The sequence below is a fragment of the Oreochromis niloticus genome, linkage group LG6 (assembly GCF_001858045.2).
Source record: "Oreochromis niloticus isolate F11D_XX linkage group LG6, O_niloticus_UMD_NMBU, whole genome shotgun sequence".
Classification (NCBI taxonomy): Eukaryota; Metazoa; Chordata; class Actinopteri; order Cichliformes; family Cichlidae; genus Oreochromis; species Oreochromis niloticus.
The window spans coordinates 1,888,058-2,176,415 of NC_031971.2; the positions used below are offsets into that span (position 1 = coordinate 1,888,058).

The following is a 288,358-nucleotide window of genomic DNA, read 5'->3' on the forward strand; positions in this document are numbered from 1 at the left end:
TCATAAATAAGACTCCAATAACACCAGAAAAAGTCGCCAGATTTGTCGCTAGTCGCTTTTCAGAAAAAAAGTCGCTAAGGGGGTCTGAAAACTCGCTAAATATAGCGACAAAGTCGCTAAGTTGGCAACACTGCACACACGGAGGTGCCACAGTGGAGCCGTGCACGTTCCTCATTGGTCTCCAAAAGCAAAAAAAAACAGGTGACGCAACACGGAAGTATCGGCGAGAGTCTTCGGGCTGTGTTGTGTTTACCGAGGCTGTGTGTGAAGGCTCTTGGAGAAACAACAACGCGACATGAATGTGTTTTTTTCCGGTGTCCTGCTTCTCCTGTGTGCACGCCACACCGACAGCTGGGATGACGGTGGGTTGGCGTTTAGTTTCCACTTCTTTCACGTTGCTCTTCATTTCCGGTTTTGTGCCAAAAAGTAATCGCCTGCCAAAAACTGATTTCCGGTATTTGCCAAAAACGGATTGTTCGTATTTAAACTGCTGTAAATAACTTTTTGGTCTATAATATGTGAAACATATGTCAAATGTATCCCTCGTGAATGATATCAAGTCGTCTTGAACCACAAACAACGTTCCTGTCACAAGGTAGAAGCCGCAATCAGTTTTTGGCCGTGACCATAGCTGGACTGGCCATCGGGAATATCGATGGTGATTTTTCGTTTTTATGGGCCGACGTTTTTTTTGTTTGTTTGGTTTTTTTTTGTAACGGTATAAACAATGAAAGGTGGTGGATTGGCCAATTGGTCATGATCGACTCTGGGCTGGACCAATTACAGCCGATGAGGTCGAACTTTAAAGTTTCGTATTTAGGGCCCTGTTTCAGAAAGCCGGTTTAGAAAACTCAGAGTTAAAAATGATACTCAGGCTTGAGTAACCCCTAACTGTCCAACTCGGAATATTCGGTTTCAGAAAGGCTGATAACAATTAGTTCAATCAACGCGGAGTTGCTTTAACCCCAAGTTAAGCACGCGCATAAAGCCCTGATTAGTGGAGCACAGATTAAGCGAGTCACCATGGAGACGGAGGGAAAGAAGGCGCGGCCAATGTATTTTACAGCGCTTGAGGCCGAAATTCTGATGGCAGCATATGCCGATAACATGCAAATTTTGCGGAAAAAAAGTAACACAGCCTCAGCTGCAAAAGAAAGGGAGCATGCATGGCAATACATAGCCGACAGAGTCAATGCGTGAGTGTTAATTTAAAAATTGATCTAGGGATTTCCACCCATTTAACACGTTATTTTATTATATTTCATTTTATTTTTTATTTTATACATTTTATTTTGTGATGTGATGTGAGCGCATGTGCAACCCAACAGGCCCCAAACGTTCCTGGCAGCAAGTAAAAATGAAATATCAAAAATGTAGAGGAAGAGGGTCCAGCCACTTCTCCAACAAACCTTTCCTCAGTAAGATGTTCAGCACTGATTTACAACCAACCTAAGTAGGCATGTACTATGAATGTCAATGCTATTTTCTGTGTTTCAATAGCTCCCTGTACAGCAGCTGTACAAGACCTGTTTGATCAAGAAAATAAAAAAATGCTTTTTGGAAATGGAACACTTCAAGCAGCAGAATGGAATGTGAGTGCCATCTATACAGCCAATCACGCCTGGGAACCCTGAAAATAAATGTAAAATCTAAGTAGTAGTTCAAGTATCACCACATCATGAATTAAGTTTTGTTCATCCTGATACCTGCAATTTTGTGGAATCCCTCTTTGATAAATCTTGTGGGTCTATGACCGGGGAACACCACAAACGAGTACAGGAGACGTTTCAGTGCAACTGTAACATTCCTGACTGCCCGACAGACGGTAGCCTTGGAAACGTGCTCAGCGTCACCAATATTATACAGAAAGCTCCCGTTTGCAAAAAAACGAAGTGCAATACAAATAATATGTACAGAACTGAGAGAATGTCCGCGATGTGTCACATGAGCAATATAAGGCCTGAGGATGTTATTCAAATAAATTATCGATTGTGCTGAAAAACGGTAACGTTCACACAGAAAATCATCAGGACATGATAAAATGTCCAAACGCGCTCTAATCACTCTCTCCCGGCGGAGAGCTCTGCGGAGAATTTGGGCTTCAACATCTACTGGCTCTTCAAGGAAGGGGCACCATGTCTGACACTTCCTACAGTCAGGTTTCCGACAAAGAGGCGGAGAAGTTCAGGGTTAGTTGAAGTAAACCTGCTAGGGGGCAGGTTAGCTTCACGGAGTGTGTCGTCATAGTAACTCACTCAGAATTAATCTAAACTCGCTTTGTGAAACCGAAAACCCAGAGTTTTCGTTAACTCAGGGTATACTTACTCAGAGTTTGCACTAAACCGGCTTTCTGAAACAGGGCCTAGGTGTAAAGGAACGCGATTTGTCCCGAACTTCAGAAAACAAAAACAAAAAACAAAAGACACAAAGCTGGAGTTATTCTGTGTCTTTACGCTGCATAGCTGCCTCTTCTTCTCTCACTCTCTCCCCCTCCATCTTCTGTTGCTACTTCAATCATGAAACTGATCAAAGATCAGCTGATCGGCTTTTCTCGTTTGTTTATCCCCCACTTTGCCCCAGAAAGACGAAACCAGAGGATGTCGCGCTAAACAACAGCAGCACGTTTAAGCTTGATAAGCTGTTGTTATAATTTATTTAATATTACTTTCTAGTATCAGCTGACGTTTGCTGGAGTCACAGCCGTAAAGGTGCTGGTCAACACACAGTCAGCACACAGTTTCCCTCTCACCAGATATCCAAACCGATATCTGGTGAGAGGGAAACATGAAGATGAAACCAGGAGATGTCCTTACTGAATCATCAGAGCTGAACAGGTGATGGAGAAACAGGTTTACCTTTTAGGTGACATGAATGAGTTGAAGGGAAGTTATGAACTGTTTCTGAGAGACAAATAACACCAGGGGCCTGTTCTTCGTACCTCGCTAAGTAAGTTAGCCGGATTTGAATGTTGACGATTTCGCGTGATCTTGGATCGTTCGGTTCTCCGAAGCTCATCTGGGACTTGCTGTCATAGCAACAGATCCGTAAGAGTAAACCTGCTCGGGAGCAGGTTTACTTTATGTAAACAGGATTAGATCGCGGCCTCTCAGGTATGTCCGCTGCAGTTATATGAAAGCAAGAGCGATATTTCGCCACTGTTTTACCATAAATAAATATTAGCAATGTAACTAAAGATAATGTATTTGATTCTTTTATTGATTTCATACAGATACATACAGGTCATTTCCGAAAAAAAGGGAAATGTACTATTAATCATTCTATTACATGTAGTAGATCATGTCAGATGTAATTCATATTTTAGAGTAGTAATAGTAAATTACTACGTGCAATCAAGATGAGAGACCACGGCTAAAAAAGCGAAGGTGGATTTGGGAAGTCTGTCGCAGCCATGTCCTGTCCGTTTGTACGCGAGCAAGGAAGGTGCAAGATTGATAAGGAGAGTTTACAGAATTTAGCGTATATTGCGGGATAGACGGGATCCTTTAGCTCAGCGCGACGGTGTGCTCATAGAGAGATATCGATTCTCCCGTCAGGGTATTATTTACTTTCTCTCTCTCTCTCTCTCTCTCTCTCTCTCTCTCTCTCTATATATATATATATATATATGTATATATATATATATATACACATATATATATATATATATACTTACTGTACTGTATATACTTACTCCCGACTTACTGTGCATGCTTCAGTCACCCCTTGCATGGGAACAGGTAAAAGTGATGGAGTGTTATGTCAAACTACACACAAAAAACCCCACAATGTCAATAAATGTCACAGTACAAAAAGGGGTGTGACGAGGGGGTGCAGGACCACCACCTGTCTTTATTTGCTCTGCCCTTTTCTTGGTTGCTGTTATAAACAAACAAACAGATTATTCCAGGGTCTCTTGTCATAGACTAAAAGCAATATAAGTGATACATATTACCATTCTGTGGAATATTCTTATATTTCACTTTTACTTTTTCCCATGTTCTAGTGGGTCCTGTTGTGGCTCTAATGTGAAAGAGGATATGATGTAATATAATATAATGTGGAATAAAATAATATCACATGATATAATGTAATATCATGGATCACTTACGAGTTTAATTTGTCAGCAACTTTCTGCCAGCCCTCTCTCCTTGCTTTTGCAGCCTTTGCAGTGTTCCCCTGCGTTTTAATTAAACTCTGAAACTCCTGATATCCCTCAATCAAGAGTTCTTGCTCTGCTGCCGTGAGATACTGCGCGCGCTCCTTCGACATCTTCGCCGACCAATCACAGGGTTGCCGATCAATGTTTCTACTATCGATGCGTAGCCCCTTTTAAGCCACCCAGTGATCTCAGATTACTTCATCCAGCTATACTAATCGTCAACAACAGGTGTGTTCGGAGAACCGGATTAGCGAGCTCAAAGTTAGCGCGATGATTTGATCTTGGATGTGTCATTTGATCTTGGATGTAGTAAGCGAGGTACGAAGAACAGGCCCCAGGATCCTTTTCTAGGTAGCTGACAGCTGGTAACTGTGCAGGGGCGGGTCTAGCAAAGTTTTGCCAGGGGGCCAGGTAGGGCAGTAGCAGGGAAAGGGGGGCACAAAGAAATACTTTTTTCTTATTCTCATTTAAAATATCGAGGTTTTAATAAATACAACCGAATCTTACATTCAAAGTGGTCATCTGATGTAAAATATATAAAAATTCATTATTGTATATAGTAAATATTAAGTCTAATATATGCCCTAATAAGCTATAGTACTTTTTCCTTTGGGAAGATGCCATGTGTGCAGTCTGCAATTCTGTTGCAGAAAGATGTTGAATCTGTTTAATTACTGTAGAAAAATAATTGGTTTCTGTGCATTTGTTTTACCCTGGCAATAAATTTAAGTCGATTACGTCAATAAGCATCATGAGGTGGGGGGTGGTTCCCTATTTTTTTGCTGGGAGTTGGAAACCCTGCTAGTTAGGTATATGTAATTATTGATTAGGTTGTTTGATATTTCCGGTAAGTACTGTTTAAAATAACAGAATAGGGAGGATGGTGTAGGTTTAAGTTTATTAGATTGATACATATATACCAACAAGACCGTGTACATCACTGTCACAACAGCAATTGTTTTCATTCAAAGGATTTATGGCTTTTCCTATAATACTTGGTGGGCCATTCTCTAGTCAAAATGCCCGGGCTGAGTTTTTGTCCCAGTCCTGGCCGTGACTTTTATATATCCTTTATTTATCCAGTTAAAAATATCTCGCTGACATTAAAAATGTCTTTTTAAAGAATAATCTGGCCAAGCGGACAGCAGAAATTGCAACAAATATAACAATAGTTCTGTAAACATATTTTAAGTGGACAAAAAGGATCAGATTGGTTATAATCTAGGTACAATACCAGGGCATTATAAAGATACTTGAAAAACAGGTAATTTTTAGATATTATTTATAACCCCTTGCTAAATAGACTTCGGTGAACAGGGTGTACAAACATATGTAAAAAATATTACACATAAAAACAGAGGGAAACATTAGAAATCAATTTTTGGCAGACAATCACTTTTTGGCACAACACCAGTTACCGAGATGCTGCCCTGTTTAGGAAATACACCACAAAGTAGTGACAAACACGCTGTGCATGGTCAGCAATCGTAGGTTATATGATGATTATGGGACCACATGATGTCATAAAGAAGAACGTACAGAATATGCCGGATGAATTCAGGACTAACGAGTCAAAGTTTGTTCCCGAAGAAGAGCTTTAGTGTGTGTAGAGCGACATGACTGTGATTTGTGTAATCCTAGTGTGGAAATCAGCCCTTTTCTCCTTTGTCGCCTACAGGCAGCGTACTGCTGCGGGACATCCAGGCACTGACTCTGTACAGGAACCGGTACACCACAGCCAGGCGCTCCAGCCCGATCCCTCAGCTCAAGTGTGTTGGAGGGTCAGCGGGCTGCCACGCCTTTGTCCCAGAGGTGGTTCAGTGTGTGAATAAAGGCTGGAATGGATTCGATGTGCAGGTGAGGGACCTGCTGGTGCTATGCGGTGTGAAATGAGCTCAGTAGGACTGATTCAGCTGCTTTATTTCAATTTTTGAAGAAATGACTCCTGTGTGTGCTGTCCATATTAAAATGTTCACCCCCTACAGTGGTAGGGCAACCTGAACTACAAGGACATTATTTCTACAGGCGACAATGGGGAGAGGTGGTTTGAGTCTTAAACTTTGTTGTTTCCATTTATATTTGGCACCACTGGCTGTAGGATGGCCTGCATGTTCAGTTTCAGTAATTTGTATGTGTTTGTTGCGCTCTAAAAGTAGCTATAAAACTTACATTTCGAATCGTTGGGAAAATCTCTAAAGACTATTCTTATTTAATTGTGTTTTATTTTTGGACACATTTCTAGTTAATTTTTGTAGTTCACTAGCTCCAGGAGGTCAGAGTTCAGACATGTGATGTCATCAGTAAGCGCAGAAAAAAGAAAAAAACTGTGTCTGAGACGTGAGAGCAATTTTTGCTGATGATATGCTATGCTGCCTGTAAACTCCAAACCTGAACTGAGGAGAATAAAGTTGCAAAAAGGAGAATGGAGTCATATCTCTCTGAGGGTGCAACATGTTGGTGGGCACATTCTGTCACATTCAGGTAGTTTAATCTTGTCAGCACAGCTGCTCATGAAAAAAACAAAATCTGACAAATTAAATTGGGACATTTTGTAATCTAAAATTTTGCACTTCAAAACTTGAGCAAGATTTGAGAAACTCATGTGGGGAATCTCAACCTTGACAGACATGGGACACCTGCAAAGTAGAAGACCTCACATTTTCCTTTTTTTTTGTCTCTATAAACTAAGTTAAAATGCAAGAATACCTAAGTGGTGACAGTGAAGTTTAAATGAGGAATTGTACCGTGTGTATGTGTAACCCTCAAACTTGTTATGCTTAAATACATTTTAGATTGATGGGGTGTCTGTTCTTCTGCTGTGTGTCACAGTGGGAGTGTAGGACTGACATGGACAACACATATCGATTTGGTCACATTGAGGTGAGCTGTGAGGGCTACAGCCACCCTGCTGATGCCTACATACTGAAAGGGTCTTGTGGGCTGGAGTACACACTGGAACTGACTGAAGAGGGCCAGAGGAGGGCTCACAGTAGCAGGGGTTCCCGTGGTGGGTTTAAAGGTAGGAGGATGAGTGATGGAGGTTTTCATTTATACACAAGGATTAGTTGTTTAAGAATGTTCTTTTGTCTGTCAGATCTCTGGGGATTTGCCTCCAGTTTCTTTAGTGGTTCATCAGAATACGGGCAGCAGCATGACCGTCAGAGCTCCTACCCTGCGGGCACTCAGGACTCAGGAGGCCTGCTGGTTGTTGCTGTGCTTCTGCTCTTAGCCTATGGCTTCCATAAACTGTTCCTAAGTGGGAACAACACTGGGGGGCAAGATGATGGACCAGCTACACATTCTGGACATAATTACCACGGCTCCATGGGTGGACCACCCCCACCAGGATTCAAACCAGACTACACAGGTAGCTGATGCAAAATTATGGTGTGCGGAGATTTAGTCTGTGTGGTCTGCACATTTGTCAAAGCAGCACATCCTTTTGGTAGAATGGACCCTTGTGGTCTGTATTATTTTACTCTTTACTGTACAACATAAAGGACCTTGAAGTGACTGCTGTTGTAATTTGGTGCTATAGAAATGAGATGTGTTATTTTATGTCATCTAGGCTGCATTGCATGAAAAAAAAAAAGTTTTGATCAGTTCTTTTTTTCTTCTCAGACTACCCTGGAGCCAACCCCAGTTATGGTTTCCACAGTGATTACACTCACAGACACCAGTACCCAGGAGGCCGGGCAGCTTCCGGCACAGGAGGGGGCTTCTGGACTGGAATGGGAACAGGCGGGGTGCTTGGATATCTTTTTGGTCGTCAGAGGTTAGTAGAGGGGTGGAAGGAGAGAGAATAATGGAAAACGGGGACTATGGAATTATATTTCACCTTCCTGTTTTCAGGATATTCATGCTGTGTTCCATCTTATGTATTCTGCAGAAGCCAGCCCTACAATTCTAACTACCCCACTCACACTAACAGACCTGCCAGAGAACCTCCCTCTTCCGGGACACGCGTTACTTCAGGTACCAAGACTGCATCTTATTAGAAGGAACACAGAAACAGTTTGCACGTTACCTACCTTTGTGATTCTTAAAGCCCTTTTCCATTAATAATTATCCGGGTCAGCTCAACACAGTTTGTCCAAGAAACCAATTTGTCCTATCTTTGTGATATAGTGTGGTATCCTATTCATCAGAACTTTTCTGTGGTCATACTCCGTAATGTTTCAGAGAAAGACGGATTTTTTTTTGGCCTCTGTACATTACCACAGTGGATTGTAAATTAAAAAAAAAAAGAAAAACATCAATTCATGATTGAAATGCAGGCTTTCCAGCTTTAATTGCAAGGGTTTTCCCAAGATTTGCATTACAGGCAGTTTTATAGACAGTCCAAATTAATGGAAGAATTGACGAGCGGGCAGGGGCAGGTAAATGGGCTGATTCTTTTATAGCGCTTTTCTACTCTCCCGGAGTACTCAAAGCGCTGTATACAACATGCCTCATTCACCCATTAACACCCACTCATACAAGCACTTCTGAACTCAAGTGCAACTAATAAACATTCACACTCCGATGAACGCATCGGAGGGCAATATCTTCCCCAAGGTTATTTGGCATGCAGACTGGGGGAGCCAAGAATCGAACCACCAACCTTCCAATCAGTAGCTGATCTGCTCTACCACCTGAGCCACAGCCACCCCAAGGGACCAGATGAGACCTGGTACCTTCTTATTTCATGACAAATGAAGCAGACATGACCATTCTGACATTGATTCAGAGCGTTGAATTTCTATTTTCAAAATTACTGGTCATGTAATTTTAATGCCATTTTAAATATGAGGCCCACAGGGATACTTGGGTAAGAAACTTGGGTAAGATGTGGCATAAAAATATTCTTAGTTGGTAGTAAGGAGCCCAAAGTGTGCCAAGAAAATATACCCCACGCCATTATACCACCACTGCCAGAAGCCTGAATGTAAGCAAGGGTGGATTTATGCTTTCATGTCAAATTCTGACCCTACCTTCTGAACGTTTCAGCAGAAATCAAGACGGAGTTTTTCCGGTCTTCGAGTGAGCTGTAGTGTAAGACTTAGAGTGGTCTTCTGCTGGTTTGAACTTCAGCCTGTGACTGTCTGATTAGATACCTTGTTTAATGAGCAGTTTGAACATGTGAACCTAATAAAGTGTCTGAGTGTGAATGCCAGTCTGAGGGAAGCTGATCAGAACAGGATATTAAATGGTTTTTAAAGCTGTGTCTCCATCCACGCGGTCACATTGGAAAGCACTGATTTACCTGCTTAGTTACATGAATTAATTTTTTTTTCTTGGTTTAAAAACTGAGCAGCACAAAAGAACCATTAGTGCAATTAATGTCATGCTTAGGTCAAGCTGTGCACCACAGCTGATGCTAGCTAGTTTGACAAATGGTGTTAGTCCAGCTGATACATTTTGCTGCATGACTGTGTGTATGAGCCATTAAGCTGCTGGTTTAGTTGCTCTTAAGTGAATGAACAAACACATCAGTTACATCCATACAAACAATCCCAAACAGCTTTATATTACGTGTTATAATGAGATAAGCATTAATATCTCCAGAGAAGCAGGATCATGATCTAATAAGATCACTGCACCCACAATAAAAGAACAATTCCTTCATTTTGTATGTTTTCAATGAGCATGCCAGTAAGTGTTTGGTGCAAATGGCTACAGCTGACTGACTGCTGTTTTTTTTTGGTTTTTAGGTTTTGGAGGAACCAAAAGAAGATAGAAGCCCCCCCCCAATTTGGACACATTTTCTGCAGTGGACAGAATATGACTAAGTGCATTGATCTGTTTGCTGCTCGCAGGCTGTAATCCTTTCTTCAAGCAGAGACGTCCAAACAGAACTTTACTGCTCGGTTATGTGTTTCTTGGAGAGCTTGCTGTGGTTCATTAGTTTCTGTCAGCGTGTGGTTTGGGTTTTAGTCTAAAAGTTTTACCGTCGAGCATAAGAAGCTGGCATTGCTTTATTAAAAGGATAATAATGTTTCATTGATAATTATTGGATTTGTTATTTTTTATTTTTTTTTTTGCAGGCAAGGTAAATATTTGAAGTCTTTAACTGCAACCTTCGGCTCAAATGTCTGTTACGGTGTTCCTCTGCTGATGCACCTTTTCATTTCCAATAAATGAAATATAAGAATTGACAAAATGGTTAATAAAATGGTGTGTACTGCTGCTCTCTGGCTTTGTGCACCAGCTAAGAAAAATCCTTAGTCTTTAGAAAATCCACCTTTCAATCATCTGTGCATACTCATCACTGGATGAGTTTGCACTACAGCACAAACTGATTTTAAATCCTCAGATTTCAGTAGGGCTGTGCGATATGACCAAAATCTCATATCCCGATATAAAACATTTCTTATCCTGATAACGATATATATCACAAAATAGTGTTTTTTCTGTAAATTCTGTGAATCTCAGGCAACTCGACTTGTTTTCAGCTTGGCCTCGTGGCATGACTGATGCATGAAACTGTATATTAAGTTGTAACGGCCGTCATTTTCTTTGTAACTATTTATTACATGGCATGTTGCAGGGAAAAACCTGGCGGCTCTTTTTTGCTTCTCATCCATAAACTCTCTCCATACTCTTTCACGTGATTCTTGCGTAGGTGGTGGAAGAGGTTTGTCGTGTTTGAGTCTGTGGTGGGGACCAGTTTACAGCATAATTTGCATAGTACAGTTTTCTGGTCCGTGTCAGACTTTTGCATAACCAAACCATGTCCATGCTACAGAGGTAGCCCCTCGTTAAGGAATAAGGTCCTCGATTGGTTTTGACTGGTCCTTCTGTTTGGAGCTGCCTGGTTCTGTCTCATCTTCACTGGCTATGCTGGTATTCTCTGTGCCTGCATCCACTTGGTGACTGTAAGCGCCATTTATTGTTACTTCATGTTTTTATTTGAGGTAATTTGTTTGATGCATATTCTGAAATTTGATGTTTGATAAGGAATTCCTTGTCATCCCCCCAGCCGCTGTTTGTGAGGCCCTGGTTGAGGCCTTTATAACAAAAACAAAACAGCTGTCAATATTTAAGAAATGTTTTCTGATCTCACTCAACATCACACACCAACAGAAGAAAACTGATTTCTACAATCCTCATTTTAATTGCATATTTAAAATATCAAAACAAAGTGTGCACACTTCTCATACCTACCCTCCGCTTTCCAGAATGTATGAGACGTACATGCACAGATGGGCCCACACTAAATACAAATAAATATAGTGCAGGACAGTGGTGTGCACCCTTGCGCCTGTACTATGTGGAAAAAAGGTTAAACATTGTCTTGTGATGGATCACTTTTATTCAGAGTAGTGAATAATTATTTCGACTCTTTACATAAGTTATAATCCTACAAAACAGCCTTACAATAATTTCATATGAAAATATATTAAAAGTAGCAAGTAAAGTAAAACACTCTTTAACATTATGTTGCTTTTCAATATATTATTCAATGATAAATGCTGATTGGCTAATGTACTTTAATGTTGGATATCACACACAGTACAGCCATATTAATATGACAGCGTGGGTCACAATGATGCAAACGAGCTCCAACATTTAATGTTACACTGATGCCCTGACACAACAAACAGTAGATGAAAAGCATCAGACACAATAAAGTCTGTAACAATTGTGTCAGCCTCTCACATATGTTCTCAGGCTGATCTGCTTTCTTGTAACATGTGAAGTAAAGATGGTTGCATTTAACAGACTTACATTTGTTTATATCAGCTAGCTACTGACGGGACTAAAACAAAAAATTAGACACTTTTGTTATGCCCCTGACTGCAACAATGAGTTTTATGTTAAGAAACTAAGGATATACTGTTTACTAAGGATATACTGTTTACTGTCTGTCTGTCTGTCTGTCTGTTCACTGTCTCTCTCTTTGGTAGTTGGTGGTTCATTACATTAAATATTAGGGGTGCAACGATGCACAAAATTCACGGTTCGGTTCGGTTCGATACTTTCATGTCATGGTTCGACATTTTTTTCGATACAAAAAAAATGTTCATGCCTTTTTAATTTGTCATTTATTAAAATTATAAAGATCAAGGGCGTAGATTTGGTTTTGGCATTGGTGGGGACGGATGATTCAACCACCGAACCCCGCCCTGTTTCTTTTTTTTCCTGTCTTTGCTTCTTGATAGAAAAAGTAGAAATATACTTGCCTACATATGCTATTCTACATGCTTTTAAACCATTTAAAATTACAATTCATAGTTTTATATGTCAATTATATAATGTTAAGTTACTATTAAACAAATGACTAAGTATTTTAGACTTTAGTTTACTTCAGCCATATTCCATATAAATCAGGTATCATACAAAAATAAAAATAGCTTCAAATACAGTCATGACAATAAAAGAATATGACTTTAAGGACTTAACAACATTACTTCAGTTATAGTGCACCAACATCTCTTATACATTAGCACTAAGTGAACACTGAATGACCTGGTGGTTTTTGTCCATAAAACTACTCATCTAAGATTACCACAAAGTAAAAGATCTCTCAGCAAAATTATGCAACATTTTAGGCACTATTGCCCCGATCAAATCAGTGAGCTGGGATTTTTTATTCTAAACATGAACTACTGTTACAGCAACAGACATGGACTACTGGTGCCCCACACAACAACTCAATGTCCACTATGTGAAGGAGCCAAACACATGCCTTCTCCTCTCGTTAACTGAGATGAACTGCTGGCATATTTGTTTTACATCTATACTGTCCAGTCTCTCCTGGTGGACATGGCAACACGTTGTTCATGGTTACATACAATTTTAGACTAATGTGGGCCAAAGTCTAAAACGATGTGCTGGGAGTTTGCTGTTCTCGTCGGCTCAGATATTTGAAGTTTACACAGCTACATTCTCGCCTGAAAATATGTTAAAAGTTTATTTTGCGACCCAGAAAGAGTAATAAGAGTAATACTAAAACTAAGAAGCTGCAGTAGTAGCAGCCATTGCTGGAAACTGGAATTGGCTGTGCCAATCTGGGATATGGTTTTTCAATTTTGTTGTCTGGGTGGAAAAACGGGAGAAATTCGGGAGAATCGTGGCTCCGGGAGACTTTCGGGAGGGGCACTGAAATTCGGGATTCTCCCGGAAAAATCGGAAGTGTTGGCAAGTATGGCGTAGCATTGCCTGTAACGTTATTATGACGGACACATTTTATGAGTGAACTTAACTTTAAGTGACTTACAGGTTTCTTTGAAAAATACTTTCTTATATCCAGGTTCTTCCTTTGTGCTTCCATCCTCCTCTCCTCCTTGCAGGTCCTCGCAGCGCAGGCTTGCCGCTGCTAAAACTAAACAGAGCTCCCTGAAAGGCACAGCCAATCACATTGGCCATATTTGTCACATGAGGTAGGACTCCAGTAGAGAACGTAATTTAACTCTTTCTGCACCGCTAGGCTAGGTGAATGAGACGTTGACAGATCGTTTTTTTCTCTCTATCGGGTTTGTTTTTCTTTACTTGAAGAGATCAAATTATTGGTGGGGACAATTCAATAATCGCTGGATATTGGTGGGGACATGTCCCTTCCGTCCATGCCAAATCTACGCCCTTGATAAATATATATTTTAACTCAAAAGTACAGTTTTTAAATTTAATGTTGCTGAAACAACAAAATAATAGCATAAAATAAATCTATCTGATCGAGAAATCACTCATCTTTGGAAAAGAGAGTTTATTACAGAGAAATGGCTCTTTCCAAAATAAAAGCTATACTATACGCTTCTTCTGGGGTATATTCTCAGCAGCATATTAAACATATCAGGTCCCCATAAGGAGAATCATGTGCTAACGGCTGTCTAAATGACTTGGGTAAAGTTTGTAGCATGCGTGCTTGTTGTTTTTGTCTGCTTCCACTTGTCTTTGCACTAGGATGATGTCAGCGTAAATGTGCAGTCATATTCGTTGTGTTCCCACTAGTGCTGTCAGCGTTAATCTCGTTAAAATGACTTTAACGCCGTTAACGAGTTACCGCGGATCGCCCCGTGCATGGGGCTGGACGGCGTCAACACGTTAACAAGCTAACTGCGCTAATGCACTAGTTCCCACCAATTGAGCATTGCGTGGCACATCCGACATACTGTTTTACTTTTGTCCATGACGCGCTTACCATCAGGGTCATGCTTCACATGAAAACCAAGATAATTCCAAAGGCCAGATCTGAATGAGGGTGGGGGAGGTTCAGTTTCGGGTAGCGTTGAGGCAGTTGCCATGTTGCAATGAGCTTAGCTTCTGTCTTGCTAGCTTGGGCTGCGCTCAGTGGATCTGCACTCGACAGTGCAGTCTAGGCAGAGTAGTCGAACGCAGATCCACTGAGTGCTCAACACAGACAACATCGTCAGAAGAAAAGTTGATAAAATAAATAAAAAATTCGATACATATGCATACCGAACCGAAAGCACTGTATCGAACGGTTCAATATCGATACGAGTATTGTTGCACCCCTATTAAATATATAACATTACATCTAACAGGTGCAGCTAGTCAAATAATGAAGAACCACTTGCTGCTTAAGAGATCATATGATTGATCGGGTTTTGCTGACAAAGTGCCTTTTTCTATTTTGTGATTTGGGGCTATATAAATACAACTGAATAGTAGGACCAGAGAGAGAAATACTTCTACATCACAGTACAGTCTTTTGCCCTCAGTATGTCCAAAAGATTCAAGTGTCAGAGGGCTTTAGATCTTATATTTGAAGAGAGTCGGAGATTCCCCCTGCACAACTGCTAACATAATATGGATCGCACCAGAGCCTACACAATTTGCAAGTCATGTTCAAGATATCAAGTCATCCTTTCTGCTGCCGATTCCTGACTTAAATAAGAAATTTACACTGGATCTTGAGGGAAGATTTATTTTAAGAGATTAATAGAAAGATGTGGACGTAATACATCTGAACGCCTGCTTTGGGGATCCTCATCCTTGTCTACATGTCAAGAGAGGAGTTGACTGAATGTCTGTAGGATTCTGTGACAGGGAGAGAAATTTCTAGAGCTGCAATGTCTCTAAAGAGATTTTGTTTATTCTCAAGGATCATTAGATTTGATGACTGGGAATCAAAACCCATTATAAGGCAGGGATAATCTGCACTGTGGGACAACTTCATGACACTAGGCCCAGTGTAAATGTGCACAAATGGTTTGGAGGCCCCTGACCCTTCAAGGCAGCATATGGCTGCATATAATCTTGCTGTATTTTAATGTATGGAACGGGTACATTTATACACGGAAGCCAGATGGAGGACCTGCTGAAAGAAACTAGGGGGACCGTTTTTCACATCATACAACCTGGGACAGTAGCTTCTCAAAACAAAGCTGACAATGGTTGGAACGCATATTAATGCTAATGAGGACATTTTCTCAATTCCAGTTAGCCCTGATGCTGTGCTGTAGTGATGTATTTGATAGTGTTTAAAGTGCACAGGATACAACACTTTATGAATGTGTGTGGTTGGGCTGATGCAGGTTGAGCAAGAATAGAAGTGCTCTGTCAGCTCCAGTCTATAGGGTACAAATCTCAGTGGGACCTAGTGCTTTTGTTCTTTAATGTGTGCTTTCCTCTTGTTTTGCCTAGATTTCTCCTGGTTGCTGCTCATTCTTGCTGTCTACTATTTATGTTTTATTCTGGCAAAGTTGCCGTGTAGCACCCAATTTCATGTACATACAATGCCAATAAAGGGCTATTCTATTCTATTAAGCAGCTGACATCAAAAGTCTGCTAAATTCAAAGAAGTGAATTTTTCTACTTCTTTTTCATTCAAAATAGCATCTCTGTGTCAGAGTAAAGCTGGTTTTATGGTCCTGCAAATTTGTCCAACTGCATACATTTTTCAGTTGGACAGAGCAGGAAGAGGGGTTTTCAGAAGCTCCTGGGCAGTCTCCAAGATCCTGGCTGTGCACAGCTGGAAGCAGATGATATAAGCAACTCCCAAAAAAGCTAACTGGTTGACAAGTGGGCAGGAATAGAGCAGGGATGGTGGGTTTAATCAGTAATAAGAGAACCATGTCTGTCACGGACCAACAACAACAACACTGGCAAGTAACAAGTAATAGTAATAAGTATGTAACACATACTTTATACACTGCCTCCATCTGACAACAGAGCTCAGATTCTAGTATAAACCAGTACTGGCCCTGTCATCACCTAAAAAAGAACAAAGATATCAAACAAGAGTCCCAAAGATAGCTCCAGCAACTTCAAGTGAACAACCCAAAGGTTTGACCCCTACACAAGGTATCCAGAGCTCTTGTAGTGTGGGGGACATTTTTTTCCCCAATCCACTTGTCCCTTTAAACGTCCTCTTTATCAAAATAAAGTTCTTGCAAATTATCAACTTTGTCTAGATCAGGGGTCGGCAACCCGCGGCTCTTTAGTCCTTATTTTGCGGCGCCGGGTGGTTTGGGAAAATAAATTAGAAGTATTTAGCTGAAGTGTATTTTATTTGTGTTTAGTTCTTTTTTTAACTTGTACTTCTAAATTGGAAGATTATTGTGATTTTGAAATATAAAAATAAAATTATATTCTATTATTTTTTTCATCGCTCAAAATAAGCGTCACACTCGCGGAAGCCGGTATACCCGCCGAAACGCGGTGCATTTATCGAGACTTTCAACTCCAGGTAGGCCAATTATGGATCTTCGGATCGACATTATGTCGGCAGCTGTTCTCCACCGTGAACTATGTTAAAAACAAATACCGCTCACGCCTCACAGATGACAGCTTACAGTCCTGCATGAAGATGAATGCCCCGATTTGCAGACGCTGTGCGCAAAAGTTCGGGACCATAAGTCTTATTGTAAACATATCACGGCAGACCCGACGATGTTTCCATGAACATGCTTTTCAGCATCTCTTTATTGACCACTTTTCACATACGGTTGCTGTACACATACAGCCGGCTGTAGCTTCGCAGCTCACAGCCCGACAACACAACAGCAGAGAGAGCACAGACTTTAAGGCGGCGAGGCGTGATTGCGGGTGCCGCTCAGGTGCGTCCGCCTCCCCTGCAGCGGCACTGCAGACCACGCACCGCCACACACATTAACGTGGTAAAATACATATTTAGGCAGAATTTTGCAAATATCTATTTTTCATCTTTTAGCAGCATAGTGCTTTTTTCCAATTATTTTTTAAAAGTCAGGTCAAGGCTCCAAAAGCCCAAAGGCGATATAAGGGTGGCGGCTGACAACAGTTTTTGTTTGCTACATGGATCATTTTAGTTCAGCTGGGTGTCTTTCCTTTTGTTATATTTCTTTAAGAGTTCAAAATGTGTTAATTGCATAAATAAAATGTAATTTTCTCCGTAGCACTTCATGGATTTCATAAGGAACACACCTTAGTTGCTCTGTGGATTCTTTTAAAAAGCAGTTAAAAACTTATCTGTTCAAACAAGCCTTTTGTTGATCTACGTATTTTATATTCTTTACACTATTTACATTTGATCTTTTACATTGTGTATAATGTCTATTGATTGTATTGTTTATTTTAATATTTGCGTACAGCGCTTTGTGACTGCCTGTCTGTGAAAAGCGCTTAATAAATAAACTTTACTTACTTACTTTAGTTGTTCACACAAAGCATAAAGGTAAAAAAAACAATATATACAGTGTTATCTTCATTTTAGATTTCAAAAAGTATTTGCGGCTCCCAGTGTTTTCTTTTGCGTGGAAACCGGGTCCAGTTGGCTCTTTGGGTGTTAAAGGTTGCAGACCCCTGGTCTAGATGTTTTCATCATGTCACACATGTTCATTTGACATGTACATTAGTTTGTCACCTGTTTCTGTAGGTTGGAATTGGTCGAGGAGCAGCTCACCTCACTCTCTCTCTTGTCATCATCATGTATTATAGTGCAGCGATGAGTCTTTAAGGACTGTGACCGAGTGAACAGTCTCTTGCACTGTGAACACCAGTATGGCTTCTCTCCAGTGTGAACACGTAAGTGGCGGTTGTAACTGTATGAGCTATTGAAACATTTCCCACACTGGTCACAGCTGAATGGCTGCTCTCCAGTGTGGATGCGGAGGTGGCGAATATAGTTGCTTAGACGACCAAAACTCTTTCCGCATTCTTTACAATTATAGGGTTTCTCTCCCGTATGAGTGTGAATATGTTGCTTGTATGTTTTTGAAATAGAGAAGCTTTTCTTGCATAATTCACACTGGAATGGTTTTTCTCCCGTATGTATGCGTAAATGTGATTTATAATTACCCAGCTGAGAAAAACTCCTGCCACACTGGTCACAGCAGTATGGTTTCTCACCTGTGTGGACACGCTGGTGTATCTTGTAACTACTTAAGTCACTGAAGCTCTTTTCACATTGGCCACACTCATATGGTTTCTCTCCGGTATGGTTCCGCAGATGAAGACTGAAATGGCCTGACTGAGTGAAACTTTTTCCACAAAAATCACACTGGTAAGGTTTCTCTCCACTGTGGCTCAGCTGGTGCCGCTTGTATGAGCTTAAAAAGCTAAAACTCTTGGGGCACTGGTCACAGCAGTATGGTTTTTCTTTAGTATGGACACGCATGTGTATTTTGTAAATACTTAAGTAACTGAAACTCTTTTCACACTGCTCACACTGATACGGTCCGGTGTGGTCGCGAAGGTGCTGTCTGTAGGAACTCTGGTCACTGAAATCTCTACCACACTTGTTGCAGCAGTATGAGGTTTCTTCAGGGTGAGTATACAGGTGTATCTTGTAAGCATTAAACTGGCTAAAACTGCTGCCACACTGTTCACAGTGGTATAGTTCCTCTGATGTGTGACTCAGTTCGTGTCTTCTTAGACTACAGATCCGACTGAAACATTTCCCACAGGTCAGACACTGGTGAGGTCTGCTTCTGTCTGGATCTGATGGTTTCAGCTAAGTGGGGAAAAAAAGACAAATTAAGGTCAGCTGAGAACTTGCTCAAATAGTCCCTGTATATCATGAAGTGTTAACATAAAAAGATGCACTGTTTTTCAGGTTTGTTAGATACAACCCAGATTGTAATTTTAGGGAATATTACACAGGTTTTTGTGCTTAAATACGCTGCTTATTCTGAAATACAGTATGAGATTTTCTATTGCACTGCTTAAGCAATTATCAAAATGGAGGAAACACAAAACCTCTGTTATTGACCTGTCCATTGTGCGTGCCACCTCTAACCCAAAGTGAGGTAGAACAGACCAGATGGGGATGAGGGGTAAGAGGGGAGAGCAAAAAGCCAGGACACAGTCAATCAATCCATACATACATCCACTTACAGAGAGAAATTAGCCACACCTCTGGCCAGTTTAGACTCACTAGTTAACCTAACTGCACTGTTAACCTGAATGTGAGAAGACCCTGAAGTACCCAGAGAGAACCTACATTGAGGAGCCCACAGCAATTATTAAGAGTTCATAAATAACAATTCTCAAATGTGTTTTAAGTTAACAGCATTTATAAATTACTTAACATTCTCTATTGTTTTATAAATGATTATTTCATCAGTAACTAAAAGCTTGGCCTGGAATCATGATGAGTACAACTAGGGCTGCAACTAAAGATTATTTTGAGGGTCGACAAATCTGCCAATTATTCTTTTGATTAGTCCATTAGTCAGCATTGTTTCAAAAATTAAATTAAATTTTTTGTCTATTCCCAGTTACTGCTGATGTACCCCAAGGTTCAGTCTAAAGCCCTCTTCTTTTTATAATATACAACCACCCTCTTTGTGCCATTTTCTATAAATTTTATCTTTACTTTCACTGTTTTGCTGATGACACCCAGTTATATTTCTCCTGCAGGCCTGATTCATCCCTCCCACCTTCTTCTCTTACAGAATGCTTATCCGAATTAAAATCCTGGTTCAGCTCTAATATTCTTAAGCTCAACAAGGATAAAACTGAAATCCTTCTTATCGGCAATAAATCCAACCTACTGAAGGCAAATCATTTCACACTCACTATTGATAACTCCACAGTTCTCCCATTAGAGCCTTGGCGTCATCCTAGATGTTGGGTCTGTCTAGCACAGGCCCACCGCTGGAACGAGACAATTTAACTACACCGCAAAAGCATTAAACACCAAGTAGGCAAAGTTCGGTGGGCTACTCATGCATGAGGGAAGCCTGCCCAGAGCCAAGTGTCGTTCCACCCACTTGACCTCCGTCAGACTCTCAGCCAGGTTCCCCATAGCACTCCTTTTATTGGGGTTACATGAATATGCATAGGTTCATTAACATATGACGTATACATACACACAAAGAGTACCTTGCCTGTGGTTTTGTAAGAGTGTGTGTGTGTGTGTGTGAGAGAGAGAGAATGTGAACCTGTGAAGACTCCCCAAAGCTGGTGCCAGGAGTCTAGCGGTCCATCTAAACAAAAGGCTCTTATACTTAACCAGATACAGAGTGGGTGTCCTCCCATACCATAAATCAGTAAGAGCAAGATATAACCTCTCTCCTGACCTTAAGTTGTGTGTGCATGCCAGAGCACTCTGGAATGCACACAAAGTTTGCAGACTATTAAGGATCAAACCTCTACCAATCTACAACTAATTATAAAACTCTAAGCATATATACGTAGATATTTCTAAGCATAAATGACAATCAACTATACAAAACCTAACACTAGACAGCTCACTATCCTACAAATCTCACATCAATCTATGCAACATTAACCGATTATGTCCTTCTCCTTCCACCCAGTCTGCGTCCATTCTTGTTCATAGTCTCGTTATTTCCCACACTGACCATTGTAATTCTCTCTTAACCCCCCAAAAATCCCTCCAAAAGCTTTAACTGGTTCAAAACTCCACTGCCCGCATTAATACCAGAACCCTCCTACCAGCACATCACCCCTATCCTTCAGGATCTGGCTCCTTGTGAAAGCTTCTTCTGCTCACCTTCAGGGCCCTTCATAACCTGCTCCTCCTTACCTTTCTGACCTGTTTAGCACTACCTCCTCTGCCAGCTCACTTTGAGCTTCTTCTTCTATCCAACCTGTTCACGTCTGCATATTCACTGTGAACTTATTGTTTATTTTATCTTGTTTGGGTTTTTTTTTTTTTTTTTTTTTTTAAATTGGTCTTCATTTTGTCATTGTTTTACTATGCGTTTTATTCTATAGTTAAGCGTCCTTGGGTGTCTTGAAGGGCACTTTTAAATAAAATGTATTATTACTATTATTATTACTGATCAAAAGGCGTTTCAGTGCATTATTGAACACCTACTGTAAAGTGTGCCCTGCACAGCAGATAAACATCCACCCATATTTGTCCTGCAGGATGTTTGCAGCCAGCACTACATTGGAGCCACTGTCACAGACACAATTTTGCTTGGTGGAATCTCAAACCTGTCCACGGTATGCTCAATCCAAGGAGCAATGTTTGGCCCAGTGTGTCATTCTTCAAGTTGCACGTTTATGAGGCAGAAGCTAATGTTATCACTTAGTGCTTGATTTAAGAGTATTTTATTCAACAGCACTTTTAAGCTTACAAAGAGCAGCTTCATACTTACCCTTGTAAAATAAGTTCTGGAAAGCTGTGTAAGCTGTAACCTGAATAGAATGTGTTGATCATCATTTTTTTAACTATGGATATTGGTCTTGTGTTGTTGACATGACAGAGAATCCTCTCTGTTAATACGTCAACCATTTGCTGGTTGCATGAGCCTGTCCTTCAGCACAAAAATCATCTAGACTCCCTTGCTTATTGCTATCAAAACAAACAATCAAAAACCCACAAAGTTGTTACTAATCTATGTACTAAATTAAGTGCCTTGAGGCAACTGTTGTTGGGATATAGTGCCATCTAAATAAAACGGAATTGAATTAGTTAACAAAAACTGATGTCAAATAATGCTAATGTTAATGCATAAAACAAACCAAAGAAAACAAACCCCACACACACACAAAAAAACCCCCGAAACAAGAACAACAACCACAACAAGAAAAAAGCAACTCCAGGTCACTGGTGTACTATCGCAGTTCACCCGTTAGCTAACATAACTGAACTGGTGTTCACTTGGCAAACAATGAGCTTGTTTCCAACATGTAAACTAAGATACATTAACAGGGTGTCAAACTGACGCTAAACTGGAACAAACTTAATTTTCTAAAACTCCAGAGTTGACATGACGGCTCCAGAGTTGCTTAATGCTCATGCACTGCAGACGCGCTACCATGGAAGGAACGCTCTGCTTTGCACAATTTGCATTCAACTTTGTTTTTTGTGAAATGCTCCCACACTATTGAAAGTCTCTTTGAAACACATGTACTTAGTATATGTGACGTGTCAACATTGAAAAATTATCATTGCAGTAAAACATCATCAGAATGGTTCTACAGACCCTGTACAATGTAATTAGTGTTTGCAATGCCGAGCAAAACTGTACAGCAGGGTTAGACAATCACCAGACATAATGAGTCACATACACGAGTCTGCACTATGTGATGCTAATATGATGCACATTCTTACTTTGTTGCCCATGTATCCTGAAACATGTTGATTTCTTTTTGAGCTCACCTCTTCTGAACAACTCATTTTCCCTGCTCACTGACAAAAGATGGCAACCTTTTCCTGCTTCTTCTCAGCTGTGCTGCATCTAAAAATCACACAAAGAAGATGATTCATCACTCAAACACAGACATATGACATGAAATTAAAATAGACATTTAATTCCACTATGCTGAACTTTTAAAAATGAAATGGCTCTAAAGCAATTCCCAACTTCCATTCCACACGATACTTATTTTCATCAACTAATTCCTTTATTAGTGGAGATGAGACACTGTTTAATCGAAGCCTTTTTTTCCATTTCAAAAATACTCAAACTTTTTAAAACTTTGATTCAAATTTGCTGAGGACACGCTTGAAATTAAATTGATGTTCGTCCGATGCAGGTATGATTAATGAGAGCAATGCCTGAAGCACAGAGCTGGCAGTCCACAGGCAGAAGGATGACAACACATATGTCTCTTCCACCCTGTTGTTTCGGCCAACAGGGACAGCTTTCTGTGAGTGGTGGGCAGAAGGGATGGGGGCTTGCTGTTCTTTTTAACACTGAACTGTGCACTGCTGGAATTTACCCAACAGTGGGGGTGGGGGGGGCTAGACAGGTTGTCAGTCTGTCATAGGACCAACACATAGAGACAGACAACCAGAGAGAACCCACGCAAACCCACGCACAGATACAAACAGACTCAAACTGATCCACAAGGCTGGTTATGCTGTAGTGATGGAGCTGAACAACTCTCCACCACAATAACTGTACACATTTAACACGTTTAAAATGCAAACTTAAAAACACAAACTTGCATTTCTTTCTTTCTTTTTTTTCCACAAAATATATACAAATGTTTCTATATGACCACTAAGGTAGTCTACCATTTCTATACTTTAATCTGATTGCAGCTGACACAGGCAAAGAGCTAAACAGAAGACTTTAGTTTACAGTTCTGACTCTAAATGATTCCAAATCTAAGTTAACCTCAGGCTGACTGATGTGATGTGATTAAAACCATGTAACAAACACATCAGTTTGGAACTATGTCATCCATCATACAAAAGTTTGAATGAAGACATATTTTCAAAAAAAATGTAAACAATTACCAGCTCTGAATCATTTGATTTGAATAAACTAATATTACTGATTGGTGGGAATGAGACTTAAAAAGAACACAAATTAAGACGCGATTCAAGTGAAAAACTTCTATACTGGGAAATACAAGAACGATCAGTCATCCAATCAGACATGGTGTGTTCCAGAAATGCTATATGGTAATGATAAATAATTACCCCCAAAAAACAGATTTTGCACATATCTCTATTTTTCCTTGTCAGTGCAGTCCCAGGCCTGCAGAGACGACCTGAGCTCACAGCGCTCGGAGCTCCGCGCAGAAGATCACTGTGCAGATCCCCTCTCTACTAGGAGTCAGTAATCGTCCAGATTTAGCCTAGCACACCGTTCATTCAGAGTACAACGCAGATCCTTTCAGGCCCTCATTTGCCTGCTAACGCTGCCACGCAAATGCCTCCATCTTTAACAGTGACATCAGCTTCTTCCTCTCTCCGTCCGTGGGAGCTGTGACGTATTAGAGCAGCGCTACTGCCCCCTTGTGGGGGCGCCTGGTTTTCAAAATTTAAAAAAGATTTGGAAAACCAGCTTTTTAATTTGAAATTCGAAAATGGTTTTTCAAATGAGGTTTGTTTTTTGTGAAATTCTTTTCCGATTTTAAGTATTTATTAATGGATTGACAAGTAATTTTAAAATATTGATTTAAAAATTTAAAACGTTTTTTTTAATTTTAAATTAAATTATTAAACAATAAATTACTTTAGTAATGTTTGAATAAATGAAATAATTAAAAAATGAATTTACAAATGCATATTTGATTGTACAATTAATTATTTAAGCACAGAATTTATTATTCCGATCCGTGTGGCTCTTGTAGTCCTACATACCTGCCATATTCTTAGGATTCAACTGTTTATAATACTTTTAACTTTGGATTTTGCTTAGTTGTAATCAAGAGATTTCAACGACTGTCTTGCTAGTATATCTACATCCTCATTTCTTTCCAGACCAACATGTGCTTGAACCCAAAGAAATCCAACATTTACGCCACCATTGCACAATCTTGACCCTTGTTCTCCTGCCCTTATTGCAGTCTGCAAGTTTCATTAGTGCTGATAAACTGTGAGATGCAATAACTATAGCTTTTTGAATATTTCTGCCCACTGCAAACCTAGCATTATGGCTTCCAGTTCTACTGTGTTTATTGATAAAATGTCTCATTTTAATAGTTACTCTAAGTTGAGGAATGAAGACCGCAGCACCAGTCTGTAAATATTAGGACTTCATCTGTATATTGTTTCTCCATGTAAATCTGTGCTATATACTGAACAAGTGTATGACTTGACTTTCCTTTATTGCCTTTTGAATGTATAATCGCTATATAAGTTGCTTTTACTGTGCTCATAGCACACTTCCATGAGCTTATCTCTTCTTCTTTGGAAGGACATTTCTCCCATTTCCACCTGCATGGCTGTTACTGGAGATTTAAATGCACCACTGCAAATTCTGAGGGCTTGTTCTGCATCCAGAAATTTTAGTCCCCTAGGTCCAACCTGTTAAACAACATAAGATACAAGCATCTGGTCATACAGCTGCAAAGACAATGGTTTAGGTTGTTTTGAGAAACATATTACTGAGCTCTTTGCCACTGAAAGTTTAACCATGATGAATGGTATGATGAAAACAGGCACTTGCTTTCTAAAAAATAAGTGAGTCTTTCACGGACCATCTTTTCCATAGTTTTACCTGACTGAGATGTTAATTGGTCTGTAATTTGTTGGGTCTGATAGATCTTTTCCGGGTTTTAAAATTGGAACAATTGCAGACTGTTTCCATGTAGATGAAATTATACCCATTTCCCAAACTGCTTTAAGTAATCTCAAAACAGCAACAACTCAGTCATTATCCATGTACTCCAACACAGTATAACATTTACTGTCTTTACCTGGAGAGGTTTGATGAACATTTGTTAATGCCTTCTTAATTCATACTAAACAGTAAGTCCAAACTGTCTCTGAATTCAGTTCTTTTTACATTTACCCTACATCTAAGATTCTTTGCCAGCGTCTCATTCCTGCACTGTTTAGGAATATTCAATTCAATTCAATTCAATTTTATTTATATAGCGCCAAATCACAACAAAAGTCGCCTCAAGGCGCTTTATATTGTACAGTAGATAGCACAATAATAAATACAGAGAAAAACCCAACAATCATATGACCCCCTATGAGCAAGCACTTTGGCGACAGTGGGAAGGAAAAACTCCCTTTTAACAGGAAGAAACCTCCGGCAGAACCAGGCTCAGGGAGGGGCGGCCATCTGCTGCGACCGGTTGGGGTGAAAGAAGGAAAACAGGATGAAAGACATGCTGTGGAAGAGAGACAGAGATTAATAACAGATATGATTCGATGCAGAGAGGTCTATTAGCACATAGTGAGTGAGAAAGGTGACTGGAAGGGAAAAACTCAATGCATCATGGGAATCCCCGGCAGCCTACGTCTATTGCAGCATAACTAAGGGAGGATTCAGGGTCACCTGGTCCAGCCCTAACTATATGCTTTAGCAAAAAGGAAAGTTTTAAGCCTAATCTTGAAAGTAGAGATAGTGTCTGTCTCCCGAATCCAAACTGGAAGTTGGTTCCACAGAAGAGGGGCCTGAAAACTGAACGCTCTGCCTCCCATTCTACTTTTAAATACTCTAGGAACAACAAGTAGGCCTGCAGTGCAAGAGCGAAGTGCTCTAATAGGGTGATATGGTACTACAAGGTCATTAAGATAAGATGGGGCCTGATTATTTAAGACCTTGTATGTGAGGAGCAGGATTTTGAATTCAATTCTGGATTTAACAGGAAGCCAATGAAGGGAAGCCAAAACAGGAGAAATATGCTCTCTCTTTCTAGTCCCTGTCAGTACTCTTGCTGCAGCATTTTGGATTAGCTGAAGGCTTTTCAGCGAGTTTTTAGGACATCCTGATAATAGTGAATTACAGTAGTCCAGCCTGGAAGTAATAAATGCATGAACTAGTTTTTCAGCATCACTCTGAGACAGGATATTTCTAATTTTAGAGATGTTGCGCAAATGGAAGAAAGCAGTCTTACATATTTGTTTAATATGTGCGTTGAAGGACATGTCCTGGTCAAAAATGACTCCAAGGTTTCTCACAGTGTTACTGGAGGCCAAGGTAATGCCATCCAGAGTAAGAATCTGCTTAGATACCATATATCTGGTTAATTGCCGGCACTATGAATCTTTACAAACGCTTGAACATTGAGCTCTGCCTTGTCTATATTATTAATCGCTCTTCTGTCCTCTGTCCCCACTGTTTGGTAGCCTGTTTGTCCTCCTCACCACACCCCAAATGTCCACTAACCATGTCTCTCTGCCTATACTATTACAATATTGCCTCCAATATGTATGCTTTGTAGACTTTTTAATTCTTCGCTTGTGCTCTTGTAGTGAATCAGTGCTTTTATGGAGTGGTAATTTTTCAGCTGTCTAAATGCTCTTTTTCTGTTCTTTACTGCTTGACTTATACTCCTCATGCCACCAAGGTACATTCTTTTTAACCTGCTCCCTACAACCCTTGAAATTGTCTCTTACGCAGTCCGCATGTGTCATGGAACGGACATATTGTTGTTGTTTAAGAAGTGTTACTACCACCTAGTGGTAACTAAGCAGAATGTCTCTTTTGTAGAGGAAGTGGTCTACAGGGAGTAGTGTGCTCTTTAGCTGCTGAAGTGACAGCATTTGTAATCTGATGGCAATCTCTGCAATCCTGGTGTTAAAGTCCACAATATCGGCTTCATCCGTAAGTTCCTATACATTTAATGTGTATTAGTAAGTTTGACACTGTTTTGAGTTAAATCTTATGGAGGCAGGTAGATGCATATATTTTTTAGCAGATGCTTCATCTGTGGTCGTGTATCCTTCATTAGAGCAATGTTATTCTCCCAATGTAATGGAACATGTCTTCATTGTGTATTTTGTATTCCTTTTCTTTGTACAGTTTTACAAAAAAGAGAGAGAGAGAATTTATTTTCATCATTAAATCCTGCCAAACACAACAAGCGGCCTGTTTCTTGGAGGATGAAGTGCTGGGAATAAAAGAATGTTAAGCTAGCTGTATAGCTGAAATTACGTTGCCTGCAACAAACTTTAGTGAGGACAGCATAGTAAAAGGATGACCACTCAACGTGGAAGTTAAGAAGAGTGAAGGATTGTTAGTCTGCATCACACTGCAATGGAGGCCACAAGCGCCTTAGCACAAGCTTTAAAAGAAGATAGAGCTGAAGGCTCACGAGATGAAGTTGAATCGGGGTCTATTTATTCACGCCACAGCTCAAAGAGGTCACGCTCTTCACGCTCATCAACAAGCTCCAGAGTAAGCTATGAAGCAGCCAGGGCGCGAGCCAAAGCAGAGGCGGAGAAAACCAGACTAGCATTCACGGAAAAGGAAGGCGAACTGAGAGTCGAAAGGGCCAGACTAGAAGCCAAGATAGATTATATTAATCTACAGAAAGAAGCTGAGGCTGCCCAAGCTGAAGCTGAGGTGTTGGAGGCAGCTGCAGGAGATGTGAATGAATCCAACAACAAAGAATTTGACTTTCTGCCTTTGCCAGATAGTGCATTGAAAAGGACTGATCACTATGTTACACAGCACACACAAGAACAATTCCCACAAGAACCCAAAGTAGAGAATGATTCGACTTTGCCGCCAACATCCACTCCATTTCCAAGCTACAATCAGAATGCACAGCCCCAGCTCATCGACAACGGAGCCAGCTTCCCTCAAAATAATGCTCAACCACTCCATATGAACTTTCCACAGCAAAAAGATGAGCACTTCCAGCACAGGGTACTGCCCGACAATCGACCACATCTAAACAACTCCCACAATAATGACTCATCTACAGATCTTGCCAAGTTCCTTGCTAAATCCCAGCTGGTTTCTTCAGGCCTAACAAAGTTTGATGACTTACCCGAACACTATGAAGCCTGGAGAGAAACGTTCATCAACACAATCGAAAGTCTGAGTCTATCAGCAAGTGAAGAAATGGATCTGCTTATCAAATGGCTGGGTAAAGAATCTGGTGAGCATGCAATCAGAATACGGTCTGTGAATATTAGACAGCCTAATGTGGGACTTAGAATGATCTGGGAAAGACTAAATAAAAAATATGGTGCTCCAGAGGTGATAGAACGAGCTCTTTTTTGTAAACTTGAGAGTTTTCCCAAGATCCACAACAGAGAGAGTCAAAAACTGCAAGAACTGGCTGATTTGCTTACTGAACTTGACGTTGCTAAACGAGAGGGTTACCTACCAGGTCTAGCCTATCTTGATACATCAAGAGGTGTGCAGCCAATTGTGGAAAAGCTCCCTTTATATCTCCAAGACAAGTGGCTGTCACACGGGTGCAAATACAAAAGAGATCATCATGTTGCCTTTCCTCCTTTCTCCTACTTCAAAGAATTCATCTGCAGAGAGGCTGAAGAGAGAAATGATCCCAGTTTTAACTATCCAGATCTTTTCACAAATTCTTACAGAAAAGAAAGGTCAAATCAAGTGAGACCTGTCTCCGTGCACAAGACAAACATATCTATGGCTTCAGAGCCCAAAATAGGAAATCCCGAGAAGCTATGCCCCATGCACCACAAGCCTCATTCTCTTCAGAAATGCAGAGGTTTTCGAAAACTGCTCTTGGAAGAGAGGAAAAGGTTCTTAAAAGAAAACAACATATGTTTTCGCTGCTGCGCCTCTACGACTCATCAAGCCAAATCTTGTGAGGCCACCGTAAAATGCGGGGAATGTGACAGCGATAAACACATTTCCGCTCTGCACCCTGGACCAGTTTCACGCTCAGATGCAGTTCCTACTTCCTCGACAGAGAATGGCGGGGAGAGGTCGGACACAGAGGCACAGAGTGTCACATCCAGATGTACCCAGGTATGTGGGGATGGGTTTCAAGGGAAATCCTGCTCAAAGATCTGTCTAGTGAATGTGTATCCAAATGGCCACCAAGAGCTATGGCAGAAGATGTATGTCATTTTAGATGACCAAAGTAATGTTTCACTGGCCAGATCTGAGTTTTTTGACATGTTTGGTCTCAAGGGAGCAACCATGCCATACACACTGAAAACCTGTGCAGGCATCATAGAAGCATCTGGGAGAAGAGCCCACAGTTTTATGATAGAATCGTTGGATGGGAAAGTTACCATGCCCTTGCCTGCACTTATAGAGTGTAATGATATCCCAAACAACAGGTCAGAGATACCCACACCCGAAGCTGCATGTCACCACCATCATCTTAAAAGAGTGGCAGATAAGATTCCACCGCTTGACCCAGATGCAGACATTCTTCTTCTATTGGGAAGAGACATTATCAGAGCGCATAAGGTTCGAGACCAGTATAATGGTCCACTAAACGCGCCATATGCACAACGCTTAGACCTCGGGTGGGTCATTGTTGGAGAGGTGTGCATAGGAGGTGCACACAACACGACTACAGTGAGTGTTATGAAAACCTGCATCCTGGAAAATGGCAGACCAAGTCACTTTGCCACGTGTGAGAATAAGATAAAGGTAAAAGAAAATCCTAATGGCAAAGATGAGAAAAAGAGAACCCCACCCAAGAGAGACATCCAAAATGCATCGACAGTGACTAATCTTGGAGAAACAGTCTTCAATGCCACAGAAAATGACAACCAGCTAGCACACTCCGTTGAGGATTCAGTCTTCCTACAGATCATGGAAGAGGAATTCTTCCAGGATAAGACAAAAAGCTGGGTTGCCCCTCTTCCTTTTCGGCACCCACGCAAATGTCTACCAAATAACAGATGTTACGCTCATCACCGTCTGATGTCACTGCGGAAGACTTTAGATAAGAAGCCTGAAATGAAAATGCATTTCACAGACTTCATGCAAAATATGTTAGACAAGGGACATGCTGAACTTGCACCACCACTCCAGGAGGGGGCAGAATGCTGGTATTTGCCCACGTTTGGTGTTTACCATCCCAAAAAACCAAACAAGATTCGAGTGGTATTTGATTCCAGTGCTCAGTATGATGGAATCTCGCTAAATGAGGTGCTGCTGTCTGGACCAGATCTTAACAACAGTCTCGTCGGTGTCCTCCTCAGATTCAGAAAAGAGCCCGTGGCCATAACTGCAGATATTCAGCAGATGTTTTACTGTTTCGCTGTTCGTGAGGACTGCAGGGATTTCCTTAGGTTCCTGTGGTACCAGGATAACGATCTGAGTAAGGATGTGGTGGATTATCGCATGCGTGTTCATGTTTTCGGAAACAGTCCATCACCTGCAGTGGCAATCTTTGGCCTGAGGAAAGCAGCAGAGCACCAAGAAGTTGAATATGGCAGTGATGCGAGGCACTTCGTAGAAAGAGACTTCTATGTAGATGACGGCCTCCGGTCTTTTGCTACAACAGCAGAGGCCATTGATGTTCTGCGTCGAACACAGCAGATGTTGGCAGCATCTAACATCACTCTGCACAAAATAGCTTCAAATCGAGCAGAAGTATTGAACGCATTTCCTGGAGATCAAAGAGCAGACAATGTAAAAGACCTTAACCTCTTTGTGGATGACTTACCAGTCCAACGCAGTCTTGGAGTCAGCTGGAACATAATGATGGACACTTTTGGATTCAATAGTCCTGAGAATCAAAAGCCATTTACACGCCGTGGTGTCCTGTCAACAGTAAACAGTCTGTTTGATCCTTTGGGGTTCATAGCTCCTGTTGCAGTGACAGGTAGACTGATTCTAAGAGAGCTAACAACCGAGAATGCAGACTGGGACGCTGAACTCCCTGAGGCTAAAAAAGAAAGTTGGAGAAGATGGAGTGAATCATTGTCAGCACTAAAAAACCTGGATGTTCCACGAGCATATGCCTCTTTCTCTGTTTCCAAAGCACAGCACGCCGAATTATTGATCTTCTGTGATGCCTCTGTCAAAGCAATATCTGCAGTTGCTTATCTTAAGACAACGAATGAACAAGGTCTCCAAGAGGTGGGCTTTGTATTCAGGAAATCCAAGCTCGCTCCCAACCCAGGCCTCACAATCCCAAGACTGGAATTGTGTGCTGCTGTCATGGCCGTTGAGATAGCCGATCTAGTAATGAGAGAGCTTGATCTAGATCTCAAGACAGTGAAATTCTACACTGACAGCAGAGTTGTATTGGGATACATACACAACGAGACTAGGAGGTTCTATGTGTATGTGAACAATAGAGTGCAGCGCATCCGGCAGTCAACACGACCTGAGCAGTGGAACTACATTCCTTCAGAACTAAATCCGGCTGATCATGGGTCACGTTCTGTTCCAGCCGCTGAGCTTGCCGACACAACGTGGCTAACAGGACCAGCATTTCTAATAAAACAACCAAAGGTAGCTGCCAGTGGCGATAATGGATCAACATTTGACCTTGTGAACCCAGATGCTGATGCTGAGGTACGTCCTGAGGTAACTTCGCTCGCCACACAAGTTAGTAGAGACAAGCTTGGCTCAAAACGCTTCCAGCGTTTTTCTAGCTGGACCACACTCAGTAAGACTGTGGCACATCTGTGTCATATTGCTCAGTGTTTCTCTCACTCCTCAAAGAATCAAAGGTGTGTAGGATGGCATATGTGCAAAAGTGGCCTGTCAGTCGTTGACATTGTCAGAGCAGAACAGATCATCATAAAATGTGTGCAAGAAGAAATGTATTCAGAAGAACTGAAGTGCATCAAAATGAAACATGACCTTCCGAAAACCAGCACGCTGTACAAACTTCGACCCATTCTCGACAGCGAAGGTATGTTAAGAATAGGTAGACGCATTGGCCGAGGACAACTTGAAACTGGTGAAGTCCATCCGCTAATAATACCAAGCCGCAGCCATGTAGCAAGCTTGCTTGTTTGTCATCATCATCAGGCTGTAAAGCACCAGGGCAGGCATTTCACTGAAGGTGCAATTCGCAACAGTGGTCTGTGGATTGTTGGAGGGAAACGTCTCATCAGCAGCATTATTCACAAGTGTGTTACATGCAGGAAACTAAGAGGAAGAACCGAGCAGCAACAAATGTCAGACCTACCCACAGAGCGCCTTCAGGCTGACCCTCCATTTTCCTACGTTGGCCTTGATGTTTTTGGACCATGGGAAGTGGTGACGCGCCGTACCAGAGGTGGTCAAGCTCAGGACAAAAGGTGGGCTGTCCTTTTCACATGTATGTCCACTCGAGCCATACATATTGAGGTTATTGAAACAATGACGTCCTCAAGCTTTATAAATGCGCTCCGAAGATTTTTCTCCATTAGGGGTCATGCCAAACAGCTTCGCTCGGACTGTGGGACCAATTTCACTGGAGCGTTCAAAGAGCTGAAGATGGATCCTGGCAATAAGAGCGTAGAGGATTACCTTCTTAAACAAAAATGCACTTGGGTTTTCAACCCACCTCACTCCTCTCATATGGGCGGCGCTTGGGAGCGCATGATTGGAGTGGCAAGACGGATTTTAGATTCTATGCTTCTTCAGGTTGGACATGTAAAGCTCACTCATGAGGTCTTAACCACTTTCATGGCTGAAGTGAGTGCCATTGTCAATGCAAGGCCGTTAATACCAGTTTCTACTGATCCTGAGGCGCCTTTCATTCTAACACCTTCCATATTGCTGACCCAGAAGGGTGGCGTTCCCTCTCCTACTGTAAGTGAGTTTTCAAAAGGGGATCTGCTCAAGAATCAGTGGAAAAGAGTTCAGGCCTTGGCAGATACCTTCTGGGCTAGGTGGCGCCGTGAATATTTGAGCACATTACAGAGTCGGCACAAATGGCAATCTCAGACACCTAATCTCAAAGAAGGAGATATTGTTTTGCTCAAGGACGATCAAACCAAGAGGAATCAGTGGCCTATGGGAATTGTTGTCAAGGTTGTTCCCAGCAGAGATGGACTTGTTAGGAAAGTTGAAGTTAAGGTGATACGGAACCAGACAGCGAAGGTCTTCTCTAGACCAGTTTCTCAAGTAATCTTGTTGTTTTCACCACAGGACAATGACTCATCAGCAAGCTAGGGGATTGAGACTGTGGCATAAAGTGGCATATCTTTAATATGCCAAGCGGGGAGTGTCATGGAACGGACATATTGTTGTTGTTTAAGAAGTGTTACTACCACCTAGTGGTAACTAAACAGAATGTCTCTTTTGTAGAGGAAGTGGTCTACAGGGAGTAGTGTGCTCTTTAGCTGCTGAAGTGACAGCATTTGTAATCTGATGGCAATCTCTGCAATCCTGGTGTTAAAGTCCACAATATCGGCTTCATCCGTAAGTTCCTATACATTTAATGTGTATTAGTAAGTTTGACACTGTTTTGAGTTAAATCTTATGGAGGCAGGTAGATGCATATATTTTTTAGCAGATGCTTCATCTGTGGTCGTGTATCCTTCATTAGAGCAATGTTATTCTCCCAATGTAATGGAACATGTCTTCATTGTGTATTTTGTATTCCTTTTCTTTGTACAGTTTTACAAAAAAGAGAGAGAGAGAATTTATTTTCATCATTAAATCCTGCCAAACACAACAAGCGGCCTGTTTCTTGGAGGATGAAGTGCTGGGAATAAAAGAATGTTAAGCTAGCTGTATAGCTGAAATTACGTTGCCTGCAACAAACTTTAGTGAGGACAGCATAGCATGATTACTGTCACCAGCTTTTTGTTAAAAACTTCTACATCACTTTATCCTCCCTAGGAAGTTCACACCTCATCTTACTTAATACTCGAAACTTTTCCCAGTTTACTCTACCAAAGTTCTATGTCTGTGTTCTTTGTTATACTCCTTGTTGAAATTCTATACCCAAATTAATCAAAATAGGATAACGATCACTACCCATAATGACATTACTGAGTACCTCCCATGTAGCAATACCTCCTACTTCTTGAGATGTCAAATCTATTGCGCTTTCAGTATGTCTTAGACTATTATATCAAGTACCTTTACCATTATTGATACATACTAGCCCTACCCTATCCATAAAATCCTACTAGTACTGGACTGACTAATCTGTACCTTATTCCAGTTTCCACAAATGTGACCACTCCTTCCCCTTTACCATCCTCACTATCATTCCTAATAACCGTATATCCATGTGTAAGTTCCACTTTTCCAAGGTTTTAACCATGTTTCCTGGATACATATTACATGTGATTTTTTTGTAACCTAGAAATAAAATGATTATAATGATTATAAAAACTACCCCATGACTTTGAGCTAGGATTCATAACACCTGTCATTTCTTCAACTCTCTCCTAATCCGGACCCATGATTCCCAGGTATTTGTCTGCAGCCTGCACAATTTGGGATTTGTTCAGTTTTCTTGTCTATTTGAGCTGTGCAGTTTATTACATCCACCACAAATAACACAAAATCCTTCTTGCTCATAACCAAAGCATCTTTCTTTATTTTGGTAGGTCCTTTACAAGAGGTTGCTTTCTGTTTCAGTTTCTCTGACTGAGAAATTCTCTTTACTGCTTCTACATGACATCTACAATCCCTACATCTAAGTTTTGTTTTGTTTTTGTTTTTCTGGACTTTGTGCATTGCCCCTTTTAATGCTAGCTAGCACTTCAAATAACTGACCCTGATTTGGATGGATGGATTGTTCTTCATCTTTTTGTAGCTCCCTTCAGGGGTTGCCACAGCACATTCCACATGTCTGCAACCAAAATGTAATATATGTATATAGCGCTGCAGAACTGTACCCCCCCTCACCCCCAGCATGTTTACACTGAGTAGGAGATGCTCTGTATCTCATTGTACAACTGTATAGTGACAATAAAGGCATTCTATTCTATTCTATTCTATTCTATTCTAAAAATAGTAATGAAATATTGATTTTTTTTTTCATTGCTGTTGTGCTTTTTTAATGAAAACTCTTCATGTTTTGCAAAAAAAGAAAAAAAAACTGTACGTAAATATCCCATGCAGCTGAAAACATTTTTTTTTGCAGGCCTGTGTTATCTGCCCCCATCTCACCCTCTCTCAGCATCCCCCACTGTGACACCAACCCTCTGCATGTCCTCTTTCACTACGTCTTTACCTCCTGCCTGGCAGCACTATCTTCATTATCCATTGTCTAATATATCCACTTTCACTCCTCTGCACAAGTCCAAACTGTCACAATCTTGCCTGTCAGACTTTGAGCTTTCTTGTGATGTACTCATTTTTAATCCTCTCCATTACAATGTGTTAGGAAGGCTCCCCATTTATATGAACACACCCCAGATAGCAAGACGACATTGAATCTATGTTGATTTTTCATCCGAACCGTCGTATATGGTCGGGGTTGAAATGCCAATGTTGTAACAACATTGAAATACTGTGGTAAACCGACGGTCTTACTATAGGGACGTTGTAACAATGTTGATTTACCGTTGTTTTTTTGTCATTGATATTTGATCTATTTGTAGTCGACCAGGTGACAACAACAACGTGGAGAAAACGTCTATTTATAGTTGATGATCATTCGGCTCCGGTCACCATCAAAAACCATCGATTTGTAGTTGAGCATTAAATTGCATTGCAACTGATCAGGTATAAAGTACCAGAGAAAGTAGATTTATTGTTCATTTGTTATCAGTGACTTGGTCTAGTTCACCAGCTTTAAAAAATCGTGTCTACCTGCAATTTATGTATAGTTGACCGGGAAATTAAAGCAGCGATCACTTGGACTATTCCGCAGCACCCCTCTCACATTGGTACATCCCCCCAACATTACAGGCTATTTAGAGCAGCACATTGTTTGGAGAAGTATTTCCCAACAAGTTCAGGAAGACACACTTTAAGAAAGAAGTCTTGTGCTTGCTTTAAACGTGGTTCCCAGAAATCCACATCAGGGAAGATGCGTATGACAGAAGGTCTCTCTGTGTCCACACAACGAGGTCACAGTGCAGTTTCATTCAGTCGTTGTGAGTGCAGTACCTGAAACACACAAAAACCACTTTTAATAAAAGGTCTGTAATGAACCAAGGCTAATATAGATGGTTTGGCTGTACGTGCAAATCAAAAACTGTAACAAGGAAGTTGTTTAGAAAGTTATCATGTTCAAACCGACTTACCTTTGTCTTAACGACAACGTACAGTTGTCGCAGCGTGGAGGCATAAAGATGGACAAATCTTGCACCCAGCCGTTCGTGAATTGGATGTGGGCCTCCAGGGATTTATAATTCTTAAACTGGTTTGCTGTGTATGCGCTGACTCCACAGACAAGGTATGCAAAGATCGGGATAGGACAAAGGCGGTAGGTCGTCTGGGTTTCCACTCCGCTTCCTTATTTCATACGGGTCCACATTACCGATGCACGCAATTTTTTGAAAGTACCGTCTCTTGGCGTCTGGGCGCAATCGGTCGCGATACAGCCCTTTGTCTCTGGAGTCAGTGCATACACAGCAAACCAGTTTAAGAATTATGCTTATTATTATTAATAAGAACCTTCAGACTCTGCAGCTGCATAATAAAAGCCTGTAAGATAAAATTAGTGCACATGACAGGTGTGTGATTCATCTGGAAGTTATGTGTGCATTAGTGTACAATGAGAGCAATTTAGTATGTTTTTAGAGGCCCATGAGCAGTGTTGGTGCCCAGTCTGGATTTGTTACATCCATTTCATATGCTGGTTTGCCTGCAATAATGCTAAATCATAAGCTACTCAGTCGACATGATGACATGACGTGGTTCTGCAGCATCACACATTAGCATGTTTTATCTCATTATCTATGACCTCAGCACATTGAAAATAACACTAAAAGCATTTTAATAGTGATATGAATTAATTTAGAACTCACCGGAAAGAAGATGCGGAGACCAAACCAACAAAAAGCTGGGGATTGCACAGAACTCGATCCGCTCGTCTCACCGCTGCAATGCAAGCCTGACGTCTTTGTTTAGTAATATCGGTACATGGGATCCCTCACGTTGCCTCCAGGTTGAAAAACGATGAAAAGAGAGCCCATTATCCAGCTTCTTGCCTTCACGATCGTGTGATCAAACGTTGCAACTGATAACACAACACGTACGAACCATAGCTGAAGCTGAATCCTGTGTCTAGCCTACTGTCATGGCGGAAAGGGGGCGTGGCCCACCTCCAGTGACGTCAACTCCAAAGCCCTATTCATTGTCTTCTACAGTAGAGCGGGACATTTGATTTACTCTCAGCGGAATTGACCGGAGAAGGCATCAGTTCATGCACTGCACTGGCCTGCACCACGATTAGTATAAGGTAAGAATGAATGATTTTTTTTCTACTCGTTATTTCCATGTTTGCATTTGAATAACAGTAAAAAACTCGTTAATGTTGTACATTAACAAGTTTTTTACTGTTATTTACGTTGCTCCCACAAAAAGTGGGACCCCGAAATTGTGTCTACTTCTTACAATCCGGCAACAAATAAATTGCACTGCGAACAAAGTATATCAACAAAGCTGCCCCAGGGCAGCTGTGGCTACAACTGTAGCTTGCCTCCACCAGTGTGTGAATGTGAGTGTGAATGGGTGGATGACTGGGTATGTAAAGCGCTTTGGGGTCCTTAGGCGGGGCTAGTAAAAGCGCTATACAAATACAGGCCATTAACCATTTACCAAAGAAAACATTTTCGTTTCATAATTTCTTCGTTATATTCCCTTACAAAGCTAGCTTTAACGCTTCGAGGTTTCCTTTGTTCTTGCCGTCGCCTCGGCGCTTGACCCAGTATATTAGACAGTACCTTTAATTACTATGCCATGCATAATCTCTGTAGTAAAATATTATGGTCAGCAGTGTCAAACACTGCACTGAGTCCACTGTCAGAGACAGCTAAGACAGCTGGGTCAAGTAATGACTTTTTAATTAATGGTTTGATTATTGCCAACCGTGATACTTAAGCCCATTAATAGAAATAATCATATTTAACATCAAAACATTAATACTAGGACTTCTTTGAGCAGTCTTGAACGAATGGGATCTTTTAGACACGTTTCTCCCAGGGCTCCAGTTCAACGACATCTATGTGTCTCTTACAGAGAATTGCTCAGCGGGATTTATAGTCCTACAAATGTGTCCATCTGTGTACACGTCTCAGTCAGAAAGAGGGGGCGAGGGGTTTTCACCCATGTGAGACATGCTCCCATGCAGTCCTCCACGATCCTGACTGCAGTACGCTGGAAGTAGATAACATAAGCAACTGCTGTACATAATGATACATCTGTGAGATGATTATGAATCGTTTTTTTCTCTAACTGTTAAATTTTATTTGTGGAGAAATTCATGAAATCATTACTAGTTATGGTTAAAGCAAGGGCGTAGATTTGGCATGGACGGAAGGGACATGTCCCCACCAATAATCTGATCTCTTCGAGTAAAGAAAAACAAACCCGATAGAAAGAGAAAAAAAAGATCTGTCAACGTCTCATTCACCTAGCTGTGCAGAAAGAGTTAAATTACGTTCTCTACTGGAGTCCTACCTCATGTGACAAATATGGCCAATGTGATTGGCTGTGCCTTTCAGGGAGCTCTGTTTAGTTTTAGCAGCGGCAAGCCTGCGCTGTGAGGACGTGAAAGGAGGAGAGGAGGATGGCAGCACAAAGGAAGAACGTGGATATAAGAAAGTATTTTTCAATGAAACCTGTAAGTCACTTAAAGTGAAGTTCACTCATAAAATGTGTCCGTCATAATAACGTTACAGGCTATGCTACGCCATACATGCCAACCCTTCCGATTTTTCCGTGAGAATCCCGAATTTCAGGAGGACCCGGCCCACTTAGATCGCGAAGGCAAGGTCCTCAGGTGGACACAACCTCTGAATTTGGACACCCCTGGCCTGTTTCTGGCCGGACAATAATAACAGTGACATTTAACTTATTTTATCCGATAAATAAACACTGTAAGATTCAAGTTTTTTTTGTATATATATGTATATGTATATGTATACCACTCCCCCCACCAACAGCCCTTTTGAATATCTCCCTAATTCTGAGGTCTCAATGTTGGCAAGTATGTGCTAGGCTTTGGCCCACATCAGTCTAAAATTGTATGTAACCATGAATAATGTGTTGCCATGTCCACCAGGAGAGACTGGACAGTATAGCTGTAAAACAAATATGCCAGCAGTTCATCTCAGTTAACGAGAGGAGAAGGCATGTGTTTGGCTCCTTCACATAGTGGACATTGAGTTGTTGTGTGGGGCACCAGTAGTCCATGTCTGTTGCTGTAACAGTAGTTCATGTTTAGAATAAAAAATCCCAGCTCACTGATTTGATCGGGGCAATAGTGCCTAAAATGTTGCATAATTTTGCTGAGAGATCTTTTACTTTGTGGTAATCTTAGATGAGTAGTTTTATGGACAAAAACCACCAGGTCATTCAGTGTTCACTTAGTGCTAATGTATAAGAGATGTTGGTGCACTATAACTGAAGTAATGTTGTTAAGTCCTTAAAGTCATATTCTTTTATTGTCATGACTGTATTTGAAGCTATTTTTATTTTTGTATGATACCTGATTTATATGGAATATGGCTGAAGTAAACTAAAGTCTAAAATACTTAGTCATTTGTTTAATAGTAACTTAACATTATATAATTCACATATAAAATTATGAATTGTGATTTTAAATGGTTTAAAAGCATGTAGAATAGCATATGTAGGCAAGTATATTTCTCCTTTTTTTTTATCAAGAAGCAAAGACAAAAAGGGAAAAAAAAGAAACAGGGCGGGGTTCGGTGGTTGAATCATCCGTCCCCACCAATGTCAAAACCAAATCTACGCCCTTGGGTTAAAGCGATACAGAACCCACACGCATGAGGATATAAAACTGTTAAAAGAATAATCTACTTCTCTGGGAGCAGAGTTTAAGTAGCTGCTCTATACTGTTTTGGCACATAGTATTGAAGTGAAGTAGAAGTAGTAGAAGAATTATATCCTTAGATTTAGTTACAGCACTTTCTGAAAGACATTTTTTATAATGAAATGTGTTCCCCACGACTGTGTAATCCATTAGTGTAAAGTTAAATGTTATTAAGAAATGATCACATAAATGAGGGTTTTCGGGGAACGCTATTTATGGCACCAATGATTCGACAGTAGAGAAAGATGGAGGAATAGTTTTCTGAATATTGTTTATCACAACTCTGTAACTTTAATCTCTGTTTTTACTAGGTTTTTTTAAAAAAATCAAAAGAATGTCACAAAATATCACATGTCTAGTTAGAAAAGCATATTTCAATGTTTGCATTCAGTTGCTGGGTATAGTTATGTGCTGCAGTTGTCTGCATTGCTTTTTGCCAACATTATGAGCAGTTCTTTATAATAATCATCAATAATTAAGGTAGTGTGAAAATGATGTAAGGTCTGTTTAAGGCTAGGCATAAACATGGGTATGATTATGGTAACAAACATTGGGATATTGGCATAAATAGCATTACTTCAAGCCTAGGTTTGGTTATAGCCTTTGCTCACCCATCAGTTTATCTCACCTTTCCAATTAGACAGCATTTTTGTTTAATTTTCACAGTCAAGTCATAATTTATATGGCTACAAAAGGCCCTTGTCATGAAAAGAGAGACAAAACTTCTTCAAGAAACTGCTATGTTAAGTGTGTCCTTAATGCCTTTGTCTGTTTTTATTATGACATTTCAAGGGCAAGCATGTTTAATATATACCGAAAATAGATAATGAAGACCTCAAGAACTCAATACATGTTTATATGAAATATAGGCAGTATACAAAACGGAAGGGACTATGTTGAACATAATTTACACTTCGAATGAAATTAGCCCAGGGCAATAATTTGTTCTGTTAAAAAGCAAATCACTTACATTTAATAGAAAATGAAGTTATACCAGAGGTAACATTAAGAGTGATCGTTTTTCACATTTCCATCAGTGAAGGATGCGATTTATTTTGCTGTTACTCGTTCATTTGACTGTAACACCATGAGAATATAATGAAAATTAACATGTGCCTAAGGTGAAAATGATACAAGTTCATAAGAAGAAATGGAAGCAGATGCCTTTATATCTTCAACAACCCTGTGTTTATCACAGTTTGGGCATTTTTCATATCGTATAAGACGATTTTAAGCTAACCAGCTAGCTTCTAACCAGCAGCACAAACATCAGCTCTCTTGTGAAAAAAATAGCATACCAGAGTTCTTAAAAGCATACACTATACATAACAAGAATCACAATAATACTGCAATTAATATCGCTAATAGTATTCTTATTAGTATTATTATTAAACACTAAAATGCAGCCAGTCACAAAGCTTCAGACTGAAAATTTCATCAAAGGAAAAACTTAAAGTAACATGCAAACTTTCTTCACTCCATCCTCCATGTCTTTGTTGACATCCTTTAGTGCAGTATATTTATTAAAACAAAAGTTTTTCTTCACAGTTTCTTTTTTTTTTTGTCCAGTTCACAGCAGTGAGAACTCCTACTGGCTCAGGTTTCAGTATCAGCAGCTGCCATTGACTGAGCATAAAGAACTCTGATTGGGTCTCAGTCTGTTTGGCACATCATCCAATTGACTTCAGAACTCTTATGAGAATACTATGCAGGTGCACGTGCAAATGTGGAAATATATGTCAATGTATAAGCAAGGTGTGTTTCTGTTTATGCTGCAGCTTTGATGTGCTGACCTAGAAAGAGGGCTGGGAACACTTCTCATATACTGTAAATATTTACAGGAACATATAATTAAAGGGAACAAATTTAGTCCACCTCAGTTTGTGAAAACAGTATCTTGGGGCATTAAATAAGAGCTTCCATCCACTCCTCTGTTTTCACAGAAAGTGATCGTTTATAATTTGGCACTGATATGAGTAACATTAGCCTATTCTGCTGCCAGCGGGTTGCACTTTATTGTGCCTTTCAACTTTTACTTATCAGCAAGTTCAGATGTTGAATATACAGTCATAGATGCCATGCAAAACCAAAATACCAAGAAATATCTGTGAAAAAAGAGTGGTTTCTACAACAATAGAAGACTAAAAGACTGGGTTTTTAACTGGTTTCAGTTCAGTTTTTTAAAAATTATTATATTACAAACAAAGCATACTGACATGAGTAGAGTGCTACCAATTAATTGGGATTCATGAAATAGCCCTACTGAATGTCTTATGTGTGTTTGTGTTTTTAGAGCTTATTAAGGAATTTTAAATATCTTCACTTTGTGGAAGTGCAACGAGAAATGATCAAAGTACCCCTTCAATGTCTTCATGACAAATGACTGCCAATAGTTGCCAAACAGCTACACAAGTTATGCGACTTATATGTGTATTTTTTAAATCCCTGTTAGTGTCCATATTCAGTAAGGATATCAGTATAATAAATAACTGTACGTACTTAAAGTTGCTATTTTCTGCAGATGTATTTATGGATAAAACCAATAATATTTAGATAAGCACTAAAACTAACCTGGGGCTGATGCTTCACAGAACTTTGCTCTAAAACTGAATCTGACCTGCAGTTTTTGATCGTTTTAATTCACCTTCACTTAGCTGATTTTAATTCAAGCCTATGTTTGTGTGTGTATGTGTGTTTTCCCTTTATTTGACCCAGTTCTGACTAACTCTATTTTGTGTATATAATAATGGTTAAATCTGGCTATGGCTAAATCTATGATCCTGTAGTTAACAGTACAGCATGAAAAATGAGGAATGTAAAAACTGCCAATGTGCTGTTTACACAAGACGTTAAAATATATTTAACTGATTCAACATGATTTATGATTTTATAAATACACTATGCCGATCATTACACATTTAGAGCTGTGTGTCACACAGTCAAACATAAACCACTGTTAAGCTATTGCCCAATGAACAAGAGGAAAATGTAAACATATTTACAGTAATACTGCAAAGACTATAAAATATTCATGTTACCAAGAATCTAATTAATTTTTTTTAAATGAATCAGAATGTAACGTGCATCTTTGCACCATTAAATATTTTGGGGGATTTAGTTTAATTATTTAACATATCTTGGAGTGGACAGCGTTTCATGAAAGACTAGTTTAAATGCATTTTAAGCATTAGTAATTGCTTCATTTTAATCTTAATACTGATGAGTGGCCAGTTTCAGCCAGGTATAATTCACTTTCTCAGATTGCATTTGTTGATGCTTTCAGTATCACACCCTGCTCAGGTACTTTTTAACCCATTTCAGCCCATCCCTGCATATAATTTGTATGTTTTTGTAGTGTTGTGTTGTAGAAGTGTTTACACTGTGTACCTGTGGTTGCTAGTCCATGCATCCCTTAATCTGGTAAAAGTTTCCATTCATTAGGGATTTTCAGGGAAAAATAAGGAGAAAAAATAGGAACAATAGCAATATCATTATCTGCTACCACAATTGCTAATATTTTATGGATGTGATATTTCATTCCACCAGTCTGCTTTTATAACTGCTGATCACATTCCTGATTAATATTGTTATTGCGTTAGCATCATTGTTTCTTGTTGTCTGTACAAGAGGGGGAAAAAATCCATTAAACAATGATGTGTATTTGATTAGAAAACTGTCCACTGTGCTTGATTGCTTTTCATGAATTTGTATATGAACAGCCATTCTTCTCACTGATGGTCAAGTGACTCTCTTCATTGATGGGCAGGTCTTTGCTGAAGCCTGACAGCCAAGTGGTGGGTAGACATCTGTCCAGTCTTTCTAGCTGTAAGGCACTGGCTTGGATGTAGTCAGGAGAGATCAGTCATGCTGAGACTCATGGGTAATCCAGGACGGAGGTAAGCCACTGGAACACGACCATTCTCGCTGGTCGATCCTGTGATAGACAGACGAGCTTTGGAGCGCATCGCATCCGTGAATTTCATCTGTATAAGAACAAAAACACATTAGCCACATTTTCATCAATGACATGTAACCTAAAGCTGCATAGACAGGTTTAGAATCACCAGTTAACCAGTGTACTGAGAGGAAGCCCATGCAACTCCATTCCACCACTGTACTTCCCAATACTGGTCCACTTGAAGCGTTTTTTGTTGCACTCACCAAAGTTTCCCACCTATGTGCCTAATTTCATTTTTCAATCCTATGTTCATAGGTAATACTGTACAGCTGCTAACATGCCCTTTTTTAAGAGAACATGCTTTCTCCTGGAAACCCTTTTAAGCCTCCTATATCGCTGTGGTGGACATCGGCGATCAAGGCTCCAATACTGGCTGATATGGCTGATTACGACAACCTTGTGAACAGCCTATTTCACTTTCTTATATAACAACTAGTGTTGGGGTAGCAGGGTGTGCAAGATTCCTATTGGCTGTACTGGCCTTAGAGTTGTGGCAGCCAGACTGTCTTTGAACCAGTGTCTTTGTCCTAGAGCCCCCCAAGGGGTCCAGACCTGGATGCAACAGATGTTTTTCCTTAACTGCTGAAGTTAAGGAAAGACTGTTAGACAACTGTGCATTCAGCTTGTTGCAGAAACAAGAAGGAGCTGGGCTTTGAAACAGCTGTTGGGCTAGATGTGGACAGAGCATAGATTGTATGGTAACGCCTTGCTTTTTGACTGTTTTATTGAAATTTTAGAATATCCCCTCATCGGCTTTTGTTTTTTCTTTTTTATGGTAATATTTAACCATTTTTATCACTCTTGGTCCTATTACTATTTCAGGTACAGAGGTACTTCCATTTTATACTTCTGTTTTTATTTGTGGGGACTATAACCAAAACCTTTTACTAAAGTTTCTTTGCCCCAGTGTCTGTCTTTGGGCTCCTATAGGCTCTTTCAAACCTAGGTGGCATTTTGAGCATAATCAGAATTCTGCTATTTAGCTTGAACAGATGAACACATATGAACAGATCTGTGTGTAAATAATGTGTCTGAATGTTTTTTACACACAAATCAGTGTACAAATTCAGAAGTTCTTCAGACCATGCAAGCGACCACGATAGCCTGGTTGTCTTTTAGAATTTAATCACAAGGCTGAAATGAATACTTCTCCGACGACTACTAATTATTATTATTGATTTCCAGCATTCTTTATCTCATCTATCTTCTCTTTCATTAACTTCTGACATTGCTGGATGTTGTCACCTACAATCTAATTTCTTGGCACTATCACAGAGTTACTGGAGACTCTGCTTTTTTTTCATTGCAGTTAGTTGTCATCTGTGGCTGGCAGATCACGTGCTCCTTGTCATCTTTTCTTTTTTCCCCTTGTAGTCTGTTTTGTGTCTTTTGTCAGTTTAATGCCTCAAAGTGCTTATATAAATACAGCAGAAAAGCATTACATGAGAACCAGTCCATTTACCCTTTACTTGAGGCTGAGTGTCTCAGGGGAAACAATATTCAGCAACCTGTTGTTTGAGCTGGAGCCTCACTTTTTGGTTTGTTTATTCATTTTTAAATGGTCATTACTCCTGTGGACACACTCTGAAAAGCAGCCTTTTTTTCTGGCTTGCTCCTTGGACCTCGAGCACTATTTTAAGTTTCTTTCTCTTCGTTTTTGCTTTAAACGGCTTCTTTCTTACATATTTACCACTCTCCCCACTTTTCCTCCAGGTAAACTTATTTCCTTGTATAGCAAAATAGGGGTGTGCTGTATGCAGACTGGAGACAGCAAGCGCAAGCCCACTGACTGCCAATATGAGTCTAACTTAGCCTGATGGTAACATAGATAGGAAAAAAATTGTCTGGTGATTTCTGCATAGTATTTTTTTGCTCGGGGTAAGAATGTTTCCAAGTACATAGTAGTATTTCATTGTTTGGAAATTGCCTATTTTGTTTCTGTCATGGACTCATGAATCTTTCTGTTGCATTAAGAAATGACCTAAGTTCAAGCTCTGTATTGTCTGGGTTTGAATTTTGTTTTTTTCTTGTGCATCTATGTTTGCTAATTCTAGTTCCAGATTTTCATTACATTAGCTCCCTTTCATGTCCAGTCCATTCCTAGTTTCATCTGTGTCTTGTCTTCAGCGTCTCCTGTTGTAGTCTGTCTGGTCTCTCTGTCTTATCTGATTAATACATTTTGCAGTGCTTTCCCTGTGTTATCCCTTCCTGTTCCCTCAGTCTTCTGTGTTTCATCCTTTTGTCACTTCAGTCACTGATTTACCCATGTTTGTTTATTCCCTCATGATTGTTTCCTCCCTCGCAGTATGTCTTTCCATTTTAGTTGAAGGTTTGATTTCCTTTGTTTTGTTTTCCTTTGATTTCCTAAGTAGAGAGTTGATTTATTTAGTTTAATAAACTCTCTACTTAGTTTACTCCTCATGTTTTTAAGTACTGCATTTGGGTCTTGAATGCTCCAGACCAGCTACCTTCTGCTTTAGGCGGTCACACTTTCTGATGATCATGTAATCAAGGAAATTTGATTAGCAGTACCTGGATGCCTTTAACAATTTTCTCATTTTCTATAAATATATTACAAATATAAAAAAATAAAATAAAATAAAAACCCAATTCTGAAAAAATTGGGATGCTATGCAAAATGTAAATAAAAACAGAATGCAGTGATTTACAAATCTTAAAGCCAAATTTTATTCATAATGCAACAAGAAAACATTTTAGATGTTTAAGCTAATCTTTAATTTAATGGCAGCAACACATCTCAGAGTTGGGTAGCTAACTTCAGCATATAAATATCTGGGAACTAAGGAGAACAGCTGATGGACTTTTGAGAGAAAAATAGTCTCATTCTTGTCTGATTGTAGGTGCTCAACAGTCCTGGGTTGTCTTTGTCATATTTTTTTCATTTATGACACACCAAATGCTTTGTATTGGTAAAAGCTTTGGACTGCAGCTAGGACAGTTCAGCACCTGGACTCTTCCTCTACAAAGCCATGGTGTTGTAGTAGATGCAATTCAATACTTTTCAATACTGATGGTACCTTTCCTTTCCAGATATGCAAGCTGCCAATTATATAACGACTAATGCAGCTCCATACCATCAGAGAGATTGGGCTTTTTTAAAGTGAGCCCTGATAAGAAGTCAGATGGTCCTGTGCCCCTTTAGTCTGGAGGATGCAAACTTTTGATTTTCAATTTTGATTATTTTGATTCATCTGACCAGAGAACAGTTTTCCACTTTGGCAGAGTTTAATTTAATTGAGCTTTCGTCCAGAGAAGATGGTAATATTTCTGGAATACATTCACATGTGGTCTCTTCTCTTCATGATAGAGCTTTAACCTGCATTCTTGCATGGCACTGTGAACTGTGTTCACTGATAGTGATTTTTGTAAATGCAGTGCTGCCTGACAGTCTGAAGATCATGATCATCCAATAGTGATTTCAGGTTCTTGTGCACAGAGGCTTCCCCAGATTCTCTGAAACTTTTAATGATATTTACTGTAAATAATGAGATATTTACACTGAGGAACATTATTCTGAAATTGTCACACAATTTGTAGTTTTATGATTTTGATTTGTATTTTTGCAAACTGATGAACCTCTGACATCTTTCTTTCTGAGAAACTCTGCCTCTCTAAGATACTATTTACACCCAATCCTGTGACCTTTTCATTAACGTAGGTAGCTGCAAAATGGTCCTCCTACTTTAAATACTTGATGTGTTTTCACTGACTGATTGAATAAAGTATGGGGTTTAATAATAACTGCATTCTCTTTTTATTTATATTTCATATAGTGTTCCAGCTTTTTTTGACACTGGGGTTGATAAATGCTGTATAACGCTCAATACTACAGCAATTGATTTAAGATTTTCAAAAGACTGCATGAAATGATATGAAACTTTTTGCTTTTCTTAAGATTATATATTGTATATAATGTATATAATTCCATTAATAAATTATATTAATGGATGGTGGCTGTAGGCCACTAATTAAAAATGCATGCCATGGAAGAGTGCCAAGGCTCAACATCCAGTTTTATATGTGATTTAAGCACTCTGTTATTTGTGTTCTTTTGCCAATAGCACCTTTTTTGTTTATTCTTAATCAAAAAGATAAATTAAAATATAGGTTTGATTAATATGTTAACAAAGAAATAGAGTCTGATTAGTGGAGATGTCTGTTCTAACATCTAGATTTTGTGTGTGTAGACATGATCCATCCATCTGTCTTTTATATACATGTCTGGGATTAAGATAAGAACTGTGTCACTATACTTTTGAACAAGAAAAATAATGTTAAATGTTGTAATTAATTATGCTCAATATTGATCAGAATACAATCAGTTAAATATAAATTTTTTTAAATTTAGCCAAAAGGATAGGAGTAAGGCAATATAATAATGACAGGCCTAGCTCAGGCTGAACTGAGAGGCTGGGTAGGTGAGGCCTTGAGAGACAAGAGGGTGTGTGCCACTCTGATCATTAAATGTCTGACTTTAAAAATACACAATTGAGGGGTGATGGTGTAGCTCAGTGCGTGAGCAGGACACTATACACCACATGGCTAGAGAGCAGTAGGCCTGGGTTTGAGTCTGACCCACAGCCCTTTGCTTCATGTGTTCCCTTTTTTCTCTCCCTGATTTCCTGTCTGTCTACAATGTCTCTATCCAATAAAGGCTAAAAGCCCCCCACCCAAACAATCTAAAAAATATATACAATTTGGTGAAAAAGAAAGTATTGAATACACAGTGATTGTGAGAGTTTTAAAGAGAAAAAGTATTTGGAATAAAAGTGATTATGCTAAATTGAATGTGCAAATGAAATCTAAACTGAATGAAACATGAACTGAAGCTGATTCATATTGGACTGAATGTTCAAATTTAACGCAATTTTCCATGTTAAATTAGAGAGATAGAGAGAGAGGACGAGAACTGACTGAAGATCAGTGGATCTCATGGAAACACACCTGATTGGTTAATTAGATAGCAGAGAGAGAGAGGTGGGGGGAACAGGACTTGACAAAGCATCTCACAGAGTGCCTGGAGGCGTTCTGTATCTCTTCCCTGCACCCTGTGAGATGAGCAGTTCAGAAGACTGAATCTCACAACTGAAATTCCAGCAGAGACGCTAACAGGGAGCAGACCACCACCCAAATTGTGGACTTGCAAATAGAGCAGGGCGATATGACCAAAAATATTTATCACGATATACATTTGAAAATTTACGATAACGATATAACTGACGATATAATTGACACTTGACAAAATACTTTACAACTCCACAACTTTATTAGTGCAAAAACCCCCATCAATGTATTTTCACTTAAACAAGCAGCTGTTTTTTATGTGCATTAAAGTTATACAAAAATGTAACAGTGCAAATTCCTTGCGGACAGTTTAACCAAAAGGCATTTCCAGTGGAAACTGGCCGACATATCCTCAGCATAACCATGTATAATATCCACAAAACTTAAAAAGAGGTTATACACACACAATACGGTAATATTATGTTGAAGCACAGTACGTATCACTCTGCGAGGCGCCTGCCTACGATAGCCGTAATGCTCCGACAATCCATCAAGCGGTGCGGCTTCGTAGCTTAGCAAAGTCGTACTAAAACATTTGACAGATTTTCGAGCCCCGTCTACCACATAAAATCGTTTCGAGGTCAGTAAACACAACCAGAATTCATACATAAGGCACATGGGATTATAAGGGACACTGTCGATTTTCAGGAAAATCAAAGGATTGATTTTAAGTGTGCCGTATTTTCCAAACAACACGGTAATAACGACGGCCCGCTAGCATGCTCTACCAAAAATAGTGCTTTGTTGTGTATCTGACGAACGAAAGCTAAACCAGTTCCACACCACTGAAGTTGCAGCATTTTTACAAACCAATTCTGGTTCATCCGTTTCATTTAACGATCCACTTTCGCTCTTCTCATTCTGCGTCGCCGCCATGTGTGTATGTAAACATAGGCACTGTGCATGCGCGTTTTACCCACATTCTATCGCGATATTTCATTTTCCTATCGTTGCCCAAAATTACACCGGTATTACCGTGAACGGTCTGATATAGCCCAGCCCTAATTGCAAATTGGACTTGGCTCTGTCTTTGCTTATCATTATCACTGCTGTGTTGGTGTTTTCAGTAAAATAGAACAAATTTTCAGATGTGCCCATCTCTCCCCTAACCTCTTTCCTCCCAAAGAGAAGAACGAAATCAGCATTAGCTCAGAGTAGGTTAATTAGAACGGATGTTAATTAGAACGGATGTGATTTGGTTAGCATTTTGTGACTGTTATCATTTAATTCTGCTTTTGCTTTGTTCCTTTTGCTTGCTTTAATAAAACTTCCTGCAATTAAAGTAAAAAAATGAAATTCACAATGAACCAAAAGATTTCTGATCATCAGAATCTCACTTAGCGTGCTCTGACTTTCTCCCCTTTTGAAAATGACTGAAGTGCACTGCACACACTCCTGGCTTTGCCTTGTTATTATTTTTCACTGAATCATGGATTCACCAGGATATTCCCGATTACAACGCATCTGTGGAAGGCTTCCACATTGTTCAGGCCAACAGGGACAACACTACATTAAGCATAAAGGGAGGGGGCTTGCTGTTCTTGTTAACAATCGGTGGTGTAACCCTGCTCACATAACAATCAAAGAACGGATTTGTTGTCTGGACATTGAACTGTGTGCTGTTGGACTAAGGCCGTATTATTTGCCCAGGGAATTTACCCATGTGATCGTGGTTTCTGTTTATGTTCCTACCTCTGCTGAGGACTTGCCGAGTTTGTAAGCTTCTGCACCGACTCCATTGCCCCAGCTAGACTGTCTATTGTTACCCAAACAACAAGCCCTGGTTGACTAATGACATCAAACCCTCCTAAATGAGAAGAAGAGGGCCTTCAGAGCAGGCAATACAGAGGAGGAGAGAATGGTTCGGGTGTTATTGAAGGGCAAGAGAGAACAGCATGCAGAACAGCATGAGGGAGGTGTGAAGTGGCATGACGACCATCACTGGATTCAATCCACCCAAAAAGAAAGGAGCTGGGCACAGTGAGGACACACTGTAGTAAATGCTCACCCCCCTACTGATTTACTCATAGTCACTTCACTCTCTCTCCACATAGCACCATAATCTCTTGTGAAAGGCCTGACACCCCTCCCCCACCTGTCACTTTCACTCATGACCAGGTTCAGAGACAATTAAGAAGGCTAAACTGGTCTGCTGGACCAGACAGGCCCCGTCCCCGTGTCACCCTCGCAGGTGATAAGCTGACAGGAATGGAGGTGGATGCTTCTATCGTGTCCTGGATTGTTGATTATTTGATTTGATATACCTTTATTAGTCCCACAAGGGGAAATTTCATGTTAAGGCTGCCGACCTATTGCACGCAATGGCGGCGCCATCTTACCCTCCAACCATACATACATTACACAAAAACATCACATGGGGAAGACAGGTCAGAGAGGTATAACAATGGAAAATGCACCACATGAGGAAAGATAAGGAGAAAAAAATAACCCCTCCCAGACTGAGCTCCAACAGGGAGATCAGTTTGAGAACAGAAAAAAAAACACCTCTGCACATAGCACATGAAAAAAACTCTTAATACACCAAAGAAACACATGACAAGCAACAGGGGTGGGTAAAGGGTGAGAGACAGCTGATGTAGACAGCACATCCGGGCCTGCAGCTTGTGCGCTGGTCTCCTTGATTACCTGACAGGAAGACCACAATATGTGGGTCTTCAACATTGTGTGTCTGACAAGTTGATCAGCAACATGGGGGCACCACAAGGGACCATCCTCTTTCCTGTTCACCCTCTACACCACGCACTTCAGCCACAGCACAGAGACCTGACATCATCAGAATTTTTCTGATGACACTGCAGTGGTTGGGATGCATCAGTGAGTACCGGGCTGTTGTTGACTTCTTTGTCATGTGGTGCGAGCAGAATCATCTGCAGCTCAATGTGACAAAGACCAAAGAATTGATTGTGGACTTTAGTAGGATCCGGAAACGTGTTCGCCCTGTTTCGATCCAGGGGGTTGGTGTAGATATTGCGGAGGACTATAAATACCTCGTAGTACACACTGATAATAAACTGAACTGGGTTAAAAACACTCCCCCCATCCTCGTAAGGAGGTGGGTCTGGTATTCTTGGCCATCAGCTCCTGATTCTGTTGTCTACAGCTAAGCATCTTCTGGTTTTTCATTTTAATTTTTAATTTACTGGGAGTCACTTTCTGACACAGGAATCCAGTGCTGCTGCTCCCCCAATGTCCTTCTCCATGCAGATATAATGACCTCACATGGTCTTATGCTGAACTGCCTCTATTCTTTCCTCTGTTTTTTCTTTTCCAAACACACAATCATCTCCCACATTTTTGAAGCTCGTGTGGGTCATCAATCTTGTCCCATAAGGAATTTCCACCTGTTGATCTGTAGATAACCTCTCATGTCTGCAGATATTTCAGGGACATTTCAGACCCACGCCTCACGTAATGGCTCACTATTGCTCTGGAGTCAGCATCTGATAAACCCCATTTCCTAGCCGGTGTCAGCCTTAATGTGGGTTTGGAGGATTTTGCTTTTTTCTCTAAAGGTTTCACCCTCATGGCTATAGGAGAAGGGGATGCTGATGAAGTGCTGGTGGAAACAGTTTTCCTATTGGCCAAAAACTAAAGTTTTGGCTAGGTATGGTGTTAAGAAAAGAACTGCAGAACAACACATGGTGATGGATTTCGTGAAAAAGATGGAAATAGCTGTGGTGAACATGTGCTGTGAACAGTGTTGCGTTACGTATTTAAAATACAAAATATGAGTAACTGTGTTCCGTTACGGTTACTATGCTGGCATTAGGCTGGCAGTTTCACCTCTTTTAATCTGTTGCCATCCATGCCTTCACAAGTTGATAAGATAAGATAAGATAAGATAAGATAACCTTTATTAGTCCCACACGTGGGAAATTTGTTTTGTCACAGCAGGAAGTGGACAGTGCAAAAGTTGTGAAGGAAAAATTAGAATAAGATAAGAATAAATAAATAAACGGCATCATCTGTAAGTAATATTGTTTGTTATCATTGAGACGACTTTGTACACAACAAAAGTTCCCATGACACTGAAAATTCTGACTTAAAGCACAGCATAGCTTGCTAACCCATTAATCGATGGCTTAATGGGGTGGGGCGATCGTGGCTCAAGAGTTGGCAGTTTGTCTTGTAATTGGAAGGTTGCCAGTTTGAGCCCCGGCTCGGACAGTCTCAGTCGTTGTGCCCTTGGGCAAGACACTTCACCTACCGCCTACTGGTGATGGCCAGAGGGGCTGATGGCACGATATGGCAGCCTCGCTTCTGTTAGTCTGCCCCAGGGCAGCTGTGGCTACAACTGTAGCTGCCTCCACCAGTGGGTGAATGAATAGTGGAATTGTAAAGCGCTTTGAGGGTCTCGAAAAGCGCTATATAAATGCAATCCGTTATTATTATTAATTTTGTTTTGTAGTAAACCTCTAAAGCCAAAAAACAACAACCAAAACAGCAGCAACCAAAAAACAACTGTTACCTAACAAAGTCTTTCTGGCAAACCCTGAAATCCATGAGCAATTGTGTTAACATTAGCAATGTAAATGTTTATAGTAAACAGACTCTGGGCTATCTCATATAGCAAAATGTTGTCTTAAACTGATACGACAGGCTAAATGGTAAAATTTTTAACACACTCAAGCCTGAATCTAAAATCTGGGGCAAAACGAAGGAAAAAACTGAGATAGACTTTTTTTTTTTTTATCCATGATGGATTCGCTCTTAAATTTAATTGCCAACCAAATCCCATGGCCATTCTAATGCTGATTCTGTCAGGTTTCTCTTTGTTAAAAGGGAATTTTTATTTCCCTTTGTTACCAAGGGCTTGCTCAAAAGAGAATTATTGGAATTTTCTCTCTTATACTCTTATAAGGGCTTGTAAACTCGCATCATCACAGGTTATCTATCGTTAAGGCAATTATAGGGTTGTTTCCAATTAGGTAATTAATAGAATAACTCATATTTTGTGTTATTACCAGTCTCAATTATTAGGGCCACCTAATAAAAACTGACATTAAGTCACATAGGAGTATTCTGTAAGTCAGTTAAAGAGGATGATTGGCTATTAAGACAAGAGTAGGAGAAAAGGATAACGAACAGACAAACATAAGAAAAAGTAAAAGGGCAAACATCGAACTGAGGGAGAAGGAAAAGGAGAGGGCAAGGACAGAAAGGAAAGAGGAGTGGAGTGGAGAAAAAATGGGAGCCAAAGAAGAGGAAGAGAGAAGGAAGAGGGATGAAGGAGGCAAAAGAGCTGTTGAAAAATAAGTAAACGAAGGAAAAGAGTACCACAGCCATACATAGTTTTGATCTTTTACTTTAAAGTTTAAAAAAATACTTCATTATTGTCTCAGTGTAAGTATTGTTTGTTAGGAAAAATTGCTGCATTCACATCATACTCTGAACACACACTGGCTCATATCACAATGCAATGCGAGACTCAATGGCAACTTTTGTATTTATGTTGTTCACAGTCAAAAACAGTTCATGTATGAACTATGACTGAATAATGCTTTATTAATTATAAAGTAAAATGTCACTTTTTAGTTTTTCATTTCAGAACAAGCATCTTTTTTTAAAATTTAAACAAAAAGTTTGCTCTATTGGTCACTGGCGGGTAAACTTTCTGTATATACAAATTCTTTTCATCATTCTTAAAAAAATAAATTACTACACTATAGAACTATCACAATATATATATATATATATATATATATATATATATATATATATATATATATATATATATATATATATGTGTGTGTGTATATATATATATATATATATATATATATATATATATTGTTTTGTAGAAAAATGAATACTATAATACTACTACTACTACTACTACTACTACTACTACTAATAATAATAATAATAATAATAATAATAATAAGTTTTAATGTATTCATTCAGTAAGTACCACCTCATTTAATTTACCATGTGTGTCTTACCACCACTAGAGCCATCATTTAGCCTAATGAATGACAATACTGCAACTATATTAAAAGTAGAAATGTATACTTATATCTGAAATGATGAAAAAATAAAATGGACAAACCAAGATCTGCACAAGTGTTTGTTAAACAAAACACTATGCATCTGGAAAATTTGCCTGCATATTTTCTGTGTTAGGTAGCATCTACAGTATGACACAAGGCACAAATTCAGACTGACAGATGTACAAAGATTTGCAGATGACTAGATCTGGGTGCAGAAATGTACACATGCAAATAGTTGTGCATTAACTATTTAATATCCTTACTACCAATGTTCCCTCTAATTTTTCATGTGTCTGAGCAAACACACAAACTCCCTGAGCGTCCCTTGGACCACTGTGAGCGACATCAGACGTGTGCACCGTGGTCACGCCAGCATCTAATCCATCCAAGTTACATGGTTTATTAAAATAATCAAATTACAGCATTTACATTTATGTTAGACCACTTTTAATTAACTGCTTTAGCCCACTTACAATGAAAATTTAAAAAAATCTTGTTCATGACCTGTGTAGTATGTTAACACTATTGGAAGTAAAAATAACTTGAACTCCAAGTTTGAAAACACAACTTTCTTTCTTTCTTCTTTTTTTTTCATAAAGCTCTGACTTGTATTATGAGTCTGTGGTCTGGGAGAGAGTCCTGTAACTCTGTCTGCCAAATACAGTATATAATGACCAATGTTGGGCAATTCATTATATAGTTACTTCTTCAAAAAAGTAACTCAGTTTGGCAAACAACAAAGTTTTTTGCAGCTTTTTTTTTTTTTTAATGCAGCCAAGGCGTTTTTAAATAAACATTTCAAACTATTTACAGAACAATCAGCTGTTCTGCATCAAATTTGATGCCACACAAATTATTTGTGCCACTCCAGACAATAATTTCTGTCCACTATGAGATAAAGGAGAACAACAGCCTGATACCTGCAGGCCTGACAACAGGAGATGTATCACTGCTGTAACACCTGTAACATTCAGCGGCCGCCTCATTGTTCTGACACACACAACAAAACTATTGACTACACTACACACTAACTACACACTAACTACACAAGATTTGCGCTAAACGTCTCAAATCTCTCACATCTCAGAACACCGCCGTCACTCCTAAAACTTCCTCCTGTTTCTTAACAACTAGATGCCACGTTGCCATATCATTTTTTGATTGGTCGACATGGTACTTTTTTCGACCAATAGGAAAGGGTGGGGTTTGGTTTTGTTTTTGCTCACAGGCTTTCGAGCGTTTTCCTTATAAAACGCCGTTTTTTTCTGTTTCTTCTCGCAGTAAATATAAACAACGATAGTATTCAGGAAGAAAACCAAACATTGCAGATATTTTTATCATAACTCTGGTTTTACGTGGCCTATCAACACAATTTAAAAACTGGTATAAAGTCCACACTTTTTCCGTCAATTGTTCCGTCTGTCCTGCTCACATCTCCAATGGTCGTACACGTTGTCATTAACGTGGCTTCACTCCACATCAGCCACGCCGCTTTGCTAGCTAAAACACCGGTGTCGGCACATAAGGACGCTGTCAGAGCCTGTCAACGACGTTGATTGGCTGCGTGTATATACGAATGTGAATCGCATCATTGGCTGGACTATGGGATAAGGTGGCATCGTTCTAATCCCATACGGGAGCAGCCAGTCACTCACTGACTAACACTGCAAAACAGAATTGTTAAAGTTTTAATTTTAATTTCAATTCAGGTTAGATTTTTTTTTGGTTTTTTTTGTGCGCAACGCAGATTTTCTGTGCACAGAGACTGTGCCAGCAGTGCGCAATTGCGCACGTGCGCAGCTTAGAGGGAACATTGCTTACTACATATTTACATTGTTAAATACACACAAAATGACTGCACTAGTTTAACTCCAACTCTTTGTTATGTTTGCCGCTGAGGTTGCTTTGCACCAGTTTGATATGAATACAGCTGTAAGTTCAATTTAAATGGATGTTTGAAAAGATGATTTAACACCAATTAGTTGAATGTCTATGACACAAACATTGTCTATGGCTGTGAGGTAAGGACACTTTTAGCCATCAATCATCACTCTCCTACCCGTGTTAGATCTTGACGCTCTCAATGCCGTAAACGTTGTAGCCTTCTTTATAGGTGGCGTAGTTTGGCTGGTGGCTGGGGGACAGCAGGTTGTAGTTGGGGGGATGTTGAGGAGAAGGCAGAGTGTGTGTGTAGTTTCCTGTGTGCTGGGGTGATGACAAGGTGTTGGCTGCCACCTTCATAACAAAAATAAAGTCATGGTTATTGCTGCAGTGATTTTTCTAAAAAAATACTATAACTGTTATTATTGTTAATTTAAGTTACAAAGTGACAATAGTAGTTTGAGCTATAAGACCAATAATATTTGAAAAAGCAAAATATGGCAGAAGTAAAAAGAAAGAAAATAGTCTCAGTGTCCATCCATGTAAAGAATGTGGTAAAATGTGGTAATTCCTTTTTTCATTGTAAAATTCTAAACCATGACAGCCATTTAGAAATGTCTCTATCTAACTGTATCCACAGTCAGGAATGGACTGGTCTGGTCTACTGGGTATGTTCCTGGTGGCCAGTGCACTTTTGGGCCGGTGTGTCAATTGAAGGGCCGCTGCGCACCAGCTGTACAACAGCTCATTCATTCATACAACTTTCATTACTGACACTTCATCATACCTTCGCTGTGCACGCACTTTGAAGAAGAGAGTTTAGTGTGGAAAAAGTATTGAAAAGGTGGAGCTGGAAAGCTAAGACAGAAATAGAAATAGAAACTAAAAGTAGATGGAGTAAAATGTGTCCAATTAACCAACACGTTAGCGGTCGGGCCTGCTGCTGCACCGTCAACAGCAGTGCCAGCAACAACTAGTAACAAGCCCTGGTTCACAGGAGGCTGCTGTTGGTAACACCAGCTGTGGAGAAAAGTAGGAGGAGGGACATCAGTCCCAACAACAAAGTGAGGAAGAGATGGAGTAAGGTGAAATTAACATAATTAGGAAAATGGAGATATTCAAGGATATAGGTAAAATGAATGGCTACTTTGACCATAAACCACTCCTAATAGCTAAAGTGTGGCTTTTAATTTTAACATGTTGCACTGAAGAGAGACTAAGATGTCCTAACAAAAGTACAACTGTACCAATAACAATTAATGTCTATAATCAACATAATATGTGTATGCATGACATTTATTTATTTTTGAGTGATCATGGTGAGCTGCCTGCCAGAGCGAATTTTATGTCACAGTCCAGTTCTGTCCATAGACCAAGGGCCAGAGTTACTAACCTTTGCACCAGCATTGGTGTAAAGTTAAAAGTAAGTATTTAAAGTAAAAAAAAAGTATTTACTAAGACAAAATTTTGTATAAGAAGTGGGACCTTAGATTTTTGTGACTTACCCTATTGCATATGCAACTGACTTACTAATCTTTTCAACATGCAAAGTACTGCTAATTGCGCCAATATTTAACACTGAAAAAAAGCATGTTATTTTATTATCTTATGGGACTTATGGGAAACTATTATCATTATTGCTTATAATATTTGTCTTTTGCTATAGCAGCAATTATTGCTGAGGTGTTGAGGAAGTGTCGCACATATTTAAGAGGTTGTGCAAGAAGAGTGAGACATATTAATGGTTGTCCACAACCACACAACTCAAATACTTTGGTTAATATTCATTTACATGTTTACATTTCTATCTCATCTTTTCGCATTAAGCTTATTTACAGTCACTGAAGCTATATAGCAAACTATTGGTTTAATTGATATGGTTAGTTTGTTTCAATACATGACAACAGTATGCCATAGTTCAAATGATGGTGCACATATCTGGTTTACATTGTTTGCCAGTATACTATGGGTCTATGTCAGTCACTTGTAATAATTAAGTTACAAGTTTTCTTGAGTTACCTGGCTGCTGTTAGTTTTTCTGTATTATATTTAGTTATTGTCCCTGTGGTTTTCCCCTCTGCTGTCTCTCATTTGGGCAGGTCAGTTTGTTGAGTTATGATGTTTAGTTAAGTATAATTTTTTTTTGAGCAGAATTCTGTTTAGTTGACCTCTTTAAAGGCTCACTTAGTTCTTAAAATAGCTTATTCTGTGACTGTATATTTTTGAAATGGGGCTATAATAAAACTCCTATTTTGAAGAATACACCTGTTCCTGTATGTTTTTGGCTGCCTGGTCTCTAATACTCCACTTGTGTCAGTTTATTAGGAATGCCAGACGGAGATGTGATTAAAAACGTATAGATTACCAAGCACAGGAACCCTGGAACCTCCAGTCTAAAGAAGTCATGCAATATGCTAATGGTAACAAAACTTCTTCCAGCTCTTCAGTTTTTGGCGTTGAGTTCATTTCAATGTACTGGAGCTTCTGTGGCAGGAATATTATTAGCTTTGTCCCTGGTGATGACATTACTAATGAAAAGAGTGTAGAGGCACAGTTCATTCCCCACTAGCGAGGATGCCCTTCAGCAAGTAAAACAGGAGTTTCACACTAACGAAATGCATGTATTGTTAATCCCTCCGTCTGAAACTAACCATGTGTTCCATAATAGGAAGTACACATTCTCAATTATTGTGCAAGTATTTTGCTAATTTATAAACATTATAATCAGCGTGATGTCCAGGGGTATATCCAGGGTCTGTTTATGATGCCTCAGTTTTCCAGAAGAGCAGACATTTTCAAAAACTGTAGGATGGAGAGTATGGAGAAGATTGGCTTTTAGGAGTATCTTTTTTATTTTCCAGTGATCAGGATTTCATTATGATGATCATCTTTACCCCTTAGACTCATGGATTATGACACAGGTTCAAAGCCTGACCACATCACCAGAGCAGCGCTAAAACCACAGCCACATCTGTACCCAAAATATGACTTAAACACCAAAGCAGTCCATCCAATCCTTCTCATCCATGATGAAGCTTAAACTCAGTGTTCCAGTTATATTTCCAAGTACGCCAAGTATTTTGCTAAACCAGATACTGCTGCAGTCATGCTTTTATTTCTGGGTCACAATACTTTTGCATTTCCTCACATGTCCTGTACACTTCCTGATATGAGCTGGAGTTGACTCACTAAGTTTGGTAAGCTCTCTTGTACTGCCGATGTCTGCTTTGTCAGGCTTTGAGTATTTCCAGGGCAATGTAAGTGGGGTGGGTGGGTTTGTTTATTTTAAATATTTACACCGTAGTTGTCGTGCATTCAGTAGACCTGGTAAAAAGTCACCTCTGCTGAAATGTGCACAGCAGTTGAAGTCTTCCCTATTCAAGTCTAAAGCCCAAGTTCAAGAGTCTCATTGTGTTTTTTTTTTTTTTTGTCCTGTCTCCCTCCCCTTATTCTCAACAAGTTTCAATTCAAGTCAGTACAGTTTTATTTATATAGCACCAAATCACAACAACAGTTGCCGCAAGGTACTTTATCTTCTAAGATAAAAAAAAATAATGCAAAGAAAACAGAGAAAATCCCTACAATTGTGTGTGGGAAGGAAAAACTCTAGATGGTTAGGATGGAAACGTCATACATTTGATACCTACAGCATACTGTAATCTCTGTAACAAAATACGGTCAACAGGATAAAAACATCGCACTGACTTCTAGCAGGACAAGCACATAGATTTATCCACTGTCAGAGCCCACAACATCATTTCATTAATGCTTTTGCTTTGATGTGATTAAAAACCTGAAACCTGACCTAAACCTTTTAAATAAACCACTGCTCTGCAAATCAGTTAGCTGTTTTACAACTACTCCTTCAAGAAATTTAGAGATAAAAAAAAAATTGGCGTATTGTTAGCTAAGACAGGTGGGTTAAAAGATGGCTTTGTAAGTAACAGTTTAACTACTGCCATCTTAAAAGCCTGTGGTATGTAGCGCATTAATAGAGTCAGACAGACTGTAATAAGACTGACGCATTAATTAATGGTAGGATTTCTTAGAGCTGTCTTGTAGAAATGGGGTCTAATAGACACTTTGATGGTTTGTATAAAGTACTTAAGTTAGAGAAAAGAATCTAAATGGATATCAGTAGTAGTGGAAGTGATAGTACATAATGTGTCTGTGAAGGTTCTCAGTCATCCAGGTCGTCGTAGTCTAAGGAGCTTGGAAAGAAAACCGTCTGGACTTTTTAAAGTTTCCTTGAATACGTTTCACCGCTCATCCGAGAAGCTTCTTCAGTTCTAAGCGCAATTGGTGGAGAGTTCCATTTCTGGTCGTCCCTAGTTGGTGTCGGATCTTCTTTTTTGTGCATCTTTGCTGACTTGATGAAAGCCCAATTAGGATTATAACATGTTTTAAGAGCCTGGGCCATTTGACCTCAGTAAATCTCATGATAAAGTGGGGCTAGGTTTCACAATGAGTTCACCCGAAACCTTGGCTGATTGTGACCTACACCCGTTTTCACAACTTGACTCTTGTGATTCGGTAGAGGATCAATAGGGGGTCCATGACCCTCTTGGGGACACTCCCATAGGGCTTAAATTCTGGGACTCTCTATCAATTTTTCTTTAGCCTGATAGCTCTTAGCACCTGTTATTGTGATCGTATTGTTCTGTGAGTCATGCTGTTTTTCAATCTTTAAAACCAATAAAAAGATTTGAAATTTGAAGACTTAAAAGACTCAGAACCATTTTTTTACTATTAATTCATTAATATTAAAATTCATTAATTTTTAGTATTAATTTAGTGTGAATTAGTATCAGATAGTAAAATCCACTGTCCGCTAAATATACTATAAATGTTATCACTTTCACAATTCATTAACCATAAGACCTTTTCTGTTTGTGGAGGATTACTCCATCATGTTTCACATCATGTTTTTAGTAAGATTCCTCACTAAACTTTATTTCTACATTGTTAATATATCGTTATATTATTATTTAAGAATCAAATTTAAATTCAGCTTGTACTTATGAAGATCATATACCTTCATTTTTTTGGCTTCTGCACGACTCTTGTAGCAAAACTCGACCAGTGCCACCATCATGGCTAATCCCAGACCTCCAACCAGGATGTAGAAGACTCCTGCTACATTACTAAGAGAGAGTGCGCTGGTCTTCTCCTAGTATGCACACACACACACACACACACACACACACACACACACACACACACACACACACACACACACACACAAGGAAGAAAATGATCAGAAACCCCAGAGGCATGCTCTTATATTAACTTTATTTACTGGCAAGGTCTACTCAGAAGTAGGCTAAAACTGAACCTAAATCAGTCAAGCTAAATATACTATAAATGACTTACATTAAAACTTTACATGTAGAATACCCTCCTCAACCTTAATCATTCTGTGTCTCTGCATATAAGAAATATTTCAAGTCTTTTTTGTTTTATTTTGAATAATTATGGCCTAAAGTTACTGAAAATCAAAAAGCCAGGATCTTAGATAATAAGTGATTATTGCAACCTTGGTGGGACTGTCAAAAAGGTCATCACGGGAACTGGGACAAGCTTCACAATACTAATGATAACAGAAATACATTTTATCTGTCACCCCCTCCTTTAATTTTTTTTACGTTACCATGATGGAGAGGTTTGCATGCCCAAGTGATCCTGGAAGCTATGTTTCTAGGGCCGCTTGGCACCTGGTAGGATCCTGGGTGAGAGGCTAGACTAAGAGCAATTCAGAACAGTCTTATGACCATTAAAAAACTAAGGGCCCAAGTTACCTTTCTTGAGACAGGATTACTGGAGCTCCACAGGGGAGCGAGGGCAAGAGCCTGACCGCAAAGAGCCTGCCATAGAGGTCTGGTAATGGCTGGTGTGTTGGGAAAGTAGAGGCCCTGATGTTCTGAAATTCAGATTTCAAATTTGGCTACAGGGACACGGAATCTGACCTCTTTAAAGGGGAAGGACCTTGAGCTTGTACATGAGGTTGAGTTGGGCTCACCTAATCACGTAGCTTGCACATCTTAGGTTCTAAAACCAGCTATATGTATTAAACACTTGGATGAAGAGAGGAGCTGACCCTGTAACTGTTTAGCATCTGGTAGTCAGTTGGATCAGGTAGCAGGGGAAGAAGCTGGACACATCAGTTGTGCAGTAAAATACGCTGAGTGAGCTGGCTGCGGCCCAGATCTGTGGCCCTGCAACCAGAGAGACCACAAGAGACCACAACCAATCTGTTCACTCTGTGTTCCTCAAGGCTCTTGCCGTTTTGGCCCTGTCTTGGTTGATATGCCTCTTTAACACTGTGAAGGTCTGGGGTGGTACCTCTGGATTGGCGAACTAGAGTGATGGTTCCTCTTTTTAAGAAAAGGGACTGGTGGTTGTGGTAAAACTTCAAGGGGTATCAACTTCTTAGCTTTCTGGTTGTGGAACATCAGAGCAGTTCTCCTGGAGCAGACATGGGAATTTGCCCAATTAACCAGAATACATGTGTGTGGTGTGGTCCATAGCTCAGCTGCAGGGAGGGGTGGTGCAGTGAGCTCAAGGGGCAGTGCCTGGGAGGTTGGTGGCACAGGTATGTGGTGTTTTAATTAATGAGCTCTCTCTTCCTGTGTGATTTTTAGTGAAGCCGGAGCAGAGAGTGGAGAGGTGTGTCAGAGTGCAGCTGAAAAGCTGCACCCATGGGTGCCGGGCCAGAATAACGACAAAGAAACTGTCAGTAGTGTGTGTCGCAGCAATGAAAAGGGAAAATAAACCCAGACAGTGTGTCCACTTTTGGTACATCTTCACAGTGGTGCTGAAAACCCTGTTGCCATGTCGGACCCGCAAGCCACCCCACTAGCGCAGCCACTGCATATTCTGGCATCTTGTATTGGCAATGAATGATTGGCAATAAACAATTCCGAGGTGGCGGCGCACCAGGAGCAACTGGCAACACTGCAGGAGCATGCGGATCGGCAGATGCAGGTCCTGGAGTGGATGGTCGGGGCTGCAGCATCATTGCCCCCGTCCACTGTTGGTATTGCTGCAAAGAGTTGGGGGAGGGAGATGACCCCCAGGTGTTCCTGGAGACCTTCAAGGCCACTTCAAAGGCGTGTCAGTGGCCTGCAGCAGAGTGGGCCCAGTGACTGCTGCCGTTGCTGTCGGGGGAGGCCCAGACGGCGGCCACCGGTGAACTGACCGGTGTCACGGAGCAGTTTTGAGGATGTCTGCCGGGCCCTGTTGGACAGATTGTGCCTCCCCCTGGAGGACCATCACCGGCGGTTCCAGGCCTGCCAGATGATGGAGGAGGAACAACCATTTGCCTGGGCCTGGAAGCTGCATGATGCGGCGGCGAGGTGGCTACAGCCCGGGCAGTCAGAGGGCCCACATGCTAGGGAAAGTGCAGGAGCAGTTCATGGAAAAGGGCTGTCTGCAGACACATCGCGGTGGGTGCATTGCTACCAGTCCGTGAGTGTGGAGGCGGTGGTCCCTTTTGCTGGCAGCCAGAGCGGAGGGGCCAGAGAGGGCAAGACAGCCACCAGGGACACAGGCTCCAGTGACAGCAGTGAGGCAATGGGTTCCGGCAACTGCTCCGGTGGAGTGTGCCCTACACCGCACCCCACTAACCCATTTCTCCCCGTGGAGGGCAGCACAAACACCGGGGCAGGAATGCTGGAAATGCGGGCGGCCGGAACACCTGAGGCAGTATTGCCTACTGATGGAGGTGGAGCAGATGTTCCGCGTTGCTGGCGCTCCGGCACCCTCCGTGGTCTGGGAGGGATGTACAGCATTCCGGTAAGGACTTAAGGGGGTATGTGCCATGCTTTGGTAGACACAGGCTGTACGCAGACCCTTGTGCACCAAACCCTGGTTCGTCCCGGGGCATTGCTGGAGCCGGCTGAAGCCGAGCAGACCTACCCGTGCTTCATATTGTTAAAAGATAGCTATATTGAGTGAGTCATGACAATCGCAGGGAGGAGACACACACTCAGTTGTTGGTACAGCAAAGCCGCCGGGAAATGATTTTCCAGGCAGCTCACTATAACCCTATGGTTATGGAGCAAATTATGACCCGATTTTATCGGACAGGCACCGCTGGTGCACATCCTGTTCGGAATGCCAACTCGTTAACCAGCCGGCCATACCAAAAGCGCTTTTGTGCCCCCTACCGTTACTGGAGGTCCTATTTGAACGTATTGGCATGGACCTCATCGGGCCATTTCACCGGAGTGCACGTGGCTATCACTTTGTATTAGTTCTAGTGCATTATGCAACGCCAGAAACATGCAGAAACAGTGCCAAAGAGTGTGGCACCTGTATTTTTCAGGTCATCTCCCGAGTCGGTATTCCGAAAGAAATACTGACTGACCAGAGCACGTGGTTCGTGTCTCGCACACTGAAGGAACTGTACAAATTATGGCTGAATAAGACTTTAAAGTCCATGATTCGGAAGTTCATACACGAGGATGAATGCAATTGGGATCACTGGTTAGACCCTCTGTTATTTGCAGTGCGGGAGGTGCCCCAGGCCACCATTGGATTTTCTCCCTTTCAACTACTGTTTGGCAGGAAGCTGCGTGGGGTGCTCAACCTAATTAATGAAAGCTGGGAGGAAGGTCCAGCAACGTCAGCAGCACCCGTATAACAGAGTGGCCAGGCAATTTTCACCAGGGAGACAAAGTGCTTGTATTACTCCCTTCTTCTAGCTCTAAACTACTCACCAAGTGGCAAGGGCCCTTCGTGGTCACACGGCGAATGGGGGACGTTGACTATGAGGTCTCGCGGTTAGACAGAGGAGGGGCCACACAGATTTATCACCTCAACCTCCTTAAAGCATGGAGAGAGACTGAAACCGCGTTTCTGGTGAGCCTGGTCAGGGAGAGAGATACGTTGGGGAAGTGCCAAATTCCACCATTCCCACCTTCCTCCATTGCAACGACCATCTCACACAAGCCCAGAGAGCTGATGTTGCGATATTGCAACAGCGCTTTGCAGACATGTTCTCCCCCCTGCCCGGCTATATGTCTCTCATCAAGAATTATTTTGAAACGCACCCTGGCATGACAATGCGTTCACGGCCCTACAGGCTTCCTGAACATAAAAGACAAATTGTTCAGAGGGAATTGGCTGAAATGCTAAAAATGGGAGTAATAGAAAAATCACACAGCACTTGGTCCGTAGTGAAGAAAGATGGGTCTATATGGGTCTGTGTCGACTATCGCAAGGTGAATAAAGTGTGACGCTTTGATCCTTATCCTATGCCCTGGGTCGATGAGCTCCCAGACCAGTTGGGCACAGCCGTTTTTTTCATGACACTGGATTTAACCCTTTAAACCCTAACCCGTCACCGGTGACGGTTAGCATTTTTAGCAAGGGTGGGCAACTCCAGGCCTCGAGGGCCGGTGTCCTGCAGGTTTTAGATATCACCCTGGGTCAACACACCTGAATCAAATGATTAGTTTATTACCAGGCCTCTGGAGAACTTCAAGACATGTTCAGCAGGTAATTTAGCCATTTAAATCAGCTGTGTTAGATCAAGGATACATCTAAAACCTGCAGGACACCGGCCCTTGAGGCCTGGAGTTGCCTACCCCTGGTTTAAAGGGTAAATTAGGTCAGGGTTTAAAGGGTTAACCAAAGGCTACTCGCAGATTCTCTTATCTGCAGAGTCCATGGAAAAAAATTAGCCTTCTCCACTCTGTATGGTTTTTACCAGTTCGGTACAATTCCGTTCGGCTTGTTCGGGGCCCCAATCACATGGACCGGGTGCTGCAGCTGCACGCTGCATATGTTGCTGCCTACCTGGATTATGTTATCATCTACAGTGACACCTGGGCTGAGCATGTGCAGCGGGTGGCAGTGGTCCTGGAGTCCCTGAGGCAGGCAGGGCTCACGGCCAACCCGAAGGAGTGTGCAGTTGGACAGAGGAAGGTACAGTATCTGGGGTACCATATGGGGGGCAGGCAGGTGCGTCCACAGGTGGAAAAAACAGCAGCTATTGCATCCTGCCTGTGTTGCGAGACAAAAAAAGACATGAGACGGTTCCTGGGGCTGGCAGGTTACTACCACCGGTTCGTGCCCGGGTTTGCGGACCTGACCAGCCTTTTGACTGATCTCACCCGAAAGGGTGCTCCAGATCTGGTCCAGTGGACAGGGCTGTGCTAGGCGTTTGTGCAGGTGAAAAAATATCTCTGTGGGGAGCCAGTGCTCCACACTCCTAGCTTTTCCGTCCTTTTTCTTCTGCATACTGATGCCTCAAACAGAGGGCTGGGGGCCGTTTTGTCCCAGCAGGTAAGGGGGGTCGACCGGCCCGTACCCTACATCAGGTGGAAGGAAAAGGAGTGCCAAATGGCTCCCTGGCCTCAGTTGGGCGGTGGAGGTGTGTGGTGGAGGTGTGGTCCATGGCTCAGGTGTGGTCCATGGCTCAGCTGCGGTCCATGGCTCAGCTGCAGTGGAGGGGTGGTGCAGTGAATTCAAGGGGCAGTGCCAGGGAGGTTTGTGGCACAGGTGTGTGTGGCGTTTTAGTTAATGAGCTCTCTTTTCCAGCTGGAAAGCTGCACACATGGGTGCTGAGCCAGAAAAATGACAAAGAAACTGTGTGTGTCACGGCAATAAAAAGGGAAAATAAACCTGAAGACTGTGTCCACTTGTGGTCCTTCTTCACAATGTGTTTTATGGACTTGAAAAGGCATTTGACAGCGTCCATCGGGGTGTACCTCCAAGTCTGATGTCATGATTTTCAGCTGGAAATAGATGGATTGCCCACTATGGGTTAGGAATGAGTTGGTGCTTCACGTGGAGGAGTTCAAGTATTTTATGTCTTGCAAGTGAGGGAAGGGTGGAGTAGGAGATTAACAAACTGGTAGAGCCTCAGTGACAGATCTTGGCGCTTTTGCTTAGATTGCAGCCCCATGACATGGATCCAGAAGAGGCACAGAAAATGAATGGAGGGATGGACAGAATTTCTATTACTTACTTTTACCTTGATGCCTATAAATTTTGTTTCAGAGATAGTTGCTTCCTCAATGGGCAGAAAAGGTCTGTTAATACACTTTTTGGTTAGCATTATACATATGAATATTGTTGAACTGTTGTTGTTCTTGACATTACCTAAAGTTGCAAGTAATCCATACTAACTATTGTGGAGTCTTACCGTGCATATTGAATGTGTGAAGAGACAGTGTGTTTGAAAACTGACCCACAGACATAAAACTAACCTTATTTGTGGAGTCCTTGAAGCCACATTCTCCTTTATCGTACCACCACTTGTTTTTCATCTTGTCTAGGGTCCCTTGCTCATTCAGTTTCAATACGGCAAGGTTTACTGGCACTCTTCAATGGGAATAACATAAATAACATCATTATCAATGTTATCTTATGTTATTAATGAGGCAGCAGTTCTCAAACTCTGGTCTAGCCACCAAGACAGGTCCCTCATCTGCTACTACCTATTCATCATTAAAACTTTCATTGCAGTATTTGAAAGATTACTTTCAATGTAAAGATCGTCTAATGGCTTTGTTTATTTTGTATGAGACATCTTTTAGCAAGTTCACTGTCTGTTGATTGTCAAATATTAAATACAAAAAAATATTTAGACATTACCATGAACAGGAAGTCTGTAAAGACTCTGTGGAATAATCTTGTTTAATTTGGCAAAGCTGCTTAAAGAAAATCTTGTGTTGTCAGGGCCTCTCTGCTTGGCCCTGGAGACAGAGAATGAGATGTGCTCAGCGAAAAGACTATCTGCTTTTTCAGTAGCAGTAGTCCTCCAGGGCAGAGCCATTGATAAATAGAGTTTGGGCAGTTGCACAAGCTCTTTATCGACAGCTCTTCTCCTGCACTGTTGCTACCATCTGGTGTGAGGTCACCTGACCCTGATCTGTAAGTCCTCATCTGCCTGCAAGTGTGCTCTGAACCTGACCTCAACCAAACAGGGGCAACATATCAGCAAAAGAAGCATTACAGACTACAATGCTACATGTTCTGGTTCTTAATATATCTGCTATATTAGTAGTAGTAGTAGTTCTGGCGTATTAGTTTTTCTTTGTTCTTCAATTTCTGTAGGGGGTTACAGCTAGCTACTAGCGTTTGATGTCACATGTGGCATTGTAACTCTGTTTCTTCTTCACACTTTTTACATTTAATAACCCAGTGTCACCTGTGTGTTTTGTGTGCTGTAGTGTATATGTGTGTGTGTGTGTATTAACCTTGCTCTCCCCTCCTCCGCTGCCGCATTCTCCCTTGTCATACCACCACTTGTTTTTCAGTTTGTCCAGCAGCCCCTGCTCGTTCAACTTTAACACCGCCAGGTTCACCGCATTTCTACATGAACACAGTGGCTGTTAGCAGTTCAACTCTTGTCAGTGTCTGTCCTCCTACTGATATGCATGTTAGTGGGATGTAAATAATAATAATTACTGTAAACACAATAGAGATAAAAGAAAATCTATTTTCTCATAACAGTTATCTTGAAGTAATATTTATATAATATCGTGTTTTGGTGGCTACACTTATGGAAATCAGAATGTTGTATGGTATGTCAAATTTATATTTGTCTTTATAAAACAGAGATACACAGAGATAGATTTTGGGTTCTCATACAGTTGTCAAAAGTTTACATTCATCATTGAGATGAATGCCATAGTAATTTGGGACTTTTATATATGTATACATCAAACTAAAACAAATACCTGAATCTCAAATATCTATAAAGATTACTTGAAAATATAACACTGAATGTGTGCAAGGTTATTTTGTTGGCTTCAATATATTTTTGTGTTGTGGGGCTTAAAATCCACTTAACTGCACTGTTAGGATTTAAAAGTATCAGTCTCTTGAGCCCCACTTTTGATACAAGTTGAGTGAGCAGGACTTTGTCTTCCTGCCAGGTCCTCTTAAATCACATCTATTGACTTCAGAGGGTTAAGATAGTGTTTGTATATTTCTGAATCCGCATGTAAACCTTTGACCATGTGGATTATAAAAAGTAAATGTAAACTTGTGCATCCAATTCTTGTTTTTTTTTAAGTAACTAAAGATGTATGCTGTACAAACATTCCACCCTGAAAAAAAAAACAGTTAAAAGAAATGATTTAAAGCCCAAAATTATCATGACATTTATGCACATGATGTCTGTATATAATATAACCACAACTGTAGCTGATACATGGGTGATAAATGTATATCACCCTTATTTATACCCATAATTATATATCTTTTCAATTGTTTGTATAAGAAAAACAGTGTCCAAAACATTAATCAGCTCATTGCTAAATGGTACTGGTTATTCTTTTTGCTCATTTTATAGAAATTGAGTTGTCCTCTGTAATTACTCTGTAATTAAAGTAAGTAGAGTGTCCCTGATATCTCCTATAGAATCAATAGACTGTCACTCAAACCTCCAGTGTAGAATTTAGCACTTTTAAAATTGCTTTTATTTCATAAACTGCTATCAAATCCTGCCCATTTATACAACTGCAATCATTCATCAAACTTTTTTGATTTCTATAGCTACACCTATGTAAAAACTGTGAATCTGAACATAACATTCACACTTGAAATAGCTTTCAGGGTGATTCTAGCAAATGGCAATGATTAGGTCATTTTTTCAATTTTTTGTAAAAGTTACAATAATGAAAAATAATTGCATATTTAAACTCAGAGTAGCTGGAACTCTGCATTAAGAAAAGTGAAAGTGAGAGGTTCTGTAATTTGGTAAGACATATGTCAAGGGCTAGGTTAATGCCTTTGCAGATTACCAATAATACTTTATGGGTATGATATGAAATATATTTAGATTTGTGAGCTGCTTAAATTCCAATTATAAATATCCATTTTAAACCAGCATAACTTTATTATAATAAACTAGTACCTACTCTATAATAATGTTCCACATAACCAGACTAGGAGTTGATTGCACACACGTTGTCAGTGTCATCTCATACTGATGCATGGTCTTGAGTCCCTTTTAATCATATTTGCATTTAATGGTAGAGCCATTGTTAAATATTTTCTACCAACTGGAACTGTACAGGCTCTCAATACAAAAACATTCCCCCCCCCTTTTTTTTTTAAATATAGATCTTGGATTACATTACCAGATCATTCAAGGCACTGGTTGCCACCAGCAGCACCTTTAATAAAGAGGGTACTGGTAGAAACTATGAAGCAACAGTCAAGGAGAGGAGGAAAGAATGTCTGAAGACAGCTGATAAAGTAGGAGTGTCATGATCCTGGGCCATGTTGGCCCAGCATTCTTGGTTCTCTTGTATTTTTGGTATGTTGTTCTGTATTTAGGCCATGGTTCCTGCCCTGTTACGTTGTTCCTTATGTGTTTCCCCCCCCCACTTTTCACGTGGCCGGCCCCCGGAACAGCCGAGCTGAACTTTTGTGTGGTCGCCTCCCGGGTCGACCTTCTGTTCCTTCTGGACATTGCTTCCCTGCTCTGAACTGTTCTTGTGTATTTGTGACCTCAGTTTTTGGTGTCGTGCTCCTTGAATTTCGTTTGGTTTCGGTCCCGCCGTCCTGGTCCCCCGCCTCCCGCCCTGGGTGGGTTGTTTTCTGTTTTTCTGGTGTTTTTCTGGTGTTTTGGGGAATTAGCCCTTGAGGGGGGGGGTGATGTCATGATCCTGGGCCATGTTGGCCCAGCATTCTTGGTTCTCTTGTATTTTTGGTATGTTGTTCTGTATTTAGGCCATGGTTCCTGCCCTGTTACGTTGTTCCTTATGTGTTTTCCCCCTTGTGACTCTTACCCCCTGTGTGCCCCTCTGTGTATCTGTGAGCCCTCATCTCTCCTTGTGTTTTATTCCATGTTTTCCCCAGCCCATTATGTCTGTGCTCTCCCTGTGCTCTCTCTCCTCCTGTCTGAACCTCTGTACTTCCTGTTTTACTTTGACAGTCTCCCGTCAGTGTTGCGTTTACTCCTGCCTTGTCTTGTTATGATTATCAGTGTCACCTGTGTTCCTCGTGTGCTCCCACTTCCCTCGTTAACCCTCTGTGTATTTAGGTCTGCGTCTCCCTCAGTTCTGTGTCGCGTTGTCCCTCATGACTGTGTGCCCCTCCGTGTGTTTCCTCGTAAGTCAGTTACCTTAGTACTTCCCAGTTTAGTTTCATGTTATTTTGTATCGCTATTATCTTTTGTCAGCAATAAAGCTGTATTTTGAGTTCAGTCCTGTTTTCCCGTGAGTTTGCGTTTGGGTCCTCATCCTGCCTACACACAGCCTAACCATGACAGAAGAACGCGACCAGTAATGGACCCAGCAAACTCCCTACGGAATCGGCAGCGTACAGACTCCGCCTTCCCTAACGAGAGGAGAAGGCAGGAGGCTCGGCATGCCCGGGAGCGCGAGTCTGCCTTTTATGGGACTCGATTGGCTCTAGGTGGGCCGCGCAGCCTCCAAACTGCAAACGCTACTGCCTTTTCCCCATCTCGTCCCCCGGTGATAAGAGTCGGAGGATTCAGCCTATCGCCTGCCACAACTCCTCCGGCCTTCTCAACTTCCGGTTCACCTCCCCAATCGCCGCCCACGTCCCGTGCAAAGAAGAAGGTTACTCGGCGGCCGAAGAGAGATTTCGTGCCTCCAACAAGCAGCCTATCTCCGCTACAGTCCTTTGCGCTCTTCCTGGGACTTCCACGCTCGGAGCTGCACAAGCTCCCTGTCTCTTCGACGCAGCTCGGCCCGTCATCGGCTCAGTCAGCCGACGTCTCAGAGGTGCCTGCGTCTACAGCCCCGGGATCTCTCGGCACAGTTCCCAGGAAAAAACGACGCTCACGCCGTCGCCACCCTAAAGTTACTGAGCAAACTCCGGTGGTGAGTGAATCTGACTGTTCCTTCCATGCCACTTCCGAGTCGGACCGACTCGGACAATATTCTATTCCTGAGCCCGCAGTTTTCCATGTCTGTAACTCAGAGAGGAATAGTAAGTTTGTAAATGACTGTGTTTCCAAGCTTCATAATGTGTCTAAGTCCACCTCTGCACCTATTAAGCATGAGACTGAGTTCATTGTCCCCCTAGAGACTGCTGTTCAGGCTGAATTAAATAATTCTGACACTATAGATTCTGTGCGTGTCATCCCAGAGGCCGTTAATTCAGTGTCTGGTAAATCTGGGTCAGTTAATCCAGAGCCTGCATTACCTACCCTCACGCCCATGTTTGAGAATGACTGTTTTTCCTTTGCTCCTCCCAGGTCAGCAGTAATTAACACACAGACTGATAATCTCGCCTTAGATAATCAAACGACTATTTTTGAGTTGCATACCTGTGAACTACATATTAAAACAAACAGTCCTGAGGGTCCTCTTCCTGCTGAAACCGGAAGGGACCCCCTGGAAAATGAACTGTGTGTCTTCCAACCTTCAAAGGCTGCGCTTTCTGTTCTTCAGGTTGCTTTTGACCCTCTGACACATTTAGATTTTCCTGCCTTGTCTGTTAGCTCTGAAACTGTTTCTCCAGGGATAAACAATGTTGCTCCCCTCGAGTTAACAATGGCTGATGCGAAGTCTGGCAACTCAGGTTTTGAAAACGCTAAGACTGTGCATTCAATCACTGTTGTTAAGTTTAAGGGAAACAAGTTCCCATCTGTCATGAGTAAACTGCTAGGGGAGCTCAGACTGAGTAGCCCAGAGTTAGCTTCGCACCCAGTAACTTCAGACACTACCTGTGTTAACGCCCCTACTCCTGAACCTGCTGAGTATGAGACTGTGGATGGTGTTCCTTCACTCCTGGACTATGCTGCTCACCAACCAGCGTATTTAGAAACAGTCTATGAGAATGCTTCTATTTCTGTAACCGCACCTTCTGAGCCAAGAATTACAGACTCTAGGTTTGTTAAGCCCGGATCCTTCTGTACAATGACTGTTTTAAAGACTGCTGCTTCTAACATGGACAGCTTAAGAACAGCTGAGTTGCTAAAACCGGCCTGCCATAGGTCTCTGTTTGCTGAAACTGTGTTTGGCTCCACGAACTTGGTTTTCCCAATGCCTGTTACGGCTCCTGGGCTCAGCTCTCCAACTCCGGTTCCTGTACCCAGGGCAGCGTGGGCCCAGCTTCCCCTTGCACCCATATCAGTTCCTCGGGTGAGGGTGGCTGAGGTCCAGCTGGTCCCTGCTTCTGTCTCCAGCCTGGTAGAGGCTCCATTCATCCCGGCACCCGTACCTGCTCCTCGGGTGGGGTTGATGGACACCCAGCCGTTGCCTGCACCTGTTCCGGCTCCCCGGGTGAGGTCAGCTGTGACCCTGCCGACTCCTGCACCCGTCTCAGTTCCTTGGGTGGGAGCAGCAGAGGTCCAGCTAGCTCCTGCACCTACGCCGGCTCCCAGGGTTAAGGCTGCAAGAGCCCAGTTCGTCCCTGCACCCGTATCTGTTCCTCGGGTGGGGATGGCTGGTGTTCGGCCAGGCCCTGCACCCGTTCCTGTTCCCCAGAGGAGAGCAGCCAAGAGTCAGACACCTGCTCAGTCACCAGTTCAACTACCTGCTGATCCACCGACGTTACAGCCATTGTCACAACCACCACTACAACTTGCACTTTTGTCCATAGCGCAGTCATTAGCTCAGTTATTAGCACAGTTTCCTGTTTTGTCACCTGCTCAGTCATCCGCTCTGTTACCACCTCAGTTTCTCGCACCATTGCCTGTTCAGTTATCAGCTCAGTCATTATCCGCTCTGTCATTAACTCTGTCACCAGCTCAGTTAGTAGCTCTGCAACCCGTTCAGTTACTGCCATCCTCTGCTAGAAGCTCTTGTGAGCCCACTCAGCCAGCTGAGGACTGCGTGGTGCTGACACATCTTGGACAGACTGTTTGCCCCGCACAGCCCCAGCCGTTGCATCCCAAGCCGACTGTGTGCCCTGTGCAGCTACAGTTAGCGTCCACTGAGCCAGAGGTCTCCGCACCTGCTGGCTCTGCATCTCTTCTCGCTGGCGGTTCAGGAGAACCGCTCCAGCCATCCCTGGTCTCCGCTGGGGGTTCAAGAGAACCCCTCCAGCCGCTCCTCGTCTCCGCTGGGGGTTCAGGAGAACCCCTCCAGCCGCTCCTCGTCTCCGCTGGCAGCTCTGGTCAGCCCGGCCAGCCGCTCCTCGTCTCCGCTGGGGGTTCAGGAGAACCTCTCCAGCCGGTCCTCGTCTCCACTGGAGGGTCCAATTCACCGTCGCCTGGTCCAGCCTCTGCTTCAGCTTCACCCTCGCCTGGTCCTGTGCCCACCAAGCCTCGACCAGTACGCCCGACGCTTGAGAGCCGCCGCCGTCTTCCACGCGGCCGGCCTCCGGACCCGCTCTGCCGCCGCCTTCCACGCGGCCGGCCTCCGGACCCGCTCTGCCGCCGCCGCCACTTTTCACGTGGCCGGCCCCCGGAACAGCCGAGCTGAACTTTTGTGCGGTCGCCTCCCGGGTCGACCTTCTGTTCCTTCTGGACATTGCTTCCCTGCTCTGAACTGTTCTTGTGTATTTGTGACCTCAGTTTTTGGTGTCGTGCTCCTTGAATTTCGTTTGGTTTCGGTCCCGCCGTCCTGGTCCCCCGCCTCCCGCCCTGGGTGGGTTGTTTTCTGTTTTTCTGGTGTTTTTCTGGTGTTTTGGGGAATTAGCCCTTGAGGGGGGGGTGATGTCATGATCCTGGGCCATGTTGGCCCAGCATTCTTGGTTCTCTTGTATTTTTGGTATGTTGTTCTGTATTTAGGCCATGGTTCCTGCCCTGTTACGTTGTTCCTTATGTGTTTCCCCCCCTGTGACTCTTACCCCCTGTGTGCCCCTCTGTGTATCTGTGAGCCCTCATCTCTCCTTGTGTTTTATTCCATGTTTTCCCCAGACCATTATGTCTGTGCTCTCCCCGTGCTCTCTCTCCTCCTGTCTGAACCTCTGTACTTCCTGTTTTACTTTGACAGTCTCCCGTCAGTGTTGCGTTTACTCCTGCCTTGTCTTGTTATGATTATCAGTGTCACCTGTGTTCCTCGTGTGCTCCCACTTCCCTCGTTAACCCTCTGTGTATTTAGGTCTGCGTCTCCCTCAGTTCTGTGTTGCGTTGTCCCTCATGACTGTGTGCCCCTCCGTGTGTTTCCTCGTAAGTCAGTTACCTTAGTACTTCCCAGTTTAGTTTCATGTTATTTTGTATCGCTATTATCTTTTGTCAGCAATAAAGCTGTATTTTGAGTTCAGTCCTGTTTTCCCGTGAGTTTGCGTTTGGGTCCTCATCCATTTGTGCAAGTGATGAGGCAGAAGAGGAATAAAGCCAAGAGCATAAGCAGCTATAGCTAAGAGGAAGAAAAGGTCATCTGGTAAATCTGGTAATTCCGAGGTAGGTTGTTTGCACCCTGGCATTTCCAGTCAGCATATCAAAACGTCCTTTGGCAAGATACTGAACCAGTAAACACTAATTAAAATATATCTCAAATAATCAATTAACCTGACAGGTCTAATATAAAGAATATCACTTGATCCATAATTTATCTTTTGTACTAATGGAAGTGACAGCGTCATTGGACAAGGTGTTACTGATTTAGAACTTGAGCTACGATCCTATTGCATGTTACAGAAAAACCACCTTAAGGGAAAATACTTTGAGAATAGTTTTTAAGGGAAAAACAAGTTATTTTGCACAGTCTCACACACCCCAGCAGACCTGGGGAGGGAACTTAAAGGAGAATGCCTGGTGGCCGTGGCAACCCGAAGAGATAACATGGGCGTGTTCTCTTGTGTGCTTGCCATCTGCAGTAGGCATCAAAGGGGTCAGGTGCAGCTCGTGTCAGGCGGCAGTCAGGGACTGAGGCAACAGGGAGGTCCCATCTGAGCTGTGCTCAATGACAGTTCAGAGTGCAAAGAAGTCTTGGAGTCATATCATATAAGGATTAACGTAAATGTTTTGTTTTGTTTTTTTAACATTTTTTAAATATTTTGTTTGTTATATGATGTAAAATGTTATTTAGAGCCAGGCCTGGGCTCATTTCAGTTTAGATTTGATCAGTTGTAGACACCTAATAATATAATCACTTATTTGTCAGTATTGCCATTCATATATTTTAAGTTTGATGCTTTGTGTAACTTCATTTTGTTTCTGAACAGAGCCCTACAGTGACTTACCATTGGTAATCTCTAATGGTGACAAAAGTGAAAGAAAATCTGTATGCCCAAATCAGTCCTTGTCTATGGATACATGGGACTTAATACTCAAGTTAGTTAACTCCACGTCCCTATGTGCCCGCCACTGTCTTTTACAATTTAAGGTTGTGCATAGGTTCCATCTCTCCAAAGTCAAACTATCCCGTATGTATCCGAACGTTGACCCCACTTGTGATAAGTGTGGGAGTGCGGAGGCTTCCCTTATTCATATGTTCTGGACGTGCCCTAGCCTCGAAGGATTCTGGAGAGATATATTTCAAACCTTATCCCTAATTATTGGACACCATATGGATCCTGATCCATTAGTTGCGCTTTTTGGCACCACTGGAGAGGCTGATGCACGGTTGACCTCGTCACAGCGTTGCATGCTCTCCTTCGCCTCCCTTGTAGCTAGACGTGCAATCCTACTAAGATGGAGGGGTGCCCCTTTGCCCACCCAGGCTCAATGGCTGAGGGACCTTATGTGCTATCTGAGCCTTGAAAAGATCCGGTATGCGATTAGTAACAACAGCGATAAGTTTTACAAGGTGTGGGGGCAATTCCTGAAATACTTTTCCAGCCTCCAGGTTACGAACCCGACTTACAGCATTACTCAGTAAATCCTCCCCCCTTCTTCTTCTTTTTATTTATTTACTTATTTATTTATTTATTGTTAGTCATTTGTGTGTTTATCTTATTTTGTTTTTGTTGTATCTGCGATGTTGTTTTTGTTTGTTTGTTTCTTTTTTCTTGCTTTGTTTGTTTGGTTTTTTTCCTACCTGGCCTGAGGGATAGGGGTTCTAAGTGGTGTGGGTAGGGGATAAACTGATGGAAGCAATTATAAGACATGTGAGTGTGTCATTAATCTGTATTCTAATATTTCAGTTCAAACAGTCACTGTGAAACTTGCTTGTTTGGTGTTTGACAATTCTGCGTGTATTTGCTTTTCTTTGTTGCTTCAACTCAATAAAAATATCTTTGAGAAAAAAAAAAAAATCTGTATGCCCATGCCTGGAGCAGAGACCATGCAATACAGCAAGTAATTCAGTATGTAGCTCAAATCAAGGCTTTTTCATAGAACTGTGGAAATGAAATGTGTGTCTCTGGTTCTACCATGATGTATACAGTGACAACAGTCATCCAATAAAGCTGTAAAGCTCCATTAAGCAAAGTTTAGCATTCATTAAAAAAAAAAAGAAATGTATTGATCCTAACACTCAACACCAAACTCAAAACCTTATAAAGATCTCTAAATTCATTGTTTTGACTTACAAGTCCAGCATGTTAAATCCTAGTCCTTAGCAACTAGCAACTGTTGGCTAATACTCAAGTCCTCTTTCCTTACATATAGTTACATAAATGTTTTTTAAGGTCCATATCCTCATTGGGATTTCTTTGTTCCAATTAGCCATGATCTAAACAAACAATAGCGGTGAAATTTTCCTTCAGTCTGCTAAGTATAGAAATACTTAGCAGAGGTGGTAAACGCACAGACATTCTGTACTTAAGTAGAAGTGCGGATACGAGTGTTAAAAATGACTGCAGTAAAAGATGAAATACTCAGTTCAATTCAATTATATTTATACAGCACCAAATCACAATAACAGTCACCTCAAGGCGCTTTATATTGTAAAAATAATATATACAGAGGAAAAACCCAACAGTCATATGACCCCCTATGTGGAAGCACTTTGGCGACAGTGGGAAGGAAAAACTCCCTTTTAACAGGAAGAAACCTCCGAAAGAACCAGGCTTAGGGAGGGGCGGGGCCATCTGCTGCGACCGGTTGTGGTGAGAGAAGGAAGACAGGATAGAAGACATGCTGTGGAAGAGATGCAGAGATCAATAACAAGTATGATTCAATGCAGAGGTCTAATAATACTCACTGAGATAGAAAAGAAACTCAGTGCATCATGGAAATCCCCCAGCAGCCTACAACTATTGGAGCATAATATTTATATTCTTAAGCAAATAGGAAAGTTTTAAGTCTAATCCTAAAAGTAGAGATAGCGTCTTTTTCCCAAATCCAAACTGGAAGCTGGTTCCACAGAAGAGGGGCCTGAAAACTGAAGGCTCTGCCTCCCATTCTACTTTTAAATACTCGAGGAACAACAAGTAAGACTGCAGTGTGAGAGTGAAGTGCTATAATGGGGTGATATGGTACTACAAGGTCATTAAGATAAGATGGGGCCTGATTATTACAGACCTTGTATGTGAGGAGCAGGATTTTGAATTCAATTCTGGAACTAATGAGAAACCTATGGTTATTCTATTTTACGCAGTCAGTGATGAATAATAAGATGTTGTTATAAAGCAACAAACTATTTCTCCAGGCTAAATGATGATCTTCTAAATTTGTGACACACCATTTCCTCTCCAGCTTACGAGTTATCTGCTTTAGGCTAAGTGTTTGATAAATATACCACGGAGTCAAATACTTCTGATTTGAGGCTCTATTTTTCACAGGAGCTACAGTATCCAGAGTCGTACGTAGTGAGGAGGCAAAATTATTAACAAGATAATCGACCTCTGTTGGGGTAGCGTTCAGATAGCTGCTCTGCTCTGTGTTGGTACAGGGCATTGAAGATGCTAACAGTGGGTAGATTATATTCTTAAACTTAGTTACAGCGCTTTCACAAAGACATCTACTGTGATAAAGTTTTCTCTCCACTGCTGTGTAATCAATTATTGTAAATGTAAATGTTATCAGGAAATGATCAGACGAGAGGGTTTTCAGGAAATACTGTTAAATGTTGTCAAAGGAGTTTGCAAAGAAAAGCGTCTGGACTTCTTTAAGTTGCTTGAAGACGTTTCACCTCTCATCCGAGAAGCTTCTTCAGTTCTAAGGTCAAATGGCCGAGAGTCCCAGATTTAAACCCAGTGGGAGTATCCCCCCAATGAGGGACAAAGGACCCCCTGGTGATCCTCTAATCACATGCGCCAAGGTGTGAAAGCGGGTGTGGGACCTAATCAGCCAGGGTTTCGGGTGAGCCCATTGTGAAACCTGGCCCCACCTTGTCATGTGAATTCCTGAGGTCAGATGGCCCAGGATGTGAGTGGGCGTTAAGGCGTCTGGGGAGGGAACTCAAAACTGGATTATAGATGGCAGACAGTTGGTGTCGTAAACCACCGCCTCTGTTGGTTTACTGTTGTTGTCACATTTGTTGACAATGTTCAGTTTCTATGCCATATGTTAAAACAAGATCTAGATTAAGAGTGGGTTTAAAAAAAAATCTCCATCACTGTCTCAAGTTCTCTTTCTATTTTCTTTCTGTGAAATACAGTGGATGGACCTTTAGCTACTAACACAGTGTGCTGCAAACTGCACTCACAGCAACAGTTTGTGTGTTTCCTGATGTCTGTTAAGCTGATAGAAATATAGCATTTAAAAAAAGTAATCCCTTTATGCTTGCTCCTTTTCTGTACTGCCCATATTAACACTTGACTATGGCACACGGTTTTATCTCTTTCACATCTTTTTATGTGATATCCCCTGGTGATTAATACATGAAGAGGATTGTGTTGCATGTGTTTGCTATTTAGACTCAAGTCGGTTTGATGTTTGATGGCCTACAGTGACGTGCAATAATAATTTCTATTAAATGTGTTTAACAAAAAGTAATGAGCCTGCTTTGAACATGTAAGGCGTAGAAAGTAAAGTGCAGATAATTAAAAATTCTACGTATGTACAGTAACAAAGTATTTGCACTTCAGTAATTCCCACCCACGTTATATAGTCCTTTCCTACATAATTTGAGCACTCAAAGGGCTTTCTAACTACAAGCTTCATTCACCTATTCACACACACAGTAATATAAGTACTTTTTGAACCTAACATTTATGCACTTACATTCCGATAGATGCATTGTAAGCAACTCACAGTGGTTCAGAATGTTGCCCAAGGATACTTTAACATGCAGGCTGGAGGAGTCGGGGAAAGAAACCACCAACTTTCCAATTAGTAGACGAGGGATTATGAAAGAGTCCGTTTGTGGAGCATGTGGCCAAAACAGACAAATGTGCTGGCAGGAAAGTGACATATAAACTGTCATGGCGTGACTGGGAGGAACAGCCAAGCCAACACATTGATCTGAACCTGAGTGGTGTTCTCTCACAAAACTTCTAGGTTCACAGGTTGTTCATAATGAACATTATGACCGAATAAAACCATGTTTGTAATAAGAGTTGGAACCAGGATACCATCAGTTGCAAGTGATTGATTGATTTTGCAATTGTATCATTCGACCTGCTGTCATATCTTGGACATTTGGGTGAAAAGATTCATTCACCTGGTGGTGAATGGAACAGGTGGGAGGGGAGGATGCCAGACAGGACTGGTGTATCCACATATAAAGTGAGGGTGTGCTGGGAACCTCACTCTGATCTCCCCAGTGCAGGAGACCTTCAATTTCTGGAGAAACTGAGTCTGAATGGACCCTGTTGTGCATCTCCATTGCTGAGGTAACTATGGGGCTGTGGCCACCAGGTAGCCAAAAGGGAGCCAACAGGCTGAAGGAGTCTCCTGAGCTTGGCTAGCTTGTCGGATGCTGTAGACAGGTACTAAGCAGAGCCCAGCTCTTGGAGTAGTTGAAGCTGAAGCATATTGTATTATTGTAGGGTCTACCTTACAATATAAAGCGCCTCAATGTGACTGTTGTTTCTGATGTTAAATTAGCTGGTATCTGATGATAAAGTTCTGCTGATCTGAACTGAGAACCTAGTTAGGCAGTTCAATGAATAGGATCTCTGTGACCTGACCAACAAACCTTTTGTACAGAAGGATAGTTGAAGTCATAAAGATAGTTTAAAAAAAACTCTTTGTGTTTCGCTTGGTGCAGGTTCTGCAGTAATGTGGATAAAGGTCTCTCTTCTTTTTTAGTGGATCTCAGCACAAATACAGCTGTTAATTTAGCAGTCAATTTGCATCCCTACCCTCACAAGACCATGAGCTCTGGATAGTAATCAGAAAAATGAGACTGTGGATGTGAACAGAGGAAATGAGCTTCCTCCAGAGGGTGTCTGGGGTCTCCCTTTGGATGAGCATGAGGAGCTCAGTAATCAAGGAGGGCCTTAGAGTAGTCGTTCTACTCCTCAACACTGAAAGAAAGCTGAGGTGAGCTTGGCAACTGACTAGACTGCCTACTGTGTGCCTCATAGTTAAGGTGTTTACTGTGCAGCTAACTGGGAGGAAGCCTAAGGGTATTTTTATGCTTGCTGTGTGTTTTATGGGTGTCATGTGACAATTTTCAAATCACAACCTGAGTCAATCTTTTTGGCGCATCAGTCAGTCGTGCACTTCTTGACTTTTCTAACTTGACGCGTTGCACCACAGCCGCCAGAGCTGGATTGAAGTGTACGATTGCTTAGGAGAATACTGCAGTGGCTTCTTGTGCTTTAACAGGGTATAAATGGCTACATCTGTGTGATGACGGCACAGCAGTGAGCGAAGTGACCAATGGGAAGGGTATATTGGCAGCTTCAGCATAGATTGAGGACAAACTAAAAAAAACTGTGTCTCAGCAGGACTGGGAACACCACAATGTTCCCCCAGAAGAGTTAAAGGAAGTGACTTGGACTGGGAAAGAGAGGTCTGGACTCAGGCAACCGGCAGAAAATGGACAAATGAAGAACAAACCATAATATTAATAATAATATAGCAAGAAGAGCTTAAACACATGTTAAAGGTTGAAAGCAACACAGGTGCTGCAGCCAAATCACTGAATGAAGGCTTACAGAAAATCAATAAAGCCTCTTACTACTTGTGCACTGTGTCACAATTCTTTGGAAATGAGGTTTTATTTGTCTTCAGTTTAGTTATGTTTATTGTATAAATCTGGTTTCTTTTGTTTTCACTAGTATTCTGTTCCTCTTGTGTTCTAGCTATATTCCCTGTTATTACTGTTTATTTATTTCCTCAGTGCTCCCCTGCATTTTTAGTGTTATTTTGGTAGTCATTTGTCTCCTGTGTTTTGTATTTAGTTTTACATCCACTTACTTGTTAGTCTCACCTGTTTTGCTGTGTTCCTTAGTTGTGTTTCATTGCCCTCAGTTTACAAACACTTGTTTGGTAGATTTAAAAAAGTAATTTTATAGAAGACAATTTTTCATAATGTCGTGGTGGAACAAGAATATCTTATAATTATATCCCACCAAGACATCTTTCATACAGAAAACAGAGTCTGGGGATCGGCTTACATGACTCAGAAACAAATACATTTAGGTTTCAAACTGTAATTTGCTGCTTTTGTATCATTTTCAAATAAAGTTAGTGTTTTAAATGGTTTTGTAGCTCCCTGTATTGTTTTTACTTACATTTCACATAGTTAACTTTTTTTCTTTGTGGAAATGAGGCAGTGGATTAAAAGGCCATTGGGTGTCATATGAGTACGAGGCCAACAATGCTGTAACAGCCTAGAAACTGGAAAGACAGTTTTGATAAGGACCCTCGTTACCCTCGGTGCATATATTAGATGTGTCCCAAAACGTAGGCCGCATCCTTCGGAGAACCCGGCCTTCGCGGTCTACGTGGGCCGGGTCCTTCAAAGACTGAGAAGGCCGGAAGTGCGAGGCTGTGAAATGGGACAGTCTAGCCTTCAGATTTGCGTCACCGCTGTCTCGGTGGAGTTTAATAAACTCAGCCATCTGCTCCTTCCTATTTAAAATATAACAGGACACTGGCGTAAATTCTCCACCGTCTCACACTTCTGTTTAATCATTTTTCTGTTTGACATTTATCCAGCTGTGTGAAAATCGCGGAGGAACGCACCCGATGGATTAATAAAGTTTTATTTAATCTAATCTAATCTAATAACTTTAATCACAGCCAAACTGATTTATCCGGGACAAATAAAACACCAAAAAAAGCCAAACAATTACATTTTTAAGTTATCCGAATGACTTATATATCATGTTTAACCTGAGTAGCGAAAGACAGCGGGGGTCTGAAAACGATGAAGCCGGGAGTCCGCTACTCTCACCGGCTTGAGTGACCTTGAAACCCCCGGCTAGCTATCGAGCGGGTGGGTAACAGACGTCTCCGAAAACGTCGGAGCACTTTTGCAAATATGCGATGTCTTGATAAACCAAGCAGATATTTGAAGTTTACACGGCTACTTTCTCGCCTGAAAATATGTTAAAAGTTTATTTTGTGACCCAGAAAGACTAATAAGAGTAATATTAAAACTTAGTTGCGGCCCCCATTGTTGGAAACTGGAATTGGCTGGGCCGCGCTATGAATTCTGGGATATGGTGGGCCACAGAGGACACACCCGACCCATCCTTCAAATTCGGGGAAATGAAGGACGCATTTGTTGGCCGCATTTGAAGGAGTCGACGAATTGGGACAGCCTTCATCGCCTGGCTGTGACGTAATTGGCCTTCAAATGCGGCCTCCGAAGGATGCAGCCTACGTTTTGGGACACAGCTAAAGTGTGTGTTTTCCTCTGTTTGTTGTTGGTTCGTCTGCTTCTCTCCCTCTGTGTTTCCAGGTTCCAGGTTTTGAGTTCCACTTTGAGGTTTAATGTAGTGTTTTGTGTTTAGATTTCCCAGTTTAGGTTTTGTTAGTTCCCTTTCTGCCTTTTGTTTGTAATTTGTTGTGCAGCCCTTAATAAAGACTCCCTTTTTATTAATATCATCACTCTGTCTCCATGGTCCGCACTTGGGTCCACTTTCTCTCCACTCCACGCCATCTGCCTTCGCAGACATGACAATTTCATGTCAATACCCCTAATTTAGAATCCCCTATTAATCCAGCACTACATATCTTTGGGCTGGCTGCTAAGTTTACTGTGTAGGCCAGGGGTCAGCAACCTTTAACATCCAAAGAGCCACTTGGACCCGGTTTCCACGCAAAAGAAAACACTGGGAGCCGCAAATACTTTTTGACATCTAAAATGAAGATAACACTGTATATATTGTTTTTGTTACCTTTATGCCTTTATGAAATCCATGAAATGCTACAGTGAAAATTACATTTTATTTATGTAATTAACACATTTTGAACTCTTAAAGAAATATAACAAAAAGGAAAAACACTCAGTTGAAGGTCTCTTAAATGAATTTAAAAGCTGAACTTAAATGATCCATGTAGCAAAGAAAAACTGTTGTGAGCTGCCACCCTTATATCGCCTTTGGGCTTTTGGAACGTAGCGGAGCCTTGACCTGAATTTTAAAAAATAATTGGAAAAAAATCACTATGCTACACAAAAAAATGAAAAATAAATATTTGCAAAATTCTGCATAAATATTTATTTTACCTGGTTAATGTGTGTGGTGGGGCGTGGTCTGCAGTAGTGATGCGCGAATCATGAACGAATCGTTCAATACTCGAGAATCACTTTACTGACTCATGAATGAATCATGATTCACAAGCCCAACTGACTCACTGACTCATCCCTGTTGCTGTTAGCAGCAACATATCTAGCTTATAATTAAAATTGTGGAGAAAAACACAACATCCAGTATCTTAACAAAAACATTTGAACTGGAAGAAAAAACCCTGAGTAGAAGCTCACATCAAGACAATAGCTCCTCGGTTCACAGTAGCATCGCTCTGCTAACATGCTAACAGCACATTTGAGCTACTCACCCCCTCCTTTCCTGTGCTGAATCGTAGGTAAGCAAATCACTCAGGACTCGCTCACCCCCTCCCTCCTGTGCTGAATCGTAAGCGAATCACTCAGGACTCGCTCACCCCCTCCCTCCTGTGCTGAATCGTAAGCGTAAGCGAATCACTCACTCACTCACTCACCCCCTCCCTCCTGTGCTGAATCATAGAGCGAACGAATCACTCACTCACTCACTCACCCCCTCCCTCCTGGCTCACAGCTTCTTCTTGGTTGGCAACGATTGTTAAGGCGCATTACCGCCCCCTGGCTCACAGCTCAGTGGACATTTAGATGAGAAAATATATATTTGACACATTTAAGGAAAATACTAATAAAATAAAAATAAACAAAATAAATGTTCCGTTTAGAAATTGTTTTGCTCTTTTTTGCTCTATAAAATAGTTTTCTTTTAGAATCACTCATCTTAGCAGTAGGATATACATGAAAAGAGAAAAGAAATTAAGTTTGAGTGAAAATGTACATTTTTTGCACTCTCTGGTCAACTGACTCAGTGAATCAAATGACTCAAAAAACCCGATTCACTTTGGTGAGTGACTCATTAAAACTCGATTCAGTAAAAAGAATCAAATTTACCATCACTAGTCTGCAGTGCCGCTGCATGGGAGTCGGACTCACCTGAGCGGCATCCGCTGTGCTCTCTATGTTGTTGTGTTGTTGGGCTGTGAGCTGAAAAGCTACAGCCGGCTGTATGCGTACAGCAACCGTGTGTGAAAAGTGGTCAATAAAGAGATGCCGAAAAGCATGTTCATGGAAACATCGTCGGGTCTGCCGTGGTATGTTTACAATGGGACTTCTGCTCCTGAACCTCTGCGCACAGCATCTGCAAATTGGGGCTGTACAAAGTCACTTTCATCTTTATGCAGGACTGTAAGCTGTCATCTGTGAGGCGTGAGCGGTGTTTGTTTTTAACATAGTTCACAGTGGAGAATAGCTGCTGACATAATGTGGACCCAAAGATCCATAATTGGCCTATCTGGGGTTGAAAGTCTCAATAAATGCACAGCGTTTCGGCGGGTATACCGGCTTCCGCGAGTGTGATGCTTATTTTGAGCGACGAAAAATAATAAAATATAATTTTATTTTTATATTTCAATATCACAATAATCTTCCAATTTAGAACTACAAGTTAAAAAAGAACTAAACACAAATAAAATACACTTCAGCTAAATACTTCTAATTTATTTTCCCAAACCACCCGGACCCGCAGTATAAGGACAAAAGAGCCGCATGTGGCTCCGGAGCCACAGGTTGCCGACCCCTGGTGTAGGCTTTTCTTTGATTTATTTTTTATTTTATTAACTTTTGTGCCTGGAGAAGCTTAAGCTTAAGCTTAATGTCTAGCTGTATAGCTATCCATCACTGGGTTGTCTTCAAACACTTCTGGTAATGCACCGTCCCTGTATAGGCTAATGCATTGGCTGCCCAGTAAATACAGGGAGTGTAGAATTATTAGGCAAATGAGTATTTTGTCCACATCATCCTCTTCATGCATGTTGTCTTACTCCAAGCTGTATAGGCTCGAAAGCCTACTACCAATTAAGCATATTAGGTGATGTGCATCTCTGTAATGAGAAGGGGTGTGGTCTAATGACATCAACACCCTATATCAGGTGTGCATAATTATTAGGCAACTTCCTTTCCTTTGGCAAAATGGGTCAAAAGAAGGACTTGACAGGCTCAGAAAAGTCAAAAATAGTGAGATATCTTGCAGAGGGATGCAGCAGTCTTAAAATTGCAAAGCTTCTGAAGCGTGATCATCAAACAATCAAGCGTTTCATTCAAAATAGTCAACAGGGTCGCAAGAAGCGTGTGGAAAAACCAAGGCGCAAAATAACTGCCCATGAACTGAGAAAAGTCAAGCGTGCAGCTGCCAAGATGCCACTTGCCACCAGTTTGGCCATATTTCAGAGCTGCAACATCACTGGAGTGCCCAAAAGCACAAGGTGTGCAATACTCAGAGACATGGCCAAGGTAAGAAAGGCTGAAATCAGAGACATGGCCAAGGTAAGAAAGGCTGAAAGACGACCACCACTGAACAAGACACACAAGCTGAAACGTCAAGACTGGGCCAAGAAATATCTCAAGACTGATTTTTCTAAGGTTTTATGGACTGATGAAATGAGAGTGAGTCTTGATGGGCCAGATGGATGGGCCCGTGGCTGGATTGGTAAAGGGCAGAGAGCTCCAGTCCCACTCAGACGCCAGCAAGGTGGAGGTGGAGTACTGGTTTGGGCTGGTATCATCAAAGATGAGCTTGTGGGGCCTTTTCGGGTTGAGGATGGAGTCAAACTCAACTCCCAGTCCTACTGCCAGTTTCTGGAAGACACCTTCTTCAAGCAGTGGTACAGGAAGAAGTCTGCATCCTTCAAGAAAAACATGATTTTCATGCAGGACAATGCTCCATCACACGCGTCCAAGTACTCCACAGCGTGGCTGGCAAGAAAGGGTATAAAAGAAGAAAAACTAATGACGTGGCCTCCTTGTTCACCTGATCTGAACCCCATTGAGAACCTGTGGTCCATCATCAAATGTGAGATTTACAAGGAGGGAAAACAGTACACCTCTCTGAACAGTGTCTGGGAGGCTGTGGTTGCTGCTGCACGCAATGTTGATGGTGAACAGATCAAAACACTGACAGAATCCATGGATGGCAGGCTTTTGAGTGTCCTTGCAAAGAAAGGTGGCTATATTGGTCGCTGATTTGTTTTTGTTTTGTTTTTGAATGTCAGAAATGTATATTTGTGAATGTGGAGATGTTATATTGGTTTCACTGGTAAAAATAAATAATTGAAATGGGTATATATTTGTTTTTTGTTAAGTTGCCTAATAATTATGCACAGTAATAGTCACCTGCACACACAGATATCCCCCTAAAATAGCTAAAACTAAAAACAAACTAAAAACTACTTCCAAAAACATTCAGCTTTGATATTAATGAGTTTTTTGGGTTCATTGAGAACATGGTTGTTGTTCAATAATAAAATTATTCCTCAAAAATACAACTTGCCTAATAATTCTGCACTCCCTGTAGAGTTGGGGCACTGGTAGTGCCAGTCCTCCCTTTATATATTTTCCTTCATTAGAAGAACTTCATTATATTATTAATGAACATATCCATAAATGTATCTCAAATAAGTTGAGGTCCCATCACAATGGTCTGCTACATCTCAAATGAAACTCAAAGCACAGGAATGAATTGTGATTTGGGGTTTTGTCATTTAATTATTATTTCGGCTTTGTGATTTTTTTTTATTTTTTCTAGTTTCTGTTAATAGTTTGTTTCCCTGTGCCTGTGAGGTTTTCTGTTGTTGTGTATTCTTGCCTCCCTTTGCAACTGGCCTTATGGCATTTAGTCTCCTGAGAACAGAGAGAAAGAAAAGCAATTTTCAGTTTAACTTTTTTTGTGATGGTTAAAAGAGGCCACCCACACACATGAAATATCATTGGAAGGGCGAGGATGTCCTCATCAGGACTAACTAGTGTTGCTCAAATAAATCAAAAGATGAAGCCCCAAAACAAATGTCCATTACAGCAGACATAAATGACTTTTTAATTAACATAAATGTTAATTAAAAAGTCTGTGTTACACAATTTACTGTAAACTGCATTAAATCTAATGCGTAAAAAAAATAATTTCATATGCCTGTTGTGGCTTTGATAGCTGCTGCTAGAAGAGATTATTTTCAGGAGGAGTTATCGGAATGAGTGCATAATCGGGACTTTGTGTGGATATTGTTATTGCAGTGCCAAATCTTTGCTTTTCTATTTAAGCACACAAAACACTTGAGCTCTTTGTCCCTTGAGAGACATAAGGCATTGACAAACTGTCTTCATCCCTATCCCTGGGGTATGTGTTGGGGCTTTTCCCACGTCAGATCCACTACAGTTCAATGCCATGTTGTTTTGGGTCAACCTAGATTTAGTTTTCCAGTTGGTTTCAATCTTAGAGTGGTCTTTGGTGAGTATACCACTAAAGCTAGAGTATATTGTGTTCATTATGAGTATAATTCTTGGTGTTTCATAATTGATTAATGGAGCTTCAACAGCTAATTTAACAAATTCATAATAATTCCACCAGTTTTAAAAACATTTAGCAAAACGAAGTCAACTTTCAGAGCTGACTGAAACAGCAACACAAAGGAGCAGAAGAAAGAGGTAAGTCAGGGCAGATAAAACTATACAGCCATCTGCAGTGTGTTGTACAGACACGGAAACTAAAAGAAACTCACAAGCATGCCACTGAGCACATGCAAACATAAAACTCCTGCACACAAAACTTCACAAACTCCCTCTCTTCAATGCACTGCTTGTAGCAGAGAATTATCTGTTCTCTCAAGTTTCTCAAGTTAACAATTTATTTCAACCCCGCATTCTTACAACCGTTAACACACACTATGACACTTTATTGCAATGGACTGTCCATTATACTTTACAGCATTGCTAAGCCACTTAATACCATCTGATTTTTTTTAACTACATTTATTAAACGGTTCTGTTCTGATTTTGCTTTGTTGATTCTGAAGTGTAAATATTTTTTTGTCATATATATGACACAAATATTGTTGAGCTGTATACCATTCTACTTATTTAAGCTATTTCTTATATAGCTGTTGTGTTTAACTTGTTTTTTTTAACTACTAAAACAAAAGTTTCACAGATCTGGGATAAACAAAGTATTTTTTATTTTTTATTTTGGATTCTCATCTTAACGTCTGGGTCATTGTTAGTATTAGTGATAAAAGGATTAAAAATGTGGTGCAGTTAAAAAAGGAAATGGACCTAATGGAAAAACCCTGAAAACTGTGGTGAACTGTAGTGAGTTGATCTGAGTAGGTACTAATGGAAAAGAGGCGATTAGATACTGGTTTGCAGTTCTTATACAAGGGCCACTAAGTTGATCATAGAGGCCTATCCAAAGTGCTGAATGTTGTTTATTTATTCAATAAATAGATAAATGGAATAATTTAAGAATTTACATTTGTTGTATTTGCTGTAGCAATTCTTTTTAAAAAGGCTATTAATCTGCATGTGTAAACATGGATGTCAATTCTTGCACATTATCATGATGTAAAAGAAAAGTATAAAACTACTACTAGTTTCACATACTAAAAAAATAAGATAGAGATAACTCTGAGGGATTGTAGGGGGAAGCTAATTTATGTATAACTGTCCATATGTAATTTAAACATTTTATGGTGACATATAGTGCCCTCCCTCCTCCCAACAGACAGACAGACACACACACACACACACACACACACACACACACACACACACACACACACACACACACACACACGTGTGTACGTACTCAGACAGATGCAAACACACACATGCAAATTCCAACTTCCAACTTCAAATGGAATGCAGCATTATGTTATAAACTTTGCAAAAACCCCTTGATCCAGGCCTTAAAGAGCCAAATTATCAATGGAGAAAAGCCTCAGCCATACAAAATAAGTAATACTTAAAAAAAAAAACAGAATATGAAGATACTTTAATTTGACATGCACAGGTTTGTTTAGAATGTTTTACACTATAATTGTCATCAGATTTATTTCAGAGATAAAAGGAGCCTAACTGTACGGGTTCTTTAAGACCTGGAACCAAATTCAAACACCCTATCCCCCATTTGTCATGGAAACCACCACTAGCCATTGGTCAGAGGTGGTAACCATAGTAATAAATACAAACCACTGAGATGGTGTCATCAGGGTAGGTGGATTATTATAACAACGAGTTAACTGCCGTGTCCCATTCATCACACTCGCATACTGCGACACCCAGCTGGCTGTAAGCCTTGGGATGAATCTATCTGTCCGTATTGAGTTATGTGTATAGGCACAGGAACAGCTTGAACACTGGCTAATTACCACCTGATAACAAGTAGTTTGTCAGCCAGGGTTATTACTGTGACTTCAAGGTACTGAGTTTAGGAAAAATCTGGATCTCTTTAAAGCTCAAGGTAGTGTAGCATGATTTGCTCTTTCATCTACATATACAGAGAGAAGAACCGTGGGAATTAGGAGAGGGATGGTATGCTAGGCAGCAGGTTAGTAGTGTGAATGGTACATGGCAGTGCAGGTTGGCCAGCATTGTTATACTGATCCACCCACCTTAATGGGGATCCTTTTGGTGTGGCGATGCCATAGCCTTTTGAGTCCAGGTTTCCCCCAACTTTCATTGTGTCACAGGGTTTCCTCTGCTCGATGTACTCATTCATGGTGGACTCCAGCAGGTAAGCGTACTTTCCCTTGGATTTCCTGACACGCTGGACACCTTCTGATGTTTTCTTGACAAAAACTGAAGGTTCTGCATTTTTCATGTACTGCCACATCTTGTCAAACAAGGCGATTTTGGAACGCTAAAAAAGAGAAACAGACACAGATAATATACAATAACTTAATTTTCACAACTTTAGATAACCTGTAATGTACTTAAAAAAGGAGTTTACCTGCAGCACTTTTGAAAGTAAAGAGAGTACGACTGTAACCTGAATGAGTTGATGCATCATCTCACAAGACAATATTCTAAAACTAGCTCCCATAATGCTTCACTGGGCAATGTTGTTAAACCTTTAAATTGTAAAACTGTTAAAACTTATAATACTGTAGGTTCCTGAAAATAATTTCTTTTTACTATTTCATACACACAAGTGATGGAGGAAGGCACAGAGTACATACATACTGGTTGGTATGTATGTATTGGTACTGGTTCTTATATCGCTTTTCTACACTCAATGAACACCACCACACAACTTGCCTCATTCACCCATTCACACAAGCACCAATGCTTTTTCTATGCTTATTCTATTTAAGTGCTTTCTATCTAACATTTACACATTCATATTCCGATGGATGCATTGGAGAACAACTTGGGGTTATTTGGCATGCAGCAGATGATGGTTGGAGCAGACCACCAACCTTCCAATTAGTGGGTGACCTGCTCTACCACCTGAGCTATGGTTCCATACAACATAGATATATATATTCATAGACAGATCGCTGCAGAGGATGGATAGGACAGTGGGGAGAATGGTTGACTGGTAACCATCAGGTCTCCCCTATTTAAGCATCATGCCAGGACTCAGCAGCAGCAGCAGGTGGTGGTGGATTTTATGGAAAATTGGTGTACTTTAAGAAGAGGGAGGACACAGAGATAGGTATAAAGGTGGAGAAAGGTGCTCACAAGATAGAAAAGATAGAGGTGCAAGGTGGTGTTCATGCAGCTGGAAATCGAGCTGAAAACAATGTGCAGAATGTTACAGAGAGGAGGGCAGATTGAGGACAGTTTGTGAGCCAATAAGTGCAGAGGATTAGCAAGGAGGAAGTGAGGATATGGAGTTACGGAGATGTCTTGGAGAGAATGAAGTGGAATTTTTAATCCTAATTTTTTTTAACACAATCCTGTAGAGTGAGAGAATGTGCAATAGAGCAATGTAGAATAAGTGTGCTGGTAGCAAGTTTTAAGTACAAGAATAATGTGTAGAGCTGTAGTAACTACAGAGATAAACCCATACCACTGTGTGTTAAGATGGCAGCATGTATGGATGTGCACAGAGCTCCCTACTACTGTGCACCTTTTTTGTGTTTTTATACCTTTTCATTGCATCTTCCTGCAATACCAGATCACTTTCAGTCGTCAGGAACTAATAGACATCAGCCTCAGGCTTGAAACGGACTTGACTTCGGATTGGACCGACAGTATCCTACCTGAGATTGCGAGACCCCTCCGTGGGTTTTGTAGCAGACGGCACAGGGAGAGGAAAAGGAGGAGCAACAGTCAGAGATCTACTACAACCACTTTGTTCATGAGTGTTGTCTACTGATTCTACAGATTCAGTAGAACTTGCTGGTGCTCAGAAAATAGTCTGAAACTGAAAGTCCTTAAAACAAGAACTCATAATAGACTTCGGGAGGCACAGACAGGTCCACTCCCCTCTCATTATAAATGGAGAACAGGTGGAATCTGTCTCCACCTTCAGGTTTCTGGGAACCCACATCTCTTCTGATCTGACCTGGACCTACAAAACAAATGCCCTGTTTAAGAAGGTCCAGCAGTACCTGCACTTCCTTCATGTCCTGAGGAAGAATAACATGGGCCAGAAGCTGCTGCTGGACTTCTACCACTCCTCAGTGGAGAGCGTGCGCTTCTGTTGCCTGGGTCTTTGGTACACAAGAGCCACTACTGACAACAGGAAGGCGACAAAGAGGGTAATTAATACCGCTCAAGTTGGCTGACCTCTGCCACCCCTTAGAGGCCATTGCCAGCTCACAGGTGATCCCTTGCACCCCGCCCACCACCTGTCTGACCCGCTCCCGGCACCTCAGGCATTTTTCATTTTCCGCCCCATTAAGTTTTGTCCCTATGATGTTTTTCTGGTGGAGCTGAAGAAAACCTTCACTCACCTAGTTTCTGAGGGCAGCGCCGTGAAACGTTTATTGAACTTCCAGCAGGGAAACAGAGGTATTGCTGAGTTTGTCATCGAGTTTTGCACTGTGGCCACTGAGACAGGCTGGCGTGCGTATGCATTGCAGGGCGTGTTTTTGCAAACGTTCAACGACAAAATGAAGGATCAGCTCACCTCCCGCAACGAGCCTCCCTCATTTGAGGAGTTAGTGTCACTAGCCTTGCGTATCTATAGTCGGTTAAAGGAAAGGGAAGCCGAGAAAGGCATCCAGAGTTGGCGACCCTTGGTCAGGGTTCCTCGTCCTCTAGCATCTTTCGCACCTCCACCGTTAGAACCACCCTGCGGTCCCCTGTTCCCGTTACCAAAGCAGCCTGCTGAGCCCATGCAAATTGGGGCGATCCAGGCTTATTCGGAGGAGAGAGAGAGGTGTTTTCGTGCACGGGAGTGCTTGTACTGTGGTCGGCCAGTGCATTTCATTGCTGCTTGAAATTCGGGGGTACTGGTGGGCATTTCAGGTGGAGCTAAACCCCATGTCCTCCTCCCTGTGAGGCTCAACTACCTTCAGACCTCCAAGCATTCGTGGACTCTGGTTGTGAGCAAATTTTAATTGACATAGATCTAGCCCGACAGCTGTGTTTTCCTTGGTGCCTCTCAAGCCTCCCATTCTGGCGCTGTCACTTGGTGTTCGCTTGCTTTGTGGTAGAGTATCTGTTCTGACTATTGTCAAATTTGTACATGTTTTGTTTGGTTAGTGCACTGGCCCTTTAAGAGAAAGGCATGGTCTGTGTGCGGACAGGAGAAGTGTAAAAGACTCAGACAATCGACTGATTAATGTGATCTATGCTGTGAAAGGCTGATAAAAAGGCATTCCCTGTGAGTATGCATTATTGCTTGGCACTTTATGTTGATTAATAGCAGTTACTTAGATGCTGTATTACGTGTGCTAATTTATGGTTGTAGACAGTTGTTTGGTGTTAGCATTAGCACTTGGTCACGTAGCTCCTCAAGTAATTATTTTAATTTGACACTCATATTCACTGTATTTGTTGTTACAATTTCACACCTGCCATATAAAGCAAAGTCTAAACTCACTCTGGCGTCAGTGACTTTTGTGTGGAGGTGTTTAACTCCTGGATAGTAGAAAGTGGTTCTACGAGGCCAGTACAGTGAAAAGGGACACACTACAACAACGATGAAGACTGCATTGTTATACGCTGTATCCAGACCAGCACGACAGACGCAGTGACACCAAGTCAGCATAAATGCACATTCAACCAGCTTAAAGATGGAGAAAGAAGGATATGAAGTAAGATCCATAACGTCAAAGAAATCTAGCCACTCTTCCACTGCAAGCGTAATGTTAGCCGCCGCTACTGCCCGTGCTAAAGCTGAAGCTGCCCAAAAAAGAGCTGAGTTTGCAAAGAAGGAAGTTGAATTTAAAATAGAAAGAGCCAAATTAGATGCAAAGCTTGATGTTCTAGCAAAAGAAAGTGAAGCTGAGGCCGCAGCCGCTGAAGCAGCTGTCTTGGAGTCTGCTGTTGCAAATTTTGACATGAGTCATGAGCACCTGAGCTTACCAAAGGAGACACAGAGTTCTCATGAGCGAACTACAGACTATGTCAATATGCATCAGGCATGCAGTGATTCAGTCAAATCAAAGGACGTCAAAATTGAAAAAGGCGAGTATGCAAATCGACCTAAGCCACCGGACATGTCACCGGATGAACTGCCCTCAGCACCAAAGGACTATGGCTCCCTCAGACCCCCTGATCAAAGACATTACTCACCTGAAAGGCAAGGACAACAGTTACACTCTGTTAACTATCAGCAGCACCTCAGCCATGTCTCACCAGGGTTTACACTGCCCTCTGCTGGACGTTTTCAGTACTACCCTCCAGATCCAAATTCCTCTAGGGACTCTAATGAGCTTGCCAAATATTTAATGAGAGGTCAGTTGTTAACCTCTGAACTCACCAAATTTGATGACAAGCCGGAGAACTATCTATCTTGGAAGTCATCTTTCATCAATGCCATTGACACTCTAGAGCTTAGGGCGTCTGAACAAATCGACCTCCTTGTGAAATCACTTGGCCCAGAATCTACCAAGCATGCACATCGCATTAAAGCTGTAAACATAACAAACCCAGCTGTGGCATTAGAGCTAATCTGGGAGAGGCTAGAAGAAATCTATGGGTCGCCAGAAGCCATTGAAAGTGCTCTTTTCACCAAACTTGATCAATTTCCTAAAATAGGGCCCAGAGACAATCAAAAACTAAGAGAGCTGAGTGATCTGTTGTAGGAAATAAATGCAGCAAAACAAGAAGGGTACTTGCATGGACTCTCCTATCTCGATACAGCGCGAGGTGTCACTCCCATTGTGGATAAGCTGCCGTATGGGATACAAGACAAGTGGATGATGGAAGGCTCACACTACAAGCAGCGGCACAAGGTGACCTTCCCTCCATTCACGTTCTTCTTACAGTTCATACAGACACAAGCAAAGGCACGCAACGATCCAAGCTTCAATCTGCTGTCAACCTGCAACTCTGGAGTTAAAAGGGACAAGCTTGGAGATGGTTACAGCAACAACCGTAGGTCAGTTTCAGTGCATAAAACCATATCTGAGGAAGGACCGGACAAATGTTGTCCTGTGCACAACAAACCTCACGCCTTACAACAGTGCAGAAGTTTCAGAGAAAAGCCAATTCAGGAACGAAAGGCAATATTAAAGCAACACAACATCTGTTTCAAGTGCTGCGCTTCTAACAAACATGTAGCTCGCGACTGTCAAGCAGAAATCAAATGCTCTGAATGTAACAGTGATAAGCACCCAACAGCTCTGCATTCAGATGTTCTTCGCTTTCCCAAAGCTCTTCAGCCCCCAGCAAGTCACGGCGGGGAGAAACAAGAACTACAAGAGACTGCAGTTGTTTCAAGTTGCACTGAGGTATGTGGGGAAGGATTTTCTGGGAAATCTTGCTCAAAAATATGCCTGGTTAACGTTTATCCTGCCAACGATCCTAGTAAACGCCAGAGAATGTATGTCATGCTAGATGACCAGAGTAACGTTTCACTAGCACGCTCTGAGTTTTTTGACATGTTCGAGGTTAATGGTAAGACAGAGCCATACACCCTCCAGACATGCAGTGGCATAGGTCTCACTTCTGGCAGAAGAGCCTCTGGGTATATGATAGAGGCAATCGATAGCTCCCTCGCTATTCAGCTGCCCATGTTAATCGAGTGCAACATGATTCCCAACAAAAGAGAGGAAATTCCCACTCCCTCCGCGGCTTACGCACACAGTCACCTCAAAGGCATAGCACACAAAATACCACCCTTGGACAGTGGTGCAGACATTTTGCTGTTGCTTGGAAGAGACATTTTGAGAGTTCATAAAGTGCGCAGTCAGATCAATGGTCCGCACAATGCACCATACGCACAGAGACTGGACTTAGGCTGGGTGATAATAGGAGATGTGTGCTTAGGCAATACTCATAAGCCTTCCCAAGTCTCTACTTTTAAGACTCACGTTCTATCGGATGGAAGACCAACTCATTTTTCCCCGTGCAAAAGCCACTTTACTGTCAAGCCAGACACCAGTCTCTTAAATCGACACTTAGTACTTGGTGGTTCAAACATAAAGGACGGAACACAAAACAGAACTATAGGAAACAATGTTTTCTGCCAGACCAAGGATGACAATAAGCTTGCACCCTCCATGGAAGATCTGCAGTTCCTGAATATCATGGACAATGAGTGTTTCCAGGATGAGTCACAAAGCTGGGTGGCTCCATTGCCGTTCCGCCAGCCCAGAGCATTGCTGCCTAACAATCGCCGCTACGGACTCAGTCGCCTCAAGTCACTTGAACGAACTCTAGACAAAAACCCAGAAATGAAAGCTCACCTGATAGACTTTATGCAGAAAATGTTGGACAATGGGCACGCGGAGCTTGCACCCCCATTACAAGGGAACAAAGAGTGTTGGTACCTGCCCTATTTCGGAGTGTACCATCCTCAAAAGCCGTCACAAATCCGAGTGGTATTTGACTCCAGCGCGCAGTTTGAAGGTATGTCGCTCAACACAGTGCTGTTATCAGGACCCAATCTGAACAACAGTCTATTAGGCGTGCTAGTGAGATTCAGGAAATATCCAGTTGCAGTAACCGCAGATATCCAGCAGATGTTCTATTGCTTCCTGGTGCGCGAGGACTGCAGAGATGTACTGAGGTTTGTCTGGCACAAAGACAATGATCCACAGAAAGAGCTCGCGGATTACAGGATGTGCGTGCATGTATTTGGAAACAGCCCCTCGCCTGCTGTAGCCACATATGGTTTGAGGAGGGCTGCGCAAAAGGGAGAAGCCAAATACGGGTCAGATGTTCGCCATTTCATTGAGCGTGATTTTTATGTTGATGATGCTTTAAAGTCTGTTCCCACCGAACATGATGCTATCGACCTCCTGAAATGGACACAAGACATGCTAGCAGACTCAAACCTTCGCCTCTTAAAAATAGCATCAAATAAGGTTGAAGTGATGGACGCATTCTCACCTCAAGACCGAGCCAAGGATCTCCAAAATCTGGACCTGTTCAAGGATGAACTCCCAGATCAGCGCAGTCTTGGAGTAAAGTGGAATATAATGGAGGACTATTTCACTTTTCACATTCCTCACGCTGAAAAGCCATACACACGAAGAGGAGTCCTTTCAACTGTGAACAGTGTGTTTGACCGGCTCGGGTTTTGGCCCCAGTCACCGTTCGAGGACGTCTGCTTCTAAGAGAGTTGTCGCTACAGACAACAGAGTGGGACTCACCTCTCCCAGAGGATTTGAAAGGCAGATGGATAGAATGGCAACAGTCCCTCCAATGCCTCAGCAAAGTCAATGTTCCACGCACTTACACTAAAATGTCACTGTCACAGGCTAAATGTGTAGAACTTTGTGTCTTTTCAGATGCGTCCATGAAGGCAATATGTGCAGTTTCATACCTCAAGGTCACCACTGGGGATGGCAAGACAGAGGTTGGGTTTGCCCTAGGTAAGGCACGACTCGCTCCACAGCCAGAACTCACTGTACCTAGGCTCGAACTCTGCGCCGCAGTAATGGCGGTTGAAATGGCAGAGGTCATATGTGAAGAGATTGATCACCCTATAGACAAAACTAGTTTCTATACAGACAGCAAGGTGGTTCTTGGTTATATTCATAACCAATCCAGACGTTTTTATGTCTATGTAAACAATCATGTGTGTCGTATTAGAGAGTCAACTACTCCAGAGCAATGGCATTTCGTTACGACCGACCAGAATCCTGCTGACCACGGCTCACGATCAGTTCCAGCTGCTGAGTTAGAACACACGACATGGTTCACAGGTCCAGCGTTTCTCCAGTGCCCTTCATACATCCATCTAGAGCAGACTGATTACAAATTGCTGGACCCAGACAACGACGCAGAGGTATGCCCAGAGGTAAAGACGCTTTGCACTAACATAACAAAGGAAGTTTTGGGCTCAGGACGTTGGGAGCGTTTCTCCACATGGTGCTCACTTCGGAAAACCATGTCAAACTTGATTCACATCGCACAATGCTTTTCACAATCAAACGTTGAGCCAAACTGTAAAGGATGGCACATTTGTAAAACGGCCATCACCCCAGAACTGTTAGATCAAGCAGAGACAATGATCATTAAAAATGTGCAGTTCGAAACATATGCAGACGAGATAAAGCGGATCTCTGAAAAACAGAACCTCCCTAAAAACAGCCCACTGGTAAAACTAAACCCTGTGATTGGAAGTGACAATCTGCTGAGAATTGGTGGTCGCATTAATCGTGCGGGGCTGGGAGTAAAAGACACCAACCCTGTAATCTTGCCAGGCAGTCACTACATCACTACCCTCCTTGTGCGCCACCACCATGAGAAAGTAAGCCATCAAGGCAGGCATTTTACAGAGGGCGCTGTCCGAGAAAGTGGCTTGTGGATTGTAGGAGGGAAAGGATGCATTAGCAGAGTCATAAGTAAATGTGTGACATGCAAGAAGCTGAGAGGGAAGTTTGAGGAGCAATTAATGAGTGATTTGCCTGTAGATCGCCTCCAAGTTGAGCCCCCCTTTTCTTACGTGGGCATGGACATGTTTGGCCCATGGGAAGTAACTACAAGGCGAACAAGAGGGGGACAAGCAAACAGAAAGCAGTGGGCAATATTATTCACGTGCCTGTGTACAAGGGCTGTCCACATTGAAGTAGTGGAGGAGATGAGCTCTTCAAGTTTCATTAACGCACTGAGGCGTTTCTTTGCCCTCCGAGGACCCGCAAAACAACTGCGCTCGGACTGCGGCACTAATTTCATTGGTGCTCACAAAGAGATGGCCACAAATGCACCAGAGAAAGACAAAGTGCAACACTTTCTGCAGGACCAGAAGTGTTCCTGGGTTTTCAATCCTCCCCATTCTTCCCACATGGGGGGAGTATGGGAACGGATGATTGGTTTAGCACGGCGAATACTTGATAACATGCTGCTGCAAACTGGTCATGTTCAACTCACTCATGAGATTTTGACCACATTTCTTGCAGAAGTCACAGCTATATTAAATGCACGACCGTTGTTGCCAGTATCATCAGACCCAGAACATCCTCACATTCTCTCACCGGCGATGCTGCTGACACAAAAGACTGGAGTTGTACCCACCATCTGTGATGATGTAGGACCCAAAGAAATGCTCAGAAGCCATTGGAAGCGGGTTCAGTCCCTTGCAGACACTTTCTGGAGCAGATGGCGCAAGGAGTATCTGCACAGCCTCCAAATTCGTCAAAAGTGGCACCACAAGAACATTGACATTAAACAGGGAGATGTCGTTCTCCTCAAGGACAAACAAACAAGAAGAAATGAGTGGCCAATGGGCGTAATAGTAAAGACAGTTGCGAGTGAAGATGGAATCATCAGAAAGGCCGAAGTTAGAGTTGCTTCCAAGGGAAATGTTAAGACTTATTATAGACCCATTTCTGAAATGGTTTTTCTGTTATCTAGTGATGTTTAGATATCTGCTGTGGTATCCCTAAGATACCAGGCGGGGAGTGTTCTGACTATTGTCAAATTTGTACATGTTTTGTTTGGTTAGTGCACTGGCCCTTTAAGAGAAAGGCATGGTGTGTGTGCGGACAGGGGAAGTGTAAAAGACTCAGACAATCGACTTATTAATGTGATCTATGCTGTGAAAGGCTGATAAAAAGGCATTCCCTGTGAGTATGCATTATTGTTTGGCACTTTATGTTGATTAATAGCAGTTACTTAGATGCTGTATTACGTGTGCTAATTTATGGTTGTAGACAGTTGTTTGGTGTTAGCATTAGCACTTGGTCACGCAGCTCCTCAAGTAATTATTTTAATTTGACACTCATATTCACTGTATTTGTTGTTACAGATTCACACCTTCCATATAAAGCAAAGTCTAAACCCACTCTGGCATCAGTGACTTTTGTGTGGAGGTGTTTAACTCCTGGATAGTAGAAAGTGGTTCTACGAGGCCAGTACAGTATCACTTCCTGTTCCTGCTCAAACACAGTGGTGTTTCTGAGTAGCTTTTCTGCTTAGCAATTTAATTTAAATCTTTTGATACATCCCTTTTTCATAGTATAATCTTAACGTGCTTCATCTGAATCACCCTTTCTGTGTACTCACTACCTAATTTATAGCCAAAGTATTCACTCACTGTCTCTTTACTGTTTCGCTAGCTTAGCTTAGCTCGTAGCCGACTCGTTAGCACCATGGCTACTTCACCTGTCCCTCCTGCACTTTCCTGCTCATTGTGTCAGATGTTTAGTTACTCCTCGGCCTCCTTTAGCAGTAATGATACCTGTAACAAATGTAGCATATTTGCAGCTCTGGAGGCCAGGATTACTGAATTGGAGACTCGGCTTCGCACCCTTCATTCACCCATAGCTAGCCAGGCCCCTGTAGCTGGTGCAGCCGAAGATAGCATAGGCCCCACTAGCTGTTCCCCGGCAGACCCCAAGCAGCTGGGGAAAGAGGGCGGCTGGGTGACGGTGAAGAGGAAGCATAGTCCTAAACAGAAGCCCCAGGTACACCACCAACCTGTTCATGTGTCTAACCGTTTTTCCCCACTCGGCGACACACCCGCCGGGGGTCAAACTCTGGTAATTGGTGATTCTGTTCTCAGACATGTGAAGCTAGAGACACCGGCAACCATAGTCAATTGTCTTCCAGGGGCCAGAGCAGGCGACATTGAAGGAAATTTAAAACTGCTGGCTAAGGGTAAACGTAAATACAGTAAGATCATAATTCACGTCGGCAGTAATGACACCCGATTACGCCAATCGGAGGTCACTAAAATCAATATTGAATCGGTGTGTAACTTTGCCAAAACAATGTCGGACTCTAGTTTTCTCTGGTCCCCTCCCCAATCAGACCAGGAGTGACATGTTTAGCCGCATGTTCTCCTTAAATTGCTGGCTGTCTGAGTGGTGTCCCAGAAACGATGTGGGCTTCATAGATAATTGGCAAACCTTCTGGAGGAAACCTGGTCTTGTTAGGAGAGACGGCATCCATCCCACTTTGGATGGAGCAGCTCTCATTTCTAGAAATATGGACAAATTTATTAAACCCCCCAAAATATGACTATCCAGAGTTGGGACCAGGAAGCAGAGTTGCAGTCTTACACGCCTCTCTGCAGCTTCTCTCCTCCTGCTACCCCCCCCAAAAACCCATCTCCATTGAGACTGTGTCAGCTCCCAAACAGACAAAAAACAAACTAAAAACCAGCAATAAACAACTTAAACATAAAAAATCACAAAGAAAGAACGATACAGTATCCACATCTGAACCAAAGAGTAAAACAGTGAAATGTGGATTAATAAATATTAGGTCTCTCTCCTCCAAGTCTCTGTTAGTACATGACTTAATAATTGATCAACAAATCGATTTACTCTGCCTTACAGAAACCTGGTTGCAGCAGGATGAGTATGTTAGTTTAAATGAATCAACACCCCCGAGTCATTCTAACTACCAGAAATCTCGAAGCACAGGCCGAGGGGGCGGTGTGGCAGCAATTTTTCACATCAGTCTATTAATTAACGAAAGACCAAGACAGACTTTTAATTCATTTGAAAGCCTGATGTTTAGCCTCGTCCACCCCAGCTGTAAAACTCAGAAACCAGTTTTACTTGTTATTATCTATCGTCCACCTGGGCCTTACACAGAGTTTCTCTCTGATTTCTCAGACTTTTTATCTGATTTAGTGCTCAGCTCAGATAAAATAATTATTGTGGGTGATTTTAACATCCATGTAGATGCTAAAAATGGCAGCATCAACATGGCATTTAATCTGTTATTAGACTCAATTGGCTTCTCTCAAAATGTAAAAGAACCCACCCACCACTTTAATCACACTCTAGATCTTGTTTTAACATATGGCATAGAAACTGAACATTTAACAGTGTTTCCTGAAAACCCTCTGCTGTCTGATCATTTCCTGATAACATTTACATTTACAATAATTGATTACACAGCAGTGGAGAGTAGACTTTATCAAAGTAGATGTCTTTCTGAAAGTGCTGTAACTAAGTTTAAGAATATAATCCACCCACTGTTATCATCTTCAATGCCCTGTACCAACATAGAGCAGAGCAGCTATCTGAACGCTACTCGAACAGAGGTCGATTATCTTGTTAATAATTTTACCTCCTCACTACGTACGACTCTGGATACTGTAGCTCCTGTGAAAACTAAGGCCTCAAATCCGAAGTACCTGACTCCGTGGTATAATTCTCAAACACGTTGCTGCTTTATAAGAAAGCCCTCCACAAAGCCAGAACATCTTACTATTCGTCACTGATTGAAGAAAATAAGAACAACCCCAGGTTTCTCTTCAGCACTGTAGCCAGGCTGACAAAAAGTCAGAGCACTGTTGAGCCAACAATCCCTTTAACGTTAACTAGTAATGACTTCATGAACTTCTTCACAAATAAAATTTTTATCATTAGAGAAAAAATTACCAATAATCATCCCACAGATGTAATATTATCTACAGCTACTTTTAGTACTATCGATGTTAAGTTAGACTCTTTTTCTCCAATTGATCTTTCTGAGTTAACTTCAATAATTACTTCCTCCAAACCATCAACGTGTCTTTTAGACCCCATTCCTACAAAACTGCAAAAAGAAGTCCTGCCATTAATTAATTCTTCGATCTTAAATATGATCAACCTATCTCTAATAATCGGCTATGTACCACAGGCCTTCAAGGTGGCTGTAGTTAAGCCTTTACTTAAAAAGCATCTCTAGACCCAGCTGTCTTAGCTAATTATAGGCCAATCTCCAACCTTCCTTTCATATCAAAAATCCTTGAAAGAGTAGTTGTCAAACAGCTAACAGATCATCTGCAGAGGAATGGCTTATTTGAAGCGTTTCAGTCAGGTTTCAGAGCTCATCACAGCACAGAAACAGCTTTAGTGAAGGTTACAAATGATCTTCTTATGGCCTCTGACAGTGGACTCATCTCTGTGCTTGTCCTGCTAGACCTCAGTGCTGCGTTCGATACTGTTGACCATAATATCCTATTAGAGCGATTAGAACATGCTGTAGGTATTACAGGTACTGCACTGCAGTGGTTTGTATCATATCTATCTAATAGACTCCAATTTGTTCAAGTAAATGGAGAGTCCTCTTCACACACTAAGGTCAATTATGGTGTTCCACAGGGTTCAGTGCTAGGACCAATTCTATTTACATTATACATGCTTCCCTTAGGCAGCATCATTAGAAGACATAGCATAAATTTTCACTGCTATGCAGATGACACGCAGCTCTATCTATCCATGAAGCCAGGTATCACAGACCAATTAGTTAAACTGCAGGAATGTCTTAAAGACATAAAGACCTGGATGGCCGCTAACTTTCTGCTTCTTAATTCAGATAAAACTGAGGTTATTGTACTCGGCCCTGAAAATCTTAGAAATATGGTATCCAAGCAGATTCTTACTCTGGATGGCATTACCTTGGCCTCCAGTAATGCTGTGAGGAACCTTGGAGTCATTTTTGACCAGGACATGTCCTTCAATGCACATATTAAACAAATATGTAAGACTGCTTTCTTCCATTTGCGCAACATCTCTAAAATTAGAAATATCCTGTCTCAGAGTGATGCTGAAAAACTAGTTCATACATTTATTACTTCCAGGCTGGACTACTGTAATTCATTATTATCAGGATGTCCTAAAAACTCGCTGAAAAGCCTTCAGCTGATCCAAAATGCTTCATCAAGGGTACTGACAGGGACTAGAAAGAGAGAGCATATTTCTCCTGTTTTGGCTTCCCTTCATTGGCTTCCTGTTAAATCCAGAATTGAATTCAAAATCCTGCTCCTCACATACAAGGTCTTAAATAATCAGGCCCCATCTTATCTTAATGACCTTGTAGTACCATATCACCCTATTAGAGCACTTCGCTCTCACACTGCAGGCCTACTTGTTGTTCCTAGAGTATTTAAAAGTAGAATGGGAGGCAGAGCCTACTCAGGCCCCTCTTCTGTGGAACCAGCTTCCAGTTTGGATTCGGGAGACAGACACTATCTCTACTTTCAAGATTAGGCTTAAAACTTTCCTTTTTGCTAAAGCATATAGTTAGGGCTGGACCAGGTGACCCTGAATCCTCCCTTAGTTATGCTGCAATAGACGTAGGTTGCCGGGGATTCCCATGATGCATTGAGTTTTTCCTTTCCAGTCACCTTTCTCACTCACTATGGCTACGTTCACACTGCAGGTCTTAATGCTCAATTCCGATTTTTTGATCAAATCCGATTTTTTTGTCTGCGTGTTCACACTACAAATAAAATGCGACAGCAAACGCGCTCTAGTGTGAACGCTCAAAGCGGCCCGCATGCGCAAAAAAAGACTTCACACACCACGCGCTCTGTTTAGACCCAGAGCAAACAGTATTGTTTGACAGATGGCCGTTAATATAAAGACTTCGGACTTTACGTTTCCCAATTTTTGCTTTAAGTTATTTTGTTATTTACATAATAATGTAAATAACCTAATAATTATCCTTATTGATGTTTTAGAGGCACGGTGCTTCAAAGGATAGTTGCAGATTTCTGTCAGAATCTGCAGATTATACAGTACAAATAAAATGATCACATTTCTCCAACGTTGTGTTCCCAACAGTTTCACTGACAAATACACCGGATGGCCAGGAAGCGTTCGCGATGTCTTCTCGGGCGCTTCTCCGGCGCTGATAATTGGCTTCTGTCTTGTGTCGGTGACGTAAACATGACCGTTCAAACAGCAGTCGCTTTCTAAAACATCGGATATGTATCGGATTCAGTACCACATACGAAAGTGACCCAGATCGGATTTGAAAATATCGGATTTGCGCCGTTCACACTGTCATAGCATGATCGGATATGGGTCGCATAGGGTCAAAAAAATCGGATTTGATGCGCTTTTGCCTGCAGTGTGAACGTAGCCTATGTGTTAATAGACCTCTCTGCATCGAATCATATCTGTTATTAATCTCTGTCTCTCTTCCACAGCATGTCTTTCATCCTGTTTTCCTTCTCTCACCCCAACCGGTCGCAGCAGATGGCCCCGCCCCTCCCTGAGCCTGGTTCTGCCGGAGGTTTCTTCCTGTTAAAAGGGAGTTTTTCCTTCCCACTGTCGCCAAAGTGCTTGCTCATAGGGGGTCATACGATTGTTGGGTTTTTCTCTGTATTTATTATTGTGCTATCTACTGTGCAATATAAAGCGTCTTGAGGTGACTTTTGTTGTGATTTGGCGCTGTATAAATAAAATTGAACTGAATTGAACTGAACTGGTCTCCACTGTCAATAACAAGGTTTTGCCTATATCACTCACAAAACTGAACCGCTAATCATATCCAGCAACCATTGGGAAACAATAACTCTCTTCATGTTTCTGTCTTGATGCATTCTCAATCATCCAGGTAAGTGAATCTCCAAAGGTTGATTCTGTTATCAGCATTTGGAGACCTCTTCATGTTTCCATCCCCAGACAGCTCACTTATCCTTGTTTTTCCCTGGCTGAAAAAGCACAAATCGCACCTGGACTGGACTGCTGGCAAATACTTAACTGGAGTTTAACGTGTCACTCTCTCTGTTTGCACTCAGCTCTACTCTCAGTTTCCAGCTCCTCTGAGATGCTGTACACAACCGTCTTAGGTCTCTCTCTGGTCCCGGAGGAGTACCATGACCTCAGAATTGTCTTCAGTAAGGAAAAGGCTCTTTCTCTGCCACCACATCATCCCTATGATTATGCTATTAACCACCTCCCTGGTTCCGGTCTCCCCTCCAGTCCGCTGTACAATCTTTCTCGGCCAGAGAGGGAGGCAGTGGAGGAATACATTAAGGAATCACTAGCGGATGGCATAAACCAACCCTCGACTTCCCCGGTATTCCAAGCCCTCGTCAATGATGTACTAAATTTTTTTTTTCAATCAGTTTGTGTTTGTTTAGCTAGATGACATTCCTTTTTTCTCAAAGTCTCTAGCTCAGCATAAGGTCCATGTGCACGGTGTCCTCCAATGGCTTTGAGAAAATCGCTTATACGTCAAAGCACAGAAGTGTGAATTTCATGCCTCCACAGTCTCTTTCCTCGGTTTTGTTATTTAATGGGGGCAGGTGAAGACGGACCTAGCCAAGATTCGGACAGTCGCTGAGTGGTCAGTTCTGGAAAGGTGGAAACAATTACAACATTTTCTAGTATTCGCTAATTTCTACTGGCGCTTCAGGGACTACAGTAAGGTAGCCGCTCCTCTCAAAAACAGAAGAATTGTTCCTCAACAAGTTACTTTCTACTTTCTGTCTAGGCTGGTGGGGATTCCCATGATGCACTGAGTTTTTCTTCTTCACTCACTATGTGTATGCAAATGAGTTGATAATTGTGCTTCCCAAAACATAATTTGGCACCTCTTTTCCCCCATTGCTGTCCCTCATCCAAAATCTTAAAAAAGGGGCAGATTGACTAGAAATTTATACAAAATAAAATCCAGAGAGTTAAGTTGAGCTCAAGGGTATGAAGGGCTAGCAGAGCCAAAACAAATTAATTAAATATGCCATTAAATAATTAATTAAATGTTTCATTCAGTAATTAAAATTGGAATCTCCATACAAGGGAAAACTTTTCATCTAAGGATTACCATTTGAAACAATAAATTTCATAAACATTCTAGGTGGATGGAAGCGCTGAAGCAGGCTCTTCTTATTGTCCAGCTGAAACTAAAAGTCCTTACCCTGAAAAACTCCTTGGTGGATCCAGAGTCCAGTGTTCCATATGCTATCTCCGTCTGCTTAGCCAGGTCTTCAGCACTCTCAATGGGAGACACCATCCTCTCCACCGTGAGGAAGGCAGCCAGGTTAGCAGTGTATGATGAGATAATGATCAGAGTGAAAAACCACCACACCCCACCAACTATACGTCCTGAAAGAGACCTGCCCACATAAACACATGAATCGAATTAAGCTGTTCTAGGATTCATGACAAATTCATTCAATTACAATACATGTTGAGGCATTTGTTGTTATTATTTGACACATTGTAGATTCTTACTGAAGGCATCAAAACTGTAAATGAACTCATATGTATTATGTAGTAAACAAAAAAGTGTGAAATAACTCAAAACATGTTTCATACTTAAGCTTCTTCGTAACAGCCTTTGCTTCGATTTGCTTTGCACACTGTTGGCATTCTCTTGATGAATTTCATGAGGTCGTCACTTGAAATGGTTTTCCAAGCGTCTTGAAAGAGTTCCCAGAGATGCTGAGCACTTGTTGGCCTGTTTGCCTTCACTCTGGGGTCCATTCCATCCCAAACCATCTCCTTTGGGTTTTAGGTCAGGTCTCCTTCTTGGTTTTAAAAGTTCTAAAAGTAATGATGGACTAATATTTCTCTTAGCTGTCATTTCTACTTAGCTGATTGGTTCTTGCCATAATATAAATTTGAACAGCTGTCAAATAGGGCTGTCAGCTGTGTAATAACCTGATCTCTGCTCAACACAACTGATGGTCCCAACCCCATTAAGAGAAATTCCACAAATGAACCCTGACAGGCACACCTGTGAAGGGAAACCATTTCAGGTGACTACATCATGAAGCTCATTGAGAGAAGGCCAAGGGTTTGCAGTCCTGGCTCCCCCTTGCCGTAGCATTTATGTTGTACCTCGTCAATCTCTAGCTGTGAGAGCAGCCCCTTCTTTCGAATGTTGGAACACTGAGCTACTAGTTGTTTCGCCGTCATTGTGGATGTTGGGTAACAAAGCATCCATAGGTCCCTCATCCTATTCATGTAACCCCTTCCCCAAGGGTTACTTGCATAGTAGCATTCCAACAATGGCCTATTTTCATCTCTTGCTCACCGATGCCTTCTTGTTCCAGTAGCCCACTGGATATATACAGTTATATATATATACAGATAATTAGGCTCACCCCACTTTGCAGTTATTAATTTGTAAAAAATGTTTGGAATCATGTATGATTTTCGTTCCACTTCTCACGTGTACACCACTTTGTATTGGTCTTTCACGTGGAATTCCAGTAAAATTGATTCATGTTTGTGGCAGTAATGTGACAAAATGTGGAAAAGTTTAAGGGGGCCGAATACTTTTGCAAGCCACTGTATATATATATATGAACTATATAAATATAGAGAACTGTATAAGATCAACAGGACCCTAAGAGCCTTCATCAGGAACTGGGGATGTGGCGTACAACACTAGAGGCCAATCCCAAGCCCATAGCACAAGTCACCATCAAGTGCAGGATCTACCAAGGAGATGCTCTGTCCCCACTGCTGTTCTGCATAGGCCTGAATCCCCTCAGTGAGATCATTAACAAGACTTGCTATGGATACCGACTCCGGAATGGAACAGTTGTCAGCCACCTCCTGTACATGGATGACATCAAGCTGTATGCCAAGAGTGAACGAGACATCAATTCACTGATCCACACCACCAGGATATATAGCAATGATATCGGAATGTCATTTGGACTGGAGAAGTGTAGTCGGATGATAACAAAGAGAGGGAAGGTAGTCAGAACTGAGGGGATCGAACTACCAGAAGGCAGCACTGCAGACATAGAGCACAGTTACAAGTACCTGGGCATCCCACAGGCAAATGGGAATCATGAAGAGGTCGGTAGAAAAGCTGCAACCACCAAGTACCTGCAGAGGGTCAGGCAAGTCCTGAGGAGTCAGCTGAATGGTAAGAACAAGATCCGGGCTATCAACACCTACGCCCTGCCCATGATCAGGTACCTGGCTGGGATAATAAGCTGGCCAAAGGAGGAGATCGAAGCCACTGACATCAAGACAAGGAAGCTCCTGACCATGCATGGAGGGTTTCATCCCAAGTCCAGCACCCTGAGGCTGTACGCTAAGCGGAAGGAAGGAGGCTGGGACTGGTGAGTGTCAGCACCACAGTCCAGGATGAAACAACGAACATCCACGAATACATCACGAAGATGGCCCCAACTGACAGCGTGCTCAGTGAATACCTCAGGCAGCAGAAATCCAAGAAAGAGGACGAAGGCGAGGAACCATCATGGAAGGACAGGCCCCTGCAGGGTATGTACCACCGGCAGATAGCGGAGGTGGCTGATATCCAGAAATCCTACCAGTGGCTTGACAAAGCTGGACTGAAAGACAGCACAGAGGCACTAATCATGGCAGCACAGGAACAAGCTCTGAGCACAAGGTCCATAGAGGCTGGGGTCTATCACACCAGCCAAGACCCCAGGTGCAGGCTGTGTAAAAATGCCCCTGAGACAACCCAGCACATAACAGCAGGGTGCAAGATGCTATCAGGTAAGGCATACATGGAACGCCATAACCAAGTGGCCGGCATAGTATACAGAAACATCTGTGCCGAATATAACCTGGAAGTCCTGAGGTCAAAATGGGAGACGCCCCCAAGGGTGGTGGAGAATGACCGAACTAAGATCCTGTGGGACTTCCAGATACAGACGGACAAAATGTTGGTGGCTAACCAACCGGACATAGTGGTGGTAGACAAACAGAAGAAGACGGCCGTAGTGATCGATGTAGCGGTTCCGAATGACAGCAATATCAGAAAGAAGGAACACGAGACGGTCTAGAAATACCAAGGGCTCAGAGAAGAGCTCGAGAAAATGTGGAGGGTGAAGGTAACAGTGGTCCCAGTGGTAATCGGAGCACTAGGTGCGGTGACTCCCAAGCTACGCGAGTGGCTACAGCAGATCCTAGGAACAACATCAGAGATCTCTGTCCAGAAGAGCGCAGTCCTAGGAACAGCTAAGATACTGCGCAGGACCCTCAAGCTCCCAGGCCTCTGGTAGAGGACCCGAGCTTGAAGGATTGACCGCCCGTAGGGGGGAGTGGGGATTTTTTTTTTTTTTTATGGTGTTTCTGCAATTTTGTTTAGGTAATTTCAAGAAGTCATTGTGGATAAAGAAAATATTTTCAGCTGGCAGGCTACAGTAACTTGCCCAACACAGCTAGCTACAGGGTCAATGCTACAGTGGCAACAGCCTCACAGTTTAACAATGACCACATACATCTCTTCATGGCCATAGTTAACATTACTAACATGATGCTATAACAAGTCAATGTAAAAATATTAGGGTGGAAGTAGAACAGAACAATTTTAGCATGAACAGAGTTTCTAATGCACGTTTATCTCATCTCATTGAGTCTATGATAAGAACTGAGGGTGTTTTACAGCCCTTAATTAGTATTATTATTCAGTTCCTGATTAACAAGGCAGTGAATGTGTATTGATATATTAATTACAACATCAGGAACTATTACTGTATATGACTATGACATGTCAAGGGCCTACCAACCTTGGTGAGATGTCACAACCCTGTCGCATGAAAGCACCCAAAGAAAACCAAAGAGAATTAAATATCCCAAACTCATTGGTGGATTCAGTGGTTAATGGCAAGGCTCCATCTTCTGGCTCCTCAAGCGTCCATTCATAAGGGCTGAACCTGGATACCTACAGCAGCAAAGCATTAGAATGTCAAGAGAAATACACAAATTACACAGATTGTTATAACATGGTTTTCTAAAAGACATTTCAGTTTTTTCTACTGTTTCAAAAAGCCCAGCCAGAAAGTAGGTGGCTAGGCTGTGAAGAGGGGCTTCTGTCTAACTATACTGCCATAAAAAGACACAATTGCTCTTTAAGAAATGGCACATTTTTAACTAAACTGCTCCTCTGCAGTGTACCTCCTTGTTGTTGAATCAGATTACATGTAATCAATTGATCATAAATATAAAATCTTGCTGAATCGAAACAGAATAAAAAAAATGTATGCATGTAACTAGAAACACAGTGTCTGGGTTTAGGCATTTGAATATTAGAATTATGAAGTACCTTAATCCATTCTGAAGGAACACAGTGGAAGAGCATATTACTATATAAAAGTAACTATGGAAACCAAAGCAGCCTAGTATGTCTTAGTATCTATTATCTTGGTATGTTAAATATGTTTTGATCCCTTTAAAGTCTCATTTTTAGCCAGTTATTGGTCTTGAAGAATACTGTAGTTTTCTATTAAATTTACCCAAAAGTTGAGGTAATGAAGGTTGAACTTCAAACTTCAACTAGACTTTTTGAGACATGATACATAATAGTCTCAATAAGTCTCAGTAGGTATTGTGTCACTTATTTCAAACATAGTATTTATGCCTTCTTTTAACATAGCCATATTAGGCACTGATACTTATGAAAACAGGATAGCACCTGAGAGGGTTTCAACAAAACATGCATAATATATAATAGCAGGCTTACTTACCAGAAAGAGAACAACACTAACTCCTATGTAGGCAAAGACAATGCACATCCAGATTTCATAGGCCAGCGGGTCCAGAAAGGAGAAAACACCTGGTTTGGATTTTTGTGGCTTTTTAATCATGATGGAGATTCCCAAAGACATGAAGGGTTTGGAGAAATCTATCACCTCTTCACGGACAAGAGTGATTGTCAGGGGAGCAATAGCTATATCTGCTTTCTGTTGGAAAATAGAGACACAGTGACAGTGACAATGTGATTGCTTCATGGACTTGAAGAGCTGCTGCTACTACAGCGCTTTGGCAGTCGTGGTGATCACATAAGTGATTCTAGCCTACAAGCCACATTTAACTATATGATCATATAGTGTTTTATTCTACACACTGTAAGGACTTTCACCTAACTTTACATCCATATCTCTGGACTGCAGGATGAAGTACCTGGAGAATACTGGAACATGCACAAAAAGGACATATACAGTGGCTTGCAAAAGTATTCGGCCCCCTTGAACTTTTCCACATTTTGTCACATTACAGCCACAAACATGAATCAATTTTATTGGAATTCCACGTGAAAGACCAATACAAAGTGGTGTACACGTGAGAAGTGGAACGAAAATCATACATGATTCCAAACATTTTTTACAAATAAATAACTGCAAAGTGGGGTGTGCGTAATTATTCAGCCCCCTGAGTCAATACTTTGTAGAACCACCTTTTGCTGCGATTACAGCTGCCAGTCTTTTAGGGTATGTGTCTACCAGCTTTGCACATCTACAGACTGAAATCCTTGCCCATTCTTCTTTGCAAAACAGCTCCAGCTCAGTCAGATTAGATGGACAGCGTTTGTGAACAGCAGTTTTCAGATCTTGCCACAGATTCTCGATTGGATTTAGATCTGGACTTTGACTGGGCCATTCTAACACATGGATATGTTTTGTTTTAAACCGTTCCATTGTTGCCCTGGCTTTATGTTTAGGGTCGTTGTCCTGCTGGAAGGTGAACCTCCGCCCCAGTCTCAAGTCTTTTGCAGACTCCAAGAGGTTTTCTTCCAAGATTGCCCTGTATTTGGCTCCATCCATCTTCCCATCAACTCTGACCAGCTTCCCTGTCCCTGCTGAAGAGAAGCACCCCCAGAGCATGATGCTGCCACCACCATATTTGACAGTGGGGATGGTGTGTTCAGAGTGATGTGCAGTGTTAGTTTTCCGCCACACATAGCGTTTTGCATTTTGGCCAAAAAGTTCCATTTTGGTCTCATCTGACCAGAGCACCTTCTTCCACATGTTTGCTGTGTCCCCAACATGGCTTGTGGCAAACTGCAAACGGGACTTCTTATGGTTTTCTGTTAACAATGGCTTTCTTCTTGCCACTCTTCCATAAAGGGCAACTTTGTGCAGTGCACGACTAATAGTTGTCCTATGGACAGATTCCCCCACCTGAGCTGTAGATCTCTGCAGCTCGTCCAGAGTCACCATGGGCCTCTTGGCTGCATTTCTGATCAGCGCTCTCCTTGTTCGGCCTGTGAGTTTAGGTGGACGGCCTTGTCTTGGTAGGTTTACAGTTGTGCCATACTCCTTCCATTTCTGAATGATGGCTTGAACAGTGCTCTGTGGGATGTTCAAGGCTTGGGAAATCTTTTTGTAGCCTAAGCCTGCTTTAAAATTCTCAATAACTTTATCCCTGACCTGTCTGGTGTGTTCTTTGGACTTCATGGTGTTGTTGCTCCCAATATTCTCTTAGACAACCTCTGAGGCCGTCACAGGGCAGTTGTGGAGCTGTTTTGCAAAGAAGAATGGGCAAGAATTTCAGTCTCTAGATGTGCAAAGCTGGTAGAGACATACCCTAAAAGACTGGCAGCTGGAATTGCAGCAAAAGGTGGTTCTACAAAGTATTGACTCAGGGGGCTGAATAATTACGCACACCCCACTTTGCAGTTATTTATTTGTAAAAAATGTTTGGAATCATGTATGATTTTCGTTCCACTTCTCACGTGTACACCACTTTGTATTGGTCTTTCACCTGGAATTCCAATAAAATTGATTCATGTTTGTGGCTGTAATGTGACAAAATGTGGAAACGTTCAAGGCGGCCGAATACTTTTGCAAGCCACTGTATTTTGGTATATAACGAGTACAAACCGAGTTCGAAAAGTGTTGTGACATTGTGGAAAAAAAATACAGTCAAAAGAAAATGAAAAAAAAAAAAATCTGGTAAGAAAGCTGACAAATTTCAACACCCATATTTTACCTGATAGTACCATATCACCCCAATAGAGTACTTCACTCATGTGGTTCCTAGGCTATGTAAAAGTGGAATGGGAAGCAGAGCCTTCAGCTTTCAGGCCCCTCTTACGTGGAGCCATCTCTCAGTTTGGATTTAGGAGAGAGGCACTCCTTCTACCTTTTAAATTAGGCTTAGAACTTTCCTTTTTGATAAAGCATATAGTTAAGTGACCCTAAGTCCTTCCTTAGTTATGCTGCAATAGGTGTAGGCTGCTGGGGGATTCCGATGATGCACTGAATGTTTCTTCTTCACTCACTATGTGTTTATACACCACTAGTTGTTAGTTATTTTCATCTCTGGCTCTCTTGCACAGCATGTTTGTTCTGTGTTCCTCCCCTCACACCCAACTGGTGTCACGCCTCCCTGAGCCTGGTTCTACTGCAGGTTTCTTCCTGTTAACTACACAATCTACAATCATCTTCTTTGTTTTTGTTGTGTTTACAATCAGTCCTTGCTTGTTAAAGTCACTGAAAGTGTCAGCAAGATTCCCATATTCTCCTTCTTGTCCATTCCTTATACATGCCACATTACTTGTGTCATCAGAATACTTTGAATATGGAAGAAGAACATATCATTTTAAGTTTGCCGCATATTCATGTTTTTGTTGTGAATATAATTTTATATTTTATTTTGCACATTTTTTTTTAGATGTTTTGGGTTGTATGCCTTCTGCCGTGGTCAGGTCTCTTGTTAAATAGATTGTGTTTTCATTGGCACTTCCTGGTAAACTAAAGGTGTGGTAGGGTTTGGTGTGCGCACTGCAGAGGAGGGGTGGTGCAGTGGGTACAGGGGGCAGTGCCAGGAAGGCTGGCAGGGCAGCTGTGACCAATCTGGTGGTCATATTTTATTTGGTCAGTGGGGAGTTGGGAGTGGGGTTGAAAAGCCTCCCTCCACTGTTCTCACAAATTAAAACTGTCATGTGCTGGCAAAACTGTCTGTCGGTCTGGGTTCTTGTTACAAAAGAACAAAACTATAAATCTGGGAGATGAAGCTGGAATCCACCCCATCCTCTCCCTTTCATCTCTAAAATGGGGTATTGGATGGTATTAAATGATATTTTTTATGGTTATTTGAGGCTCATCCAAGAATCTCATATAATGGATTTGTAGAAAAATACGTTGTAACTCACTAAATTATTAAAGTTTTTACACAGTGTTAGAGAAACCCCAACAATCAGCTAATCTTATATGAGGAAATGTTCTGAACTTGTGCTACATAAAGCTTAATTTTAGTCTGCCACTTTTGTCTGCCACTGCCTCGTCTAACTTAAATGATTACAGTGTTTGGTCAGTTACTTAGATATTTAATGAATGTTATTAATTACTATTAATACTGATTTCAATCTAATTAAAAGTAAAGAAAATTTCAAGTTTAGAGCGTCATTCACACTGCAGGACGTGCAGGTAAAACCACCATGAAGAAATATGCAGCTGCAGTTGGTTGATGTCTACAAATTTCCAGGCATTTGGTTAAATGTGCTAGTGCAATTCTCAGAGAAAGATTCAGCAGAGTTAAAATCTAGTACTTAAGACATGGAATAGAAATTGTTAAGTAATATTTATAAACTTTGCTTTAAACGTGGTTTTCTCTCACACACCATTTTTGTTTTGCACTACCACCAATATTTAATTTGTCTCATGCTCAAGTTAAATAAAATATGCTGTTGTTTACTGTCCCTGTGTAAAGTCTTACCCCATATACCAGCTCTCCAACCATACCATTCCAGATTTTGGTTTCAGCATCTCTTGCTCCATATTTGCCATCTCCCACAATCCTTAGCTGGTAGCGTATCCCACAGTGCTTTGCAATCTCCGCAGCCAGGTCGACACAGTAACCTTGCATCAGTAAAAACAGCCAAACAACAAAGTCGCTTATATGAGATAAAGAGACACAAGAGTAGAGTGTAATTGAATATTACATATATTAATATCAAATTTACTCTAAATTAACAGCACCTTATGTGTCTTGAAAAAGTTTTAAAAGTTAGGAAAAACATATGCTGTTGTGGTATCATAGAGCTATCTTCATGGCACATACTTCAAACAACATAAATTATTTTCATTAATAGTTTATCTCGTCCAGATCAAGTAGAGGAATGAATAATGAAAAGTTTTAAATGAAGTGAAATGAAAAGTTTGCCACTCACATGGTGCTACTTTAAATGTTGGCAGTAGCATTTGTGTGTAATCTATAAACTCCTTTATTTTACGTCTTAATGCATGCTCCATCATCCAGGCAAGGAAATCCAAAAAAGGTTAATTTTGTTCATCTGCACGTAGCGTTGTCAGTTGGATAAATGCTTCATCACTCATCCAAGTGACACTTTCTCCCACTGAAAACACTACGTCCACATGGACAGAATCAGTCTTTTGGGATTCTGTACTGAATGTCCAGTTTCAGTCGGTCTCAATATAGGATACTGATATGAAGATTTTGGTCTAAAGTTTTTGGTTCAAATAACAAATAAAACGTTTTACTGTGCTGTAAATAACTTTTCAAAAACCTTTTATGAGTATCATATAACTAAGACATATAGCACCTGATGTAATGTACCTTCATAACGGTCATTGTCTTGAAACAGTTCAGCATTCTTCTTTAGCATCACATATGGTGCTTCCTATATACACAAACACATTGAAATGTTAACAGTACAACACATTTGAGTATGAATGTGTGTGAGTATAGATAGAAAGCACTTAAAAGCATAAAAAAGGTGCTTGTGTAAATCGGTGAATGAGCACTTTGAGTGCTCAGAGTAGTATCTTGCCCAAGGATATTTGGCATGCAGCAGCCAGGAATCAAACCAACAACCTTCCAATTAGTAGATGAGAAGAAGACTAAATAATACAGAATATTGAACTAAAATACAAGATTATTAAAAATGCTAACTAGAATCCCCTAAACATCCCCAAAACTCAAAACCCTGGATCCAAACCCAGAAACTATGACATTCTTTGTAACACAGTGGACCATCTCTTAAAGTAGATCTCACTTGGTTGCTGTCCAATTAACAGTTCTAAGCGTTCTAGATTACTCAGAGACAGCCCGTATGCATCCACACCAGATCTTGATGCTGTGCAAAAAATGTACAGACCAATATCAAAGTAACCTTTTACAGCAAAACTCTTAGAGAATATTGTCTTCAGCTTCTTGAAAACAATATCCTTGAAAAAATTCAGTCAGCATCACAATACTGTGACTGTGTCTATTAGGTTACAAATTACATCTTTAAAACTGCTAATATGGTGAATGTTCTATTCTTGCACTACTTCACCTAAGTGCAGCATTTGATACAACAGGACATCAAATTCTGATAGAGAGGCTGCAGCACTGGGACTATATCTTGGACAACTTTGCGGTGGTATAGACAAACTAAGTTTTTTGTTTCCATTGGTGACCACAGGTCTCTGTAGTCTGGACTGAACTGTGGAGTCCCCCAGGGGACCTATCCTACCATTTGTGTACCATTTGGTCACATTATACAGAGATACAACATTTCGTTCAACTGTATTGAGAATACTGAGATCCCTCAGCTCAGCTCCAACCAGAAATGAAGTAAAAGCCATAAAATCCAGCCTTTTGTGAGTGTAATGTAGCACAGAGGGACAGAGTTTTATGAATGCGCTTTTAATGGGCAGTTATTCTTGCTGCAATCAAATCAGAAACCTGATCAAAACAAAATCAAGAATTAACAAGCTGAATAATTTAATTTAAGCTGAATAAGGATATAATCATTACAATGAAATAATTCTAATGTTTAAACCTTTCAACCCAAGTTTGAAAGGTTTAAACATTAGAATTCTTTTTCTGTGCAGATGTGACCTTGAGCTCTGTATGTGTGAGCGCAATTGTCTGGGTGTGAGGAAAGTAGAGCAGGCAGAAAGACAGAGAAATAGAAAGGTTTTTGATTTTATTATGCACGAACAACCAGAAAAGGTAATTTTAAATGTAGTGTCACTGATAAATACTAAAGCTCAGATCTTAACAGGTGTTAAAAAGAGACAAGAAAACAAGTCCAACTGGCTGAGATGTTGGTTTTGCCCTTGCCAAATTGCTTAATAAAGTTTACTTTCTGCAATTAAAGTAAATTTTGTAGACATTCCCTTTTATGGATTCTTTTTAAATGTAAAGGTAAACCTTGGGTATAAGTATTAACATCCACTTTTGTGAGGTTCTTAAAGATTATTCTACCCTTTAAAAATTAAGCTATCCCTGGGGCCTATTTTTCACGCCACTAAATCCTAGCAAATTCCCAAGTGCCATAGATCATTAGGGGGGAGTTACCATTAATGAATGTGGCCGTTGATGGTACCTTACTCGGGTTGCTAATTGTAAATGCTAACAATGCATCATCTAGCAGGCTGTGGAGTAGTGACAGCTGGGTGAATTCCCCACAACCAGCTTAAATCCGTTTCTATTAACCTACTTTGGTAATACTCCTGGGATCAGAGACTCAGACTCTTTGAACAGAGAGCCAGTCCAGACTTCTGTATAGGAGCAACTTGTAAAATCCACTGATGCAAGTGACCTTTGCAACCTTACAAAACAACAAAAACAACAGATATTAAAAAAAAAAAATCGTGCCAAATTCCTGAAATTAAACTCAGATAAAGCAGAAATTCGCATTACTGGTTCAGAGATGCTGCATCCAGGTAACATTCTTCTCAAGGTCTTTTATCCATACATGTCAAATCACCCATCAGAAACCGGGGGGTGATCTTTCATTCTAATCTCATCTTTGAGAAACACATAAGAAATGTTACCCAGGCTTGCTAATATATCCCAAGGATCCATTCAATGCTGAGTTTTAGTGGCAATCACACTATTATAACACAATAACACAATTTAATTTCCTTTCGTTTAGATTATTGTAAAGGTCTTCTAATGAGTATCCATCAAAAAATATTTAATTTTCAGCAGAATGTACAAAAATGCTGCACTAAAGAACCAAGAAAGACTAAAAAAATTAAACTAGTTTTAATGGTTTTGCACTGGCTGCTCGTTACTTTTAGAATTAATTTTAAGATTTTTTCTACATGGCCTGCTCCTGTACCAACTACTGCGCAGCCTGAGGTCCGCAGGTGGAACCCTGTTGTTTCAAACATGTAAAAAAGAAAAACTTAAAAACATCAAGACATCTCTATGTCTACACAATGTTCATGCTCGAAAAAGAGTAGGATGAAGTTTACTCTTTTTCTGTTCCTACCCTCTTAAATGTATAGGTCAATATATCTATACTTATGTAAGATTTAGCTCCATTATTTTTATTGTGGTATAGCACTTTTCTACTCTCCCAGAGCACTCAGAGGGCTTTATACAACATGTCTCATTCAGCCATTCACACCCATTGATGCAAGCACTTTTTTTGCTTTTTATCTAACACTCACACATACTCATACTTTCAGGGTTAGTATTTTGCCCCCATGATATCGAGCATGCAGGCTGAAGCAACCTGGGATCAAACTACCAACCTTCTGATTAGTAGAGGACCTGGTTTTTTTTACTTCCTGAGCTACAGTAACTCTGCTTTGCATTACTTCTAGCGATGAGACAATATGTTTATGGATACAATTTATTGTCTCTCTTTTTTTCAAAATACAAAAAAATGGATCAGCTAGCATCTGGCAAGCCTTTGACAATCCATCTAAGGTTGGAGGTAGGGTTTGTTTCATCCATATAATTTTTAATTTCTTGAGACATTGAGACTCTTAACCTGAAGCTGTAGGCCAGGGATGCTAACATAAGGTCAGGCAGCCAGAATCAGCCCAGCAAAGACTACAATTCAGACCATGCAATGGACATACATTTTGGACTTTGACCTGTATTTTCACAGGTTTTGCAGCTTTTCTTACTAATAAAGAGGTAAAGCTGTGAGTTTGAAAAAGAAGACAACAACCATGGCCATCGACAACACACAAAATTAATTACCAATATAATTCAATCCACTTATCCTTATCAGGGTCTCGGGGGGCTGGAGCCTATCCTAGCAGTCCTAAGGTGAGTGCTGGACTGGTCGTTTGTTTATCACAGGGCTATCACAAAGAGACAGACAACCATTCACACTCACAATCACACCTATGGGCGAATTTACAATCATCAATAAACCTAACCCCGATAACTACATGTCTTAAGACTGTGGGAGAAGGCTGGTTTACCCAGAGAAAACCCACACAAACATGGGGAGAACACTGGTTAGCACTATTGCCTCACAGCACAAAGATCCTGAGTTCGACTCCACCACCTGGCTGGGGCCTTCATGCGAGGAGTTTGCATGTTCTCCCTGTGTGGACGGCCTGGTAATTGACCCTGTAAGACCCAACCCATCAAAAAAAAGCCAGAAAATTCTGATTTTTGGGGACTGAGATGTTTATTAACCCTTATAACAAAATTCCCTCTTTTTTTTTTTTTTTTTGCTATAACATGTTGTGTATGATATATTTTTATTATATATCTATTATATATTTTTTTGTACCACATTTGATACATTGGGCATTTTTGGCAACTTTTTATTGTAATTTCACATATTTACTTATTACAACTTAAGGTTAGTCGGTCAGAGAGCTTTCTTTCATTTATTCCAGCAGTTTTTCTTTATAAAGTAAAAAAAACTGGGACATACTGTTAAAATTAGGGAAATACAGTTAAAAGTCCAAAAATGTATTCCCTTCTCCACAATTTATTCCCTCCTTCTTTGTCTTATATTACGATATATCAGAGATTAATTGTGTAGTTATACTTGTTTACATTGACAGAAATTGGAATTTTGCTGGTCTGACCCACATAAGATCAAAGTCAGCTTTAAGTGTGAATGAGTCAGACCTCCTTTTGCCCTCAGGTCTGCTGGGGCCGTGTGAGTATATCCATATAGAAGCTGCACTAGCTACAGTCAGATGCACATGTGCCCTCAAAGTGGATTTTAAGCAACCCCAGACAGACAACCTCTTTAAAATTTCATGCTTTCACATTTTTGATCATTTTTACCTAAACTACTGCACTATTATAGAATAGAAGACAGAAATTTTTTTACATTGACTGACATGGTCAATTGTAACTCGATTCATGATTTACCAATATCGTTGTAACGATGACAGTCTTATTTTCCATTCCCATTGTGTCATTTGGGTAAAGGTCTGACTTTGTCAGAACCATCTTATCCACCTCATTCCAATACCCAATCTGTGAACAGACACAAATAAGGTTATGCAAATATCTTGCACAGACAAGCTAGAAAATGTATTCTAATGATATATATTATGGCAACATGATTTTTTTAGTTACCTTAACAGGTCCATTGTTCTTAAGCTCCATGATTGTCACCGAATAGTTGATCCTTTTTCCGTACTGGTCAAACTGTATATTCCCTGTTAAACCATCTACATGCACCTAAATACAAATTGTTTGAATTATTATTTGCACAGCTTAAGAATATAATTCAGTCTATTAAATTACAAAAACTAAAATGAAAATAGACACTTTCTGGATCTCATGGACACCCCGACTTGATGGCTATAGTAGGATAAGTTAACAAAGGGCAACCCTACTTTTGGTCATCTCCACTGGTACCTTCACCACACACTACTTCCACTCAAACAAATGACTGATTGTGTTGCTAGAACAATTTTCAAATTATTATATTTTCAATTATAATTTCAAACATTGAATTTTAATAGCTTTTGACAAGTAACCAAATAAAAGACAGCAAGATTTTTCAACGAAATCTCTGATCTAAACTCTTACACCTAGCTTTTATGATTTCTTCTTTGTGCATTCATACTAAGGACATTCAAATCATTTTTACCTGTTTGAGGGCACGCTCAATTTCCACCCCCTGTGCCCAGGGCACTGCTGGATTAGCTAGACAGTCCCCACTGTTGCCACGACGACTTATATCTATTCTTTGCTTGTGCAGGAATCGGAATGCCTCAGTCATCACATGGACTGCATCATAGGTGAGGGCTGAAGTATACTGAAGGACAAAAATAATGGCAAAAAATGTCTTGATGCATGCTCAATCATCCAGGTCAGTAAATCTCCAAAAGTTGATTCTGTTCATCTGGATGTAGCGTTTTCAGTGGGGGAAACGTTTTGTCACTCATCCAAGTGACTTCTTCAGTCTCAGCTGACTGCAGGTTTCCCTAATCTTATAAACAGGACATTTGCATAATGACTGAAACCAGCCCACTGAAGGAACAAGGGGCTTGGAGGTCAGTTCCTTAATCATAATTATGGAAATTCTCATGACCATTGATCAACAACTACTGATCAAGGCCCACTGATTAAAGCCCACTGATCAATGGCCATGGCTCTAATTTAATCCCATACAGACCCCATGATAGGTTTCATCCCTTGTCATGATACAGACTACACATGGCATGAACTAATCAGCCTCCAAGCTGACATTTTTTATGTTAAATGTGGTGCAGTTTTTTATTTGCCAACTAAAAAGAAGGCAAAGCTCTCAAACCCATTGATCATTTTCATATATGTCTCAGTCTAGTCTGAAATCTTCTAGAATTCCCTAGAAATGCTACAGGTGTGACTTTTAATTTTAATGCACACCTAACTCATGTAAAACTCACTTTGATGAACTCAAGCTGCATGTATTATACATGTGTATGTATTATACTAAGCATTACTTGATATTAGAATACATTTTTGCTGGCCTGATTCTTAGACCATCTCCCGGTAATCTTAATCCACTTCTTATACCATATGACTTTTGCTGAAATAACTAAAACTCAACTAAATTAAACAAAAAAAATTATTGTTGGATGTCCAAATCTTACTCTGATCCTTGTATCAGCTCCAGGATACTCTTTTTCTTCCAAAGCCTCCCATCGCTGATCAAACTTTGCCACCACAGGATCATCAAAATCTACAATCTGAAAGCCAGACACATTTGCACCTCCATACTGGATTTTAGAGAGGTCACCATCCACAAAACCCTAGAACAAGATCAACAAAATATACAATTATTGAAATTTATGAAAAGTTTATTTAACAGTAATATGCAAACACTATTTTCTTCTCTGCTAAGATCTCATGGAGCCTTGATCATGCAGGCAAACGATTTGCCTCCAGCAACTCACGAGCTATTTTTCAGAGATTTATTTAGAGCAGGGGTGTCAAACATAAGGCCAGAATCGGCAACATCTAAAGATACTGTTGAATGACACTGAGAATAGTCACAAAAGCAATCTAGTCAGCATGCCAATAGAGAAACGAGTTATGGAATGAGTTATGCCTAGCAACTACTCAGCAACTACTGCTCTATTATATAAATTGCAGTAGTGCAAGCAAAAGGTAGTCTTCTCACAGCATGTCTGAATGTGACTGCCTGCTTTAGGATCCCAGTTAATCAGTGTAAACCTGTTATTAGATCCTTGTTTACTGAGGTTTTGTAAACCTCAGTAATTGTTAAACAGTCATACATAAGTATATTTGGTCAGCCTCATTTAAAGACTGGAAAATGACTCACCAAGTTTGCTATTATATAGTGATATCCTTTCACGTGCCTGCCTATAGTGATCACCTGATGAATAAGAGGAAGAGGTTATGTCAGCAATAAACAACATTTTTAAATGGTTAACAGGTTAATTATCCTAACCCAGAAAGAAGAAAGAAACACCAGATGCTTCAATTTACTGGAAAAAATCATAATTTTGGGAGATACATGGAATGTACTTTTATTTATATAGCACTTTTCTACTCTTACTAACCAGTCATAGAACATCACATTTTTCCTGTGCTTTCAAGGAGCACTTTATCGTATTACCTCAAAGCACTTCATCTTTCTCACATTCATGATTAATTCAGAATCACTAAGTAACCTAACATGCATGCCTTTGGGACTGTAATAGGAAATCAGAGTACCTGGAGGAAATCTATATAGGCACAGGAAAAACATGCAAACTCCATAGTAGGGTTGTCACAGTGTTAGAATTTCATGCTCCATACAGATACCTAATACCTAAGACATTAGGAAAATATAAAAGATAACATCAATAACAACAGGGTCATTCCATCTATGCGACTATCTCCAATTTGTCTAAAAATGTTATGGTACAAATTTTGAACAGGATTAAAATCCTTCATACATCAAAATTCCCTCTAGCCCCTGCAGGCAGTCCATCCTTCATCCTGGGATCTGCTGGAGCCACTCACCTAGCTTGGAAGTCACTACATCTAGTGCCCCGATTACCACTGGGACTACTGTTACCGTCACCCTCCACATCTTGTCAAGCTCTTCTCTGAGCCCTTGGTACTTCTTCATCTTTGTGTGTTCCTTTTTCCCGATGTTGCTGTCATTCGGCATCGCTACATCTATCACTACGGCCATCTTCTCCTGCTTGTCTACCACTACTATGTCCGGTTGATAGTAACCACCATTTATTCTGTCTGTATCTGGAAGTCCCACTCGATCTTAGCTCGGTCATTTTCCACCACCCTAGGGGGCATCTCCCATTTTGACCTCGGGACATCGACGAACAAGTCAACACGGTGACATCATACATCTCCTTCTGTGTTGACAACATTATCCCCTCAAAAACAGTCTCCATCTACCCCAACAACAAACCCTGGATCACCAAGAAGCTCAAGCTTTGGGGTGGCTGTAGCTCAGGTGGCAGGGCAGGTCCACCTCTAACCAGAAAGTCAGTGGTTCGATCCCAGGCTGCTCTAGTTTGCATGCCAAATATCCTTGGGCAAGATACTAACCCCATGTTGCTCTCCGATGCATCCATCGGAGTGTGAATGTGTATGAATGTTAGATAGAGCACTTAAGAGCTTAGAAGAAGTGCTTGTGTGAATGGGTGTGATTGGGTGAATGAATTAGTTTTATAAAGCGCTTTGAGTGCTCAGACAGAGTAGAAAAGCACTATATAAGAACCAGTCCATTTACCATTTACCAAGGAAATCCTTAATAAAAAAAAAAAAGGATTTTCTTTACCGGCTCTGCACTGGACAAAAAGGAGGTCAACAGGGAGGTCAAGAGGGCCATAAAAACTGCTAAACTTGAGTATAAAAACACAGTTGAAAAAAATTTAACCACAGGGGACCTCCGCTCAGCCTGGCAGGGCCTCAAAACCATGGCCTCTGTGAATACTGTGGTCACCACCCCCAGGACCATCCAGGTGGAGGGCAGCAACCCCTCCTCCCTCCCTGATGACCTCAACACTTTCTACACCAGGTTTGAGATGGACAATATCACCCAGCTTGAGAAATCCAGATCCTCACTCAAACCTGGCAGCTCTGCACTCACCTTCAGGACTGACGACATGGTGAGAGCCCTCAGGAGGACGAGGGAGAGGAGCTCACCCGGCCCTGACAACATCAGCAGTCGAGTTCTGAGGCACTGTGCAGGGCAACTAGGAAGTGTGTTCCGGACTATTTCAACACTCAATTGACAGTCACACCGTCCCCCAGCTGTGGAAACACCCCACAGTCATCCCCATCGCCAAAAGAAACAAGCCAAAGTCTCTGAATGATCTTTGTCCTGTGGCCCTCACCTCCCTGGTGATGAAGGCCATGGAGAAGATCATAAAACAGCACATTGTAAGAGCAACTGACCCCCTGATGGACCCACTCCAGTTTGCTTACCGTGCACGTAGAGGTGTTGATGATGTAAAAATTGTCATCTTGGACTACATCCACAAACATCAGGAACTCCCTGACTCCTCTGCCAGACTTCTGTTTGCTGATTTCGCATCAGCGTTCAACATTCTGCAGCCTCATATCCTGGCCACTAAACTTTCCTCCCGATTTCAAGTGGATTATCAGCTAACCCTGTGGATATTGGACTTTTTGACCAACAGAACTCAGAAAGTTCGGGTCAACAACTCTCTTTTCGGTCTCCGTTCCACCTCCAGTGGCTCCCCCCAGGGCTGTGTGCTCTCCCCCCTGCTGTTCATCCTCTACACCGATGACCGCAGATCCACACAGCCCAACTGTCACCTGGTGAAATATGCTGACGACACATTTCTCCTGTCACTGCTGTCAGGCCCCTCACAACACCACAGGCCCACTCTGCAGGAGTTTGTAGTGGTGTGACAGCTCCAAACTTGAATTGAACGTGAGCAAAACCAAAGAGATGACCTTCTCCAGTAGGCAGAGGGATCTGGCTGCTTCAGTCACCACCACCATACATGGGAAGCCAGTGGAGGTAGTTGAGGAGTACAAATACCTTGGAACCATCTTTGACAACCTCCTGAAATTCTCTGCCAACACTGAGGAGATTCTCAGGAGGTGCCACCAACGGCTATACCTCCTTAGGAAACTCAACTCCTTTGGAGTCAGCACACTCATCATGATGACTTTTTACTATGCCTTCCTGGAAAACATCATCACCTTCTCCATTACCTGCTGGTTCCACTACCTCAGCCTTCAGAACAGGAAGAGACTGCAGCACACTGTATCAGTGTGCTCTAAAATCATTGGCCTGCCTGTCAGAACTCTGGGACAGGTTTTCAGCCAACAGGCTCTTAGACAGGCAGCCAAAATCATCAATGACCCCTCTCACATTCTTCACCCCGCATTTCAATGGCTCCCCTCTGCTGCATTTCCTGCAGGACTGAGAGGAGGAGAGCCACCTTTGTCCCCAAAGCCACCCTGCTTTTTAACTCCAGCCGATAAGACAATTTCCCATACCCATAAACATAAACTACACTCTTTTTATACTGAGGACCTTGGAAAGAAAAGCGTCTGGACTTCTTTAAGTTGCTTGAAGACGTTTCACCTCTCATCCGAGAAGCTTCTTCAGTTCTAAGGGTCAAATGGTGGAGAGTCCCAGATTTAAACCCAGTGGGAGTTCCCCCCAAAGAGGGACCAAGGACCCCCTGATGATCCTCTACCTAATCACATGAGCCAAGGTGTGAAAACGGGTGTGGGTCACAATCAGCCAGGGTTTCGGGTGAGCTCATTGTGAAACCTTGCCCCACCCTATCATGTGATTTCCTGAGGTCAGATGGCCCAGGATGTGAGTGGGCGTTAAGGTGTCTGGGAAGGGATCTCAAAACTGGATTATAGATGGCAGACAGTTGGTGTCGTAAACCACCGCCTCTGTTCAAAGATGGTCGCTCACAGTGGACATAAATGGCTTCTTTTTATACTGCTGACCCCTCTATGGAACGCCAGGACTGCCATAATGAATTAATTAAATACACCATTAAATAATTAATTAAATGTCGCAATAATCAATTAAAATCGGAAATAATTAATTACATAAATATTTACGACACATGTAATTAATTAATTATTGACACATTTAATTAATTATTGACACATTTAGTTAATTAATTTTTTTTTCACATTTTAATTAATTATTGCCACATTTAAATAATTATTTAATGGTGTATTTAATTAATTCATTTTGGCACAGTTGACTCCTTCAGGTCTCACCATGAAATAATTTTATCTGTCAACCTCACCCATCAAACCCAGGGGGCAGGGTTAACGCTGATCGAGTCAAAACCATTGCTTTGGCCTGGTGGCCATTGTTTTTAGCACACAACAACTGGCATGTGGAAACTAACAGAACTGAACTTTGGAAAAACCCTGTTTGTGTGTCACCACATACCGTTTTAATATTTTTTTAGCCAAGAATGTAGTGGTTTAATCTCCTTTTTTTTTTCTTTTTCTGGCAGGTAGCTCCATGCCCTCCTGGGTTTTAAATGCACCTTAGAACACACATACATCAACACTACATATGAGCGGGTGGAGGGAGGTTTGGAGTCTTCCTACACCCCCGTTCTCTGCGGCCTGCTGGAGAGGGGGGGCTAGGAGGAAGAGTTGGCCGTCCGACTGGGGTCTGGAATGTGGGGCCTCCCTGCTGCTGCGGAGTCGGGGCGGTCTGCTTCTCCCCACCGCAGGGAAAAGGGTAACACCACCTGGGTCTGGGCGCAGTTTCCCCCTCCAGGGGCAAGGGTACCTAGACCCGGGGCTTAGAGTACGCTTGGGGAGTGTGATTGTGTGTACAGTGTCTCTCTATGTCTGTCTCCACGTTGGGTGAGTGTTGAGAGCATGAGGGTGGGAATAGATGTTTGTATCTGTGTGTGCCTGTTTGTCTGTGTCTATATGTCAGGTTGGGTATCAGACGCCACCTCTCTGGGGACATCTCAGGCCCTCCAAGGTTTGGAGGCCCATCTCCCCCACCACTTCCCCTGCCGGTGGCAGACGCCCTCAGACATCGGTGCGTTGGTGGTTCTTTGTGTCCGGGGTGGGCGCCCAGGTACCCACCGGCTCACTCCTTGGCGGCTGCTTATCGGGGCATGGAGCCTGGGGCTCGCTCGGGCCACTTCGGGGATGGGGTGCCCTCGGCCTCTCGGCCCGGGGCTCGGTCACTCGGGCACAGCTGGCTGCTGGCGGAGCTCATGGGCACGTCACTGCAACCCCCCTGGCTTCTGCTCCGCGGCTGCTGAGTGACCCCTCATCTGGGACTCTCCTCAGCTCTTTCTGGGACAGTGGCGCGGCTGCCCTCTGTTGGTCTTCCTTGGTCTCTTGTGTTCTGGGGGCCTCTGGATGTCTGGAGCCTGGATCTCCTCCATACCTGCTTCATGCCCTGGAGGACGGGGCAGTGGCCCCCCACACCCTCTAGCAGATCATTACATGAAGGAACCTTTTAAAAACAAGCGCGTTCATGCTCACAGGGTGATCACACACACAAACTACACCCTTTTGAGCTCCTACCTCAAAGCACACTGTGCGCTGTCGATCTCACGTGCTGCACCATAATGTTTAATATTTAGTATTTACTGTCATATTCCCATATATCATTGTGATCTTGTTTATTACTCTTGTCTTCTTCTGCTTGCTTTCTTTTTTCTTTCTCAACAGGTGATCCAGGTGATCGATATGTATTTTTTTTTTTTGTCTGCTTATTCTGTTGGTTTTTGTTTTTTGCCCTTTTTCCCCGTCCCTCTTCTCAGGTTTTTTTTTTTTTTCTTTCCCTCTTTCTTTAAAAAAAAAAAAAAAAAAAAAAAGTGGTTTAATCTTCATATGTCTGGTCGGTTTGTCAAGATAGAGCCTCTTTGCAAAAGTGCTTCGATGATTTCGGAGATGTCTGCCCAGCCCAGTCTCACGGCAAAGCGTGGGATAGACCCGCTCGCCTCGCAAGCAATCGAGCTGTTATTACCACCGACAAAGCGCAGGCCCCGGTACACAGCTGTAATAACCCCCGCTGACCCTGACTTCTTTTACTGAGGTTATAATTATCGGGTTTTTATTTCCTGATGTTCTTATGTGTCCTACGTGTTTCAGTCGCCAATTCTGAATTATAACTAACATTAAAAACATGTTTAAGGAGGAGAGAGAGCAAATAAATCCGATTAACAGCTGATCTTTGGGTTTTTGTTCAGTAATCAGCGTGACCTGCGTATAAACGCATAAAAGAGATAACGTTGGTGTTTCCGTCATGTAGTAACTGCTGGCTTTAACTGTACAAAGGTTGTTCGACACTATGAAACACATACAGACTTCATGATGTTCGGCTAATATTTTTATTGTGAATATTAATCATGAGGGTAAACGGCCCTGTACACCACGGAGCGAGGTCAGCATCTCCACGATATCTTCAGCTCTCTGAGTTAATCCAGTTTCCCAGCTGACTAATCTAACGGTCATCTACGAATATGTCACGGGTCACATCAATATGATTTTACAGAAAATCATCCTTATTACTGCCAACTATTCCAGAGACATGGAAATCTACAGCATAAAGAACAAAAAATATAGCAGTCTAACGCAACACTGTAACAGAGATGAACCGTCAGTTTGTCGCAGATCAAAGTGGAATGAAAGTGATTGGTTGAACAGGTGTTCATGATCTGTGTTTTCTGCATTTTCATCAGCGTAACAGACTCAGCAGCAGACTAGAATAACAGTTATACATTTAATAAATCACCAAATTAATACACGCAAGAAACGATCAAACCTGTTCCGACAATTTGAGTTTGTATTCCCTCAGCTGCAGACTCGCTGCTGTTTAAATGTTTGAGAGGAAGATTAGATATAAAGCAAACGTCAAACACAGACTCGGTCTGCGTTCACATTTGATATGAGGCCAGGACGGATAATGGCTGTGTCCTGTTTTAAGATCATATATGTAAAATTGTTGTCTGACCTCCGTCGATCCAGCCGCTCAGAATCCGTGGTTACCATGGTTACTGCATAAGCAGCTGTAATGTAAACAGCTGGCACAGCGGAAACCTACCGGCGACATGAGTGTTTATGTTTTTCATTGCAAAAGAACTGTTTGAATGGTTAACTGAAGTTAACTTGGATAAATTATAGTTAAGGAGTATCACAGATAACGCCCACGTGAGCTGTGTGACTGTACACCACTACACTGAGATAAGTAGGCTATTACTGAAATACACGTGCTATATCATAAACTATGATATAAATAGGGGGGTCCTATTAACATGTTTAGTTTTAAAAGACACCTTCCTGCCTTTAGTCTCATTCATGAGCAGTATTAGTTTTCTTCTAACATCCAGAAGTCTGCATGATGTGTTTCATAGTTTGTAACAAGCCTTTGACAGTTAAACATAACATGACCGAAAAAGCAAAAAAAAAAAAAAGAAAAAGCAAAAAAAATCACACTAATTATATTGTGGCGAGCTCAGACACGGAGGAGACAGAGGTTTCTTGGGAGCACCAGTTTATTTCTCTCTGCCGAGAACACTGCCGCCACCTCCCTCCTCAGCGCGGCAACAACAACAACACAAAAAATGGCACTCTCTCACTCTCTCACACACAGCCGCAGAGAGAGCGTCACCTGTAACCATGGCAACAGAACACAACTGTCAGAACAAAACCCCGAACAGCCCTGGCCGGCTACATAGCCCCCACCTAAGGGGTCAGTCGTCCCCAACAACCCCATTGCCCAACACAAAGTCCTGCAAATGTCCATGTGTCTTCCTTCGGCGTGCAGGCTGATCTCGACCAGCAGGGGAAGAGTCACTTGGATGAGAACCTGGGGTGCCACCAGCATCCCCTGCCCCAGTGGCTGCTGGAGCGGGCGGGCGGTACGGTGAGAGCCTGTCCTGGTGCAACACCGCCACGCGCCCTGGGCCCGGCATGCGGATCCGGTACACCACTTCTGTTAGCCGCCCCACGACTTCCGCCGGCCCTTGCCAGTGACCGCACAGCCTGGGGGACACCCCTCTCTTGCGAACCGGGCAGCACACCCAAACCTTGTCGCCAGGCACGAAAGCTCCCCCTCGGCACCTGGTGTCGCAGGCTCTTTTCTGTCATACTACGGCGCTGACCTGGGCCTGGTGGGTGTATTCACGAACCACTCGCGGCCGCTCCCTCAGCCTCCTGGAGCAGTCCCCGGCCACCGACACGCGCCGGTTCCTTGCCTCGGGGACGGGGAAAGGCCCTAGGACGTCTCCTCCCACTCTCTCCATCGGGGCCCCCACCCGATGCCGCTGTACGGGGGCAGTGGAGCGTTGAGTGGGGCCCTTCCATGCCGTACAGGTGTCACAGCAGTGCAGATGAAGTTCCACATCCCGTCGACAACCAGGCCAGTAGAACTGTCCCCTGAGACAGTGGAGAGTTTTAGCATTTCCATGGTGGCTGGCCCCCACCGAGCCGTGGACAAGCTCGAGCACCTGCGACCGCAGCGACCGAGGCACCAACAACTGCAGGAGATCCTTGCCCTGTCCGAGGGCCGCCATCTCCGGTACAGGAGGCCGCCATGGGTCTCCAGATTGTTGTACTGGGAGTAGTAGGCCTTCACTTCGGGCCCCTGTCCTGACACCCCTGTCCAGCCTGGGCGTCGTGCTACCTCCAGCCAGGCCCCCACCTGAACCAACGTCGCATCAGCCTCCTGCTCCTGCTTCAGCTGCTGCATGGTCAACGAGAGCCATCCCCCTCCGCCGGCTGTGACCCGAGCAGTAGCCACGCCCTGTGCCTCCTGGGCCCGCTCTCCCTGCAGTTTCGAGAGGGGCAGCTGGCGTGGGTGCAGACAGATGGGTTGAGCAGAGCCGGTGTCGATGGTGTGCTGAACCAGCCGGATCTGCCTGCAGTCTCTGGTTCCCTGCTTTTGACCGCACTGGAGGGCCAGAGTCTCTGTACCAAGAGTGATAGCCAGCTTCGCGGTGTCAACGCAGGCCCCCCAGCGGGTCAGCAGATCAAGGCCGATGATGCACTGATCTTGGATGTCAGCAAGCCAGAAGTCGTGCACCAGCTCCAAATCCTTCACTCGGATCCGCAACGGTTTCTGCCACGCATGTCAGTTCTCTCCCCCGTCACTGTCATCAGCTGGGTGTCGGTGGGCGACCAACCCATCACAAGCGGCCCGGATGTTCCAGGAAACACACCAGGTCGTATTAGGGAAATGGTGGACCCCGTGTCCACCAGGGCCTGGCAGGGCTGGTCCTCAACACAGCAGCTCAGGTAGAGTCCCTTGAGGTGCCCGACTAGGCCCGCCACCGTGCATCGTTCTTGGAGGGGGGCAGGAAGCTGGAGCGGTGGTCCCCTCGCTGTACCGCTCCCCCTCTCATCCCCCTGAGGCCACATAGTTCTGGCCTTTGGGGCGGGCGCCAGGCAATCGCGTGCCACGTGGCCAGGCTCATCGCACCGGTAGCAGCGGTTGGTCGGTCGACGGGGACACCTCCAGGGCACCAAGGGCTGTGGCTGGCATATCCCCGCGACCTCCCCCTCACTGTCGCAATCTGCGGCTCTGATTTGAGGGTAGTTTGGGGGGTGCAACTGCTGGTCAGGTCGCGATGTGAGCACAAGCTCGGCCCTTTCAGTCTCAAGGAGCGCCTCACGGAGAGTCTGAGGCATGGCCAGGCGGACGTGTTGGCGTAGTTGCTCTGGGAAAAGTCCTCGCAGGAAAGCATGCAGGCTAAGCTCCTCACGGGCTACTGCTGGGAACTCTGGGAAGCCACGACGAGCATACAACAACACATCCGCTGCAAAGGTGCCCAGGCTCTCCCCCGGCCTACGGCTCCGGTTGGTCAGCTGCTCCCTGCTCTGATCAGTGGAGTGCCGCTGCCCAAATCGCCTCTCGAGTGCTATGGTGAGGGCCTGGAGCTCATGCTGCTCTGACGGGGCTAGGTCAAGGAGTACCTGCAGTGCATCTCCTTCCAATGCTAGTGCTAGGTGTGTGGCAGCCTCTTCGTCGCTCCAGCCATTATGCCTCGCGGCTAGCCGTACTTGTGAGAGGTAGGGCTCTAGCGAGGTTAGCCCGTTGTATTTCGGTACCTTAGCTGGCGTTGCAGGCATCACTGCTCACTGTCGGGGGCCCGGCGTGTCGGTCGACAGAGGCAGCCCATGAAGCACTGTCCCAGCGTCGGTCGCGACGGGCCGCTGCCGCGGTGCGCTCGCGCCGTCAGGACCCGTCGGGGGACTTACATGGCCGCTCGCTTGCTCTCTCTTCAATCGCCCACTTCCCAAGCAGCGAATGCTCTCCTCGACGGCTTTTTCCAGCCTCTGAGTGTCTCTCTCCATTCCGGCGAGGGTGAGCTATCCCACTTCTGACACCAATGTGGCGAGCTCAGACACGGAGGAGACAGAGGTTTCTTGGGAGCACCCGTTTATTTTTCTCTGCCGAGAACACTGCCACTACCTCCCTCCTCAGCGCGGCAACAACAACAAAAAAAAAATGGCGCTCTCTCACCCGGAAACACACAGCCGCAGAGAGAGCGTCACCTGTAACCATGGCAACAGAACACAACTGTCAGAACAAAACCCCGAACAGCCCTGGCCCGCTACAATATGTTAACCTCATTTATTTTTAGTTAAGTAAACTCTAAAAATTCTAACAGACAGCTGGTGCTTAGAATACAGTTGAATAACTTTTAAAAAACAGATGATGTAATATTTCTGTACAGGTTGCAGTCTTCATGATGAACACGCTGTTGCAAACTCTGCTCCTCTCGGTGGAAATGCGCCTTCTCTTTCCTCTTTGTATAAAAACATTTTAAAAGTCAGTTTAATCTCAAAATTCACTGTTAAATCCAAAACACACCAGATAAAGAAAAGCGAATGGTTCAGTCTAACACATGTGCCAGTGAACCATTAAACTTCAGTAAAACTATGCAGTTATGAAACGTAACTTTAACCTCAAACCGATTTGCTCAGTTGTAAATAAAACAGCGAAGTAAACGTGACCCGACAGACAGAACCTGAGTGAATTAAGTCCAGTGTTTAACCACTGAGAGCTAAAACTCAGGTGAGGTTTCAAAGCTGTGTGCCGGTGATTGGACATCAGCCGCTGATAAAGCTGGTTCGCCTATAAAATGCTCTGTAGGGAAACAAGCTCCAGCAGCTCTGCGCTCGGGAAAAAAAACTATATTTACTTATCTTGTGTAGAAAAATGCGCCGACATCGCGTTATATTGAGCACCGGCTGCCCAGTTAAACTGTGACTATCACCAGGTAACGTGGGCGTGTTTCTTGAATTAGCAGCAGGTGTTAAACAGCTGACAGATGAGGAGGAGGATGCATGCAGGTAAACTGAGGACCTGTTGAGCTGATCGCTGGTGTCGTGAGAAAAATGTCAGCTCGTTCTCTATGTTACAGAAGCACAGAGACACAAGACCAGGCGGAAAGAGACGATCGTTCGGTGAAAATGAGAATCTGCGAATGCAACATGTGGACACGGAGAGTGGAATATGTAAACAAACCGGTTAAAAACTAACAAACAAACTAAAAAAAAAACAGTTAAGCTGGAACACCGGGGCTGTGAGCTCGGTACACAAAGTCAGCTGACTGTTAGCATAGCTAGTGACATCTCTGAAAACATCTGAGCACTTTTGCAAACATGTTCTCTATGTTGACAACCTGACTAGACATGTGAAGATTACGCCACTACATTCTAAAACACTGTTAAAAGTGTAGTTGGTGACAGAAAAACGGGGTATTTTAAAACCACCACCATTGCTGCCTGTGATTTAGAATTCATTCTGGGATACCTGGCTGCCCCAAGTCCACACAAGCAATCGATTATCGACCTGTCTTGACTTACTTTGCATGGCAACCAATCAAATGTTAGAGAAGCTGCATGGGCAGCGTTAACCGCGCCCACTCTGTTTGATTGGTGAGGCTGACAGATAAAATTATTTCAAGGAGAGAGATGAAGGGGACAAAAGTGCCAAAATGAATTAAATAAATAAATCATTAAATAATTAATTAAAACTGTCAATAATTATTTAAATGTGTTATTAATTAATTAAATATGTCAATAATTAATTAATTACATGTGTCGTACATTTTTATGTAATTAATTATTTCCGATTTTAATTAATTATTGACACATTTAATTAATTATTTAATGGTGTATTTAATTAATTCATTATGGCAGTCCTGGCGTTCCATAGCTGACACTTTACTCACTTACAGTTATTTATTCACCTTTCAGTCACTTTAATTTCAAAACAAAATTTGTTTATATACTGTATATTCTGTGTATAAATTATCTCACTCTTATTGCGTGTTTATGCCCTGTCCTTATCTTCAACATCATGCTTCTCTGTTGTATGTTAATTGCCCCTTGGGGATAAATAAAGTCTTTCTGATTCTGAATCTGATTCTGATCCAGGCCATACTCGGTGCCGAGTATGTATACTACGCAGGCCACTTGGTTATGGCGTTCCATGTATGCCGTGCCTGCTAGCATCTTGCACCCTGCTGTTATGTGCCGGATTGTCTCAGGGGCATCTTTACACAGCCTGCACCTGGGGTCTTGCCTGATGTAGTAGATCCCAGCCTCTATGGATCGTGTGCTCAGAGCTTGTTCCTGTGCTGCCATGATTCCTACCTCTGTGCTGTCTTTCAGTCCAGCTTTGTCCAGCCAGAGGTAGGATTTCTGGATATCAGCCTCTTCTTCTATCTGCCAGTGGTACATACTGTGCAAGGGCATATGTTTCCATGATGAATTCTCCTCTTCCTCTTTCTTGGGTTTCTGCTGCCTGAGGTATTCACTGAACACGCGGTCGGTTGGGGACATCTTCGTGATGTATTGGTGGATGTTTGTTGTCTCATCCTGGACTGTGATATTGACACTCACCAGTCCTCGGCCTCCTTTCTTCCATTTCCCATACAGCCTCAGGGTGCTGGACTTGGGGTGAAGCCCCTTCATGCATGGTTAGGAGCTTCCTAGTCATCATGTCAGTGGCTTTGATGAGGGTACCTGATCACGGGCAGGGTGTAGGTGTTGATAGCATGGATCTTGGACTTACTGTTCAGCTGACTCCTCAGGACTTGCCTGGCCCCTTCATTGATTCCCATTTGCCTGTGGGATCCCGAGGTACTTGTAGCTGTCCTCAATGTCTGCAATGTTGCCTTCTGGTAGTTCAATCCCCTCGGTTCTGACTACGTTCCCTCTCTTTGTTACCATCTGACTACACTTCTCCAGTCCGAATGACATTCCGATATCATTGCTATATATCCTGGTGGTGTGGATCAGTGAATCGACGTCTCGTTCACTCTTGGCATACAACTTCATGTCATCCATGTACAGGAGGTGGCTGACAACTGTTCCATTCGATAGTCGGTATCCGTAGCAAGTCTTGTTAATGATCTCACCTAGGGGATTTAGGCCTATGCAGAACAGCAGTGGGGACAGAGCATCTCCTTGGTAGACCCCGCACTTGATGGTAACTTGTGCTATTGGCTTGAAGTTGGCCTCTAGTGTTGTACACCTAAGTTACTGATGAGGGCTCTTAGGATGTTGTTGATCTTGTACAGTTCTAGGCGTTCGAGGATCCAGGTGTGAGATATCGAGTCATAGGCCTTCTTGCAATCAATCCAGGCAGTGCAGAGGTTGGTCAGTCTGGCCTTGCATTCTTGGGTGACTGTTCTGTCTGCCAGTAGCTGATATTTTGCACCTCTGGTATTCTTGTCAATTCCTTTCTGTGCCCCACTCATGTATTGAGCCCATGCATGTTCATCTTACCCGCCATGATGCCCGACACGAGCTTGCATGTGGCAGGTTATTGGCCGGTAGTTGGATGGGACTGGTCACTTTTGGGGGTCCCTGGGGATAGGACTGTCTGGCCTTCAGTTAACCATTCTGGATGTCTCTCATCAATTAGCAGCTGGTTCATTTGTACTGCCAGACGTTCATGGAGTGCAGTCAGCTTCTTCAGCCAGTAGGCCTGCTGTCCAACTCTTCATACTGGAGACCCTTTCTTGGATATCTGTCACTGTGACAGTTACTGGACTTTGTTCAGAGAGGTTGTTGTGGTCTGCTCTTAGATCCACTAGCCACTGAGCATTGCCGTTTTGGGTTGCATCCATCTCTCATATGCTTTTCCAGTATTGCTCCATCTCCAGCCTTAAAGATTGTTCCCCTGCCACTGACAGTACACCTTGGATGGTTCAGTGGAGAACAGCTGGTTTATTCTCCTGCCTTCTATGTCTGCTATACTTCTTGATGCAGCTGGCTAAGGCTGTGAGTCTTTGCTTGGAAGTTTCCAAGGCCTCAGTAATGGAAAGCTTACTGTATTTCTTAGCCACCTTCCTTTGTTGCACCTTCCTGCAGCTCTGGCAGTTGGCTACTCTCCCTCCATGCTACCTTTAGTTTGGCCTCTACTCTCCTTCTCCATAGAGGCTACTGCTCCTTATCGTTCTTCAACTTTTAGCCAAGCATCTCACTGATCACTGCTGCCATAGTGTAGAGCAGCTGGTTAGTCTCGGTAATGGTTGCAGTAGGTATCGTCTGTAGTGCTGCATTAACATCATCTAGTCGATCTTCTGAGGGTACTTCATGTAATCTTGGTAACTGGCTACAGAGGATCCAGGTTTCAAGCTTTGCCAAGATCCTATCACTCAGATCAGTTCCTCTCGCACTCAATGATCCTTCTTCCATCGCACTTGGGGCTTGGTACCCAGTCACGAGTAGGGGTGATGATACCTCCCCCATGACCTGTCACCCTGGCTCCTCCTTGCAGTAGCATTTGTGTTGTACCTCGTCAATCTCTAGCCGTGAGAGCATTTCCTTCTTCCGAATGTTGGAACACTGAGCTATTAGTTATTTCACTGTCAGTACAGATGCTGTATATCCATCCACTCCTGTTTCATCTTCATCACCCTCTTAGCAACAGATTTTTCTCTTTCTGACCAGACTGTACTCCCAGTATTTCACAGGCTTGCTTAAATGTTGTTCAGAACCTTTAAGTGTGCTTCAACATGTTTTTATCTTCAGCAATTAATACTTGAACAAGAGCGTGCATACAGGCCATGGTGGTTGAGTGCACTACTTTTTGTTTTCTTTTAAACAACTGTAACTGCTGATTTCAAGTCTTTCTGTAGCTCTCCTCAACAACTGCTTCTTGGCTCTTAGACAACTCTCCAAAAGTGGTCACTGGGACCTTTAGTTGTTTAGAAATTTTTCTGTAAGTAATGCCATTAGGTGGGGATTTCAGCTGATGTCATGATTTTCTATCTGTGTCATTTCTTATTATTACACATAATTTATGGACATCTATGATTTGATTTCTTTGCATGTATGGATTAGAGTGTTACAGACAAAGTTAAAAAAAAAAAGTATTATAATGAGCTAGCACCATAAAGCTTTTCAGACAGGGTTATAATTTTAGGAAACAACACGGTCTAAGGAACCTAGACCATCATATTTTTGCTCCAGCCAATCAAACCAAGCTGAGAAAAAAAATCCAACTATTTCCTAGATTACCATCATTACAGCGTAAGTTAACACTAATAATTATGTAGCAGCCAGCTGCATGTGAACAGTGAAAGGTCTGCACGATATCATTTTGCTAACCATGTAGAAAAGACAAATCCTGGATACTAAGTACACATCATTTCGCCATTTGTTCGCCATCTGATGATGGAAACAGGCCAAAAGTACTTACCGAAGAGGAAATTAACTCTGCCAGAATAGAATTTGAACGATTTCAAAACAAGTATAGTTCGTTCATTTAATTGTTATTTAAGAAAATTAAAATGACACAGACACAATCATGACTAGTTCTTGTCTGGTCTGGTATCACACCCAAAAACCATCCAGGATAACCACGATACTGTTGGTTTTTTACTGAACAAAAAAAGTCTCCAATAGTATGTTTTGCATAGTTTCATGACTTATTTTACACAGACAAACACACATAGAAATATTATCAGTTGACCCTGAGTCGGTTGGATGAGAGACATTCACTGTTTTTTAAGGAATGACCCAGTAATGAATGGATCTGTAGAAGCAGCTTAATTTTTGATGGAGAGAAAATATTGCTCATACTGGTAGTAGCAGTAACAAGATAAAAATCAACCTGCTCCATGATGTCTTTCACTTTATCTTGTTCACAGTCCAGTATGATGCGCCGTTCCTTACGGATCTCCAGGTCCTTAAAACAAAAAAAACAAAAGACAACAAGCATGCAACATTATTACACAGTCTTTAAAGATTTGTGTGCTCACAGTACAAGATCAAATTGTATCTTCCTGAGGTGCAGTGCTGCCACATACTGCTTGACACCATAGGGTAGACAAAGATATTTATTATAACTAGCTACAAAATCCTGAAAACTAAAATCGAATTAAGCTTATTTTAGAGTATTTAAAACAAGCATATGTAAAAACAATAGATAACATCAAAGAAAAAAAATATACTCTACAATGCTGAGTACACTGTACAGCTGACAAAGCCCTTTGTCTTTCCCAAGACATCACAGACCAAGTATTGGTCAGGACCCATAGGCACTAGCTACTGTGTCAGTATGTGGTGGGAGTGGGAATGTGCTAGGCTAACTTTAGAATAAGTGCACAAAAGCATGTTTTTGTTTTGGGAGTTTTTATGTTCTGTCAATCAGTGATTAGAATTATTATCTGAAAGGCAAAGAAAAATGCCCAATAGATTTGTTTTCCCAAGTAGACCATTGCTGTACTGGTCCACTTAATTGTCATATTTTATTATTAGTAGTAGTATTAGTATTATTAATAATAATGATTTTTATTGTTACTTTTTATTTTATTTTTTCAGCATGAGTTACAGTGGTCCCTCGCTTTTGCGACCTCGCTGTTTTTTTTGTGCAATTTTGCATGCTTTTGTTTTGTTTTGTGTGTTTGTTTGTTTTTACAGCACATTGTGTTCTGCATCCTGATAGGCTGTAGACCACTGTCAATCAATCGCGTGCTGTGTTTCCTGTACAGTACAGAATGCGTTCACCTTGTCATATTTACCTAAATCTTCGATCACTACCAGTGTGACTCTGAAGTGCTGTACTGTATGTTTGTAAGTTTTCTCCCCAACAAACACAACAATGTCGACGAAACATTTTGCACCGTCAAAGATACCTGCAGGTGTATTTGGTTTCATTCTATAATACTGGACTTATTTTTCTACGAAGGCTTGAACTTTGAGAGTGTTTAAACAAGAGAGAAAAGCGTCAAATTGTTCATGCCTATCTGAGAAAAGTGTATAAAGTGTGTAGTGAGGGGTTTTACAGCCTTAAAACATCTATAATAACTGTAAAAAATAAAGTTGGCTACTTCGCGGATTTCACCTACCGCGGGTTGTTTTTAGAAAGTAACTCCCACTATAAACAAGGGAACACTGTATTACAATCAGAATGGACAGCACCAGGGGACAGGAAAGAGAAAGAAAGAGAGGTTGGGAAAAGAGTTAAATGAAGGAGAGGGGAAGAAAAATAGTGGAAAAGAGGGATAGCGAGAGAAAAGACACTGAATATCTGCTTGATCATCTGCTGAGAGAAAAAAAAACAACCAAAAAGAAAACAACACAGTAGGGAAACCACAGGTAAGGCCATCACAGCTGTCTTAGGGTGAGAGGCAGGGCACAGCCTGGACAGGTCACCAGTCTGTCGCAGGGCTAACACACAGAGACAGACAACCATTCACACTCACATTAACTCCCCTTTGGGCAATTTAGAGTTTCCAATCAACCTGTCCCCACTAATTGCATGTCTTTGGACTGTGGGAGGAAGCCGGAGTACCTGGAGAGAACCCACGGAGACATGGGGAGAACATTCCACACAGAAAAACCCTGGCCTAATGGTGGAATTGAACTCAGGACCTTCTTGCTGTGAGGCAACAGTGCTGTTTGGCTTCTCTGAGTGTTTAATCCATTTTAAATTCTGTTACCTTCTGATAACCGACTTTCATGTTTTTCCTGAACTCCTAGATTCTGTTACCTTTCCTTCGTGGAATTCCTTTTGGACTGCTTCCGCTAGTATTTATTGTACACAATAATTTTTTCTGAAAAAAATCGTCATTCCAGAAGAGGGTTGTATGTGATGAATGGAGGGTCCTTCACCAAGGGGAAGAGGTGGCTGTAGCTCAGAAGGAAGCCCAGGCCATCTACTAATAAGAAGGTTGGTGTTTTGATCCCTGGCTGCTCCAGTCTGCGTGCCAAATATCCTTGGGTGACATACTAACTACAAGTTGCTTTCTGATGCATTCATCGGCGTGTGAATGTTAGTAAGCACTTGCGTAGAAAACCATAGGAAATAAAATGCTCAGATGCTCAGCACTACATGAGGACATTTTGCTTTTTAGATATTGATCAAATGTTTTCATAAAGCTGGATTAATGTGACCATTTTTTTAATGTCAAATAGTTGGACTGAGTACTGGTGAGAAAAAGACGTGTTTTGTAAAAATACATGTTTGAGAATTGTGAACATGGTTCAAATAAAATAACTGAAAACACCATATGGAGTTATTTCAACATTTATCCACTGAACTGTAAACAAAAAATAAAAAGACTAAATTCTTGGAACAATTCCCCAAATCATTTGAAGAGAGAAAAGAAAGGAAAGAGAAGCATGTTTGTTTTCATCTAACCAAAATAACTTAAATATTTTGGACTGTGTCATTTGCTAAATTACTATGACATAGTCAGGATTTTCACATCAGACCAACTGCAGTGCATGTACTTGCCAAAGAAGAAATAAGATAACAGAAGAAACTGTTGAAAATGCTGGTTAGCAGCCTAAACTGATGAAAAAGCTGTTATGACCAAAATTTAAAATTTGTGTCTAGAATTTGATTTTCTCCATCTCTCTCTTGCATTCCAATATAAGTGTAGAATACCAGTACCTGAAACAGGGACCGGTAGGCTTCATCCTTTCTCTCATCTTTCAGGTTTCCTACATTTATTGCAGTGACGACCCATTTTTTCTCTGCTGCAGTGTCCAGTATTACCTGAAGAGTCGAAAGACCTACACACACAGAGTCTCTTTATTAATAATTAATAATTCATTAACTTATACATTTGTAGAACAAATCTATATCTCATTCTTTTCTATGCATATGATGCATATTTCTCTATCTTGCTGTGCTTTCTATGACTGTAGCAAGTTTCTGCATTTGATTAACATTTTCTATATTTACAATTATTTCAGTATCTTATCCCCAAAATTAAGCACCAGCAATATTTATGAGATAAATGGTGGAAATTTCCTTACCTCGATCACTGTCATACAGATAGGCAAACTTTTCCCATTTGTAGTACTCCACTAATGAAACTAGTGGCCCCTTGATGTCCGGCCTCATTTGGAGAACAAACTGATTCATTCCTTCTGCTGGGAAAGAAGGTGTAATGAAGGAGACATGAAGTGTCTCACAAAAGGATGTGATGGTGTTGACCGATTTCTTGTCATAGAAGCCAAAAATGGCATAGACACCCCGAGAGAACTGGGAACAAACTGGGAAAGAGAGAAGAAGAGAAAGATTGTAAAAATTAAACAGTGAGTTCACAGGACCTGAGAAGAATATTTTAGACTCATTAAGTGTCCCTATGCCTTCATCCTAAATAAACACTAAACACTTATATTTAATCACATTGAAGAACAGTTTTTTAAATCAGGGCACATTAATAAGCACAGTCGTTACAATAGGAGTGGAAATTCTCTGGCTCACAATAACAAGTAAAATAAAAAAAATTCTAAAACAAAGCAACACAAAAATTAAAATAAAGAAGTGCTTCTGTCCAATTAAAAGCTTGAGGGCTTTAGATCTGATATGATATAGACAGTGCTAAGTTTCTATACGCTGCATAAAACAGTATAAGAGGCTAGGTATAATGAGCTATAACCAATTACACTTAAGAGAAGAAAATTAAAATTCCAGTTCCAATCATCTGTTGAGAAAAAATGTCTGGATTTTGTGTCAGTGTACATGATCGAGCTGTGTGGCTGCAGGAAGATGGAAAGGTAAGAAATGCATCATCATTATACATTAATCTGAACGAGAGAATTGTTATTAAGTATCCCATTGTGCAAAGTAATGTCGGAGTGGTGTCTTTCATAAATCATTTTCCAAATTTGGTCCACTGAAGGGGTTGTTTTATAACACCAGGCAACATCTTTTTTTCAAACTCTGCTAAACGTATATTGTTGTCAGGGGTACGGCCACTGTGCACGGGCTATTTATAGTCCAAGTGTGGTTGTTGTGGATGTCTTTTCAAAGTCAAACTTTGACTCATTTTAGAGATTGTTTTTATAAACCAGCAGAAAAACCACAAACCTCTCGTACTTTCCATCGCAACTTCTCCCAGCTTCTCTCAACTTTAAAAATTAACTATATATAATGCAAATACACTTTGCTTCACAAATTTAAACGAGCAAAGGGAATTTCAATTTTTTTCGTTTTTAATATTCCTACAGATTTTAATAAATGACATTTTTAACCTTGTTACAAACAAATAAGTTGATAAACTAAAATAAATAAACCAGTTAAAGAAAAACAGAAAAATGCAAAATAACAAAACAATTACCCATGTGTAGTGAAGAAATCAATAGGCTAACACATAATAAATCATGTTTGTTTATACATAATCCATATTCATTTGTATCATGTTGACAAAAACAATGTTAATATTTGTAAATTAAAAAAAATTACATTTATTAATCATTTAAATTTCCTGCAACTGTCATAGACGTCAACATGATGTCCAAAAATATTACCCAATCCAAAGTTCAAATGTTGATCAACATAATATCATCCAAGTTGGGTCATGTTTAGGTGTCCAAATTGTGAAACTTGTTTGGACGTCATATAGATATCCAGAATTGGTCATGGACTGAGGGACCCAATATAGAGATGGTCTCCGTCTGACGTCCAATGTTTAGTGGGTGGGATGTTATAATTGTTAAACACAGAATTATAATTTACATGTGATTTTTCAGATCACAATTAATTGTTTAATACTGATCAAAATATAATCAGGTATAGGTTTAACCAATATAAACTCTATATTATATATACCTTTTGTCCTGTCTTCCTCCCATCTCTTTCTGAAAATGCTGAAAATAAGTTTAAGAATATAATTCCTCCAATCAGTGCATGTGCAGCTACAGCTACTTTACCTTAGCTAGTTATAGGTCAATCTCCAACTTCCCTTTATTTAAAAAAATTCTGAAAGAGTAGTTGTAAAACAACTAACTGATCATCTGCAGAGGAATGATTTATTTCATCGTCTTTCCAAGATGGCGGTGTGGACAAACGCAGCGGCTGCTCTCTGTCCCGACAGAACACTGTTCCCATCTTTGTTATGCTCTTTTCTTGTTTTTCACAAAAACGCTCATACAGTTGTGAGCTCCTGCTAAAAATCAAGAAAAGCAAATCTGAAAACCTTTCAGACATGGAAGAGCTATGAATTACACTGAGGAACTGCGGACTGCTTTGGAGGCATCTACCATCAGCAACCCCTGCTACTAGATCTCGCCCACAGTGGAAACGTCTCAGGTGGTGTGGGAGGAAACAGAAGAGGGGTAGGCTAGCAGCTAATCCACATAAACCCGCTATACCCACCATAGTACTGTCCAACGTGCGCTCCCTGGACAACAAGTTGGATCGTGTACGCTTACTTCGATCCAAAAGTCAGTGAGGGAGTGTTATGTCTCTGCCTTTGTGGAAGCTTGGCTTAACAATCCCATTCCCAACAGCAGCATTCAACTTGACCGGCTAACATGCTTTTCATTTTCAATTCAATTCAATTTTATTTATACAGCGCCAAATCACAACAACAGTCAAGGGGCTTTATATTTTAAGGCAGACCCTACAATAATACATTCAGAGAAAAAAACCCAACAATCATACGACCCCCTATGAGCAAGCACTTTGGCGACAGTGGGAAGGAAAAACTCCCTTTTAACAGGAAGAAACCTCCGGCAGAACCAGGCTCAGGGAGGGGCGGCCATCTGCTGCGACCGGTTGGGGTGAAAGAAGGAAAACAGGATGAAAGACATGCTGTGGAAGAGAGACAGAGATTAATAACAGATATGATTCGATGCAGAGAGGTCTATTAACACATAGTGAGTGAGAAAGGTGACTGGAAGGGAAAAACTCAATGCATCATGGGAATCCCTGGCAGCCTACGTCTATTGCAGCATAACTAAGGGAGGATTCAGGGTCACCTGGTCCAGCCCTAACTATATGCTTTAGCAAAAAGGAAAGTTTTAAGCCTAATCTTGAAAGTAGAGATAGTGTCTGTCTCCCGAATCCAAACTGGAAGCTGGTTCCACAGAAGAGGGGCCTGAAAACTGAAGGCTCTGCCTCCCATTCTACTTTTAAATACTCTAGGAACAACAAGTAGGCCTGCAGTGCAAGAGCGAAGTGCTCTAATAGGGTGATATGGTACTACAAGGTCATTAAGATAAGATGGGGCCTGATTATTTAAGACCTTGTATGTGAGGAGCAGGATTTTGAATTCAATTCTGGATTTAACAGGAAGCCAATGAAGGGAAGCCAAAACAGGAGAAATATGCTCTCTCTTTCTAGTCCCTTTCAGTACCCTTGCTGCAGCATTTTGGATCAGCTGAAGGCTTTTGAGCAAGTTTTTAGGACATCCTGATAATAAAGAATTACAGTAGTCCAGCCTGGAAGTAATAAATGCATGAACTAGTTTTTCAGCATCACTCTGATACAGGATATTTCTAATTTTAGAGATGTTGCGCAAATGGAAGAAAGCAGTCTTACATATTTGTTTAATATGTGCATTGAAGGACGTCCTGGTCAAAAATGACTCGAAGGTTCCTCACAGCATTACTGGAGGCCAAGGTAATGCCATCCAGAGTAAGAATCTGCTTAGATACCATATTTCTAAGATTTTCAGGGCCGAGTACAATAACCTCAGTTTTATCTGAATTAAGAAGCAGAAAGTTAGCGGCCATCCAGGTCTTTATGTCTTTAAGACATTCCTGCAGTTTAACTAATTGGTCTGTGATACCTGGCTTCATGGATAGATAGAGCTGCGTGTCATCTGCATAGCATTGAAAATCTATGCTATGTCTTCTAATGATGCTGCCTAACGGAAGCATGTATAATGTAAATAGAATTGGTCCTAGCACTGAACCCTGTGGAACACCATAATTGACCTTAGTGTGTGAAGAGGACTCTCCATTTACTTGAACAAATTGGAGTCTATTAGATAGATATGATACAAACCACTGCAGTGCAGTACCTGTAATACCTACAGCATGTTCTAATCGCTCTAATAGGATATTATGGTCAACAGTATCGAACGCAGCACTGAGGTCTAGCAGGACAAGCACAGAGATGAGTCCACTGTCAGAGGCCATAAGAAGATCATTTGTAACCTTCACTAAAGCTGTTTCTGTGCTGTGCTGAGCTCTGAAACCTGACTGAAACTCTTCAAATAAGCCATTCCTCTGCAGATGATCTGTTAGCTGTTTGAAAACTACTCTTTCAAGGATGTTTGATATGAAAGGAAGGTTGGAGATTGGCCTATAATTAGCTAAGACAGCTGGGTCTAGAGATGGCTTTTTAAGTAAAGGTTTAACTACAGCAACCTTGAAGGCCTGTGGTACATAGCCGATTATTAGAGATAGGTTCATCATATTTAAGATTGAAGAATTAAGTAATGGCAGGACTTCTTTGAGCAGTTTTGTAGGAATGGGGTCTAAAAGACACGTTGATGGTTTGGAGGAATTAATTATTGAAGTTAACTCAGAAAGATCAATTGGAGAAAAAGAGTCTAATTGAATATCAATGGTACTAAAAGTAGCTGTAGATAATATTACATCTGTGGGATGATTATTGGTAATTTTTTCTCTAATGATAAAAATTTTATTTGTGAAGAAGTTCATGAAGTCATTACTAGTTAACGTTAAAGGGATTGTTGGCTCAGTAGAGCTCTGACTTTTTGTCAGCCTGGCTACAGTGCTGAAGAGAAACCTGGGGTTGTTCTTATTTTCTTCAATCAGTGACGAATAGTAAGATGTTCTGGCTTTGCGGAGGGCTTTCTTATAAAGCAGCAAATTATTTCTCCAGGCTAAATGATGATCTTCTAAATTTGTGACACGCCATTTCCTCTCCAGCTTACGAGTTATCTGCTTTAGGCTACGTGTTTGAGAATTATACCACGGAGTCAGGTACTTCTGATTTGAGACCTTAGTTTTCACAGGAGCTACAGTATCCAGAGTCGTACGTAGAGAGGAGGTAAAATTATTAACAAGATAATCAACCTCTGTTGGAGTAGCGTTCAGATAGCTGCTCTGCTCTATGTTGGTACAGGGCATTGAAGATGATAACAGTGGGTGGATTACATTCTTAAACTTAGTTACAGCACTTTCAGAAAGACATCTACTTTGATAAAGTCTACTCTCCACTGCTGTGTAATCAATTATTGTAAATGTAAATGTTATCAGGAAATGATCAGACAGCAGAGGGTTTTCAGGAAACACTGTTAAATGTTCAGTTTCTATGCCATATGTTAAAACAAGATCTAGAGTGTGATTAAAGTGGTAGGTGGGTTCTTTTACATTTTGAGAGAAGCCAATTGAGTCTAATAACAGATTAAATGCGATGTTGAGGCTGTCATTTTTAGCATCTACATGGATGTTAAAATCACCCACAATAATTATTTTATCTGAGCTGAGCACTAAATCAGATAAAAAGTCTGAGAAATCAGAGAGAAACTCTGTGTAAGGCCCAGGTGGACGATAGATGATAACAAGTAAGACTGGTTTCTGAGTTTTACAGCTGGGGTGGACGAGGCTAAGCATCAGGCTTTCAAATGAATTAAAAGTCTGTCTTGGTCTTTCGTTAATTAATAGACTGGTGTGAAAAATTGCTGCCACACCGCCCCCTCGGCCTGTGCTTCGAGATTTCTGGTAGTTAGAATGACTCGGGGGTGTTGATTCATTTAAACTAACATACTCATCCTGCTGCAACCAGGTTTCTGTAAGGCAGAGTAAATCGATTTGTTGATCAATTATTAAGTCATGTACTAACAGAGACTTGGAGGAGAGAGACCTAATATTTAATAATCCACATTTCACTGTTTTACTCTTTGGTTCAGATGTGGATACTGTATTGTTCTTTCTTTGTGATTTTTTATGTTTAAGTTGTTTATTGCTGGTTTTTGGTTTGTTTTTTGTCTTTTTGGGAGCTGACACAGTCTCAATGGAGATGGGTTTTTGGGGGGGTAGCAGGAGGAGCGAAGCTGCAGAGAGGCGTGTAAGACTGCAACTCTGCTTCCTGGTCCCAACTCTGGATAGTCATATTTTGGGGGGTTTAATAAATTGGTCCATATTTCTAGAAATGAGAGCTGCTCCATCCAAAGTGGGATGGATGCTGTCTCTCCTAACAAGACCAGGTTTCCTCCAGAAGGTTTGCCAATTATCTATGAAGCCCACATCGTTTCTGGGACACCACTCAGACAGCCAGCAATTTAAGGAGAACATGCGGCTAAACATGTCACTCCTGGTCAGATTGGGGAGGGGACCAGAGAAAACTACAGAGTCCGACATTGTTTTGGCAAAGTTACACACCGATTCAATATTGATTTTAGTGACCTCCGATTGGCGTAACCGGGTGTCATTACTGCCGACGTGAATTATGATCTTACTGTATTTACGTTTACCCTTAGCCAGCATTTTTAAATTTCCTTCAATGTCGCCTGCTCTGGCCCCTGGAAGACAATTGACTATGGTTGCCGGTGTCTCTAGCTTCACATGTCTGAGAACAGAATCACCAATTACCAGAGTTTGACCCCCGGCGGGTGTGTCGCCGAGTGGGGAAAAACGGTTAGACACATGAACATGGTGGTGTACACATGGTGGTGTACCTGGGGCTTCTGTTTAGGACTATGCTTCCTCCTCACCGTCACCCACCCGCCCTCTTTCCCCAGCTGCTTGGGGTCTGCCGGGGAACAGCTAGCGGCGCCTGCGCTATCTTCAGCTGCACCAGCTACAGGGGCCTGGCTAGCTACGGGTGAATGAAGGGTGCGAAGCCGAGTCTCTTCTTCTTCTTCTTCTTCTTCCTAGCGGTTTATATCCCGCGACGCAGGGTCCGCTATCTTGCATGCCTTCCTCCACTTCTTCCTATCAAGGGCGTGTCAACCACGCTGTGTTGACACGGAGTCTGGCATCTGGTAGGGTTTCGCAGTCTGAGGTGACAAGGGACTCGAGGTACTTGAATTGGGCAACTTTTGTCAGCGGCTCGCCGTCAATAGTGATGGCACTGTTGGTCTGGGGGCCACATTCAAGGTACTCAGTCTTCTTGATGTTCAGGCGCATGCCGTTTTTGGAGAGCCAGTCTTTCCATGCTTGTGTTTGGGTCTGCAGGGCTAGGCAGTTTTCTGTTTCTGATAGGCACACATCATCTGCATACAGGAGGCTCCATGGATGTGGTGATTGCAGATCAGCCGTCGCGGAGTCCATACAGAGAGTGAACAGCAGGGGCGAGAGGGCCGAGCCCTGGCGGGCGCCAACGGTAATCGGGAAGGCTGGTGATGTTCCCGCTGAACATCGGACCTCGCTTGTGACATTACGGTAGAGCAGCTGAGTCCATTTCACATAAGCTTCCGGGGCACCGTGAGTTCGTAATGATCGCCAAATAAGCTTGTGGGGGACCCTGTCGAATGCCTTTTCCAGATCCAGGAAGACCATGTGCACCGTCTTGTTCTTTTCCCGGTGCTTTTCCATCAGCAAACGGGCCGCGTGTATGGCATCGATAGTTCCACAGCCCTTAACAAAGCCGCATTGATTCGGGGTGATTGTGACCAGTTGACGGATCCGATTTTCCAGGACACGTTCGAAGATCTTCATTGCATGGCAGAGTAGACGAATTGGTCGATAGTTGGTGCACTCTGTGACGTCTCCCTTGCCTTTCCAGATGGGCACTGTGATGCTCGATGTCCAAGCTTGGGGGGCTTTGTCTTCGACCGTGATATGGTTGAAGAGTGCCGCAAGGTATGTTGTACCGCGGTCGCCCATCATCTTCCAGATTTCAGCTGGGATGTCGTCTGGTCCTGTGGCTTTTCCGTTTTTCATTTTCTTCAACGTGTTTTGGACTTCGGCAGTGGTGATTGGTGTGACAGGCCCTGCGACTGGGTCCGCGGGCGGGATAGGTGGATGTGTAAATTCTTCTTTGCTGATTCCAGCGAAATAATCTGACCAGCGCTGAAGGATGTCTCAGGGGTCTCGCAGAACCTGCCCGTCGGCTCCCTTGATTTGGACAACATGGTTCGTATCAAAGTCCTGCTTCGTGCAGTGGCGGGCTTTGGCAAGTCGGTAGATGTTATTGGCCCCCTCTGGGGTTTGAAGCTGGTCATAAAGATCTTGGTAGTGTCGTCTTTTCGCGAAGGCCATTGCCCTCTTTGCTGCCGATTTCAGCGAGCGGTATCGGGTGAGATCTTCATGCGCTCGCGATCGCCACCAAGTCTTATAGGCCAGCTTCTTTGCTTTTATTGCTTTTTGTACCTCCTCATTCCACCACCAGACCTGTTTCTCAATGTATTTTCTGCCTGGTTTTGTTGAACCAACAGTGTCCTCCGCAATGTTGTGAATGCGCTCCGCCGCTTCTGTCCACATCTTCTCAGCAGGTTTGGTCAGTGTTTAGTGCAAGTGAGAGGAGCATAGTTGTCAGTTTCTCCTTGTGCTCCTTCGCCTTCCACCATTTGAATCGTTTTGGTCCTGTCCGGCATCTGGGCAGCTTTGGCTTGACAATCTTCGTATCCATGACGAGTAGACGGTGCTGGGGGGCCACGGATTCATATGGAATTACTTTGGTGTCCGTGACCTGTTTGAGGTCTCGTCGCCGAACCATCCAATAGTCGATCTGAGTTGCATGTCCACCGCTGGTATAGGTGGCTAGGTGCGATGGCCGCTTCTTAAAGAATGTGTTGGTAACAGCCAGATTGTGTGCCGCCGCAAAATCGAGGATACGTATTCCATCGTCGTTCCTCACGCTGAGGCCTTGTCCCCCTTGTGCGAAGCCGAGTCTCCAATTCAGTAATCCTGGCCTCCAGAGCTGCAGATATGCTACATTTGTTACAGGTATCATTATTGCTAAAGGAGGCCGAGGAGTAACTAAACATCTGACACAATGAGCAGGAAAGTGCAGGAGGGACAGGTGAAGTAGCCATGGTGCTAACGAGTCGGCTACGAGCTAAGCTAAGCTAGCGAAACAGTAAAGAGACAGTGAGTGAATACTTTGGCTATAAATTAGGTAGTGAGTACACAGAAAGGGTGATTCAGATGAAGCACGTTAAGATTATACTATGAAAAAGGGATGTATCAAAAGATTTAAATTAAATTGCTAAGCAGAAAAGCTACTCAGAAACACCACTGTGTTTGAGCAGGAACAGGAAGTGATACTCTACCACAAAGCGAGCGAACACCAAGTGACAGCGCCACCAAGAGCATGACACCATGAAATACACATGGCCGCAATTGAATTGAATTGCCTCTGATCACAAAACTGTTTTGCTAATTCCAGCATACAAGCCACTGGTCAAAGTCACCAAACCAGTTTATAAGCAGGTACGTATGTGGCCTCAGAGGCAATGGAAGACTGTTTTTCCACCACAGACTGGGAGGTCTTTAAACAGGCCGCCACACATGACAACACCACAGACCTGCAGGAATATACAGGAACTGTCATTTCCTATATCTCAGAGTGCAGAGACTAGGACTATCACTATCCAGGCCAATCAGAAACCATGCCTCACAGGTGAGGTCTACAGGCTTCTGAGGGAGAGAAATGCAGTCTTCAGAGTTGGGGATGAGGTGAGCCTAAGAACAGCAAGGGCAAACCTGTCACCTGGCACCAGAGAAGCGAAAAGGCAATACTCCAGAAGGATTTTGCAAAGCTGGACGAGCAGTGAGGGACTGTGCTGCAGAACTCACAGATGTCTTCACAGACATCTTTAATACATCACTGAGCCAGGCTGTCGTTCCCACATGCCTCAAAGCCTCCACCATCATTCCTGTACCAAAGAAGTCTCCTCTCTCCTGCTTTAAGAATTACCATCTGGTCGCACTCACCCTCAAGTGCTTTGAACAGTTAGTCATGCATCCATTTAAAACATCTCTTCCCCCCAACCTGGATCCATTTCAGTTCACATACTGGTCAAACTGCTTGACCGATGATGCAATCTCAACTGCCCATTACTCAGCCCTCACACATCTGGACACTAGAGACTCATACGTCAGAATGCTGCTCATAGACTTCAGTTCAGCATTCTAAACGATCATTCCCCAGCAACTCATTCACAAACTGGATCTGCTGGGGATCAGCACCTTGCTGTGTAACTGGCTGCTGGATTTCCTGACAGGAAGACAGTAGACAGTATGGTCAGCTGCAACACCTCCAACACAAGAACACTGAATACAGGGGCTCCCCAATGATGTGTGTTGAGCCTCCTTCTCTTCAGTCTGCTGACCCACGACAGCACACCATCACACAGCTCCAGCGTCTTCATCAAATTTGCAGATGACACAACTGTGGTAGGTCACATCAGCAACAACGATGAGACCTACTACAGGAGTGAAGTTAACCATCTGGCTGAGTGACAATATGCCCTGAATGTGGAGAAGACTAAGGAGATCATCACACCCTGCACACCCCACTAACCATCAATGGTGCTGCTGTGGAGAGGGTAAGCAGCACCAAGTTCCTGGGTGTGCACATCTCAGAAGATCTCTCTTGGTCAAAAAACACAGCATCACTGGTCAGTAAAGTCCAACAGCGACTCTACGTCCTCCACAAACTGAGGAGAGCAAGAGCTGCATCACTGTGTGGTATGGCTCCTGCACTGCAAAGTTACAACGAGTAGTGAGAGCAGCGGAGAGGATCGTGGGCACTTCTCTTCTCTCCCTCCAGGACATCTACTGCACCCGCCTCACCTGAAAGCCCTCTGCATTAGGTGACTCCACTCATTCATCCAACAGCTTCTTCAGTTTGCTGCCATCGTAAAAGAGACTGAAGAGCCTCTGGGGCAGAACCAGCAGACTGAGAGACAGCTTCGTCCATCAGGCTGTCAGCATGCTGAATTCACTCCTTGCTCTGTCCCTCGCAACTCTCACACACATGAACTCCAGACCTGCATTCACCTCTTCCCTCTGAACCCCCCATCCCCCAGACCTCCACCAATGCCTTTTCACTGACTGCCCCACCCCCACTTGCACATGAACTCTTGCCCATAAGCACTCTGATTGTGTTGGACACTGTTGTTTATGTAACATTGTATTGTGTTGTACATAAGACTTTTATTTTATTTTATCAGGACACGTCACAGTACAGAAACAGCTTTAGTGAAGAATACAAATGATCTTCTTATGGCCTCTGACAGTGGACTCTAGACCTCAGTGCAGTGTTTGATAATGTTTTCTTACAATCTTTAGAGAATGTTGTAGGTATTAGAGGTACTGCACTGCAATGGTTTAAATGAAATCTATCGAATACACTTCAATTTGCTCATGTAAATGAAGAGTTAATTATGGAGTTCCACAGGGTTCCATGCTAGGACCAATTGTGTTTACACAATGCGTTTCCATTTGGCAGAATCATTAGAAGGCATAGAAAACATTTTCACTGCCTTGCAGAGGACACAATTTTTTCTATCCATAAAACCAGATAACACACACCAATAAGTTAAACTACAGGAATGAGTAGATAGGCTATTGTACTTGGCCCTTAAAAGGGGGCCAAGTATAATGGTATCTGAACAGATGCTTACTTTGGATAACATTACCTTGGCCCATTGTAACAATGTAAGGGAATCATGGACATGTCCTTCAATGTCCATATTAACAAATATGTAGCACTGCTTTGTCCCATTTGCACAATATCTCTAAAATTCAAAACATCCTGTAAGAGTGCTGAAAAACCAGTTCATACATTTATTATTCCTAGGTTGGACTACTCTAATTCATTATTATCAGGATGTCCTACAAACCCCCTTAAAACCCTTCAGTTAATCCAAAATGCTGCAGCAAGAGTACTGACAGGGACTAGAAAGACAGAGCATATTTTCCCAATACTGCCTTCACTTCAGTGTCTATCTGTTAAATCCAGAATCAAATGTAAAATCATTCCTCTCACATGGAAGGTCTTGAATAATCAGGCCCTATCCTATCTTATAGACCTTACTGTACCGTATCACTCCAATAGAGCACTTTGCTCTCAGACTGTGGGCATACTGTGGTTCCTAGGATATTTAAAAGTAGAACGGGAGGCAGAGCCTTCAGCTTCCATGAGATTTCTTCCTGTTAAAAAGGGGTTTTTGCTTCCCAGTGTCACCATAGCTGTTGTTCATAGTCAGTCATCTGATTGTTGGGGTTTTCTCTGTTTTCTCTGTATTGTTTCTCTGTTGTGATTTAGTGCTATATAAATAAAACTGAATTGAAGGGTTTAGGGTTAGGATGAACAGCTGCAGCACACTGCACAATTATTGCTACATATTGCCATTACCAGCACCAATAATTATTGCAAGCAATAAAAGAATGAATACTAAAAACTAGCCAAAATTCTAATTATATTCTTCATAACACAAATACGTTTTGACCTGTCAAAATTACATTTAGGATATGTTTGTAGTTTTTATTCTAGACTTTTAAATAATGACCCAATAAAAAGAACTCTTTTTTTTTTTTTGTTAAAAAATGAAGAGATCAATACTTACAGCAGTTAGTAACAGCAAAGCTGTTGGCCACCTCCAGGTTATCTATGTGTGGAGTTAGTCTGAAATCTGCCATCCCAAACTGAACCATGCCAACTCGGAATGCACTGTACTCCTGATCTGCACCCCTGGGAAATAAACCACCTGAGACAAACAGAGACAGAGAAGGTCGTGATCATAAAGAAAAACAAAACTAAGTGGAGAAACAGGTTTTCTAGCTACAAAAATGTTGAGATAGTGACATTTTTACCACTTTCTGTCTTAAAAAAACCAACAAAGAAATTGCAATCCTTCATTAACAATTGCTAAAATGTTTGTTTTAGTTTCGTCAAAATGTTTTTATAATGTGATATGGGATCTCAGCAGTTTTTTATTTGTTTTATATTAGTTCAAATGTTATGCATTTCTCTCCTAAACTTCATACCTACCTGACACCTCCTCATCACCTTTCTTCCATTTACCTACATGTCCACTGAAGTCTGCTCCAATCACCAGTCTTTTCCACATGGGGACACTTTCTACCACTTCAGCCAGCTTGTCTCTTGTCTGACAACCTGTGTGTTAAGCCAGGCCCTGGCCAATCCCATATGGAAATCTTATTATTTATCAGCATGTTTGATTTGGTAAACATTTTACATTGGGAACCCTTCCTGACTCAGAACTCCCCGGTTGTCTGGTTTTAGGAACAGCAATAGAAATACTAATCAGTAATTCTGAACTAGAGTCTGCCTGAGACAGAGATATCTATCTCAGGCAGACATTTTCTTTCTAAAAGACTCATATGTCCAAAACATCGGTACATTCACCTCTCCACAGTTCACTCACATTTGTCCTGTTACAACTCAAAACAAAGACGCACAGTGTTGTTAATTAAACATAAACATTACCATTAGTAAGACTGTAACAGATGTGGAAGGTAGATTTATAACACATAGCTCTCTGTGGTATTTCACCTTTAGCAACGGTTTACCTTGCCTTCTTTGGTAACATTACTTTCAGCACAAACTCACATGTCTGACATTGTTTTTTTCATTTCCACATACTGTATTACCACAACTGGTCTAAAAGCACACAAAAAACAACATCAGAGTGGGGAAAATGTGATTTTTTTACTATGATGTCTCTAACAGATCATTTTTATAACTTGAAATGCAAATATAAATCGGAAATTTCAGAAATGCTCTGAGGGCCTCTGGATGTCTGGAGCCTGGATCTCCTCCATACCTGCTTCATGCCCTGGAGGACGGGGCTGTGGCCCCCCACACCCTCTAGCAGATCATTACATGAAGGAACCTTTTAAATACAAGCGCGCTCATGCTCACGGGTGTACACACGGGTGCTCACACACACAAACTACACCCTTTTTGGCTCCTACGTCAAAGCACACTGTGCGATGTCGATCCTACGTGCTGCACAATAATATTTAACATTTAGTATTTACTGTTATATTCACATAGATCATCGCAATGATGTTGTTTATTATACTGCTCTCTTTTTTTTGCTTGTTTTCTCTTTTTTCTTTCTCAACAGGTGATCCAGGTGATTGATATATGTATTTTTTGTCTGTTTGTCAAGTCTGTCCCGTGTTTAGCAAGTGAAAATAAAATAAAATAAACAATAAAAGCAAAGCAAAGGTGAATCAAATAGACCATTACGGCAAGGCTGGGATGGTCCATTTGGTAAAGTAAATCTGTTGGGCATCTTTCTTTGCCTTTAGACAATAATTCTGATGGCAAAAGAACCAAATGGGACAGGCAGAAAAAAATTTTTTTTCAGAAATGTCTGCACAGATGATGAAAGATACAGCCAATGGATGAGCTGGGATGCATCATTAGTGATGTATCCTGGGTTCATTAGGATCTTGGATCTTAAAACATCATACACCCTCACCCAGGTGACCCAGCCGAGGTTGATCATGCCCTAGCTTGCGTCCCAGCAGCATTTGGCCATGGATCATCCCTCTCAATCCACAAGCACCTAGAAGCTTAGCAGTGTGTAGGCTCTGTGGAGAGACTGGCCAGTGACCCCTCTGCAGCCTACTTCCACAGGACATGCTCGCTAACCCTGTCTCCAACACGCTTCCAGAAGAGCCTGGCATTTGGCCAGCTTCCTTCCAAGTGCCTCCTCTATGCAGTCTCCAAGGAGCCATCAATTCTATCAGAGCTATCTGTCTTGAGGCCTCTGACATTATCACAATATCTGGGCACAAAGATGTTTCTGCAATGTGTGCTGGAAACTTGAGTTGCTTCCTGAGATCCACCATTAGCTGCTGGATAGTAGGCCTGTAGAAGCTTTAGGTTGTTGCTTACTTGCTGTTATCACCGAGGAGATGCTCTCACCAGCTACCGTCAGCAGCTGGTCATGGTGCCAGCAGAGGTTTGAAGGACTCAGTAAGATATCACATACAGCTTGGATGAGGAACTTTTATCACTACTTCTTAGCCGGTAGACTGCTGTTTTTCAAATTGGATCAAATCAAGCTCAGTAGACAACCCATGGTTGGACCTAGAACAAGCATTCTGCAGAAAATTAAAAATCTCTGATTTGCCTTTTATTAGCTCTAGAGTTAAGAATCATAACTGCCTTAAAAGTCTTTGCATAAACACTTCTCTGACATCCTGGTGGGAATTTCTAAAAATAACAAAGTCTTCCTTTACCTCATGTAAACTGACACCCATTTGGAACAATCCAAATGGGTGTCCAGAATTCAAGAGAAAACTTATTTTCATTCAAATAACTTTTATCAAATTATGGAATCAGCAACAGTTAATTTCTTGAATATCAGCAAGTCCATCATATAGAAAACAGCCATCAGCTGTACTTAGAAATACATACATGGGCAAGAGCATTTCTAAATCTTTTTATCCCTAAATTGTTATCAAAAATGTTATTGTTAAAAACTGATGACCCAATTTTACTTCCAGCTGAAAAATGAGAGTGAGATCTCTCCATTAAGGGTACCTGGACACAAATATGCTTAAATACCATCAAAATGTTGCAAGTCCCAACTTACAACTTACACAAACCTCTGCACAGAACACACTCCACATGTTTCAAGTGGGCATTATACACTCAAACATATCACCCACTGCACAGGCAATCCTGGAGCCAGGAACCTTATGCATACACATAAACATACACACACACACGCACACACACACAAATACAACACAAGACGGTTGATTTGTTTTTCTCTTCTAGGTGCCGTTTGTGATTGTTTTCTTGTATGTTTTTTTCTTAAACTTGCAGCTTTTGGCGATTTATTGCTTCTCTGTTCTCTTTATCCTTTTATATATTTTCTGCCCTTTTCTCTCTCTCTCCTACCTTTCAGCTTTGACACCGTTATGTTACACATGTACTTTAATATCAGAAATAATGTTCATAGAAATTAATAAATTACCATTTAAAAGAAACACATGAACAAGAGTAGCCAAGAGAGAATTTATAGAGCTCATCTTGGAAAAGCAAATGTGTTTGCCACCTAACTGCATTTAGATCATAATTCTGATTGCAAAAGCTGCCAGACAAGAAAGGCTAGAACATTTTTTAAAACTTAAGACATAACTGACTTCATCTAAGAAAAAACACACATAAACTAGCCTACTGGACACAAGAAAGGGGGATATGTCAGTGTTGGTGGTGATTAGCTCTATGGCCATCTACTGTCTGTATGGAGTTTGGATGTCTGTGCGTGTTCTCTGTGGGTACTCAGCTGTCGTCCCACAGTCCCCACTCAGCAGGATTATTTTAATAGGTGATTCTAAATTGGTGCAAATGTGACAGTAAATGTAGGGCTGGATATTCACAAATCTGGAAATACATACTGTATATATAATTAACAGTTATCCATACCTCATTTATTTCATGATTTTATTTCATTATATACCCATGGCACAGTGGTTAGCACTGTTACCTTACAGCAAGAAGGTTCAGATTTCATCTCCACTATGTGGCCGGGGCCTTTCTATGTGGAGTCATGTTTTCCCCGTGTTTGTGTGGGTTCTGTCTGGGTACACTGGCTTCCTCCCACAGTCCAAAGACATGCAGTTAGAGGGGTTAGGTAAACTGGTGATTCTAAATTGCCCATAGGTGTGAATGAGAGTGTGAATTTTTGTCTGTATCTATGTGTTAGGTCTGCAACAGACTGGCAACCTGTCCAGAGTGTACCCCACCTCTCGCCCTATGGTAGCTGGGATAGGCTTCAGCCCTCATAAGGATAAGCAGAAGAGAATGAATGGATGGATCTGCACTCTGCACATATAAATATAAATATGCTTTATTTTCTGAGTCATTTTGCTATTGTCTGTTTGTCTATTCTGTTAAGCACATAAGCTAAATTCCTTGTATGTGTACACATATCTGATATTCTACACTATAATCTACAAATTGTATAGAATATACTATATTTCTGAAATATTATGTTTTAAATTATGGCTCCACAGTGTAATTGTTTACACATTTGCCTACAAAGTGAACAATCCCCTGTTATATCCCGGTAGGTGACAAATCCCTCGGGTTGCATCAACACAGGCATCTGGCATAAAAATCTGCCAAATCAAACATACAGAGGTTCCTGCAGTGGTGATCCTGTGGGAATAAGGGAGCATCTGAAAGTAGCTTTATACAAATATTTCCACTATACCACTTTGTGTAGTTTGTCTACTAGAACCATTGTCTCTGGCATCAAGTCATGCATTCCAGAACTTCAGGTGAAATGGAAATGTTTTTACATGCTGTCATACCTCAATTATTGTCCAGAATGCTGCTTCAAGGATTTGCACAGAGTCCTCTATAAGGTAATGTGTGATGTCTTTACACAGGCTGGTCATAAAGTAGGATTGGTAAATGCACTGTTCTTGTATAGTGCTTTTCTACTGTACTTGAGTACTCAACGCGCTTTATACAACATGATTCATTCACACATTCATACAGTCACTTTTTCCTGTGCCTAAGTTCTTTCTATGTAGTATCCACACACATTCCCACTCTCATGAAAACATCAGAGAGCATCTTGGGGTTCAGTTTGCAGGTGGTACCTCTGGTCACATTACAGAAAATAAAGAGACTGCTTTTGAGGTTGTAGCTTCCCACCTGTGGAAGATGCTTCAATTGGTCTTAAGCTGTGCTGTTTTAATGTTATAAATAGATACATTTTTAAAACATTTTCTGATTCACTGTCTGTGATTTGCTTAAAAATGTTTATCTTTTGGTTCAAAGTTTGAACATATATAATGATGAGTGCTTTTAGCTTCATATATCATATGGCACATTGAAATCTGAGGCCATTATTGAATATACCTCAGAAATTAAGATCTATAATTTGGAAGAAATACATTAAAATAACTGAGGTTTGGCTAGTTAGAATATTTTAAAAATCCAGGGAAGGTAATAAGGTAATAACCTGAAATTCTTAAATATGACAATTAAGAAAATTATATTTTCATTCAACTTTTATGCGAAGCATTTATTCAGACGGTTATCATACCCTTACCTCTGGCAGCCATGGCATTGTGGTTAGAGCTGCATTAAGGGGTTAGGTGTTAAGATTAGGTGTTTAGGGTTAGTGTCTTGTTAGCATCAGACTACCAATTCTATCATGTGGACACAGCAGCTGGGTCTTGCAAGACTAGCTGTTATTCTAGGGGCCATGTTATTCATTGCTAAGTATATAAATTACTTGCTTGATGTTAAATAAGGAAATGGACTTCATGCCTATGAATAAACACAATTTAGTCTGGGAAGCACCAGCACAGTTTGGTAGATCTTTAAGTGTGTTTTACTTCTTCTTCCTTCCCCTTTAAATTAGTAATTAATTTTTTTTAAATTATTCTTGATATTTCATGTGTTTTCATCATAGCACATGAAATATAAATCCTTTGAAGTATACATATATAATATATGCTTCTCTGTTAGGTTAGAATATATAATAATTAAAGCTCCCATCCCTTAATCAGCCCAAAGATACTTCTCTTCTGCCTGATTGCATTCACAGACCCATATCAGCAGTAGCATCTGGAGACTTTGTGGAACTGCCTTGATGTGGCAGATAAGCTGCCCATTATAGATAGGTCAGCAAACCCTCTGCTTAAGAAATGTATAATTTTGTCTTATTTGTTTTTCACAATTGATTTTTTTTTCTATTTAAGAGCCCCTTGCAGGTTTAGAGTTCATATCTTTGAAAGCATTTATACTTTGAAATGCTGGACTGATTCGTCATATAGTAAAATGGTATAACTTTGGAAAAAATGCCTTTCATTGCCTCTATATAGTCTTTAAGTGTCTTTAAGTGCCAATCTTAATCCTATAATTTACTGCCCTCTGGTGGCCACAGTTAGTTGTTGTCTTTGGGAGCTGGACTGCTGGACTACCAGCAATGGAAATGGTGAGCTAACACGTTTAACATATTGATAGATCCTAAGTGTTTTGCCATTTTTAAGTAGTGTGTCTCAAAAAGTAGGTTATTTGGCAAAATCTTTTTCTGTAATTTAATTACAAAAGGTAAACTGGTCCCTGGTGCCACCCCACACCCCTCTCTAGACACGCTCCTGCTACAGCTGTCACATTGTTAATGTCATGTCACTCCTAAATCAGACATCATCAGGGGCTGAGGACAAAAAGAACTGCAGTGATACTTAGTGATCCAAAGTCCTCTTTAGGGTGGAATAGAGTGATACAAGAATGAGCCTTTAACCCGAAGGCTCACATTTGCAAAACTAATATTGTAAACTGCCAGAAACCTAAAAATTACAGAGATATTTTTCTAATGTTTGCATATTTTTCAGAAATATTTAAGAAACATTTTCAATAACATTTTCAATACCCTCATAGTGCAATTATTGTTTGCAACGTGTTATTTGAGCCTTCTCAATTTGATTTATATTAATATATTTTAATAAACCTTAACCAATGTGTGGAACTAGCTTTTTGTGAAAAGCTACATTTTTAGACCTATGCAGTCCTCAGATGACAGAATTGGTTTTATTTTTTTAATTTTTCCAGCACTGTATCATGTATGTAAAGTATGAGATTTGTAGTTCAAATGTAAAAGCAGTGTAATGTGACTGAAACTCTGAATAACATCAAATACTGTAGATCTGAAAGCTAACTAAGTGTAATAATGGAAAACTTTACAGAAACAACCAGTAATGTTCATTATAGCTTATTCTAACATTTTAATGAAATGCTGAAAATCACCCACTTCCACTAGGGGCTTGATAGATATACACGTGTAAGGTCCAACAAGAAATGCAGTTCAGGAAATAAGTCTCATGTGCTGCGTTTCAGTGAACTTAGATCTTCACTTGTCCCTATGACAGCACCATTAAGACTTCTGTGCACACAGGAGCAATTGCAGATTGACGGAATACTGCATTGTTAGTAAGACATTTGGGACGCATATAATTCATTTTATTTTTTGATCTATTTATTAATTTACTATTTAAATGATGAACATATTAACTCAATTAGAACACTGCAGCAGCAGCAGCAGCCGTGCAATCACGAGGCCTGGCGTTACTGACAGCAGGATAAAGAGGATGGAGATGAGAGAGGCCCACGGGCCAATAAAGAAGACACGGAAAGACAATGAAAAGGAAAGGTTTAAACGGGTAAAAGACGAGCTTTAATACACGATGGAACAGGAAAAGTGAGGATGACAACGATCGGGCGACGACAGATATAAAAATCCTACCAATCTGGACGCTCGGAGATCCGCACAATGCCCCGCGCCATAAGAGTGCCACCAAAAATAGCAGCTTCATTGTGGTGTTCAGGATCCTCGCGCAACACCACAGCATCTTACGACAGAGGTTCCTACCAAAACATCACCTCCATCAAAGACGATGTAATCTCATGGCGTTATTCCGGTTTTATTTAGAAACGTCTCGGGCTCTGCAGATGCCCGATCCTGTCTCCTGAGGTGCGCGTGCTGCTGCTGAAGCTGGACTTGAGGGCGCGCGCACTGAATTGCCTAGGAATCCCGATGAAGCACGAGAGAGAACCGAGAGCAGCCGACTGCTGCACATGAGGTTATTATAAACCTCCGCTCGAGGAGGCTGACGAAAATTCCAACATAACAGATGCACACTGGGAATTTTTACAATAACTAATTTCTAATTGGATTAAGCAGTGCCTAAAAACTATTATAATAATTATATTATATACATTATAATTATGATTTCCTTCTGTCTTTAGATCGTTAGATGCGCCTTTAAATATGTTACTATGTATTTTCACATTGCTGAATAGCAGCTGTGTCTATATATATATTGCCGTGTGACGTAGGGCAAAAAGAGACTGAAGCCCCCCCCCGGTTGCCGGTCTTAATCTCCAGCCGTATGCGAGTGAAAATGATCCGTGTGCAAAAACAGAGCTTTTCTGTATGTCCTAATAATAAGGCATTTGTATTCTTACTCAAAGATAAATCAAAATAAGTTAGATCTATATATAAATGTGAAATGTTGTTTGAGTAGTGAAAATGTTCTAATGGCTCACTTTTGTGTGTGTGATTGTGCGTGTGTGCACATGAACCAGGAACGCAGGAAGACACAAACTGTGTTGTCACACAAAATCCTGAATCAGAACAATAACATTAAGTGTTGTAGTTGTTAAACACAGAACCAGATTTTATATGTGGTTTTACTACTACAATCGCTTAAAACTGATCAAACTGTAACACAGCAAATGTAAATATGTAGCAGTTTCCATAACTCATATTTGGTTATATTGAGGTTTAATTATGCTCAATTGCTCATTACTGGCATGTTGAATCAAAATAAAATAAATAAAAATAAAAAAGTTTAAGTTAACTTGTATAATAAATCAATACATAGAATAGCAGTGATTCTAATAACCGGCCTCACCGAGAGCCTGTACAGAGTCTGACCTTGGTGTGTGTGTGTGTGTGTGTGTGTGTGTGTGTGTGTGTGTGTGTGTGAGTGTATGTGGATGTGTGTTTGGTGCAGGATGGGTCAACATGACACACTGGAGCCAATAATTTCAGTGAATGTCTGCCTCACAAAATGTATGATTTTATAGAAGAAGTTGACTAAAATAAATGTTAAAAATAAATAAACGGTGATTGACAGACATTATGAAAAGAAAGTATTATCTTCTGTATTTGAATTATAAAGGAATTATGTTACAATAAATCTTCATGTGAAAATGTACTAAAAACAAATCTAACTGAATTACGTAAACTGAATGAAACAGAGTGAATTATATCCATGTGTGACTGAATATTTAAACGTGATGTGAATGTGAACTCTCTATACTAGGAATAACAAAGAATATGTAATAAAGTTGTTTTAAAGGTTAAACTTTGTGTTAAAGTTGGATAAACAGAGACTGATAGATAAGGTGTGGGTGGACACTGGATGATTAGATGTAAACAGCTTGACTGAATGACCAAAATATGAAGATGTGATGTCCAGTGAGAGAGGGGGGAGAAAAGTGGACTGTAATAGAGATTTGGTTCTTTCCTTTTTGTCTTCTGTGAGATGAGCAGTTCAGAAGATTGTATCTAAGCGGTTCAAGTTAAAATTCCAGCAGGGATGCGAGTGTGAAAACAGCAGCCCAATCTGTGAACCTGTGAATTGATTTTGTAATTTTTGTCTTTCCATCTGCTCATTTTTTTTCCATGTTATGTGGTTAATTGACAAGGATTTTGGTTTACATTATTCTTCCACTGGATGCCCAGCTGCTTTTCTGTTTGGAGATGATCATCCACTTGGAAACAAAGGGATAAGTGCAACTTTAGGTCTGGTTATGCTCATCCTCTCTCCAACCTCTCTTCAACAAAGATAAGAACAAAATCAGCATTAGCTCAGAGTAGGTAAGTTATATAAGCATAGATTAAGTGATTTGATTATTGTTTTGTCATTATTACTATTTGCTAAATTGCTTTAATAAAATCCCCTGCAATTAAAGTTTAAATTGTGGACATTCACTTATGATCCTTTAGTGAAACACACTCGGCACAGGATTATCTGTACGGAACATGGCCTGGAAGTCCCGTCCCCTAGGGCAGTTGAGAATGACCGAGCTAACATCCTGTGGGACTTTTACAAATGGACAAATGGTGATGATGGATGACCAGAGGAAGAAGGCTATAGTGATGGATGTAGTGATGGCAACATCAGGAAAAAGGAACACGAGATGCTTGTGAAATAACAAGGGCTGAGTGAGGAGCTCTAGAGGGGAGGGCAGCAGTGGTTCAGGTGATAATCAGAACACTTGGGGCAGCAACTCTTAAACTGGGGGACTGGCTCCAGCAGATCCAGGGAGAGATCTCTGTGCAGAAGAGTGCAGTCCTGGAAACAGAAAAGATACTGCACAGGACCTTCAAGCTTGCAGGCTTCTGAAGGCTCACAGGGCGGGTGGCAAAGTTTTTTTTTTTTTTTTACTGATTATTGTGTGCTGTCTGGACCAAAGACAGCACACAGTGACAGTCACCACAATTCTTGCTCCAGACTACAGTGGTGGTGTGCTTTATACCAATGTATCAAACAATATAGGCATGTCATGTGGACCAGCCACCTTTCCCCTCTTTGTCCTGTTCATAACATTTTGTAACCAAAGGAATTGCACACCTTGCTGTAATTGAGTCAGCCACGACTTCTTCTGTATGCCAAAGTATTCTAGGGTTAAATGTGAAAGCATCTGTTCAACAGCCAAGTCTTGGCTTAAACTGAATGATGCAACAGGACAATGATCCCAAACAAAACTGAATATTTTAATTTTATTGGTACAGCACAGTACAGTAGTTACTGGTGCCAGATGGGCTGGTCTGAATATTTCAGAAACTGCTGATCTACTGAATATTTACACAAACTAGGCCTTACAGAGAATAGTATGGAAAAAAAAATCCAGACAGGGCCAAGTTTCTTGGTGAAAATGTTTTATTGATGGCAAAGGTCAGAGAAGAATGGCCAAACAGTTTCAAGGTCATAGAAAACCAAAAATGATATGGAAACATGGATTCATCCTGCTGTGTATCAGCAGTTTAGGCTGATGTTGCTGGTGTAATAGTACAAGATAAAATTGTGATGGCTGTTTCCGGCAAAATAACACACTATGTCACAAAGCTCAAATAATCTCAAACTGTTTTTACCTCTGCGGCACTCCAGTTCCACCTCCTCGGAGAACACGTCAGTGTGGGTGGCAGAAATGCAGCGGTAAGCTGGTGAGGCTGAAGGCTGAGCATTTCTCTGCTTATTTCAATCACAACTTTGGCATTCCTTGTCAGGTTTATATTATTGGATTGTAAGTTATGCTTAGAAATATCTACTCATATATGCTTAGAGTTTTATAAAAGATTGCATAATGATAGAGGTTTGATCCTTAGCAGTCTGTAAAGACTCTGTGTGCCCTCCAGAGTGTTCTGGCATGCTCACACAGAGCTTAAGGTCATGAGAGAGGTTATATCTTCTCTTACTGATTTATGGTAAAGGAGGACACCTACTCTGTATCTGGTTAAGTATAAGAGCCTTTTGTTTAGATGGACCGCTAGACTCCTGGCACCAGCTTTGGGGAGTCTTCGCAGGATCACATCTTGCCCCCCCCCCTTTGCGTACTTGGTGTTCCATGCTTTTGCTGTGTAGTTAAATTGTCTCATTCCAGCAAGGGGTTGTGCTAGACAGACCCATCATTAATTGGTCCTTCTTGAGTCGGATCTCTGAATCGACGTTCATCGAGGGGAAAAAAGAGACACGCCGAACGACAGATGTCATCCAGGACTTATAGAAGTTCCTGCAGTAAAGTCCCGAGACGTGAGAATTTGTCATCGGGCCGGTGGATTAGCTGTCTGTTTTCCTCCTCGATGAATGACGATCGACGGGATTCGAGGCTAATTCTACACGCTAAGCAACACCTAGTAAGTTTAAAGAGTCCAAATCTATAACTGTACATCTTCGCCGGCTTCGTGGGGAGATGTCCGTGGCCGCTCAGTGGGGCTGAAATTTGCCGTCTTAGTGGGGCGATAGCCACTCAGTGGGGTTTATGTATAGAAGCATTAAGTCGCAAATTGCGCAGTTCGAACTTTTTTGGTTCGCCGGCTTAGTGGGGCGAAGTACAAGTAAATTCTCTGCCACTCAGTGGGGTGTCGAGAAGTTCCGTGGAGTCCAGCTGTGGTGGACAGTAGGCCTATTTTGTGTTTTTGTTGTTTGTGTGCGTTTGTGTGAATCAGTGCGGAGCAGACACGTGGTTGCCAGCTGTTGTTATCATGGGTTCCCGAGCAAGCAAGACTGCCTCACAGGGAGACGACACATTCATGCAAGAATTCGCTCCCGGCAGCGCGAGGTATTTATATTGTCATAAAAACTGTGATTTTGAGGGTAAACTAGTTGTTGGAAAATGTTTAGATTCAAATGTTAGAAGTTTTCAGAAAACACAGCAGCCTTGGAGAGCGTGCAGAGAAGGCCGGCCCACATCAGCAGCAGTTAAGATATGCTCTGGTGAATGGCTTTCACCCACCCCTTGCTGAAACAAAATGTTTAGATTATTCTTTAGATTGCCCTGATCAACAGCAGCCTGTGCTCCAGACCATAGATTTCACTGAGGTGGATAATTGTTAAAAGTAATCTGCATTAAGATTAGGTTAGCTCAAATTCAGTGCAATGACATATGAGATGAAGAATACAAGGAAAATAGCTGAACTAATGAAGTGCATAGAGGCACTTGACCTGTTTGAAAACCTGTCGTCCTATTATGAGTCATTGTTGACATATAGAGCACACCTATAAAAACAACTAATATGCTGACCCCTGTATACAACAGCTAAAACTACATGATGGAGAAGCTGAATTGAATATGAAAGTCTTTATCACTGTGCAAGTCTTTGCCACTATGTGCAGCAAAGCATGCAACCACTGTGTGAGGTTGCGTTCCGGTCTCTTCTGAGCTGATGAGCAAGCTACACATTATCAGAGCAGGAGCTGGCTGAGAACTCATCAGAGAGAGGGAAACAGAGCTATGATAACTCGAGTATGCAGCTATCTGAGAGTTCAGCTTCTTCCTCACAACTCAGATGCGCAGCAGTTTTCCTGCATCTTGACTCATGTGTGTAAAGTGTTCATAGCATCAGCATCATGTTTTTGCTTATTTGTTTTGTTGGGTTGAAAAATAACTAAATAAACTTGTGATCATACTTATGGATCACCATGGCACATACCATTGGCCATATGATTTATTTATGCGGATGAAAAAAGTGAGTGTGAATGTGCCTGATGTCGCAGAGTGTGTGTGCGCTGTGTAAAAGTAATTGTCTCCAATTGTGAGAGCGGTGATTCTGCAGGTCACCAGCTATTGTAAAGAAAAAAAAAAGAATAAAAAAGAAACAAAATTTACATTTTAGATGAAAAATAATAATAGGAAAAAGGGTTTTGTGTTTCTCAGCCAAGAACAACTACAATCTCATTTTCTGCTTTTAAGAAAGGAGATTTCAAAAAACAGAGAGAGAAATGAGTGTTGTTTTAAGCAGTAATGCGAATAATGAAAATGTCTTAGTTTGTCACTTTTAGGTGAAAAGCAGACCTGGATCGATTTTCCACATGCAGCGGGTTGGAAGAAAGTTATAGGTTAACATCATTGGAAACGTTCAGGCCAAGTTTCTGGCTGAATCGTTTACAGCATCATGTGTTCCTCAGCCTCACAAGTGAGCTCTCACTCCTCCCTGAAGACAAGGAATGCAGTTCCAAAGAGCAATAACATGGCAGATAAAGAGACAGCAGCAAAGTCCTGAGCAAAGAGACCCAGCAAGCAGCAGCAGTGTGGACAAAGGAGCATCAGAGAAGAAGAGCAAACCTATAATCCTGATTGATTGGATGAATGGCACTGTGTTGGTGAAGTCTGGAGAGGCCTCAGAACCATCTCAGGCCCCAAACATCAGAACTCTCTGCCTGGGAGGGATGTGAGGTGGGCAAATGAACTGAATCATTTCTTCAACAGATTTGATTCAGCCATGAGGCAGTCTCCAACATCGGCTGCAGACTCACCCACCCCCACTGCTGCTGTTCCACCTCAGACACTTCACACCTCCTCTATTCACCCTGCTCACTCCTCCCAACCCCCAACAACAGCATCCAATACACACTCAACACAAGGCTCCAGCCTGTCTCTCTCAACCACCCAGGTTAGGAGGGAACTGAGGAGGATTAAAGCCAAGAAGGCAGCGGGTCCAGATGGCATCAGCTCGAGGGTCATCAGGTCCTGCGCGGACCAACTGTGTGGTGTGATGGAGCACCTCTTCAACCTGAGCCTGAGGCTGGGGAGAGTCCCACAGCTCTGGAAAACCTCCTGTGTTGTTCCAGTGCCAAAGACTTCACGCCCCAAGGACCTCAACAGCTACAGGCCGGTGGCTCTGACATCCCACCTGATGAAGACCCTGGAGCGGTTGGTCCTGGCTCAGCTTCGGCGCCTTGTGAGCTCATCACTGGACCCACTTCAGTTTGCCTACCAGCCTGGCATTGGAGCGGATGATGCCATCATTCACCTCCTACATCGTTCCCTCGCTCACCTGGAGACCGCTGGGAGCACTGTGAGAATCATGTTCTTTGATTTTTCCAGTGCCTTCAACACCATTCTTCCCTCGGTTCTGAAGGACAAGCTGGAGAACTCTGGAGTGGACCATCACCTCACTACCTGGATTTTGGACTACCTCACCGACCGACCACAGTATGTGAGGACTCAGGGCTGTGTGTCGGACAGGGTCGTCTGCAGTACGGGGGCCCCACAGGGAACGGTTCTGGCTCCGTTCCTCTTCACCATCTACACTGCAGACTTCTCCCACAACTCCACCCAGTGCTTCCTGCAGAAGTTCTCTGATGACTCTCCAATAGTCGGCCTCATCACTGATGGGGACAACAAGGAGTACAGAGGACTGACTCAGGACTTTGTGGACTGGTGCCAGCTGAACTACCTCCAGATCAATGCCAGTAAAACCAAGGAGCTGGTGGTAGACTTCCACAGGCACAAACATCCTCCACTGCAACCACTGAACATCCAAGGTATGGACATTGAGGCTGTGGACAGCTACAGGTACCTTGGTGTTCATCTGAACAACAAACTGGACTGGACTCATAACTCAGACGCCCTCTACAGGAAAGGGCAGAGCAGGCTGTACCTGCTGCTGAGACTCAGGTCGTTTGGAGTGGAGGGCCCACTCCTGAAGACTTTCTATGACTCTGTGGTGGCCTCAGCCATCTTTTACGGTGTGGTCTGCTGGGGTGGCAACATCTCTGCTGGGGACAGGAAGAGACTGAACAGGCTGATCCGAAGGGCCAGCTCTGTTCTAGGATGCCCTCTGGACCCAGTGGAGGTGGTGAGTGACAGGAGAATGGCGGCTAAGCTGTCATCCCTGTTGGACAACATCTCCCACCCCATGCATGAGACTGTGACAGCACTGAGCAGCTCCTTCAGTGGGAGACTGCGGCACCCACGGTGTGGGACGGAGAGATTTCGCAGGTCTTTCCTCCCCACTGCTGTCAGACTCCACAACAAAGACTTTAACTGATCAAACACACACATGTGCAATAACACTAATGTGCAATAATCTTCCTGGCATCGTTGTATTTTTTACTCAGTTGTATATAGCATTTGTATTCTATTTTTATCTTATTGTATATTTTATTCTATTTTATTCTACTGTATATAGTATTTTATTTTATTCTATTCTGTACAGTTGTGTACTGTATTTATTCTTATTTTATTTTATTCTAATTTTTGCTTCATAACTTTTGCACTGTCCACTTCCTGCTGTGACAAAACAAATTTCCCACATGTGGGACTAATAAAAGTCATCTTATCTTATCTTATCTTTCCAACAAGCTGCAACTTCACTGTGCTTGTGAAGAAAACTTTTGAGAAGACTGTTGGAGTTTGACATTTGCCACTTTTGGAGTAAAATGGCAAGAAGAGACAGCGAAGAATACAGGACAAAAGCTGAAAGAGAACTGCCGGCTATTGGACTGTTGAAGTGGGAGAGGACAACGGAGTGAGAGGAGTAGGTGAGAACACAGAGGAATGCTGTTGTTTAATGTGGGAAATCAAAATTTGGGTTAGCAAACCTGGGAAAAAGAAAACTGACCGCTAAAGTGGGAAAATTGTGAAGGAGTCTGAAACACTGCAAAGAGAAACATATACAAAATCACACACACACAACAGAAAATGTATTAACCCTACTAACACTTACAAATACAAGAGAGCTCATGAAGATTAGACAACATCTTAAGCATGTGAGTCTGTTTATCATCTTGTCCAAGTCACTTAGTGTGATGAAAAGTGATGCAAAGACCATTGGACTAATAGCAAATTAGTTAAAAAAATTATCAAATTATAGCAAAGAAATGTGTAGGAAAGGCAGCTTTAAGGACATGCCCTGCTGGAGATGCAGCTCCTCAGATATCAATTAAACCTGCCTAATAACACAAGCACACATGCAATGAAGATCAGCTTGTTATCTCTCATCAGTCTGTCAATTTAACAGACACTTGTTATCAAATCCTGACAGTTGACTCTCTAGGTTGCAGGACAACAGTTTAACTTTTGTGGGAAAAAAAAGATTCTGGTTTGACCAACCAGTGATCAGACAATAAATTTAGTTGTTAACATAGTAATTTGGGAGATGCTTTCTGCTTGATTGATGCAGCACAAGTAATTTATTGTATGAAGGAAATTCTCTTTTGTGATAATATTTTGAACATGCATTTCTGTTGTCCTGTCAACTTGGTGGGTTAATAGCTGATATGCAAATTAGCTGATTGTTATTAGATTAAGGAAAGGTGATTGAATTCTGACACAAGTGAATGGAATGTGTTGGAGTCTGTTAGAGTGGAGACTCTAAAACACTGAGTTTCCTGGTTTTGATGTGCGGGTGAATCCTGCACCCAGATACACAACTCTGAATACGTCAGAACAAAGTTGTTTTGTGAAGTGCATGACAACATGACATATGTTTTATGATGAAGGGAAAAAAGAAAAACTGAATAAAATGGGTCTGTGGCCTAAATGAGTGAAGAGCACAGACCTGGGCATTAAGCTCATATCTAATAAGACATTAGGGTTATGTTGTGTGTTGTGTGGCTGATGGATGGATGGTTTGGAATGAATCTAGCTAATGATTTTTCTTTTGTTGCAAAGTTGAGCCTGCCAATTAGGTTTGGTATGATTTCCCTCCTGAGATGAAGAACATGTGTCATGACTTAACAAGGCCTTTTTATTTTGATACTTTCACAGTGCACTGAAAGTTTTGTTTGATATTCTCTGTCGTTTGAGTGGATCTGCACAATTAGAACGAAAGCGCTATACGACACGTCGTCGGGAAAACTGTTGCAAGTGAGTTTCTCCACATTAAAATGGGCTCAGGAGAAAGCCACTTATCTGGGACAATTAGAAAGTAAGTTAAGATAAGATAAGATAAGATAAGATAACCTTTATTAGTCCCACATGTGGGAAATTTGTTTTGTCACAGCAGGAAGTGGACAGTGCAAAAGTTATGAAGCAAAAATTAGAATAAAATAAAATAAGAATAAATACAGTACACAACTGTACAGAATAGAATAAAATAAAATACTATATACAGCAGAATAAAATAGAATAAAATATACAATAAGATAAAAATAGAATACAAATGCTATATACAACTGAGTAAAAAATACAACGATGCCAGGAAGATTATTGCACTTAGTGTTATTGCACATGTGTGTGTTTGATCAGTTAAAGTCTTTGTTGTGGAGTCTGACAGCAGTGGGGAGGAAAGACCTGCGAAATCTCTCCGTCCCGCACCGTGGGTGCCGCAGTCTCCCACTGAAGGAGCTGCTCAGTGCTGTCACAGTCTCATGCATGGGGTGGGAGATGTTGTCCAACAGGGATGACAGCTTTGCCGCCATTCTCCTGTCACTCACCACCTCCACTGGGTCCAGAGGGCATCCTAGAACAGAGCTGGCCCTTCGGATCAGCCTGTTCAGTCTCTTCCTGTCCCCAGCAGAGATGCTGCCGCCCCAGCAGACCACACCGTAAAAGATGGCTGAGGCCACCACAGAGTCATAGAAGGTCTTCAGGAGTGGGCCCTCCACTCCAAACGACCTGAGTCTCCGCAGCAGGTACAGTCTGCTCTGCCCTTTCCTGTAGAGGGCGTCTGAATTATGAGTCCAGTCCAGTTTGTTGTTCAGATGAACACCAAGGTACCTGTAGCTGTCCACAGCCTCGATGTCCATACCTTGGATGTTCAGTGGTTGCAGTGGAGGATGTTTGTGCCTGCGGAAGTCTACCACCAGCTACTTGGTTTTACTGGCATTGATCTGGAGGTAGTTCAGCTGGCACCAGTCCACAAAGTCTTGGGTCAGTCCTCTGTACTCCTTGTCGTCCCCATCAGTGATGAGGCCGACTATTGCAGAGTCATCAGAGAACTTCTGCAGGAAGCACTGGGTGGAGTTGTGGGAGAAGTCTGCAGTGTAGATGGTGAAGAGGAACGGAGCCAGAACCGTTCCCTGTGGGGCCCCCATACTGCAGACGACCCTGTCCGACACACAGCCCTGAGTCCTCACATACTGTGGTCGGTCGGTGAGGTAGTCCAAAATCCAGGTAGTGAGGTGATGGTCCACTCCAGAGTTCTCCAGCTTGTCCTTCAGAACCGAGGGAAGAATAGTGTTGAAGGCACTGGAGAAATCAAAGAACATGATTCTCACAGTGCTCCCAGCGGTCTCCAGGTGAGCGAGGGAACGATGTAGGAGGTGAATGACGGCATCATCCGCTCCAATGCCAGGCTGGTAGGCAAACTGAAGTGGGTCCAGTGATGAGCTCACAAGGCGCCGAAGCTGAGCCAGGACCAACCGCTCCAGGGTCTTCATCAGGTGGGATGTCAGAGCCACCGGCCTGTAGCTGTTGAGGTCCTTGGGGCGTGAAGTCTTTGGCACTGGAACAACACAGGAGGTTTTCCAGAGCTGTGGGAAGTTCCTGTCCAAAAGGATTCAGCGAGGTAATCCGATCTAAAATTCTTCTTTTTCTTTTTGAAATGACGTCATTTTACTGAGGGTGGAAATCAAATGTGACGATAAATTCCACTATCAGCAAAGAAAGAATCAATGAATGAATGAGTGGAAATAAAAAAAAAAATGGGGAATTGACTGGACTGGTTAAAACTGACAAGACTTGACTGACTTGACTGATTTGGCACCAGTATGTAAGATTGCACCTCCACCTAGCCATGACAAAGGGTGGATGTATATGTGTGTGTGTGTGTCTTCTGTTGCAGGAGCAGGAGGAGACCACAGGAAGAAACTTGGGTCACATGACTATGTGAACTCTGCAAATGTAACCTTTTAGTTGTAATTTTTCTGGGTGTCTGAATTTACTAGGCGTGTGTTATTCATGACTGAGTGTTGCTCACAGAGGTCACTGTGAGAAAGTGTGTGCACACCTGCGCAGCGCTAACATTTGCATTCTCTTTTCTACAGCATTACAGTTCATCATGTGATTTGGTCAGGTGATTTTGAGCAGGACACAACTGGTTGATGTTTTTTCTACCACAGGATTCCTGGGTTTATGGGCAGCAATTCCTGTCAGGGCAGCAATTTCCTATGAACATCACTAATGCTGTGTCACTGTGCTATGCATACTTTGACACTCTGAAGAGGGTCTTCCTTTGTGTCAGTGTTGTTGTCATTTGCTTCATGACCACTTCTACAAGACTGCTGAGGTGACTCAGTAGGTGGGATCATAACAGCAGTAAGACAACTGGATCCAGCACCCTTTCCACAAAGGGGTTTTCTGCAGAGATGAATGGACAGTAGAGGAGTCATAAGAATCCCCCTCACAGGACGAAGGCCTAAAGTGAGGGGATGGGGGTTGATAGAGGCCATAAAATGAGTGCTGACGAGGCCTGCAGCTTTGGAGATAGCTGAAAGCCATGTTGACAAGCAACAAAACCACCTGGTATGTTTGAATTCCTATTCTCCATACATTTGGACTCTGGTCCTATGGACGGTGATAGAAACAACTGAAAGAGACATTTATGGCGCCCTGCAGAACTCAAATCACTCTGCAGAGAGACGTGTGATTTACATGCCTAGAGGAGGAACCCCACCAAGCTGGGATGTTTTTGAAAATATTAATTCCTCTTTTCACTGTTAACAATTCATTTGTTCGCTCGTTGGATGCAGTTTACCATTGAATGAGATCAATGAGGAATACGATAACTGCTAATACATTTGTCAAACTGTGTACTTTTACAGTAATTTAGGGTGACTGACATATGCTGAGTATAAAAATCTTTGCAGTGAACCTGTCAGAAATAAGGTGTTCATAACTGGGAACTTTTCTAGCATAAATGTCAAACAGGGCGGAACTGTCAGGTTTATATTATTGGATTGTCATTTATGCTTAGAAATATCTACTCATATATGCTTAGAGTTTTATAAAAGATTGCGTTTGATCCTTAGCAGTCTGTAAAGACTCTGTGTGCCTTCCAGAGTGCTCTGACATGCTCACACAGAGCTTAAGGTCATGAGAGAGGTTATATCTTCTCTTACTGATTTATGGTAAAGGAGGACACCTACTCTGTATCTAGTTAAGTATAAGAGCCTTTTGTTTAGATGGACCACTAGACTCCTGGCACCAGCTTTGGGGAGTCTTCGCAGGATCACATCACCAAAAACTGCTGATGGCTAACCAGCTGTACCGAATGACAGCAATATCAGGAAGAAGGAACACGAGAACCTGGAGAAGTACCAGTTTCAGAGAAGAGCTCGAGAAGATGTGGAGGGTAAAGGCAACGGTGGTCCCAGTGGCTCCAACAGATCCAAGAAACAACACCTGTGATCTCTGTCCAGAAGAGCAAATGCCTAGTATGTCAGATTACAAGTCCAGCCCTGGCTCAGGCCCTTAGGGCCAGTGAAAGAAACTCTAAATGCTTCAGCATACCAGGACATATTGGACAATTTCATTCTCCCAACTTTGGAGAAAATTTTTTAAGATAGCCCCTTCCTGTTCAAACATGGACCTGCAAGGTCCATAAAGACACGGATGAGCAGATTTGGTGTGAATGAATTTGATTGGCACGAAGTCCTGATCTCACACCAACAGAACACATTTGAGATGTGGAATGGAGAAGAAGCATACTGTTACAGATTAAAAATTAGGGTGGTGTGTAGAGCTAAAGTAACAGCGATAAAGCTGATAAGTAATAACACGAAGATAGAGAGGAAAGCTGTTAAAGGTAGGTTAAGAAGAGAGGTTATGATCAGTGAGCAGCAGTAGCCTTTATATTGCTGCTGAAGATGAAGATGAAGACAGCAACGCAGTGTTGAGGTGTGTGGGAGGAATTACAGATGGGTTCAAGGTGGGGGTGGGACAACATCAGGGATCTGCTCTGAGCTCCTTTATGTTTGCAGTGCTGATGGAAAGCCTGACAGATGCTGTTGGGCAGGAGTATAGGATATAATATAGGATTATAGTGTTTGCAGATGACATTGTAATCTATTTTGAGAGCAGGGAGTTGGTGGCTCCACCAATCCTAAAATTCATATACAGTTTTAGAACAACATATGTGCCCATCCAGATTACACCTTTTTCAGATGTATAATTCATATACATGATATTCAGCAAGATAATGCTAAATGCTATACTGCATCCACTAAAACACTAAGGTTTCATATTAGAAAAGTTGTTGGACTGGTTTGCCTACTTCCAAGCCTGTTGGCAACTGAAAACATCTGGCCCATCATGAGCCAAAAAACATGACAAAGAAGACCCAGGACTGATTAGCAGCTGTATTTTTCTTAAAATGGACCAGTTCCTCAGTTTAAACTGCATTCTGTAGTTTACATTTTACACACTGCCTGAAGTGTTTTGGATTTGGCTTTGTTTTAAGAATAAAAATATTACTTAACTTCAGTTTTCTAATGCCAAAAACACTCTAAAGTCCAAATGCTACAGATTAAAGAGAAATAAGGTAAAGAGAAATCTATTTCAGATCTTATACTAGAAATACTGAAGGACAAACAAAAGATGCTGAAAAGGCTTCGGGGACCTATTTTTGTTTTGCTGTCTTCTTGACTTTATTGCCATTGTTACCATGGGTACGTTTTCTTTGAGAATGTGAATTGCTTCATGTTGTGTTTATTTTGTTTTTGTTTAAAATAAATAAACAAACAAAAACAACAAGCAAAAAACAAATGCAGCACATCTCTTCTTGGGGAAAAGAAACTTTTATTCACTTCCATTAAAATGATTCAAGTTCTTTGCAGTGCTGGGAAGACAGTACTTCTAAATATATATCATGGTAATATATATTTTAAGAAAGGGCATAGCAAACAGTTTAGCAACTGGCAGTCAAGCTTAGCTGGTACTTAAAACTGTGCAATCTAATGTCAAAGTACTCTAGCAGTTAGTTAGAACACTCCAGCAAAAAGATATATCATCAATCTTTAGTGAAATTTGACATATTGCATAATGGCATCAGTCAGTTATCAGTCTACTATACACGGAAATATTTCTGATTCTTTTCCTGTTCTTGCCCATTCATTTAAATCACATCTCGACAGTTTTCTATTTGGCATTTTAAGTGAAGAGTTTCTTCCTTTTTTATGATTATATCTTTACATACTGGAATGTTACTGACTGAGCTGATTACACTTTATGTTAAAAAGTATAGATAGCATGAAGTTATTCATAAAAAGCAAGGTGTCATAAGAACTAATAATTGTTAAATTAAACTTTGGAGTAGTTTTTCTGCAATGTTATGCTATGTAACATTATCTCCTTGCATTTTGCATGCAGTTTTTCAAATTAAGAAAAATAAGAACAAAATATATTTATGTGTTTACTAAAAATAACAGAGAAATATTCAGTAGCAGCAATTGTTCCTTGTTTTGTAATAGGAATGCACACGGGACAATAAGCATAAATATCAAATCTCTAGTAAGATGTAGGTATCAAAAAGATCACACTAGAACAAATAGTTAATAGTTACACTGCGCAAAAAATTAAAGCACCACTTTGAAAATGCATCAGATCTAAATATGGATTCAAACGCACCCCGAAAATTGAAGTAAAACAATTATGCTGCCGGCTAGTTCATTTTGGCAGAATTTAACTCAACATGGTACTCAGTAGTCAATATAGGCCCCACACGCTTGTCATTCCTGACAGTTCCTAATGAGATTCTTAAAGGAGTAGTTGTAAAACATTTAACTGATCATCTGCAGAGGAATGGCTTATTTGAAGAGTTTCAGTCAGGTTTCAGAGCTCATCACAGCACAGAAACAGCTTTAGTGAAGGTTACAAATGATCTTCTTATGGCCTCTGACAGTGGACTCATCTTTGTGCTTGTCCTGCTAGACCTTAGTGCAGTTTGATACTGTTCACCATACTATTTTATTACAGGAATTAGAGGATGCTATAGATATTAAAAGTTCTGTACTGCAGGGATTTGGATCATATCTATCTAACAGACTTCAATTTGTTGATGTAAATGGAAAGTCGTTAGTTATGGACGCAACACTTTGTGTACTAGCACCGATTCTGTTTACCTTATCCATGCTTGCCTTTGGCAGTATCCGTAGTAGTAAGTTGGATAGCACACACCAATTAATTGCAGGAAGACCTGGATGACCTCTAATTTTCTGTTACTCTACTCTGGCCTAAAAGAATGTTAGAAATATGGTATCTAACCAGATTATTGCTATGGATGGCATTAAATTACTGGGCACTAATGGTGGACCTACCATTAACACTGTGAGGAATATTGGAGTCATTTTTGACCAGGATATATCCTTCAATGCACATATTAAACAAATTTGTAGGACTGCTTTTTTCGAATTGGACAATCTCTCACGCTGAAAAACTAGTTCATGCATTTATTACTTCTAGGCTGGACTACTGTAATTCATTATTATCAGGATGTCCTGAAAATTCCCTGAAAAGCCTTCAGTTAATCCAAAGTGCTGCAGCAAGAGTACTGACAGGGACTATATTGGCTTCTCTTCATTGGCTCCCTGTTAAATCCTGTTAAATAAATGGTGCCAATAAAATGTCTAAATTAAGACTGTTATAATACAAATAATTTCAGTCATGCTTCTATTGTCAAACTTGAAACAACAGGGAAATTGCAGAAGAATATTTTTACATTTTTTATTCTCTTTGGATTATATTTTCATCATGGAATTTATTTTATTTTTTATTTGCCACTAGGGATGGGATTTCATGATTGGTATCACTTATCGATTCCCATATCATTCTCATTTTCAGAGTCACCAACATCTCTAAGCACCATGTCAAAGACATGTTCATGCAAATTAATTACATGCTGTGGGTCAAATGTTTGTGGATTTTGGAGGTATTTCCACTCTTTGTTATGATCAGGGGTCTTACTCAAAAGGAGGAGGAAGTACTTTGTTACACTATTTGTTACATTACAACTGCCTTTCTCGGTCAAATGAACAAAAACATATTGTCTCATAATTACCATTTCCCAATATAAACCTGAATTTACAGTCCCACACACCAACACAAATCCCTGCCCTAATGAGGGCACACATATGATATTTCTCTTAGTGTTTAGGTATGAACACAAAGCCGACAGCACAAAACAAAAATGAAAACAAGCACAACCAGACTTTAAAGTGATCTCCATGTTGATTCTACTTCAGAAACATGAACAGATTGTTGTGATTTGGGGCTATATAAATATAAAAATAAATATAAATATATAAATAAATAAAAACAGGTAGAAACGAAGCCTGCAGCCTAACTGCTCATCCGTTTTTTACCTGATGAAGTTCAGCGGCAGCTGGCCTCACCGCAGCTCACAAGTGATGGCTCACTTTACTGCAGCCATGGGCTGGGATTGGCATTCACTCAGCTTAGCATCGCTCTGGGATCTTAGATAGCCTAGCATTAGCATGCTGTCTTGCAAAGAGCTGAAGTTGTATTAGCAACAAGCTGTTCTGTCCTAGATGCAGTTTGCACTTCCTTTTGTGCAATAAAAATAAAAGTTATGTTCGTATCCACGCTGGAAACTGCCCTACAATTTGCTCCTCCATAACTGAAATCAGCTAATTGTAGCATACGTGCCAGAACTGATAAGCGGGATTGACAGGCAAGCAGACTAACAATTCCAAGGAATTGGTCTACTAGGAACCGGTTCTTGCAGAGAACCTTCTTTTCCTCGATTCTCATCCACATTGGCCACTCTAGAATACTATACTTTTAACATGAAGTGTGACCAGTAATGTTACCCTCAATAAAAAGCATTTATTTCTAATGCACAGGATACAGTGATATTTTAAACTGCATAATTTAGGTTATAACTAGCACAATGTCCTGTATTACACAAAGACAAACATGCAGTGCCTACTTAATGTACGGGCTTTAAGGGAACTCAAGCAATAGGACGCTAAGTTTTATATTTGTGAAAATTTGCAGTTATACCCGGGAACCACACTGGTTTTTGCATCTTTGCAAACATGGCTCTAAACAGAAAAAATAATTGTTAGTTAGCAACGACTCTTATGTAGGAACTTCTGGCAATAATACATCCAGCCTGCATAGTGGTTGTATTTTTGATGCCAGACAAACTGACAGTTTCCAGTCTGTTTTGATCAACTGGAATAAAGCTGTGATAGGCATGGTTTCCTTGGAGCATCAACACTGCTGAATGAGTAAGACTGCTCAGAGATTACTGTTGGTTTGCTGAAAACATGTTCTAGTTGCAGGCATTTCTAATTCCATCACATATGGTGGATTTCTGCAATAGCTTGTTTTGTGGCACATATCCATTGTAAAAAAAAAAACCCAACCAAACAAACAACCCACCAGTTTTTGTGTTGTAAAACTGTATAGAAGATGGGAACAGGTTGAAAATGTAGGTAAAAAGGAGACCTTCCATGCTATAACTTGCTTTAACCAGATATCTAACCCATATGGTGAGTTCACAGTTGAAAATTTACAAATAAAATTTCAAGCATCCCCATGTACCTTGGAAAATATTGACGGGATGAATGTAATGTTATTCATTGCTTCCTTGAAAATGCTAAAAATATTGTACATGAAAGCTGTTTCTGACAGAGTAAGGTGGGAACTTTTATCTGATTTAACAGATTTTTTTAATGGAATGACCTATATACAAATTTCCTATATGATTTATCAATGAAAAGTGTACTTTTAGTGTCAGCACTGTCCGCTCTGTACCCAGGGATACAAATCACTTTCTTCTTCTTCCTCTTACAGATAGATTGACCAGTAGACAACATTGAAGAAGAGGAAAGAGAAGGGAAAAAGGGCTCTTGCATAAAGATCAATGCGCTTAGCAGCTGCCGGTATGACAGGTTTAGGTGGTGGTGGTTTCTTGTTGGCTTTGTTTTGTGATTTGAGGGCCCCTGTAACTTCAACTGGTTTACCATAACAGTCAAAGTTAGAAAGTTCAAAGTCTCGAGGTAAAGATCCAACGATGCTGAAGTCACTGGAGCGAAGGTCAGACTTCGAAGTGCAAACTTTCTTACAGCGAGTTTCAACGACCTGGTAAAAGACACATGCTGACTGAACAACATCAATAGGTTTCTTTTTGCTCTTATACAACAGATATTGGTATTGAGTCATTCCATCTCAAACAGAGACAGGCCTTTTGCTAAATAGTCTCTCATTTGCATAAAAAATTTATGACACATACATAACATATATAATGAGTGTGGTGGGGTTTTACCTTTATATTTCAAAATACTTATCAAGATATTTTTTTTCTTTGAAAAATGGCTATTTTGTTGCACACTGAAATCTCTGGCATTGCTTGAATTAATGAATTAAAATGTTCTAAAAATTTGCTGATTTGAAATGAAATTTCCCTCTAGGGTGTTACATGGAGCTATTTTCACACATGTACCACAGTCTTTAACTTTTCTAAACATTTGAATGAGAATCAAATTGGTTGGCTTAGACAGCAATTAATCAATTCCCATATGTAGAGTCTATGTAATATCTGAATGAGCCAATGCAAAAACAGAGCAATCACCACCTTTTATTAAATCCAAATAGAACATTTGCAGTAGTGAGAATGGATTAAATGCATAGAATGCTCTGTTACGCATATGCAGCAAGTGACAAAACTCGGCTTCAGACAATGTTCATGTCCAGATTCTCCTCCAAGTGTCCATAATTCATGTGTGAAAGCAGCTTTTCAAAAACTGCATTCGAGAAATAAGACCAGGGGTCTCATGAATAAACATAGACATAGAAAACCAGACCTGAAGAGGCATATACCACTTCCCAAGTAAGTTGGGATTTATTACAACAAACTTAAGAGGAGAATGTGTGCACCATTACAGAAAATCTGATCCATCAATAGGAACATTTTGAAAATGGAAATTGGCAATGCATACTGGTGAAGTGCTGCACTGAAGTTATTTCTTGTCTATTTATCGCAGTCTAACGAGTTGCCCACGCATGCCATGTTTTTCAGCAATCCCACCGCTCCTGAACAGGACCGCATGGGCGCTTCCTGTCCAAAAGGACCTCCAGTCTCATAAGAGCAGGACCATCCATCTCTTCCCTGCAAGGCTCAGGCAGATGGCCCGACCCTTTAGAGCAGGGGTGTTGAACTCCAGGCCTCGAGGGCCTGTGTCCTGCAGGTTTTAGATCTCACCCTGGGTCAACACACCTAAATCAAATCATTAGTTCATTACCAGGCCTCTGAAGAACTTCAAGACATGTTGAGGAGGTGATTTAGCCATAAAAATCAGCTGTGTTGGATCAAGGACACAACTAAAACCTGCAGGACACCGGACCTCGAGGCCTGGAGTTCGAGACCTGTGCTTTAGAGAGAGAGGCTCTGTGTCCTAGGGCTGCCTGAGCCAGTGGTGCGAACTCTGCAGGAGTTTCATGCACCATCCACTAGGGCTGCCTACTCCTACTACTGAAGACTGTTTGCCTACTGGTGCGCAGTCCACCAGTTGGACCCCCACGAGGCCATAGTTTACACCACTCTGCAGTTCCTGCAATCCCAGCTGGATGTGGGCAAGTCTGCAGTTACAGTTACAATGGGAGGTATGGTGGCAGCAATCAAGGCAGTTTGCATTGGTCCCCCAGCATTTATGGGACTGACTCCATCCTAATCTTGCTGTTTCTTAGCGGTTCCCAGTGACTTTCAACTTGCAGATCTGGATGCCCAGTTCCCCCATGGAACCTGGTCCTTGGTGGCCTTTAGCATATTCCCATTTAGCTTGGGCTGTGGTTACTTCCCTCTTGGGTCGGACCATAATGTAGCTCTGTGCTAGGCTGCTCCCTGGGTCTTCACAGTGTATAGCAGGTGCATTCAGACAATTAGGAAGATGGAAAAGCTCTTGTTTGCTTAACGTGGGGTCTTGGGCAGACCCTTGCCTAGCCAAGGGTGTGCTCTGGCCAATTGTGCAGTTGCGGAAGAATCTGAGTCCACATTTTCCAGATTCTACCACCTTGACAATAAGAGGTAGCAGCCAGTCCCTCCTAGAGTGGTTGCTGCATCTTGCAGGACCCCTTCGTACCAGTCTTATGTCTTGTAGACTGAAAGCCCCTCTGCTCTTGAGGCTTGGCCTTTACATCTGGTAGGGCCCTGACCTGGTGAGCATGTGAATGTGCTTTAAGTTATTGGACTGCATTGTCTCCTCTCAGGTTGTCATAAAGAGTTACCCTGTACATTTGTAAGGGAGTGGAGAGATGTAATAGTGAATGTTTGATTACTTTGTAACCTTGGCTATCTGAGTGAGAAAAAACTCTCCAACTTTAAGGCTGCTTGGAGAGACATTCTGATCAAACTATCAGTGATTTCATGTCTGCTGTTTTATAGTTAAGCTGTGAGGCATGGCCAGGCAACCCGGAGTATCCTGACTAATGCAAGGGGGGTCATTCACCCTAGATATGGACTATCCAAGGAACTGGAGAAATAGTCTCTTACTCTGAACCCCAGGGTTACAAAGTAACCATGCATTCTCATTAGTGTGGTGTATTCAGTTATCCTATGATGTCTAATAGCTATATATATATATGCTCATGTATTGCTTTATAAATCACAAAAGTTCCTGGATCATTTTTTGCTTTTTGTGCACATCCATACTTTTGGTATGCTTTTCACTCGCTGCTGCATGCATGAAGCCTGAGGTGATCTTGACCTGCCATTTCCTATATATGCATTAGACAATTTAAGTATTGACCCGCACATATTTTTCTTTATTAGAGGGAGAACTTCTAATCAGACTCAAAAATTGTCTTTTTTTCTTGTGTTGAGTTTTAAGGATAGATGTGCACTTATGACAAACAATGTAAAAACGCAGAACACACTATATTTACAGATTTTAGAAGTCTGTTACCCAAGTTGTGATCACCTGCAGAGTGTTGACATGCATTGGTGTTCCACTAGTGCCATTGATGGTGTTGATAGCTTTAGTTAAAGGCTTCTTTCCTTCTTTCTCCTTCAAAGCTTTTTCTTTTGTGGCCATTTTGGCTTTCTCCTCTTCGATCAGTTTAGGACTGTTCAGCATCACCTTTATAACAAAAGTAAAAAGGAGTGAGGCACAGAAAAGAGAAATAGAGACAAGAAAAGAGAGAAAATTGAGAGGTTCTTAGGGTTGTCTATATAGGAAGGAATCTTTTTATTTCAACACTTGACATATATATCTTGCCAACTAATCAAACTCAAATGTCTGACTTGAGAAAATCATATCTACAAATTCATACACGCACATTGTTATATACATTTGGTGCTGTATATAAAAAAATTGAATTGAATGCATACATATATATATATATATATATATATGTGTCATGATCCTGGGTCCTTTTGACCCAGCGTTTTGTGTTTTCTATTATTGTAATTTTGGTTCTGTTCTTCCTCGGTTAGTGTTCATTCTTTTCTGCCCGTGTATCCCTGTGTTTAGTCTGTGTTTTTGAGTCTGTCATTACGTGTATGTGTTTCCTGTTTTACTTTGAAGGTCTCTGTCTTATCTCAGTGTGTTCAGTTTACTTTTCCCCTGTCTCGTCAGGTCGGATTACTCCCAGCTGTGCCCTCCTTTTGTGTCTCATTCCCTCGTTATCCTTCTGTGTATTTAAACCTCGTGTCTGCCTCTGTTAGTTGCTGGTTCGTCTGTGTTGTTTCCCCTCAGTCTCCCTGCGTCTCTCCGTGTGTATTTCCCCGGACCTCCCTGCATCTTCGTTTCTGGTTTGTTTTGTTAGTTTTACCCAGTTTAGGTTCCAGTTTCATGTTCCCAGTGCCATTGTTGTTTGTATTTCCTTTCGTTTAATAAATACTCACCTGCACCTGCCAAGCAACGACTCACAGCCTTGGCCAGCTGCTGTAAGAGGTACACTAGAGAGATCGAAGGTAGGGAGAATAAACCAGCTGTTCTCAACAGAACCAGCCAAGGTGTACTCTCAGTGGCAGGGGAACAATATGAGAACAGCACTGCCAAGGCTGGAGACGGAACAATACTGGAAGAGCATATGGGAGAAGGACGCAACCCATAACGGCAATGCTCAGTGGCTAGTGGATCTGAGGGCAGACCAAAGCAAACTCCCTGAACAGGGTCCAGTAACCATCACCATGGCAGACATCCAAGAAAGGGTCTCCAGTATGATGAGTTGGACAGCACCAGGCACTGACATGGTTCACGCCTACTGGCTAAAGAAGATGACTGCACTCCACAACCGCCTGGAAGCACAAATGAACCAGCTGCTAGTTAATGAGAGACACCCAGAATGGCTAACCAAAGGCCGGACAGTCCTGATCCTCAAGGACCCCCAGAAGGGACACGTGGTGCTGAGGCACGATGTGGAAGCTCCTGTCAGGCATCATATCGGCTAAGATGAACAGGCACATGGCTCAATACATGAGTGGGGCACAGAAAGGGATGGGCAAGGATACCAGAGGCACAAAACACCAGCTACTGGTAGACCGAGCACTCAGCTGAGACTGCAATACCAGACTGACCAACCTGTGCACTGCCTGGATTGATGACAAGAAGGCCTATGACTCAATGCCCCACACCTGGATCCTGGACTGCCTAGAACTATACAAGATCAACAGGACCCTAAGAGCCTTCGTCAGGAACTCGATGGGGACGTGGCGGACAACACTGGACACCAACTTCAAGCCCATAGCACAAGTCACCATCAAGTGTGGGATCTACCAAGGAGATGCTCTGTCCCCACTGCTGTTCTGCATAGGCCTGAATCCCCTCAGTGAGATCATCGACAAGACTGGCTACGGATACTGACTCCGGAACGGAGCAGTTGTCAGCCACCTCCTGTACATGGATGACATCAAGCTGTATGCCAAGAGTAAATGAGACATCGATTCACTGATCCACACCACCACGATATACAGCAATGATATCGGAATGTCATTCGGACTGGAGAAGTGTAGTCGGATGGTAACAAAGAGAGGGAAGGTAGTCAGAACTGAGGGGATCGAACTACCAGAAGGCAACAGGGATCGAACTACCAGAAGGCAACACTGCAGACATAGAGCACAGTTACAAGTACCTGGGCATCCCACAGGCAAATGGGAACCATGAAGAGGTTGCTAGAAAAGCTGCAACCACCAAGTACCTGCAGAGGGTCAGGCAAGTCCTGAGGAGTCAGCTGAACAGTAAGAACAAGATCCGGGCTATCAATACCTACGCCCTGCGTGTGATCAGGTACCCTGCTGGGATAATAAGCTGGCCAAAGGCGGAGATAGAAGCCACTGACATCAAGACAAGGAAGCTCCTGACCATGCATGGAGGGTTTCACCCCAAGTCCAGCACCCTGAGGCGGTACGGTAAGCGAAAGGAAGGAGGCCGGGGACTGGTGAGTGTCAGCATCATGGTCCATGAGACAAAAAAACATCCATGAATACATCAGTAAGATGGCCCCAACCGACCTGAGACACCCCCTAGGGGAGAATGACCGAGCTAAGATCCTGTGGGATACAGACGGACAGACGTGGTGGTAGACAAACAGAAGAAGATGGCTGTAGTGACAGATGTAGTGGTTCCCAATGACAGCAACATCAGAAAGAAGGAACACGAGAAGCTTGAGAAATACCAAGGGCTCAGAGAAGAGCTCAAGAAAATGTGGAGGGTGAAGGTAACGGCGGTTAACGGTGGAGCTTGAAGGATAGACCATATTTGCCTGTAGGCTGAAATGAATGTGTGACAGTATGTTTTAACATGCATACTTATCTGCAGTGTGTGACTTTTATTCAAAATGTGAAGCACTATGCAAGCCTATGTTTTAAAAAGTGCTATACAAAACAAGTTATTCAGAATCAGAATACTTTATTAATCCCAAAGGAAATTATAGGTTACAGCAGGTAGCACTAGCGTGCTACCTGCTGTAACCTATACGCATGCGCATATACAAAGGAGCCTTCTGACCAAACTTTACACAAACATCACATTGGGAGACATGTCAAAGAGGTAGGCTGATAGGAAAAAACAATGAAAATACATAACATGAGGTGAGAGGAGGAGAAAAAAACTCCACTCAGACTGAGCTCCTAATGGGAGAACAGTTTGAGAACAGAAAAAACACCCCGGCACAAAAAGGACATGACTTTCAATACACCATAGAAACAGATGACAAGCAACAGGGATGGGTAAAAGGTGAGAGACAGCCAATGTAGACAGCGCATTCGGGCCTGGAGCATATGCGCTGGTCCCCTCTGATCCACCGTCTACATCGGGAGGGAATAAGCGTCGAAGGCGTTTGGAAGGGGAGGGGGGATGAGTCTATATCTGCATGTGTATGTATGTGTGTGTGTGTGTGTGTCCAGAGTTCAGCTGAGAAAGTGTCCTTCGCCCTGCCGTGCTAAGTAGCCGTCTTGGCTCTTGACGGAGGCGGTCGCACTTTTCTCGTTCTCCCTCTCCCTTTCCCTTATCTTTCCTGCTTGGCTTCTCATGTCTTTTGTATCGTCTCACTTATTCTCTAACCCTCAAAGAGTTTCTCAGTCTTGTTCTCTAAAACCTAAAGAATTATGGATTTTATCAACTGGTCCCGTAACAGAATTGACACCTTCCTGGGCTTGGGAGAGCCCGATTGTCCTGCAGAGACGTTTGCTGCTGGATACTCGATGGTCGGTTGCGTCGTGTGTCTGGCGACACTCTCGATGGAGGACATTGCATGACATCTACTAATTCGGAACCATGATAACAGAGTTCTGGCTGATTGGAGCTGGCTCGGACCTGGCTTATTGAAGTACAAGAAGCGGCTACAGCTGTTCAAAATTCCATAAGGCTGTCCGACATGATAGACGATTGGCAGGGCTGTGAGTACTCAGACTGTGTTTTGAACACAATATGGATAAGATCTTGGAGAAGCTCATGGCTCTGCAATATGGATAACATCTTGGAGAAGAACAACGGGAATTGAGAGAATTGGTGACCAGTGATGGACATAGACCAACTGTGAAATTGGATGCAGTTGTTCGCACTAAAACCAAACATTCACCATCTTCACTCATGCGGCTATCCCACTGGCGCCAGCTGAAGGCCTGCCAAGGTCGAAGCTGACTGGAACAACAAAAATTCTTCCATGATAACAGGATTGTTGTCAGAACTCTTTGTCCCTCCTTCAAGGCCATCCGTGTTGATCAAAGATTGTTGACTTTTGCTTAACCGGGTGAAGGGACACTTTCTCTCGGTTGAACACACACACACACACGCACACATACGCATGTACACTGACACAGACCTGCACTCACCCCCCCACCCCCTCCAAATGCCTTCGAAGCTTATGTCTTCTATGTTGTGAGATGTGATGATTCATGTGTTTTTTTTTTTTTCTGTTCTCAAACTGATCTCCCTGTTGGAGCTCAGTCTGGGGGGAGTTCTTTTTTCTCCTCATCTTTCCTCATGTTATGCATTTTCCATTGTTATACCTCTCTGACCTGTCTACCCCATGTGATGTTTGTGTAATGTATGTATGGTCGGAAGGGTAAGATGGCACTGGCACGGCTGGCAGCCTTAATCCAATTTCCCTCGGGATGAATAAAGTATTATCAATCAATCAATCAATTAAACAGTCTTCCAGCCAACCCAGGTGGCCTTACGTAGGATAGGAAGAAACAGTCTATGCACAGTCTGTTATCAGGGTGTTTTAGTTCATCTCCAGCCTTGAGACCACAGCTGGCGCCGAAGTGGTAGCCGCATGAAATGATGGTGGTTTTTTACTTTAGTGCGAACAACTCATGTGAATTTCAAAGCTGTTCTAGCAGTCCGACACTGGTCTCTCAATCTCCCGTTGGAGAGCCGTGAGCTTCTCCATGATGTTATCAATCTTGCGCTCCATGATGTTATCAGTCTTGCGCTCAAAGAGCAGATTCTGAGAACTCACGACCGCCGTGAGCTTCTCCAAGATGTTATCCAATTTTCACTCAGAGGTCTTATTCTGAGTGTTCACGGCAGCCTCAAGTTTCTCCAAGATCTTATTCGTGCTGCGTTCAATGAGCCCATTTTGAGAACTCACGACTCGTCCCATCGTTTCAATCACAGCAGGCAGCCTTGTGGGGTTTTGAACAGCCGATTTCGCTTTCTTTAATCTTCGATAAGCCAGGGCCAAGCCAGCTCCGATCAGCAAGAGCCCTGTTATCATGGTTCCGAACAGGTAGATGTCTTCGATGTCCTCGATCGACAGTCCCGCCAGGCACATGACCCTCCACTTATGCCACCCGTCCATCGTGTATCCGGCAGGGAAAGTACCTCCAGGACACTCAGGCTCACCCGAGCCCAGGCTTCTCGTTGAGAAGAGGGTGTCAATTGCATTCAGGGACCAGTTGATCAAATCCATAATTCCTCTTTTAGGTTTTAGAGAACAGACTGTGAGAGAGTGTTCCAGGGAAAGAGTAAGAAAATAGACGAGACTAGACAAGGACACAAGATGCTAAGCAGGGAAGATAAGGAAAGGGAGAGGAGAAAAGTGCGACCGCCTTCACCAAGAGCCAGAGAGAAGGAGTATTATTATTAATATTAGTATTATCAAGGGTGGGGCACATAACAACAATGCTCAGTAGATAGTGAAGCTAGGACCACAGCACCACCTTGAACAGGATCCAGTAACCATCACAGTGGCAGAAATTCACGTCTCATATATTCACACCTATTGGCTAAAGAAGCTAACTGCACCTCATAAGCAGCCACCAGCACAAATCAACTAGCTGCTAATAAATAAGAAACACCCAGAATAGCACAGAAGGCCAGGCAGTCCTGATCCCCAAAGATCCCCAGAAGGGAATGATAACCTGCCAAAGCACAACATGGAATCTCCTGTCAGGCCGCATAGCAGCTAAGAGGATCAGGCACATAGCTCAATACATGAGCAGGCCCCAGAAAGGAATTGGCAAAAAGAAAGAGTGTTAGGGTTTAAAATGATTAAACAAAGCTGTTTTTATTATTTTTATATACACAATGCAGTGTGCTCATAAACAAGTTAGCACTCCGTGTTTGAGGGTCAAAAGCTTCATCCAGCGGCATGTCTGGACTGAAATATTGAAGAGTCGACGTAGCACAGAGGGTTTTGCAACATGCTTACACATCACACTTGATAATGGTTAGAACAGGGGTCAGCAACCTTTAGCACCCAAAGTGCTACAGAGAAAATTACATTTTATTTATGTAATTAACACATTTTGAACTCTTAAAGAAATATAAAAAAAGGAAAGACACCCAGCTAAACTAAAATGATCCATGTAGCAAACAAAAACTGTTGTGAGCCGCCACCCTTATAACGCCTTTGGGCTTTTGGAGCCTTGACCTGACTTTTAAAAAATAATTGAAAAAAAAAGCTCTATGCTGCTAAAAGATGAAAAATAGATATTTGCAAAATTCTGCCTAAATATGTATTTTACCAGGTACACGTGTGGCCGGGCGTGGTCTGCAGTGCCGCTGCAGGGGAGGCGGACGCACCTGAGTGGCACCCGCAATCATGCCTCGCCGCCGTAACGTCTGTGCTATCTATGCTGTTGTGTTGTCGGGCTGTGAGCTGAAAAGCTACAGCCGGCTGTATGTGTACAGCAACTGTGTGTGAAAAGTGGTCAATAAAGAGATGCTGAAAAGCATGTTCATGGAAACATCGTCGGGTCTGCCGTGGTATGTTTACAATGGGACTTCTGCTCCTGAACCTCGGCGCACAGTGTCTGCAAATCGGGGCTATACGAAGTCACTTTCATCTTTACGCAGGACTGCAAGCTGTCATCTGTGAGGCGTGAGCGGTGTTTGTTTTTAACATAGTTCACGGTGGAGAATAGCTACTGACATAATGTGGATCCAAAGATCCATAATTGGCCTACCTGGGGTTGAAAGTTTCGATAACTGCACGGCGTTTCTGCGGGTACACCGTCTTCCGCGAGTTTGACACTTCTTTTGAGCGATGAAAAAAATAATAGAATATAATTTTATTTTTATATTTAGTTAGGGCCTATCACAATAATCCAATTTAGAAGTACAAGTTAAAAAAAAAGAACTAACATAATCAAAATACACTTCAGCTAAATATTTCTAATTTATTTTCCCAAACCACGCGGAGCCGCACTATAAGGACTAAAGAGCCGCATGCGGCTCCGGAGGCGCAGGTTGCCGACCCCTGGGTTAGAAGGATATTCTCTGGGCAGAAGGAAGTCTGAACAGAATGTCTTGAACTAGATATATAGAATCAGTAATATTAAAATGATCAGCGCTAGGCAGGGAGGTGTTTTTGTGTCTGTCTTTGTGATTCCAGGAAAAATGAGCAGATAGGAGGTTGACGAGGTGGGGACGGAGAGAAGACTCAAAAGGAGACAATAGGACTGCCACGTTGCTTCCGGAAGAAGATACCCAAAATAGTACTTGTTATTGTTGCAGTATAAAACTGTATGGCCCAAACCAGGGTTATCCTGAGGCAGACAGCTGTTCACATCCAGGTGCTTGTAATTTCAACAACAATGCTATAACCCTATAGGCCAAATTCAAGACAACTGAACAAGTCACCATCAAGTGCAGGATTTACCAAGGAGATGCTCTGTCCCAACTGCTGTTCTTCATAGGCCTGAAACTCATCACCCAGATCATTAACAAGATTGAATATGGATACTGACAATGGAATGGAGCAACTGTTAGCCATTTCCTCTAAATGGATGACATTAAGCTGTATGCCAGGGGTGAGCGAGAAATCGATTCACTCATCCACACCACCAGGATATTAAGCAACAACAGCTAAATGTCATTCAGAGAAGCAGAGAGGGAAGGTAGTCAGAACTGTGGGGATTGCACTACCAGAAGGCAGACATTGAGGACAGCTACAAGTACTTTGGAATCCCACAGGCAAATGGAAACCATGAAGAAGCCACTAGGAAAACAGCAACCACCAAATACCTGCAGAGAGAAGGTAGGTGCTGAGGAGTCAGCTGAATGGGGAGAAAAAGATCCAGGCAATCATCGCCTACACCCTGCCGGTTGTGAGGTACCCTGTTGGGATAATCAGCTGGCCAAAGGAGGTGACGCCAGTGACATCAAGACAACAAAACGTTCGGGCAAAAAAAGTTCAGGAAAAAACAATAAAGAACCATGAGTACATCAGAAGGACAGTCACGACTGATCATGTACTTAGTGAATACCTCAGGCATCAAAAACCTGAGAAAGAAGAGGAGGCAGGGAGAAGCATTATGATGGAAGGATCGGGCCCTGCACGTACCACTGGCAGATAGAAATGGCTGAAATCCTATCAATCGCTGGACGAAGCTGGACTGAGACACAGCACATAGGCACATTCGAAAATTAATTAAAAATTATCCTTGGTTGCAATATTCCACAGAAATTAAAGGAGAATTTTGCTCAATACAGTCAATGCAATATGATCACATCACATTTGAAAATTCATTAAAAATGTGATAGCTGACGTGAAACACATTCCTCCCCTGGTTCACCTACTCTACATCTGTGCCGAGTTCCATCTCAAACTGCTTTCCTACTCCCAGGAAATTAAAGGACAACTCTGCTCAAATTAAAAAACATCAAAGGAATGTGATAACATTGTGTTAAAAATGTAGGTATGTAATGTTCTGAAAGGCACATTCAAATAAAATGTATTATTAATATTATTAATATTATTATTAAAGATCAGCAGTTCAGTCCCTCCAAGGTTCAAGGTAATGCTTTGTCCTGCATCTTGTAACTAGAAACCTCCGTCCAGAGGGAAGACGCTGAAATTCACCCCGTAGAGAATGGGAACCATTATAAAGAATTGATAAAGCCACCCTCTGTACCTGTTTAGAGTACAGAGAGGCTAAATCTGATTCAGTGAGTTTTTCTCTGTGACAGAGGTCTGACCAAACCATGCCACCAAACAAAGCGATAAAACAGACTCAATAGAAGAACGATAAAACAAAGTTAAAATTGATTAAAAGACAGTCTAATAGATGGGCAGAAGATGCACACAGTTATGGCAAATCCCAAAGAGGGAAGAGGGAGGGATTTATAAGCATTCTTCCACTGAATTTTATGTCAGCTATTGAAGATGATTGTTTATGTACATTTTCATTTATTAAAATATGCCTGTTGGCACACATGTAGAGAAGGTAACCCAGAGGAAGAGTCAACTGACAATTTCATGTCAACAATCACAGATACGTTTTTTATGTAATGTTATGTGTGAGAATTTGAAGTTGAGCATAATTGTCCTTTATTTTCTGTGGGATATTGCGGCCGATGGAGATCAACCTTGACAGAGATGTAGAGTAGCTGAAGGAAGAATCACATTGCCACCCAAATTGAAAAGAAGAATAAATGAACACCCAATCAGGGAAAACAATGGTGCAGGAGCTTAATTTCTCTTAATTTCCTGAAGAGAAAAAAAAGTAAATGCGTTTGTATGTGTGTGTGTGTGTGCGTGCTTGCACCTATGTTTTCAATCAGCAACAAAGAAGAAGCACTGCTGTAAAGCTTAGTGTAGAAGTGCAAGAAAATTTATGACAGCTTGCTTGACTGCAGTGCTATGTGTTAGCCACTGTTGACCGTTACTAGCATTCCTTTTAAGTTCTGTCAACTTATTTTCATGGGAAACATGAATAGAAATTTCTAGGTACTATTTTTGAATTTAATTAATATACATTTCATTTTTATTATAGCCTAGAGACTGGCGACCTGTCCAGGTATATCCTGGCTCTTCACCTATGGCAACTGGGATAGTCTCCAACAGCAAACACAAACAGATTCTGGTCAGTTCTATAGACAGTGTGTCTGCTGCAGGCTACAAGCCTGGTGCTGCATCTCCCAGTGTGAGAGACAAAAGACTGTGAGGGAACTTCACCCAGAGATGGAGAAAGATGCAAAAGAGGCAGGGCAAGAGAGGATGCAAGCCAAAATAAAGGCTTGGTTTTTGTTTAAATTCCATCTCTGCACATCTGCATCTGGATACTAAACTCTGACAGAAACCTCTACACTGCAAAATAGTATTTTATAATAATATTTTCCTGAATTGCTGATGCAGTTATTGTTATCTTGCCCCAAGGTTCGTTCCCCAAGTAGGTTTTCCAACTCAGCTATATGTACACAGATATTTTATATATACCAAGATGTATTTTATTGTACAGTGTGAGTGGTAGTTTGCAAGAACTGACCTGGACTACAGCATATTCCACCAGGGATGAAAACCCAAAGAGCAGACAGGCAATGAGCCAAATATCAATAGCCTTTACATAGGAAACTTTTGGTAGCTCTGAAGCCAAGGACATGCTCTCACTGGATAGAGAAAGCACTGACAAAATACCTAGAAAAGCACAGACGTTGACATGTTAATTTTACCATTTTATAATATTCATTTCCAGATAATTGAGATTTGTGATGATTTAATTCTGCTTGGATACATCAAAAAGAGGAGATACGATTTTCAAAGTAGCGATCATTATAATACACCATATTGAATATACATATAACATTGTATTTGCTACAACTCAGTTACATCTAAATGCCTTCTTTAAGAGTTCTGTAAATTGAACATTATGATCCTTTATCAAGCACAGTATTAAATGTATGGCTTCATCAGTATGTCAATCTGAGCAGAGGGAAACAGTAATATTAAAATATGTTTTAGTGAGGTAAAGTTTTAAGAAGTGAATGATCAGTCTACAGTTACAGCTAGAACTTTTTTGTCATCATTCACTATTCAATCTGTCTTTGTGGGAACAGAGCAAAGAGGAATCTTGACTGAAATTAGGTACTGATTCATACTGAAAATCTCATGCATGTATATAATAATACTCTCTATAGGACTTGAAAACAAATTTAACATCAGGAAGAGGATGTTTCTCAGAAAATGCCCTGGTTAAAGCCCGTTTGAGACATGCATCTTGTCTCAAAGGGGCTTTCTCCTGTGTTTAATCAAATTTCTGCTTCGGGATGCACCTCGTCCTTCCAGCGGTTTGAGCCTGTGTCACTCTCTAACCTGAAGTGGATAACTGAGCATTTGAAAAATTCAAACTCTATACATGACATCCTCCCATCTCGCATCATCAACGAGGGTTTTAATGTATTTGGGCCTAGCATTCTATCCTTAATGAACTTATCATTGCTTTCGGGTTGTGTCCCGACCACTTTTAAACATGTGGTAGTACAACCTGTTCTTAAAAAAAGTAGCCTTGACCAAAATGACCCTGCAAACTATAGGCCGATTTCCAAACTTCCTTTCTTGGCTAAAATTCTTGAGAAAATAGTCCTTTTGCAACTACAGGCCTATCTAGATGCGAATAGCATCGCTGATAAATTCCAGTCGGGGTTCAAATCACGCCATAGTACGGAAACGGCATTGTTGAGAGTTTTCAATGACCTCCTTTTAATCACTGATTCAGGGCGTTCAGCGGTTTTAGTTTTATTGGATTTGTCCTCAGCGTTTGATTTAGTGGACTGCAGTAACCTTTTAACGAGGCTAGAACACATGGTAATTAAGGGTAATGCTCTTAGTTGGTTTAAATCGTACCTTTCTGAAAGGTCCTTCGCTGTTATGATGGGAAGTTACTCTTCCTCTGTTGCCCCCTTTTCCTGTAGTGTGCCCCAAGGGTCTTTGTCGGGCCCTTTGTTGTTTTCTTTGTATTTGTTACCTCTAGGTCGCATCTTTGAAAAATATAAAATTTCCTTTCATTGCTACGCAGATGACATTCAAATTTACTTTCATCTGACTGATGATGTCTTACCATCGCTACACTGCTTTTCTGATTGCATGAGAGAAGTTAAGGATTGGTTATTGAGTAACTCACTCATTTTAAATGAAAAGAAAATGGAAATTGTTGTTTCGTGTAGCCATATTCCTAGGGGCCAACTAACAGGTTCACTTGGGCCGTTTGCTACCTTTCTTTCTGACACTGTAAGCGACCTGGGTGTTCTCTTGGACAGTTCCTTTAAACTTGACAAACAAGTCTCCACTGTAGTTAAATCTAGCTTTTACCAATTACGCCAAATTGCCAAGGCCAAGCCTTACATACCCTGTAAGGACCTTGAGAAACTTATCCATGCCATTATCGCCCAACTGGAACTGGCAGGTTTGATTCTATCACCCCTATCCTCGCTGACCTGCATTGGCTTCCCATCAAATACCGTATTGATTTTAAAATGCTATTGCTTACCTTTAAAATTATAAACAACATTGCTCCCAGTTATCTTGTTGAACTTCTCAGCTTGTACACTCCTAGTAGAGCACTGAGATCAACGGGCCAACTGCTCTTAGTGCAACCTAGGGTACGGTTGAAGACCAGAGGGGATCGTGCTTTTGCCATAGCTGCACCCAAACTCTGGAATAATCTTCCTACTGCTATTCGTGCGTCTGAGTCAGTTCAATCTTTTAAATCACGGTTGAAAATCCATTTATTCTAGCCTTCCCTAGTTAGTGTCTGTATCCTGCAATTGTTCTTTATGTAGTTTTAATCATTTTATTTTATTTTATTGTTGAATAATCTCTTAGTCGAGTTGTTTTTTGTATTTTCCTTTACATATTTTCACTGCGCTGCGGCTAATTAGTGCTCTCCACCTGTTGGTGTATTTATTCCCTGTTAATGTTTCCTTTCTATAAATTATTGTATTAGTGTAAAGCACTTTGGTGTACCGCTGGTTTTAAATGTGCTATACAAATAAAGTTGTAAGTTGTATTGTATTCAGTTTGTTAATGTCATGTCTTATTCATCCAATTACAGTTCTGTAAAGGCCAGCATAGTCAGATTTGCTTTATAGTTGCCTGAATTACATGCTATATATGCTGAAATAACCACATGTTCATAGCAATTGATTACTGAACTGGGTTTAAAAAGTATTGCTTTACAGTAGCTTTGTGAAGGTGAAATGTAAGAAACAAAATATACGGCTCTACACACATAAATGACAAATTTATCACTTTGTCTTCCAGTAACAGTCGTAGCCACAACAAATAAGAATATCCTCATGTACACACAAAGATGCCATACCATTTTTCTCTATTCTAAAATCTGGATGGCAAGCTTTATGGAACTTAATGGGATGCATTTTATATAAAGTAACATGAGACCAGGTATTGCTGAGCTAAAAGCTATGAAAGAACTAACTTTACTTATCCTATATGTCTCAATAAAAGTTAAATTGTACCAACAAAAATCTTTTCTTTCAATAACTTAATAGAAACTAATACACAAGGACAGAAACTCTGGTGACGGTTCAACAACAAATAAAAACCAGATGAAAATATTCCGGGGAGACTGGATTCAATCAGAACTGATAAAGCTGGGGAGACAGGTGAGACAAGTTTAGAAGTGATCGTAGTGCATTAAGGTTAGACAAAGACATTTAATCTGCACCTGTTTTTTTCTTTCTTTTCAGTACATGGTACAACTTCCTCCCATGCTCCTTGTTTCTCATGAAAACACAGCAAAAGGTTGACCCTTGGAGCTACTCTCACCGGAAAGACATGAGACCTCTACACTTTATATTTTAGTCAACTGAATCAACTTTAGATTTAATCTACTATAATCTTATGACTTTTGGTTAACTAAAACGAAAATCGTCTGTCAAAACTAACAAACTCTTGACAAATGCTTTTCATAAACTTAGTGTTTTTCATGAATTCAGCTGCTGTTTTCAAGAAACCTATTTCAAAGCTGAGATTTTGAAGGGAAGCACATTAATAGAATGTAATTCATCATTCCAATAAGTATGTATTGACAATGAACCAGCATGGTCAATGCAACACCTAAGTGGAATTTAACAATTATTAAGTGATTTATATGTTTCTTTCTTTGAGGTGTCCAACTGTCTTGAATAAATAAGCAGCTGTGTTACCTGCAAACACAAATAATCAATGCCTGTATTGAAATTCAAGCATGAGGAGTCTTAGAGGAAACACTTCTCTGTATAGGGTACCCAGCGCTGAAATGCAGACATTTGGTTACAGTTTACGTAAATGTAAAGTGATTCAAACAAAGCATGCAAAATGTGTTTTTGTGGTACTCACCCAGTGGCACCCTTGCAGCTGAGGCATCGGGGTTGATCCAGAATGACAACCAGGACAAAACAACAATCAACAGTGTTGGAGCATAAACTCCCATCATGTAGAAACCGACCTGCCGTCGCAATGTAAAAATAACCTCAACACAGGTGTAGTATCCTGGAAACAGAGAATGATTAAATACTCAAACACACAGATCTTAAATACATAAGATAAGCTGTTCATATTCAATATTTTCTGCATTATTTGAGACAGACCTTCTTTTCATTGTAGTTAATAATGGCAAATTATCTTTTTAGACAATCCCGACCATCAGACAACTCCCTATGAGCAATCACTTGGTGACAACGGGAACAAAAAACTCGCCTTTAACAGGGAGAAACTATTTGCCATTTTCTGTCACTGGTTGGGAGTAGAGAGAGTAGAAGTGACAAAAGACACACGTGGAAGAGAGCAATAGAGTTTAATCACTGCTAATGATTAAACACAATAATGGTGGATAAATGCACAGAACACGAAAATGAGGTGTGTGAAGAAGAAACAATCATTGCATCATGGGAAGCCCCAAGCAGCCTAAGCCTATTGCAGCGTAACTATGGGAGGATTCAGGCTCACCTGATACAGATTTGTCAAAAAGGAAAATTTTAAGCCTAATGTTGAAAATAGAGAGGGAAGCTGGTTCCACAGAAGAGGGGTCTGATAACTGAAGGTGCTTCCTCCCATTCTGCTTTGAAAAACTTGGGTAATTCTGCAGTCTGAGAGAAATGGCCTACTGCGACTATACACTACTATTATTTCTTTAACATAAGATTGGACTTGATTATTTAAGACCTTATTTAAGAAGGATTTTAAATTTTAGATTTAACAGGTAGCCAGAGAGTAGGAGATGGAATTGGGAGAAAATATCATCTCTCTGTTTATCTCCAAAAGTTGAATCTGTTCATCTGGACGTAGCGTTTTGTGGGAGAAACGTTTCGTCACTCATCCAAGTGACTTCTTCAGTCTCAGCTGACTGCAGGTTTCCCCAAACCTTATAAACAGGACATTTGCATAATGACTGAAACCAGCCCACTGAAGGAACAATGGGCTGTGAGGTCAGTTCCTTAATCATAATTATGCAAATTCCCATGACCATTGATCAACAATCACTGACCAAAACCCACTGATCAAAGCACAGTGATCAATGGCCATGAGTACCATTCACAAAGAGTTGGGGAATGGCTGCAATCACAGCGTTGTAAGATGGCGAAAGATGTACCCTTAGGCCCCCTCCTCGATTCAGAGATGGTCTTTCCCTCTTCACGTAAATGGCCTCCTTGACTCCGCGCTCAAACCAGCGTTCCTCCCTGTCCAGGATGTGTACATCCTCATCATTGAAAGACTGTCCACTGGCCTGTAGGTGTAAATAAACTGCAGAGTCCTGGCCTGATGAGGTAGCTCTTCTGTGTTGTGCCATCCGCTTCGCTAGAGGTTGTTTGGTTTCCCCGATGTATAAATCCTGGCAATCCTCCTGGCACTTAACAGCGTACACTATGTTACTCTGTTTGTGTCGGGAGACCCGATCCTTGGGGTGGACCAGTTTTTGGCGCAAAAACTGGTCCACCCCAAGGATCGGGTCCCCCGACACAAACAGAGTAACATAGTGTACGCAAAAATAATTTTATTTTTGTTTAGCATTGACTTTGAAGGACATACACTGATCAAAAATGACCCCAAAAGTCCCCACAGTGTTACTGGAAGCCAAGGTAATTCCAACTATTTGATTATACATTGGTGTAATCAAATAGTTGGCATTAATTTTTTATTTTTTTATTTTATTGAGAACAAGACTGAGGTAGTGATACTTAGAGCAAGTTGTTCTAGCAGCTCTGCAAAACTGGACCTGGTGGTAAAAATGTACTAAAAATACTTAAAAGTGGATAAACAGAGTTTAGGTTTTTAGAGTCATGTGTAATCACTTGTGTTTTTTTAATTCTTTGCATGTGTGTATGTGTGTGTGTGTGTGTGTGTGTGTAGATGTGAACTTTTAGAACGAGTCTTGCCTCCCTTAGTGGTTCAGTCAGAAATAATGAAATTAGCATACCCGTACATACGTTCAAATAGGCCTGAGAAATCTGAGCCTGGTTCTGCTGGCGGTTTCTTCCTGTTAAAAGGGAGTTTTTCCTCCCCACTGTTGCCAAAGTGCTTGCTCATAGGGGGTCATATGATTGTTGGATGTTTCTCTGTATGTATTATTGTAGGGTCTACCTTACAATATAAAGTGCCTTGAGGCGACTGTTGTTGTGATTCAATGTGGTAAATAAAACTGAATTGAATGTGTGTTTGTGTAATGTGTGCGCGTGTGTGTGTGTGTGTGTGTGTGTGTGTGTTTTATGTGTGCATAGTATCTTTTATTAGTACTGGGTTACCCTTTGTTTCATTTGGATTTACTAGCACTTTAATACTCCACGTTTGATTTACTCTTTAGTACTCATTATATTACTCAGTCTTTGTGAGTTTCTATAGACAGAGTTTCTATGGGGTTGATTAATAAATTCAAGCAGATTTTAAGAAATAAAAGCTGCTCCATCTAAAGTCAGATGATTCTGTACACCACTCAGACAGACAGTGGTTTAAGGAAAACATGCAGTCACTAAAGACTACATTGTGGTTGTTATTTGTATGCCATTGTGCCTAACCTTTCACCGTGGCTATTTAGAGGACAACAGGAACTTGCACAAACAAAGCCGCTTAGATTACACAGAAACAGTTGGCACATGTGGTAGTTTCACTTTGTACAGAAATATAGCATACAAAGTTAAATTTTATGTAAAATAATGGTTACTCAGAAAAGTTCAGAAAATGCCTCCAAACATAGACAATGCAGAAAGACATAGAGAAGAACATCAGGAAGAAGACATTAAGTAAATAAATCATTTTTTCAGTTCGTGAAGACCTAAATAAATCCAATCCAATTATATAATAGGGAAGTTAAATACACTACTCAAATGAAAGGAATCCTTGTTTGTGTTAGGAATAAAAGGCCTACATGGAAATAGAAATGATAAACGTGTGTTGTTGTCAGGGTTATATTTTATGATTGTCATTTGTACTTAGAAACATATAATTAATAATGCTTAGAGATATATACCCAATTCAAACAAAAGGATGTCACGTCATTTGTTGGAATTTAAAATTATCAACATACTTACGTACTGCTGCTCAATTTTTTGTTGCATTTTTCACTTCATCATGCACCAAATTCCTGATGAAAAATCTTGACTGCAGGCAGGCCAGATCAGCATCTGTTGTCATGGTACAGAGTCGCTTGACCCGATGTTTTATATTCTGTTTGATTCTTGTTTTGCTAAGGGTTTATATTTTTCCTGTGTTTTTTAGTATATTTTTTTCCTAGTTGCACTAGAGCTTAGTTTTTCCATCCTCTTTTGTCAGTTCTCCTGTATTACGTTAATTGCTGGATCTGTTTTCCCATTTAGTCATGTAGTGTCACTTTATTTTGAATTATGTTTTGTGCTTTGGTCATAACTTTGCTTTCTTGTGGCTGTAGCTCAGGCGGTAGAGCAGGTCATCTACTGATCGGAAGGTTGGTGGTTCAATTCCTGGCTTCCCCTAGTCTGCATGCAAAATATCCTTGGGAAGATACTAACCCCAAATTGCTCTGTGATGCATCCATCAGAGTATGAATGTATGTGTGAATGTTAGTTAGACAGCACTAAGAAAATGTGCTTGTGTGAATGGGTGAATGCACAAGTTGTGTAAAGCGCTTTGAGTGCTCAGAAGAGTAGAAAAGCGCTATATAAGAACCAGTCCATTTGTCATTCATGATTTAGCTCAGGTGTGTCTTGTTTTCCTCAGCTTTCTTCACTTCCCTAACTGTCCTTGTATAGTGCTGTCTTCCAATTAGCCTTTGTTTGAGTTTGTGTTACTGTTCCTCATGTGTTCCTTGTTCTCTGTGTCTTTGTATATATAAGCTATTATTCTCTTTTAGACTTTATGTTTCACTTTTCTGTGCTGGATTATTTTATGTTCCCTGATGGACATTTCTAACAGTCTAAACAAATGGTTTGCCTTTTGTTGAATCTAATACAGTGTCTTCATTTTGGGTCCCCAACATTACATTTCACCCAAGTCTTTACAATCTACAGACTTGATACGAATTTAAATTTCACAACAAGAAATTCGAACCCTGTATAGTGTAATAAAATTTCAATTTACAGAAATTGGACATAGTCTTTTAATTCAATTACAGATTACTAACCTGTTCCTTGGTAGTACTTTGTGCAGTTTCCATATTTTATGTCCTCTTGCTTGATGTCAAACTGTGGGAGAGCAATCTCATCCATTTGAACTGGGTCAGACTGCCACATGAACACAAGATCACTGGTGGTGTAGCCAACTAAAATATAAAAATTAGAATGATAAATTTTACAGCATCAGCATAATAGACATAAGAAGTACACAATATAATACATAATATGAATAATTTACATTTTGACTTTAATTTATTTTTTAATTCATTTGTTTCAACTAATTTTTCCTTCCCCCACTGCAGTATACCATTAGATGAGTATGTTAAAATGGGGATAGCAGCCCCGAAATCTGCTGGAAGTAATTAAAAATCAAGATTCCAGTAGCTACTGGAAGAAGAACAGGAATTTGTATAAACAAAGCTCTTTATATTAAAGCACATGTGATAGTTTTCATGAAAATGAATAACATACAAAGTACTGAGCACTTGTTGGCCCCTTTGACTTCACTCTGTGATCCTAAACCATCTTGATTGGACTTTGGTTTCTCTTCAGCACTGTAGCCAGGCTGACAAAAAGTCAGACCACTGTTGAGCCAACCATCCCTTTAACATTAACTAGTAATGACTTCATGAACTTCTTCACAAATAAAATTTTAACCATTAGAGAAAAAAATTACCCATAATCATCTCACAGATGTAATATTATCTACAGCTACTTTCAGTACCATTGATATTCATTTAGAGTCTTTTTCTCCAATTGATCTTTCTGAGTTAACCTAAGTAATTCATTTCTCCAATCCATCTAATATGTCTTTTAGACCCCATTCCTATAAGACTGCTCAGAGAGGTCCTGCCATGAATTTAATCTTAAATATGATCAACCTATCTCTAATAATCAGCTATGTACCACAGGCCTTCAAGCTGGCAGTTGTTAAACTTAAAAAGCCATCTCTAGACCCAGCAGTCTTAGCTAATTATAGGCCAATCTCCAACCTTCCTTTCATATCAAACATCCTTGAAAGAGTAGTTGTCAAACAGCTAACAGATCATCTGCAGAGGAATGGCTTATTTGAAGAGTTTCAGTCAGGTTTCAGAGCTCATCACAGCACAGAAACAGCTTTAGTGAAGGTTACAAATGATCTTCTTATGGCCTCTGACAGTGGACTCATCTCTGTGCTTGTCCTGCTAGACCTCAGTGCAGCGTTCGATACTGTCGACCATAATATCCTATTAGAGCGATTAGAGTATGCTGTAGGTAATACAGTTACCGCACTGCAGTGGTTTGTATCAAATCTATCTAATAGACACATTTTCACTGCAATGCAGATAACACACAGCTTTATTTGTCCATGAAGCCAGATTTCACACACTAATTATTTAAACTGCAGGAATGTCTTACTCCCTGAAAAGCCTTCAGTTAATCCAAAATGCTGCAGCAAGAGTCCTGACAGGGACTAGAAAGAGAGAGCAGATTTCTCCTGTTTTGGCTTCCCTTCATTGGCTCCCAGTTAAATCCAGAATTGAATTCAAAATCCTGCTCCTCACATACAAGGTCTTAAATAATCAGGCCCCATCTTATCTTAATGACCTTATAGTGCCATATAACCCCATTAGAGCACAGCGCTCTCACACTGCAGGCTTACTTGTTGTTCCTAGAGTATTTAAAAGTAGAATGGGAGGCAGAGCCTTCAGTTTTCAGGCCCCTCTTCTGTGGAACCAGCTTCCAGTTTATACTATCTTTACTTTTAAGGTTAGGCTTAAAACGCTCTTTTTTGCTAAAGCATATAGTTAGGGCTGGATCAGGTGACCCTGAATCCTCCCTTAGTTATGCTGCAATAGGTGTAGGCTGCAGGGGGATTCTCATGATGCATCGAGTATTTCTTCTTCAGTCATCTTTCTCACTCACTATGTGTTAATAGACCTCTCTGCATTGAATCATATCTGTTATTAACCTCTGTCTCTCTTCCACAGCATGACTTTATCTTGTCTTCCTCCCCTCACCACAGACAGATGGCCCCGCCCCTCCCTGAGCCTAAAATGTTTGCAGTTTAGTAGTGCGCTGTGTTCAATGGTGCTGATATTCTTTTTTCATCTCGTCTCTACAGCATAGCTCTGTTCACTTACCTTCCACTGCTCACCCCATTAAGTGAAAAAAGCTGACCAAGTCCTTCAGAAGCAGCTGCATCAGAGCTCTAGTTCCTCTTATACTTCCCTCTTTTTGTATTCAGACAGACAAACTTCAGATGGTTAATGAACTCGAGGTGTAATGGTGGACGAGCAGAGGAAGACAGCCATAGTGATAGATGTAGCTATAACAAGTGACAGCAACATCAGCAGGAAGGAAGGCGAGAAGCTCAAGAAATAACAAGGGCGGAGAGAGCAGCTAGATCAGATGTGGAGGGTGAAAGCAACAGTGGTCCCAGTGGACACCCAGTCTGGGTGAGTGGATCCAACGGGTCCTAGGAACAACACCCACTTCTGTCCAGAAGAGCAGCCCGAGGAACAGGTAAATATGTAAGTAAAGATGACCAAAGATACTGTGCAGCACCCTCTCAGGCCTCTGAGTGTGCTCTGAGTGTGTGTGCAAGAGACAGAGAGTGAGAAAGAATTTTATAATAAACACCTTCTCAAGTGACTCTTTGGTATTATTCAAGACAGCAAGTTCAAAAGTGCCCTTTTTCATTGATATTTGATAAGAGTTGTCTTAAGAGCAGTTATATAACAGTGCCCTTAAAATTATTTAATTCTATTATTTATTTGTAGCATGTAGGAATATACTCACAACTCTCCAGCTGCATCTTGCATAGCTGTGTGTCCATTGGGAAAAGTGTAAGATCCAAGGGGCAAGACAGTGTCACCGACAGCCTGCATGTGTAAACAGAAAACACACAACAGGCTCAACAGGACAAAGAAAAAAATGCCCTATTACTGTATAATCCTTTTAAAAAAGTTAATTTACCAGCTTTTTATGCTAACAACACATCCTAAACTCTTTCTTACTGATTCCAGAGATATGTAGTGAGAGATAGCAAAATTAAAATTCTATGAAAAATTATGTTTAATATGTCATTTAATAATAACACAAATAAAACATAACATTTTACACAAGTTGTTAGGCAGAAATTTTCTCAAGAATGAAGTTAGCAGAAAAATGTCCTCATGTGTTGCTCTTTCGCCGCTCTCCACTTCTAACGTGTTCGAACATCCATACTGCCTAAACAAATTTCCCAATAAAACAAAGCATGTACATTTGGAATTAATCTTATTAACAGTACAGCTATTATTATCAATAAACACATACAAAAATTGACTTTTAAACAAAAATGTTCTATGGAGAGATTCGTTTTGTAAGGGAAATTACATTGTGATTTTTATCACTGCTAAAACATTTTGTGGCTTGTAAAAAAATTCCCTTCTCTCACAGTATTTATCCTTCAAACTCGGGTCCTCTACTAGAGGCCTGGGAGCTTCAGGGTCCTGCGCAGTATCTTAGCTGTTCCTAGGACTCCACTCTTCTGGACAGAAATCTCAGATGTTGTTCCTGGGATCTGCTGGAGCCACTCGCCTAGCTTGAGGGTCACTGAGTGCTGCAATTACCACTGGGACTACTGTTACCATCACCCTCCACATCTTGTCGAGCTCTTCTCTGAGCCCTCCAGCTTCTCGTGTTCCTTCTTCCTGACGTTGCTGTCATTTGGTATCGCTACATCTATCACTAGAGCCGTCCTTCTCTGCTTGTCCACCACTACTATAACTGGTTGGATAGCCATCACATTTTGTCCATCTGTGTCTGGAAGTCCCACAGGATCTTAGCACAGTCATTCTCCACCACCCTTGACCTCTCCCATTTTGACCTCGGGACTTCCAGGTCATACTCGGAACAGATGTTTCTGTATACTATGCCAGCCACTTGGTTGTGGTGTTCCATGTATGCCCTGCCTGCCAGCATCTTGCACCCTATGTGCTGGATTGTCTCAGGGGCATCTTTACACAGTTTGGACATGGGGTCTTGCCTGGTGTGGTAGACCCCAGCCTCTATGGGTCTTGTGCTCAGAGCTTGTTTCCGTGCTGCCATGATTAGTGCCTCTGTGCTGTCTTTCAGTCCAGCTTTATCCAGTCACCGGTAGGACTTCTGGATGTCAGCCGCTTCCTCTATCTGCCGGTGGTACATACCGTGCAGGGGCTTGTTCTTCTAGGTGGATGGGACTGGCCCCTTCTGGGGTCCCTGGGGATCAGAACTGTCTGGCCTTAAGTTAGCCATTCTGGGTGTCTCTCATTTACTAGCAGCTGGTTCATTTATGCTGCCAGACACTCATGCAGTGCAGTCAGCTTCTTCAGCCAGTAGGCCTGAACCATGTCGGAGCCTGGTGCTGTCCAACTCTTCATACTGGAGACCCTTTCTTGAATTTCTGCCACTGTGATAGTTACTGGACCCTGTTCAGGGAGGTTGTTGTGGTCTGCTCTTAAATCCACTAGCCACCGAGCATTGCTGTTATGGGTTGCATCCATCTCCCATATGTTCTTCCAGTATTGCTCCGTCTCCAGCCTTGGTGGTGCTGTTCTCATATTGTTCCCCTGCCACTAAGAGCACACCTTGGATGGTTCTGGTTTATTTTTCTGCCTTTTATCTCTCTGGTGTACCTCTTCAAGCTGCTGGCCAAGGCTGTGAGTCTTTGCTAGACTTGTAGTCAAGACCGCCTAATCCGAGACCAAGACAAGACCAAGACCAGAAGGTTTCGAGATCAAGACAAGACCAAGACCAGAGGGTTTCGAGACCAAGACAAGACCAAGACCAAGTTGAGACTATACCAAGACCAAGACCGAGACAAAAAAAGTCTTTAAACTGCAGCCAGATGCTGCTTCGTTTACGGGTGTCAGGCATATTTATGTGTTTTTGCTTTCGCACAGCCCTCCTCACCGCTGTCTACTATCTCACTCACTTACTGAGAGGACAGACGGCTGCTCCACTTGACTGTTGCGTCTCTCACCCTCTCTGTTTTTCACATAATAATATCATCCTATATCCTCGCATGTGATTGGCCACAATATGGAGGGATTGGAGCATAGCTGAGCCACTGTGTGAGAGCTGAGCAGCAAAAGGAAATTAAGTGAGGGTAGAAATGACTGTAAGATTAATAGGCTCTGTTTTGAGTTTTGTTCAATAAAGAATGACTTCATATAGGAAAATAAATATCACATATGCAGGACACCTTAAACTAGTTTTTAATTAAGCAGCAAGGCAGAACAAAGTCGGGGCTGTATCAAGACACAGGGACTAAACCCCAATTCAACCAGACCCAGAACTGATCCAGAATTAAAACAGGACTACAACAGTTCAAAATCAGGACTACTTAGGACTTAACCAAGACAGAACCAGAATCCAAACTAGATGATACTAGCACTAAAAATCATCATAGACCTGCACTACACTTATTTTTTAATTCTACCAAAGTACACTATTTAGATTCAGAAAAGTTTATATAATTATTTAGCCTTCATAAGCCTGCATAACTTAATAAATATAGAATTTGAAAAGTAACAAATGGTATCTAAAAAGTTACACTAGGCACTAGATACATGTTCTGATGAGTTTTGGTAAACAACCATTTGACTAACATGTGTGTCTCACCTGCTCTTGTTCCATCTCTGTTCTGTCCTCTTTCTCCATCTCCCTCTCTGTTCCTCTCTCTCCCTCTCTCTCCCTCTCTGTTCCTCTCTCTCTCCCTCTCTCTCCCTCTCTGTTCCTCTCTCTCCCTCTCTCTCCCTCTCTGTTCCTCTCTCTCTCCCTCTCTGTTCCTCTCTCTCCCTCTCTGTTCCTCTCTCCCTCTTTGTGCTGACAATCAAGCCAAACACCAACATCATCAAATATACAGTTGAAACCAGATATTTACATACTCTTCAGATAAAAACACAAACACTGTAACATCAAATCAGACTAAATGTTTATTTTTTTAGATTGATAAATATAAAAAACATATTTGTTAACTTTTGTATTTTGTATTCAAAACTGAGCCACACTTATGGAGCAAGTGACCAGTTTGATATCAATGTTTTGTGATACACCGTCATATTTACATTATTTGTACAGTACGAATGATTTGTTTTGGTACCTGGTCAAACTTAAGCTCTCCTCTGTCTGCAGCAAACTCGCAGGCAGCAGCTTCTCCCCCCTCGCTCACATGGGTGCTGTGCTCAGTCGCCTAGTGCCTGAGCTCGGATCACACCAAAATTAGGGGGAATTTACAACGGTGCGCTCTGTGCTTCGTGTGTTGTTTTTGTTTTATACAGTTGTCAGTCAGGCATCTAACTAACAAATTACACTCCAAAAGACACCATGCTTCTGAAAAAATGACCCGGGCTTAAGCTCAGTAAGCCACCACTCGCTCCGCTGATGGTTGACTCCAAATCTCCCGAACACTATGTCGATTTGAGAACGCAAGACCGAGACCGAGACCGAGACCAACGTCAGTCGAGACCAAGACAAGACCAAGACAAAAGTCCATCGAGACCAAGACGAGACCAAGACAAAAGTCCGTCGAGACCAAGACGAGACTAAGACCACGTAAAAGTGGTCTCGAGACCAAGACCGGTCTCGAGACATCCAACTCTTTGCTTGGCAGTTTCCAAGGCCTCAGATATGGACAGCTTGCTGTCCATATCTAGTTGGCCTACTTCCGTCTGTGCTACCTTGATCTTAGCGTCTAGTCATCTTCTCCATGGAGGGTACTGCTCCTTGTGGCTGCTCAACTTGTAGCCAAGCATCTCACTGATTACTGCTGCCGTGGTGTAGATCAAGAGCAAGTTAAGAACCAATGTAAAAACAGGATTCAAAACTAGGTTTACCTAATATTTTATATAAGATCAACAAACATTGTTTATTGATATATCACCATATAATACCAAAAAGTTAACCATTTTTTTTCTAAAAACAGCTTAGAGTCACTGAAAAAAAGACAAGATTAAAGTCGCTTTTAAAAATCAATAATTTCTCCATGATCCTCAGAGAAAGACAAAAACTTTTAACTGTCTCTAAAGTCTACAAACTCTGCTACAAACTGAGGTCAGTGGGCTTTTCTGGAAATTATAACTTTATTTTCCAGACAACTGATTAGTTCTTAGGTGGCGATTCTGCATGCATTAATGACTTCTATAACACTGTTCCGAGGGCACCTCAGGTGTACAACGAAAGCCAATTACCACAGCCACTAGGAAGTCCACCACCATTAACACTGAAACTCCAGGTTAACTCTGAATATACCTTGCTAAGTCAACAATCTTGTTTCATAGTGCAGGCCATATATAGTACAGGGGTACTTATGAGAGCTTTCAAGAGAAACAAAGCTCTCTTGCTCCCCTTAAGTGTTTGCACCTTCTCGATTTAATGAATTAATCATAACTTGTACTCGAACATTTAATCACAACATGTAGTAAGAAATGGAAATATATAGATATTTATAAAGTGCTTTTCATTTAAAGTGTTTTACACTACAAGCCACTTTTTCATGAACCATACTAACATGTTAACTTTTTGTAGAAGTACTATGTATGGCTGAGGCTCATGAGAACCTTTCACTTTTTTTAAGAGACCAAAATGTGATTTCTTAAACATAAGTCATGACAGGATAATCACAGTGATCGTCCAATTCATGGCAATCCATCCAGAAGTTATTTTCTTCAGAATATTAAAAGGTTTTCATTGTTTAAAAAGAATGAGGCAAAAAAAATTGGATTATGGGTCCCATAGATTGATTAAAACTGATTTAAAAGCACACCTCATGCTGATCAGGACGTCTCCATTCCTGAAGATGAAAAGCAGTATATTGTCTTGTGTGACATCATGAAAGTTTGCATTTTTTTCATTTGCAAAGAAAAGATCTGGTTTCCATAAACACTGGAACATTTTGGGATCAACAGTTAGTGCTTCACTCTTATAATCTGTAGGAAGCTGTAGACGAGGGTCATTCCATCTTTGTCGAAGAAATATATTTACTCTGTAGTCCTGCAAAGACAAATACTGTATTAATAATTTGCACTACATCAACTCCTACTTTTTAGGGCTAATATTTAAAATGAAACATATTGTGAAACTTTTCTTTTTTTATTCTGTTGTTTTTCTTAAGTCTGGTCATACTTGTGCAATCCTATTTTTTTCCATATGTCACCAATGAACAGCTGTATCCTGAGTCAGGCTAAAACAGTACCATGTAGCAAGTGTCTGCTCAATTCTTCAGTATTAATAATACTAATGTAGTTATGTTGATTCATTCATTTAACAGAATACAGTGAATGACTGTCATTAATGCAATACGTATTTGTAAAAATATACAAATCTGCATCTTTATCTTATCTGCATCTCTCCAACATTTAGTAGTTTGAGCCAGATTCCATTAATCTAATGTCCATTGTGTGTAGCTGTATTACCATAGTTGTCTCCTGGATAGACCCAAAGCTGTTAATGAAGATGTTCACTCTGGACTCAACTGGGATACCTGAGATATAGACACACAGACCCAAAGCAATATAAAGTAAGATGATTCTAAAAGAAAGACGTGCATACCGAATAAATTAGTTAACATTCTTTTACTGGTCAGCAAGTTACCCCATGTGATCATGCAAACAAAGGTAAAAACAAAACAAAACAAAAAAACGTGCATTTTTACGACTTTAAAAAATTATTATTTTTTGTCTTTTGCATTGGTACCAAACAGTACACCTACACTGGAATTTTACACGGGATTCAGCCTTTTTAGAAATAAGAAGACACAGCACAGCAATAAATACCCAGCCAGCTGTCAGCTAACAGTCCCTCCTCCTTCCCTTGGGGCTTATCTATTTTCTACTACAAGCACACTTCTTTCACTCAGTTGCAGAGTGTCACCAAGAGACAGTGCTTTCTTCAAAAAAAAAAAAAAGTCGCAGTATTATTGTGAAGTCTTTGCCTTATAATATAAAGCCCATTGAGGCCACTGTTTTGATTTGGTGCTAAATAAATAAAACTGAACTGAATTTCACATTCATATAATAGCTTTTGTTGTAAACCTCTTCACCCATTAAAAAATGAAAATGTAAAAATAAATGAAGAAAACTTTACAGTCAGTTTGACAATTCAGACATTTTATACTGCTAAACTACACCAAAACTATTTCCAGTAAACAGTTCTTCGTGCATCCATTTCAATATAATCCAATATATGCATACAGTTTATAGAAAAATAATATTCGTGTACACAAGCTTTCACATGTATCTCAAACAGATGTGGTTTGGGATCTGGTTTCTAAGAGAGGTAGAACTAATTTTTTTCATTTAGCTTATTCTTTGATGGGTTCTTACTTCTTTAGACTTCTGTTTGAATTATGAGCATGTCCTTCATTTTTTCTGTTAGGTTGCAGCTTAATATTTTCACTAATTCTCTAAATAAACTCTTATATTGTACAAAAGTGTGTGTGTGTATGTGTGTGTGTGTGTCTGTATATATATATATATATATATATATATATATACATATATATTATTTGTTCATGCAATTTGTACTAATCTCTTGCAAAATCTCAGTCATACTTTTTTCTGTTTAAGAATTAAGTTATCATTCTGAGGGGGGAAAAGCAAACAAAACCAAACCCATATGTATTTAATGAAATTGGCAGACTTAACAATAGCATTTACGATGGACATGTGCACCTGTGCATACTAAGATACTCATATAAAACTATTTGTATTATAAACCAATAAGCTATTTCACTTAAACTTGTGTTTGAAAAACTCATCTACCTGTGCAGTAAGTAATATGTGAGAGGTATATGTAGTACTTAGTACTATAGTGTTATAATGATCACTTTTAGTATTATTGCATTAGTTGGCATATGTCAGCCCATCTCTTATTAGACCACAAATAATATCCCTGCAAAACCTAATCTGCAAATTTTTAGTAACTCACTGTTATTCAGATTAACTATTTCCACTGATGACACAGAGCAAAACATTCCAGAGCAACCTTTGGCTGGTTTTTAAGTGTATATTGAACAAGGCTCCCTCCCATTAACTCTGTCACCACTGCCCCATTGATAAATAAATAAATAAATAAAACCCCCACACCATTTTACTTGATTTGACTCATACTGTTCAATCTAAAATATCAACAAACCAACACAACAAAAATATTCCTACTGATCTTTCCATCAGAAGCAGGAATTCTGTAGTGTTTTATGTTATTATTTAGAAATCACTCTATACACTTTGACTGCCATAAGAAACCTTAATGGCACCATGTTGAACAAATGGCCCTGACTGCCTTCTTTCACTAAATCATCACTAAATTTAGAAATATCCTGACTCCGTGATGCTGACAAATTAGTTCATGCATTTGTTTCTTACTGAATTATTGTGATTCCATACTATCTAGTAGGCTACTTGTATTAATGAGGACTCAAAAGTCTCATAGTATTATATCATCTCAATATATCATCCTGCTGTCAGACTAAATCAGGGATTATACTTTCTGTCTCCACTAAGGTTCGCTCAAGTTCCAGTGATGTAAATTATCATCATAAGACGATAAGTATGAGGGTCCATGCAAACACGGCTGCCTGTTTTTGTGACCATATGAACTCCTCCGCAGAAAATTTACATTTCAGTAATTATGCATTCACTCAGAAGCAACTTACGACTGCTGGCAACTTTTAAGGTGGGATGTTTTGATGCACATCAATACAAGAGTTGTGATTGTTCAGTTGGCCTTAATCATTGTATTAGTGTCGTGTGAATGATGACAGACGACATCAAAATGACTGAGCAAGCTGTGTTTTGGGATTTTTTTTTTTTTTTGAAGACTTTGAAATTCATCCTCATGGCAAAAGTATTTCTTTACATTTAATGAAATTTAGATTGAAAAATCTCTATAAAATTCGCATAAGATGATACTTGTGAAGATGTTGTTGGTGGGTAGAGAATGCTGATTGGACTGAAAGACAACCTTTTTTCCTCCACTGATGGTGACATATGACTTTATTCAACAGAAGATCAAGGAAGTTATAAAAAATACTTCTGTCACTGAGTTGAGAATCTTTTCCATGTGGTCATCTAAGCTGTGAAGAATGTTTCAGGGCTTGATGAGGAAAGACTGCTACCGACTCCAGAGAATTAATCCTATTAAGAGAAGTTAGGATGATTATTGTGAAAAATACACTATAAAAGTATTCACTCTCATATATTTTCTGCATACAAAGGTAAGGATTAAGATTAGATAGAGCTCTCTCCCCATCCCCTCTAGCTAGTAGTCCTCAGTTTTGTTTTGTTTTTTTCTGTATATTAAAACACTGATTCATGTATTTTTTTAGAGTAGGTAAAGTAGCTTGTGTTTATATTGCTCTGACATCTACTCATTACCCCCAGCTAAAGCCTTCCTTCTCTTTGCTTATGTTTCACTGTCTTGCCCACCCCACCCAGATCATAAAAACCGTTTTCTACATGCTGTCTGCCAAAAGACACAACTCAGCAAGAAACTTGTTTTTTGGGGGCATTTTAATATTTATCCCATCGACCTGCCCAACTGTATCCATTATCAGTATAATATTTTACTGCCAAAAAAACAGTAAAACAATCTTATGAGGAATATAACATTCCTCACAAGATTGTCATATCTAGATAACTAGATCAAAAATTGCCAGGCTGTAAATACTGTTGACCAGCTAGCAATGCATACATGTACTCTAGAGTACTTTAAGTATAAGTAGTTTGATAGCATCTCTTCTTTTCTGTATCCACCTTTCAAAGCTTGTCTTTAGCCTCCCTCCTTTTCTGGCCCTATTTAACGATTTGCTTGCATGAACAGAGCTGTTAATGTTAAAGTCATATCCTGCGTTCTTCACTGGCTTGTGTCTTTATCAGTAGTGGCTTTCAAAGGGTAGACTTACTCATAGCAGTGACAGGACATTCGCTCTCCCTACCCCCACCCCTTTTCAGTGAGTGCTTGAATTACAGTGCCTGATAGGAAAGCTGTCACTCGAGCAAGCATTTTCTTTTTAGCCACTATTTCATTTTCTCCCATTCTGAAAATGGATTCCTAATTGCTAGTAATGGTGTTTGGTGGTTGATTTTATACACCTGTGGCAATGTAGCTACACCATCTCAGAATCGAAGAGGGGGTCAAAGGGTACATCTTTCACCATCTTACAATGCTGTGATTGCAGCCATTCCCTAACTCTCTGTGAATGGTACTCATGGCCATTGATCAGTGGTTGTTGACGAATGGTCATGACAATTTCCATATTAATGAAGAAACTGATCTCAAAGCCCATTGTTTGCCAGTGGTGGTAGTTTCAGTCATTGTGCAAATATACTGTTTATGTTTGGAAACCTGCAGTCAGCTGAGACTGAAGAAGTCACTTGGATGAGTGATGAAATGTTTCTCCCACTAAAAAAGCTATGCCCACGTGAACAGAATCAACTTTTTGGGATTTACTTACCTGGATGATTGAGCATGCATCAAGACAAGGCTGAGATGGTTTGGACATGTACAGAGAAGTGATAGTGGATGGAAGGAAGGAACAAAAGAAAGAGACCTCAGAGGAGGTTCATGGATACATACAGAGGGCTGATGTGACAGAGGAAGATGCAGAGATAGGGTAAAATGCAAGATGATCTCCCTACAGGGAGCAGCTGAAAGATGTTTGCACTATGAATAGTTGAAAGTATTGGACTTTTTTATTTTTTGATACTTTCATTTTATTGTTTTTCTTTAAACATTATACAGGGGAGATGTAAAAATGAAAAAATGAATAAAATAAAATAATAATTAAAAAAAACTGGACTGGAAAAAAAATTGGACTTTTCTCTATAAATTAAAATAAAACTTTTTTTCACAGAACTGTTGGACATAATAACAATTTCAGTTAAATGGTAAATTTCATATCCAGCTTTTTTTTCTGTTTTGTTTTTTTAATATATTTTGAAAGCTAGGGTTTGTTTCTTTACTCGTTATCTTATTAGGTGCTATATCTGTTGTAACCTCTCCTGCCCTCTTGCTCAGGTTTCTCTTCAAAAAATAGATTTTAATCTCAATGTGACATATAACTGAATAAATAAAGAATATATACAAACAAAATTCAACCAAATTCATAATTATTTTATGGCACATCACAAGACATAAGTCACACTAATGGTAGTTGTCAGACATAAGAGAGTCAAAAAATGTAAAGTATTTACCTAAACTTTCATAAAGAGATTTATAACGATAGATTTTTATGTGTTATTTATCATATATTTAACATACTTTCCATATTCTGTCCAGTCTGCATTCAACTTTCTTTTCATGATACCTGTTTGAAAAATGGGGTCCTTTAGCTAAAGGTATCCCATTTAATAATTATTTTATAATCAATATATGGCATGACACAACGGGACACTGTCTTTACTGACAAACTGTTTGAAATCCTTACACTTTTCATATATGGAAGGAAAAGCATGATTCCAATTTACTATACTAGAGGCTCATACAATCATGCCGGGGTTGTTTATCAATATATTTAGTTATCTAAAAAAGTTCATATTTAATGAACCATGGCTAAGACAGTTACAGAATAGGACAATATCGAGAAGTGGCACAAAAGTGTAAAAAAATAAAATAAAATAAAAAGAATTTCTGTTTAACAACAGCTGGTTCAAGTAAGACAAAAGAATGCATAACCAATTAAGCATTCTATTGACAATAAATGAAATTCATTTTTATCATGTGAGACTGAAACTGTGCTGTCACATCAATAATCTAAATGTAAAAGTAGTCCAAACAAGCTACGTTCAGTCATTCATACAGTAATTTTCCTTTTCAGTGCTATCTAACTGTCACATGAACCCTTACACTGATGGATGCATACGGGTGCATCAGTCAGGTTTCTGGACTGAAACTTCTGACTGATGCCTTCAAAATGCCTTTTGATCTTGACTAGTATGTACATATACTTACTGTCATTAGTATACCTGTAAATTCTATGCTTGACATGGTCTGTGTGTGTGTGTGTATCAGAGACAGAGAAAAACATGAAGGACATCTGGTTGTAGCTATACATTTCACAAAGCAAACGAACCATATGCACTCCTCATGTTCTTGTTCTCGTTATGCTTTCTGCCCTGCCTTGCATCTCTTTTTTCACCTCTCGCTCCCACAATATGTGTAATTATACTTGGTTTTGTTTCTGTCTTGTTTACACATTAGGCTTGAGTTGGCCTTGAGTTGAATATCAAATGCAGATGTTTAGTTACAGTAATGTCATGCTCCCTAAATATTTTAAATTTATCTCCTTCATATAAATTTTCACACTTGTTGTGGTAGGTTATGCAAGCCTAATTCTGAAAAAATGAATAAAATGTAAATAAAAGCAAAATGCAATGATTTACAAATCTCTTAATCCTATATTTTATTTATAATAGAGAAGTAGCAGCGAACGTTAGCTATCTTAAACTCACAATAAAAGGCAGGAAAAGTAAGTAGTTTTAAAATAGACATGAAACACTAAAACTGTTAAGCCTATTTTACACCAGCTTAGGTTAAAAAGGTTAAAAGCTGTTGCCGCTGGCTGCAGCAATGAGTTCTATGGTATAAACCAGGGGTCAGCAACCTTTAACACCCAAAGAGCCATTTGGACCCGGCTTCCACACAAAAGAAAACACTGGGAGCCGCAAATACTTTTTGACATCTAAAATGAAGATAACACTGTATATATTGTTTTTTTACCTTTATGCTTTGTGTGAACAACTAAGGTGTGCTGCTTATGGAATCCATGAAGTGCTACGGAGAAAATTACATTTTATTTACGTAATTAACACATTTTGAACTCTTAAAGAAATATAACAAAAGGAAAGACACCCAGCTGAACTAAAATGATCCATGTAGCAAACAAAAACTGTTGTGAGCCGCCACCCTTATAACGCCTTTGGGCTTTTGGAGCCTTGACCTGACTTTTAAAAAATAATTGAAAAAAAAAGCTCTATGCTGCTAAAAGATGAAAAATAGATATTTGCAAAATTCTGCCTAAATATGTATTTTACCAGGTACACGTGTGGCCGGGCGTGGTCTGCAGTGCCGCTGCAGGGGAGGCGGACGCACCTGAGTGGCACCCGCAATCACGCCTCGCTGCCGTAACGTCTGTGCTCTCTCTGCTGTTGTGTTGTCGGGCTGTGAGCTGAAAAGCTACAGCTGGCTGTATGAATACAGCAACCGTGTGTGAAAAGTGGTCAAAAAAGAGATGCTGAAAAGCATGTTCATGGAAACATCGTCGGGTCTGCCGTGGTACGAAGTCACTTTCATCTTTACGCAGGACTGTAAGCTGTCATCTGTGAGGCGTGAGCGGTGTTTGTTTTTAACATAGTTCACGGTGGAGAACAGCTGCTGACATAATGTGGATCCGAAGATCCATAACTGACCTACCTGGGGTTGAAAGTCTCGATAAATGCACGGCATTTCTGCGGGTACACCGTCTTCTGCGAGTGTGAAGCTTATTTTGAGCGATGAAAAAAAAAAATAGAATATAATTTTATTTTTATATTTATTTAGGTCCTATCACAATAATCTTCCAATTTAGAAGTACAAGTTAAAAAAAAAAGAACTAACATAATCAAAATACACTTCAGCTAAATATTTCTAATTTATTTTCCCAAACCACGGCTACGTTCACACTGCAGGTCTTAATGCTCAATTCCGATTTTTTGATCAAATCCGATTTTTTTGTCTGCTTGTTCACACTACACATAAAATGCGACATCAAACGCTCTCCAGTGTGAACGCTCAAAGCGGCCCGCATGCGCAAAAGAAGATGTCACACACAACTCGCTCTGTTTAGACCCAGAGCAAACAATATTGTTTGACTGATTGCCCTTAATATAAAGACTTCGGACTTTATGTTTCCAGATTTTTGCTTTAAGTTATTTTGTTATTTACATAATAATGTAGATGACCTAATAATGATCCTTTTTGCTGTTTTAGAGGAGCGGTGCTTCAAAGGATAGTTGCAGATTTCTGTCAGAATCTGCAGAAAATACAGTAAAAATAAAATGTTCACATTTCTCCAACGTTGTCTTCCCAACAGTTTCACCGGATGGTAGGAAATCGTTCGCGATGTCCTATCGGGCGCTTCTCCGGCGCTGATAATTGGCGTCTGTCTGTCAGTGACGTAAAAGACGGATTTAATGCGACTTGACCGTTCACACAGCAGTCGCTTTCTAAAACATCGGATACGTATCGGATTCAGTACCACATACGAAAGTGACCCAGATCGGATTTGAAAATATCGGATTTGTGCCGTTCACACTGTCATACCAAGATCGGATATGGGTCGCATAGGGGCGAAAAAATCGGATTTGATGCGCTTTCGCCTGCAGTGTGAACGTAGCCTAAAGAGCCGCAGGTTGCCGACCCCTGGTATAAACAAAGGAAGGACTATCCATTTTCCCTCTCTTAAGCAGTAAGTGCTTCTTTATTGTTGGGTAGCTCCTGTTAGGATTTGTAGAGCACCAAATAAATGAGGACTGTTTGGAGGTGAGTCAGTTTGAGTCAGGTGCTCCAGTGCTTTGGAGGGCCAATAAGTCGATAAGTTAAAGTCCCGTCTGTGTGTGAGTTTTCCTCGTTGGGCTGGTTGTACAGACAGAACTGGACAATTAGTTGGCTGCCCACAAGATGCAGTCAACATTATACTATGACCATCAAAGGCACCCCTTAGGTATAATAATACTATATCCTGAGTTATTAATAGGTATGAAGTCATAAAACTTTTAAGAGAGCAGATTCAGTGCTGTGATCTGCTTTAAATTTAGACTGCATACTATAGTAACACAATTTCATTCAAAAAGTTCTGGAGTAGTAGTAAGTGTTGCAAATGTTACACAGAACAACACAGAACCTTTTGAAACATTTATATGTGGTTTCCCTGAGCATGTTGATTCTAAATAAAATAAGAAAAATTAATTTAAAAATCATGTAGTTAGTTGATTGGTAGATCCAAATTAATTGGAAAAATGTAAAGATGTGACATCAAGTGAAAGAAGGGGGAGAAAGGGTGTACAGGTATAAGATTGAGGAGGAAAAAAGATCAGTTTTGTCAGACTAGGTTGCTTGTGCTGAATCGCTTTAATAAAATCTCCTTGAATGAACGTCTAAATTGTGGACATTTATTTTGTAATCTTTTGTGAAACAGTAAAGATGATACTCTGAGTATTATTCTTTATTTGTAATAAAGCCTTGGAGCCGGCTGTCCAGGGTACTAAAACCATCGCAGAAATGGCAGGTGCCACAATCAATAGAGGAGCTATCATTAACAGGTGGGACTGATAGGATTTGACCAATGTCACCATGCACATCTGCAATAGAATGTTGAAAAGATTTATGCTATGTATTATGCATGTGTTATATGTCAGGAATGTCAGAGTCATGACCATTTCAACATATTTAAACCAAAGTCTGTCTTTAAACAAAATTCATGAGTGCAGACTGCATGTATTTTGGGAAATGTGTTTTGACTTGATGAAAACACAAGTGTAATTCTGCATGGTGGTTGTATACACTGGAACATTACCTTGAAAGTTAGGTCTTATTCTTGGGTCATAACTGACCATCAGACGATTCAAAATGTTGGAGGTAGAGTTAGCTGGAACCTGTGCCAAATCTTCTGGAGACAACTGCCTGTTAAAGAGGATGATATTGGACAATAATTAATATGATTTCAGATGATAGATAAAAGTAATGTAAATAAAATAATTTAACTCTAAAATACTAAAAGTGTTAGAAATTATGGTTTCTTGATGGATACATATGACTTCATACTTCCGACGGCGCCACAAGCAGGCAACGGCTGATAGTGCTCTGGCTAATTTAGTGTCCTTGTAATCTGTAAAATGAGGACCACCAGGTTCAGTATTTTAAAGTTACATACAACACGTTCACTCATCGATTCAGACAAGTACTTTTTCTGTGCTTAAGTGCTTTCTAGCTAACATTCATACTCTGATTAATGCATTGTGACACAACTTGGGGTTAGTATTTACCAGACAAAAAAACAGTCAGGGATTAAACCACCAACATTCCAGTTAGCGGATGACCTGCTCTGCCATCTGAGCTACAGGCACTCCTGTCCTAATGGTCTGAGTGCATGTGATATACACTGTGAAAACCCAGACAGAGCACACAGCATCCTGGCAGTGAGCTAACTCCTGGTCTAAGCCACCAGTGGGAAGAGACTGTAGCTCCATAAACTGAGATAAGTTGAAGTCAAATAGAGTCTTTGACAGAATGCAGGGTTAGGCTGGGGGTCCCTCTGCTCTTGAAGGGGCTCTTTGGAACTGAGAACTCTGTCCCACCTGAGAGGAACATTGTTTTTCTGCAGGGAAAAGAACAGATGGCAGTGTGTCAACTCCCTGGATGAAAAAAGGCTGATCTCTGCCCTTCCAAAGTGACTACCTGAGGACAGAGTCTCCACTCTCGAGGACTCAGGCCCCCTCTCGACATGTCTGCCACCACATGCAATGGCCCTGGCACACTGCTCTGAGTGAGTGGAAGAGGGGGTGAGTCAACTGCCACAACCCAGTTGCCACCTTGCAGAAGAAGGGAGATCCTAGGCCCCCCTGGACCTGACCCTTCTTGAGCCCCTGGTGCATCTGGACAGGCTACTTTACATCTCCTCTGTCAAGAGCAGCAACTCTTCCAAGTCTGCTGCAATAGTTGGCCTGTTACCGGGCCAAATATATCTGAGGGGTTAACTGGCAGTGCAGCATTAGTTAGAAAGCCATCTATAACCTTGCAGTTCCTGCTGCCACGGGTGGCTTTGCTGAGACAGGCTGAGAAACGTTCTTGGTCGTGCATGTTAGCAAACCTCTCCTACATGGAGAGGACCATCTGTGCAAAACTGTGGGTGATTCATATTGTCTACACACCAGTTCTTTTAAGTCAGGCAGAGGCTGCAACTCCATCTGCAAGGGTCGATACTGCATGGTTTCCTCAAACTCAGATGCGAATGCCACAGGGTTCTCAGGTTAATATCCCGGGCCCTGGTTGTCCTACCAATAACCTCAGAGAAAACTGCGAGCGTGTGAGCTCAAAAATCTGCAAGCAATGCAGTGGCTAGGGATCACAACCAGAATCAACACAGAAATCAAAATGGAATAGTAATCCTGGATGCAGATTCATTAAGTATTATGATGAATCTAAATACAGATGTGGAGTTGAAGCGCTGGTCCTGTGATGCAGTCAAAACAACATGGACCTGAATACTCTCAAAAGCCCAGAGAGGTTTGCAGAAAACATCATTGGTGCCGACTTACTCTCGATTCAGGATTTGTAGAAATGTGAAGTCAGGAAACGACGAGACAACAGTGCAGACCGATCACACCCAGGTCACAGACTGTTCCAATTCTTCTCCTATGCTAGGCGCTTTTGAAGCACTGTACGCCAATACAGACAGACAAGCAGATATCTGTACTGTTCTTTCTACAGGCTCACATAATATCTGTACTGAAATAACATCCATGAAGCTAACCAAAGCATGCTGTTTGTTCACACACACACAGTTTAAGAGCCTGAATGCTTGTAAAGCTCCCGGCCCAGACGGTATGTCCCCTGCCACTCAAATGAGCTGGCCCCAGTGTTTTCTGGCATTTTCAAATTCTCACTGCAGGCATGCCATGTGCCTGCCTGCTTCAAGTCCTCCACCATAGTCCCTGTCCCCAAGAAGCCAAGGATCACTGGACTAAATGACTACAGACCTGTGGCTCTGATCATAAAGTCTTTTGAGCGCCTGGTTCTCTCCTATCTCAAGACCCTCACGGCCCACCTCCTGGAACCTCTGCAGTTTGCATACGGAGCCAACAGGTCTGTCAGCGATGCTACCAACATATCAATATCATCCTGCATCATTTGGACTCCCCGGGAACCTACGCCAGGATCCTGTTTGTGGACTTCAGCTCTGCCTTCAACACCATCATTCCAGACCTTCTCCAAGGTAAGCTTTCCCAGATGAATATGCCTGATCCCATCTGCCGGTGGATCACTGACTTCCTGACAGACAAGAAGCAACATGTGAGGCTGGGGAAGAATGTCTCGGACTCCCGGACCATCAGCACCGGCTCCCCTCAGCGCTGTGTTCTTTCTCCTCTGCTCTTCTCCCTGTACACCAATTGCTGCACCTCCAACCACCAGTCTGTCAAGATAATTAAGTTTGCAAATGACACAACCGTTATCAGACTCATCTCGGACGGGGATGAGTCTGCCTACAGGATGGAGGCTGAACTCTGGTGTCCTGGTGCAGCCGCAACAACCTGGTGCTGAACACCCAGAAGACAGTGGAGATTATTGTGGACTTCAGGAAGCACACATCCCGACTCCTCCCCATCATCCTGACTGACACCCTCATCACCACTATGGACACATTCTGCTTCGTGGGTACCACCATCACCCAGGACCTCAAGTGGGAGCCCACCATCCCCTCTGTCATAAAGAAGGCCCAGCAGAGGATGTACGTCCTGAGGCAGCTGAAGAAATTCAACCAGCCAATACGGATGATGGTGCAATTCTACACTGCAATCATCGAGTCCACCCACATCTCCTCCATCACCGTGTGGTATGCTGGAGCCACCATCAGGGACAAACAGAGACTGCAGCGTGTTGTACATTCTGCTGAGAAGGTGATTGGTCCGCATCAGGTGTTGACGAACCAGGGCACCCTGACGACAAGTGGGCTACTAGAACAAGAAGGCATCGGTGGGCAAGAGAGGAAAATAGGGTGTTGTTGGAATGCTACTATGCAAGTAACCCTGGCGGAAGGGGTTACATGAATAGAATGAGGGACCTATGGATGCTTCGATACCCAACATCCACAATGACAGGGAAACAACTAGTAGCTCAGTGTTACAACATTCGAAAGAAGGGGCTGCTCTCACAGCTAACGATTGACGAGGTACAACATAAATGTTACGGCAAGGGGGAGCCAGGATGCCAGGTCAGGGGGGAGATATCATCACCCCCACCCGAGATTGGGTACCAAGCCCCAAGTGCGATAGAAGAAGGATCGTTGAGTGCGAGAGTAACTGACCTGAAAGATAGGATCATGGCCAAGCTTGAAACTGGACCCCCCATAGCCGGTTACCAAGACTACATGAAGTACCCTCAGAAGGTCTGCTACATAACATTAATGCAGCAGACGATACCTACCGCCACCATTACCGAGACTAACAAGCTGATCAACAATATGGCAGCAGTGATCAGTGAGATGCTTGGCTACAAGTTGAACAGCCACAAGGGGCAGTACCCTCCATGGAGAAGGAGGCTAGAGGCTAAGATCAAGGTAGCACGGAGGGAGGTTAGCCAACTATCGGAGTTGCAGAAAGGTGCGACGAAGAAGGTGCCTGAGAAGTACAGCAAGCTGTCCATACCTGAGGCATTGGAAACTGCCAAGCAACGACTCACAGCCTTTGCTAGCCGCTGGAAGAGGTACACCAGAGATATCGAAGGCAGGAGAATAAACCAGGTGTTCTCCACAGAACCATCCAAGGTGTACTCTCAGTGGCAGGGGAACAATATGAGAACAGCACCACCAAGCCAAGGCTGGAGACGGAACAATACTGGAAGAGCATATGGGAGAAGAACGCAACTCATAACGGCAATTCTCAGTGGCTAGTGGATCTGAGGGCAGACCACAGCAACCTCCCTGAACAGGGTCCAGTAACCATCACAGTGGCAGACATCCAAGAAAGGGTCTGCAATATGAAGAGTTGGACAGCACCAGGCCCCGACATGGTTCACGCCTGCTGGCTAAAGAAGATGACTGCACTCCACGAGCATCTGGCAGCACATATGAACCAGCTGCTAGTTGACAAGAGACACCCAGAGTGGCTAACCAAAGGCCAGATAGTCCTGATCCTCAAGGACCCCCAGAAGGGACCGGTCCCCTCCAACTACCAACCAATAACCTGCCTCAGCACCACGTGGAAGCTCCTGTCAGGCATCATAGCAGCTACGATGAACAGGCACATGGCTCAATACATGAGTGGGGCACAGAAAGGGATGGGCAAGGATACCAGAGGCACAAAACACCAGCTACTGGCAGACCGAACAATCAGCCGAGACTGCAAGACCAGACTGACCAACCTGTGCACTGGCCTGGATTGATTACAAGAAGGCCTATGACTCAATGCCCCACAGCTGGATACTGGAATGCCTAGAACTGTACAAGATCAACAGGACCCTAAGAGCCGTCATCAGGAACTCAATGGGGATGTGGTGTACAACACTAGATGCCAACTTCAAGCCCATTGCACAAGTCACCATCAAGTGCGGGATCTACCAAGGAGATGCTCTGTCCCCACTGCTGTTCTGCATAGGCTTGAATCCCCTCAGTGAGATCATTGACAAGACTGACTACGGATACTGACTCCGGAATGGAACAGTTGTCAGCCACCTCCTGTACATGGATGACATCAAGCTGTATGCCAAGAGTAAATGAGACATCGATTCACTGATCCACACCACCACGATATACAGCAATGATATCGGAATGTCATTCGGACTGGAGAAGTGTAGTCGGATGGTAACAAAGAGAGGGAAGGTAGTCAGAACTGAGGAGATTGAACTACCAGAAGGCAACATTGCAGACATAAAGGACAGCTACAAGTACCTGGGCATCCCACAGGCAAATGGAAACCATGAAGAGGCCGCTAGGAAAGCTGCAACCACCAAGTACCTGCAGAGGGTCAGGCAAGTCCTGAGGAGTCAGCTGAACGGTAAGAACAAGATCCGGGCTATCAACACCTATGCACTGCCTGTGATCAGGTACCCGGCTGGGATAACAAGCTGGCCAAAGGAGGAGATAGAAGCCACTGACATCAAGACAAGAAAGCTCCTGACCATGCATGGAGGGTTTCACCCCAAGTCCAGCACCCTGAGGCTGTACGCTAAGTGGAAGGAAGGAGGCCGGGGACTGGTGAGTGTCAGCACCACAGTCCAGGATGAGACAACGAACATCCAAGAATACAACACAAAGATGGCCCCAAATGACAGCGTGCTCAGTGAATACCTCAGGCAGCAGAAAGCTAAGAAAGAGGAGGAAGGCGAGGAACCATCATGGAAGGACAGGCCCCTGCATGATATGTACTACAGGCAGATAGTGGAGGTAGATGATTTCCAGAAATCCTACCAGTGGCTGGACAAAGCTGGACTGAAAGACAGTACAAAGGCACAAATTATGGCAGCACAGGAACAAGCTCTGAGCACAAGATACATAGAGGCTGGGGTCTATCACACGAGGCAAGACCCCATGTGCAGGCTGTGTAAAGATGCCCCTGAGACAATCCAGCACATAACAGCAGGGTGCAAGATGCTAGCAGGCAATGCATACATAGAACGCCATAACCAAGTGGCTGGCATAGTATACAGGAACATCTGTGCCGAGTATAACCTGGCAGATCAAAATGGGAGACGCCCCCTAGGGTGGTGGAGAATGACCGAGCTAAGATCCTGTGGGACTTCCAGATACAGACGGACAAACTGGTGGTGGCTAACCAACCAGACATAGTGGTGGTAGACAAACAGAAGAAGACGGCCATACTGATAGATGTAGCGGTTCCCAGTGACAGCAATATCAGGAAGAAGGAACACGAGAAGCTGGAGAAATACCAAGAGCTCAGAGATAAGCTCGAGAAAATGTGGTGGGTGAAGGTAACGGTGGTCCCAGTGGTAATCGGAGCACTTGGTGCAGTGACTCCCAAGATAGGCGAGTGGCTCTAGCAGATCCCAGAAACAACATTGGAGATCTCTGTCCAGAAGAGCGCAGTCCTTGGAACAGCTAAGATACTGCGCAGGACCCTCAAGCTCCCAGGCCCCTCTGGTAGAGGACCCGAGCTTGAAGGATAGACCGCCCGCAGGGGTGAGCGGGGGAGTTAAAAAAAAAAAGATATATATATATATATACATATATATATATATATATATATATATATACATATATATATATATATAAAAACTGTATTGTATGTTACTCACGATGGACAGACAACTTGCTTTCCTTTTTTTCCTTTCTTTGTGGATTTTCCTTCTTTACTTGAGGCAAGTTGACAACAGCAGAGCAGCAAAAGCAGCAAAATCACTGGCCTCAATCCAACAGCCATGGTGCCTGAAACAAAGTTTAATACTGGCCTCAGTACATACAACATATAGTTTAAAAAAAGAACAATAATGTTGCAAACTTAGTACAAGATTTCACCACATGTAGGAATGCACTTGAATTAATTTTTTTATGCAGATCATAATAGATGTGATTACATTTTGGAAATACATCACTTTGTTTGAAGACTCTTTACAGTATTTATCTGTGACTATGCTATCACATTCAGCTTAAAGCTTGAAAAATTCTTCACTGAAATTTCTCCTAGAAATGTTCACTGAGTATAAAACAGAGAGATATTTAGCTGACAAACTAGACAGACAGTAATAATAATGAAAATAAATAAATAAATAAATAAATAAATGAATAAATAAATAAATAATAATAATAATCTATCATTGCTGTGTCCCTTATACACCTTTGGAGTGGCAGCACCTATTATACTCGCCTCATCTTAATTGGATATAATTACTCAATTCATTAATCCATATATCTACAGTCAAGGGTATTTCTTAAAAGCAGGATACCACTTTGTACATGAAAATGGTATATGTAGGTTTTTGAGATGCCTCATATGAAGTATTTTAACCTTATATTTTATCAAGATATTTAGTGTGACAAAAAATCATGTTAAGAAGAAATAAATTCATAGCTACATAAATCGCTTTTTAGATTCTTTGGTTTTATACATGTAGCTTACAGTATATGTACTAAAAGTCTGTATACTCAGTAATGCAGCATTGGTACAGAGGATGGTCATAATTGTCTATGAGTAACAATAATAAGTTCAGTGACCTTTCTGACACAGTTTAAAGGTGCACAGTTTGCAGCCAATCAAAAATGTTCAGTGTAATTGCCCTTCCTGATCTGTAGGTGTCACTGGCTCTGAAGCTCCCCGAGCAGACCACATCAAAATACACCGTCCTCCTCACTATAAACTGAAGACTTTTGTAGCACATGTTGAAAGACCTCAGCTTCCTCGGAAAATAGAGCCTGTCCATAGAATTTTTTTCTGGGATAGTAATGCTAATTCCAACATTTCAAGTTTATGAATGTTTTTGCTATTGCTATATAAACAGTTAATATTTGGTTAAAGTTCAACTTTCATTCAAAGGTTTTTGGGAAATATTTTGCAACTTTTTAGAAAATTATTTAATTAATAATAGCCTTTATACATCCTCATCATTCCATCTGAAGTTGATTCATTTGATTCAGTTCTTTGTCTTTGGCCTTATTAAAATTCAGAAGATGATTTTGAGTCAATAAAATGAACTAGATTTCTGTACTCCTTGCCCTTGCCCATCACATTAAAAGAGCTATCCAAGCACAAGCAAAATTCCCAAATTAAACACTCTGTTGTTGTTTACTTCTGACACGTTACTGGGATCGAACATTCTCTTGCCTTTCTACCAGCAATTTGAATGTTTGTCTTTAATAAAAAAAAACATGAATAGAATAAATATATCAATAATCACAAATCAAAAGGAAAGGTTTTTCTATTCAAAAGCATCATATGCTGCACATCAAAATTCTCCTCTTTTTTTATAATGATAGACTGACAGATAATTAAGGAAATATTTTAAATTTCTCCAAACTCCTCTGATACATCGAACAAGCTTGTTTCACCATTGGCTTTTATTATCAGTGGAGTGATTTCAATATCGCCGGATGGCTTATATAACTGTTTTATTACACCAATCTTATCACTGCCAATAACAAGCTAAGTAACTGGATCCTGGCTTAATTTACCTAGTCCTAGTGGCTTATAGGAGTGTGCGTGTTTGTGTGTCATATTTTTTAATCACCTCGCTCTCACTAAGATTATGCCAGTGAGGATGACTATACCACTCAGTGTCCTCCTCAATTTAGCATTTTTCTTGTGTTGTAAGCACTATTTTCTAGTTTTTTGGCAACAACTAACCACCTATGACAGACAGACTCTTTTAGACATCCTACAACATTCATAATCTGGGACCACACTGGTGGCTTAACTTGGATACCTGAGCAGAAACAACACCGGAGGAAAAGGGAGAAAAGAGCTGGTTCTGGTCAGGCTGAGGAACAGGCAACACTTTTCCCCTTTTCCCAAGATTCTTCTAGCTAACATCCAAATTTTGGAAAAAAACATGGATAAACTACTTTCCACAGCATATTATGGACTGCAATGTCTTTATTTTTACCAAGGAATGGTTGGATGCCTCAATCCCTGAATCGGATATTCTTCCTTCTCCATTCATTGTCGGGACCGGACAAAGGAGTCGGGTAAGCGGAGGGGAGGTGGGGTGTCTATAATGACTAACAAGCAATGGCGTGCTTCATCAAGGTGCTCCCCTGATCTTGAACGCCTCATGATGTGTTGATGTGTAGATATATTACAAAATATATATTAGCAGTAATATAGATATATAGATATATTACAAAAATGGGTCTATTATGTGTATGTTACAATGTACATGGTATGAAGATATGTTATGAATATGCTATAACTATAAGTATGTACAGGCTGTAGTGAGTGTACAAGCTATGTACAGGCTATGAACAGGATATAAATATGAAAACCATGCAAAGATATGAAATATGAAACTATACAGAAATATGAAATATGCACTATACAAGTTATAAACAGTTGTAAACAGTTGTAGAACTATAATTATTGTATTGTACAGAATGATTGTCTATAAAGCATTTACAGTAGTGCAGTTTAGATCAGTGAGATATGTGGCTGATTTCAACAGTGGTTCTACAGTGGCTATAACATCCTGGATCACCTTTAGACCCCTTTCACATGTGCCTATAAAGCCCACTTTTCAGCAAATCAGATTACTCCTCAGTCCTGCTGCTACCATCCAATAGGCAGAGGCTGAAGCACGAGCAACCAACGACAATGAAATGATCGGTTCAATGCTGAACTGACTAATCACACATGGTCCTGCATCACTGCTTCCACACTATGTACTGGGAAGTTTTTCAAACTACTCCCAACAATAACGTAAATGACCACACCAACTGCATTACTGGATACATCCACAAACGAATCATTGTGGTTGACGTTGTCTCAAACATCAGGCGCATGTGGAGTGGGCTACAAACCATAACAGATTTAAAGGGGAAGAGCTACAGCACAGTGGAGATGACTGGTTCCCTACCTGAGGAGCTGAATGACCTTATAAAAACTACTGTTTATAAGGTTGGGGAAACCTGCAGTGAACAGACACTGAAGAAGTCACTTGGATGAATGACGAAACATTTCTCTCACTGAAAATGCTAAGTCCAGATGAACAGAATCAATTTTGGGGATTTCCTTACCTGGATGATTGAGCATGCATCAAGACGTAATTTTAGAGATAATACGCAAATGTAAGAAAGCAGTTCTACATATTTGTTTAATATGTGCATTGAAGGACATATCCTATTCAAAAATGACTCCCCAGTGTTACTGGAGGTCAAGGTAATGCCATTCAGAGTAAGCATCTTGTTAGATACCGTATTTCTAAGATTTTCTGGGCCAAGTACAAAAACTTCAGTTTTATCTGAATTAAGAAGCAGAAAGTTAGAGGCCATCCTCGTTTTTATATCTTTAAGACATTCCTGCAGTTTAACTAATTGGTGTGTTTTATCTGGCTTCATGAACAGATAAAGTTGTCGTCTGCATAGCAGTGACAATGCATTCTATCCCTTATGATACTGCCTAAGGCAGTGGTTCCCAAACTAACTTAAAATACTGTATAAAGCACCTTGAGGCGACTGTTATTGTGATATGGTGAGTATAAATAAAATTGAATTGAACTGAGTATTTTTTTTCTCTTCAATGGTTAAAATTTTATTTGTGAAGAAATTCATGAAGTAATTATTAGTTAAGGTTAAAGAAATGCTTGGCTTAATAGAGCTCTGACTTTGTATCAGTCTCAGGATCTGAGCTGTCACATCTTGTCAGATCTTTTAGACCTATTTTATAACCACAAGACTTTTATTCTCTGTAGCTGTTTTTAAGGTTTAGGCAAGAATTTCACAGTGGAACTGCAGTTAACATTGGTAACATTACAGCAAGTTGGTTTCTTGTTCAGACCACAACTGGGCCTCTGTGTGGAGGTTGTACGTAAAAGGTTTCCTTTAGCCATTCTAGTTTCCTCCCACAGTCCATAGACATGCAAGTTAGATGACCGGTGATTCTAAATTGCTCATGGAATTGTAAAATGTTTCAAATGTACAGAATAAAAGCAAAACAGCAACAGGTTTGTATTAAAAGTTAGAGCTGGTTAGTTAGAATGCAATATCTGTGCATATTTACTTCCATTCAATCTGCAAAAAGCTTTTCATCCACTGTTACCATGGTGACAACTCCCACCCCCGGTGGTGATATCAGACTTTGTCTCAAATTTTCCATTAATTCAGGGCTTGGTTGGATCACTTTTGTTTAGCAATATGACTCCTATTCTTTTATTGTTTAAAAAAAGTTATTTTCCTAAAAAGCTTTTGGAAATAGATTTTTCTGGTTATATTGCAAGACAGACACTGAAGGTGACAAACACCTTGTTCATCAGCAAATATAGCTATAAAATAGTAAATAGGTTCATGGTAAAATATATCACTCCCTCCCCTTTTGTCATCTGTTTGCCCATCTAGATTGAATAAATGCCCTTTTCATCTATACATAGCAAAGTAATATATTATGTATTTACAGCAGAACTATATCTATTGGTAACCCAACCCACTGGATCTGACTAGCCTTACCTTGAGAAGATTAAGTTAGAAGAATAATCATTCAGAGAAACTAGTGGGACAGAGAAAGGGGAAGTGACAGAGAGGAGCATAGCGTGTAGGGGAGGTGGGGGGTGGGTACTGCGGCGTTAGATCACACTGTCAAGATGCAATGACACAGCTCACTGATGCTGCTGTAGTTTTACATAGGAATTGCTCTCTGGTGCAAGAAAACTGCAAGTGTAGCAAAAACTCATACATCACAGGTACAAAATGTACAGGGTCACAAGGACAGAACACTACTAAAGCCTTTTGGGATAATATGATTTACAACTATCTGTTATGTTCTCTCTTTTTTTTTTTCTGTCTCGTCTATGCGCATGCAATCTGCCCTACAACTGCAGCCACAGAAAACAGTCAGAGATATTCAGCATTCCTTTGATTCTTACCTTTCTTTAGTTGGGCCACTGATTCTGCTGCATTACAGAGATTCAGTGGTTAGTCAGTGTGATGCTGCTCTGGCTAGAGCTAGGCTACATCCTCTCTCCCTCTCCTTCTCTGCTGCACTCTCTGGTGCGTGTTCCTTTATCTGCACTGCTCTTGTCGTCTATTCCAAGTTCCTGTCTGTCTGGCTAGAGGAAGTAGCACAGTAATGCCACTGATTAACAGCTCATGAGTAGGGAATTTTATACATATTACATTACTTGTGTGCTAATTGCTTATTTATTTCTTTTTCTTTTTTAAAACATATTTAACAAATGGAGAAGAAAAGAGAAAGCAAGAAGTCTAAAATCTATCTACAACAGATTAACAGTATTTGAAAGTTATATGTCTAAAAACAGAAAAAAAAAATCCAGCAAAGACCTGACACACCACCTGAGAGACGCATCTGGACAGTCAGATGGGAGCGTGGTTGTCAAGAAATCATTTTTATGGAAGGACATAGGGTGAAAAGGCTAAGGTAAAAACAATAGAAAAAAACTTTGGCAAAATGTTTGATGCAGTGATGAATCCAAATGTGAAAATAATAGGTCAAATTGCTGGTAATATATATGGATTATGAATGGAGGAGGTTGTGATCAAGGAAAAACAGTGACTGTCTACAGCCAAAATGTTTTGGATGCTTGGTTTGGGTCCTGCATTTCTGCCAATGCTTATATAAAAGAGGGATGGCCTGGCTCCACTTCCTCCCACTGTACTAATGTGAAGCCAAACTTTCTCACTCATAGAAACTGCCATCTTGCATTTTTACAGCCACAGTATGTGCAGTAGTGATTTGGGGTGGAGTCGCTGCAACAAACCCCGCCCACATATCTGACCATGAACACACCCCTTGCACTTCTTATGTTGTCAAGCTGCTTCAGTTTTAACACCCAGAACTGTCACCGGGGAAAGGGTACTCCATGTGTATTTAAGCCCTCAGTTTTCCTTCATTCTTTGTCATGTTGTCCTATTACATTATCCATATCCATGCTTCTTTGCCAGTGAGTCTTTTCCTGATATCTTTAGTTATTTCATTTTTTCCAGCAATAAAGCTGCATTTTGAGTCTAACGTCTCTGTGCCGAGTATTGTATTTGGGTCCTACACTGCCCACCACACAGCCTACCCCATGACCGGAGAGAGACCAGGAAACTCACGGTGAGCATTGATTAGAAGAGGAAGTGTCAGAAGCTGAAGATGGCATGGAATATAATCCATGCAACTGAGACCAAGAAATAACTGACGAGGACAAATTCAGTGATAAAGAGGATTGCCGTGATGAGACTGTTGTCACGTCAACAAGTCAAAGAATGAACCGTAATTTGAAAATAATGGTAAATCATAGTGGTAAACATGGAGGTAAGCCAGAAAGACATCAAAGCATACTTGAGGGTTTTTTTTATTTTCAGTGGAGATCCGAGAATGAATCTACCAACAGTTTACGGATGTAGAGTTCAGTCGGGCAATTTTTTGGGCCACCATGTCATTCTGTAAATTTTACATGTTGACAGGTGTGTGGAGCGCCAGCCACTCATCTATATCCCATCTTTCTGGAACCCATAGATGGTGTTCCTGAAAAGTAGTAATTTTCGTGTAATTTTGAAATCATTTGGTCCATACACAGCTAAAATATTCCTGGTCACTTTTGACCAGAAACATGACAGCTCTGATAAACAGTATACTATGTTTGATCTGGTTTTTATATTCAAAATAGAAATGATGTGTTTCGACTCAAATATAAGGCATATAAACTCATATTAATGAGACATACGGGGCCATAAATAACAGAAGTTCAAAAACTTTAGTTGATAAAAAAATCTAACATGACAAGAAGGGAAATATATCTATTATTATAGCTTTTATGATGAGTCTTAATGAAACAGTCATTTTTAACTGTGAACACAAAATATTTTAACATGAAATGAACACAAGGGTTAATTAAAGTAGTACTGGACATAATTAGAAAGATTCAATTGTCCCTTATTATCCCAGCTGGGCATCCGACAGCCACCAGAGTGTAGGTGTTGTGATGGAAACAGTGGGACGACAGTGGGACCATTTATGCCAAAACAAGATAACTATACATGTTTTAAGTTCTCTACAGATGATGAAAACTACAAGGTGGGAGAGATCGACCCAACTTGGTGTGCTGTCACACTCCAGGGACGAACCACCAATAATGTAAGCGACCCAAACATGGTAATTGGAACATGGGCAAGAAGTGGGCTCTATTATTACTGTGGGGAGAGCACTCTGTTGGCTCGTGTTCCTATGGGAAGCGTAGGGACATGTGCAATGGTGCGATTGGGAGCTCCGCTCATGCTTATTGGGAATCAGGTAAAGGCTATTCCACAACACAACACACGTACTTTAGCTGCAAGACGTAAGAGACACATTTTGGCTAAAAGAGGGACCCAGGGTACACATGCTTATGATCCTCGTTTGGACTCACCGACCTGGATAGACTCCATAGGAGTGCCCAGGGGAGTTCCTAATGAGTACAAGCTGGTAAATCAGGTAGCTGCAGGATTTGAGAGTATATTAATTTGGATAACGCCTAATAAGAATGTTGATCGCATTAACTATGTTCATTACAATCTGCTGAGACTCTCTAACCTAACCAGAGACGCCATGGTGGGGTTCGCAGAACAATTGGGTCCAAGTTCGCTGATGGGCGTGCAGAATCGAATGGCCCTTGACATGTTGCTGGCAGAGAAGGGAGGTGTATGTGCCATGTTTGGAGACATGTGCTGCACCTTTATTCCCAATAATACTGCCCCAGATGGCTCAGTAACCCGAGCTCTGGAGGGCCTGAAAACTTTGTCTAAAACTATGCATGAGCACTCAGGTATCGAAAACCCGCTGGAGTCCTGGATGACATCCGTGTTCGGACGATGGAAAGGTGTGGCGATGTCAGTGATATGCTCCTTGGGTGTATTTTTGGGGATACTGGTCATTGTGGGGTGTTGTATCATTCCTTGTGTCAGAGGATTGTTGGTAAGAGTAATGGCGAGGGTTGCTAACCCTGGCTGGGTTGAGGGCATCTACCAGATGAACTTAGAACCCATAGAGTGGGGCAGGGAGTGATACAACATGAAGTGTGGTGACATTCCTTGTTGGAATGTCAAAAGAGGGAATGTTGGGATTCAGAGATTTTTTTATTGTAACCATATAATCTGCCTTATGATAAATGCATTAATAACATGTTCTACAGTGTTATTTTATCAGTAATATTTCTTATGGGGTTCATAATGCATTGAATATGTTTGTCATTACATTGACCTTTCTATTCACAGGTTGAGTTTATTTTATACACAATGCATAACTGTGCTTGTTTAGAGTTGATGTTCCATCCAAGAGGGTTTTAAGTTTCACTGGTGAGAGTGTCCAGGTGATACATGTTGAGGGAAGATGAGAACATAGCAGGTTAATTGCATGTATGCTTACAATACACTTATTAATTTAGTGGCAGGCCTGAGTGAAGGCCCAAGTGTCTTCTGCTCTCGTTTTGAGACCTGCGCCAATTCAGTCTACTTAGTGATTGGTGACGAGGGTCAATTATTAGCTTTTAACGATCCCGAAGCTTGAAGTTTATTACCTTAAAAGGCAGGTGTTATAGAAAAGAGAAGTTATATGACTGTTTATAGTTATTAAAATGTATAAGATGCGCTCATGTCTGTCAACAATGTATTTTTGACTTGTATTGACGTGTATGTGTGGGCGTTAATGTTCTATGGTATAAAACCAGTTTTTGATGAATTTTTGTCAGAGGAAGACATATGCAGATGTTGCCTCTCCTGTGTTAATAAACTCATCGTTTGATTGCATTCGTCTGGTGCCTCCGTCGTTTGTTGTCTGGTCTCCAGTTGATCGATCTCGCTTCAGTTTCTAGTTCATTCTTATATTTAGTAGTAGGTTCTTAGAACTTCTCTGTACAATTTTGTATAGCCTTTTATTTCTTAGGTGAGTGTGTGTGTCAATATGACCTGGTTAAGGCATAGAAGGATGAAATTCCCAGGGAAACCAGTGCCAGGTGCTTCCTGGAATATGGATAGCGGGAGTTGCTCCCTGCCCAGCAACTGTAGCGATGCACCAGGAGTTGTGTGTGAAGGTATAAAAGAGGCGGCGCGATGTCTCAAGGGCAGAGTTCTCCTGACTGTGTAACTGTGATGTTTGCAGTCTGTTTACTCTCCTGCAGCCAGTAATTAAAAAGCTTGGCCACAGCTGATCACATTGCAGACTTTATTATCAGGAAATTCCAAGACAGTGTTCATTTCCCAGATCTTGTTCTTCAGATTCACCTGTTTAGGACTATCCTCAATGTCTGCAATGTTGCCTTCTGCTAGTGCAGTCCCCTCAGTTGTGACCACTTTCCCTCTCTTCGTTACCATCCAACTACACTTCTGCAATCCAAATGACATTCCAGTGTCATTGTTGTAGATCCTAGTCGTGTCAGTCAATATATCTCTCATCAAAATGCTTGATGTCATCCATTCTGCAGTTGGTAACCACAGTCAGTTTTGTTAATGCTTATAATCTGGACTCAATCAGGTGATTATTTATGCTGCAGTAGATCAAGGCTGCTGGAGGATTTCCAGGGGGTGGATGCACCATTTCTTCTTCACTCACCTTTTTTCACACTGTGTGTATACACTACTGTTCATTTATTCATTAGTTATTTTTAATCTCTGGCTGTTTTCCACAGTGTGTTTCGTCCCGTCTCCCTTGCCCTCATCACTAGCCGATCGTAGCAGATGGCTGGCTTTCACTGAGCCTGGTTTTGCCAGAGGTTTCACTTGTCACCAAGTGCTTGCTCATAGGTCTGCTGATTGTTGGGGTTTTCTCTGCATTATTGTAGGGTCTCTACCTTACAATATAAAGCGCCTTGAGGCGACTGTTGTTGTATTTGGCGTTATATAAATAAAAATTGCATTGAAACATTTTCTATACATCGTTTTTCCACACTTGACACACAACTTTCTCCCAGAACGTTCTTTATTTGCTTGAAAGTGGAAGCAGCATGATGAACATACAACTCACTAGATGATAATCCATGCACCCTTACACTGACAGTGAAGATGAAATCAGGATTGCAGTCTTCCCTCGGTGTACATACTCACGCTGTCATAGCTTGACTCAGTCTACATGTTATTAAATTCAATTTCCACACAAAGTATAGTCTTCATTGAATGATAGTATACTAGACCAGGCTGTGACAGCTTTAGACTCCTTACACAAATAACCAGTGGGGTATTGATCGTTCTACAATAAATATCAAATGCTATGATACTGTAAAAGTCAAATACGTCAAAATATAGTCATCATATCAGAGAGGGTTGAAACTCACACCAGAGAATATTTATGCTATGTTTAAAATAAGAATGGACAACAAAACTGAATCTAAACTGCCCATCGATTTCTTCTGGGTTTGAGTCAAAATGTGTGTGGGGCGCAAAAGATGGTTTGTGTATACTGTACGTTTGTACACCTACATGTGTGTGTGTGATGTCTATCGATATAGGTAATCAGCTTGTATGTTGGCAGCAATCTCTGCTTCCCACTTGTCTCCATTGTTGAGGAGCTTTTCCTTGTTGTAGAGCAGTTCTTCATGAGTTTCAGTAGAAAATTCAAAGTTAGGACCCTGAAAAAAAGGAAAAATGGATTACAACAGGTCTTCAAACGCGAGGAGAGGAAGAGAAGAAAACAACAATAAAATGCAGAGAAAAGAGACTCCAAAGAATAAGAATTATGAAAGCACAAACATAAAGAAGAATGAAGATCTTTGCAATAAAAATTACTGCCAACTTTTATTATGACTCTGCCCATATTTCAGCCCTTTTCACCAAGTGTAACTAATTAAATATTCTTTTTTTTCAGCCTGTTTCAACTTTATTTGATAGACACAGTGATGAAAGGACAGGAAAGCAGGGGCAGAGAGAGGGGAAGACCCGGGCCGGCCGCTCCTACCCAATATATTTCTAAAGGTGATATTGACATGAAATTCTCATTAGATGTCAGTAACAACCCATCCAATCTACAAACGCAAAGAATTCAAACCACGGATGTTCATATATTACGTGTAATAATGAAAAAAGTATTGAACACGCTTTACTGAAATTTGTTTAACACTTTGTGCAAAAGCCTTTGTTGGTAATGACAGCTTCAAGGCTCCTCCTGTATGGGGAAACTAATCACATGCCCATTTTTCATATCTTGACGGTTCTGTGGGCCCCTTCTATGAACTCTGAGTTCTTTCCCTAGACTTTCAGTTTGATTCGGGTCATGTGATTGGCTGGGCTATTCTAGCAGCTTTATTTTCTTCCTGTGAAACTGGCTGAGAGTTTCCTCAGCTGTGTGTTTGGGATCATTGTCCTGCTATAGCTTCCACCCTCCGTTCATCTTCATCATTCTGGTAAACGGCATCAGATTTTTATTAAGAATGCCTCTATACATTTTTCGATTTTTTGCATTCATTCAGTACCGTATGCTGAACACAGGCCCACATCATGATGTTCCCATCTCCAAACGTCACTGCGGGTACATTGTTTTTGGGGTGATATGCAGGACTTTTTAACCTCCAAACAGGGTCTGTGTTATGGCATCCAAAGAGTTCAGTTTTGGGCTGTTTTCCCCCCAGTATTTCACAAGCTTGTCTGAATGTTGTTAAGCAAACTTTCAGAATTCTCCATCATCCAACATCACATCAGTATGTTTTGCAACAATAATCTTGTAAAGGTCTTGAGAAAGCTCATTGGTTTGATCCATCGTGAGCGATTTCTTGTGTAAATCCCTGGTGATAAGACACCTTTCTTAGGCCATTAGTTGGGACTGAACCAGCTGACATTATTTGGCCCGAAGCAGCATAATTGCTTTCTAATTACAGTTGGTATCAAGACTTTCTATTGTCTTTCTTCTTGTGTTCAGTATTTTTTCCCTGTGTCATTTCTCATTATTACACATAAATTATGGACAACTAAGGTTTCTTTGTATATGTGGATTGGATGGATTGTTATCGACATCTGATGAGAATTTCATGTCAATAGTACCTTTAGAAATATGTGACGTGCTCAACACTCGTTTTACTTATACATGAAGGAGAGAGAGAGACAGATATATAAAGATATACAGATAATATTTGTGTTTGTTTGAATAGTTCTTAGTTGTAACAATGTTCTTCAGCAATAACTCGTATACCATTGGACAACCTGTTTTTCCCTTTAAATAATGCAGACACCAGTTGACTGATGTGCAGGGTCTATGCTTACTAGTTGGTCTTTCATGGGCACAACCCATATACTTAACTCTGCAGTGGAACCTACAAATGCAATTGTTTACAAATGTGACAAATTTAAGAGGAAATAAACAGGCTTTCCAACCAGACACGATGTATTCCCAAGAAACATTTTTAAATCCTGGAAATAATCAACCAAATTTCCTGGTTTATATGACGTAAATATAAGATAATGTCTCACTACAGGGAGTGCAGAATTATTAGGCAAGTTGCATTTTTGAGGAATAATTTTATTATTGAACAACAACCATGTTCTCAATGAACCCAAAAAACACATTAATACCAAAGCTGAATGTTTTTGGAAGTAGTTTTTAGTTTGTTTTTAGTTTTAGCTATTTTAGGGGGATATCTGTGTGTGCAGGTGACTATTACTGTGCATAATTATTAGGCAACTTAACAAAAAACAAATATATACCCATTTCAATTATTTATTTTTACCAGTGAAACCAATATAACATCTCCACATTCACAAATATACATTTCTGACATTCAAAAACAAAACAAAAACAAATCAGCGACCAATATAGCCACCTTTCTTTGCAAGGACACTCAAAAGCCTGCCATCCATGGATTCTGTCAGTGTTTTGACCTGTTCACCGTCAACATTGCGTGCAGCAGCAACCACAGCCTCCCAGACACTGTTCAGAGAGGTGTACTGTTTTCCCTCCTTGTAAATCTCACATTTGATGATGGACCACAGGTTCTCAATGGGGTTCAGATCAGGTGAACAAGGAGGCCATGTCATGAGTTTTTCTTCTTTTATACCCTTTCTTGCCAGCCACGCTGTGGAGTACTTGGACGCGTGTGATGGAGCATTGTCCTGCATGAAAATCATGTTTTTCTTGAAGGATTCAGACTTCTTCCTGTACCACTGCTTGAAGAAGGTGTCTTCCAGAAACTGGCAGTAGGACTGGGAGTTGAGCTTGACTCCATCCTCAACCCGAAAAGGCCCCACAAGCTCATCTTTGATGATACCAGCCCAAACCAGTACTCCACCTCCACCTTGCTGGCGTCTGAGTCGGACTGGAGCTCTCTGCCCTTTACCAATCCAGCCACGGGCCCATCCATCTGGCCCATCAAGACTCACTCTCATTTCATCAGTCCATAAAACCTTAGAAAAATCAGTCTTGAGATATTTCTTGGCCCAGTCTTGACGTTTCAGCTTGTGTGTCTTGTTCAGTGGTGGTCATCTTTCAGCCTTTCTTACCTTGGCCATGTCTCTGAGTATTGCACACCTTGTGCTTTTGGGCACTCCAGTGATGTTGCAGCTCTGAAATATGGCCAAACTGGTGGCAAGTGGCATCTTGGCAGCTGCACGCTTGACTTTTCTCAGTTCATGGGCAGTTATTTTGCGCCTTGGTTTTTCCACACGCTTCTTGCGACCCTGTTGACTATTTTGAATGAAACGCTTGATTGTTCGATGATCACGCTTCAGAAGCGTTGCAATTTTAAGACTGCTGCATCCCTCTGCAAGATATCTCACTATTTTTGACTTTTCTGAGCCTGTCAAGTCCTTCTTTTGACCCATTTTGCCAAAGGAAAGGAAGTTGCCTAATAATTATGCACACCTGATATAGGGTGTTGATGTCATTAGACCACACCCCTTCTCATTACAGAGATGCACATCACCTAATATGCTTAATTGGTAGTAGGCTTTCGAGCCTATACAGCTTGGAGTAAGACAACATGCATGAAGAGGATGATGTGGACAAAATACTCATTTGCCTAATAATTCTGCACTCCCTATAGACAACAACAGTATGCTAGCTGTCCCATTGCTCGCCACAGTTGTTGGGGGTCTAAATGGACTATCATTATGGGCACCTAATGCCTTGCATTCCCTACAGAGGAAGTTGTATTTTTATTCGTAAAGGACTTTATTAAAAGTGCTCCCTATCAAATGTTTTTGTGCCTGAATGTTTCTGGTAGAGTACAGTTTATTAATTATTTTAAAGACAATGATCACACAATAATATAGATACATCTTGGATTTAACTTCCTAGTAGTTTGAAAAAAGACAAATGATAAAAACATAATTAGTTGAATCTCTGTCTGCAGCACAGCAAACTGCACTTTGTACTGTTTGATTTGGTGATATGGTGATATCGCTGGCCATATTACCCTGAGCTTATACTCGCTAGCGAGCAGAAAAAAATTAATAAATAAATGTTTAAATACCTATGAAATGTGTGATATGAAAATTGCACATACGAACATGCAGTGGGGCTACCCACACTATCCAAGACTGTGCTATGCTGTGGAAAAAGACCTCACACACACCTCTACAATGGCGTCCACAGGACATGCCTCCTGACAGAAACCGCAGTAGATACATTTGGTCATGTCAATGTCGTAGCGAGTTGTCCTCCTGCTGCCATCAGCGCGCGTCTCTGCCTCTATGGTGATGGCCTGGAAAGGAAAATTGTTAGCGATGATATCAACGGCGCTATCTGGTATTTGTACTAATGATGAATACAAACATTCATTCCCCAATATACAGTACTGTGCAAACGTCTTGACCCTCCTATCATTTCTTTTCTTTTCTTTTTTTTGCTTCCAGGGAGCAAGACATTCAAATCAAGGCTCTACTCTGATCGCATCCTTAATGAGTGGTCTTAATGAGTAATAGTTTTCCAGGGTTTCTTTGGACATTAGTTGCTTTTTCAGTCCAGTCCTTGTACTCGGCTAAAATGACTTTCAGAGGTTTTCAAAGGTTTTTTAAGACACTTTTAACACTTTCAAGCAATAAAAAGGCACCTAACTCCTGGGATGAGCCAGTGTTTTGTCTACACATAACAGACAACTTAGCAACGAAACAATTTTAGATTGTATCCTTGCAGCCTGTCACATAAATCTATTATTTAGTCCTATATTTTAAAGACAACAGTTTGAGAGGCATGAAATAGGATTTTTAGAGCAACAAGATGAGTTCTAAGAGCTTTTAACCAAGAACCTGGCATATCTCAGCTAAGTGGGCTAATTTGAGGAAACTGGACAATTGGGGGACAAAAAAAATTAGTGCCAGGTATGTGAAAGTCATATAAAAAAAAAATAGGGGAAAAAAATCCAGCATAGACCTGACACATGACCTGATAGATGCATCTGGCCTCATGGTTCACCTATCTACTGTTCGTCAAAGCCTCAGGAATGTTCTCAGTGGAGGGTGGCATCCAAAGAAGAGCTTTAAATGCCCTCCAAGAAGCCTGGTGAACCATTCCTGAAGACTGCTTAAAGAAAATACACAAAGAGAATTCAGACTGTGTTGAAGAACAAAGCTGCTCCTACCAAATATTGAATTTCGAGCTCATTAGAATTGTATAAATTATGTTTTTGACTTCTCTCTTACATTTCAATTTATGTTTGAACATGTTTGAATAAATCAGTGCACATATTTCCAATTTTCCCAGCAAAATACAAAGAAATGATAGGTGGCTCAAGACTTTTGCACTGTATCATATACATGTTCAGTTATACAGTTGAGGTACTGTGAGGACAGTTATGCTGCAAACATATCTAGAGCCAAAGTTGTTTTTATCTCATTCATATTTGTTCACATAGGTATGACTATTTGTTTATACCTGGGCAGGACAGATTGCTTCACACAGCTTGCAAGCAATGCAACGCTCTTCTCCTGAGGGATACCTGTTGGGACACATTCCAAAAACTAGGTGAGGTTTGATTACTAATGGAATGTTATCTCAGAGCCTCCAATAAAATCTTAGATGTATGGAGTTGTTTTCAGATACTATTCAAAGATGCTAACAGATCAGACAAAAGTTACATTTAAAAAGTTTAGATGTTTTTCTTGCATTGGACATGATCCTTCTTATATAAGAAGTTACTGGTCAATTTGTTAAAGGTATTAGACAGCTATAAGGTAAGAAAACACTTTTAAAAAAAGTTTAAAATCAAAATAACAGCTATACTATATAATCCTCAAGCTATGGGAATAACATAATGAACATTACATCACCTGTTGTGATCTACTGTTTTTTTTGGGGGGGGGCGGTTTATAGTGTGTGCTCCATCCCGAGATTTTACAAGTCTTTTTTTCACATTTTCATTAGTTAATACTCAGACAGTCCTAATCCATCTGTACCAAATAACACTGTGATGTTACCACAATGTGTTAAACACAATGTGATGGTAAGGCAAGACATTGAAAATTTCAGGTTTTTATCTGTAATAGTTCTTGAGATATTGATGTTCAAACATTACTTTCAATTTCAACTAGCAGAAAGCTAAAATTAAGACAATTATTTTATAGTGTATACTCGAACTTTGGATCACACAACTTTTTTGAAAACTGGAGATGGCTGAGGAGAAACTGAATTAGTGCGTGTACAAATATGAGACTTTCCAAGGATGCTGGTTTTCATTTATATTTTAACTAGCCAATTATCAGGAATGTATTTGTCTCAAACCACAGATCCTGTTTCATTTCAGGCTTTTATTGTTAATATCTTATTATATAGTGTTTGCAGCTGATATAGCAGAATACATGCATGGATACGAGCTCATATCTCCATATGAAACAAACACACACACACACACACACACACACACACACACATATACATATATATATACATATATACACATACATACATACATACATACACATATATATATATATACATATATATATACATATATATACATATATATATGTGTGTGTATATACATATGTGTGTGTGTGTGTATATATACACATATATGTAAAGCAGCTGGATAGCGTAGTGGTTAGACTACACGCCTTTGGAGCAGAAGATCGCAAGTTCGATTCCTGCCTGGGGCGTCTGTATCCAGTAAGGGTCCTAAGGCTAGACCCCCTATGCTAAAGTGAGCCTACCGCAGACATGAGCGAGACAGATAAATATGAAGGCATGCCGGCTCGGACGTCGCCCGGATCAACAAGGTCCGCGTCAGGTGTTGAGGAACCAGGGCACCCTGACGACAAGTGGGCTACTGGAACAAGAAGGCATCGGTGGGCAAGAGACGAAAACAGGGCGTTGTTGGAATGCTACTACGCAAGTAACCCTGGCGGAAGGGGTTACATGAATAGGATGAGGGACCTATGGATTCTTCGATACCCAACATCCACAATGACGGCGAAACAACTAGTAGCTCAGTGTTCCAACATTCGAAAGAAGGGACTGCTCTCACAGCTAGAGATTGACGAGGTACAACATAAATGCTACGGCAAGGAGGAGTCAGGACGCCAGGTCAGGGGGGAGATATCATCACCCCCACCCGAGATTGGGTACATAGCCCCAAGTGCGATAGGAGAAGGATCGTTGAGTGCGAGAGGAACTGACCTGAAGGATAGGATCATGGCCAAGCTTGAAACCTGGACCCCCCCTAGCCGGTTACCAAGATTACGTGAAGTACCCTCAGAAGGTCTGCTAGATGATGTTAATGCAGCGCTACGGACGATACCTACAACCACGATTACCGACACTAACAAGCTGATCTACACTACGGCAGCAGTGATCAGTGAGATGCTTGGCTACAAGTTGAACAGCCACAAGGGGCAGTACCCTCCATGGAGAAGGAGGCTAGAGGGCAAGATCAAAGTAGCACGGAGGGAGGTTAGCCAACTAACGGAGTTGCAGAAAGGCGGGACAAAGAAGGTGCATAAGAAATACAGCAAGCTGTCCATACCTGAGGCCTTGGAAACTGCCAAGCAACGACTCACAGCCTTGGCCAGCCGCCTGAGGAGGTACACCAGAGAGATAGAAGGCAGGAGAATAAACCAGCTGTTCTCCACAGAACCAGCAAAGGTGTACTCTCAGTGGCAAGGGAACAATAACAGAACAGCACCACCAAGGCTGGAGACGGAGCAATACTGGAAGAGCATATGGGAGAAGGACGCAACCCATAACGGCAATGCTCAGTGGCTAGTGGATCTGAGGGCAGACCATAGCGACCTCCCTGAACAGGGTCCAGTAACCATCACAGTGGCAGACATCCAAGAAAGGGTCTCCAGTATGAAGAGTTGGACAGCACCAGGGCCCGACATGGTTCACGCCTACTGGCTGAAGAAGCTGACTGCACTCCACGAGCGTCTGGCAGCACAAATGAACCAGCTGCTAGTTAACGAGAGACACCCGGAATGGCTAACCGAAGGTCGGACGGTCCTGATCCCCAAGGACCCCAAGAAGGGACCGGTCCCATCCAACTACCGACCAATAACCTGCCTCAGTACTACATGGAAGCTCCTGTCAGGCATCATATCGGCTAAGATGAACAGGCACATGGGTCAATACATGAGCGGGGCACAGAAAGGGATTGGCAAGAATACCAGAGGCGCAAAACACCAGCTACTGGTAGACAGAACAGTCAGCCGAGACTGCAAGACCAGACTGACCAACCTGTGCACAGCCTGGATTGATTACAAGAAGGCCTATGACTCAATGCCCCACAGCTGGATACTGGAATGCCTAGAATTGTACAAGATCAACAGGACCCTAAGAGCCTTCATCAGGAACTCAATGGGGATGTGGCACACAACACTAGAGGCCAACTCCAAGCCCATAGCACAAGTCACCATCAAGTGCGGGATCTACCAAGGAGATGCTCTGTCCCCACTGCTGTTCTGCATAGGCCTGAACCCCCTCAGTGAGATCATTAACAAGACTGGCTATGGATACCGACTACGGAACGGAGCGGTTGTCAGCCACCTCCTGTACATGGATGACATCAAGCTGTATGCCAAGAGTGAACGAGACATCGATTCACTGATACACACTACCAGGCTATACAGCAATGACATTGGAATGTCATTCGGGCTGGAGAAGTGTAGTCGGATGGTAACAAAGAGAGGGAAGGTAGTCAGAACTGAAGGGATTGAACTACCAGAAGGCAACATTGCAGACATAGAGGACAGTTACAAGTACCTGGGGATCCCACAGGCGAATGGGAACCATGAAGAGGCCGCTAGGAAAGCTGCAACCACCAAGTACCTGCAGAGGGTCAGGCAAGTCCTGAGGAGTCAGCTGAATGGTAAGAACAAGATCCGGGCCATCAACACCTACGCCCTGCTCGTGATCAGGTACCCTGCTGGGGTAATAGGCTGGCCAAAGGAGGAGATAGAAGCCACTGACATCAAGACAAGAAAGCTCCTTACCATGCATGGAGGGTTTCACCCCAAGTCTAGCACCCTGAGGTTGTACGCTAAGCGGAAGGAAGGGGGCCGAGGACTGGTGAGTGTCAGCACCACAGTCCAGGATGAGACAAGAAACATCCACGAATACATCACGAAGATGGCCCCAACTGACAGTGTGCTCAGTGAATACCTCAGGCAGCAGAAACCCAAGAAAGAGGAGGAAGGCGAGGAACCATCATGGAAGGACAGGCCCCTGCACGGTATGTACCACCGGCAGATAGAGGAGGTGGCTGATATCCAGAAATCCTACCAGTGGCTGGACAAAGCTGGACTGAAAGACAGCACAGAGGCACTAATCATGGCAGCACAAGAACAAGCTCTGAGTACAAGATCCATAGAGGCTGGGGTCTATCACACCAGGCAAGACCCCAGGTGCAGGCTGTGTAAAGATGCCCCAGAGACAATCCAGCACATAACAGCAGGGTGCAAGATGCTAGCAGGCAAGGCATACATGGAACGCCATAACCAAGTGGCCGGCATAGTGTACAGGAACATCTGTGCCGAGTATAACCTGGAAGTCCCAAGGTCAAAATGGGAGATGCCCCCAAGGGTGATGGAGAATGACCGAGCTAAGATCCTGTGGGACTTCCAGATGCAGACGGACAAAATGGTGGTGGCTAACCAACCGGACATAGTGGTGGTAGACAAACAGAAGAAGACGGCTGTAGTGATCGATGTAGCGGTTCCGAATGACAGCAATATAAGGAAGAAGGAACACGAGAAGCTGGAGAAATACCAAGGGCTCAGAGAAGAGCTCGAGAGGATGTGGAGGGTGAAGGTAACTGTGGTCCCCGTGGTAATCGGAGGGTATATATATATATATATATATATATATATATATATATATATATATACACATATACACATATACACATATATATATATATATATATATACACACGTATATATGTACACATACATATGTACACGTATCTATCTATCTATATCTATACATATATATGTTAGGGGTGCAACGATACATGTATCTGTATTGAACCGTTCGGTACAGTGTATTGAACAACACAAAATTTTTAATTTATTTGATCAACTTTCCTTTTGACGATGCCGTCTGTGTTGAGGGCTCAGTGGATCTGCGTTCGATTACTCCACCTAGGCTGCATTGTCGAGCGCAGATCCACTGAGCGCCGCCCATATGCATTCACTCAGGTTAGCATGGCAACTGACTCAACGCTACCCGAAATTGAACCTCATCCACCGTCATTCAGATCTGGCGTTTGGAACTATTTTGGTTTTCATGTGAAGTATGACCCTACTTAAGCGCATCATGGACAAAAGTACAGGGTGGGCCATTTATATGGATACACCGTAATAAAATGGGAATGGCTGGTGATATTAAAGTCCTGTTTGTGGCACATTAGTATATGTGAGGGGGCAAACTCCTCAAGATGGGTGGTGACCATGGTGGCCATTTAGAAGTCGGCCATCTTGGATACAACTTTTGTTTTTTCAATAGGAAGAGGGCCATGTGACACATCAAACTTATTGGTAATGTCACAAGAAAAACAATGGTGTGCTTGGTTTCAACGTAACTTTACTCTTTCATGAGTTATTTACAAGTTTCTCTTTGTTCACAGCCATTGACATGTCGAAGAGGTTAACACGTGAGGAGCGGATCGAAATTGTGTTGATATCTGGTGAACGCAGTAACCGGGTCATTGCAGCAGATTTCAATGCAAGACACCCTACGAGACCACCCATCTCCCATGCTACAGTTAGCAAACTGCTTGCTAAGTTTCGTGAAACTGGTTCAGTGTTGGATATGCCAAAATGTGGACGCAAGAAAACTGTCACTAATGAAGAAACATCAGTGGCTGTCCTAGCTTCATTCAGCAAGAGCCCACAGCGTAGCACTCGCCGCATGTCACTGGAGAGTGGCATTAATCGAACATCCCTTCGGCGGATATTAGCTACTCACAAATGGCACCCTTACAAACTCCAGCTACTGCAGCATCTCAACGAGGATGACCCAGATCGGCGCACAGAATTTGCAGAATGGGCAAAACAAACATTGGAACAGGACCCTCAGTTCACGCAGAAGATTTTGTTCAGTGATGAGGCAAACTTTTATGTGAATGGTGAAGTTAACAAACAAGACCACCACTATTGGTCTGACACTAAGCCACACTGGATGGATCCCTCCAAGACTGTTGGAACAACAAGAGTGATGGTTTGGTGTGGTATATGGGGTACAACGATAGTGGGTCCATTCTTCGTCAATGGAAACCTCAAGGCCACTGGATATTTGAAATTGCTACATGATGATGTGTTTCCCTCTTTATGCATTGAAGCTGGCACGTTCCCTGAGTTTTTCCAGCAAAATGGTGCACCACCACATTATGGGTGCCAGGTCCGAGCATTCCTAGATGAACAGTTTCCTGGAAAGTGGATTGGTCGGCGTGGGCCAGTTGAATGGCCCCCAAGGCCTCCCGATCTGACCCCCTTAGACTTTTATCTTTAGGGTCATCTGAAGGCAATTGTCTATGGTGTGAAGATACGAGATGTGCAGCACCTGAAATTACGGATGCTGGATGCCTGTGCTGGCATTTCTCCTGCAGTGTTGCTATCAGTGTGTAAAGAGTGGGAGAAGAGGGTTGCACTGACAATCCAACACAATGGGCAGCACATTGAACACATTTTATAAGTGGTCAGAAACTTGTAAATAACTCATGAAAGAATAAAGTTACGTTGAAACCAAGCACACCATTGTTTTTCTTGTGACATTACCAACAAGTTTGATGTGTCACATGGCCCTCTTCCTATTGAAAAAACAAAAGTTGTATCCAAGATGGCCGACTTCTAAATGGCCACCATGGTCACCACACATCTTGAGGAGTTTGCCCCCTCACATATACTAATGTGCCACAAACAGGACTTTAATATCACCAACCATTCCCATTTTATTACGGTGTATCCATATAAATGGCCCACCCTGTACAACAGTATGTAGGATGTGCCACGCAATGCTCAGTTACATCGGTCAGAAACCAGCGAATATTACTGCACATTTACGCCGACATCACACTAGTGCAAAGACAAGTGGAAGCAGACAAAAACAACAACAAGCACGCGTGCTACAAACTTTACCCAAGTCATTTAGACAGCCGTTAGCACATGATTTTAAGAGGGCAAAAGAGATAGACAGGGCAATTGCTACTTGTATTGCTGTCAACAAAATAGCTTTCATTTGGAAAGAGACAATTCTCTGTAATAAACACTCTTTTGCACAGATGAGTGATTTCTCCATCAGATACATTTTTTTTTTTTTATTATTTTGTTATTATTTTGCCTCACCTGCGCAATGCATGTTCTCCTCTGAAGCGTGGTGACAGTGGTCCTTTTTCAAACGGGTAGTTAATGGTGGCAGGCTCTCTGAACAGGTAGCTCATTGTCATGCCTAGACCTGGCATTACAACAAAACCACATGTTTTCAAATGAGAACACTCAGAATTATTAACACCTCCATGAAAATGTTATGCATCTGTATTAAAAAAGTTCCCCATCTTTTATCTCTCAAGCTTAGGTCCTCTACCAGAGGGGCCTGGGAGCTTGATGGTCGTGCACAGTATCTTTGCTGTTTCTAGGAATGCGCTCTTCTGGACAGAGATCTTGGATGTTGTTCCTGGGATCTGCTGGAGACACTCGCCTAGTTTAGGGGTCACTGCACCAAGTGCTCCAATTACCACTGGGACCACTATTACCTTCACCCTCCACATCTTCTCAAGCTCTTCTCTGAGCCCTTGGTATTTGTCCAGCTTTTTGTGTTCCTTCTTCCTGATGTTGCTATCATTTGGTATCGCCACATCGATCAGTACGGCTGTCTTCCTCTGCTTTCCTACCACTACTACGTCCGGTTGGTTAGCCATCACCAGTTTGTCCGTTTGTATCTGGAAGTCCTACAGGACCACCATTTTGACCTCAGGACTTCCAGGCTACACCCGGCACAGATGTTCCTGTATACTGTGTCGGCCACTTGGTTATGGCGTTCCATGTATGCCCTGCCTGCCAGCATCTTGCACCCTGCTGTTATGTGCTGGATCCCCTCAGTTGTGGCTACCATCCCTCTCTCTGTTACCATCCGACTACACTTCTCCAATCCGAATGACATTCCAATGTCACTGTTGTAAATCTTGGTGGTGTGAATCAGTGAATCGATGTCTCATTCACTCTTGGCAGCTTGTTGTCATCCATGTAAAGAAGGTGGCTGACAATTGCTCCATTCCGTAGTCAGTCAGACGCCACATCTCCATTGCGTTCCTGATGAAGGCTCTTAGGGTCCTGTTGATCTTGTACAGATTGAGGCATTCCAGGATCCACATGTGGGGAATGGAGTCATAGGCCTTCTTGTAGTCAATCCAGGCCAGTGCACAGGTTGGTGAGCCTTGTCTTGCAGTCTCGGGAGACTGCTCTGTCTACCAGCAGCTGCTTTTTCGCTCCTCTGGTATTGGCTGCCAATTATTATATTGAATTATGTTTTAGGTCGGTGACGTGTTGGAAGACAAATTGACGTTCCAGACCCAGTTTTGCTGCTAACTGCTTGAGGTTTTATTTCAAAATCTTTACATATCCTTTCTTCACAATTCCTTCCATTCTGAAAAGATTCCCAGATTCGGACGCACTGAAGCATCCCCACAGCATAATAAGCATCGTCCCTACAATGAAGCACAGTGGGGAAACACTGTGCTTCATTGTGGGGACGATGCTTTTTAGGTTGTATGCCTCTTCCTTCATTTCCAAACAGACCTCTAGTTTTGTCTAATCTGACCAAAGGATGCTTCCAGTTAGGGCTGGGCCATATTATACCGTTCACGGTAATGGTAAGCAACGATAAGAAAATGAAATATCGCGATAGAATATGGGTAAAACGCGCATGCGCAGTGCCTTTGTTTTCATACATACATGGCCGAAAAAGCACGGCGGCAACGGAGAATGAGAAGGGGGAAAGTGGATTGTTGAGTGAAACGGATGAACCAGAATTGGTTTGTAAAAATGGTGCCACTTCAGTGATGTGGATGGTTTGGTGTTTGTCCGTCAGATACACAACAAAGCACTTTTTTTTTTTTGTAGAACATGCAAGCGGGCTGTCGTTATTGCCGTATTTGTCGGACTAAGGTGCTCATAAATATGGGAGTAACCTGGGTCCTAAACTCTGTCCCTTCAGGTCCCAAAGTCAAACGAGCACTGCAGCATCACTGAGAGTTAAAAACTGTCTAAATTCCTTCATCTTTAATAAAACGATCAGCATTGCTGCTTTACCAGGTGTAACTATGAAGTTTAACATCCAGGCATCCATGAAAACAGAATTTATTACATTTAACGGAGTTAGAAGTTAGCAGGAAGTTAGCGGAAGTTAGCTCGCTAGTTTCGCTAGTTACCTAAGCATGATACAGCATGTTTTGACTGAGAGATGTCTGAAAAAATTCAAACGTACAGCTCTGCTATCACTTCCAACATAAATGAAGACAGGAAACTAAACAGCAGTGACGTTTGTAGGGTTACCGAAGTTGGGCTAGCTGGTATATAATGATGTGCTATGTGATCGCTAGCGACACAGCTATATTAGCATAACATAAACAGTGAAGCTGGAGGATGAACGCTAACACTTTTCCACTCAATAAAAGTGGAAACGTGAAGGTTCCCGATGGTTAGGGACAAATGCAATCGCATGGCAGGATGCTGTAAACGGACCAAACTTCAGTCAGGAGAACAACTGAGAAAATCCATCCACAATACGAGGTTACTCATTAATATACTGCAACAACATGGGAATAGAGCAGCTGTGATAGAATACAGCATTAATGAATCAATGGTACAGAAGTGGAGGAAGCAAGAAGAATGAGTTGAATAAAGTTTGATTTATCTGACTGCTTTGTTTCGCTTAATGTGCCTTATAATCCCGTGCACCTTATGGTCCGAAAAATACGTATTTGACTTTTTTATTTGGCACACTGCAGTTTAATGTTGCAAAGCACCTCTTTTTTAACTTCAGTGGATATTATACATGGTTATGCTCAGGATATGTCAGCCCATTTCTACTGGAAATGCCTTTTGGTTAAACTTTCAGCAAGGAATTTGCATTTGCACTGTTAAATTTTTATATAGCTTTAATGCACATAAAAAACAGCTGCTTGTTTAAGTGAAAATAAATGGATGGGGTTTTTTTTGTGCTAGTAAAGTTGTGGAGTTGTATTTTGTCTCGCAGAAATTATATCGTCAGTTATATCGTTATCGCAAATTTTCAAATATATATCGTGATATATATTTTTGGCCATATTGCCCTGCTCTACTTCCAGTATACGTAATTTTTTCCCAGGTTGTCCTTAGCATACTTCAATTTGGCTTGAAGGTGTCTCTTGTGCCAAACTTGAAGGCTTTTTTGTTCTGCAACCTCACAGTCCAATGTTGTGTAGGGTTCTAATGACTATAATTTCCGACTCTGCTAAATTTTGTTGTTTTGGAGTCACTAACTGTTGCCCCTCAGGCAGACGGTGATTGCTCTGTACATTCCACTGATAAGGAACATCCAGATGCACAGAATCAACTTACTGGGATAAAAACATTAAAATATCACGGGGGACTAATGTTATCTTCATCTGTAAGATAACAAATACAAAGAACATTTTCCATGAAATGACAGTAACGCAACCACGTCCACTGGTAAAGGAAAATACAAGTTAAATAAGTATATATTCCACTGTGAATCAACAAAAGCTGAAAACTACTACATTTATAATGTCACACATCAGAAACATCCAATTATTTCTACAGGACAGAAAAACATTCAACTGACCTCTGAAGAGCTCTGTCCATAGCAGTGTTTGTGCTGCTCTGTCTGTGATGGACTTCATGTCAACAGGGATCTCCTGAGCATTCACATACTCTTATGTAGACAAGGAAAAAAAACACACACACACACACGAAACAAAATAATGGTAATATGCCCAATTTACATGAGTGTAAATTGTAAAATATCAATATAATTCATAAATCTTTTTTTTTTCATTTGTCAAATGCAGGCTGTTCTATTCCTCATATACCAATTTGTGGCTTTAGGTATCATATCAAAATTTAAATGACAGGTCAAGCAACTAAAGCTCCTAAAAGTCACCAAAGGCATTTTCAAATGCAATGCAGGCTTGAACTTCTTTTGGACCTGACATGACAGAGGTACCTGTGCAAATGACAAGGTTTATCTCTCAGTGTGTTTGGACTTTAAATGTTCTTTAATCCTGACCCTACTAAAGAAATCCGTGTGATGTCGGCTTTTGCTGAAAGAACACATAAACACATAGAGTATTTCCAGTAGTCCAAGCTTTTCTGAAGCTGAGTACATCATTCTTCAGGATGTAAGAATGTGAGAAAAGCCCAACTAAGGAAAACATCCTGAGCTAAATTCCAGAACGGTCTGAAGTCCATGTGTGAATAAATATATCGTGGTACAGCCTCTGAAAGCCCTTGAATTGAGTTGTGTTGTAGCAGCACTTACTGAATCCGTCCCTTTGTGCAGACACACTGAAGGACCTCGCTAGATTCTGGCTGGCCACAAAAAAACCTGTAGGTAAAAACATTTCAGAAAAGATAAACAGTAAACCTACTACAATGCAGTCAACTTGACACTACAGGAACCAGTCTAGAGTGGAGTAATACAACAGAATTTTCCATCAACACAGAGTATAAATCTTTCACACTTTTAGCTTCTGTCAAGAACAATTTAAAACTCTTGTGATGGTAAATGAACTGTTAATTATATTGCCGTTTTCTATCCTTGCCTTACTACTGAGCACTAAAAGCGCTCTAAACCTGTACTGTTTGAGTTAAATATCAGCATTAAACAACAACTAACTGGCTTTCATTGTCTCTTCATTGTACCTAGCAATAGCCATGGATATCACAGCCTAATCTGCACCAGTCAAATATAGTCCCTTACATTAAATAATACAACACGACTACAAACAAACCAATTTAGTCTACATTCCAATAAAGTGAACAGCCTATTGTTGTCATACAACACTGATTTTGAATAATGAAATGTTTATAAATCACTTTGCTGTTCAAGAAATCTGTTTATGGTAAATACCTAGATGACATCAGCAACACAATAAACTTCAAAACTACAGTTTCCTTATTGAGGTGTTGGACATTACCTGGTACTTCTAAAGCTAAAAAAAACATTTAATGTGTTCATGCTCACTCTCATTCCGTGCTAGGGCTAGGCTGCAACTTTACCGACATCTGTATACATAAATGCATGACAGGGGTGAGAAGTAAAAAAGGATATGTGGCAACAAGGCTCTCTGAACTGTTGAGTGAATAAGGATGTAAGGCCGTCTTACCTGGCCTTGATGCAGAGTAAAGTACACGCAGTGTTGCAGCCATCACGTCTTAAACCTGAAACCAGACATCCAAGTTTATGCATTAAGGTTTAATAGTTGAAAGAGAACAAAACGTGGATAATATTAACAGATAAACGTTCATTTTGATTTTGAAGTTATGGCATATGAAACAATATGCATGCAAACGTTTATTGATCCTGTACTGTTACTTTCTGATATTAAACGTAATGTACAATGCAATAAAGCCTTTCTAGATTATATAACAATATCAAAATTTGGAAATAAAAGTACTTCGGCAACACTCGATAGTGACAGTGACTACTAAAACACACACGCATGACAAATTGACAACCAACTTCCCATCATTTAAAACACAATAAATACTAACAGAGTTTAGGTTTGCCTTCCAAACGGAACGTAAGCGTTTCTTGCTAAGATCACCTGTTTCTTAAACTAAGCTAGCACTGGATAGCAGCTGATTTGGAGCACACATTGTCAAGGACTTTTGCACATTTCGTTTTAGATAAATTGCTGTATCTATATCCCATCCTATATAAACCGAGCATGACACCAAATCAACAATTCACTGTTATAAAAAAACTTGGAAATCGTTTCTCTACCTTTAAGGTTTTTGAAATGACCGAAACGTCGGTACTTGGCCTTCTGAACTACAACAGCGGACGATTTGAAGAACGGACCCGGGATTACAGGAAGTTACACGGGGTGACGTCACGAATACGTTTGCAAAGACGAATTACTGCCCTCATGAGGCGCTAGTGTAGGTGCGCCTGACATTAGTGCTTCAGTTCTTACTGGCAAAAAGAAATTAGGTTCACAATGCCAGACGTCTTATTTGTGAGCGCATCCTGCAGTCAGACAGCGCAGCGGGGCAGTAACGGTAAATGGATGAATGAAATAATGGTAAATGGACCTGTTCTTATATAGCGCTTTTCTAGTCTGAGCACTACACAACTTGCCTCATTCACCCAAGAACTTTTTTATATGCTGTTTCTAAGCGCCTTCTGTCTAAAGCATACGAGCAACATGGGGTTAGTATCTTGCCCAGGAATATTTGGCATGCAGACTGGTTAGGTTAGGTGACCTGCTCTACCACCTAAGCTACAGCCACCCCTGTAATAATGCAGAGTTGTAGTGCTCCAGGGGATTACACTTGGTTGCCGTTATTACCATAATTATCATTACTTTATTTTATTTTTTTTAGAGGAAATAAATTATTTACAGCTTAAGTTTTTGAAATTCAGTTGTTCCTTTGGGAGTACGTCATAAAGCTAATAAAGACAAAGTTTGTGGTAAAAACTATTGTGATAATTAGGTTTAGATTCAGTAATAATGACTTTGGTTAACTTACCTACTGAAAAAAAACATGACAGTTAAGATAAATTAATAGTTATAAAAGTTTTCTATAAGGTGAAGTCATCTGTTTGCTGGGAATCCTGTGAGGTTCTGTGGACTGAGATTTAGATGGAGCAGAGGATTTATCCAGAGCAGCTCGCATGATTACAAACTATTCCACCATAAGACCCTGATCTCTGTGAGTAACAGCTCATCTGTTGAGATGTAGACAAACACCAACATTCAGATGAGCTTCGAATGAACCTTGTGTGACATGTGGTTCTTTACAAAAGAAAAATAATAATAATTCAAGCTAATAATTTTGAGAAAATTTCAAAGGCTACTAAATGAAATGCAGTCTTCTGTCTCCCTCTAGTGGTGGTTAATCAACTCATCACCAAGTGCAAATGTGGGATGGAAAAACAAAAATCAATAACTTTATAAGTAATTTAAACCAGACAGGCAATTTGGAAATCTAAAGCTAACATTTTAATGTCATGTCAGACTAACATGTACCCCATTTTCAAATGCTCAAATGTAATTGAGAGAGATCCAAGCCTGTTCCTATGTGATATCATGAATCATTAAGAAGATCTGGAGACCTGGAGTTAATTCCAAATGCTGAACTTTCACTGAATTCTCAATATAAGATTGTTGCAAGTTAAGGAGTGTATCTCCAACCTCAAAACTCATAATAAACCCGAAAAAACATCTAGTGAAGAACTGCGTTCAGTAAGTCGGTGTATCATTGTCAAGTCTACAGTCAAGGGATACCTTCATGATGAGAAGGGTTTACAGATACAGTTTACAAAGATACTCAAAATAGTGGTTACACAAGGACACGATTTCAGGAAACATCTCAATAAAAGAAAAGAATAGAAAATAATGGGAAATAATTTCTTTGGACTTATGAAAACAACATTAACTTGCTAAGTTCATGAACCGAAGCATACCAAAGCACTGTCTGGAGGCAATGTTGTGGTGTGGATGTATGGGTGCTAATACAACAGGGTCAGTGTTTATTGATGGGGTTGTTGAAAAGCAAACAGTCCCAGTATGTTTTGTAGGACAAAAAGTTTATTATCGTGAATGCCGATTTAATATTCACAGTATTGAGATCCAAATCTATTACTAATGTGAATGCTGATTAAAGATTCACATATTGTCATGTGAATCCAGGTGTGGCAGACAGGGATGGAGCCAGGATTCGACAGACAGAGGTAAACAAACAAAAAAACCCAAAACAACAAATAAGAAATCTCAGATTTATTTAATGCTGGCAAAACGGAGAAAAACAAACACAAACAGCTGCACAGAGGTATGAAACGTAATTAATTAATTAATTAAGGTAAGTAATCAATATATTCCCAGGGGGGACCACCCGGGGAAGCGTCCAGGTATGTGCTTCTTTGTACTTTAGGGAGTGAAATGAAATTGTCTATTGCGCAGACTGTCAGGCAAAACAGAAAATTGTTTTCTGTATACTTTTTAAATAATTGATATTTGGCTTCTCTCCAGCAAACTAATGTGACGCTCTGTGGGGTGGAACAATTTAGACAGATTTAGAATGCTGCTTTTGGAATTCCACCAAAAGTTTCCATGTAGGCTCTGAACTGACAGCTCCTATCCACATAGCAGGCAGGTCTGGCCCGGATCTGGTGTCTAGCTGGCACTGCTGGCTGACTTCTGGCATGGTAAGTGGTATGTCATCCAAATATGGGCCAGGCCTGGCATAGATGGCACTGTTTATGTGATGGCATGCCACATTTGGGTCTTCTAACGAAAATAGGAAAATAGGAACATAAATAGTGCCATCATTGCCAGACCTGGCCCACATCTGGTCGACATACACCCTGCCATGACACCAGTCAGTCAGAAGTGTCAGGTTTGCCAGGGGTAACACGTGGGCCAGCACAGGACCACCAGTGTGTCTGCAACTGGCCCATGTGTGGGCCACCTCTGGCAAACCAGGTCTGGGCCACCAAAGGGCCGTCATTCTTTGCGATATGTGGGCCATGTGTAAGCACATTGTGTGGGCCAGATCTGGGCCATACCAATTTTGCTATGTGGGTATTGACATGATGACATGGTGGAATCAATGAACCATCTCACGTGTGCACACATGAGATAACGGAACGCTGCCGTTCAGATATGATTATGGCGGGACCAGTCCAGTGGAATGACACCTCCGTCCCCACTCATCTGCCACCGAGCCCCCAGTCCACTGGGGGGGAGCTCCTGGGGTCCTGAATTTCCCTTGGGATGAATAAAGTATTATCAATTAATCAATTACGTTAAGGAAGTGCTAAAAATTCAGCTAGGGTTCTGTACACAGATGCTCAAACATGTGTTTGGCTGTGTCCAGTGTCCTGTGAATGTTGTCTGTAGTGGTGTGAAAATAGCTCTCAGGCAGAAGTCTCAGAACTGGAAATCACATCTATGATGTTTAGGTTGGGAATTCCTCCTCGCTCCCCAGGTCCAATTCAGGTGACGTTGTCTCCTTGAGGGATCACACAGGGGAAGGATGCATCAAATCAGAAATGTGTAACAGTTCTAAAACAGCGGCCTTGTTCCAAGGGTAATAGGGGTGATAAACATGATGTTTACATGACAATCATCAATAACTGGAGAAGCATAAGGAGCATGAGTGTTGTGGGTACCAGGAGACACCTGCCTACCAAATTGAATTTTGACCTGTGAGAGCTGCTTTTTGCAATGGTATATAAAGCCGTTTGAGGGAGTGGCTGGGTGAATGGCGATTGGAAGGTGGAAACTGAATGGTGGAAAAGAATGTGCCAGTGGAAGCAGACTGTAGCCACCTCTGACAGTTGCTCTCTGATCGTAGCCACCGGACGGTGCTGGGATATCGATTAAAAATCTAATTTACCGGTTTTAAGTGTCAGCAGTGAATTTGTGTGTGTTTGTACGTGTGTGCCTTTGTCTATGTGTTGTAGTGTGTGCACATGCAAATGTGTTTTTTTTTTCATCTTTACTGTGAAGGCCTCGCTGTACCACGTGAACACAAACTGAAATCATAACTATAAAATAATCCAAAGCAAAAAATAATTCCAAAGGTAATGTATTGATCACAGCAATGTTTTGTTTTGTGTTTGATTTTTTGCATTTTTTGAATGTTAAATTTTTCCTTTTTATAAACCAATTCAAAACATTCATAAATTAGTAAATTATAAAATCAAAAATGACGACTATATACAACATGCAATATGACTGTATTCAAAAAACATTTATTTTCTCCGTTATAATCAAACAGTTGACCACAAAATGTTTTATGTTATACAGAAAATTAAATAATTATGTTTTTTGTGTGTGTGTTTTCTTTTTATCTATTCTTCATTTTCACACTTTTTCAAAAAAGACACAATTAGGCCATCAACAGTGTAAAAAAAAAACATAAAACACATATACACAACAGAAACAAGGAGAATAAAACGAGATGGGGCAAAAAGGAAAAACCACACAGTCCAGAGCAATGGTTTTTACTTTTTTTCAGTTATTCCCCAATGGGAATCTATCCATCTACAGGGAGTTTAATAATCATATCAGTTATTTCTATCAATTTAAACCAAAGAGCTATCAACCATTGCACAATCCGTTCAAACCTCCGGGTTCGTATGTGCCAAGCTTCCCCATCCAAATCCTCTCACAGCGTCTCTCCACAGGCCGTCTGAACAGAGTGCTGCGCCTGTACTTGTCTCCTTTTATGTGTGTGATTGTGTATATATTGAGATGAAGAGCGAGTGGGCGAGAGGGAGGGCAGTGTGTCAGCCCACATCCTCCTAAGAAGCTGGAGTAGCCCCTCCTCCTGAGGCTACAGAACAGCATGTTATAGCCTGGTGCATATCCGAATCCCTGCAACAAATTCTATGAAATCGGATCATTTGAGATTTTACAATTCCCTGAAAAGTATGGGCCAGATGATCGCTTGATCTATGCAACAAGGCATGCGTATCTGTCAGCTTAAAATAAACTGTTGTTAACATCCTTTTTTCTTCTGATACCTGTTCAAAAAACACAGTAGTATCCAAAGAATTGTACTTACAAATGGCTAGTATCAAACTTCAACTTAATTGAGGCACTATGAGAGTTAAGTATTTCTATAAACTCTCTAAAACATTCCTCGCCATGAGCCCAAGCCCCTTTAACATAGTTAACCATCTGCAAAATACAAATACATTATACAAAATAGATATTTATTAAGTAATAGATATCTATAAGTATGAGGTATAAGTATAGACATGTACATGCACGTGAGTATGTGTATTTGTACATGTACAAATACACATACTCACTAAATATACACATATACATGCACATGTCCATACATATAAGGTGCATTATGCATGAAGTGGTAACCGTGGATGTCCACAATGTCCAAGTGACTCATGACATCGCGATTGAGGAGTTATAGAGTCTAACTGCTGTCGGGATGATTTGCAAAAGCGCTCCCTCCTGCAGCCAGGGTGTTTCAGTCTCTGACTAAAGGAGCTGCTCAGCGCACTCACAGACTAATGCAGAGGGTGATGTGGGTTGTTCATAATGGATGTCAGCTTTACTAACATCCTCCTCTCGCTCACCACCTCCACATACCCTAGAGGACATCCCAGCACAGAGCTAGACCTCTGCACCAATTTGTCAATCCTGCTCCTGTCCCTGTCCGTGCATCCACCTCATAGAGAAAGTGTCACTACAGACCATCACCATGTATCCCAAAGTCAAGAGATAATGAGATGAGATGAGATAATGATGAGGGACTGCGGATGTGCCATCTGTAGCTGAGAAACCGTGGAGGGAATGTACTCACAGGTTGCCGTAGCGTCGGCTGAGGGCAGGATGTAGTCAGCACAATAACGTGCACTGTAAAAAAGAATTCCGTGGAAAAACAGAAAATGTCCTGGTAATTTTTTGCCAGTACATTTTCTGTTTTTTCACGGAAGTTGAAGGACTTTTCCGTAAATGATAAAACAGAAAATTCTGTAGATTTACAGTATACTCTCTGTAGTATTTATGGACATTTTCTTCAGTTATAAAATGGAAAATTCCATTTATTTATGGTATATTTTCTGTATCATTAACTGATATTTGCCATTAATAGAAAAATTGAAAGTTCTGTTTATATTACCATTTACAGACACTTCTTTTCACTGTAACTCACTAAATGGACTTTCTCTTTATATCCTTAAAAGTCCATTTCTATACAATTAAAAACCATTTGCTCAAAAATTCGTAAATTAAAACTTTTTAAATTAATCTGTGCTTAGTTCACAACAACATTGGTACAATTAATGTTAAATATTCTTTTATTCTCCTCAACACAAAAACTATACTAAAACATAATGACAGCATCCATCTCGTCTTAAAACGACTGAACAGCTGATACGTGAACAAAACAACTCACAAACTTTCAAATTTGAGCATTTTTATTTCCTTGAAATCAGTTTATCATGTAAATGTGTTTACATACATTAATTCAAGTGGCTCCAAAATGTTTTCTTCAAACAACTGACAAACAAAAAATGTCATTTTTAACGATATGTTCATATTTAATAATATCCAGAGTACCTTTAAGTTAGAATCACTACCTCAGCCAAACAGTTAAGGTGTGGTTTACATCCGTGTCTGTCCACTCATGATACAGTACACACATGCAGTTAGTTATACTCACCTTTTATACTCACCACTCACCTTTGATTACTGAATTACATTTACTTCATCGATGAAGTGAATGCAATTCACATTTGTATGAACATTTGTCCTAGATTAACTCTTTGGGGGTCTTTACCTTACAATATAATATAATTTGAGTCAAGATTTGTTGACTGTTTAACTGGTGCTACATGAATAAAACTGAATAGACCTGAAATTTGGGTTTATTAGAAGAGGATGGATGGATGACCACAGGCCTCTCAGCACAGGGCTGACAGGACTTTTCCCCATATGATAAATAAAACACAAACAATATTAAGATAGATTGCTACCAAACTTAAAGATAAAAGTGCATTTACTGGACTTGTTTTGTCAGTTCTTGCTTTTCAAAGACAGTAGTGAGGAGCAAAGTACAATTAAAACAGCAGCGTAGTGAATAAGGATCTGTGTCCACAAATCCTCAGGAGTGACAACAATTAAACATCAGTTGAAAATCCTCAGTGCACAGCTTTTTTCTCCGCTGTGTTCAAATGCTCTTAGCTGTTTAACTTTAAGTAGAGGAAAAAGTTTGACATATTGCACGACCACTAAATGTTAGAGAAGCCTCTGAAAACGAGGTCACGGTTACTTTTCAAACAAAAACCTCTGCTTGTGCGCACACACCCTAAATCGCAACAAATAAGACAATAATAAGACAAATGACTACAAAGTGACACCAGAGGCTGGAGAAGAGCAAGCATAAAGTGACACATTATGTGTGCACCCTTTCTCTTGGTACCACTCTTCATATATCACTGTGATCAGCTTTTCCTTTGATTTTCAAAGTTGCTCAGTTCATACAAGAACTTCAGCAGTCGGTGTTAACGTGTTGCTGTTTTGCTCCTCCATCACAGCCACTGAGACTAGTCACAGTTTATCCTGAGGAAAAAAAGAGGAACTTAAAAAAATGTTTAAGCTAAAAAAAAAGAAAAAAAAAAGAAAAGAATAAAAATACAAAGGATTAGGGTTGTGCGATATGACCAAAGCCTCATTTCCTGATATAAGACATTTTTCATCCCTATCAAAAAAAAGTGCATTTTCTGTGAATCTCGGGCAACTCGACCTGTGTGAAGTGTTTTCAGCTGGGCGTTGTGTACCTGGAGTCAAGTGTTTTGACCGATGCATGAAACTATACGTTTACTTTCTGTCAAAACTACATTTTTACTGTTTAAAAAAATGCACCTTTCTTTGCACATTTATAGTTCAAGTAATATTTTTGTAACAATACAGTCAGCCATCTTTGGTGTGTACACTATATAGTTGTACAGAAGTCTGCACAAACCAGATATTCTTGTTTACTTATAACAAATATAGACTTAAACACCTCAGAAAATTGAGCCAAAGTTTTTTTTTATAACAACATAGATAGAAAAAAAATGAGATTAAATATTTTATTCAAGCAAGAAGGTAGGCACAAGCATGTCACTCCATGTAGAAGCATTTAATCATGAATTACACATTTCATCAGGGGTGAAGCCTCCAAATGCAGAATCTGTGGTATAAAATGCTCATTTTATTTTTGTCAGTTCCACAAAATATCTGAAAAAGTATTATTTTTCAAGTGGAAAAAGGCATGAACGTTTAATTTTTTCAGGTGCCAAAATTTTACACTCTATTCATTTTTTCCGGCGGTGACGTTGGATTTGGGACTGATGTTAGGGTGAGATTGATTATCTCCAAAACTACTGTTTGCAACATGCCATCTTTCTCTCTCGCTGAGCTGAATAGTGAGTTCCTGGGGTTGCTTCTCAGCAGATGGTGTCTCTGAAGATTCATTCTGTCGAGCCAGTACAGGTCCACTGGCTCTCAGACATTGGTATAGATAATCTTGGATACAACTCTGATGTTTTCAAAAATTCTCTTGCTCTCTACCTGTCTCTCCACTATCTATGTGTGTGTGTGGTGTTCTCATCTTTATACAACATTATTTGTTCCAAATTTGAGCATAGAGTTTTTTCATATGCCATGTGACAGCCATAGGGCTGTAATGAGCCACCTAGAAAATCATTTCCCAGCGGCTCTTAGACACCAACAACTGGGTGTCTTCTTCCTAGATGCAAGTGTCAAGACTTTCTTGATATAATCTGTCCCTAATCATCACAAAGTATGGCAATGTGAACACTGCATCCATGTGACCAACAATTTTGATTACTTGGTCAAAGGCAGACTGTTGTCACAAGTCTGCTCTAGTGTAAAATGTTCTGTGGATTGAATCGCTGGGATCTCCCATGAAAGCCCCGCCGTTTCCTCCTCCACAGAGTTGGACGACCTTGCGTTACCGCTGAGCACAGCTCAGATATTGCAGCTAACTGCAGCCAGTCAGTCTATTTTTCTCCTGGCACCAAGGAGGCTTATGCCAGCCCATATCAGGTGCCTGATTAGCAGCAAAGTGAGCATGGACCCAGCTATAGTGTAATACCATTTCCAGACTGAAGGCCAAGTTTCCATGTTTCTGCACGCTGTCACCAGGGTGACAGGGTGTTTCTTTACAAATGTAGCACCGTTTAAGGGAAAATAAACAGGCTTTCCAGTGGTATAAGATTTATTGTCAAGGATCATTGATACGTATACAATAAAATATTTTCTCATCTGCCTCCACAAGCACATGAACTTGAGTGCAATAATATGATGTCAACATACCCTATAACAGCTTCAACTCTTTTGTGAAGGCTTTCCAGAAAGTTGAGGAGTATGTTTATGGGATTTCTTTTTTACCATTCTTCCAGAAAAGCATTTGTAAGATCACATACTGGTATTGGATGAGAAGGCCTGCTCACAGAAGTTCATCCCAAAGCTGTTCTACTGGGTTAGGATCAGGAATATGCTCAGTATGGGGCCATCCCCACAAACTTCCCACAAAGTTGGACGCATGTCTTTGTATGCTAAATCATGAAATGTTCTTTTCATGGAACTAAGGGACAGAGCCCAACTCTTGAAACAACCTTACACAATAAACAGCAAATCATAATTCACAAAACGTTATACTTGGCACAATGCAATGACATAAGTGCCATTCTCTTGGCAACCATCACACCCAGACTTGTTCGTCAGCTTGCCAGACAGACACATGTGAGTCATCACTCCAGAGAACACATCTCCACAGTTATCAAATCCACTGACAATGCTTTGCATTGTGCTTGGTGACTTGGATGCAGCTGCTCAGCCTTAGAAACCCATTCCATGAATGTCTCTACACACTATTCTTGAGTTAATGTAAGGCCACATGAAGTTTGGGGGTCTATACCGTTTTGTTTCTGCAGAAAGAAAGACCTCTGCACACTATGCACCTTAGCATCTGCTGACCCAACTCTTTGATTTTGTTTCAAAACTTCATTTTTGAGTTGCTCTTCCCATTTGTTTCTACTTTGTTTTAATACCACTAACATTTGACTGTGGAATAGTGGGAAAATTTTATGACTGGACTTGTTTCAAAAGTGTCATCTTATCACAGTACCATGCTGGAATTCACTTCTACACAGTGTTTGTGTATACACAAACACTGTGTAGAAGTAGAAGCAGTCTGCATGCTTTGGTGCTTGATGTTATACAACATGGAAGTGACTGGAACACCTGAAATGAATGATTTGGATGGGTGAGTGAATACTTTTGGGAATATAGTGTATCTGCATTTGCTATTACAGTGATGTTTATTCCCTGTTCATTTGGACAAAATTCCAAATTTATTTTATGGTATAACATTTTACCATTGTGTTGTTTTCACTTATGTGACAATGCTGTTAACTAGTAGTAATATTAGCAGTGGTGGAAGCTCATTTAAAAGCACACACAGAAAGTGCATCAGAGCCATTCTATATGAGCTTAATGAAGCATAGAATTTTAATTGAAATTGGCTTTGATGACACTTTTATCTGAGCTCTAGTGCTGACTTATTACAAACTACCCAGTAACCAGTGTTGAAGGCTGTGGACACAGGACTTATCATAAAAGTAAGTGCAGCCTATTTGCTGTCAAAAATTTGAAAGAGTTTTGATATAAACCCTTAAATATAAACCTTATATATTAGAAAAATATAGAGAGCATTTGCTTTCTAAGTTAAATCTAAACCTTCGTTTTCAAAGTAATAATAGTAAATGTAACTATAACAATTATAATTAATTCAATTATTATAATGATCAAAATATAACTATAATAACTGGTCCATTATTCAAATGTGTATGTAATATGCCATAAAGGTAACCAGTTGCTTGCTTGAGACAAAACAACCACAAGACTTTTTCCTGCAAAAGCAGGAATGTTATAACAAACTCTGCTGTATTCTGTATTTCTTGTGTGACAGTGACTGGGTTGCTTAATGGGACTGTATTCATTGATTCTCCATGGTCAAATCCAGAAAAGTGGGTTCTGGTGACTGTGTTGGGCTTGGAGATGACCATAGGTGTTATGGGAAACAGTTTAGCTCTGCTTGTCAAAGTTCTGGTAAGGAGGTTTGATTGTTCCTCACACTGATGTGATTATTCATCTTAGATATCTTTGTGTGTAGAAAACCAAACCACTAGATGAAGTTTTATGAATGTTATTCTTATAGAAATCGATATTTACCATTAACTGACTCAAAAGCAATGCTTCATATATGGAAACACCCTTCTAGTAAAACCTTGTCTATTATTAGCAAATTTTAACTTAAATATTTTAAATTAAGTTCTTAATCAACAAGAAACTTTTCCCATTGTTCCAGAAATCTTGAGGTTTGTTAAGATGCAACTTTGCAAAGCTACCTGCTGCCATGCTCTTTTTAACGAGAAGAGGCTTTCTTCAGACAAACAAGTCATACTAGTTCTGTCTTTTTGTAATAGAACTGTCATTAACTTTTACATTTAACATGCTAACTGAGGTCTGTAGAGTCCTAACTCCTCAGTTCAATTCAGTGAGCTAGGCCCTTGATTTTATGCACCTGAGGCAGTGGGGCTAAAAAAAACATTTCAATGTACAAATGAAGAGGCAGCATAATCCTTTTATCTGCATAATCAGGGTGTAGTCTTTTTTCAGCTGAATTAATTTCCATGTCCACAGTATGTTTAAAAATATTAATATAAAATCAAGGTGGTTTATTCATCAAAACAACTGGTTTAACTTACATGTCAACCAATGTGTTTTTCTTTAATAAACTTCGAATTTTGTAAGCACTTTTTTAAAGAGGACTGCATTTACTTATTCAAATATGTTGAAATTTTTCATGGGATATACTTATTCTGCAACATGACTGCATTCACTGTGTGACTGTGTGACACATGTTCACTCCTCCTCGTGTGTCATTGATTCTAAGTGCCGAGGAAAGTTCTGCTGTCATTACTGGTTTCCTTTTATGAGTCTCACCCTCTCAGACTTAGGTAAGAAATGCACCAACACCAATGGCTGAACATTTGATTTGTTCATTTATTGTATGCTGGCTTTGGGCGATTTTAAAGGGTGTTCTAAATAAATATGAATAATACTACTGATTAATTAATAATAATAATAATAATAATATTCATTATTAATATAATAATGATTATTATTATCATTTTTATGCTTTTCTCTCTTTGTTGGTTTCTCAGTGTCACGATAACTAACTAATTTCTGATAATGAACTGTGTTGTCAAGGCTCCTGCCTCCTCCTCATCTCCACCTCCATGCTGACCATACTCACAGGAGGTCAAAAGTCACCGTGGTGTGAGGTGGCCACCCTGCTGAAGTATGCGTTTGTCAGCTCATCTATAGGGAGCATAGGTACTACACAGCTTCATACACATAGGACAACAGGGCTCTGTTCTGTGTTTAAACCCTTGAAAATGGAGCTTGGCTAAAGTAGATGGGCACTGAGTTTAATGTAAGGTAGATGTTCCATTCAAATGCTATGAGGTAAAATTTTGAACCAGACAACTATTTAATCGAAAACTTTTACTGAGTTTTATTTCATGCTTTATTTCATTCAGCGCTATGTACAAATGTCTACCCTTTTAAAACTAAACCAGTAAAAGAATTCAATTTAAAAAATAACAATAAAATTAATTAAATTGAGTAAAAAATAACATTTGTCCTTTGAAATCAATACACAGTACCTTTTTATAGGTAGTAATAATAATAAATAAATCTAAATGAGGTTTTTTAAAGAGAAAAAAGAAGAAAAGGTAAAAAATAAAATGACAAAGCAGAAGTAAAATACAACAGGTCACGAACCTGTAACCAAACACATATGAAAAGCAAACAAACAAAAAAACAAAACAAAAAATACACAAACGAACATGCAAGCTTGCTGTATTGTGTGTGAACGTCTAGTGAAAACCAACTTTATAAAGAAATTCCCATCCAACTGAATCAAATGCTCCTTTTCTACAGCCAGACTCGGCCTGATGCTTAGCCTCGTCCACCCAGCTGCAAAACTCAGAAACCAGTCTTACTTGTTATCATCTATCGTCCACCTGGGCCTTACACAGAGTTTCTCTCTGATTTCTCAGACTTTTTATCTGATTTAGTGCTCAGCTCAGATAAAATAATTATTGTGGGTGATTTTAACATCCATGTAGATGCTAAAAATGGCAGCATCAACATGGCATTTAATCTGTTATTAGACTCAATTGGCTTCTCTCAAAATGTAAAAGAACCCACCCACCACTTTAATCACACTCTAGATCTTGTTTTAACATATGGCATAGAAACTGAACATTTAACAGTGTTTCCTGAAAACCCTCTGCTGTCTGATCATTTCCTGATAACATTTACATTTACAATAATTGATTACACAGCAGTGGAGAGTAGACTTTATCAAAGTAGATGTCTTTCTGAAAATGCTGTAACTAAGTTTAAGAATATAATCCACCCACTGTTATCATCTTCAATGCCCTGTACCAACACAGAGCAGAGCAGCTACCTGAACGCTACTCCAACAGAGGTCGATTATCTTGTTAATAATTTTACCTCCTCACTATGTACGACTCTGGATACTGTAGCTCCTGTGAAAACTAAATCTACGTTCACACTGCAGGTCTTAATGCTCAATTCCTTTTTTTTTTTATCAAATCCGATTTTTTTGTCTGCTTATTGACACTACAAATAAAATGCGACAGCAAACGCGCTCTAGTGTGAACGCTCAAAGCGGCCCGCATGCGCAAAAGAAGACGTCACACACAACGCGCTCTGTTTAGACCCAGACCAAACAATATTGTTTGACTGATGGCCTTTAATATAAAGACTTCGGACTTTACGTTTCCCAATTTTTGCTTTAAATTATTCTGTTATTTACATAATAATGTAAATAACCTAATAATTATCCTTTTTGCTGTTTTAGAGAGGAGCGGGTAGTTGCAGATTTCTGTCAGAATCTGCAGATTATACAGTACAAATAAAATGTTCACGTTTCTACAACGTTGTCTTCCCAACAGTTTCACTGACATCTACGCTGGATGGCCAGGAAGCATTCACGATGTCTTCTCAGGCGCTTCTCCGGCGCTGATAATTGGCGTCTGTCTTGTGTCAGTGACATAAAAGACGGATTTAATGCGACATGACCGTTCAAACAGCAGTCGCTTTCTAAAACATCAGATATGTATCGGATTCAGTACCACATACGAAAGTGACCCAGATCGGATTTGAAAATATCGGATTTGTGCTGTTAACACTGTCATACCATGATCGGATATGGTCGCATAGGGTAAAAAAAAAAATCAGATTTGATGCGCTTTCGCCTGCAGTGTGAACGTAGCCTAAGGTCTCAAATCAGAAGTACCTGACTCCGTGGTATAATTCTCAAACACATAGCCTAAAGCAGATAACTCGTAAGCTGGAGAGGAAATGGCGTGTCACAAATTTAGAAGATCATCATTTAGCCTGGAGAAATAGTTTGTTGCTGTCCCTGTCCCTATAGCTAGAACATCTGATTATCTATCACTGATTGAAGAAAATAAGAACAACCCCAGGTTTCTCTTCAGCACTGTAGCCAGGCTGACAAACAGTCAGATCACTGTTGAGCCAACCATCCCTTTAACGTTAACTAGTAATGACTTCATGAACTTCTTCACAAATAAAATTTTAACCATTAGAGAAAAAATTACCCATATTTCACAGATGTAATATTATCTACAGCTACTTTCAGTACCATTGATATTCATTTAGACTCTTTTTCTCCAATTGATCTTTCTGAGTTAACTTCAGTAATTACTTCCTCCAAACCATCAACGTGTCTTTTAGACCCCATTCCTACAAAACTGCTCAAAGAAGTCCTGCCATTAATTAATTCTTCAATCTTAAATATGATCAACCTATCTCTAATAATCGGCTATGTACCACAGGCCTTCAAGCTGGCTGTAGTTAAACCTTTACTTAAAAAGCCATCTCTAGACCCAGCAGTCTTAGCTAATTATAGGCCAATCTCCAACCTTCCTTTCATATCAAACATCCTTGAAAGAGTAGTTGTCAAACAGCTAACAGATCATCTGCAGAGGAATGGCTTATTTGAAGAGTTTCAGTCAGGTTTCAGAGCTCATCACAGCACAGAAACAGCTTTAGTGAAGGTTACAAATGATCTTCTTATGGCCTCTGACAGTGGACTCATCTCTGTGCTTGTCCTGCTAGACCTCAGTACTGCGTTCGATACCGTTGATCATAATATCCTATTAGAGCGATTAGAACATGCTGTAGGTATTACAGGTACTGCACTGCAGTGGTTTGTATCATATCTATCTAATAGACTCCAATTTGTTCATGTAAATGGAGAGTCCTCTTCACACACTAAGGTCAACTATGGTGTTCCACAGTGTTCAGTGCTAGGACCAATTCTGTTTACATTATGCATGCTTCCCTTAGGCAGCATCATTAGAAGACATAGTATACATTTTCACTGCTATGGCGATGACAGCATACTCGGCCCTGAAAATCTTAGAAATATGGTATCTAACCAGATTCTTACTCTGGATGGCATTACCTTGGCCTCCAGTAACACTGTGAGGACCCTTGGACTCATTTTTGACCAGGACATGTCCTTCAACGCACATATTAAACAAATATGTAAGACTGCTTTCTTCCATTTGCGCAACATCTCTAAAATTAGAAATATCCTGTCTCAGAGTGATGCTGAAAAACTAGTTCATGTATTTATTAGTTCCAGGCTGGACTAATGTAATTCATTATTATCAGGATGTCCTAAAACCTCCCGAGAAAGGCCTCCAGGTGACCCTGAATCCTCCCTTAGTTATGCTGCAATAGGTGTAGGCTGCTGGGGGATTCCCATGATGCACTGAGTTTTTCCTTTCCAGTCAGCTTTGTCACTCACTATGTGTTAACAGACCTCTCTGCATTGAATCATACCTGTTATTAATCTCTGGCTCTCTTCCACAGCATGTCTTTATCCTGTCTTCCTTCTCTCACCCCAACCAATCACAGCAGATGGCCCCGCCCCTCCCTGAGCCTGGTTCTGCCGGAGGTTTCTTCCTGTTAAAAGGGAGTTTTTCCTTCCCACTGTCGCCAAAGTGCTTGCTCATTGGGGGTCATATGATTGTTGGGTTTTTCTCTGTATGTATTATTGTAGGATATAGTGTGCAATATAAAGCGCCTTGAGGCGACTGTTGTTGTGATTTGGTGCTATATAAACAAAATTGAATTGAATTGAATTGAAAAAATAGCCCCCACTTCTTTTCTGTTTATATATTCAATGATATGAAAAGCTCTTCCTATATTATCATGAGTCTCACTATACTGCATGATTCCAGATTGGTCATTGATTAAAAAAGACATCACTTCCAGTCTTTTCTGGTCCTGGTTCAATACAGACATTGGTCTATGTGCCCCACATTCTATTATGTCCTTACCTGCCTTACCAGTAATTGACTTACACTACTCCAGCTTTTAGCTCAAGCTCCATACTTTACCAGCCCACACTCAAGTCTCACTGACTCTACTCCCAGACTTTCCTCTCCAGCGCCCTCCTGCCCTTTCAATCTCTGAGATACCCTGCACATTTCATACAGGCCTTGTTAATTACAGCTCCTGCCACACACCACACCATATCATGACCGCCAATTGGCCCTATACAGCCTTTTGTCAGGATACTTAATTAGGTCAATTAGTCAATCTTTTGGTTCAGGAAACATAATCTGGCAGAATATTCTGAAACACATGAAACTACAACAGTTCTGAATTTACACAAGCTTAAAACAAATAAACCAGAGCTAGCAAAACATTTAAAACACAATAAGAAGTACTTTGTCATATTGTTTTATATCATGAATCTAGGTTGTTTTCATGTTTGGGTTATTGTGACAACATATTAAAGTAAGTTAAGATATACTTTATTTAATTTACAGCAGTCCTATGTGTGCAGAGATCAATTGGCATCAATTCGATAGATGGCACTATCTTTGTTGTCATGGTGACAGCATGTTTGGCTTCTTGGGTTACAGGGGTAGTTTTTGGGAGCATCCCTATTGTCTATGCCTGGATCAGGTATGTAGCTAACTGAAAGCTTTCAGCATGTGCTTTGCAGTTCTCTGTTCTTATATTTATGTCAGTCTTACCTTCTTTGATTTCCAGGTATGATCCTGCTGAGACACTCTGTACTGTGTTCTGGGAGAGCAGCTACTCAGACATGCTGGTCTACAATCTCTGTGCTTTCTCCATTTGTATCTTCTTCCCCTTACTTCTCATCTTTGGCTACTCTATAATGATGGCTACTGGCTGCCACTTTAGTGAAAGGTAAACCAGCTGACAGAAGTGCAAAAACAATTTGAGGCAATGTTGAATACTAGCAACTGGTTATCAGACGTCGATGACTGTCAGTTATACTGTTATACTATTTTTTCAAAGCTTGTCTGACAGAAATCAAGCAAGGGTTAAATGACATCTTCCTCCAGTTAAATACAAATAAAACAGAAAGTTTGATTATTGCTCCTGGCCATATAATCTCAGAAATTAATCAGCTTCTTAGACTCTTCTGTTCAATAAAGTCTCAGAAATTTGGGCGTCATATTTGACAGTTAAGGTCGTTTTGCGAACCACTACAATCAACTTATTCGGAACAGTTTTTATGATCTAAGAAATTTCTAAACTCAGACTACTGGTGTCAAAGGCAGGACTTCAGATGATTATTCATCCTTTTACTGCTTCTTTTGTGGTTTACTGTAACAGTCTTTGGTAACACTTTCTATTTCAGCTTGGTAATAAAAAGGTAATAGTGGGGTAAAAAGGCAGAAAAAAGGGATAATGATATGTGGTAATTTGTAAGATATTACCTCAGAACCTCATGCTTCTTCCACAGCTCTTAGGTCTTTGGGTCAGAGATTGCTCTTTTGAAAAGCAGCTGAAGACATTTCTACACAGACAAGCTTTTAATTCTTTTGCTGTTTTATGTTTTCAATGTATTGTTTTATATTATTATTTTATTTTTATTTCTGATTTTATTGTGAAGCATTTTGTCATTTTTATCTGTGAAAAGTGCTATATAAATAAACTTGCTTACAGTCAACAGCCACATTCATTAGTTCTTTAATGATCTACAGCACTTGGAAATTTGCTAGGATTTACTTTAGTGGCCTGGAAAGAAGGAATCTGTTTATTTTAAAGGCTAATATAACCTATAAGCACTTCAAAAGAGAAGATGTTAATATCCATACACAAGTTTCACCTTTAAAATGAACCTAAAAACGCAAATGTCCAGAAATTAACTTTAAAATTTAATCAGTTTTGCAAGGGCAAAGCAAACAGTAATAAATAATCACATAATCAAATTATTAAAATATTTAGGAAAAAACTAAAAGCTTAAAATAATCAAATCTAAACTGTTGCTAATTATTTACTACCAGTTTTGCTTCCATTTTTGTGGACGTGAGAGAGAACACCCTGGTCATAGATTAATTCTTCCCCCATGCAGGATATAATCCATTCTGAGGAGGCAAAACTCCTTACAAAGATCCAAAAAATTCATCTAAGTTCCAATCCAATGGCAGTGAGCAAAACTAGGAAATTTTATTTGTGATCTAGAGTGGGTTGGGAAAAATAGGCTAAATCCTCTGGGTTTCATGCTGTGAAATCCACAAATAGCCACATGTTATTTTATTTTTTATTATGTTGCACATTAAACTTATTTGTTCATTCTTACTATTGTTTCTTTGTTCTGAGTGTTGGAAAGGCCTGCCCAGCATTTCCTGACTTTTAAAGTGCTGATGATGTCATGTCTGACATCACTAGGCTAAACTAAGAGAAGGGTTTTTTTCAATAGGAATGTTTTCTTTTGTTTGTTTCAGGACTATGTAATGATTTGTTGAGAGTATTTTTCTTATGTAGAGCCATTTAGCTGTGTAAATGAGTTAATCAGGAGAGTTCTGAGCTTTATGTGATTCTTAGCTGTGTTGAGTTTTAGATTTCTCATCTTAAGCTAGCGGTACCTGAAAGACTAAGTGAAGGTGAATTGACAGTCAGCTGAGACTGACTATATATAGTTAGTTTCAGCTTGGTTCAGATGAGGTAGGAGAGGTGAACTGTGCTACCCAGTCCATGTGTTTTGTTTCTGTTATGAGTTTACGTGGGGGAGTTTTGGTTAAGTTTCATCTATAATGGAAGTCACTATAAATAAATTGCCCATCTCTGGGAATTCAGTGTCTCCTGAGTCTGCTTACCATCACACGAGCCCCCACCAAGAGCATAAGTCAGGGGGCCAGACCAAAGGAAAAAGAATTAAAAGAGAATTAAAAACAATTATCACTGGACTCTTCCAAGTTCATCCTGGGCGATTTCAACCATTGTTCCCCTGACAATTCAATTCAGTTCAATTTTATTTATATAGTGCCAAATCACAACAAAAGTCGCCTCAAAGGATACCAACAGTATGTTGCATGGAGCACACATCAGGGGAAGACTCTGGATAAATGCTATGGCTCTGTACCAGATGCATTTAAAGCCCTCCCATTCCCCCCTCTCGGCTCACCAGACCACCACACCATCCTGCTTGCCCCTGCTTACACCGCAGTCATCAAGAGGATTAAAAAGGTCACTAAAAACATAAAGCAGAGGACAGCGGAAAGTATCCTCACCCTACAAGGATGTTTCGAAGTCACTGACTGGGACAGTGGTGATGACATCGACGAACAAGTCGACGCGGTGACATCATACATGTGATCCCTTCGATATCTCAGTTGGTAGAGCGGAGGACTGTAGGTGTATGGGAACAGGAATCCTTAGGTTGCTGATTCAACTCCGGCCCGAAGGAGATTTTAGGTGGCTGTAGCTCAGGCGGTGGCTACGGATCGGAAGGTTGGTGGTTCGATTCCTGGCTTCCCCTAGTCTGCACAAGTTGTGTAAAGCGCTCAGAAGAGTAGAAAAGCACTACATAAGAACCAGTCCATTTACCATCTCCTTCTGTGTTGACAACATTATCCCCTCAAAAACAGTCACCATCTACCCCAACAACAAACCTAGGATCACCAAGGAGCTCCAGGAAATCCTTATTTTAAAAAAGAGGATTTTTTTTACCAGCTCTGCACTGGATAAAAAGGAGGTCAACAGGGAGGTCAACAGGGCCATAAAAACTGCTAAAATGGAATATGAAAACACTGTTGAAAAAAAATTTACCATAGGGGACCTCTGCTCAGCCTGGCAGGGGCTCAAAACCATGGCCTCTGTGAATACTATGGTCACCACCCCCAGAACCATCCAGGTGGAGGGCAGCAACCCCTCCTCCCTCCCTGACAACCTCAACACTTTCTACACCAGGTTTGAGATGGACAATATCACCCAGCTTGAGGAGTCCAGATCCTCACTCAAACCTGACAGCTCTGCACTCACCTCCAACACGGAGGACGTGGTGAGAGCCCCTCAGGAGGACCAGGGAGAGGAGCTCACCCGGCCCTGACAACATCAGCAGTCGAGTTCTGAGGCACTGTGCAGGGCGACTAGGAAGTGTGTTCTGGACTCTATTTCAACACTCAATTTACAGTCACACCGTCCCCCAGCTGTGGAAACACTCCACAGTCATCCCCATCGCCAAAAGAAACAACCCAAAGTCCCTGAATGATCTTCGTCCTGTGGCCCTCACCTCCCTGGTGATGAAGGCCATGGAGAAGATCATAAAACAGCACATCGTAAGAGCAACTGACCCCCTGATGGACCCACTCCAGTTTGCGTACCGTGCACGCAGAGGCAAAAATCTTCATCTTGGACTACATCCACAAACATCAGGAACTCCCTGACTCCTCTGCCAGACTTCTGTTTGCTGATTTCTCATCAGCGTTCAACACTCTGCAGCCTCATATCCTGGCCACTAAACTTTCCTCCTGATTTCACCTGGATGATCAGCTAATCCTGTGGATATTGGACTTTTTGACCAACAGAACTCAGAAAGTTCGGGTCAACAACTCTCTCTCCAGTCTCCGTTCCACTTCCACTGGCTCCCCCCAGGGCTGTGTGCTCTCCCCCCTGATCTTCATCCTCTAACCGATGACTGCAGATTCACACAGCCCAACTGTCACCTGGTGAAATATGCTGACGACACAGTTCTCCTGTCACTGCTGTCAGGCCCCTCACAACACCACAGGCCCACTCTGCAGGAGTTTGTAGTGGTGTGACAGCTCCAAACTTGAACTGAACTTGAGCAAAACCAAAGAGATGACCTTCTCCAGCAGCCAGAGGGATCTGGCTGCTTCAGTCACCACCACCATCCATAGGAAACCAGTGGAGGTAGTTGAGGAGTACAAATACCTTGGAACCATCTTTGACAACCTCCTGAAATTCTCTGCCAACACTGAGGAGATTCTCAGGAGGTGCCACCAACGGCTATACCTCCTTAGGAAACTCAACTCCTTTGGAGTCAGCACACTCATCATCATGACTTTTTACTATCCCTTCCTGGAAAACATCATCACCTTCTCCATTACCTGCTGGTTCCACTCCCTCAGCCTTCAGAACAGGAAGAGACTGCAGCACACTGCATCAGTGTGCTCTAAAATCATTGGCCTGCCTGTCAGAACTCTGGGACAGGTTTTCAGCCAACAGGCTCTTAGACAGGCAGCCAAAATCATCAATGACCCCTCTCACATTCTTCACCCCGCATTTCAATGGCTCCCCTCTGGGCGACGCCTCCGCTGCATTTCCTGCAGGACTGAGAGGAGGAGAACCACCTTTGTCCCCAAAGCCACCCTGCTTTTTAACTCCAGACCATTTCCCTCACCCAGAAACATAAACTACTCTATACTCTTTTTTTTATACTGCCGACACTTTATTCACTTTATTCACTTAGTTACTTATTCATTTATTCAGTCACTTTAATATTAAAACTGTGTATATACTGTATATTCTGTGTATTTATTATGTCATTCTTATTGCCTGTTTATGCCCTGTCCTTATCTTTAACGTCATGCTCCTCTGCTGTATCTTAATTGCCCCTTGGGGATAAATAAAGTCTCTCTAATTCTGATTCTGATAACTAAAGAGTGGTGTATCTATAAGCACATAAATAGTGAAAATGTGAGTGAAGAAGAAACACTAGCATCATGGGAAGCCACAACAGCCTAAATCTATTGCCGTGTAACTAAAGTAGGATCCAGGGTCACCTGATTTAGCAATAAGTTAATGAATAACTGAAGTCTTAAACCTCATCTTGAAAGTAAAGAGGGTGTCTGTCTCCTGAATGCAAACTGGGAGCTGGTTCCACAGAAGTGGGGCCTGAAAGCAGAAGGCTCTGCCACGCATTCTACTTTAAAATATCCTAGAAAGGAAAAGTAAGCTAGCAGTCTGAGATTGTGGTATTTCACACTAGAGGGGACGGAACATGAACCGTGGCTGGCAGAGCTTGGCAAGTGAAATGGTGGTGCGAGATTGTATGATGGTGAGGCACTGAAACAGAGGGAGAGCAGAGTCAAGAGGGTCTTGGAGTAACGACAGAGGAAATCGACAGTGGCAGTCTGAACAGTCTTACTTGTTTGCGGTGGAGGAGGTGTGTCGACAGCAGGAAACAGCCATACGTGCCAGAGCCGTAGCGCTGGCCAAGCAGGGTCGCTGGATGAATTGGGAGAGTGTGGAAAAGAGGAAACTCTCATGGAGTGAAATCTGGGGAATGGAGTCTAATAGACTAAGTTTCATAACCCGAGCGACATACGATGTGCTACCTTCCCCAATAAATCTGTAGCTGTGGTTTGGAAAGGACCCATCCTCCCCCCTGTGTACAGTCCCAGCAACACTCAAGCACATCTTTGTTGGTTGTAGGATTAGCCTTACATAGGGCAGATACACATGGAGACACAACCAGGTCCTCAGGTGTCTAGCCGAGAAAGTTGAGTGCAAAAGAAAATCCATCAACGCTCAACCTTTCACGAATGTCAGCGTCGGAGCGTCAGCTTTTATTAACATTTGTTCGGGAGGGAGACAAATTGAGGACAAGCCCCTCAACCCCGGACCTGGGCCCACTGAAGGTTGCCAGGGATTGGCAGATGCAAGTGGGATAATTTTTCCCCACAGAGATCGTAACAACAACTTTGCGACCAGATCTCGTCCTTTGGTCTAACTCCCAAAAACTTCGTCATTGAGCTGACGGTACCATGGGAGGAAGCAATTGAGGAAGCATGAGTGTAAGAAGTTGCGGTATGCCAACTTGGCAGCTGAAGCAGAGGACAGAGGCTGAAAGATCAAGGTGCGCCCGGTGGAAGTGGGTGCAGGGGCTTTGTTGCCAGTACAACAGCAAAACTGCTTAGAGAGATTGGGATCAGAGGACAGGCGCAATGGCAGGCTATGAGAGAACTAGCTAACACTGCTGAGAGGACCAGTCACTGGCTATGGTTAAAAAGAGCTGACATCACTTGGGCAGCTAAGGCAGTCAGCGAACCACAAGAGAAAAGAAATATTCCGCTCTTCTCCCCTCTGCTCTTCTTCCCTTTTCTGGGAGGCAGTGGGGAGGTAGAGCGTACAGCCCGAGCCGGCGGGGAGGTGTGGGAAGCCAGATCGGGCGCCCCCCTTCCGGCTCTCCTCTCTGCTCTCTCCTATCTTGTCCCTTATAAAGAAACGCTACGTTTCTTTATATTTTATTATGTTACAGATTAAGTCATTTGTTCATACTTACTTTGTTTGTCTTTTCAGTCTTCATGAGGGTCAGGTGTGGGGAAACGCTCGCCTGGCATTTCCTTATTTTAAAATCCTGAGGATGTCACACATGACATCAGCAGGTCAAACCAAGTGGAGGTGTTTCTTTTTCCATAGAGATGCTTCCTTTTGTTTGTGTTAAGGTTTAAATGGATTTGTTGAATGTTTTTCTTTTCATCAATACTGCCATTTAGTTGTGTAAATGTGCATATTAGAAGTGTGAAGAGGTTTTGTGTTTTTAGATCATCTGTGTAGAGTTTTAGATCCCTCAGTTTGAATGAGTGGTACTGGCTGGGCAATTGGAGGGAAATTGATGGCCCTATTTAAAGCCAGTCTCTACCAGATTCAAGAGAGAGGAGAGGTGAGCTGTGTTACCAGATCCATGTTATGTTGAGTTTTGTTAATTGAATTGATTTGGGGGGAAGTTTTGTTAAGTTACATATTAAATTAGGTTCACTGTAAATAAATTGCTCACCTCTGGAAACCTGAAATGTCTGCGTAGTCTGCTTTCCTACCACCTTCCTTGACGGTCGAGTCTGACTACCCCACAGTGACACACTCCGGGGCCTGATCAACCCTGGCATGGCCAACTTGAATGAGGGTGTCTAGTGATAATGGCCAAAACACCCGATGAATCCAAGGTCCACTACTGACAATGTGTCCCAAATATTTATATGATAATCTAGATCAGATCTCTAATCCCCAAGAACTGGCAGATTAGCTTGGGTAAAAGACCGAAAGTTGAGGGACACAACGATGTGTGCTGCTGGCAAAGTTTCTGGGCTGCCTTTCCTTATAAAAGCCATCCTTCAAGATTCTCTCCATTTAAAGCAAAGCATTATCAGGGACTATAACATCTAGTCCTTTTGCTGAATGATGGTGGAGTAATGCAGGAAGGGGGAAGCGAGGAAACAAGGCCTGGGTGAGTCCAGTGGAGTAATGATCCGTGATTTCAAACCGTGAAGGCAGGGAGGCAGGCAGGTGAGACTGGAGAAAACAGACTGAGATTACCATCTGTTTAGGAGCAAATAGAGATTAGCGTCCAGGGGAGTGAGTCTATTGTGAGGTTGAAAGGTTTTCAACTGAGAAGACAAGAACACAGAGGTAAGGACTAGAGCTATGAGCGACGTGAGAAACATGAGACCAAGAACTAATGTAGGTAGGTTAGCAGACAATCTGGCGAAGGCTGGTTGTGAATGCTGGTCTTAAATACCCTGCCCTTTAACTGTTTCTCTGCAAAGTCATGCAATAATGAAAAAAAGTCAAATAAAATAACCATTTGACATGGACATTTATTTGACATTTATTTAAAGTCATGATTCACCGTCTCAGTCTAATTACGATGCACTTTCTCAATCTTTCTCAATCTGCACTTTTGTCCAGAAAACAAACACACAAAAAACACTAGAAATAATAATTTGACTCACTTGTTTTATGTTTTATTTAGAAAATTCCAACATTAAAATAAACTGTCGAATAATTAAGTTAAATATAAACTAAAACCAGGAAATACCATACATGAAAACATAACTGACTTGAAGTGACACATGGAACACAGGGGAGGCACAGTGACAAAACCTAAGAACTAGAAATGACAAAAATATAACCAGAAACTAACTGAATCATTAATAATTAAAAACATAAACACCGGGTCACCACACACCCAGGACCATCGCAAAAATAGTATAACACAGGAAAACAAAACAATAATAATAACTTACATGTTCAAAAAGGAGTAGGAAGAAGCATACGCTTATTTTATCCCACCTCTTTCCACTAGTTTTTTAGTGCTGTATGTAATTCCCTCCTCAAATATTATCCCCCTTCCCCTTTAGAAAACAATTTTACAATATTGTTAGGAAGTAGGTTGTTTATTGCTTTATACATGATTTGTGGTGTGAGAAAATGAACCAGATCTTTGAATTTTAGTATTTTGATTTTAAGAATAATGGATTTGTAGGATCTCTGTAACCACTATTATAGATTATCCATATGGCCTTTTTTTAGCAATATAAATATGGATGATAGCAAACATTTATAAGTATTGCCCCAAACCTCTGCATAGTAATGCAATTATGGAGTGATTTGTAGTGAAATACCTCTTGAAACTTTGTATATGATTTATACAAGACTTCCAGTTTATTTATCAAATATTATGTCAAATAGTAAGTGGACTGATTCTTATATATTGCTTTTCTACCCTCCTGGAAGGCTTTATATCATACCAAGAAACTTGTGTTCATGAACTCACACCATTTATATGAATCTGCACATGTGAATTTCTTGCGACTCCCCAAATAAGATGATTTTAGTTTGACTTAGATTTAGTGACAATTTGTTTCTGTGAAACCCCTGTTTAATTTTGCACATTTCTGAAGTGATCCAAAACAAAGACCGCCCCCCCCCGAACAAAAAATATTTGTGTCATCTGCAAATAATACAAATTTTAATACAGATAGCTTAGCCTTGTGGAACACCACATGCAATTTCCAAGCATGTTGACGAATATTCTCCCAGTTTCACAAACTGTCTCCTATCGCTTAAATAGTGTTCTCCCAGTGCAGTACAACCCCCCTGATCCCATACTGTTGAAGTTTATTAATTAATATTTCATGATTGATTGTATCAAATGCTTTCTTAAGATGAGAGAATAATGTGGCTGCATTTGTAATCTCCTCAATAGATTCAGTTAATGCCAGTGATGCTGATCTTTTTGATCTGAATCCATACTGACTTTTAGCTTCATTCAACTCAAAGGAACTGTCAAAGTCACTCAGTTCTCCCTGGCTAACTTTATCAGTTTTTTTTCTCTCTGTTTGTTGTTGTTGGTGTCCATGGGAGGGACCCATTTTGGATCCCTAGAGCCCCTGTTTCCCTGTCACCTGTTGTGTATATATATCACCTAGGTGTTATAACTGTAAATAAGAGCATTGAACTTGACCTCCTTGAATACAGCCATTGAGTCCTCTCAGCCCAGTATTCCTGACATAAACTGACTTGATCAGCTTTGTGAACGAAAATTACTTGTAACATCCATCCAATCTCTTCTGCTTATTCAAATCAGGGTCGGGGGGGCGGTGACCCAGCTACCATAGGGCAATATACCCTGGACAGGTCTGTCACAGGGCTAACACAGAGAGACATACAGTCAGTCACTCTCACATGCACACCTAGGCCCAATTTAAAGTCACCAGTTAACCACTAGCTGCATGTCTTTGGACTGTAGAAGGAAGGCCAAATATCCAGAGAGAACACACCCAGACATGGGAAGAACAAGCAAACTCCACACAGACACACAGAAAGGCCTAGCCCAGATGGTGGCTTTGAACCCAGGACCGTCCTGCTGTGAGGCCACAGTATTGCCCACTCAATTATTATTAACATTATTGCCATTGCTGCATCAAAAGACAAGGAAAACCTCAGAGTTCTGATATGCTGACTATTTTTCATTGCAGCCACTGCATGGTCCTTTAAAGGCTTACAGACACACATGCTCACTCAGTCAGAAACACACACATCAGATACACATGAACACACATCAAATCTATCTCATACAGGAAGTACAGTACTGACAGAACCCATTTTTGGCCTCTGACTAATATAAAAATGCTTTGGGACTCTTTTATTTTATTTTATACTTTATACTTTAAATTGTATATATACCTTATTTTATTTGATATTCATATACTTGTCATAATTTATTCTGTTTTGCATTTAAGCATGAAACTTGTTAATGTGTATTGAAGGGTTTTTTTTTTTTGTTTATGTTAAACAAAACTACAAAAGCTTAAAATCCAAGGATAAAATTTACATTTTACTGAATTTTTCCACAGATTGTTTAGCATGTTAACAAAACAAGTGCTACTATTTCTTTAGATTGTTGCTTCTCAGCTAAGATTGGGCCTTGGTACAAATTTGGTCTTTGTTATGGTTTTTTGGGGGTATACCCATGAATATGGGTTAACCATTTTTCACTCTCCATTTTATTTTTGTCTTTGTCTCAGTAATGAAGCAGAAGATCTGTCTACAGTTACTCCTCTGTTGGGGTCCTGTTGTATGATCTGCTACACTCCCTTCTTTGTGTCTGAGGTACAGTGGCAATTCTTTGCTTTTTTTTTAAACAAACTGTCCTGTCCAGCAGTTTTTCCAAGAGCAATCATGGTCAGAATGCTTTTTTGTGCCAAACACATTTGCTTTCCAAGAAAAGGACTGTCGGCTCTCTGTAGGCTCCTCTTGTTAATCTTTTTGTTTTATTTATTTTATTTTACACATTGTTATCTGTGCGGTATTGTGCCAGAGCAGACAGGGAATGAAGAACAGGTTGGCGAAAGACAGGAGAAGAAGGCAGAGGATTAGAAAAGAAACAGGACAAAAAGAGAGAGAGAAAAGATGAGAAAACCTGTTGAGACAATTTGGTGGGTTTGGTGTTTTGCAATTGTGTTAATTTGGTATTGTTGTGATTTGCCCAGTTTTATGTTTTGTGTCAGGAGTTGGCATGGCTACAGAGATAGATAACAGTATAATTACAGTCATGGAGAAGACTGGTGAGCAGGTTAGGAGGTTGAAAAAGCATGAATTGATTGCTTTGGCACAAGAAGAAGAGGTCTCGCTGCTCTCTGGTTGATGGGGATTTGCGGTGAGAAGAAGTGTGGGTAGAGCAAAGGAAAAAGTGAATAGCGGAGGAAAAAAAGTGACAGCAGTTACCAGAGCAAAAGGAAAGAGGGTTGTGCAAGGAGAGGGAGAAAGAGAGGGCTTACTTGGAGAGACTGGCCAAATTAGAGGTGGAAAAAGCCGAGGTGGCAGGATGTAGAGGTGATGATAGATTCATCTTAATAGAGCTTGTGTTTTTATGCCCTCATTTGAAGAAAACACTTTTAATGTGTTTTTTGAGATGTTTGACAAAGTTGCTATAGATAGTGGATGGCCTGAAGATAAGCGGGTTTTGATAGTTCAGACTGCATTAACAGGGAAAGCTCAGAGAGCAGTAGCAGCGCTAGACCAAATGTCGGTCTGGAATATGATGCTGTCAGGAAAGCTGTATTGGAGGCTTGGGGTAGTGTTCTGGAAACTTACCACAGGTTTCGTGAGTTGAGACAACAGCCTTGTGAGTCTTATTTGAATATACGGCTGTTGGATGAATTCATCTCAGGCTTTTCAGTATCAGAAGTTGAGAGATGTAATGCTTTAGGAGCAATTTAAAGTGAGTGGTCCCTGGGAGGTTGAAATTTTTTGTCTTAATCAATGTGATGTTGTATGCTCCCAGAAGGCAGCAGAGTTGGCCAACTGTTACGAAAGTGCCCATGGATTTAAGGTGGGAGTTGGTCAAGGGAGGAGGAGAGTTAATGAGGATAGGTGTGAGGATGATCCACTTGCTCTGGGTGAAGGTAGGACCTGGCGCCCATCAGGGCCAAAATAGAGTTTAACACAACAGCAGCCTCTGCCCAGTGGACCAGCTCAGTTCCAAAGTAGGAGTCAGAACTCTCCTATGGGTTCTGCTATTATTAGACTTAGACTTAGAGCTTTTTATTGTCATTGTGCAGTTTCTTGCACAGCGAAATTGGGTAGCTGGACCACAAAGGTGCTAAAGTAAGAAAAAGAGAAACCAATATACATCGAAGGTGGAAAAAAAAAAAATAGAATAAAATAAAAAGCAGTGTATATATATATACATGTGTGAGTGGAACTATATACATGGTGTATGTGTAGGAAACATTGAAACAGACTGGGACCAAAATAATTGCACTTGAGCCAAAAATATTGCACAGAACATGGAAAGACTGAGATATTGCACATAGATGATCAACAGCAGTGTCAGGGTGGATGTGTTGGGGAAGTCTTTACACACTCTTAGTTTTCATTAATAGTTCTGACAGCCCACGGGAAGACGCTGTTCTTTAGTCTGTTGGTTTTGCACCTGATGGATCTGAGCCTTTTTCCAGAGGGCAGGATGTTGAAGAGGTGGTGGTTAGGATGGAGGTGGTCCTTTATAATTGCCCTGGCTCTGGAGAGACATCTTGAGCTGGCAATTAAGTCCAGGGAGGGGAGTGGACAGCCGATCACCTTCTCTGCAGTTCTGATGATCCTCTGTAGTCTCTTCTTGTCAGCTGTTGTGCAACCAGCGTACCACACAGGGATGGCGTGCACCAGCACACTCTCGATAGTGGCACGGTAGAAGGACACTAGGAGTTCAGTCTGCAGCCTGTTCCATCTCAGAACCCTCAAGAAATGGAGGCGCTGCTGGGCTTTCTTTACTAGGGCTGATGTGTTTGTGGACCAGGATAGGTCCTCGGATATGTGGGTGCCGAGGAACTTAAAGGAGGACACCCTCTCCACATAGTCACCTTTCATGGAGAGGGGGGGAGGATCAGTCCCTGTTTTGCGGAAGTCCATGACCACTTCCTTTATTTTCTTGGTGTTTAGGGTGAGGTTATTGTAGTTACACCATTCTGACAGCCGCTGGACCTCATCCCTGTAGGCGGTGTCATCATCGTTGGTGATGAGCCCCATCAGAGTGGTGTCGTCTGCAAATTTGATAATGATGTTGCAGGGGTGCGTAGGGGTGCAGTTACTGGTGTAGATGGTGTATAATAGTGGACTCAGCACACATCCCTGTGGTGAGCCAGTGCTGAGCGACAGGGTGGATGATTGCTGGTTGCCAACCTTGACTGATTGTGAACGGTCTGTGAGGAAGTTTTTGATCCATGCACATGTGGAGGGGGGGGAAGTCCAAGTTTACCAGCTTGTCTATAAGAAGGATGATAGTATTGAAGGCCGAGCTGTAATCAACAAAGAGCATCCTTACTGATATCCCAGGATTCTCCAGGTGATGCAGAGCAGAGTGGAGAGCAGTGGAAATTGCATCCTCTGTGGACCTATTTGCCCTGTAGGCAAACTGGTGGGGGTCGAAGCTGGGTGGGAGGCAGTGCTTTATGTGTTTTAGGACCAGCTTCTCAAAGCACTTTGCAACCACTGGAGTCAGTGCGATGGGTCTGTAGTCACTGAGGCTACTGATGGTGGTGGACTTGGGGACTGGGACTATTGTTGATGATTTCAGGCAGTGAGGGACAGTGGCATGTGTCAGGGAGAGGTTGAATAGTCTGGTGAACTATTATTAGTGCCATAGATTAAGTCACAAGAAAAACCAGTGCCCTAGGTTAAAGAACTTCAATTCAATTCAATTTTTATATTTATACAGCGCCAAATCACAACAACAGTCACCTCAATACAGTTTATATTGTAAGGTAGATCCTACAATGCTACATACAGAGAAAGACCCAACAGTTATATAAACCCACCATGAGCTAGCACTCTGGAAACAGTGGAAGGAAAAACTCCCTTTTAACAGGAAGAAACCCGTTAAAACCCGTGGAAAGTGGCTGGAGTTCCGAACACTTTGATTAGAAAAGGGGTGGTGGAACTACCCAATTCTAGTTTTACTGAACCGTTCACCACAGTGTGAGGTGTAGTTGGGGGCTAAGAGATTCTACCGGTACAGAAGTTTTACCTTGATAATCCGGCAGTCACAAAATCTCCCCTTTAAGCCTGGGCACATCGTTGCCCATAGTAAAATCTGTGGATTTAAAGTTGCTCTGCCAGCCAGTGATTACCCAGTGGACTCCCCTGAGATAAGAAAGTTTCCTAAAGCTTTCCTGACATGTGTGATTACTCAGGCTCAGGCCAAGAAAGTTGTGGAGCCAGAAGGAAAAGTGAACCACCTTCTAAGTGACCTCTCCGATCCCCTATTAAATGAAAGCGATGTGCAGTCTGTTGATAGGAGTAAAACCTGTGAGGATGTAGGTGAGGAACAGGCTGACCCAGAAGTGGTTACTGTTCATGGAAGTCAGGAGTCAGGCACGAACATGGAAAAAGCTAAGAGGGTTAGTCTAGAGAAATATGAGTCT

The 288,358-nt window shown here is 41.4% G+C and overlaps 8 protein-coding genes and 3 long non-coding RNA genes across 22 annotated transcripts; 5 read left to right on the forward strand and 6 right to left on the reverse strand.

Moving 5' to 3' along the window:
• Positions 1-149: 149 nt before the first annotated feature.
• On the forward strand, positions 150-11,428 carry saraf (store-operated calcium entry-associated regulatory factor). Of its 2 annotated transcripts, XM_019360452.2 has the most exons (7): positions 150-362; positions 5,838-6,016; positions 6,989-7,178; positions 7,254-7,526; positions 7,781-7,934; positions 8,049-8,134; positions 9,853-11,428. In XM_019360452.2, exons 1-7 carry the CDS (start codon positions 296-298, stop codon positions 9,876-9,878), a joined length of 975 nt encoding a protein of 324 aa, XP_019215997.1. In that variant the 5' UTR covers positions 150-295; the 3' UTR covers positions 9,879-11,428. The 2 variants fall into 2 exon arrangements, with proteins under 2 accessions (XP_019215997.1, XP_019215998.1); XM_019360453.2 differs by lacking the exon at positions 150-362 and having other exon boundaries at positions 5,849-6,016; positions 6,952-7,178.
• Positions 369-1,656, forward strand: LOC112847159 (uncharacterized). Its single transcript, XR_003220539.1, has 2 exons — positions 369-1,418; positions 1,501-1,656. It is a non-coding gene; the product is annotated as an uncharacterized LOC112847159 (long non-coding RNA).
• LOC109202632 (uncharacterized) lies at positions 1,461-2,829 on the reverse strand. The gene is made up of 2 exons (XR_002062584.2): positions 1,707-2,829; positions 1,461-1,630 (listed from the first exon to the last, which is right to left on the reverse strand). It is a non-coding gene; the product is annotated as an uncharacterized LOC109202632 (long non-coding RNA).
• A 6,350-nt stretch (positions 11,429-17,778) lies between the features above and the next one.
• On the reverse strand, positions 17,779-24,308 carry LOC100694627 (zinc finger protein 239). 2 transcript variants are annotated; one of them, XM_005457616.4, is made up of 3 exons: positions 23,937-24,308; positions 22,617-22,743; positions 17,779-19,037 (listed from the first exon to the last, which is right to left on the reverse strand). In XM_005457616.4, exons 2-3 carry the CDS (start codon positions 22,680-22,682, stop codon positions 17,937-17,939), a joined length of 1,167 nt encoding a protein of 388 aa, XP_005457673.3. In that variant the 5' UTR covers positions 22,683-22,743; positions 23,937-24,308; the 3' UTR covers positions 17,779-17,936. The 2 variants fall into 2 exon arrangements, with proteins under 2 accessions (XP_005457673.3, XP_003452796.3); XM_003452748.5 differs by having other exon boundaries at positions 22,665-22,743; positions 23,937-24,298.
• A 2,547-nt stretch (positions 24,309-26,855) lies between these two features.
• LOC112847023 (uncharacterized) lies at positions 26,856-35,520 on the forward strand. 2 transcript variants are annotated; one of them, XR_003220299.1, is made up of 2 exons: positions 26,856-34,017; positions 34,216-35,520. XR_003220299.1 is itself a non-coding variant. In XM_025907620.1 (2 exons), exon 2 carries the CDS (start codon positions 27,955-27,957, stop codon positions 33,766-33,768), a length of 5,814 nt encoding a protein of 1,937 aa, XP_025763405.1. In that variant the 5' UTR covers positions 26,856-27,522; positions 27,721-27,954; the 3' UTR covers positions 33,769-35,520. The 2 variants fall into 2 exon arrangements, 1 of the variants encoding a protein (XP_025763405.1); XM_025907620.1 differs by having other exon boundaries at positions 26,856-27,522; positions 27,721-35,520.
• Positions 35,521-36,606: 1,086 nt separating this feature from the next.
• LOC109202622 (uncharacterized) lies at positions 36,607-37,592 on the reverse strand. The gene is made up of 3 exons (XR_002062572.2): positions 37,533-37,592; positions 36,807-37,114; positions 36,607-36,669 (listed from the first exon to the last, which is right to left on the reverse strand). It is a non-coding gene; the product is annotated as an uncharacterized LOC109202622 (long non-coding RNA).
• A 3,726-nt stretch (positions 37,593-41,318) lies between these two features.
• Positions 41,319-164,539, reverse strand: glur2a (glutamate receptor subunit 2A). 6 transcript variants are annotated; one of them, XM_005457610.3, is made up of 20 exons: positions 164,246-164,536; positions 156,560-156,700; positions 144,093-144,332; positions 143,725-143,846; positions 140,938-141,012; positions 125,179-125,232; positions 124,487-124,645; positions 123,499-123,666; positions 122,979-123,083; positions 122,769-122,876; positions 118,254-118,317; positions 117,393-117,535; positions 113,420-113,635; positions 112,463-112,617; positions 108,877-109,075; positions 92,328-92,575; positions 69,709-69,823; positions 62,535-62,669; positions 57,678-57,853; positions 41,319-44,547 (listed from the first exon to the last, which is right to left on the reverse strand). In XM_005457610.3, exons 1-19 carry the CDS (start codon positions 164,349-164,351, stop codon positions 57,683-57,685), a joined length of 2,724 nt encoding a protein of 907 aa, XP_005457667.1. In that variant the 5' UTR covers positions 164,352-164,536; the 3' UTR covers positions 41,319-44,547; positions 57,678-57,682.
• On the forward strand, positions 72,410-76,331 carry LOC112847061 (proline-rich protein 36). The gene is made up of 2 exons (XM_025907727.1): positions 72,410-75,531; positions 75,574-76,331. The coding sequence occupies exons 1-2, from the start codon at positions 72,751-72,753 to the stop codon at positions 75,859-75,861; spliced, it is 3,069 nt and encodes a 1,022-aa protein (XP_025763512.1). The 5' UTR covers positions 72,410-72,750; the 3' UTR covers positions 75,862-76,331.
• LOC106096957 (uncharacterized) lies at positions 95,435-101,683 on the forward strand. The gene is made up of 2 exons (XM_019360454.2): positions 95,435-95,494; positions 99,573-101,683. The coding sequence occupies exon 2, from the start codon at positions 99,581-99,583 to the stop codon at positions 101,648-101,650; it is 2,070 nt and encodes a 689-aa protein (XP_019215999.1). The 5' UTR covers positions 95,435-95,494; positions 99,573-99,580; the 3' UTR covers positions 101,651-101,683.
• Positions 164,540-178,735: 14,196 nt separating the features above from the next.
• LOC100694359 (glycine receptor subunit beta) lies at positions 178,736-233,669 on the reverse strand. 3 transcript variants are annotated; one of them, XM_025908213.1, is made up of 11 exons: positions 233,508-233,669; positions 228,240-228,369; positions 221,788-221,894; positions 212,651-212,718; positions 212,002-212,228; positions 207,012-207,094; positions 204,239-204,376; positions 199,987-200,139; positions 196,139-196,287; positions 185,883-186,056; positions 178,736-183,063 (listed from the first exon to the last, which is right to left on the reverse strand). In XM_025908213.1, exons 2-11 carry the CDS (start codon positions 228,362-228,364, stop codon positions 182,770-182,772), a joined length of 1,518 nt encoding a protein of 505 aa, XP_025763998.1. In that variant the 5' UTR covers positions 228,365-228,369; positions 233,508-233,669; the 3' UTR covers positions 178,736-182,769. The 3 variants fall into 3 exon arrangements, with proteins under 3 accessions (XP_025763998.1, XP_003452795.1, XP_025763999.1); XM_003452747.5 differs by having other exon boundaries at positions 185,898-186,056; positions 233,508-233,667; XM_025908214.1 differs by lacking the exon at positions 228,240-228,369.
• Positions 233,670-238,516: 4,847 nt separating this feature from the next.
• Positions 238,517-257,121, reverse strand: ndufs8a (NADH:ubiquinone oxidoreductase core subunit S8a). 2 transcript variants are annotated; one of them, XM_003452746.4, is made up of 8 exons: positions 256,970-257,121; positions 256,350-256,404; positions 255,503-255,568; positions 254,807-254,896; positions 251,311-251,419; positions 244,409-244,472; positions 243,111-243,239; positions 238,517-239,180 (listed from the first exon to the last, which is right to left on the reverse strand). In XM_003452746.4, the coding sequence occupies exons 2-8, from the start codon at positions 256,390-256,392 to the stop codon at positions 239,049-239,051; spliced, it is 633 nt and encodes a 210-aa protein (XP_003452794.1). In that variant the 5' UTR covers positions 256,393-256,404; positions 256,970-257,121; the 3' UTR covers positions 238,517-239,048. The 2 variants fall into 2 exon arrangements, with proteins under 2 accessions (XP_003452794.1, XP_025764035.1); XM_025908250.1 differs by lacking the exon at positions 256,970-257,121 and adding an exon at positions 256,738-256,756.
• Positions 257,122-288,358: the final 31,237 nt, after the last annotated feature.

Coding starts and splice junctions, on each gene's coding strand:
- LOC100694359 (XM_025908213.1), bottom strand. CDS start 228,364: ATGGCTGTTGGATTGAGGCCAGTGATTTTGCTGCTTTTGCTGCTCTGC. Junction 204,377..207,011: donor CAAGATGCAGCTGGAGAGTT/GTGAGTATATTC, acceptor TTTATATTTTAG/TTGGCTACACCACCAGTGAT. Junction 200,140..204,238: donor AAAGTACTACCAAGGAACAG/GTTAGTAATCTG, acceptor CTCTGTTTCCAG/GATACTACACCTGTGTTGAG.
- LOC106096957 (XM_019360454.2), top strand. CDS start 99,581: ATGAAGGCAATATGTGCAGTTTCATACCTCAAGGTCACCACTGGGGAT.
- LOC100694627 (XM_005457616.4), bottom strand. CDS start 22,682: ATGAGTTGTTCAGAAGAGGTGAGCTCAAAAAGAAATCAACATGTTTCA. Junction 19,038..22,616: donor CAGGATACATGGGCAACAAA/GTAAGAATGTGC, acceptor TTCCCCACTTAG/CTGAAACCATCAGATCCAGA.
- LOC112847061 (XM_025907727.1), top strand. CDS start 72,751: ATGGACCCAGCAAACTCCCTACGGAATCGGCAGCGTACAGACTCCGCC. Junction 75,532..75,573: donor GAGAACCCCTCCAGCCGCTC/CTCGTCTCCGCT, acceptor GGCCAGCCGCTC/CTCGTCTCCGCTGGGGGTTC.
- ndufs8a (XM_003452746.4), bottom strand. CDS start 256,392: ATGGCTGCAACACTGCGTGTACTTTACTCTGCATCAAGGCCAG. Junction 254,897..255,502: donor TGCACAAAGGGACGGATTCA/GTAAGTGCTGCT, acceptor TGTCTACATAAG/AGTATGTGAATGCTCAGGAG. Junction 244,473..251,310: donor GGAGAACATGCATTGCGCAG/GTGAGGCAAAAT, acceptor GTGTCCCAACAG/GTATCCCTCAGGAGAAGAGC.
- LOC112847023 (XM_025907620.1), top strand. CDS start 27,955: ATGGAGGCCACAAGCGCCTTAGCACAAGCTTTAAAAGAAGATAGAGCT.
- saraf (XM_019360452.2), top strand. CDS start 296: ATGAATGTGTTTTTTTCCGGTGTCCTGCTTCTCCTGTGTGCACGCCAC. Junction 7,527..7,780: donor ATTCAAACCAGACTACACAG/GTAGCTGATGCA, acceptor TTTTCTTCTCAG/ACTACCCTGGAGCCAACCCC. Junction 7,935..8,048: donor TATCTTTTTGGTCGTCAGAG/GTTAGTAGAGGG, acceptor TGTATTCTGCAG/AAGCCAGCCCTACAATTCTA.
- glur2a (XM_005457610.3), bottom strand. CDS start 164,351: ATGCTGTGGTGTTGCGCGAGGATCCTGAACACCACAATGAAGCTGCTA. Junction 124,646..125,178: donor ACTATATAATAGCAAACTTG/GTGAGTCATTTT, acceptor ATCTTGTTCTAG/GGTTTTGTGGATGGTGACCT. Junction 109,076..112,462: donor GGTTGTGACATCTCACCAAG/GTTGGTAGGCCC, acceptor TTATGTGGGCAG/GTCTCTTTCAGGACGTATAG.